At 54.0% G+C, this 273,294-nt stretch overlaps 7 protein-coding genes across 28 annotated transcripts; 2 read left to right on the top strand and 5 right to left on the bottom strand.

Annotated features, from left to right (window-relative positions):
- Positions 1-52,813: 52,813 nt before the first annotated feature.
- Positions 52,814-91,119, top strand: KIFC3 (kinesin family member C3). 4 transcript variants are annotated; one of them, XM_032326181.1, is made up of 22 exons: positions 52,932-53,033; positions 57,205-57,409; positions 59,907-60,049; positions 65,291-65,429; positions 68,385-68,587; positions 78,641-78,706; positions 79,217-79,360; positions 79,514-79,753; positions 80,263-80,436; positions 81,040-81,187; positions 81,272-81,402; positions 82,680-82,791; positions 84,096-84,277; positions 85,240-85,344; positions 87,061-87,191; positions 87,735-87,858; positions 88,048-88,177; positions 88,269-88,498; positions 88,718-88,852; positions 89,443-89,551; positions 90,178-90,206; positions 90,398-91,119. In XM_032326181.1, the coding sequence occupies exons 2-21, from the start codon at positions 57,244-57,246 to the stop codon at positions 90,180-90,182; spliced, it is 2,817 nt and encodes a 938-aa protein (XP_032182072.1). In that variant the 5' UTR covers positions 52,932-53,033; positions 57,205-57,243; the 3' UTR covers positions 90,183-90,206; positions 90,398-91,119. The 4 variants fall into 4 exon arrangements, with proteins under 4 accessions (XP_032182074.1, XP_032182076.1, XP_032182072.1 ...); XM_032326183.1 differs by lacking the exon at positions 90,178-90,206 and having other exon boundaries at positions 52,814-53,033; XM_032326184.1 differs by lacking the exons at positions 52,932-53,033; positions 57,205-57,409; positions 90,178-90,206 and adding an exon at positions 57,634-57,791.
- Positions 91,120-91,213: 94 nt separating this feature from the next.
- On the bottom strand, positions 91,214-112,511 carry KATNB1 (katanin regulatory subunit B1). 3 transcript variants are annotated; one of them, XM_032326196.1, is made up of 20 exons: positions 112,377-112,511; positions 110,936-111,242; positions 106,860-106,990; positions 103,827-103,944; positions 98,230-98,330; positions 97,827-97,868; positions 97,127-97,210; positions 96,800-96,915; positions 96,305-96,376; positions 95,999-96,149; positions 95,705-95,895; positions 95,459-95,589; positions 95,029-95,079; positions 94,022-94,089; positions 93,763-93,939; positions 93,530-93,679; positions 93,166-93,242; positions 93,012-93,086; positions 92,655-92,771; positions 91,214-91,585 (listed from the first exon to the last, which is right to left on the bottom strand). In XM_032326196.1, the coding sequence occupies exons 2-20, from the start codon at positions 110,973-110,975 to the stop codon at positions 91,570-91,572; spliced, it is 1,908 nt and encodes a 635-aa protein (XP_032182087.1). In that variant the 5' UTR covers positions 110,976-111,242; positions 112,377-112,511; the 3' UTR covers positions 91,214-91,569. The 3 variants fall into 3 exon arrangements, with proteins under 3 accessions (XP_032182087.1, XP_032182085.1, XP_032182086.1); XM_032326194.1 differs by lacking the exon at positions 91,214-91,585 and adding an exon at positions 91,592-92,398 and having other exon boundaries at positions 112,377-112,510; XM_032326195.1 differs by lacking the exon at positions 91,214-91,585 and adding an exon at positions 91,592-92,398 and having other exon boundaries at positions 93,763-93,882; positions 112,377-112,510.
- A 2,207-nt stretch (positions 112,512-114,718) lies between these two features.
- Positions 114,719-133,356, bottom strand: DRC7 (dynein regulatory complex subunit 7). 2 transcript variants are annotated; one of them, XM_032326188.1, is made up of 18 exons: positions 133,256-133,356; positions 131,864-132,067; positions 131,288-131,462; positions 130,085-130,210; positions 129,120-129,314; positions 127,077-127,235; positions 125,991-126,209; positions 124,601-124,729; positions 122,515-122,587; positions 121,447-121,575; positions 121,123-121,251; positions 119,676-119,896; positions 118,789-119,004; positions 118,078-118,188; positions 117,883-117,993; positions 116,801-116,995; positions 116,005-116,144; positions 114,722-115,909 (listed from the first exon to the last, which is right to left on the bottom strand). In XM_032326188.1, the coding sequence occupies exons 2-18, from the start codon at positions 132,049-132,051 to the stop codon at positions 115,816-115,818; spliced, it is 2,610 nt and encodes an 869-aa protein (XP_032182079.1). In that variant the 5' UTR covers positions 132,052-132,067; positions 133,256-133,356; the 3' UTR covers positions 114,722-115,815. The 2 variants fall into 2 exon arrangements, with proteins under 2 accessions (XP_032182077.1, XP_032182079.1); XM_032326186.1 differs by having other exon boundaries at positions 114,719-115,909; positions 117,883-118,188.
- A 5,175-nt stretch (positions 133,357-138,531) lies between these two features.
- On the bottom strand, positions 138,532-159,774 carry ADGRG3 (adhesion G protein-coupled receptor G3). 2 transcript variants are annotated; one of them, XM_032326198.1, is made up of 12 exons: positions 157,957-159,774; positions 154,071-154,254; positions 149,154-149,289; positions 147,568-147,714; positions 146,633-146,767; positions 146,030-146,069; positions 145,798-145,889; positions 145,551-145,663; positions 143,308-143,588; positions 143,018-143,111; positions 141,348-141,631; positions 138,532-139,681 (listed from the first exon to the last, which is right to left on the bottom strand). In XM_032326198.1, exons 1-12 carry the CDS (start codon positions 158,015-158,017, stop codon positions 139,569-139,571), a joined length of 1,680 nt encoding a protein of 559 aa, XP_032182089.1. In that variant the 5' UTR covers positions 158,018-159,774; the 3' UTR covers positions 138,532-139,568. The 2 variants fall into 2 exon arrangements, with proteins under 2 accessions (XP_032182089.1, XP_032182090.1); XM_032326199.1 differs by lacking the exon at positions 157,957-159,774 and adding an exon at positions 156,905-156,986.
- A 302-nt stretch (positions 159,775-160,076) lies between these two features.
- Positions 160,077-197,996, bottom strand: ADGRG1 (adhesion G protein-coupled receptor G1). 5 transcript variants are annotated; one of them, XM_032326192.1, is made up of 15 exons: positions 197,910-197,993; positions 180,610-180,875; positions 171,725-171,822; positions 170,760-171,182; positions 169,990-170,122; positions 169,253-169,400; positions 168,559-168,690; positions 168,113-168,229; positions 167,851-167,896; positions 167,494-167,597; positions 166,358-166,476; positions 164,342-164,610; positions 163,203-163,311; positions 162,574-162,842; positions 160,077-161,432 (listed from the first exon to the last, which is right to left on the bottom strand). In XM_032326192.1, exons 3-15 carry the CDS (start codon positions 171,786-171,788, stop codon positions 161,302-161,304), a joined length of 2,064 nt encoding a protein of 687 aa, XP_032182083.1. In that variant the 5' UTR covers positions 171,789-171,822; positions 180,610-180,875; positions 197,910-197,993; the 3' UTR covers positions 160,077-161,301. The 5 variants fall into 5 exon arrangements, with proteins under 5 accessions (XP_032182083.1, XP_032182082.1, XP_032182080.1 ...); XM_032326191.1 differs by lacking the exon at positions 197,910-197,993 and adding an exon at positions 190,454-190,851; XM_032326189.1 differs by lacking the exon at positions 180,610-180,875 and having other exon boundaries at positions 197,910-197,996.
- Positions 197,997-223,527: 25,531 nt separating this feature from the next.
- ADGRG5 (adhesion G protein-coupled receptor G5) lies at positions 223,528-245,078 on the bottom strand. Of its 10 annotated transcripts, none has more exons than XM_032325067.1 (15): positions 244,504-245,078; positions 243,716-243,951; positions 241,991-242,121; positions 240,446-240,489; positions 234,399-234,500; positions 234,128-234,206; positions 233,339-233,495; positions 232,658-232,774; positions 232,088-232,201; positions 230,192-230,344; positions 229,328-229,449; positions 228,801-229,069; positions 227,702-227,816; positions 224,992-225,269; positions 223,528-224,606 (listed from the first exon to the last, which is right to left on the bottom strand). In XM_032325067.1, exons 5-15 carry the CDS (start codon positions 234,493-234,495, stop codon positions 224,506-224,508), a joined length of 1,602 nt encoding a protein of 533 aa, XP_032180958.1. In that variant the 5' UTR covers positions 234,496-234,500; positions 240,446-240,489; positions 241,991-242,121; positions 243,716-243,951; positions 244,504-245,078; the 3' UTR covers positions 223,528-224,505. The 10 variants fall into 10 exon arrangements, with proteins under 10 accessions (XP_032180958.1, XP_032180956.1, XP_032180955.1 ...); XM_032325065.1 differs by lacking the exon at positions 241,991-242,121 and having other exon boundaries at positions 244,504-244,721; positions 245,012-245,063; XM_032325064.1 differs by lacking the exon at positions 241,991-242,121.
- A 37-nt stretch (positions 245,079-245,115) lies between these two features.
- CCDC102A (coiled-coil domain containing 102A) lies at positions 245,116-264,759 on the top strand. 2 transcript variants are annotated; one of them, XM_032325074.1, is made up of 10 exons: positions 245,116-245,230; positions 250,479-250,488; positions 252,130-252,870; positions 254,805-255,031; positions 257,656-257,764; positions 259,704-259,820; positions 260,206-260,415; positions 260,645-260,815; positions 262,167-262,270; positions 264,505-264,759. In XM_032325074.1, the coding sequence occupies exons 3-10, from the start codon at positions 252,280-252,282 to the stop codon at positions 264,632-264,634; spliced, it is 1,659 nt and encodes a 552-aa protein (XP_032180965.1). In that variant the 5' UTR covers positions 245,116-245,230; positions 250,479-250,488; positions 252,130-252,279; the 3' UTR covers positions 264,635-264,759. The 2 variants fall into 2 exon arrangements, with proteins under 2 accessions (XP_032180965.1, XP_032180964.1); XM_032325073.1 differs by lacking the exon at positions 250,479-250,488 and having other exon boundaries at positions 252,123-252,870.
- The last annotated feature ends 8,535 nt before the right edge of the window (positions 264,760-273,294 follow it).

The raw sequence follows: 273,294 nt of genomic DNA, 5'->3' as shown, positions 1-273,294 counted from the left end.
TTTCCAGATCCCAGGGTGACACATTCATCTAGCTGGTGACTTACCACGTGATCTGAGTCATCACATTGAATAGAATGATGGGCGGCATGATTTTAGCCATTTAAAAAGCTTTTATTAATTTGCTTTCATAGCCAATACCATATTTTCACGGATACGAAAGGCTACGCGGTTCAAATGATCTCTCCTACCCCTGGTGCCCAGGTTGGGAGCAAACCACTACATCAGTTCCTTTCACCCTTCCTTTTTCTCTTTTCTTTTTTTTTTTTTTTTCCCTGTACACAAATAGTAACATACTAGAGCTGCTGTTGTTTTTCCTTGGATTTATTTGGAAGGTCCTCCCTTCTTAGTACATGGAGGGCATGCTGATCTTTCATGCCTGCAATCTGGTCCATTGTATGCAAGGACCCTGACATTGAACGGCTCTCCCAAGGACAGGCGTTGGCAATGTTACCAATCTCATGCTGTTAAAAAAATAAATAAGTAAGGCCGCAACACGCAAAAGTCTTATGCATAATTTCATACAGTAAGCACTGTTTCCAAATAGGGGAAGTCTGGAGGTTTGGGCTAATTTTTGTCTTCATCATTCCCATTTATCATACTCATATTTGCACTGCATATTCTAAGATCCAAGCATAGAGAATGCTTCTATCTATAGCCAAGTATTTCAGATGTATCAATACAGTCCATGTATTACCCTCCAATAGATGGCAAAATGTTTCAAAGACACCTTCACTGTGAGATCTTATTTTATAAGGAATCTTTTTTTTTTTTTATATGAACACACTCATTCTTTTAGATATCAACCCTTGAATGTATACTGCTTATTATATAAAGCGAGAGATTCTTGAGGTTCCCAAGAATTGTCCCGGAAAGAAAATTGATTTTGAAATGAGATTAGCGGTGTCTTAATTTCACTGTGATATTTCATTAAACTTGAAGCTTTCACGAAAGTTGGATAGTAGATAAATCGAATTTGAGGCTAACATTATTCTCCAAATAGAATTGGACTGGTTGATCGCCAAGGTATGGCTGGTACAGCTCAGAATACTGTAATTCTGCAGATGAAACAGAATCTTTTACTTATGTGTGTTGAATATGTACCGATTTCAAATATCTCCACATTTCCTGTACTGAGGTAGAAAATGAATAGCAAACTATTTTTTTAAGTATATAAATATTTTAAATAAGATTAAAACAGAAGCTGTGTAAAATTTCATCATCAAAATGTGTTTGGCTACCTAGAATATTTTCATCTGTTTTCTTAGCAAACATGAACACTGCACTTAGATGCTGGCTTTCATCCTATTACAATGCATTTTAATTAAAGTGTTTAGACAAATGTTCCTGGCTTATGGATTCATTTCAGAAATTGACCATGTGTGACAGCCGCTTTGGTGAGAAAACTAAGTTTGTTTCCTGGTTCAGGCTCCTCTTATCTGCAAGTGACATCCTTGGGGCTGTCATCCATCCTGCGTTCCTGTTGCTGGAGGGACATTCTTGCGGCACACCCCTCCATGGGCCCTAGGACCCGAAGAGCCTCAGAAACAGCCCCCTTGCATCTGGTCAAACCCTACTGGTCTCACCACGCCGACTGCTTTCGACGACCCCCGCTCTGTTAGATTTGTCCAATGTTGAAGCGTGCTGATGAACATGGACTCTGGGTTCAGACTGCCCAGCCTCCAACCCTAACTTGACCATGGACCCCAGATGACCATGAACCTCTCTGAGCCCCAACAACCTCATCTAGAAGACACAGATGATACAGTGCCCCTGCACATGACCACAGTGATGGTTAAATAATAGACGGGGTTTACCACATCTGAATGGGCATGAGGGGTAAATATGAGTTGCTATCCCCCCTTACTCTGCTGCAGCTGGGGTACAGTGGAAGCTCCCAGAGAAAACTGTCTGCCCTGAATTCTGCCTCTTCCTGGGGGTGTACACACGGAAGAGGTATGATCACCCCTTTCTTTGCTCTTTAATGGAGAGTTTGCATGAACACCTGGACATATGTGAATTTTAACTATATGTCACAGGCTTCCCCACCATCCACGAATGTATTTCATCCAGCTACATACAAAAACAGAGCTCACCATGTGTGTTCTGAAGAGTCCCATATTTGTTTCATGCTCTGCTGCCACCATCTTGAAATTCTTAATAATTTCTGAATAAGGCATTCCCACATTTTTATTTGTACTGGGTCCCACAAATTATAGAGCCTGTCCTTGTTAGGCTGGAAATCTCCACCACCCACTTCCCCCACAAGCGATACCTGGAAAGGCCAACGGGAGAGGGAGGTAGAGATGTGTCCTTTTGGCACCCAGCTTTCATCTCCCTTCTTCCAGCCACAGGATCCTGCCCCTTTTTGACGCGGCACCTTTCAGTCATGCACTGGGACGCGGACAAGGTGACCTGAGCCACGCCCATGGGCTCTCCTTCCAGGGAATCTGAATCAGGAGAGCCCCTGCCCCTTCCTCCTCACTAACAGAGTCCTAATTTGGTTTCATGCAGCAATATGCCCAGCCCCAGGAGAGGATGCCCGCTGGCGTAAGCCAATCACCGCTCTTCTGATCCAGAAAGTGAGCCAAACGCTCACTTTCCCAGGCTTCCTTGGGGCTAGCGGTGGCCAGGGGACCAGTTCCAACCAAAGAATTGTAAAGGGTGATAGGAGGCCTCCTTAAAGAAAAAAGGAACCTCCCTATTTCTGCGACTCATTTTTCTTCCTGCTTGCAATGTTGGGGAGAGAATAGACATCTGGAGCTGCGGCAGCCATTTTGTGATAGAAAACAGCCAAAGAATCAGCGATACAGAGCCTGACATCAACCCCAAACCGCTGATCTCCAGAACACTGTTCCACGAGACAATGACATATCTCTTTTTAAAAAAGATTTTGTTTACTTGACAGAGAGAGGGAGAGAGCACAAGCAAGGGGAGCAGTAGAGGGAAAGGGAGAAGCAGGCTCCCTACTGAGCAGGTGCAGGGATCAATCCCAGGACTCTGGTGGGGACTGATCCCAGGACCCTGGGGGGATCCATCCCAGAACCCCGGGACCATGACCTGAGCCGAAAGCAGACACTTAACTGACTGAGCCACCCAGGTGTCCCTGATATACCTTTATTATTAAACCATTTTTAGCTTCTATCTCTTGCCTGCAGCTGAAAACACCCAGCTGGGAGGGCGATGAGATGGGGAGGGAAAGAAAGAACGTGGGAGCAGAGACTTCACAGCCCCAACACCCTGGCCACACAGGCCGTTTGTGCCTGTCGCTCAGGTCCTTGTGACTCTCCGTGTTCCTGGCCCACTCCTCAGCTCTTTTTTTATTACACAGGCTACCTCGTGTATTTTGATTACATTCACCTGAAGTCGGCCCGAGTTAACTTCCGTTGTTCACAGTGAAGGAAGCCTCACTGAGGTGGATGAAAGTACTTCTGGGAGTTTCCTGGTTGTTTAAAATTCAAGATCTAGGCCCCCCACTCTGGCCGTGTCTTTGATCTGGTCCAAGCACCTGTGGTTTCTACATTCAATCAGGAAGAGACCTTCAGAGGAGGGAACGGAGGACAGAGGAGGCCATTTTTGACCAAGATCAAATGCTTCTCTGGGGATGGGAAACTCAGTGGGAAGCGGCAATTTACCCCACAAGGAGCATGTGGGCACCGAGGCACCTTTCCAGCGTCTCCTCCTGTCTTGCCAAGGACACAAGAGCAAAGATCCCTGGGGCAGACCCCCTCTTGAATGATCTTCTAGAAGCATCTGCCTCTCACTGCTGGCGTTTCCAGGTAAGGCTCAGAACACAGGGGATTGTGTCCTATGGTTTTCAGAGAGCTTTCCCGTTCAACTAGTTGTGTCCACCGAGCTGCTGTGAGGGGATCAGGAAGGGAGGTAGTAAATCCAGATTAGAGACGAGGAAAACCTACAAACCTACACAGGCAAAGGGATTCATCCTTAGGGCCTCAGCCTCCCGGGGTTAGAGCCAGAAACAGCCAAGAGAAAGGAGCCCAGAGACCACTGTCCTGCCTCAGCCACAGACGTACGGTACCTCCTCAGTTGGGTAACTTTCAGTCATTAAATATTTCTAACAATGCGCCAAGCACTGGTTTACCATTCTCCAGGCCTCGGGAGTTGTATCTCTGAGCCGGGAGAAATAAAGCAGTCTCCCCCAGGACGGTTATAAAAAAAAATTCAGCGGACGCCTGGGAAGCTAACTGTGCCCATGTTGGCTCAGTCGGCTCAGGCCGCCATGACAGAACACCGACTGGGCGGCTTAGAGGACAGGCGTTTATCTTCCGGAGTTAAACGCATGCTTCTGGAGGCTGGAAAGCCCCAGATGACAGGGCTGGGTTGACTTCCTAATGTGCAGATAGCTGCTTTCCCGCCGTCCTTGCGAGGCCTTTCTTCTGGGCTTGTGGAGAGAGAGCTCGAGCTCTCTGCTGTCTCTTCTTGGAAGGGCACTACTCCTGTTGGCTCAGGGCCCCTCCTGTATGGTCTCATTTAGCCGTAATTTTGTCCTCAGAGGCCTCATCTCCAAACACAGCCCCACTGGGCAGGGGTTGGGCCTTCACAGGAACTGGGAGGGGACACATTCAGCCCGTAACATATAACTATGGATGTCAACATTGACCAGATTCAGTATCTGCGCACAGTGTTCTCTAACATCCCTTCAGAAATGAAGAGAAAGCACCCCCCACTTCCTGAAAAGGGCCCTTTTAAGTTTATTCTTTCAATGGACATGACTTGTTGGCATCTCTAAGAGGTCACTGTCATCATGGCAGAGTGCCAAATTTGGCAAATAAAAATACAGGATGTCCAGTTAAACTTCCATTTCAGATGAATGAATAAAGGATTTTTTTTAAAAGCATAAGTATGGCCCATGCAATATTTGGGATATACTTATGCTACTAATTATTTGTTATTTATCCAAAATTTGCATGACACTGGGGGTCCTGTGTCTTATCTGGCAATCCACTCAGTGCACCAAATGCACCACCGAGGGTTGCAGCTTGCTTGCTGACCTTGGCCAACCCCCCCCCCCCCCCCGGCCACGGCCTGCAAAGGCAAGACCAAGCTTTTGACTGAACACCTTACTCCATCCCTTCTCCATAGTTGGTCGTGATTAGTGGAGAAGGAGGGAAAGGACCCACCCCAGTGAGATCACCCAGTCTGTCAGTGTTTGTTTTTTAATGTTCATTGTTATTAATAGTATCCTGAATGTGCAGACAAGTTGTTCTGGATCCGAGACAGATTTCTTACTAACTGCCTTAAAGTAAGAAATGAGTATATCACCTCCACCCCTACGTCCCCCAGATCTTATCCCTGGCCAGGGGTCAAATGTCCTATGCAAGGAAAAAATAATGCTTCTCTGCTAATAAAGAGGAAGGAGGCAGATAGTTCCCTTCCCCCGTGAATGACTCTGCTTGGATACCAAATGGGTTTGAAACCTAACTCCAGCCTTTTGGTATGTTAATGGTCTCTCCAAGAGCTAGACGGCCCCCAGGGTCTCTGCTTTTACCCCTCGCAGAGACTGCAAGTTCGGGGACATCATTGCTTTTGCTATGAATACCTACCTGCCGAGATAGCCCTGCAGACTTCCGGCACCTTGAGGCTTGACTTAGAGTCCTGGATCCGGCTGGAGCCATTTGGCTCTCTCCCTCCCCGAGATAAGAGGAGCTTCATCATCCTTTCAGAGAAGAGCAATTAGCTAGATGAATGCCCACACTCTAATTACCAGGATGCGTGAGGGTCTCTGGAGGCGAGGGCTTTTCCCGGAGCACAGAGAAATCCAGGGAAATTCAATTTCCTTATAAGCAGTGTATACAGAAACGTGCACATAGACGGCTGTGGTCATCCCCACCTTTCACGCTTCCAAATTCCTGAAACCAAAGCCTTTCCCTCCTTAGAGAAGGGGTAAGAAAGAACTTGAAATGTTTCCAGATAGGTCCAAAAGAATAATCCAGATAAGACGAAAACTTCCACAGATAAGCCTAAAGTGTTTAAAAGGTTTTCAAATCAGATTGATCTCAGTTCTACAGAGGAAAATGTATTGATGACTTTGGGCAAATGTATAATGAACAGCACTTACCCGGGAAGACAGCTGCCAGGAAGGAGTAGGAGCCACAAAAGTTTGTACCAAAAAATAATACTTCGCATTCTCGTAGAAACTACATTTACTTGAAAGGATGGAACTGAAGATACAGCTAGATCCCCTTTTAAATTACCCCCTAGGAACATTACATGGTAACTATGGAGAAGAAATGTTTGAAGACTAAGAAGGATATTAGGAACTTTGTATGATTCAGATTTGAATTATCCATTGCAACCTGGGGTAACTCTTCCAGATGTGAGTAATGCCCCTGAAGACAGTAAACTGAAACCAGGAATAATGCCTGCTGAATCACAGAATTTCTCAGTCTGGCTTGCCAGGAAACCGAAGGGCACCCACCCACTGAAAACAGTAGGAGCCTAACAGTATCTGCTATGAGGTTGCTAATATGAGGGAAAATAAGGACACTCCTCTTCATCTGTCAGCAAACGGTAGGATTATGAATGGCACAACCAGCAAACAGTGCTCAGGGCTCTGTGTGCTTGCAGATTTGGAGCTATTCTCCTTGGTAATTTATTTTGGGTGTTTGTGGAATACCTAGCAGAAGAGACAAAATAACAAAGGGGTCAGCAGCAGAGACTTTATGGATTTCTCTAGGGTTTTCTTTCAGCGTAAACTTTGGTCTTTGCTGAAAGCGTGTGTCAATATCTTCACCCTCCGTGGAAGCTGTGTATCTGCAGTATCTTCAGTGAGCCTCTTCCGTTGTATTCAGTTGAGGGTCTTATTACTTAGTACAGAACCTGTTGTACTCAGTGCCATTTGAATGTCTGTGAATGACATCCACAACGCCCCTATGTTGTCGTCCTCAGTTCTATGTTGGGTTCTTGAGCATTAGTCTTGATGTTGCTCGAATCTAGTATGTATAGGACCTAGGTATCCCTGCTTCAGCCCAGTTGGTTAGTCCTTGAGCTTGGCTGGCTGATCCGGGCTCTGCCAGTCTCGCGTTTACTTTCCATGAGATGCTGTATCTGGTTGTCTAGGCTCGAAGCTTACATTCCCTTTCTGATTATTTGAGAGCATTTAGATTTTTTTTTTAAAAGATTTTATTTATTTATTTGACAGACAGAGATCACAAGCAGGCAGAGAGGCAGGCAGAGAGAGAGGAGGAAGCAGGCTCGGAGCAGAGAGCCCTGGGGGCGGGGCTGGATCCCAAGATCCTGGGATCATGACCTGAGCCAAAGGCAGAGGCTTTAACCCACTGAGCCACCCAGGAACCCCTAGATTCTTATAGTTATGGAAATTATGTACCCTACTCTAGTCCTTGTTTCTTTTGAGACCTCCATTTTATATTTCTATCCCCCCAGACATTGAAAGAAAGTGTTTTTTTGTTTTCCTTCTTTTATTGGGCCCCCAGCATGGCGTCTGGTAGGCTTCATTACTTATTGTGTAGAACACATTGAGGTAGTCAATGTTTTTAGGACTTTGGGACCACTGGTCTTCATAATCACCTTGAAATTTATTCTACCCAAACAGTTACATAATTTTTCAAGAACATTGTCTATCGAGGTACACCTGGCTAATTCAGTTGCTAGAGGATGTGACTCTTGATCTCGGGGTTGTGAGTTCAAGCTCCATGTTCAGTATAAAGATTACTTAAAAATAAAATCTTTTAGAAAAAAATAAAAAGAATATTGCCTATCTAGAAGCTCGGAGTCGCCCTACTTCTGCTCCTTTATAATCTGAGAGCTCTGATTCCCTCACTGGAGTGAAATCCAACAACATAAAAGCACATGGAAAAATTGACTTTCAAAGCATACAGCCTTAATTTTAGCTGGTCTCATGTCTTTGACTTACTAAAGCGGAATAATTTCATTTAAGAACTTGATCCCCCCCCCCCCACTTCCCAAGCAATTCTCCTCTTGCAAGTTAAAACTCCAGGCAAAATGGGGGGGGGGGGGGAAAGAATGTTGTTTATATTGATCTATACATTGATTTAAATGGTTAGGTAGCAGTTCAGCTGACAGAAGTGAAAAAATAGAACAAGAAAACCCTCCGTCCTATGAAGGGCATTCTTTGAACAAAAGAAATTCTTCCTATTGCATTCAATAATTCAATTACCTCCGTTAACGTAACTTCCCTTATGATTAACCAAACTCAAAATGAAATCCTAGAGGATGTCCGATTGGCTCACAGACTCTTGTAAGCCAGAAGTGCTTGGACAACCAGGATAAGAAGTGACATTTTTCAGGCTGAGCCTTTGTTGTAGGATCGCCGCTGATCCCACCGACAGGTCCATTAATCAAGGGACACTTAGAGCCAGCAAGCTGAAAAGATGGGCTTGAATCGCTGAGTATTCATTACAGGAAAGATAACTCTTATAAAAACCTCTAAGCAGAGCATACTTATCAACAACAAAAAAAGAGGTAATGACTGTGACATCTGCAGACATACACTGTTTCCAAATGGAATTTTCGGGAGGAAAACAATGGGGGAGTTTAGAGAATAAAGAACACATTTACATTTCAAAGGGTGCCAGTTAGGAAGGTAACGATTCACAATCACCTAATATATGTTAAATCCCCCATGAAATTAATTGCAAGGGTTTCCCTTATTTGGAATTTATGAGAAAGCTGATGCCTGCGCCGAGCTAATGGACCTCCCCGCAACCACCCCACCCCCACCCCACCCAGTGCTCTGGGCACCTATTTGAGCGCTATTAGAACTTAAATTTTTTATTTATTTGGAGTCTGTTTTTCAAGTCTCTATGTGTGAAACTCTTTTTGAATTTGCCAGTAAACTTGAGCTGATCCAAGTAGAACACATCGTCTTTAATGTAACCATATTAGAAATGAAAGCGGGACCTCTCGTCAGCTTACAGGGTAGGGCGTTTGTTCAATGGCAGGTAGAAGGCCAAAATCAGGCCCAGACCTGCCTCCTGAGTCCATCCCTCCTAACTGTTACATTCCTTTATGTTGCTAAAGCCTGAACCACTGGGCCTGCCAGTCACCCGCTTTCTTCCAAGCTTTTCAAAGCTGCCTCCAAATCCTGCCCTCGTCCTACCAATTCCCATCAGAAGTCCAGCTCCATTTTCTGTGTGCAATTTGTGCCTTTTCAGACACTTCTAGGTAATAGATTTCCCAAGGAGGGGTCCGAGGTGATAGGCACCAGCTGTCCCCACTTCCCCTCTGCATCTGTGTGTACACACATCGTTGTCCTTGCCAGTGGCCTCAGTCTAGGTTTGGAAAGTACAGTCACCACGGGGCAGTGGTCTGGGTTCCACGTCACACGATATGGATTCTGGGGAGTCGCGTAATTCTCTTTACTGAGTATCCGTGAGGTAAGCAGGCACGGGTCAATGAGTGGGCTTCTACCAAACCCCGCTGAGGGAGGGTGTAGAAGGACAGGTTTCTAGAATCAGATGTTTTGCAGACTTTGTTTTTTGTTTTTTTTTTTTAAGATTTTGATTATTTATTTGACAGAGAGAGATCACAAGCAGGCAGAGAGGTAGGCAGAGAGAGAGAGGAGGAAGCAAGCTCCCTGCTGAGCAGAGAGCCTGATGCCGCTGGATCCCATGGCCTTGAGATCATGACCTGAGCCGACGGCAGATGCCCAACCGACTGAGCCACCCAGGCGCCCCTCACATTTCTTATTACACTTTAATGAAGCTAAATGACATTTGAAAACCACATATAAACTCTTAATTGAATATTTTGTACTTTTGTTGGGGTTTTTGGAGTTCCACACCATAGGTTCTTCAAAAGTACATTTCCTCCCAAGGAAAAGACTTAATTGGGACAGCAAGCAGTAACTTAATAAAAGAACAAGAGGACCATGCCACACAGGACTTTTTGTTGCCTTTTTCATGTTTTCATGTTTTAAGGATCCCAATTGGCTCTTTCTCACGTGTTCCGAGGCTTATTCCATCACTAGGGGAAATGACTCAAAATCACCCGAGTTAGGCCTCTTGGCTTAACTTCACATTTGACCTAATTTCTTGCTGCCTCCTAAAATCTTTAAGCTGGGGGTTTCCTTCTCGCGCCGATGGTCCCTCTGCCCGTCTTCCTCCCCGCTGCTACTGGGCCTGTTTGTCACTAGGTGGCGCTGAGACTCGGGTTATAGCTGCGGGGACTCCGGGGAAACTGTCTTTCCGGGAGCCCCGCCAGCCGGAATTTGAGAACAGGATTCCTTCGGAGCTCACCAGGGCAGCACTTCTGTTTCACAAATGAGGACACAGAAACTCAGTGCAAATAAGTAATTTGTCAGAGTCCCCTCGACGTCTCCCCTTCCACTGCTACTTCGTCTTTGTTTGTTTCTGGTTTGTTAATAGCTCCCTTGTAAACTCATCACCAGAGGAGAAGCCCGGGGAGGAATGTCGCTGAGAGAGAGGTGTGGTCGCATTCACCGTGCAGAAAAAGCACCGTGGTGGCACCTGCGCGGGGGACCATCCATTCCTTCACTCATTCATCCAGAAAGAGGCTACTGAATATTTACCTTTGCACAATGCTGGGCACTGGGAATTTAAAAAAAGAAAAAAATGAGACAGGGTTTCTAGGAACTCAGAGGTTCTCTTAAGAAATCCAGTAGTGAAATAAATAAATAAAAATTTTTTAAATGAAAAAAAAATCCAGAAATGAAATTTAAAAATCACACCCTAAATCAAAGATGCTACTAACAGAGGGGACTGTAGTGTACTCGGGTCACTTGGAGGAGTTTGCAACCAGCGGCTTAAGGAGTTTAAAGGAAAGATTTGGGGGGTGCCTGGATGGCTGAGTCAGTTAAGCCTCTGCCTTCAGCTCAGGTCATAATTTCAGGGTCCTGGGATGGAGCCCCACAGGACCGGGGCTCCCTGCTCAGCGGGGAGTCGCTTCTCATTCTCCCTCTGCCCCTCCCCCTGCTCACTCTCTCTCTCTCTCTCTCTTTCTCTTAAGTAAATAAATAAAATCTTAAAAAAAATATAAAGGGAAGACTTTGGTGACATTACCTTTGAGGCTGAAGGACGCGGGGGCTTGTAGGCTGAGAAACCAGGAGGGAGAATCTTCCAGACAGGGAAGGGCATGGGGGAAGTTGGACAGGCTTGCTGGAGAGCTGCAGGCTGTGGCTGCACCTGTGGCTGAGGGCACGGGGCAAAGCAGTGGCTGGCAATCCTGGAAGCAGGGCCACACTCTGAAGGCCTCATCCCAAGTGTTATCCTTAGAATGTGCCCTTGATCCTGGGGGCAGAGAGACAGCTCAGGGATAGCTCAGGGAATGGCCTGGACAGGTCTGCTTTTCACAAAGAGCACCCTGGCAGCTGCATGGGGGGCCGGAGGCCAGGAAACCCAGAGTCCCAGGGCAGTGCCAGGTGATAGCCTGACTGGGGGCTACACAGCAGGGATGGGAGGCGAAGGTGTGTCAGAGAGAGATCTGAGGCGTGGAACCCACAGTGTTCTCTTTGGAAAACAGTGATTCAGGTTATAACCAATATCCTTCAAGGGTTGTTACAAGTTTGGTGCTTGAATTACTTACAAAGCATTGACAAAATCAAGTTTTAATTAAATGCACGTACTACTTAGATGACATCATTGAAGTTATTTTTAAAATGCAATTTATTGGGGTGCCTGGGTGACTCAGTTGGTTAAGCATCTGCCTTCAACCTAGGTCATGATCTCAGGCCACCTTTGTCATCTCCTTTGTCTTCTGTAACATGCCACTGATGTTTTCCTTTTAGTTGTCGAAATTCTGCCTCCACCAAAGCTTTTTTCTTCTGGCTACCACCATGAATAGCTGAGGACATGATTTCTCTCTCTTGGACCCAGCACCACCAAGACCAGCCTGAAGTGGCCTGGTTGGTGAGTTGTGGGGGGCCTTTCCCTGTAGCTGGAGGGGCAGAAATTTGGGAGCCATTGATGGAGGCTGCTCTGGGGAAGCACTGAGCTGCCACTTTCCCTCGGATGTTTTTTTTTTTAAGAATCTTTTTTAAGGGGCGCCTGAGTGTCTCAGTGGGTTAAAGCCTCTGCCTTTGGCTCAGGTCATCGTCTCAGGGTCCTGGGATCGAGCCCTGCGCAGGGCTCTCTGCTCAGTGGGGAGCCTGTTTCCCCCTCTCTCGCTGCCTGCCTCTCTGCCTACTTGTGATCTCTGTCTGTCAAATAAATAAAATCTTTTTTTTTTTAAAAATCTTTTTAAAAAGAGCATCTCCAAGGCCAGAACCATCCTGTTTTCCTTTTGTCTTGTCCAAGCACTAATTACATTTATTCTTACTATTAATGCCACTTGGCACCCCAAATTAGAAGTTCTGTGAGTGGAATCATATTTCCCATGTGTCCGAGGGGATGGGGATGGGGATGGGAGGGGCTGTGCGTGGAAAGAGAAGAAGCAGAGTCCTGGGGAAAATGAGGATCCTTGAGACGTTCTCAGCACAAGATAATTTCTTTGTTTCGTTTGCATAGATTTCCCAGCTCGGGGTTTCCTTTAAGAGAATATAAAGGTTCCTATTTATCTTATCGAGGGTTTATTCCATGTCAGGTATTTTTACTATTTTTGTCTCTAATCCTCTGGGACCCTCTCCTTCCAGGAAAGTCCATCTCGGCTCTCCACTTTGGCTCCCCACGGCTCTGCCAGAGCCCCTCTCGGCCAGGATTCGCACCCAGAAACTCATCCTCACTCTTTGATGGTCTGTACATGGACCAGTACTCTGATGCCCTGGGCTTGAGACGATTTTTACCTATAGAAATAGGTTACTTACTCACCTGGCCCCCTTCTGCCCTCCTACCCCCTCCCCTCCATACGTGAACGCTGTGTCACCGGTGTCCACTGGGGAAGTGGCCGCCAACTGACTGGTCTACAGCTCTTCCTGCTGCCGGCAATGTCTCCTCGAGAGCATCCAGTCCAGGTCAAGCCCATGTGATGCAGGACACCAACAAACAAGTTGTGAAAAGTTTTGTGGCGATAGACTCAGGGAGAAGGACGTTGAGATAGAAGGCTGATCGTGGTGAGGAGTGCCAGGGCAGAGTTAATTTCACTGGTATGTCCAATTCGATTTTCTACACTTCCCTCTGTCTTTGTGTAATTCCCTCGGAAAGCATGAGGAGCCCTCATCTGCCACACTCGTGGCTGGTTGGTTTGTTGTTTTGTGGGTCATGAGTTTTGAAATGAAACCAGTAGTTTGGGGTTTTTAGTTACCTACACAGCCTCCCTCCCACCATCACTATTACTCAGGGGGTGTGGGAGGGGAACCGTGTAGACAACATAATCTTGGGGTCTATGGCAGCTCGGCAGGGAGGGATGAGCCCCCTGTTGGAGTTTCTGAAAGCTTGGTGAGAAGATAATTAGTACCTCTTTCACTAGTACCCTTTTTACTCCCAACTAAAGTCATTCATGCCATTTTAACTGCAAAACCCAACTTTTGGGGGAAGGGAGGGCGAGCCCTTTCTCAAACTTGGAAGTGGAAGCAAGGAAAACAAGCAAAGAGAAGTTATTAGTGAACTAATTCGGGTGTATGGAAAGGGTCTTGAGTGAAGACCTTCCTGGAAAGCCTTTGTCTCTCCTCTCAGGATACTGCCCACCGCAGTATAAAATTGTCACGTAGCCACGGCTTGAAGGGAATCTAACCGGGAGGTGGCCACAGTTCTATATATTATTTTAAAACTGTAAGAACGCAAAGTAAAAGTGCCTTTTTGTTTACCTTCTTTTCCATCAAACCAAGGAGTACTTAGTAAACTTTTGTATGCGTTGGTCTGTCTTGATACAAATGGAAATTAAGTTGGTTTTGAGAATTCAATTATATATTTCTTTCCTTAAAATTTTCAAGGGAGTGAGGGGTAAAAAAAGGCGTGCTTATGAACTCGTGAACGATAGAAGGTAAATGGCGTTTCACAATACACTTGCAGCAGAACTCCAGAGAAAAACAAGGCTGGCTCACATGTTGTGGGCTCTGTGTTTTGACGAGTAGTGCACAACACTTAGGCTGCATGTCTTTCTACTATTGAAGTGGGATAGGAAGTGAAAAATAAAAACAAATGAGACAAAAACAGAAGCAAAGCAAAAATCTAAAACCTGTTTAGCTGCTTCTGAATTCTGGGAAAAGAAAGCTCACCGAGGGACAGAGTGCTCTGCATCTTGGGGACCTATTATCCATGAGTTTTCAGGTTGTGGAACCATGAGCCTTTGAGATTCAAATAAACTAAATTTCTCTGTTATGCATTCGGAAATTTGAAAAGGGAAAGAAAGGAAGTTTGTTTGTAGGGGGGATCCTCGGAGATTTGGGGAAGTGAAAAATGAGAAAAGAGTCTCAAGAAGCCAGCCTGAAGTCAGGAACCAGGAGCAAGTTTCAGAAACAAGCTTTTCTGGGGTGCCTGGGTGGCTCACTCAGTTGGTGTCAGACTCTTGGTTTCCGCTGAGGTCATGATCTCAGGGTTGTGAGATCGAGCCCTGGAGTCTCTGGCTCCACACTCACCAGGGAGTCTGCTAAAGATTCTCTCCCTCTCCTTCTCTTCCTCCCCCTGCTCATGCTCTCTCTAAAATAAATAAATAAATAAATCTAAGAAAGAAAAGGAAAGAAAGAGAAAGAGGGAGAGAGAGAAAGAGAAAGAGAGAGAAAAAAAGGAAGAAAGAAAGGAAAGAAAATGAAAAGAGAAGAGAAGAAAAGAAAAAAGCTTCCCTAAGGAGGACGGGCTGACATCTTAGGGATGGTGATGCCTGACCTTCAAGTTCACTTTGTTTCCTGGGGAAACTGGCAACAACCAAGGATCATATGTGCTTCCCTCTACAGTTCCTTAGAAAGACACACAGTACACAGGGAGGGTGGGCCTGTGCCACTCTACCTTGGAGATAAAGCCTTGACATATCTTTAGAAAATGGATTTTATCATATATGAAAAGTTACTGGCATTGCTAATACCAAATCTTGGGCTCATTGGTATGGGTCATGCTGGTCTCATAACAGAAGGAGAGAGGTATTTCTGGCCTATTTTCTGGAAAAGATTGTGAAGAGCTGGTGTTATAGCTTCTCTACATGTTTGGTAAAATTCACCAGTGAAACCATCTGGACCTAGAGTTTTGTTTTGTTTTTCCAGAAGGATTTGACACTAAGTTCAATTTCTTTATTATTATTATTTTAAAGATTTTATTTATTTATGAGAGAGAGAGAAAGCAGGGGGAGGAAAAGGAGGAGGACCAGAGGGAGAGGGACAAGCAAACTCGGTGATGCGTGCAGAGCCCATGAGGGACTAGTTCTACAACCCTGAGATAATGAGCAGAAACCAACAGCTAGGCATCTACTCAACTGAGCCACTCAGGTGTCCTTATAAATTCAATTTCTTATAACAGATATAGAACTATTTAGTCTGTCTGTTTCTTCTTGCGTCAGTTTTAGGAGTTTGTGGCTTTAAGGAATCGGTCTGTTTTGTCTAAGTTGTCAAACTTACGTGTATGTAGAGTTTGTAATATTTTCTTAATTTTATCCCTTAAATGTCAGTGAAAGTCTTTCATTATATTTATTTTTTATTCCTGATATTGGTGATTTCTGTGTTCTTTCTCTCTTTCTTTGTGCATCTGGCTAGAGGTTTATCAGTTTTATTGATCTTTTCAAAGAACTAGCTTTTGGTTTTATTGGTTATTTTCCCCTATCATTTTTCCATTTCAAATTATATTGATTTCTGCTCTTTGTTATTTTCTTGCTTTGTATCTATTTTACTCTTATCCTAGTTTGTTATGGTGGAAGCTTAGCTTTTTGGGTTGAGACCTTTTCTAATACAGGCATTTAATGCTGTACATTTTCCTCTAATCACTTATTATTTGCATCTCACAAATTTTCACATGTAGTATTCCTATTTTCTTTTTTTTTAAGATTTTATTTATTTATTTGAGAAAGAGACAGAGCATGAGTGGGGGAAGAGGCAGAGGGAGAAGTAGACTCCCCAGTGAGCAGGGAGCCTAACAGCAAGCCTCCATTCCAGGAACCTGAGGTCATGACCTGAGCCCAAAGCAGACACTTAACTGGCTGAGCCACCCAGGTGGCCATGTTGTATTTCCATTTTCATTTAGTTTAAAATATTTTCCAATTTTTGTCGAGACTTTGATTTTGATTCATGGATTATTTAGAATTATGGTATTTAATTTCCAAATACTTAATTAAATACTTTAATTTCCAAATACTTTCCAATTTTTCTATTGATTTCTAGTTTAATTCCTAGATAGTAAGAGAACACACTTATGGGATTTAAATTCTTTTACAATTATTAGGGTTTGCTTTATGACCCAGTATATGGTCTATGATGGTGAATGTTCTATGTGCACTTGAACAGAATATGTGTTCTGCTGTTACTGTGTGGAATGTTCCGTAAATGTTCCTTGGATTCATTTGCATGATGGTGATATTCACTTCTATGTCTTTGGTGATTTTCTGCCTACTTGTTCTATTAATTCCTGAGAGAGGCATGTTGAAGTCTGTGAATATAATAGTGGATTTATCTATATTTTTTCTTTTATTTCTACCAGTGTTAGCTGCATGCATTTTGCAGCTCTAGCAGGGGCCTATACATTTAGGATTATTATGTCTTTTTGGTGAGTTGACTCTCTTATCATTAGGCAATGTCCATCTTTATCCTTGGTAATTTCCTTGCTCTGAAATTTACTTTGTCTGATATTGCTGTAGCCATGCCAGCTTTTTGTTAGCATGGTATATATTTTTCCATCTTGATGCTTTAAATATACCTACACCACTATATGTAAAGTAGGTTTCTTTTTTTTTTTTAAGTTTCTTGAAAAAAAATTTTTTTTAAAGATTTTATTTATTTATTTGGTAGACGGAGATCACAAGCACGCAGAGAAGCAGGCAGAGAGAGGGGAGGAAGCAGGCTCCCCGCTGAGCAGAAAGCCCAATGAGGGGCTCTATCCCAGGACCCTGGGATCATGACCTGAGCCGAAGGTAGAGGCTTAACCCACTGAGCCACCCAGGAGCCCCATAAAGTAGGTTTCTTATAGGCAGCATATAGTTGGATCTTTTTAAAAACTCCAATTTAATAATTTCTGTCTTTCAGTTGGTATGTTGAGACTATTTACATTTAATGTAATTATTGATATCTTTGAATTTAGGTCTACCATTTTATTACTTGCTTTCTGTTTGTCCTCTCCACTTTTTGTTTCTTTATTTGCGCTTCCTTGCTCTCTTTTAGGTTATTTGGACATTTTTCATATACTATTTTAATTTATCTATGCAAACAGTTTTTTTATTTATATACTAGGACATAGTAGTTTTAGTTCTACACAAAAAAGTTCTAGCTTTTCTTTTCAAAGAAATAGTCTACGATTTTTTTTAAAAAAATTGCTCTGGAAACTATAATATATGTATCTAACTTTTCTCAGTCTGCTTGGAGTTAATATTCTACCCCTCCAACTGGAATATAGACATTTTTTTGGCATATATTTTTTCTTTACTCATTCCTACTTGGGCTCACTGGACCTGCTGGAAAATTACTGTTCCTAATATATGTGCTTTTCGCTAATCCTCTCAAAGTCAAATAGGAATGTGTCAGATTCTACTTAAGCATGAAGACTTGAGCGTACACATTTATTTTCATCCCTTCCTGAACCGGAAAGAAATGACTATAAAGGGGGCTCCTGGGTGACCCTGTCAGTCAACCGTTTTGCATCTGCCTTTGACTCAGATCCTGGGATGGAGCTGCCCATCGGGCTCCCCACTCCACTGGGAGCTTGCTTCTCCTTCTCCCTCTGCCACTCTTCCTGCCTGTGCTCACTCTCTCTGTGAAATAAATAAATAAAATATTTTTGGGGAAAAAAAACAAAACATAAAAAGAAAGGACTGTAAAGGGTTTAACAAGGAAAAACCTATAAGGATAAAGATAATAGAAGAGGGAAAACATCAGACAAAAGGCATCAAAAAATCTGGACATAGAAAGACCCGATGCAGAGGTGTGGGCTGATGAGGCCCGAACCCCAAACAGGGAACAACCCCAACTCTGACTCTGAACAATGAGACCTCTGGCCCCTTTCTCTCCTGTAGGTCTCAGAATACTGGTGGCCAGGATCACACCCAACCTTAACAGGAGAGAGGACTGTTCACTTGTGGGGAAATTGACCAGTTCAAGGGAAAGGATCTAATAAAGCCTGCCATGGAGGCTTTCCAGTGAAATGCCCCGTTCCCACTCCAAACCCCAGTGGGAAGTCCTTCAACCACAAGCCCCACCCACACAAACAATTTCTAGTTGCCTTTGTAGTGCCTCATCTTTAAATATGAACAGAAAGTCAAGAATAATCTAATAGGAAGTCTCTAGCTGAAAAATAGATACCAACACAAAGCAAACAGGAGAAAAGAAAGCGAAAACAGGCAATCTTCTGCAGACAGCAGAAGAAAAAGGAAGGAGAAAACCCAAACCCTATAATTAGTAGTCCCAGAGAGATGAGATGCAATTGCATGTTTGGAATGCTGTTTAATAAATAAATACTCAAAAACAAGAAAAATATCTGGGGAATTAAAAATATAATGTGAAGGGGGGGAATGGATAGGTTGGAAGGTACAGCTGAAGAAATTTCTCAGGAGCTAGCACAAAAAGATAGCGATGATATCTAGAAGAGAAAAGAAAGGTAGAATCAAATTAGGAATTCCAAAAAAATAGATCCAAGGGAATTCCGGAGCGAACCAAGACAATGGAGGGAAGGACAATATCAGAGAAATAACAGGAAATTTCCCAAAACTAAAGCACATGAATTTCTAGATCAAAAAAAATGACTTGCTGAGTGCCCAGCATGACGGATGACTCATTCTTAAAAGAAGTCACGAATCTCAGGTGTGCCCTAGTATTTTTCCAGGGTGTTTTACTCAGAGACTTTCATCACTAAGTGAAGGAGGAGAATAAATTTCTCTCCCTCTTAATGAAGTTTCCCCCTTTAAAAATTTCCCATTACAAACCAGAGTGAACCATTGGAAATCCTTTGAATTTTACCATTGTGCTATGAAGGAGCATGAACACCTCATCCTACCCAACTCTATCCAACATCTTCTATTCCAGAAGAACAATTTTGTGTCCTTCCCCTCACAAAACAAAGGGTAGTATCTGTAGGTTTTTTTTTTTTTTTTTAAGATTTTATTTATTTATTTGACAGAGAGAGATCACAAGCAGACAGAGAGAGAGGAGGAAGCAGGCTCCCCGCTGAGCAGAGAGCCCGATGCGGGGCTCGATCTCAGGACCCTGGGATCATGACCTGAGCTGAAGGCAGTGGCTTAACCCACTGAGCCACCCAGGCACCCCTAGTATCTGTAGTTTAAAAGACTATACTGACTTTCAGATTCTAGAAGAACCACCTCCTACCCTCGAGCATGTTTGCAAGTACTTTAAAGTAATTCCATCAGTAACCGAGAGGACAATGCCTTCACAGATACACACACACACACACACACAGAAGTGTATCTCAGCTGAATGGGTGTAAGTTTGCATTGTCCTTATTTACAGGTAATTTATTTCCATGAAACTAATCTGTAGGGATTCAATTTATGAGTGAAAACTGGGTTTCATTTCTGTGCTTATTTACAATTACTCTCTCTGCTGGGACCACCAGCAAGAATTGTCACGGTAGTTGCTTTGAATTGGTTAACAGGGTTCCTGGCTCCACCAATAAGGGACCCAGTTTCAGACTAACGGAGCTACAGGTATAAATCTCTAAAGCTTATGGCTAACCTCTCTGCTAATCCCTTCTACCATCTGATCACTTAGAATTATTGTTTTCTGCTTGTTAACAAATCACATAAAAAGTGGGTTACTTATGACATCTGAGGGGATAACAATTTTGGGATTTGGGGATTAATGTTTCATTGAGGGGAAAAAAAGAGAGGCAAAATGAAATCATCAGAGAACCTCTCTCACAAAGCCTCATTTTCTGGGACTATTTTCCTCACACAAAACAAAGTTTAAGATCACTGCCTCCAGGGAATCTAAATTCTTTAGATTTTTTTAAAAAAGACTTTATTTATTTGAGAGAGTAATATCGAGAGAGAGAGAGAGAGAGAGAGAGAGCACAAGCAGTGGGGAGGGACAAGGGGAGAGGGAGAAGCAGGCTCCCCGCTGAGCGGTAGGGGGGTGTGCCTATGAAGGGCTTAATCCCAGGACCCTGAGATCATGACCTAAGATGCTTAACAGACTGAGCCAATCAGGTGCCCCTAGATTTTTTTCTTTTCTAAAAGAATTGTCACAAACTTGAAAAATTATGTCTGAATCTCCATAGTTTTTTGTTTTTTGGGTTTTTTAAATTGTTTTTGTTTTTGTTTTTAAGGCTGCCTGAAGATATCACAAGCATGAAGTCCTAAGGCATGGTACATCTTTTTGTTAAAAATGCTATGTAGGGATTCTTAGGGCTTTTGTGTAGTAAGAGAGATGGTTTGGTGGTCCTGCACACAGGATAGAAAATGAAATTCACAAGGCGTCTTTATACAGGTCCTGGATTTCAACTCTCTGTGTGGTCCTGCTTCGATCAGATAAATCACACCTAGTTCACTTCCAGCTTTATGCTAAAGAAAATAATGACTAAGTAACAATGACTCCGGGACACCTCTTACTTCCCAAGGGCGTCATGGTAATACATGGACACCCAAGTGGACAAGATGAGCGTATAGCTTTAATCGACTCCCCCAAATGTACGTTTGTTTCAAAGCATTAGATACAAAATAATGACTTAATATTAAAACTTTGATTTCTGGTTTATTTTTAATCAAAGACAAAGATGCTCCAACAATCATTTTTGAGAGTATTTCAAAATTGCTTTGCAATTTTGCTCTTGGAGCATCTGGGCTTCATCTGAAAGTATATACTCTTGATTGACAAGATGAAGGAAAAGAAGCCTTTAATCTCTCATACATTCAGATCTTGGCAGACCCCCTTATAGGATGCACTTCCCCAGCCTACAATGGAAAATCGGGTAAGTCCTATGTGAGTTCGACACACATAGACTCTATCTGAAGTCCCAGAGGAGAACAAACTTCTTGTTGTTGATCATTTCTTTGTTTTGCATGTAAAAGAGTTACCCTAGGTCATAATTGGGCTCCTGACATTCACGTAAGTAGAAGATTTCTCAAAACCCCACACCTGAGTGTTTGCTGGGGAAGGAAATTGGACCTGTCGGCACGGAACGAGTGTGGACTGATGGCGTAGCTTAGAGCCAGCCAGGGGAGTGACATTTCTAATCTGCTTTTCCCCTTAACACCCAGATGGAGAGGGAGAGAGAGGAGGGAGCCCAGCTGTCTGTGACCAGATTCATTAAAGAGTGGGGACCAGGCTGTGTTTGACAAGAGAAGGGGCTACCATTCCCAGCAGGACACTGTCTTCCCGCATCTGCGGAGAGCTTGCTCTGAGAAGTTTGGTGTCCAGGCTGGGGGCGGCCAGGAGGCCACAGGTAGGGAAAGACGTACCCTACAGCTCTGTCTGCTTCTCCCAGCCTGATTTGGGTTTTGGGGCCTGGAGCCCTGCCAGCAGAGGACCCAGTGAGTGGGTGGAGGTCCTCCACTGCCCCGCCCTATCCAGGATCGGAGTGGAGCTCTCCCTGCACCTAGCTTGGGGTCTCTAGAGGTCAAGGGCCTCCCTTCTTTGTTGGGGTGGGGGTGGGCAAAGGCATGCCAAGTTGCTGTGTGTGGGGGAGGGTCCCTACCTGGTCTCCAGCCCCTCCCCCTCTCCCGCTTCCCCCTAAGCTCCACCAGGGGCTGGAAAAGCCAAAGCATTTCTTCTGTGCTTTCTCATCCTGGTTTGACAGAAATTCTGTGCCTTGAAGGGCCTCCCTTTCGTCTCCTCCATGTGCCAGGCCCTGTCCAGCTATCTGAGATGCCTGTGCAAACAAAACAGACAAAGATCCCCACCCCACAGGGTTTACTCCCCCTCACAGAGGAGAAGAGATACTGAGTAATAGGCCCAACCGATCAGCACATCCTTTAGCATGCTGGGGGTGTGGAGTGCTAAGAAGGGGAAAAGAAAAACTGGGGTGCAGTGGGGAGGGGAGAGGTGGAAGAAAGGGGGTGAGGAATGAGCTGTCATCTTCAATACGGCAGTCAGGGTCCCCCTCCTTGAGAAAAGACATCGAGCAGGTGTGAAGGTGGGGAGAGTGGGAGCCACATGGGAATTTGGGGAAAGAGCATCCAGGTCGAGGAAACAGCCAGTGCAAAGGCCCAAAGGGTGCCTGGTTGGGGTCAGGGGCAGCGTGGAGTCTGGCCAGTGGTGGCAGGTTTGGAGCAGAGCGGCCTCGAGTGCCCCGGTAGGACTAGGACTTTTACTCTGAGGGCTATGGAAGCCACCAAAGGCTCTGCGCAGGAGCGAGTTGATGCTGTTTAAACAGGCAGCTCTGGCTGCTGAGTTGGGGAGTGACAGTAGTGAGTCAGGGGCTGGAACCGGGAGACCAGTGGGAGCCGTCCGAGGTCGTGCAGAGTGGTCAGATTCTGGAGAATACTGGAAGCAGGCGCCCAGAGGAGGTGTGACGGATGGGATGTGGGGTGCGCAACAGAGGAAGAGTCCACAGGACATGGAAGGGATGTGGCTATGGGAGGGCTGGGGGTGAAGCAGGGCTTGGGGGGAGAGCAAAATCAAGTTCAGTTGTGGACATCTTGAGGTCCCACCTGAAAGTCGGGAGAGCCTAATTCACTTTATTCTTGTCCCCCATTCTGTCACAATTCCAACTCTCCTCAAAACTGAATGGACCACAGAGGAGACACACGAGCTAGAAAACCCAGAAGACAGTATTTCAGGACCCTAGCCGGAGAGGAAGCCGAAGGGTGCCTGCCCTCAAAGCTTTTTAATTGCCGGACTACAGACTGAATGGCCGCCTTGTTCAGCACCAAAGCCACGTCTGGTCCAGCTAGGAATTGGTGAACCAAGCAGAAAATTCCAGGGCGCCGGCCATCACAGGCTCTGGTTTGGAAGCTTCTGCTCTCTCAGCCTGACTGAGGAAGCAGGGCCCAAGGCTGCCATGTTTGTGGTTCCGGTCCTGGTGTGGCTGAGCTCGAACAGCTGGGTCCTGCGGAGGGGACAGCGGGGAGACGAGGAGAGAGACCCCGGCACAGGCCAGGAGGAGGCCCCTGGCTGTCACGGCGGGCATTGGCCTTGCCCCTGCATCTCCAACAGAGCTCTTCTTGCTGAACTCCAAGCCCCCGCCCCAGGAAGCATCCTGATCTCAGAGACAACTGGCCATGGGGTACAGGTAAGGAGCAAAGGGATGACTACTGGATGTCGCCGAGGGGCTTATATTGTCTTTGGATAAAGGTAAGAACCTTGTGTAGGAAGGAGAATGGATGTTTTCCTTCAAATCCTGCAAACGTGTCTCAAGTATAGTATCTTCTTCTTCTGGTATCTTCTAGAATCTTCTTCTAGTGTCTTCTTCTCGTATCTTCTAGTATCTTCTGTGCTCAGAAACTCCTGCCAACTGACCAGACTTAACACAGAGTACTAGGTTTTTCCTGTGGTGACTATCTCCACAGTCAACGCCGCCGCCGTCAGCATCCAGCCCACGTCACTTCCTGGCTGTAGGACCTTGGGCAAGTTACTCACTCTGTGCCTCAGTTTGCTCATCTGTCAAGTGGGGATAATAACACACAGTGCTGAGGTCATGCATGTGAGGTCATAGGCCAGGCCTGTTTGAGAAGAAGCACTCAGTGAGTGATTTAGGTCACTTTCTGACGAAGCTACGATTGGCTCTCTGCCAAGCAGTTCAGAATTCATTGAAAAACCTTTTTATCTGAAACATCTCAATTTGCTTCTGAGACCATCAATCTTTGAAACTTTTTCTTACCGGGTTTCTTGTACATAGTAAGTGGTCCATGACCTTTATTTGAGAGGAATTTGATTACAGTTGTGTGGCCTGGTGTGAAGGTGTGGGCTCTGCCCTTTACTGGCTGTGTGACCTTGGGCAAGTCACAAAGCATCTCTGACACGTCCGTGATTGGACCTACTCAAATGGGAAGGCGGGACCATCTCTCCCTGGGTTGTCATGAGATGAAGAGAAGTGGTAAGTGCTGAGGGCTTTGAATAAATGCCCAAGTGTAAGTGTTATTGAACTGTTTTTAGGGAATCGAATTATGAGATGGAATTATTGAATTGTTTTTATTACTACTGTGGTTGTCTTACTGTTGATAAAATGACAGAGCTTGAGACGGGGTTGATTAGTTTCTGAGTGAGGCCCGGTTTGTGACCCCGATCGCATTAATTATTTACAAGTTCGTTAACTAGTTCTGCTTGATTGATTGATTGCTTCATTCAGCAAATATGTATTGAACGTTTGCTCCAAACCAGGCCCCATTCCAGTCCATGGACGGGTCACCGTGGTTGGGTCACCGTGGTTCTCTTGGAGTTTGCATTCCCCATAGCTGAGACAGACAGGAAACAGTTTCGGATGGTGATGAGAGCCTTGCTGAGAATAAAACACGGGAAGAAGGTGGGTAATGGGAAGCTGGGGTGGTCAGGGAAGGCCTCAGGGAAGGAATGACATCGCTAAGACCTGGGGTTGGGCAGGAGCCGGCCTTGAGACAAGGAGAAGGGAGGGTGGTCATGCATGCAGGGAGGGGGCGGGCAGGGGTGGCCCAGATAGGGAGCACCCAGAGCACATTTCTACATTTCACTCTTTAATTTGGGTGCTTGTTCCCAGCCCGACAAGCATGCAAGGTCTAGCAAGGTCAAGAAATTGCTAGGACAGAGCCGGCCCAGAGTAAGTGTGCAAATATTTGTCGAATGCGAGTCTGAATAAAGTGACATGTGGGTTATGCTCGTACCAGGTCCCTCTGACTGCCTCAGGGAGGGAGGACTGGGGACGCAGGGGCCTGGTGAGGGGACTTCTGAAGCCCTCTAGGATGAGGAGGCTGGGAGGTGGTCCGGTTTGACATTATCTGACATGCAGGGCCCCTTGGACTTGCTAACAACTGGGATGTGGGTTTGAGTAATGACGACTTGCTCCAGGATTTTGATTTGAGCAACTGTGACCATTTACTGAGACCGGGAAGGCTGAGGGGACATAGATTGCGGAGGGGGCATCCAGTGGGGAGAGTCAATGTGTGATGTCTGGAAGACAGCTAAGAGGGCATTGTCGATGGAATAAGATGGTGAGGAGCAAGAAAGTGCTTAAAACAGCAGAGAAACTGTCTGATGGACAAATGAATGTCGCTTGAGTATCATGTAATTTTATTTTATTTTATTTTTTTAAAAGATTTATTTATTTGACAGACAGAGATCACAAGTAGTCAGAGAGGCAGGCAGAGAGAGAGCAAGGGAAGCAGGCTCCCTGCTGAGCAGAGAGCCCGATGATGAAGGGCTTGATCCCAGGACCCTGGGATCATGACCTGAGCTGAAGGCAGAGGCTTTAACCCACTGAAACACCCAGGCGCCCCGTATCATGCAATTTTAGATTAAAAATAAATACAAATCCAAAATCTAGATCTAAATAAGTTTGCGTACATAAACCTAACACTTTGATTATCTTCAAGTACAAAGCATCAAATAATAACATTAGCCAAAATGCCTACATTTTCAAATCACAGGCAGTGCTTTAAAATAAATGTCGATGGAATTTAAGATAAAATAAGGGACTCACAAAGGGGAAGGTCTCCAACCTACAGTTTTTGTTTTTTGCCTTTTGGTTACAGAGACAATTACAAATAACCTGTAATATTTTAGGAGAGGGGTACCCCCCCCCAATAAAGATAATTTCCCAGAAGCCTCCTGTCCATTTTTAAGAAAGCTCTCGGTCCAGTGTGATGAACTCACGACCCTGAGATCAAGACTCACATGCTCTACCGACTGGGCAAGCCAGGTGCCCCTGCTCTCAGTTCTTTGGAGGATGCCCCCACCTGAGTTTTCAGGCCACGCCCACATTGCCCAGAGGCCACGTTAACCCCAGTCACCCACCCCACCAAGCGCTTCACATAACCACCTGCCACCTTTTTCAAACCACACTAGCGATGCTACCGATCTCTTTATGATGAGATTTTGCAGTAACTAAAAAGGGCTGGAGTGGTTCCAGCCACTGGGAAAATGACGCCAAACCCGTGAAGAAATGGATTAAGCCAAGCTGTGATAGGGTCCAACCTGGAGGGGCTTCTCGAAAGCATTTTGCTTTTTTGGAAAAGGGCCACCACAGCACCCTTGGCCATTTCAGCCGGTTCTTTCCTTTCGGGGAAGTCATCAGAGTAGTAGAAAGAGTGCCTGTCCCCAGGTGGATGATCTGCTGGCCGCCCATATTCCACCCTCCCCCGCCCCATGGAGCTGTGCGGAGCTGTGCTCTGCAAACGCTGCCTGCAGGTGCTCGGAGCAGATCCGCGCGAAGCCTCGCCCGGGAGAGCAATTGCCGCAGACAAGCGCAGGCAGGGCCGGAACCAGGTGGCGGCGTCGGGAACTCCCGGGGTGTGTTTGGTATTCCGCGCGCGTGGAGGCTGCGAGGACGCAGCCGCAGCCCCCTGGAGGATTGCTGCTTGCAGAGCACGTGCCTTCCGCATCTCCCAGACTGCTGGGAGGTGGTGCGTAGTCAAAACATCAGCTCCCTTGCAGGTACACGGGCCTTTCACTGTCTCCGAGGGCTGATCTCGAGGATGCTCCTGTGTCCCCGTTCTTTGTTCCCTTGCAGCCATTTGCTGGTAATGCCTCCCCTGGTTCGGAAAATACACAAAAGATGATCCTGCTCTGTCCACGGGATCAGGCTGTGCCTCACGTTTCCCCCCAACCCCTCCTAACGGACCCTAGTTCAGCCAGCCAAGGTGGAACAGCCACTAGGGGTCGGTGGTCTTGAGTCCCAGCCGGGCTCTGCCTCAGTTTCCCTGTATGATACTCTAGCCCAATCTCAGTGTCGCCTCCACGCCGTGGAGAACTTCGAGTATCATTGCCCCCACCTCTGAGACGATGTTCTGCCTGGCATGGGTGCTCCAAAGCCTGAAACCCAGACTTTTCCGTGTACTGACTGCTCAAGACCCCCATTCCAAGGACCTTATCTGGGGGGCAGTACGAGCCCCCCCAATTAGGAACACTGACCTGGGCAAATGGGCACACCCTCATCCTCGCATATCACGGAGGACACCTGTCTGCCCACACCTGCCCAGAACAAATGCTGGGAAAATGAAAATGTCAATTACATGGTTGCTATGGCAACACTGGCTCCTGTTGGCTGCTACCCTTGTGATGGTTTCTTTCCTGCAGAGCTGACTGAATTCCTTAGTTTTTGCCTGCTTCCCCAACTCTGTCCCCCTCTTCAAACACACACACACATTCACAAGTATTCACACACTACACATCCAGATGACGTGTCTTTAAAAGGCTGAGAGGAAAGCTGGGAGAATACTTTTGGAGCGAGAGTCGACATTTTTGTGTCCTTTCTGTGCCTTTTTGGGGGTAGTTCAATGAGATGGACTTTTCAGCCCAAGAACAGAAGACTCTACCACGAATTCCTTTTCTGACTTTGCACGAATTCAGCTGTTTGAGCAGGAAGTTTAGCTCTGTATCGAGAAAAAGGAATGCTCTTAGCTCTACCAGGGGGGCTCTATCTGCAACCTTCATGTTCCCTGGAGAGGAGTGGCCTGCCCACGGGTGGGGCCTGGGTGGGGGCACCCTGGTGTCCAGAGTGGCGTGGGTGCCTGGGTTGAAATCACATTTTATGAGCCACAGAAGTTGGAGCTGGACACTTACTCCTTCTGTTGGCGTAAAACATGCTGAGTAGTACCACCTTATTGGGTTAGTCTCAGAATTTAAAGGAAGGCCATGGAAAATGCTGGCAGGTAGTCCGTGCCCAGTAGATGGTAGTTCTTATTATATTTGTGCTGGGGATTCTAGAAGATCCACCAAGGAAAACTGTAATGTCAACTTGTCATTATTGGAAGATACGTGCACTGATTTTCCATACGTGTGTTCTCCCCTGTTCTATGGAACAGCTTCCATAGGTTCCAGCTTCCTCTTTCAAAACAAGCTGGGATGCAATAAACAAACTCCCCCCTCCCTTCTTGATAAAGTAGCTGATGTGATTTCATTATTTTTAAATTTTGTTTTTAAAAGATTTTTTTTTTCTGTTGCCAAAACCTTCTGATGATGAAATCGCTTATCCTCTACTCAGAGATCCATGCGAGAGTGCCTGGAGGGAAGAGGCAGCATTTCTCCCATGACTGTGTGGCTAGAACAAAAGAGGGAATCTTCTTCTGTCTTACTCACAGGGCGGAGGGGCCCTGCAGGGATCCAGTCAGTCAGTCCTGGCAAAGAGGAGAGGAATGAAGACGCTTTTCTGTTGCCCTTTTGTTTGTTTGTTTGTTTTAAATCCTTCTGAGCTCTACTATCCGCAGCCTGGTATCTCCTACTGTTTCCTAGATGAACTTCCTTGGGGAAGAAAAAGGAGGGGGCGAAACCCGAGCATTGCGGATTAGCCGCTGGTTCTGCAGAGCGAGCGCCGTGCAGAGTCACCAGAAGGGAACGGCTTGTCTTGATGGCACCTTAGGGATATTCCGATGTCCCAGGGATTTCAGAATTTTAACACTCAAAGAAAAAAGACAAAAGAATCAAGGTGATGGTTTTACTGAATAATGGATGAACTGTACCGTGCGTATAACCTTTGCTTTATTCATTCCCTCATTCTCTCCCTCATTCATTCACCCATTCGTTCCTATGTTTAAATAATGTCAGGGAGTGCAGTTTGCTCAGGGAGCAACTAAACTGATGGTGTAGGTAGTTGAAACAAGGAGAGGGCCATCGAGAGACAGCACTGAGTGACTAGTTGAACAGATGGCAACCTTTAGCGATTTTTTTTTTTTAATCCAACGGTGTAGTCAATAATGTTTCTAAGCCACGGTTCACGTCTCACTTTAAAAGTAAAATGGTACCTGCTTTCCTAAATATTGAGCATCATTAAACTAAGACTGTGCTGGGGTGTGAAATCACTTTCAGAACTGATATTGAAAGGGGCTGGTTCTGTTGGAAGAGCATGCGACTCTTGATCTCAGGGGTCCTGAGTTTGAGCCCCACGCTGGGTGGAAATATAACTTAAAAAATAAATACACTTAAAAAAAAGAATTAAACATTGCCATTGATGGTGTCTAATTCTGTCTCCCAGATCCATTGAAGAGGGGTGGTCATAAATTCCTTTTCAATAATTTTGGACCCCCTCTGCCTTCCCGATGTCTCCAGAGCCGGAACTCACCTGAGCATCATTTCTGATGCTGGCATCATAACGGTCCCAGTCTTTGAGTCCTCTGGGCTGGGGTGGGGAGTGGTCCAAGGGGGCTGCTTCCAAGTACAGCAAGCTTGCAGCCAGAGAGCCTGGAATGTAGCTGGAAGCTTCTCTGAGGCTCAGCTCTACCTGGTTGCCTCAGCCTGTGCACAGCTTTGCTCCACAGTGCAGAGAATCCCCTAGGGTGATTGGCCTCAGGACCCCAGAGTGCTGTGGCTGAGCTGTCTATGCTCAGGAATTACAGGCAAGTCCTGGTGGCATTGATAGGGAGGCTGAAGACCCCGAACTCCCTGTGGGATCATCACTACGTACCACCACCACATCTTGCACAGATGGGAAGGGGGAAGGCCACTGTCCCCTCCCCTATTCTGAGTAGGGAACTTGCCTCGGGGTTCCATCCCAGGACCCTGAGACCGTGACCTGAGCCCAAGGTAGATGCTTAACTGACTGAGCCACCTAGGGGCCCCTATCTGTATTTTAAGATTTTATTTTTAAGTAATCTCTACACCCAACATGGGTTTCAAACTCACAACCCCAAGAGTTGCATGCTCCAATGACGGAAACAGCCAGGTGCCCTGGGCTTATTTTTTTATAGAAGAAAAGAAAAGCCACTCCAAGATGATTCTGCAAAAATCCCTCTTTAAAAATACGTTTCCAGGGCGCCTGGGTGGCTCAGTGGATTAAAGCCTCTGTCTTCAGCTCAGGTCATGATCCCAGAGTCCTGGGATCAAGTCCCGCATCAGGCTCTCTGCTCATCAGGGAGCCTACTCCCTCCTCTCTCTGCCTGCCTCTCTGCCTACTTGTGATCTCTGTCTGTCAAATAAATAAATAAATAAATCTTAAAAAAATACAAATTAAAAAAAAAAAGTTTCCATAAGCATGATCAGGGGAGTCCTAAGACTGGGGGGAGGTTAGGAGAAGTGGTGGTAGCAGAAGATGTGGCTTTATCCACAGCCTTTTCTTTTTAAAAGAAAAGCATCTGACTACTCCAAATAGTTATTATTTTAAAATCTCTGTAGCAAGAGAGCACCAAAGGGTCTTGCTTCCTGAAATGGGTGTGTATGTTGGGATGTGGGTTTGCTGGAAGGGTGAAAATGAACGTTCAATTAATTATCCTGCCACAGATGTTTCCATTTAATTTATCTCATTCCCCACCCCCCACCAAAAAAGGAAATCACAAGGATCTAGTTTATAGTCCGGCAGCCTTGAATGCCAAGTTCTGGAGCACAGAGCGCTTGGGCTCCCTGGTCTAGCGCATGGAGGGCAGCCTCGGAGGAAGGTCTTGCTTTCGTGCATCAGCATCACTGGGGACCGGGCAGAGAGGCAGCATCTCAAGCCCCACTGAATCTTAAGCTGAATTTTGACAACATTCCAGGTGATGTGAGTGCAATTTGAGAAGCACCGCTCTAGGGGAGGGGGTTGGGGGTGCTGTCTTCAGAGGAGAAGGCTGCTGGCCTCCTGCCAAGTGCTTTGGGCTTTGGGGACACCCGGAGAAGCTAGCTGCCTTGTTGGGTTAGCAGGGTTCAGCCTCCCTGATGTGCACAAATGCAATTCTAACTACAGCACCAAGCCTGGTGCAAGGCAGGCTCAGCTGCTGGGCAACAATGCTGCTCATAGGAAGGAAACCTCAGGTCTGCTCATTATTCAAACCTCTGCCCTGTTTCACGGTTTCTGCCTGACCTTGTGTAATCCTGGACTTGCAAGGTTCAAGTGCGGCTAAGTCACTGGGGCTGATGAATTTCCAACTCTGGTGACGCTTTAATTGGAGGCGACACTCCTCTTTTGTTAGCAAGGTGACTCTTTCCCATCTCAACCGTCCCCTCAAAGCCTTGGAGGGAAAATGAGGCTGACCTCATAGTAATGGCAGCTTTGCTGGCTTCTCCAAGTAGATCAATGTCTCAAGCAAGCTCACAGCATACCAATTACCCGAGGCCCTAGGGATGCTGGGATCAGTTTTTTTCTTTCCCCCCAAACTAAATATTCCTCTGGCTTTTAGTTGCAACTGCTTTTCTATATGGCAAGCATTTTCTGTACAGGAAGCATTCTCACTGCAACCCTGTGGGCATGGGGGGTTGTTCCTATTACCATTTTCCAGGAAGGAATTCAGAGTCAGAGAGGTAAAGCAACTTTTTCAAGGTCACACAGCCAACTTAAGTGACAGAGTGGGAACCAGAACCCAGGCCTGCGTGACTCCAAAGCTAAGGCTCTCTGTCCACCTTGGCCATATCTGGACTTTCAGAGACAGAATTTCTACCACTGGTCCAGGCTTTTTTTGGTTTTCTGTCAGGTGAAGAAGAAAAGCTAGAATGTTCTTCTGGATGATCTTTGTCATTCTTCTCCTGCTCCCCCCAAGCGAGAACCTCCGGGGATCACCTTGTTCCTCATCTTCTCCTCATGAATGTCTTGCCCCTGAGATGTGATTCCTCTGTTCCCATGGTTTCTTGCCAGGAGTTGAGCCCAGGGAAGCTCATCTACCAGGGAGAGTGGCCAGCCACGTGAATGTCCATAGCCAGGTGGTTGTTCTGACTGAGGCCCTCCCAAGGACATGTGCGCACTGTGGCTCGCAAGATTGCCCCCGCTGCTGCTCCTTTGACACCAGGAGAGTGGCTGGGGCATTTCTTTGACAGCTCTGGCTTTGGGAGAGGAACAGATCTGGGCTCTTCAAGGGCTGCCTACCCAGAGTGCCATGATGACTTTCATGAGTCCTAGGCACTTTTGCCTTTCTGGGTCCTTTTCTCCATTAAAAAGAAAAATCTAAAAATACATCTAATACTATGTTGATAATAAAGATAACTATTAATGTTATATATTAAAACATTTCCTTTATCCTGAAAGCTTATTTTTCCCTTCTGATTTTTAACTGAAATTAACACAGCTCCATGGGCCCTGCAAAAAGTACCGTGGTCCCTGAGCATGGTGGCCACTGCTGTTAGTGGATAAGTCGGCCTCGGGCTTACTTGAGCAAGTTGTTTGACATTCCTGAGTCTCGGTTTCTTCATCTGCAAAATGGGTGTAGCAGCGGTCCCTGCTTTAATCATAGAGTAGCTTGCATAGAGGTGCCCTGTGGTACCTGGTATCTGGTCGGTGCTCAGAGGTGCTTGCTGTCCCTGCCCTCTGCTGTGGGACCTGCTGTGGAGAGGCGCAGAGTCACATCCCTGAGGAGTGTGCTGCTTCTCAGGCAGTCCCTGAAGGGGAAGTGGAAGGGTTTATGTGGTCCATGCTGCTTCCTGATCCCGCATCACAAAGTATTAGTACCAAGAGGGTCTTCAGAGTCTGCCCTCTGCCCAGCCCCGGGAAGAGGCTGGATCTGTCCGGGCAGAGCTGGGACAAGAACCCAGGCTTGGACCCCAGCCCAGAGGCATTGCGCCCCACCCGAGGCTGTCTGTTCAGGGTGCCACCCTCAGAGAGACAATTACCAGCACATCTTCTTGGCAGAGACATAGACAAGACTTTGCTGCAAACCTCCCTCCTGCCGCCCACGATGCCTCCTTGGCCATCCCCCCACCCCCACTCTGTTTCCTCATGGCCACGTCTGCACGTGGGCTGCCTCGTGCAGTGCCCAGCGCGGGCCTGGCCTTGAAGGAAGCTTCAGCTCTGGGCGGAATCCCGGTTCTACCACTGAGTTGCTGGGCACCTTGCTTCATGTCGGCTTCCTCCCCTGGGACAGGGACATAACCATACTTCCTACCTCACAGGGCAGTTGCAAAAGTCATATGAGATGACGCAGGTAAAGCCCTTGCTCAGTGGCAGGCACAGGTGGGGGCTCTGTCATGAGGACAAAGGTAACTGGGAGGAGGAGGGAGGGACACAGAACTGTTTTCTCTTCCATTCTCCTTAAACGGCTGCTCACAGGGAAAGCCCCTGAGGGGGGTCCATGGGCAAAGTGGCAGGCCCCACTACTTGCCAGTAGTGTGACATCGAGCAAGTACTTCACCTTTCTGTGCCTCAGTTTCCTTACTCAAAAATGAAATAGTCCTAGAACTTACCTTGAGGGGTTATCAGGAGGGGATGCATGAGTTAATGCATCGAAAATGCTACCTTGCTACCTGGTATGTAGTGAGCGCTCACTAGATACTGGTATTTTGTTGCTGTTGTTGATATATGAGCCACAGATGACAGAATGCCTTCGCCTTCAGGATGGAACTTTCTAGAACTTACATGGGGTTCCAGAAATGAGAGTTTGAGTTCCCGGTTCCTTTCTCTCCACAGTATGAGAGAAACACTCTCTGCCCTTGGGATGGTTTGTAGCTCAGGGAATGGAGGGGAGTTTCTGGCCACCCAAGGCCTCATCGTTGCTAAGATCCAAGCCGATGACACCTCAGCCTCCAAAAACAGCCATGTCACCAGAGGGCTGCCGACGCGAACATCCCTGTGAGGTGTTGTACGGGCAGCAGGAGGCTCTGGAGAGGTGAGCTCCCGGCACCTTGAGGGGAAGGGGGAAGGAAGGGAAGGGACAACAGGTGTCGATTGTCTCCTCTCTCTCAGGCATGGGGTGGCTCTTTAGCTTGGCTCTGGATTTTTGGCTATGGTGCCGTGGAAGGTGAGTGGCCCGGGGGGGGCTGTCAGTCAGGGTCCTTGGCTCTCTGGCTTTAGCTCTCACCGCATTGTCACTGTGGGGAGTGCCCTCTGGCTTACAGCCAGCCAGACACCAAGCTGTGGCCTGTGGTCACTGCCCATGGGAAGCTCCCGGCCCAAGGGCACCCAAGTTAGCCCCCAAGTATGTTGACACCAGACTCGAACCTGCCACAGGATGTTCTCAGTTCTGGTTCCTTTTAGCTTTTCTCTCATGGAGTCCCTTCCATGTGCTGTGGGTCCTGAATGAGAGAAATGCGGTGTGTGCTCTCCGCACGGTGCTCCCCTGAAGACACTGCGGTTACCCCGCGTCCTTAGTGGCTGCTGGCATCAAATATTCATACCTAACTGAGCGTGTGAGCTCCAGAGCCTTCCAGACACGGGGTCCGGTTTCACAGACCGGAGGCGGCAGCTGCAGGAGGGGTCTGCCGCCAGCCCCAGGGACCCAGGGCCCGAGCAGCCTAGCACTCCTGCTCCACAGCCGCGTTCTGGAAATCGGAGGTCAAGGAGCGTGACGACGACCGTGAGAGGTATGTACCCTGGTGGATGAAGCGAGATAAAGAGTCTCACTTCTGGAATCTGATCTCAAATGTGCTAGCTGTCTCCGCCGCTGTCAGCGGAACAAACGGGTTGCTTCCTGTATGATGGCCGGATCGAAGCGTGCGTGTGCATACACACTCTCTCTCACACACTCACACACACACACACACAGAGGTGGTGGTCAGAGGCAACTTTCTTAAGCATCTTCTTTTCCCCTGTACCAAGACTTCCTACTGTGGGGTCTGTGAACTTCCCTTCAGAAATCTGATGCAAAATAATTGCACAGGGTTTTTGTGGTTTTGGTTTTGGTGCTTTTTTGTTTGTTCATTTGTTTGTTTTTGTCTGGAGAGAGAAGTCTTCTTTTTCATCAGATTCTCAAAGGGGCTGCTGGTTCCTATCCGAAATTTTAGAACGCTAGTGGTTCCACCTCTAGGAACACCTACGACTCCGTGTTGAGAGGCGAGATCCAGCTACAAGGGCGTTTCCTTTGGAAGCTGTTTCGTGGTTGTAAAAGACTAGAAGTGACTCCATGACCCATCGATAGAGACGGGCTAAATCAGATGGGTCCATCCGCCCTTCAGAAGATGCACAGCCCTAGGGAGGCAACGTGTCTATGGGGTGTGGAGGACTCTCTAGAAGGGTTAAGTTAGAAAAGCAAAGTTTGTGTGCTTGTTTTTCCTTTCTCTGCCTGCACACTGAGCACTGTGTGTACTGTGCTGACATTTGTGGGACAGTGGGACATTTCTTTGCCAGAGCTTGTATGGGAAGTCTCCCGGGCAGGGTCCCCTAGCCATGCTTGCAATGATTGTCTCAGAGGAGGCAGATGGGGGAGGAGGGGTTCAGAGGTCAGGGGTGAGGGGGACTCTTACTTTTCACCAGACTTTGTGCTGTTTGAACGTGTGTGGCATGTATTCGAGCGGTCCGACAAGAATACAGCCCCACCGGGCGACGTGCCAACTTGGCTTTCAAAAGAACCTGAGCAGAGAGAGGCAAGTGAACGGCAGGCTCCGGGCCGGACAGGGGGTGGCTAATTTGGGTGGGCAGCTGCTGCTTCTCTAAATTAAGAAGGTGGCCGCGGTCAAAGCCTGACTCACAGCTGGCTCCGCGGCAGCCGAGGGAGCTAAGCAGAGTGGCGTCTTCCTTGCGCCGCCCTGAGCAGCCCGTTGCAGGCAAGCTCGTATCCGGGTCTTAATCACGGCATCCAGGCTTTCATGGATGGGCTCAAAGCTGTGTGCAAACCCACTGACCCTCCTTGGAGCCCTTTGAGGCCAGGGGGCCACAGCACGGGCGCCTGGTGCCTGCCAGGGAGGGAAGGACAGGAAGGAGGGGACAGTGCTGTGATGTTTGAGGACTGACAGTGGTGTCTCTGCCCCACCTCCCGCAGGTGGAACGTCCCGGGGAGGTCATCCGTGAGGGAGCAGTCTGGGTTGCCCACGGGGCCAGCTCCAGGCGGCCACCAACCAGCCGGGCAGGCCCGGCTGCGTCTGACGGTGCTGTAGGCCGCATTCCTCAGCCCTGAGGCACCCATTTGACAGGGCCGGAGCTCCGGTTACTGACAGCCACCCATCCTTCATGTGCTGGGTTCCGGCTGGTCCCGGGGACAGCGGAGCAGGTCTCAGATGCAGGTTAACTATGTGCCTGAGGCCGAGTGCAGGCCTGGTCAGGAGGCGTGGTGGGGGCAGGCCTGGCCTCCCCGTAGGCTTCCGTTTATGCTTGAGGCCTTGGTTGTGCTCCAGGCAAAGGGCAACTTGGCCGCTTTGATATCCTGTTGTGAGGCGAAATCCCAGAATCTGCCAGTAAGTCTCTGGCCCAGCTCTTTTCACTCATGGAGTAAGATAAGACGAGGCATCCGGGCTGCATTCCGTCCAACCACTATGCTGCTGGTTCCAGAGGCAGCCTCGGGGCCCTCGCTGCTGCAGGGAGGCTCACAGGACCCACAAAGAGGCTCATCGTGGGGCGCCTGGGTGGCTCAGTGGGTTAAGCCTCTGCCTTCAGTTCAGGTCATGATCTCAGGGTCCTGGAATCGAGCCCCGCATCGGGCTCTCTGCTCATCAGGGAGCCTGCTTCCCCACTCTCTCTCTGCCTGCCTCTCTGCCTACTTGTGATCTCTCTCTCTCTCTCTCTCTGTCAAATAAAAAAAAAAAAAAAAAAAAGAGGCTCGTCATGTGCCCAGCGGCATTCAGCCACAAGGTTGGTCCAGAAGCAGGGTGACCCCCGCCCCCGCACCCCCCATCTCTGTTCACACGGGACTGAAGGATTTTCCAGGATACCAGATTTTCAGTTGCCAAAGCCAGGACAGTCCCCAGCGATCCCGGATGGCTGGCCACCCTCCCTGGAAGCCTGCCACCAGAGGGACATGCTCTTCTTTGGCAGGGGAATATGCCAGAAGCAAGCATCCTTTCAAGGGCAAGGCCATGCTTTCTTCTTCTTTTGCTTTCATAGTTACAGGCTTTACAGAACAGTTGCAGGAATAACCCAAAGAATTCAGAGGTACCCTCCTGCTAGATCCCATGGGTGTTAACACTTTACATCTGCTTTATCTTTCTCTCTCTCTCTCTCTCTCGGAAATTTAAGAGGAAGCTGCAGATATGACACTTCTTTACCTCTAAATACTTCAGTCTATGGTTCCTAAAAAAAAGAAATTCTCTTTTGTAACTCATGTGTGATGATCACAACCGGCCAGTTAACACTGAGACCATGCTACAGGTCTAATCGACAGCCTGTATTGGGGTTTGTCAATTGCCCCAGTAATGCCCTTTATGGCCAAGGACAATCAAGCTCAGGTGTGACCTTCGGTGTTTGGGTCCCTTGAGTCTCTTTTCCATCCCAAACAATTCCAGAGTTTTTCTTTGTATTTCATGACATTGACATTTTTGAAGAGGATAAGCCAGTTATTGTGTAGAATGAAGGATCTTTCCGCAATGCCCGGCACATGATTGGCCCTGTGTACGTGTTATCATGTATTGAGCACCTACTGTGTACCAGGCTCTTCACATACATGATCTCGTTCATCTCTTCAACAGGGCTTTGAAAGATGCGGGATAGGATTATTCCCATTTTGCACAAAAGGAAACAGGCTCAGTGAGGTTTAGGGGTTTGCCTGAGGTCATTCGGCTGGTGAGAGGTGGACTCACATTTTAACCCCAGAGCCCACACTAGGACATTGTACCCTGGTGGAATTTTCTCTGTCTTTTATTGGCCAATGTTGTTTCTGTTCAACTTCTGGAGCAATGAGGTCAGCAAGTTATTGTTAAGATCCCAGCTATCTCTTACCTAGAACCCTCCCCCATGCACCTACAGAGAGAAAGGCTGACCCTTGTACTTCCTGAGGGCTCCCCAGGCCAAGACACAAAGGGGCAATTAGCTTGCAGAGCCTCGGAGAAATTGCAGGCGTATGAGTGCAGAGAATCGCAGGGTGAAAATTCACCTTTGAGTTTAAACAAGCCCTGATCCAAGTCCTCCTTCCCGGCTGGAGGAGGGCCTGGACTAAGGAACCCTTCCTGGTCAGGTCTCCGTGTCTGTGGCTAGAGCTGGAGCAGCAGAGGGACAGCCGGCTCCCCTTCCTCCCTCTGTCTCTGCTTCCTTTCAGGGGATCTGGTCACTCTCCTCTGGTAAATGACTCAAGGCCCAGCAGCCCCAGGATCCCCTACCTCCGCCTTGACCCTCCTTGACCCTGTCCTGGTCCCTGCTTCCTCCCCCTGCCCACCTTCCCCCAGAGCAGCTCTCCTCACTGGCAGCCACGGAGAGCTGTTTGATCCTCATGGATGAATGAATAGGTAAAAGGAGGCAGCATGTTTGGGGGCTTAGCTTTTGCTTATTGTCCTGCCAAGTAACCCTTAACTCTTATCAGACTCTCTCTGGTCTCTTCTCGCAACTGGCTGGCCATGAGTTCTGGTGGGCACTGCCCTTGAGAAACAGCCTCCTTTTGCCCATTTCTGCCCTTGTCTGCATTCCCTCGTGGCTCACACACTCCTCGCCTCCCCAGGATTTCTCCAGCAGCTTCTGCTCAGGCCTCAGCCTCCAGGGCTGCTCCCGGGCTGTCCCCACTGCTGGTCTGGTCTTTTCCCAGGCTTTCTTTTCTTTCTTTCTTTCTTTTTTTTTTTTTAAAGATTTTATTTATTTATTTGACAGACAGAGATCACAAGTAGGCAGAGAGGCAGGCAGAGAGAGAGGAGGAAGCAGGCTCCCTGCTGAGCAGAGAGCCCAATGCTGGGCTCGATCCCAAGACCCTGGGATCATGACCTGAGTAGAAGGCAGAGGCTTAACCCTCTGAGCCACCCAGGTGCCCCATTTTCCCAGGCTTTCTTTGGGTGGTCTGTCTGTGGCTTTATATCTCTGTTGAATTCATTTATTTATTCATTCGCCAAATACCCAATGAACACCTGCGCAGGAGGGACTGTGCCAGGTGCTGGGGTCAGCAGGGAACAGGACAAAGTCCTTACCTTGATGGGAAAGAGACAATTAAGGAGCATACAATAAATAAAGAGGACAACTGCAGGTTGCATCAAGTGCTATGAAGGAAAGATAACGGGGGGATTACATAGACAACAATGGGACCATTGATGCTGGACTGGTGGCCAGGGAAGACCACTCTGAGATGGGCACAGTAGAGCTGAGATTCTAAGGATGAGGAGCCAGAATGCACAGACTTGGCAGAATGGCATTCTAGGCAGGGAGAACAGTAAGTGCAAAGGCCCGGTGGCATGCGTGGGGAACAAGAAGGAAGCCTATGCAGCTAGAGCTGAGCTAAGCTGAAGGAGATCAACAGAGCCAGCCCCGCAGGCCCTTGTTGACCGCAGGAAGGAGTTTGGATCTGTCGTAGCTCCATCAGAAGCTACTGGGGGTTTTAAAGTCAGAAGGTGATGTGCTCTGATTTTCATGTTAGGACCTCTCTCACTGTCATGGTGGGTCAGAAGAGAGGCCCCCAGGCTCCCACCTCCCTGCCTGTGCCAAGCTGTGTCCTCCCCCTGCCCCACATTGCCAAGAACAAACTGGCTCGCTCGGCCCATTGGTCCTGGGTCTGTCTTCCTCTCAAATCCTCCTCTAGTCCTCCACACCCCTTGTATGCTTAAAGGCGCTCCCCTCACAGTGGCCACATGTGCAAACTTGAAAGTCCCTGAGAGCACTTTCTGCAGAGACCAACACAGGGCTCTGGATTCAGGCAGGCCTGGGACCGAGTCCTGACTTGGCCACTTGCCAGCAGAGTGACCTTCCTCTGAGCCTCAGTCTCCTCCAGGGAAGTGGAGGAACCAGTAGTGCCTACTTCGTGGGACATTTGTGAAGATTATCAGAAAGTGCTAGACTGTGCCTGGACCAGTGCCCGGCACGTGGCCAACAGCAGGCTGCATTGGTATCGTGAGCCCCTTTGTCTGGGAGCAACTGGGGGTACGGTGCCCACTGCGTTGTTCTCTGTTGCTGCTGCCAGGCTCCACGGCTCACCTGCAGGCTGGGAGGCCCTTCTGCGGTCTTGACCTGGTTTTCCTCCGCTTGGTAACCACTCCAACAGCTGGCCTCGTAGCTGGCAGACCACAGTGTGGGACGAGGGGCTGAAACCTGAGGAGGTGAATTTAAGCCGCAGATTTACAATGCCTTTTATGGGCTTGGCAAGTGTGGCCGAAGTAAACACAGCATGGGCACTGATCACGTTAGGTAAATAGCCTTCACTGGCTTAGCCAAGTCTCAGAATGTTCCCGTTAGACCCCCATTTGGAGCCTCTCTAGGGGAATGTGCTAGGCCTGTTAGGTTTGAGAGGTCTGCCATCCTTTAGCTGTGCGACCTTGGTCAAGTTAGCTAAGGGAGCCTTCTTTTCCTTTGTAAACTATAAGCCAGGCCGCTCAAGGCTGTGGCAGGAAGAAAGTGTGAGGACCACCAGGAGAAGCTTTGTGCCCACAGAACTGCTGGGCCAGGGAGGATGATGTCTGGCATAGAGTAGTGTGAGTTGTAGAATCGGAGAGACTGGGTTCCTGTCTTGGCTGTGTGACCTGGGGCAGATGCTTAACCTCTCTGAGCCTGTTTTATTACATGTGAGATGATGGTAAGAGCAGTGCTGGGGTTGTTGGGAGAATTATGTGTGATATACAGGGTTGAATAATGTCTCCTACAAATTCATTTTCCTTTTGGAGCCGTGATTGTGACCTTCCTCAGAAATAGGGTCTTTGCAGAGGTAATTGAGAAGAGATCACAGGAGGTTAGAATGGGCCCTAATCCAATATGATCGATGCCTTTAAAAGAAAAGACAAATTTGGACAAAAAGACACAGACGCACAAAGAGGAGAACAGCATGTAGACAGAGATAGATCAGAGTGATCACTATACAAGGCACGGTACCCCAGCGGCTGCAAGGGGCAAGGGCAAGGTTCTTCCCTAAAGCCTGCAGAAAAGGTATGGCTCTGCCAATGCCTTGAATTTGGACCTCTGGTCTCTAGAACTATGAGGGACTACATTGCTGCTGTTCAAGCCATCCAGATTGGGATAATTCATTTCAGCAGACCCCGGAAAATCCATACATGTGATAATCCAGAAAAAAGTGTCCACGGCGGTGCCTGGCATCTGGGCAGTGTGTTATTATTATCCTGCTCATCACTTCTGCTCGACTGGGGGAGAGCCTGCCACCCTTCTGCCCTCCAGGCTTGCGTGGAGTGGGGTGGCTGTCCTGGCCATGGATGTGTTGGCTGCCCGTCGGGGGCGGGGGTGGCTGGCTCCCGTGCATCTTGGCAGTTATGCCGAGGTTTTGGGGAGGGGTGGTGGCTTGCCCTGTAGCCGAGGCCTCCTGGGAGCCACCCGGTGTGGCAAGAGCCCAGGTCTGGTTTCTGGAGTCCAGCTTGGCAGATGCCTCATGAACCTGTCTGGCAACAACATTCTTCTGACAGACAGAGCAGCCGGCTGTCACTCCACAGCCCCTTGTGGTTTTATAACTCGTAGATGAAGAATGTCAGCTGTGATTCACTGAGACCAGAGGTTCCCCCGTGGCAGGCAGAACCCTTGCCGTCTGCCCAGCTTCTGTTCAGTGACTGAACGTGGGTCCTCTGAGGCCTCCTTTGGAAGGAATCGAGGGTGAGATAGGCCTCTGGGATGAGGCCTTGCTTTCCCTGGGATCCCGGCGTGGCTTCTGAGTTTGGGGCCAAGAGAGTTAGGCTTTGGGTTTCAGGTGAGCAGGAGACGGAAGTGGCCTCAGGATGCCTGGTTCTGGCACTTTCCTTGGACTGGCCACTTTATCCTTTAGGGCCTCAGTTTTCTCACCTGTAAATGGGGATGTTTTGAGGGCGCAAGGAGCTATGGGAAGCAGCGGGCGCCCTCCTCCCCTCCGCCCCGCCGGTGCTAAGCACATCTGTAAATGACTATTAGTAGCAGCTCCTTCCTGTTTGTGTCCAGTCATTTATATTGAGGGACTTGGAGGTCCCAGGGGAAGAAAGGACAGGACTCCTGACCACCCCAGTTGAAGTTCAAGGATGGAAAAACCAGCCTGCTGGGCAGGGGAAGCCCTGCCGAGTCTGTCACACAAGTGGATGCCTGGGGCCCAGGGCACAGATTTAACCCAGATGCCAAGCACTGCCTGTGTGCCTGGTGGGGGAAGGGGCCAGGAAAGGGGTGGTGGTGGTATGGGGGTGTTTTTGGTAAGCCAGAGCACTGCGATGTCATGAACCCAGGCAGCCCGGCTGTGGGACAAGCCAGGCTGGGCACCGTTGAGACAGCGACGATGCCCCTTCTTCCCAGTGGCAAATGCAGTGTTTCTCCCCACTTTCATTTTTGGAGCTGGTGTTTCCAACATCAGGGGCAGCACCCATTCTGGAGGTATCCCCAGCTTCCCTGGTGAAGGGGTTCAAGCATCCATGTTGGACAGCCAGGCCGGGAGCTCTGATGGGGTCGCAGCTCCGCCAGTGGGGTTGAAGGGCGAAGACCCTTGCAAAGTAGCCCCTAGGGCTTCTGAGGAAAGTTGAGAGGTTAGGTCCTAGAGTTCCCTAGGGTTTTGAGCTTGGACCACAAAAACCACCCCAGGCCCCCAGCCTCCACAGTCTGCACTGTCTGCTGGCATCAGCCTCCAGAGATATTCTACCCCAGCCAGGACAGGGCTAGGCCTGAGCAGTCCAGAGCACATGCAGGGCACGGTTTCTGCGGCAACTCTCTTCTCTCCAAGTTCCCTCCCAGTGTCACCACACTGGAACTTAAGAAACTGGATTTGAGCATCTGCTGCAGTGCTAGGCTTCGGGTCAAAGCCTGGCAATCATGTTAATCGTAACGATCCTGACAACAGTGATGGTTTCTGCATCTGTAAAATGGGTGAGTAGTAGCCACCTCCCAGGTGCTATAAGGATTACATGAGCTCATGTATATAATGTACTTAGCACCTAGTGCCTGGAACACAATAAATGCTTCACTAATATTAGCCATAGTGGCTGCCATTTATGAGGACATCGAGGCTCAGAGAGGTCAAATGCCTTATGCAAGGTCACACAGCATAAGAGCCTGAGTCTGGGAGTTCCAGTCTAATGGAGGAGACTGATAAGTCCCCCATAAACTCCAACCCAGGGTACTAAGTGAGTTAAGGGAAGGGTCGGTGGTCCTGGTGGGGTTCTGGCTCGGTAGAGTCAGGAAGACCTGATGGAGGATCCTTTCTGTCAGGCTCCCAAGGAGAATGAGCTGTCATCTTGGAGGTACAAAGGTGGGAAGGCATAGACACCTGGTAAACTGAAGGAACAGAGACAGGTGCCTTGGAGGGCAAGAATGAGAGCAAGGGCTGGGCAGGTCAGCTGCCAGTGGTCGCTGAACAGTGTTGAATGCATGCTGAGAATGACCAGGACCCCACTGGCAGTCCCCTCGACAGGCAGCATGGTGCAGTGGTTCGAGACCTGGACTCTAGAGCCAGCCTGCCTGGGTCAACCCTACAGAGCAAGGCCAACAGCACCCGCACCCTTTGGTAGAAAGAAGAAGGCCAGGACCCTCAGCCCGGGGCTGGGGTACACTCCCTCAGCCTCTGCCATCCTGTATGCCAGGCATAGCATGGCTTTTATGCCAAGGAAGCATCTGGGTCTCCTCCCTACGAAGAAGTCCGCTGCAGGGGACCGAACGCACCCAGGCGGAAGGTTGCCAGCTGCCGGCAGCTATCGGTCGTGAGCAGACCGCAGCCTGGGGGTCAGCTTCCCAACAGAGCAAAATCCCAATTCTTGACAAGCAGGTGCTCAGCAGGCATATGGGTGTGACCCGACAGCTAGGACGCTCGGAAAGTTGTTATCGTCTACGGGATGGGGCTTCCTCCGTTCCCTTATGGTTGGGGCATCCAGTGCCATGTGCCCCAGGCGGCTGGTGCAGAGAGGATATTTGCCGGGTGAGGTTTGTCTAGGAGAGGTGCTTGTAAGGAGAGATTCAGAAGGGAGGCCGTGCCTCCCAGGCCCTCTGGGAGTCCCCTCTTTCAACAGTAAGTTGCCCTAACAGCAGGAGCAAACTGAGCTCCAGCCTCTTACTGGCCAATCTGGCCCTCATTTTGGGTCCCCTGCACCTGTGCACCTGGCCTGGAGTCAAGTCTGGGCTGACACGGCCTCTGGGACAGCTGCATCTGTCTGTGTCCCCCACTGCTGCCAAGAAGACAGCTACACCAGTTTGCAGGGGCAGGTGGGGGCTGCCCAGGAGACGCAGGGATTTCTCGTGCAGGCGTTCTGGCGTGCCACAATGTCTCCAAGCAACCGAGAGAGCCCCTGGCTGGCCTCATGTTTGCTAGCCAGGGGCTGCTTCCAGGCCTTCCCAGTCGGAGCAGCACTGGGCCCCAACTCAGGGCCTCTTCCTTCTCCTGGACGCTGCCCCTGCTTTGGCCTTCATCCCTTTTCTGGACCTCCCCACCCCCGCCTCCCCATTCCTGCAGGCCCACACCTGCTCTTTGATTTGGGTCCTTCACCGTTGAGGACACCAAGAGCTCCTGACACTTCTGGTCAGAATCTGGAGCCATCGCCTCTCACTTGGGTGTCTTTCCAGACCCCCACCCTAGGCTCTGGAGTGTGGGTGCTTGGAGGAGAGAGACTCAGGCTGGGCGCTGGGGGTCCCACTCCCAGGAGACAATTCCAAAGGCAGTTCTGACCTAAGCTTCATGCCGGTCTCCTGCCCACCCTCTCTCCCTCTTTCCTTCCTTCCTCCTTTCTTTTCTTCCTTTCTCTCTTAAGCAGCTTTACTGAGATATAGTTAACATACCATAACATTCACCCATTGAAATTGTACAATGTGGGGCACCTGGGGGTCCAACTTCCGGTTTGGGCTCTGGTTGTGATCTTGGGCTCGTGGGATTGAGCCCCACAGTGGGCTCCACGCTCAGTCTGGAGACTGTTTCTCTCTCCCTCTTCCTCTGGCCCTCTTGCCCCTGCTCTCTCTCTTTCTCTCTAAAACGGATAGATACATCTTTTTTTTTTTTTAAGGTTTTTAATTTATTTATTTGACACAGAAAGAGAGGTCACAAGTAGGCAGAGAGGCAGGCAAAGAGAGAAGGGAAGGCAGGCTCCCTCCTGAGCAGAGAGCCCAATGTGGGGCTCGATCCCAGGACCCTGAGATCATGACCCAAGCTGAAGGCACAGGCCCAACCCACTGAGCCACCCAGGTGCCCCACTAAATCCTTTTTTAAAAAAGTGTAAAACTCAATGGTTTTTAGTTTATTTGCAGAATTGTGCAACCGTAAACATAATCTAATTATAGAATATTTCATCACCCCAAAAAAGCCCCATTAGCAGTCACTCCCCATCCCCACCCTTGCCCCCCAGCCAGTAATCGTCTTTCTTTTGCCGCCCTCATTTGTGACATGACCTGTGATCAGCGAAGCCGGAGCCCCAGGCTGGAGTTACCCGTTTGGGGCCCAGGCCTTCAGCAGGCAGAATCTCAAGAGTCATCCCTTTTATCTATTCCACTCACTCCCTCGTGGCTTTGGTGCTGGAACGTTTGCCAGCCCACCCTCCTCGTTTACCCAGGGAGGAGCCCCAGAGAAGGGAAGACGTCTGCCCAAGGTCACTCAGGGATTGGGAACACGGCTCCTGGCCTGGAGCACCTGCCTTTTCCAGCACCCCAAAGCCATCTTCCCACAGCTGCCCCCTACTCATTTAGGGGCCTCCCCCAGCCGTTCTTAAAACATAGTCCCTCGGTTTCTCCATCTGTGAAATGGGATGATAACATTGGCTATGTGGTTGAGAGGATTCCATAAAACCAGAGGCAACCAACTGTACAGCCCAGTGCTCAGCACTGTTAAAAAACAAAATTCATCAGAGTAAATAAAAAGCTCAAACTGGCCTTTATTTAGTCATCCGTGAATCGGGCAGCATCCCGTCTAGCAAACAGAAACGAACTCTGTCCAGCTACAGATAAAGGTTTTTAAAGGCAGAGAGGGAATGCAAGGGAAGGAAATGATTAGCAAAGAATGCCCTTTTAGGCAAGGTCACCCTTCTGAGGTATACAGAAGGGGTCTGTCAGAAAGTCTAGTGTTGACCAGGAAATTCCCACATCCACTGGTTAAAGATTACATTCTTGGGTGGGAGGGTTGAACTATAGTTAGATCAGGTGTAAGCCTTGGTGAATTGACATGAGTGACTACATTTCGGTCCTGTTGTTTTCATTTTCATCACACATAGCTGTCTCTCAACAAAGGTAAACTAAGTCAAATTAATTTAAATTCCTGCCGTGGTATTCAGACCCCATGGGGATTTCCAGTCCTTTGGAATGGGTGGAAGTTCTCTCCCGGTCTTCTCCCCCCCCACCCCCCCCCCCAAAGATGACGGATGGAAGCCACTGAAACTAGCCAGCAACTAGTCACTACTTCCCCGTCACCTGGAAGCTGGTGATGTCGGCTGGGCGGGCAGAAGGTTGAGACTTGCCACGATGACTAAGAACTCAGAGCTGTGGGAGTCTGGTTAATCAGCAGCGTCAAAACTTCCCGTGGCTGTTTGCAAACAAGGGCCACCCCCAGAGGAGGAGAACCAGAGTCTAGGGGGCAGTGGGAGAGGCCTCTGGGCTACGCAGAACAGGGTGAGTGATGGAGGCAATGCCAAGAGCATGGCAGGGTGGTCCAGAGCCACGTTCCTGACCTGGAGGCTGCTCTGTACCCGCCCCCCTGCCCCCCCACCCTCCCCAAGGACAGAAAGCCCACTACAGTGTCTCTTGAGGGACTCTCTTTCCAAGAGCGACAGATTGACTTATTGCAAGAGGCCAGAATGGAGTGCCTGGCTGGTGTCAAAGCAGGGATAACCTTAGTAACCCTATGGTCACGGGAAGAAACTCTTCCAGGATTGTGGAATGTTCCAGAACCCACCTGGGAAGATGTCTGGGGGCCAAAGGACAGGCAGGGAGAGGGTGCACTGACTCAGTACTCCCAGCCCCACCCGGCCCAGCCCAGTCGACAGAAACACCGACAAACAAAACCAGACACTCCTCTCTCTTGACAGCCATCATTCAGACTATCTTTTTATATGCCTCCTGCCGCGCAGGGGAACCAGCCGGGGCCTGGATTCCGGATCCAAGAAAAAAACTGTAAATCAGCGCAAGAAGTCGTTCTCGTCAAAATTGCTACCAACGACAGTGTAAAGTGTAAATTTGGTACAGCCCTTCTGAATGCAATCTGGCAACATGTTTAGAGAGTGTAAAAAAATGCTCAGATTCTTTATTCAGGAAGAATTTATGAAATTAACAACACCCCCTTCCCCTGGGAGTGAACAGGCTGTGTGTGGGGAGATGTCAACAGCTGTGCTGTTTATAAAAATGAAGAAATAGGACCTATGCACATGTCTGACCTCATCAAATGGTCAGCTCAGGGCAGAGCCGTTTGAAGTGATTATTATCTTTCGGGGCTCCTGGCTGGCTCAGTCGGTAGAGCGTGGTTTCTGAGTTTACTCTTTGCAGAGATTACTTTAAAAAAAAAAAAAAATGGGGATGCCTGGGTGGCTCAGTGGGTTAAGCATCTGCCTTCAGCTCAGGTCATGATCTCAGGGTCCTGGGATTGAGTCCCGCATCGGGCTCTCTGCTCAGTGGGGAGACTGCTTCTCCCTTTCCTCCCTGCTTATGCTCTCTCTATCTCTGTCTCTGTCTCTGAAATAAATAAAATCTTAAAAAAAAAAAAAAAGAAAGGGAGGAAGGAAGGAAGGGAGGGAGGGAGAAAAGAAGAAAGAAGAGAAAAGAAAAGAAAGAAAAGAGAAAGAAAAGGAAAGAAAGAGATAAAAGGAGAATGATTATTCTTTCCAATAATTTTCACCCAGATACTGGGAGCCCAAAGCTAAATGGGACCTGGCTTTATCCTCAGTCTGGGGCCTGCAGTTCAGAAAAGAACAGGACAGAGCAGAAAAAAAGTAACTTGGAAAAATGCTCATTATACAGTTTAAAGTGAGAAAAGGCAGAGCTGAAAATTGCATTCACTCTCTGCCTCCCACTATAAGCTAGTATTTGTGGAGGACTGACCCTGTGTGGGATGCTGGGCTCGTATTTACCTCTTACAACAACCCGAGGGGTTAGGTACTAGGGCTACGCCCTTTGTCATAGGAAGAAACTGAGGCACGGAGGAAGTGTTTTGAGCCAGGGTTCAAACCCTGGACCACTTGACCCCTAAACCCAGTTTCAACTGTTGTCCTAGACCGTCTCTCCTTAATATAGAAATACATCTGTTCAAGGTTGAATACTGAAAAGAAAATCTGGGTCAGGGACAAAAAGGTAAGGGTGGTGGGATCTGGGCTTTGTCCCTGCCCCCCTTTTGGTTTCTGTTACATTTGTGCAGGAAAAAAAAAATTGAAGTTAACAAAAAAAAAAATAAACAAAAAACAAAAAAAGCCCAGCCACCTAGAATTTGCAGCAGATGGGTAGAAATGAATGGGGAAGTCGAAAAAAAGTGGGAACGATGTTAATAATGCATGCCTTGGCTTAGAACAAGGAGATAGAATGATTTAGGAGCAAGAAGTGAAGCCGGGGAGGGAGTGTTTGGGGGAAGGAGCTCAGGCGGCTTCAGTATGGCAGACGCGGGGGTAGGGGGTGGGGGGCTTGGGGGGTGCTCTGACTCAGAGGGGAGACAAAGGGGTAGAGCTTATCTTCCAGGGGCATTCTTACTAAATCTTTTTATTACCTGGTGCCTGAGTACAGATCTTCTCAGTGTTTGCATTCCTCTCATTTTTTAGACTGCAGGAAATGATAACGGGGGGAAAAAAAAACACCTCTCTGTTTGCTTTCTTCCCAGGAGTGCTAGGAGGGTTAGCTGCCAAATTCTTTCTCAGGTCATAAAGAGGTTTCAGGTTTCCCCCACCTGAGAACCTGGGGAAGCACTGCTAAGGCCAGTCTCCCTGGCAAATGCAGAAAGGTAGTCACTGTCTACAGATTTCGGGGCAAGGTGGTTTATTGAAGGGAAGTTTGCTTGGTTCCCCGCAGAGACCTTTGTAAATAGGAGAACTGTCTCCCCCTGTTAATACAACTTTTAGAAAGGAGGCAAGCACCCTTGGGCAGGGATGGGGAAGGCACAGAGGGAGCTGGAAGGGATTGGAGAGAGAGTGGTATCATTTGTTCATTTATGTGTTGAGCATCTAGCTCTTGGAAGAGCGTAGTGTGTAGCAGGTGAGAATGACAGGACCTTACCAGACGAGCCAAGGGCCGTCCAACACCCACCCCTTCGTGTCAACGGAGGAGTGTGGTTTCCTAAACGTTGGCAGGTGTGAGCCAAGATCCAGGGCCCCCTTCCCTCCCACCCCCAATACGCTCAGAGGTTTAGCTGCCAAATTCTGCAGCTGGGAGGGAGTCAAACGCATGTCTGCAGGGCTGAGCTCTGAATCCTGCCTGTTCTTTCTGTGGAATCCTCCCCAGCTCTTTCTGCGCTGTCCATAATGAACTATTTCAGGAGTACTGGAGTATGTGAATTCAAAACAGTGGCTAATTGAGTCAGGATTACTTAATATTCGACTCCTACCCTCAGAATGTTGTTCTCCAACTTCAAGAAACTGTTATCCAGAATCGTGCAAAGATATATAGTTTTCAAGACTGCAGGGTGCTCCTTACTGACCCCATTGAAATTAATTGCTTAAGGATCCATTTCTCACCTCCTTTTGATAAGAATTATCATTAATTTACACAAGAAGAAAGTCTGTTTGGGGGCGCCTGGGTGGCTCAGTGGGTTAGCATCTGCTGTCAGCTCAGGTCATGATCAGAGTCCTGTGATGGAGCCCCGCGGTGGGCTCCCTGCTCAGCACGGAGTCTGCTTGTCTCCTTCTCTTTATGCCCCTCCCGACTGCTCATGCTCTCTCTCTGCTCTCAAATAAATAAGTGAAATCTTAAAAAATAAAAGAAGAAGAAGAAGGAAGTCTGTTTGGATATGCTTTAAGGTACATGTTCTTCCCCCTCTGAATTATACATGACCTATTTTTTAGTCTCTGGAAACTTACATGATATCAGGCACTTGCAGAGGATTTCCTTGTGATCAAGTCAGGAAAGTCCCCTGCCCTCCAAGAGGTATTGGTGTAGATAGGAGAGGCCATTGCAGTCCAGTGTGGGGGTGTGTGGCAGGGGCAGGGCAGGGAGAGATGGTGCCTGGGAGGGTCAAGGAGCATGACCTCTAAGCTTGAAGGACTTGAAGAACAAGCAGGAGTCAGCCAGGTAAAGGTGGGTGGAGGCAGGTGGGAGAAGGGGAAGGAGAGAGACTTTCCAGGCAAGGAGAACATCATTGCAAAGGCCTGAAGGTGACCAGATCTCAAGTTAAATCATTAAAACTGGAAAATCATGTAAATCTTATGTGGTGCTTTATTCTAGGTTACTGTGAGAATCAGACCAAACACAATCCGTGTTATTCCCCTCTTTACTTCCCTCTGGGCCGTAGACTTCTTGGGTCCCTGACTTTCTCTCTGATGGATGCCTTAAAGTGAAGGGGTTTCAGGCTCTTTGAACCCCCACCTGGGGGACAGGGTGTATATGGATATGGGGCTGCAGGGTTCTGGCCACTGCCTCTTGTGTGGCCCTCCCTCCATTTCTATATTTCTGCCAGAAGGTGGGCAAAAGGGCAAGGCCAAAGGCTGAACCCAAGAGTCCTCACTTATGGATTCAGGACCTCTGCACTGGGATGGCCAAGTTTCTGGTCAATCTCTACCTTCCCTGTGGCCAGGAGATAGTTGGCAGCCTCCACATCCAAAACATCAGTGACGTTTCTGGGATAGAAATGACCTTGGAGTCATTAGTGTATAGTTGCTGGTGACGTCGTACATTCTTAAGCTAAATTCCAACAATCATAAAGCAATTTGCTTTTGCAATTTCAAGTCAAAGTTTTGCAAGAACCTCAAAAATGTTTCCATCTAGTACCTCAATTTTCTTTGTTTTTCCACTAGTGCTTTGATCTTAGTAATGCTTGCATCTGGTATCTGAAACTCGTTACGTACTATAGTACGATCTGTTTGCTTGTACGTGTACATATACCCCACCCCAGCCGCATTGGTCTCACATCTCAGCTCTATCACACTCTGGGTTTATGAATGAACTGTGGGAGGCTGTTTCCTCTCCTGATAACTGAGCATATACTGGTGTCGACCTCGTCGGGTGTTCAGGGTTAAATGGGATCTTGTTTATAAAGAGTTCAGCGCAGTGCTTGGCACAGTGATTGCTTTCAATAAATGGTAGCTATTATGTGATACCAAAAAAAAAAAAAAAAAAAGACTGTACTAAAATGTTGGCAGCATTTATCTCCAGTGGGTGGGATTATGGTTACAATGAACATCTATTACTTTTGTAATCAGAGAAAACGAACAATAAATGTTATCATGAATTCAGAAGTCTGGCTTTGGCTTTGTCAGAACGACCTGCAGTTAATGCCACCGTACTGGCCAGCGAGGAAGACAAGGCCTCCAGTTCTCTACCAGGACTTTACAGACAAACAACCTGCCTCACTCGGATAATAGGGAGATACTTGGTTAGGATTCTAGAGATACTCTGCCCTCATCCAGCCCTGTAGTCCCCTTGGCCACTCCTGTCTGGAGAGAAGGCAGGGGGGTTCCGAGAAGGAAACTCTCAAATTATGGCCTTCCCTCCTGTTGGGAGGGTTATCTGGGGGGGTGGGGGGGTGGTTGTAGTTGGAAATCTCTAACTCTCCAAGAAACCATTCCAGGAGAGGGATATTTATCATCTACTGGGCCTTCAGTTGGGCGTCTCAGAAAATAAAACACACATTAGCCCACTTCCAGTAGGGGGATTGTGAGTGTCCTGTTCTGGCATCCAGAACAATCTGAGGCCCAGGACCTTGGCTCTGTTTCCGGCTGAGATTCTTGACTGCCAGCCCAGTGCCTGGGCAGCGACAGGAGACAGAACCTTCATTGATCTGCATGTCCCCCTCCAGTCCCCTCCTTGCACCTCTTGGGCCATCCCCTGAGACACCAGGAAAAGTGAAGCGCTCACCCTTCTCGGATTATCTATGGAACCATCAGCCTGCACTGGGCTGGCTTCTGAGCTTCTTTCTCCTCCTCCTGCACCCTGGAGGGAACAACAGCGCAGGCTTGGGAGTAAAAGGCTGCCTCTGTTTGGGAGACAAAGAACAGAGTGGCTCCTCTGGGTCAGCTGTCCCTGCTTGGCTGGCTGGCTCCCTGGCGTTCCCTGTGCCTCTTCCGAGACGTCCCCCAAGGAGGGACTTCTGGCTGGCACTGGGAGGGCTGCGTGCTCTGCAGTGGTTGCACTCTGGACAGGTTTTCACTGGAGCCTAAAGGAGGATTTTACCTTAAAAAACTCTACGGCCTGGAAGATGTTAATTCGGGAGTGGTGCTGTGGCTGGGGAGGCAGCCGGGCCTGTGTATTCCTACTAGAGCTAGTGAGAACATGTGTGTGTGTAAACACGAGTGATAACGTGTGATGTTTGTGTATGCATGCTACCAGAGCGTGAGAGAGTGGGAGTGAAAGCGAGGACTTGGGTTTTAAAGGATGTGTCTACTAGAGTGTCAGAGGACAAGGCATAGAGTGTGTGCAAGAATGTGTGTGAGAGTGAGCAAGTGTATGTGTGCACGCGGACAATGTGTGGGGACGCACGTGTGCGTCTGAGCACCTGACGATAACGTGAGCGCGTGTGTAAAGTGTGTGAGAATGTGCAAGTGTATACATGCGCCATCTAGAGTGTGTGAGTGCGTGTGTGAAGGCGTGTGTGTTAGAAGGTCCAGAAAACGAGCTGGTGTATGAGGGCGTGTGAAGGACAGCATGGGAGAAGTGTATGTGTGAGGAGTAACGAGCGTGGGCGGAAAGTTCTGTACCACCAGGGTGAGGGGATGTGCGCGTCAGAGTGTAAGTTTAAGCGCAAAGGCACGTATATAGGACTAGCGTGGGCACGTGTGTGAATACTGGATGGGTTCTCGCTTGCGGACCAGAGCATGTGTGAAGGCATGTGTGAGGGACGTGTGTACCGGCGTGCGAGAGCCCACAGGCGAAAGCTCGAGCACGTATGACGCTGTGTGTACACCAGTGGGTGTGCGCGCACGTGTGCGCTAGCGTGTGCGCTAGCGTGTGCAGAGCGGGAACATCTGGGTGGAGCCAGGAGGCCGCCGAGTGGGCGGCCCCGCGTGTGAGTGTGGGCGCGCGCGCGCCGCCGACCCCCGCCTGGGCAGGAGCCAGTTGCCATGGGAACGCGCCGCGGCCCGAGTTAATCATTTCCTGTGGAAAGTGTGCGGGAGGGGCGGGAGCGGGGCGGGCCGAGAAGGCGGTGGCGTGGAGCTGCCTCCCACCGGCGGGCCGGGTCCGGCCGAGCCCCGGGCTCTGCGGCGACGCCGGGATCCTGCCTCTGCCAGGCCGGTGAGTCGGGGACCCTGGCGAGCCGGTGGCGGGGGAGGAGGGCCGGGCTGGGCTTTCGGGATCCGCCCGGCCCGCCGTTCCGGGTGCCGCGTCCGGGCCCGCCCTACCCGCAGGACCCCCTCCCCTGCCCGGACCCGCTGCGGGGCGCGGGGAAGGTCGGGCCCGGGAGAAGCAGCCCTGCGCGGTCGCCCGCCGAACCCCGCGCCGTCCAGACAGAACCAAGGACCTTGCTCGCAGCACGGCTTGGGGCGGCACGTCCCCTGGGGTCGCAGCAGCCTCGGGAACCCCCTTCCCATCTCTTTGGCCCGAGAGAGACGGAACCGACCGGGGGAACCGCGTGTCAGTCAAGGCCTCCCCCTCCTCTTGCGGAGATTTTTCCCCGCACCCCCCAGGGATCCCTTGAAGGCTGCAGTTTCCAGCCCTCCCACCACGTACGTTCCCTGGGCAGTTCGCTTTTGCCCTCGCAGGGCAGGGGAGGGTGTAGGCCGGCCCTGTGGTTGGAAGGAAGGCCTGGGCGGGTGCCCTCCTGGGCAGTAGGAAATTGAGACAGTGACAGCAGCAGCCCCGGGGATCCGAGGAGGGAGGGCAAGCCAAAAGCCACCTCCTTCAACCCCCTGTTGTGAGTTAGAGCAGAACTCTGGCGCAGTGTGAAGGGCCTGGTCCTGGGAGATTCTTCAAAAGGAAGCTGTATTTCAATTCTCAAGTATTCCCACCCAACCCGCAGCATACCTGTCTCAAGATTGTGGGTCCCCGCTGTCCCTGACCTTTCACCTTCCATGGGCCATGAGACTGGGGGCACTTCTCCCTGCCCAGGCACACTCCCCATGCCCTTGGTAAAGTAGCTGTCTCCTTGGCCAGGGAGAGTCATTGGCAAAGAATGCAGCCTCAGAATGGGGCCCTGTATTTGCAGTTACTGGACTTTAGGGACTCAGGATGATGAGTTCTGCTGTTCTTATGGGAGTGGAGGTTTTTGAGGTCTAGGTTGTTCTGGATGACCCAGGGCCTGTGATTGTGTGCAGGGGAGGGCCTAGCTAGCCCCTGTTTAACCTCGCTGACCTTCTCTTCCAGGGAGACTTAAGCCCTCCCCAGCAGCAGTATCTGGGCACTTGTCAGGTCTGTCCCTCAAATTATGGCAATATCCCTGGTCTGGCAGAGAGCAGGGGTGGGGGGGGGGGGTGTTACAGCTCTACTCCCTTGGTCTAGACAAAGAAGGGTAAATCTTTCCCTCTTCTCAAGCCAGACCTTCTGCACTCACCCACCTCTGGAGGGAGGGAGATGACTGAAAAATAAAAATTTTGAGTTCATTGTATATGCCAGCATTGTTGTGAACACTTTATATATGCATTGTCTAATTCTTATACCAACCCTATAAGCTGGAGTTCTCTCCATTTTCAGATGGAGATAATGAGGCACAGAGAAAGTAATTCACCCAAGGTCACACATCCAGTAAGTGGCAGAGTTGGGTCTGAAGCAGCTTTTGGTCATAGCCACTCCACACCATGTCCCTGTTGTCCCACCCTGTGGGTCCCAAGTTGGCAGAAGCGCCCAGCCTTGGACTTATTTGAGGTCCTGGATACTTTTGACCTTTCCACCCTACTGGCTCTAAATTCAGCTGCTTTTTCCTCTTCGGGATCTTGCACACACCCTTCCTCTTTCTTCCTGCTATCTTCCTGGCTCCCTCTCCAACTTCCCTTCCAGAAAGTCACAGAAGCATTGTCTCCTTCTGTCCCCATCCCTCAGACAAAGCTGATCTCTTTAACAGTCCTCTCTCTCAAACAGGGAATCGACCTTCAATGCCCCTCTCACCTTTCCAGGCATGTGGAGCCTTTCTTCCATTAGGCTGCTGGTCCTTGGGGTCGGTTGTGTGCCCAGCTCCGTGCCAAGCAACCTAGAGAAAAGGACATCTGGCGCTTCCTCCTGGTTCCTTCTGCTCCTTAAGGGTCCATCTTTGTTCCCTCAATGGAGCTGGCCCACATATTTGGATTAGCCTCCGCCCCATCCTCTAGCCCACAGTCCAGTAATACTGTACCCAGGAGCCTCCTCCAAGTTGTCTTCCTCAGTCAGGGAAGGCAGAGAGCACAGCCTCTTAGCCAGTAAGCCTGGCATTCTTCTAGGGCCCAGCTGTGTGAACTGCTGTCATCAGATCTTCCGCTGCCCATCGCTATGCCCTAACTTCTTGCCTCTCCCTGCTTCATTCATCCTGGCCCTGTCCACCCAGCAGGCTCGAATCCCTCCTATTCTACATACCACATCCTCTCAATTCAGCCTCCCCTCCTTACCCTAGCCAAACTTCCCCTCAGAAGAAAGCAGCCCCTTCCTTTAGCCCTACCCACCTCTTGGACCTACCCAGGTTTGCCCTCTGTGCGGCTCTACGGCTGGGCTCCCTTCCAGAGCCCCCAGGGCTTTCTCCAGTTTGACCTCCCCACGGCATTGTTTGCTGGGAACTGACCATCCCCTGCTTCCCCACCCCTCCCCACCATCCGGTCACGTGTGAGGACTCCGCACCTGCCTGGTGGTGTCGCCACCTCTGACCGTCCTTCTCCAGCGTTCCTTACCACCCAGAGTGAGCTCCGTGCTTGGTTACCTTTGGTGACTGTGTCTTCCACTGCGGCGCTGGGACCCTCGTTAGCCTCCCAGCTCTGAGTCCCCAGCCCTGCTCTTTGCCCGGCTTTAGCCCGGGCTGGTATGTATACACACATTTCAGGGTACCCACCTGTCAAGCTAGTGCCAGGGGTCTGTCAAAAAAATTTATTTATTTATTTATTTATTTATTTTAAAATTTTTAATTTATTTATTTGGCAGACAGAGATCACAAGTAGGCAGAGAGGCAGGCAGAGAGAGAGGAAGAAGCAGGCTCTTTGCAGAGCAGAGAGCCCCATGTGGGGCTCGATCCCAGGACTCTGGGAATCATGACCTGAGCCAAAGGCAGAGGCTTTAACCCAGTGAGCCACCCAGGCGCTCCCACCCCCACCGACAAAAAAAATTTTTTAAACCGAAAGCAAATCCCACTTTGCCTTTCTGAGCTGACTTGGCTTCTTCTGTTAACGGCATTGCTGTCTGAGTCTGGGACTGTAGCTGGGTACTTTAAATGTCCTCACAGCTGCTTTACCTACGATAGGTGTTCAACAAAGACTTGTGTGGGGAAGACTTAAAATCTGTCCTGTTCATCTGCTCAGTTCATCTGCTCAGAGGGATCCATGCATCTTTCTTTCTTTCTTTCTTTCTTTTTTTAAAAGATTTATTTATTTATTTTAGAGAGCATGCACAAGGGGGAAGGGCAGGGGGACAGAGAATCTCAAGCAGACTCCATGCTGAGTGTGAAGCCCTGTTTGGGGCTCGATCTCAAGACCCTGAGATCATGACATGAGCCAAAACCAGGAGTCAGACCTTACCCACTGCACTACACAGGCATCCCCCCATGGGGCTTTCTATCCAGGCCAGTGCCCCCCCCCCTTTCTCCCATACCACCTGGTGCCTCCCTGCATCCTGTTCAGATCTTGAAGGTTTGTTGAAGTGCTTACCTCCCTCCTGACAGGGAGCTCCCCATCTCTCCTGATCAAAGAGGACCCCTGGCAGGTGCCTGGCTCACAGCAGACACCAGATAAATAATTATTAGATGAAAAAGCAATGAATCTTTGTATCTTGCTGTCTGCCAAGTTGTAGGCACAGAGTGAAGGGGACTTGAATAGCATGAGTGGACTTGAAGAGAATTTGGTCCATATAAGCCTATCTTGTCGCTAGCCACAGTCCGCCCTTCCTGATTAGTACCAAGATGCTAATTAAATCTGATTAGATTTAAGGAGATGCTGTTGACTCGTGCTGCCTCCGTGTGGGGCTGTAACCTGGTGCGCCTCCAGGCTGCCAGGCCTCCAGCAAAGGGGCTGAGATGTGAGGTCTCCTTAGTGTGCTGCTGACACACCTGATGCGTCCTCACCCACTTCTGAGCCTCCTTACTTGGGAAGAAGCACCCGGAAATGGTGATAGGCTCTGTTTCATCCCGCAAGCCCAGGGATCTTTGCAGGGGCGGGGGGTATGGAGGTGGCATTGGAGTTGGGGCTGCTGCTCCGGGTAACAGGTGGCCCCGTTGCAGGCGGGCTCTGATCTGTCCCCCAGCCCCCGCTCCGAGTGCCTGGCAGCCGGCTCAGCCTCGCCTTCCCTGTTCTGTCCGCAGGCCGCCCGGCGCCCAGAGGAGGCCGCTGAGCCCCGGGCCATGGTCCCGTCCCGCCGGCCGTGGAACCTGGGAGCCACGCCCTCGCTGCGCGGCCTGTGGAGAGTGGGCCGGGCCGGGGAGCCTGAGCCCGGGATGGCTCGCCCCGCCCCCGCCAGCCCGGCCGCCCGCCCTTTCCCATACACCGGCCCGGGGAGGTTGAGAACTGGTGAGTCCGCATTTTTAAAATGCCTCTTTATTTCCCTTCCTTCCTCCAGATAGCAGAGATGAGGCCGGGCTTTCTCGCAAGTTCCTAGGCTCAGTCAGAGCTGTCAGGTAATTACAGGGTGCCGGGCAGCCCGCGGGCCGGCGCGGAGTCGCAGTCGGGGCGTCAATCTCGCCGGCGCTCTTGCCCCGCGCCCGCCCGTAAAGAGAGGTCCCGGACGCCGAGTTAAACTTCAACGCGGTCGCTGGAGCCGGGGGACAACGCCGCCCAAACCACGAGTTCTCCACCCGGCCGGGCGGGGGGCGCTCCGCGGGAGGCGCGTCCTTGGTCCCTGGCCGAGCGCTGGCGGTCTCACTCCGGTTTCTGCCCGCAGCTGGTAAACAAGGTAGGTGAAGTGGCTGCCCGGTGCCCTGCGCGGGCGCTGACACCTGATCGCGACCGGCGGGCCCGCGGGGGGCGCAAGGAGCCGACCGAGGCCACCCAGCCGAGTTGAGGTGCCCTGCGCTCAGTTTCAGGTGCCATCCGGGTCGGCTCCTGTAGGGGCCCCGACGCAGGTGGGCAGTGAAGGAGTCCCTGAGTGCAGGCTCCCGCTGTCCCCCTGGGAGAGCTGTCAACACCAGCTCTCCTTTCTGGGTCATGTCCCCTGGCACCTCACACGCCAAGAAGTGAGTGGCACATCTGATTTCTGGTGCCGGCTGGATCATCGGGTCTGGGGGGCTGCCCCATGACTGTCTCCTGAGCTGAACTTGGGCAAGTCTTCCTGAAGTGTGGAGGAAGAGAGGGGTATTCAGTCAAGGTGTGTTGAGGGGCTTGCTGTCTGTTATTCCTGACCTACAGAGAAAGGGGTTTAGGTTACCAGCCTGTCTGAGCTAGCAGAGTCCCTCTGGGCCATCAGACTTAAGTCCCCCTGCCCACCCCCGTAAAGAAGGGGAAACTGAGGCCCAGAGAGGGCACATAGAAAATTCCTCTTCAGTCCCCTCTCTCCCACCACACTTGTGCCAGTGGTGGCTGCCAGAGTGATACCCCCCAAAGTCTCTGCAGGGGACAAGTGAGGCTGGGGATGGCCCTGGGGTCTCTGGGAAAAGCTTGGGCTTTTGGGTCAGGTAGCCTCAATTATCTGGAAGGGATGAAGATGACCTCTGCTCCACAAGGTTTTCCTAAGGATTACAGAAGTGATATATATGAATGAGTATTGCTGTTCTGGTTTAAAAAAAAAAGAGAGAGAGAGAGAGAGAAAGACAGAAAGGAAGGAAGGAAGGAAAAAGGAAAAACAAGCAAAAGACAAAAACATGTTCATTTGGAAAACTAAAAAAAAAAAAATCACTCAAACCTAAAAAACTAAAAAAATTGAAAAAAAAAACTATAAAAAGCACAGAAAAGTATAAAAAAGACAATAAAAATCACCTATAAGGTTGCTAGTGGACATTTTATATAGTTCCTTCCAATCTTGTGTATGTGGGCACGCATGCATATTGATCTATTAAATGAGTATTAGGAAGATCATATGACCATGCAGGCTTATCCACTTTTACGATTTATGACAAAGGTCAAATGAAATCCCGTGGGTGAAGTGCTAAGCAGAGTGCCTAACATTGAGTAGGGTGTCACCCAACTTGGTCACCCCTGGCCTCTCCGCCCCCACCCCAGCTCTCACCTCTGCCTTCAGAATGCCGGCTAGCCCATGGGATGGCAGGACTGGCTCAGTGTGACCCTGGGTGCGTTAGTCACCCCCTCGGCTGTGGTCCTAAGGGCCTGCATCGGTGGCCGCTTTCTGTGTGTCTGGCACAGAGTGAGCACATTATGTGTGTCATTCATTGTAACCCTCAGCCCAGAACTCTGAGCTTGGTTCCTTACCCCATAGTGCTGGCAAGGAAACTGAGGATCAAACAGGGGAGGAAGGCCCTGGCGGGGGGTTGAGGTGGGGTGCACGGGATATCCATACCAGGGTCAGCTCTCTCTCCTGTCCAGTGAGGGCGGCAATGTGTCAGAGGCTGGAGGGGATGTGCTTTAGCTGGTCCCAAATAAGCTTTTGGAGCCTGCCCCCTTGCTGTTTAGGAAGGCCGGGGAGAAAGCGCCCCCTAGAGGCGGCCTTGGTAATAAAGCCACCGCCCTGGAGTGCACCTCCTGGGAAGACAGGCACAGCTGGGTTGGCATTGGCTTCCCTTTGCTGCTCTCTGGAGAGGATGTGAGCAAGTGCCAGCCCCAGAGACCACTGTGGAGGGCTGGGAACACCCCCTCCCCCAGAGGTCTCAGGTGACTTCCTCAAGAGAAGCTCTGGGTGGCTTTCCGGAAGAAAGAGCACACACAGCCCCTGCCTGGTGCCAGGCCTTCCCTCCGAGTAGGTCAGGCGTGTGAGGGCGTGTGAGTCCCTCTTGGCCGCGCCTGGGCCGGCCCAGACGGTGGGGAAGCAGAGCTCAGCGGCGGCCCTAGCCAGGGGTCCTGGCCAGCAGCCTTCAGCCAGGGGCCTAGCATCTTACCTGTATTCTCTGTCCTGGGACAGGGCGTGGAAGAGACACCCTGGTCAGCAGTGACGAGGACTCCAGTGCCCGAAGTGCAGCCCGCCCGGCCCTAGCGCAGTGCCGAGCCCTCAGTGTGGACTGGGCTGGCCCTGGGAGCCCTCACAGGCTCTACCTGACCGTGCAGGTAAGCACTGGGGCCTTCTGAGAGGTGATGGGCCGAGCCAGGCTGTGGGCCTTAGCTCTGTGAGCTTCTGCAGCTGGGTCTCCAGCAGGCTGTCTGGGGAAGGAAGCCCTTACAGGGGGCCTTGAGTCTCTTTGCCGAGCTCCTCGCACCACGTCCGCCCCGAGCCCGCGTGGATGGAGCAATTTGCTTTATTAGGTTATCTCTGGGAAAATCTCACAGGAGATGACAGAAACTTTTCAGCCACACCCTGGCTGAGGTGTTAAAGTGAGAAATGTGGGACCTTCGCTGAGAAGCTACTAGGAAAACAGGCAGGTTTGGGGGTAGCTGTTAATTCCCATTCGAGCATGGTTGTCCGTGGGGCTATACGTGTATTTCCTATTTGACATGGGAATCCAAAGCTAGACAGAGGAATTTTGCCAAAGTTTGGGTTCTTTTCTCTTGCAGTTATCATCAAGTGATTTTTCAAAAGACAAATTTTATGTATATTTGTGTATTTGTCGTAGAGATAATACATAACGATAGTACTAATAACTATTATTTATTGGACACGGACTTTGTACCAGGCACTGGGGCCATGTGTTGTATATCTCACGTCAGTACTCCGCAATCTCAAGACCCAGTTACTGTTTTATCTGAGTTGTAGGAATGAAGTAATGGAGGCTCAGAGAGGTTAAGTAACTTGCTACTGGTCACACAGCAACCTGGGATCTGAATAGCTAAACACAATGAGCTTTCTAACATACAGTGTAAAGAATTCACTGGGCGGGAGGGTAGGAGGTTGGGGGAACCTGGTGGTGGGTATTAGGGAGAGCATGTATTGCACGGAGCACTGGGTGTGGTGCAAAAACAATGAATACTGTTACGCTGAAAAGAAAAAAAAAAAAGAATTCACACAGGGATGTGATATTTAGAAACCAAATGCCTCCCTTAGCCTTGTATCTTGGAGAAATCCACTATTTAGAGTTGGGTGTTTATGTATTTTTCCTATGTAACCACTTACTTATATTTATACAATTTTATTATTTATTTGTACACACTGTCCTGTGACTAGCTCTTTCTCTCAACAGTAAATCTTGGCGATTTCTTCATGCTTGTCCTTATACAAAGAACTCCCTCATTCTTTTAAACTGCTGCAAAGTATTCTGCTTCAGGGTTTACCATAAATTATCTGTCAGTCAGTCCTCTGTATCCTTTCTGATTGCTGTGAACTCCTTAACTATCTCTGCATGCACACAGCTACAGCTTGGAGCAATGTCAGAACAGTGCAGGTGCTGCACTTTTTAAATGAATACATTTGCTAATATATTTACAGTTCACCCCCATGCCAGGTGCTGGCCCATTCCAAAGCAGAGAAATAGACCTGACTGCACGAAGGACCAGAGTTATTTCAGGGTGTTGTGTTGCGAAGACCCCCTGCCCAGGACGGATGGTATAGGAGAGGTTCACGTTGAAGGGACATGGGCAAATAGGGGGACAGGATGGAGTGTGGGAAACTTAGTTGCCCTGGGAGGGCATAGCCTCCCTCATGCAGATGGAACTTGTAAACCAGGCTGGCCTACAGCCCCCAGTCCTGATCTGAGCATGGCCTAGGGTCTCATGTTGCTTCAGAGCTTCCCGGCCCTTCTTGTGTGGTTCATGTGCAAACTGAACCAAACGGTCCTTCTTTTATCTTTCGGTCTGCAAGAAAAGCAAGTCTGGTGTGGTGTGGGAACAGTTAAAGAAACCAGAGAACCCATTTTTTTTCCTCTGACTTGAGCCATTGGTAGTTAAATCGGGAGGTGGTCAGAAACCGGCCGCCTGGAATTGGGCGGTGGCTGTCTTCCTGAATTTTGATTATGGGGTGTTGAGTTGTGGTGGCTGCCGAGTCCTGGGGTCAGCAGATCTGCTGCGATTCTCTGAGAAGCTTTTGTCAGCAACCAGTTTGCATGTTGGTGTCCTTCTGGGCCCCATTATGTTTATCGGTGCTCTGAGGTCAGGGCTGTGAGGCTGAAGGAGGGACCCAGGCACTGGGGGGTGACCTGGTAGGCTTAGGGAACTGCCCCCTGTCCAGCCTCTCCAGTAGTTAGACCCTGGGATGCTCCCTCTGGAGACACCGCAGGAACCACCCCCCTCCCCTTCCCCCGGGGGTAAGGAGTACGGGACCGGCTGCCCTTCCTGTGGCTTGGCCAACAGGCCAAAAATAGTGTAACCTTTGCTCTGGTCGGCAGTTGGAAACCCCCAGCTGCTGCCATCGCCGCCACCGCTGACAAGCCAGCTCAGGATGGTGTGGCAGTTGGTCACAGGGTGGGGACCAAATAAAGTCAGGGGGAGTTTTCCTATGTACAAGAGATTTTGCTCAGCACCCTCCCTTTTCAAGCAGAACATGAGGTCGAGAGAGAGGGAGTCAGACATGGTGAACACCGAGGCTGCTCATGTGGCCTTTCTCTTTCTTTTCTCTGTTTGTTGGATTTGGGGTTACAAAAATATCATGATCTCAGGGTCCTGGGATCGAGTCCCACATCGGGCTCTCTGCTCAGCGGGGAGCCTGCTTCCCTCTCTCTCTCTCTGCCTGCCTCTCTGTCTACTTGTGATCTCTCTCTGTCAAATAAATAAATAAAATCTTAAAAAAAAAATAAAATCTTTAAAAAAAAAAAAATAACAACAAGGAGACATACAGAAAGAATATAATGCTAACAGCTACCTGGTCTCGGGTTCTGACTGTGCGCCGGCTGCTCTGAGAACTTGGCACAAGTTCCTGCCGCTTAACCTTCACACCAGCTGTGTTGGGAGGCTGATAACGTTTCTGTTTTGAGAATGGGGAAAATGAAGCTTCAGGGAAGGAAAGTAACTCGCCCAGAGCCACACAGCTCCCCCGAGGCACAGCCAGGCTTCACACCTGGTGCTTTCTGACTCCAGACTCAGAGCATTCTTTTATTTTAAAAAAAAATTTTTTTTAAAGATTTTATTTATATATTTGATGGAGAGAAAGAGATCACAGGTAGGCAGAGAGACAGGCAGAGAGAGAGAGGAGGAAGCAGGCTACCCACGGAGCAGAGAGGCCCATGTGGGGCTTGATCCCAGGACCCCGGGATCATGACCTGAGCCGAAGGCAGAGACTTTAACCCACTGAGCCACCCAGGTGCCCCTAAAAAATTTTTTTTTAAATTTTATTTACATTCAATTAATTAACATATTACTAGTTTCAGAGATAGAGTTCAGTGATTCATCGGTTGTATGAAACCCCGAGTACGCATTCCATTCCATGCCTTCCTTTGTGCCCACCACCCAGTGCCCCTGTTTCCCCTGCCCCCTCTCCCCTCCAGCAACCCTAGTTTGTTTCCTGTAGTTCAGAGTCTCTTATGGTTTGCCTCCCTCTCTGATTTTGTCTTATTTGATTTTTTTCCCTCCCTTCCTCTATGATCCTATGTTTTGTTTCTTAAATTCCACGTATCAGTGAGATCATATGATAATTGTCTTTCTCTGACTTACTCTGCTTAGCATTTATCCTCGAGTTTCATCCATGTCACTGCAGATGGTAAGATCTCATTTTTCTGGGTGGCTGAGTAATGGTCCATTATATGTATATGCACCACATCTTTCTCCACTCATCTGTGACGGACATCAGGGCTCTTTCCACAGTCTGGCTATTGTGGACATCGCTGCTATAAACATTGGAGTGCACGAGCCCCTTTGGATCACTATATTTGTAACTTAGGGGTGAATACCCAGTAGCGTGATTGCTGGGTCGTAGAGTAACTCTATTTTCAACTTTTTGAAGAAACTCTATTCTCTTTTCCAGAGTGGCTGCACCAGCTTGCATTCCCACCAGCAGTGTAAGAGGGCTCCCCTTTCTTGGGGCATTCTTTCAAACACAGCACTTGTTTTTTGTTTCAAATACAGCAGGCACAAAGACATGCAAAAATGTGTCTGTAGAGGTGCCTGGCAGGCTTAGTCAGAAGAGCACGCAACTCTTGATCTTGGGGTCGTGAGATCAAGCCCCATGTTGGATGTAGAGATTACTTAAATAAAACTTAAAAAAATGAAATAAGATATATCTGTAATCCCCTTCCCAGATAATTTCTGTTGACATTCAAAAATAAAACAGAGCACTGTAGATGCTTATAAGGCTGAAAATACAAATGACAAGAAGAGGTTCAAAATGAAATGTAAAGGTTCCTTTCCCTTCTTCCCATATTCTCATGGTTTACTTTCTTTCTTTCTTTCTTTTTTAAAGATTTTATTTATTTATTTGGCAGAGATTACAAGCAGGCAGAGAGGCAGGCAGAGAGAAAGGTGGAAGCAGGCTCCCCGCTGAGCAGAGAGCCCGATGTGGGGCTCAATCCCAGGACCCTGGGATCATGACCTGAGCTGAAGGCAGAGGCTTTAACCCACTGAACCACCTAGGCACCCCGGTTAAGTTTCTATTTACTCACCCAAAAGTTTAAATGAGGCACATTTCTCCTCCTAGCTGCCATATCACCTGACCTCCCAGAGACAACCATTGTCTATCTAGTTCCCCAGACTTTTTTTTTTTTTTTTTTGAGGCCTGTGTAATTGTCTTATCAAATGGGATTGCACACTGCATGTGGTTCTGTGGCTTGCTTTGGATGTCTTTGTGAGCTGCAGGTGATTTTTCTCTGGATGATTCTTTCTGTCTTTCCCCCTTCTCTCCCAGCCTGTCCACTGGCCTGTTCTACCTCAGCCTTCTTTGCCTTGGTTTCTCCTTGACCAGGAGATGGGAGGGAGCACGGCCTTCCCCTGTTCAAGTGGATCTGTGTGCTTCCCTCTTGGCAATCCCAAACTGGTGCTGTCTGTAGGTGGGGGCAGCTGACATCATTGGGGGGGAGTTTCCCTGAGATTGTGGGGTGCCTGGTGGGGCCGGACAGCCCTGTAAATAGTGGGGCCATGGGCCTGAAGCAAGCAGGCCGCTGCCCCGGTGTCTCACACCCCACAGAGCCTGCAGGGACAGCCCAGCGAGCTTCCCGTGAGAACATCCAAGTGCCCAAGAACCTTGTTTGCTGATGCAGATGGCCGGCTGCCCATAGGAGCCAAGAAAAATGTGCTGCCACTGTCTCGTCGTGGCATCAGGACACATTTCTTCTGGACCCCAGGCCTGGTTGTCCTCACCCACTCACACAGCAAGGGATGGATCCCTGGGCCCGGGGTGCTCACCAGTTCCAGGAGCACACTGTCTTCGGGCTCGGGGGGCCCCCTCCGCACTGCAGACCCCTTCACGTGAGGATTCTGGTTGTGTCTTGGCAGCAAGCCCTGCTGGACAAGGGGTGCGAGAACAAGAGTCAGGGGACGAAAGAAGAGAAGCTCCCGAGGAGGCAGGCGCCGGCCCCCAGGCGGGACCGGGAGGCCCAGGAAGCTGGTGGCACCATGAATGTAGAGAAAACAGGTAAAGCAGGCCTGCCCGCCAACCTGGAACAGTCCCCGCTGAAGCTGGCCCTGGAGGGGAGGCTGCTGTGGCATTTGAGCAGTCCCCACATAGCTGTCCTCGTCACTTGGAGGAGACCCGGCCAAGTCCTGGCCACCTGGACATGGAGCTCAGAGACCCCAGCCTGCCCACCCCTATTCCAGGGATGCCCCCCTCCCGGTGCCACCAGGACCCCATCCAGGATGAGAGGCCTGTGTGGGCTGGGGTTGAATTTCCCTACATTTTGTCTTTCCCCCAGTGCCCGTCAAAAGCAGACCAACGGTGGCAGCCTCAAAGATGCCACAGCCTGTAGACAGAGGCTGGAACCCATCTCCTTTCTCTGTGGAGCCATGAGGGACCCATGGGCTCTAGGACAGGGCTTTACCTACTGCCACGAGGCCGGGGTAGAGGAGCTGGTGGCTACCTTCTTCTCTGTCCAGGATGACTGGTTCTGGAAGATTCTATGGGCCCCCTTCGTGGGGTTCCCTAGCAGGAAACCTGAGCCTAGCAGTAATTGGGAAAAAAGCATCCTCAAAGAGCCAAAGGGGACGGCCAAGAATGTGTGGAGAAAAAAGCTTTCTCTCTCTTTCTTCCCCCAGTCACCAGGGGTTGATTGGTGTTTCTGTCAGTTCTGTTTTCTGCCACTCCCTTGTCTGGGGTTGTTCCAGAGCTGTGGTCGCCTGTCTGGCATTCAGGGGCTGGTGCCGGGGTCTCTCCGCTGTGTAGGCAGACCAGCCTTGGGAAGGGGTGCACTGTCCAGCCAGTCAGGTCGGCTCTCCTAATTTGTGGAGAAGAGAGAGACCAGGTCCTGGGAAGAATGGGGACTAAGTCTTGTCAGTGGGGCCAGGGCCGGCCCTCTGTGTCCCTGTGCCTGGGTGGCCGTGAGAGGCAGTACGCAGGCAGGGTCTCCAACACACGCTCCCTTGTGACAACTTGCACTGACAACTGACTCACTAAGAGAGGCAGGCAGCCTTCTCAGCGGGAAGGCCCCTCCGTTCCTTGTCCCCAAGGGCCCCTTTGACCTCCCCTCTCCCTCCACTTCTGATCTCCCTTAACTTCTTCAAGGTCTTTTCTTCCCTAGCAAGTGCTCTCCAGGCCCCGTTTCAGCTCCCCTGGCTGTGCCCCTGTGCTGAGGTCAGGATGAACCCATGCTGTGGGTGTCTCAGAACCTTCTCAAGTGCCCTGGACGAGAAAAATGATTCCATGTCTCATCCCAGCCCTGTGGCCTGTTGGGTGACACTCACTTCTATCCATCCCTCATGGAATCCAGGCTCCTTTTCCAAGGTTGCCTCTTCGGGCAAGGATCGGTGTCCCCATTTTGCAGAGGAGGATCCCAGGGCCTCATAGGTGGCAGAACTAGCTCCCAGGATCTGGAGTCCAGAGTGTTCCCTACCTCACCACAGCAGTCTGCACAGGGCCGAGGGCCGTGCTGGTCACATGCTGCTCATGGCATCCCCGTGTGCAGGCCTGGAAGCATCCATCTGACCTCACTCTCTCCAGAACAGAGAGCAGAAGCTTGGCCAAGTGTGTGTGATACCCCTGCTGCGTCACATGCAGGCCCCACGGCCAGGGCCACGAGCCAGCCAGGACGAGCCTGCTCCAGCTCTCCGGGAGTCTGGAGTTGTAGCTATTCCAAGGGACGGGGAGAAAGGGAACAGCCGGCCCGTGTGTGCTTCGCCTGCTCTCTTGAGAGTGGGACCTGAGCGTCCTCAGGGTCCAGCCTCCTGGGGACAGGTCTGAGACATCCTGCCCAGCCCGGAGCTTTTTTGTGGCTTCTCTGAAGTCTCGGTGAGCGTGAGTGCGCTTGCTGCCTCCGGGCGGGTGGAAGCTGCCAGCAGGGGTGTGCACAGAGCCCCTGGGCCTCCTGCCTCTCAGCTGTGGCTCTGAGGGTGTATCGTGGGGAGTGGAGACCTGGAATCAGCAGATGCCACTTGTCACACTAAACTCTGGGTCACTTCTTTCTGCCTCCTGGGGCTTTGGCCGGGTCCTCAACTGAGCTACCGAAGGGGAGAGGCAAATCTCCGGCCCTTACAGCCTCTCCTCTGCCCCACCCTGCACACCCCCAGCTCCTTGCAGAGACGGTGGCCTTTCTTGGTGTCCTCCAAGCAAGCTATGACATGCATCCCAGGACCTATTGGCAGGTCATGGCCCTTGATTCTTTGTCTTTGTCCTTCTGTCCGTCTATCTGTCTCTCTCCTGCTCCTGTTGACAGGACAGTGGAAGGCCGTGGGAGGAGGAGGACTCAGGCTGAGGCACCCCCCCCCCCCCCGGTATTTATCACTTCCTCCTGCCTGTGTGGTCCCTGTCCTCAGCGCAGGCATCGGCCCTGCAGCAGGCCCAGCAGTGTTCCTGCTCACGTGCTGTGTCTGTGTCCGTGTGTCCTGGTCTGGCTGTCCCTTGCACCTGCACACCCTCCCCTTGCCTTCTCTGTGTGAAGTGACCACTCCCTGCGGAGGTCAGGTGACAAGCTGGGGGAGCCTCTGCCTCTCTCCTGTACTCTAGGTAGGGGCTTTGAGTTTAAAGAAATCATATTCTCCCAAGAACAGGGTTTTCTGGGGAGAGAACCCCAGACTCTTCATCAACTGTGGCCAGAACTGTGTCTTTCTCAGCTGCGATTCCTTGCGGCCTGGCCACAGAGAGGGGATGGCCCGTCAGACCCAGGGCACATGCTTTGAGGGGTGTAAGGTGAAAGTTGCTTTCCTAAGTCCTGATCCAGGTAATTCTGTCTCACAGAAGATGTCACGGACGTGGCTTCCTCTCGGGCAGGCCCCGGAGCCCCTGGCTCGCCCCCACCTTGCTGCTGCTGTCCCTGTCCCCTGTCCCATTGACTTGCATCCCTGCCCCGTCCCCGATGGTCTGCCCCGCCCCGACGGGCCCAGCACTTCAGCCAGGGTGGGTCCTCTCCATCCTGCTGATTGGCCACTACTTTGCTCATAGGTGGGCGGCTCTTTGGCAGCGGGAGGTGCTCGAGCCTGGGGGGGCCACCAGGTGCGGCCCCCATGGTGCATAGGATGGTGGAGGCCATGTCCCAGCTGCAGGAGGAGAAAGCCCGACTGCAGGAGGAGCTGGCAGCCATGCAGGAGAGGCTGGCCCTCCAAGACAGTGACCAGCAAGCCACCTCCACCCAGCCGCAGAACCAGGTACCTGGGGAGGACGGGGTGGGCAGACGCCACTGCCCACCGTGGAGCAGCTCAGAGGACACTGCTCGGGGCCCCTGGAACCAAGCCACTGGGCCGCTGGCATGACGGACAGATAGGGTCCCCTCCCTTGGCTCAGGAATGTGAGAGAGGGCAAGGTGGCAAGAAACAGAGGCCTGGGTCTCCCTCCTGTTCCTCCTTGTACCCCATTCCTCCTGCTTCCCGGAAATGCAGGCCATGAGTGCAGGTGTGCGGGGAGCTGGGACAGACAGGGATGCTTCCACTCTGCAGCCGGGGCAGAGTCCACCCTGTCTGGCTACTGGGCAGTCCCAGGTGGACAGAACTCACTGCAGAGGTCACCCCAGGGAAGGCTGGGAGGAAAGGAGAGGCTGGTGTGAGTGCACATGGGAGGAAGAGCTCTCGGGTCTACAGAGGCCAGGGAGAACCTCGGGTGTGTGCTGGCAAACACCATCTCCTTCCTTGGCTGGCCAGAGAAATGCGTGCAGACTCTGAGCCACGTGCCCTCTGGGGCTCATCCTGGGCTCTCCTCCCCCACCTGCACATGGGCCCTGAGGCCCCTCTCCAGGGGCTCAGCTCCCCACTGCCCTGGTCAGCATCTGTCTTTTGTATCTGTCTGACCTTCCCCACTTCCCCAAAGCCCCCCACCCTGTCTCTATGTCATCTCTGCCTCGGATCTGTGCCCTGAGCTCAGGGCCCAGGGCTCTCTGTTGAGAGGCCGGACCTCAGGTAGAGCCAAGTTCTTCCTCTCTGGTGACCCAGCCTGTGGACGTTCTGCTTGGGGGCACATCACTGAGTACTATGACTTGTTCTTGATTCTAGGGAGTAGCAGATTACCTTTAGGCACTTTATCAACGCAGCATTTTCCCCCAGGGCACCAGTGTCTCCTCTTCTCAAAAGCTGTCTGTTCTGACCACCTGCCCCTTGGGGAGTTAGGCGGGTCTCCTTGGGGCATCCCTAGTGCTTGTGTCTCCCTCTGCGACACTGACACCATTGTTTGCTGCCTCTGGGCCTGTCTGCCTCATTCGGGGGCTCCTCTAGGCAGGGTCACACACTAGCTTTGTGTCTCTTTGCCTCCCATATCACCCTTCTGCCTCCTGCCCTCAGATGTTTGTGGAGTGCCTGGTATGTGCTGGGCACCAGGCTAACCACTGGGGACATCCAGATGGGCAGGTGCTCCCTGGCCTACAGAGGCTGCGGTCTAGCATCTTGGGGAAGACAGATATTTGTTACATGCTCGCATGTTAAGTTAGAAGAGTAATAAGGGCTCTGCAGGTGGATATACACAGGGCATAAGGGCTTGTACCAGAGGCCTTTGTCTGGGACATCAGGACCTGTCAGGGAGGTCAGGTACAGCTTCCTTGAGAAAGTAGGGCTGGAACTAAGGTCTGGCACAAAGCAGAGGAAGTGGGTTCCGAGCTGAGAGATCAGTCTGTGCGAAGGGACTGTGGCAGGAGGAGCAAGATGAGTACAGGGGCAGAACCACGGTTTGGTTAGCCCTGTGGGCCTGGGGGCTGGTCTAGGGCTCACACCCTGCAGGATATGCCTGGCCTGTGGCAGGAACTTAGCAGCAGCTCTTCTTTCCCTGTCCTGGCACTTTATTTTTGAAAAAGTTTTTCTTTAAAGGGCTTTACTGAAATATAATTCACATACCATAAAATTCACCCCTCTATAGTGTACAATTTAAAGATCTTAAGTATATTAAGACAGTGATTTGACCATCACCACCATCTAATTTCAGAACATCTTCATCTCCCTAAAAAGACCTATTTCATCACTCTCCTTTTCCCTGCCACCACAACCCCTGGCAGCCAGGGATCTGCTTTCTGTTTGTATGGATTTGCCTTTCCTGAACATTTCATAGAAATGATATCATAACAGTACATGGCCTTTTGTAACTTTATTTTAATTTATTTTGTTTTAAAGATTTTATTTATTTATTTGACAGAGATCACAAGTAGGCAGAGAAGAGAGAGAAGGGGGAAAAGCAGACTCCCTGCTGAGCAGAGAGCCGGATGCGGGACTCGATCCCAGGATCCTAAGATCATAACCTGAGTTGAGGGCAGAGGCTTAACCCACTGAGCCACCCAGGCTCCCCCTTTCATAACTTTCAACAAATTAAAATTGTTTTTTTCTTCTTTTACTTCTTTATTTTTTGTAAAGATTTTAATTTATTTATTTGAGAGGGAGAGCGAGCACAAGTCAGGGCTTGGGAGGAAGATGATGACTCCCCTCTGGGAGGGGAGCCCAATGGAGGACAGGGCTCGATCTCCAGACCCTGAGATCATGACTTGAGCTGTAGGCAGATGCTTAACAGACTGAGCCACCCAGGCACCCCATTTAGCAAAATCTCCTTTTTACAGGGGAAGTTGAAGGTGAAGCATCTCAGCCTTCCAGTGTCTTCGTGCCCTCGCTTTCCAGACCTTCCCAGCCCCTGTCCTCTCCCACCCCTGGCTTCCCTGGATGATTGGGAGAATTCCAAATGGTTCCTCCTCTTTTCTCGAGTCTGATCCTTAAACTTCCTCACTGAGAGTTCCTCACTGAAAACTTCAGGGGATGTCCCTGAAGCTCTAGGTCTCTGGGTTCCTCTTCAGAGGGTCCAACTCTGTGGCACTCCGTCCTACCACTTGGGCCAGGAGCTGGGTTCGAATCCTGGCTCTGGGCACTGATATTCAATTAGCTGTGTGAGCTTGGGCTAGTTAATTACCACTCTGCACCTCAGTTCCTCCATCTGTAAAATGGACTCACAGCATCTGATGAGATGAGCCAATAGAGCTGGTGCTGCTGTGACCACTACCGTCTTTACTGGGAAGAGATTGGATTTGAAATCATACAAACAAAGTTCTAGTCCTGGCGGGGCTGAGCGCTAGCTGGGCAGCTGTAGAAGTCACCGCCTCCCTGAGCCTTCGTTTACCGTTCTCTGAACTGGGGCTCATCCATGTCGCCTCATGGTTCCCGGACAAATCAGTCATGAGACGGACGGAAAAGTGGACGGAAAAGCGCTGTGCCTTGTGAGGTATCACTTCTGCTGCTCTGCTGTCCTGTCGGCCTCACTGGGGTTTCACCCAGATCGACCTTCCTGCCCTTCTCAGTGTTGCTCATCCAAGAAAAGAAATGGGGGACACTCTGCCTCACGCTCACGGTGCCTTGTTCCCAGTCTTACCTTACTTGCCTTCTGAATGTGGCTGCCTTCCCACAGTGCTCTTCCTGAAAGGCAGTGTAGCCCTGGCAGTTGAGTTTGAGGGCCCCCTGGGGGTCCCCACAGACCCGAGTTTCAATCTGACGTCCACTGCTTAGTGGTCAGGTGACCTTGAACGAGTTGCTTAACTAAGGCTTAGCTTCATCTCTTGGAATCTCCGTTTTCTTCCTGGACAGTGGGGATAACAATGGTATCTACCTCACAGAATTGGGGGTTCAAAGGGATGATCTTAGGGAGCCCCTGTGCCCTACAGACCAAAATGACTTAGTAAAGGGGGCTGCCATTATCCTGCTGGGACCTGGGCTTGTGTGGCTGCGGGAGTCTTTGGTGGCATCACTATGATCAATGTCATGGTGACATTTGAATTTCCCGGGAGCCCACTGTCTCCATGTGGGGAGCAGTCAGACCAAAGGTCCTTGGTCTTTGGACCTCTGGCTGACCTAGGCCATAGAGGCCACCGGTCTTGGCAACCAACCTGTGGCTGCGGCCGGTCTGGATAACTGTCCCCAGGTCTGGATGACTGTCCCCAGATCTGGATGACTGTCCCCAGCATTGGCAACAACAGCCCCAGGCCACATCCTGGCAACCTCAAGCTCCCTCTCCTTTGTGGATGTCCCTGGAGCAGTGGCCTCTGCACTCCCAAGGCTGCTGCCAGCGGTCCATGTGCCCACACTGCATTCCCCTCTCTTTGCCCCTGAACCTCAAGGTAGAATCTTAAAAAACTGTGCTCAGAGGCTGCAGACTGGTGGCCTAGATCAGCCACCAAGTACATCTTGTTTCCCTGTTTATTTTTTTAACCATTAAAAACATTGTGATAAATACACCTAACATAACATTTACCGTGTCAGCCGTTTTGAGGTGTATAATTCAGGGTATGAATACATTCACACTGCTCTGCAGCCCGCACCACCATCCGTGCCCAGAACTCTTATCCCCTTGCAGACCTGAAACTGTTCCCTTTAAATACTACCTACTCCCACACCCCTCTCCCCCAGCCCCTGTTCCCCACCATTCTACTCTCTGCCTCGACGAATGTAGCTATTCCTGGTGCTTCATGTAAGTGGAATCACAGTATTTGTCTCTTGCAACTGGCTTATTTCACTTACCATGATGCTTTCCAAGTTCATCCATGCTGCTGCAAGCGGCAGGATTTCCTTTTTTTTTTTTTTTTAAAGATTTTATTTATTTGTTTGAGAGAGGGTGTGTGTGAGTGCAAGGCGGAGGGGAGGTGCAGAGGGAGAGGAGGAAGCAGACTCCCCGCTGAGCAGAGAGCCCAACACAGGGCTCCATCCCAGGACCCTGGGATCATGGCCTGAGCCAAAGGCAGAGGCTTTACTGACTGAGCCACCCAGGCACCCCAGGATTTCCTTCTTTTTCGAGGCAGAATAATATTCCCTTGTATGGATGCACCATGCTTTGCTTATCCATTCATTCATCATTGGACGCTAGGGTTGCTTGCCCAATTTTCATTATTATGAATAGGGCTGCTACAACCATAAGGGTGTCCGAGATACTTTAATTCCTTTTGGGTAAATGCCCCGAAGTGGAATTGCTGGCTCACATGGTCGATCTAGTTAAAACTGAGTAATCTACCGTCCTGCTTTCCACAGCGGGGTCACCATTTCACATTCCCGCCAGCAACACACAAAAGGTCCTGGTTTCTCCATATTCTCAGCAATGTTTGTTACTTTCTGAGAGCTTGTTTGTTTGTTTTTTTAAATACTAGCCATCATTATGGGTGTGAAGTAGAATCTTATCCTGGCTTTGATTAGCATCCCCCTCATGACTCGTGTGTGAGCTTCTTGTCGCGTGCTCGTTGAGCATGTATCTGTCTTCCTTAGAGACGTGGCCATTCGAGTCCTTTGCCCATCCTGAATTGTTTTGGTGGGATTTTTTGTTTTGTTTTGTTTCTTTGTTTTTGCGGTTGTGTCGTAGTTCTGTCGTATTCTGAATATTAACCCTTCATTAGTATATGATTTGCAGACAATTTCTTCCATTCCATGGGTTGCCTTTCTGCTCTGTTGATGGTGTCTTTTGAGGGCACAAAAGGTTTTCATTTCGATGAAGTCCTGCTTATCTGTTTTCTTGTGGGTTGCCTTGCTGTTGGTGTCCCATCCAAGAGAGCACTGCCACATCCAGCACTGTGAAGGTCTTCCTCTATGTTTTCTTCTAAGGGTTGTATAATTTTAGCTTTTACGTTGAGGTCTTTGATCTGTTTCGAATTAATTTTGTCTGTGGTGTAAAGCAAGGGTCCAGCTTTATTCTTTTGCACATGAATGTCCAGTTTCCCGGCACCATTTGTTGAAAAGACTGTCCTTTCCCCATTGAATGGCCCCGATGCCCTTGTCAAAAAGCAATTGACCGCATACGTGAAGGCTTATTTCTGGGTTGTCTGTTCTATTCCGTTGGTCTCTATGTCTGTCTTTGTGCCAATACGTCATTATTTTCATTGCTGTAGCTTCGTGAGTAACTTCTGAAATCAGGAAGTGTGAGACCTCCAACTTTCTCTTCTTTTGCAAAGTATGTTTTGGCTCTGGGGGGGGGGGGTCCTTTGAGATTTCATGTGAATTTTAGGATGTATTTTTCTATTTCTGCAAAAAATGTCATTGAAATTTTGATGGGGACTGCGTTGTGTCACTTTGGGTAATACTGACATGCTAACAATATGACCGTCTGTGAACATGGATTTTTTTTTTTTTTTAAGGTTTTTATTTGTTTGAGAGAGCAAATGAGTACAAGCACGGGGAGGGACAGAGGGAGAGGAAGAAGCAGACTCCCCGCTGAGCAGAGCCCAACATGGGGCTGGATCCCAGGAGCCTGAGATCCTGACCTGAGCCCAAGGCAGACACTTGACTGAGCCACCCAGGCATCTCAAGCTGTCTTTCCATTTATCAGTGTCGTCTTTAATCGATTCCAACAACATTTTACAGTTTTAAATGTACAGATCTCTTGCCTCCTTGATTAAGTTTATTCCTATTTTATTCTCCTTGATGCTATTGTAAATGGAATTGTTTCCTTAATTTCCTTTTTAGATTATTCATTGTTTGTGTGTAGCAGCACAACTGATTTTTTTTTTAAAGATTTTATTTATTTGAGAGAGGAGGAGAGCATGGGGAGAGAAGCAGAGGACAGAGAGGAACAAGCAGGGCTCGATCTCCCCACCCTGAGATCAGGACTGAACTGAAACCAAGAGTTGGCCCCTTAACTGACTGAGCCACCCAGGCACCCTGAGGAACCACTGATTTTTACATGTTGATTTTGTATCCCGTGACTCTGCTGAGTTTGCTTATTCGTTCTAATTGGCCTGCTTTTTTATAATCAGATTAGTTGTCAATCTTTAAGCCTTGGCTAAATTCCCACAAAAATCTGGACTTCCTATTTTGTCAGAAAATACCGGAAGATGTGGCTTCTCTGGGCTGCCATTCCCGTGTGGCACCCACTGCCTGGGGCCTCGTAGCAGATCCTGCCTTTGGCAGAAGCCAGCGTCCTTCCTCTGGTGCCCAGCGCTGGCTGCCCTCATCTCCAGCACCCCTCCTGCCCCACGCCCTGCCTGACAGCCTCACTCGGAGACTCTGCTCTGCCTCTTGTGCACTCAGCATTCTTTCTCCTGCTGTGTACCAGAGGCTGTCCTAGGCACAGGCAGTGTGGCACCCACAGGACACCAATATCTCTGCCTTCAGGGGCCTTCATTCTAACAATAGAACTCATTAAGTGCTTTACATGTATTATCTCATTTAATGTCACTTAATCCTCCAGACGTCCTCCCAGGGGTGGCCTCATTAGCCCCATGAGGCAGAGTTGAGACTTTTCCAAGGTTACTCAGGGGGTAGGGTGATGTCTGTTTTAGAAAGCTGGGCCGTCTGCCCTGAGAACCCAGGAGCTCAGCTGCCCCTCACTGGCAGAAGGACTCGGATGTGAACACTTGGCGGTGGGCAGGGCAGGCTGGATGGGGCCAGACAAGCACAGTGAGCAGGCATGTGGCCAGGAGTCAGGTGTCCTGCGAGGGGATGTATGTGGGGACAGGATGCGGTGCTTCCCGGGGATGCCCCTCTGGCCTCTGTTTCACTGAGGTGTTCTGGATCCCAGGACCTCTTGCCCTTTCAGCTCAGCCATGCCTTGATCTTGCCGCTGAGAGAGCCCTCTTTTCCGTAGAAGACAGCTGTGGTGACTGTGAGGCGGCCTTGGTGGGAGGTGGGGAGGTAATCAGCAGGTTGTCTCCGCCGGTGGGAGCAGACAGTCTCGAACACAGCCCTTGGCGAGGGCAGCCCCACCCTCCTCCGAGCCTGCTTCTGCTGAGACGCAGAAATGTGGGTTTGTGGCAGACAGGCCCCAGCACCCTGCTCCCACTGAGGCCCTCCGCACCAGGCCCGTGATCCAGTTTCTCTGGCTGCCGGGGAGCCTGAGCCCGGGCAGGGGTATTTCACAGACCTGGTCCTGGTCCCTTCCTCCGCCCTGTGGTTGTCATGGGCAGCCTGCCAGGAGCCTGCTTCTCCTTTGGCCTGGCTCTCTGCACTCAGGAGTGTGCGTGCTGCGCTTCTGTTGTTATTCAAGGGTTTACTGAGTATCTAGTGTGTGCCAGTCACCTGCTGGGGGCGGGACCTCTGAGGGCTAACAGAGAGGGTCCCTCCCCTCTTTTCCTCCAGATGCAGGCACCACTGTCGAACTCAGTTGGGGCAGGTGTGTGAAGGGATGCCCACAGGAGCTCTCTTCCCTGGAAGGCCTTGCTCGCTGGTCTGGTTCACCCCCAGCACCCTACTCTGCCCTCACCACTCCTGAAGCAGAGCCTTCTGGGTAGAGGGCAGCCGTCCCGCTCATGAGCCACGCACCACAGAGTGGCTTGGGCCTGACGGACCACCCACAGTGTTGGTGGCCTGTGCCCCCAACCCCACCCCACCCCACCCCGTTGTTGGAGATGAGCCAGGATCCAGGAGATGACTGACACCTCTGACGAAAAGAGTGTTTGACAGCCTCTCCTCAACCCCCCACCCACAACCCCAGCCTTCTGTAGACAGTTCCTTTTGGGGCACACCTTAGGGATTCCAGGCAGAGCCCTGGAGCACCCAGAGTTCTGATTATGATGCAAGAAGAGAGCAGGAGCCTGGGCTGCAGGCAGGCGCAGCAGGCAGGCCTCCTGGCCCCCCAAGCAAACCCTGGAGAACCCCACTTTTGCCTCATCCGCGTCTGAGTGCCAGTAGCGTTAGGGACGAGCGAGGTCAGAGCATGCCTGCTCGGTGCTGAGGAAGCGGCCTGTCTGGGGCACCTGCTCAGTGCAAGTGGGTCTTCCTGGGGTGATTTCCCAGGGAAGGATGGGGGACAGGTGCACCCCAATCTTTCAAAGGGAAATAGATCCATCTATTTCAGGATGGGGGAGTGAGAGAGGAATTCCTCTTACTTGAGACTTAAAAATTGCCTGAAAGCACAAAGAATTTATTGGGTGTAATTCTACAGTCCAGAGACTGTCACTTTTAGCTGTTGCATTCACAGTTTTGTTTCTGGACTTTTGACCTAGTCTGTTGAGGGGTCTTCCTCCGGGTCAAAACTTCCGACAAACAACCGTAACCACAACGGCCCGTGTGAGCACCCGCCGTGACCTACCTGACCATCCCCCTGATGCTGGGTATTGAGGTTACCCCGGCTTCGTGGCTAAGGAGTAACAGGGGGCCTTCTGCCAGTGGTCCCTCACTCATGCAAGCTCTGCCAGTGGTGTCTCGCTCATGCAAGCTCTCAGAGGAAGGGGGCAGAGAAGCGGCGCAGGCTTGGGCTGTCGTCCATATTTCCTCCCTCACCAGCTTTGCTTGGGGGAGCAGAGGCCGTCCTCTCCCACTCCGGGAGACTGAGCAGCTACCTGTGTGCCCCCTGTGCTGCCACAGACCACGGATGACATCTCAGCCGTGTAAAATGGGGAGCTGTGATAAACCCTCACCTGCCGTACCTGGCTGGCCCGGCGCCTGCAGGCAGTGGACTTCCTCAGCTCTTGCTTAGTAATAAGAACCCAGAGCTTCGTGGCCCGCTGGGGTAAAACCCACCTCCTAGCCCCCCACAGAATGAGTCTGACTCCCTGGGCCTTTTCAAGGTGAGGTGCGGTCAGATACAGTCATCACAGAATGTTCTGGAAGAAGATGTCCAGACATGCCCTGAGGAACACTGGTGCCAAAGTCTTCAGCTGTGTTTTTGGGTTACTTACTGAGAGGTTCCTGGAGGGGGGCTGATGCGGAGTCAGGGTCTGGGGCCTGCAGGGAGGGCAGTCAGCAGAGGGTGACAGGGTGTGCACACCCTTCTCTGCTGGCCCCAGCTCTCCAGCAAGGCAGACTGGGAGCTGGCGGGGACAGAGGTCTGAGATGTGCCCTGGTCCCTGGTAGACCTGTCTCCACAGGCTGACTTGCTAGGAACCCCCTGAATGGAAGAATCTAGGTTCTGGGCAAAGACCAATCTAAGTTTTATAGTGTCTGGAGTTTATACAATTTGGGAGCCCTTTTAAGAAAAAAAGAATATAAAGTTACAAATACCTAAGTAGACAGAGGCCACAGCAAGGGCCAGTGCGAGGGAGGGGTCCTGAGGGTCAGCTTGAGTCTGGCGTGGGCTCCGAGTGGCGCAGGGGTCACCTCTGCTCTGCTTGCTCCCCAGACTTTCCTGAGAGCCTGGGCTCCCTGGGTCTTGCGTTGGGTGAGGGTACTGAAGGCTGTCAGGACAGGGCAGGTGTCTCTCTCCTGGAGTCCCAGGCGTACCCTGATGCTTGAACACAGGGAGGGCTGATGGGGGGTGGGGGCTGAGAGATCAGGCCTGGGTGTGGCTGGAGGTGAGGAACGAGGCTCACCATGACCGTGGCTTTGTGCCCGTAGGTGGAAAACCTGAAGGAGAAGCTCATCAGCCAGGCCCAGGAAGTGAGCCGCCTCCGATCAGAGCTGGTGAGGCTCGACACCACCATCCCGAGGTGGGGGCTATGGGGGGCTGACCCGGCCTTGTGCAGTCTGACCCTTCCGGATGGGGTGCGGGACCCCATCTCTGCAGAGCCCTCCTGTCCAGCCTGGGTGGGGGCCAGCAGACTGCCAGTCGGCCCCGAATAGTTGTCACCACTCACTAGGCCCTCGAGGCCGTGTGACTGCCAAAGGGAGGGAGGTTACTTCTCGTCTGCTGATGTAAAAGAGGAGTGTGAAGTCTGTGTATAAATACGACTCTCTTGTTACTTTCACACTCAGGAAAATAGAATGAGAGGGGCGGGTGAAGGCCGTCCCTCGGGCTCCCCTTCTCTCCTCTGTCTTCGCCTTATGTCCCTCTTGAGCTCCTGCTCTCTTCCCTCCCTTGCCCGCCTCTCTTTTTCTTCCTCCCCTGCCCTTGCCCCCCGCCCCATCTCCCCGCTCTCTGCTGCCCGGGTCCTCCCAGGCCCCATGCGCCCCCTGTGCTCTGGCTCTCTGCAGGGGGGCACGGACTTGGAGAAGCACCGCGACCTGCTGGTGGCGGAGAATGAGCGGCTGAGGCAGGAGATGCGGCGCTTCGAGGCCGAGCTGCAGGAGCTGCGGGCCAAGCCGGCGGCCCCCTGCACGGGCTGCGAGCACAGCCAGGTGAGCAGGCTGGCCTGGCCCCAGCTGCTCCTGCAGGGCTGGGTCCCCAGCGGCGAACCTGGTTCCTCACCGTGACCCCTGCCTGCTTGTCTGCCCTTTCCTCTGTCTGCTGCACACTTGTCCCGGCCCCCGCTCCCGACCGCCTGCCTGCAGGAGAGTGCCCAGCTCCGGGACAAGCTGTCGCAACTCCAGCTGGAGGTGGCCGAGAACAAGGGCATGCTGTCCGAGCTGAACCTGGAGGTGCAGCAGAAGACCGACCGGCTGGCCGAGGTGGAGCTGCGGCTCAAGGACTGCCTGGCCGAGAAGGCGCAGGAGGAGGAGCGGCTGAGCCGGCGCCTGCGAGACAGCCACGAAACCATCGCTAGCCTGCGGGCCCAGTCGCCGCCCATCAAGGTGAGTCTCTGGCTGGGGCCACATGTGGGGCCCTTGCTCTCTTGGCCCCTGGTGCCCAGGGCAGGGCTGCACCTTGTCTTGGTGAATGAGTAGGGGTGAGTGATCGGAGGAATCAGTCCAGATCTGTGCTCTGTCTTGCTCCCTCTCCTCTCCCTTCTTGCTGTCCAGGGCATGTAGTAGGCATCTGGCCCCTGAGGCTTGACGTGCCTGCACCTGCCAGGCATGGGTATGGGCATCGTAAGATTCTGCCCTTGTCTGCTCCGTACCCAGTCTGGGGCCACAGCAAGGCTCTTGGTGGGCTTCCCGAAGTGAGAGGATTCCCGGAGGCCCTGCAGCATCCTGGAAAGCCAGGACCTTGAAGCTCCTCTAGTTTTTTTCCTGGGTGCTCTGGGTAGGATGTCCCTGAGGGTCCCCTCTCAAAGTCAGCTGCATCTCAGCCCACCCTCCCCACCAAGGGAGGCCAAGGGACCCTCACACTTCCACGTGCCTGTCCCTTCCTTCCCTCTCAGTACGTCATCAGGACCGTAGAGGTGGAGTCATCCAAGACCAAGCAGGCCCTCAGCGAGTCCCAGGCCCGGAACCAGCACCTTCAGGAGCAGGTGGCCATGCAGAGGCAGGTGCTGAAGGAGATGGAGCAGCAGCTGCAGAGCTCACACCAGCTGACCGCACAGCTCCGGGCGCAGGTGCACAGGCTGCTGGAGGGTGCTTGGGGCTGGAGGAGAGCGGGGGCCCACGCAGCTGGAAAGCCAGGGGTGGGCCGTCAGTATAGTGCAGTGGGTCAGCCCTCGGGAGGCCCACAGACCTGGGTTCTGGTTCCTCCTCTGCTGGCTGCCTGTGTGACCAAGGCCAAGTTTTGTCTGTGTCTCAGTTTCCTGATGTAGAATGATGCCCTCATGGAACCCACCTCCAGGGGTCGCTCAGGGACATAATCCCAAGAGTGTCCTCACAAAGCCGCCCCCCACCCCATCTCGCCACACACACATTCTGGGAAAGGGAGGCCTGGTCACCATTATCACATATGCTCCCCCCGCTCTCCTGGGGCCTGTGGCTTGTGCACCTGTTAGGTGCCAGGACCCAGGCAGGTGTTAGGGTTAATGAAGGAAAGAGCTGCATGGAATCTTTTGGAGAGCCAGATGGCCATCTGCCCCTCTCCTGTGTGTGTTTGTGCGGACGTGTGGGGGGCACTGTACGCCCACGTGCATGTGGGGTAAGGCGTGGGGCTTCTTTTGGGCACCCATCCCTCTCCCTCCCGAGCCCCACACTGAGCTTCTGGCCTGGGCTGTCAGATCGCCATGTATGAGTCCGAGCTGGAGCGGGCACACGGGCAGATGCTGGAGGAGATGCAGTCCTTGGAGGAAGACAAGAACCGGGCCATCGAGGAGGCCTTCGCCAGAGCCCAGGTGGAGATGAAGGCTGTGCACGAGAACCTGGCAGGTGAGCCGGCCGGCCGGGCCCTGCCCTGCCCCCCTTCCCGCAGCCCCTCAGCCTGTCCACCCTGCACCTCTCATGTCCCCCAAGGTGTCCGGACCAACCTGCTGACGCTGCAGCCAGCACTGAGGACCCTCACCAGCGACTACAATGGGCTCAAGCGGCAGGTGCGGGGCTTCCCCCTACTCCTGCAGGAGGCCCTCAAGAGCGTCAAGGCTGAGGTGAGTGCAGTGTGTGCCTGAGGGGTGGGGAGGAGGCTCAGAGAGGCCCCAAGCCCAGTCCTCCATTCCAAAATGCAGCAAAGCGCCCCCAGGCAACAGCTCCCCTCCCCCACTCACGGGGACTGACAAACAGACTGGTCAGGAGCGCACATTTTGGCATTTGTCTTATGATTCTTTATTTATTTTTTATATTTTAGAGTGGGGGAGAAGAGGGGGAGAGGGAGAATCTTAAGCAGGCTCCATGCCCAGAGCAAAGCCCAACATGGGGCTCGATCTCACAACCGTGAGATCATGACCTGAGCCGAAATCAAGAATCAGACTCTTAGCCAACTGAGCCACCCAGGTGCCCGTGCTTCTTAGGACTCTTTAGACCAAGCATGTAGCATATATCCTTGTATCTCAAACATGCTACGTATATTCTTATGTCGGTTTGTTTTAATTTTCTTAAGCTGTTCTCATACAGCATGAGACTAGCCAACGTCTTTGAGTGCCTCCTACGTGCCAAGCCTTTCATAGCTGTCAGCTCCTTGAATCTGTACCATGGCCCTGCAGGGTAGAGAGACTGATGTATTTTGGGAATAGAAAATAGTTCTTTTTCTGTAGGAAAATTATGTCAATAACATATGGACATGGTAGAAAGTTCAAACTGTGCAGAAGGTCATCAGCTGAAGAGGAAGGGCCCCTCTCTGCTGCCCTGGCCTGCACTCCCCAGAGGCAGATGCCCGTCAGGATCTGAGCCCCGAAACCCTGAGGACACACTCCCCTTCTACCCAACAGAGGGGAACATTGCATGCGTGGTCTGCATTTTGCTTCTTTCCCCTATGAAGTGTGACTTGGAGATTGTTACTGCCCAGGTGCTACAGATCCACAGATTAGGTGGTGTTATTTCCATTTTACAGATGAGAAAAATGAGACGTGATGACCCAGCTGGTTGTCTTGGGTCCCCCAGCTGCTCAGGGGTAGAGCTGGAATCTGGCTCCAGTTGGGTCGTATTATTACAGCCAGGTGCTGGTGGTGGGGAGTGAGGGCGGAGTCCTGGCTGTTTGCTTTGTTAGCAGGGCGACCTTGAGCCCTCGGCTTAGTCTCTTGGAGGCTCACTTTGTTCCTCTCTAAAACAGTGGGGGCAGCTACACCTCCGAGCAGAGGCTGTTGGAAGGAGTTGACAGGTGACAGCGCACCTCAAGCACTCAGCTTGGGGCAGGAGGGGGGACAGGCCAGGGGACAGGCCCGGTTGGTGGGTCCAGCCCCCTAGAGCGCTGTGTGTGCCCCCTCTCCAGATCGGCCAGGCCATCGAGGAGGTCAACAGCAACAACCAGGAGCTCCTGCGCAAGTACCGGCGGGAGCTGCAGCTGCGGAAGAAATGCCACAACGAGCTGGTGCGGTTGAAAGGTAACTGCTGGGGTGGGAGTGGGGCGGGGGGGCAGGGGAGGAGGCTGGGGGTGCCCTGCACAGGGGTCCTGCCTGGCTTGGAGCTGATGCTGGCCTGCCCCCGCCCCCCCGCCCAGCCCCACCCCCTGGAGCCTGTTCCCCGTCACTGGGGGCTCCTGTACCTCCCACTTTCTGTAGATGAGGGAACCCGGGCCCAGAGAGGTCAGGGAACTGGCTCAGACCCGCATGGCTACTGAGTGGCCCACCCTGGATCTAGACTTGGATCCGTCCAGCGTCCAGCTCTGAAGCCCTCCCCGCAGTGCCTGTGGCAGGTGCCCCCAGGCCCGGAGGCAGGGAGGAGAGAACAGCGGGGGGGAGGGGTGCAGAAGCCCTGGGTGGTGGGTGGCTGGAAGGCGGCTTGTTCTGATCCTGGGCCCGGAGGAGCCTGAGAATGCTTGTTCACAGCACAAAGGGCCAGGGGTGGGGGGGTGCTGTTCCAGACACTGAGACGTGGCTGTGGGCCCACAGATGCTGTTGCTGCCCTCACAGGGCTCACTGCGGCTGGGGGAGCAGACGGTGATCTGTAAGCACCCAGAGGACCCCAACACTGCCCTCTGTTACTGGGGCGGGGGAGGGGCTCTAAGAGCCCCTCTGTGTCTGACAGTCGGGGGTGTTGCTGGGCTTCCTGGAGGAGGCAAAGCCGTGGCTGAGGCCTGGATAATGGGTTGGAGTGTACAGGTGAAGGGGAAGGTGGGGGGACGTGCTGGCTGTCATGGGGAGTTTGTTGTTCTTTCCGGGAGCACTGAGATCTGGTGGAAGGGCTTGAAGCAAGAGGATGGCACAGTCTGTGCCCCCAGGACCCCCCAGAGCTGCCTTGTTGCCTGTCCTCATTCCGTGTGCTGCTTGTCCACCTGCTGTCTGGTTCTTTTTGCCCATCTGGTTCCCAAGCCCTGTTCGGGCATCCACAAAGTCCTTTTAGAATGACAGAACAAGTCCCTTGGCTTCCTGGCACCCATACCCCTCATGGAATAGAGAAAACTGAAGTCCAGAGATAGTGTCCATTTGGTATCCCTCCTGGACTGGGTACAGTGCCTGAGCCCCACAATTGACCTTTCCTCCCTGTCCCCAGCGTGAGGCTCCCACTCTCAGCCTCTTTGTCCAGGAAGAAAAGTGTACTGATGCATGAATTCATGGTGGTGTGAGTGACTGACAATAGAGCATTGCGGGTGGCCTTGCTCAGAAGGCTAGGACACCAAAGGATCCCAGTGAGGAGGCAGTCTGGTCTTGACTCTATGTACCTTTCTCTCCTCCCCCACACAATTCAGGGAACATCCGGGTGATTGCTCGTGTCCGGCCAGTCACCAAAGAGGATGGGGAAGGACCTGATGCGACCAATGCTGTGACCTTCGATGCTGACGACGACTCCATCATCCACCTGCTGCACAAAGGAAAGCCTGTATCCTTCGAGCTGGACAAGGTCTTCTCCCCGCGGGCATCACAGCAGGACGTGAGTGTGGCCCTGTGGGGAAGCGGACAGAGAGCAGTGCGGGGTTGCGGGGTGGGGGGCGCACACAGGGAGAGATGAAGGGGGCATGGACAGAAAGAAATCTAAGAGTGGGAGAGACAGGATGGAGAAGCCTGGGGTGCTGGGATGCCTCGCTTCTTCCACTGGAGGTGAGAAGACAGTGGGAAGATAAGGCTGAGAAGCCTCTGCTGAAAGGAGATTCAAGGACAGCCTATGGCACCTCCGGGGTTCATCCCACCCTTACAGCCCCGCCCACTCGGGGGGCCCCTCCCACCCATGTGCCCATGCCCACCCATAGGGCCCCGCCCACCCCGATCCCCTGCCATCCCCGTGCTCATGCCCACCTACTTAGCCCCTCCTACACTCACAGCCCCGGCCACCCACCTGACCCTGGCAGTTGTTGCTTTTACAGCCCGGAGCACCGGGATCCGTCCCATAGGTATTTCTAGGACTCCGCAGCAGCCCCGTGGAGTCCTCAGCCCCTAAGAGCCACGTGGTCTCAGCAGCGTTCTTCCTCCTCTCTGCCAGGGCTGACCGGCCAGACCTGTCCTGCTTGTACCCTCCTGTCCCTGTGCTTGGCATCACCTTTGCCCCGTCCTCTGTGGGCAGACAGACAGGCTGCATCAGGCTCCAGGCGCATGCCGGCCTCCGCCTTCATTTTGCTGAGCTCTCCTTTAGTGTGGGAGAAGCTGGAGGCCCGGCAGCCCTTCCTCAGGCGCAGGCTGGCAGGAGGCACTGCCCTGTCTTCCCTTCAGTCTTGACAACCCGATTTCCCACTGACGTCTGTTGTAAGGGGCCTGTTTAGTCATAAATTCTTCCACAGTGAGCCGCTTGCAGGTCACAAGATGTGCTGTATTACTGCTGAGGGAGAGGGCCATCTGGGGAGCTGCTGGGGGGCTCTTGGAGGGTGGGGCTCGCCATCTCATCCCACATCCCCTCCCCAGGTGTTCCAGGAGGTGCAAGCCCTGATCACCTCCTGCATCGATGGCTTCAATGTCTGCATCTTCGCCTATGGCCAGACGGGTGCCGGCAAGACGTACACGATGGAGGTGGGTACCCGCTGCAGGGGGCAGGGGTTTGGCCAGTGAGGACCAACGCTTGCTGCCCTCGTGCCTTCAGGTTTCCGGTGGCCCAAGAGCAGAGCTGCTAGTTGTCTGTATTAGGCCCCAAGGCCTGGAGAGAGGGCATCTTGCCCAGGAGGACCCAAGACGGTCCTGGTGGGTATGGGGTGGGACTGGCGCTCTGTCAGCAATCTGGCATCAGGGAGCTCTCCATCTGACGTTAGACTCGAGGCCAGACCACCTGTGTGTCTCTGGAGTTGGGCTTTCATTTCGGCGCCATGCACTGAGAGGGCAGCCATGCAGTGCTGGGCCTGGGACTGTTAGGATGAATGAGGGCAGTCTCTGCTCGCTCGGCCGGGGCGGGACCTCAGCTCCCCACGGCCAACCCCCCCAGGCTGAGTGGCAGGAGAGGGAAGCATTGAGAGCAGGAAAGATCTCAACTCTAGGTAAAAGTGGAAGGTGGTTCCTGGGGATGTCTTTGGTTTGTTAGCATTTCCCCGGCTCTCGAGGGGGCGCTGTGGGGTTCTCTGGGAAGGAGTGAGGACAGGTGTCCCAGTGTCTGGACAGGCTCATTTCAGGGAGGCTGCCATGTGGGCTTTCTTCCCAGTCTGGTCCCTGCTTTTGCCCTAGTTCTGGGACTGATGAGACTGGGTAGTGGGGTGCAGGCCAAGCAAGGTGGTGGGCGGGGGAAGGGGGTCTGCATGGACTCCTAACTCTGTCTTGGGTGCTCAGAGTTGGGGTGACCCCCCAGGAGCATCTGTCCTCCAGCAACACATCCCAAGGCCCATGTACATTGGGCGCTGCTCTGGGGGCCGGGCATAGCTGTGACCACAGAGTATCTGCTCCCCGGAGCCAGCCCGCCAGTTGGGGAGACAGCAGTGCCCACGGCAAATCAGGCTGTGTCCTGTCACGGCCTGGAGAGGAAACCTAAAGCCCAGGATGAGGAATCAGCAAGTGAGGGAGGGCTCAGGCCTTTGGAGGGAAGATGAAGCCATCTGCCTGCAGAGGTGACATTGGAGCCCCCCACGGGGGTCTGTGGGGAAGAGCATTCCAGGCACGGGGATCAGCAGGGCTGAGGCCACAAGGCCGGAACATGCTGGGGGGATGAGGCCTGACAAGGAGGCCAAGCCACAGAAGTGGAAGGGGGTGGGAGGTGCGACATAAGGGGAGGCAAGAGCTCAGGTGAGGACTCCAGATTTCCTTCTAGAAGGGCTGGCCAGCCCATCCAGTCCCAAGGCACTTGTGGCTCTGCCTGTGCCTCTCTTCCACCACCCACAGAGCCCATGGCCTCCCTGACATGAGCCCCCTTCTGGGCGGTGGCAGGGACATCACAGGTTCCCAGTGTGCCCTCCCAGCCCCCCCCCCCCCACCCAGGAGCAGGTATGCACCTGGCACTCAGCAGCCCTCGTGTACCAGCCAGTGCTTCACCCAGTCCTCTGCTCTAAGTCTCAGGCTAGTCCTGGCAGGGCAGTACCATGGGAAGGTGGGGGGAAACTGAGGCCCAAGAGGGTGACGTTGCTTACAGCTAGGGGAGGGTGTTTGGGGGGCAGACCAATGGGTAGGTGGAAGCTTCGGGCTGGGCGGCTGGCCTGTGAGTGGTCGCCCAAGGGGGAGGGGGCCACAGACCCCACACAAGCATCTGCATGGCCCACCCCTTGTGGCCAGGAGAGGCCTGGCTCACGGGGGCCTTGCTTCTGCCTCCAGGGGACCCCTGACAACCCAGGCATCAACCAGCGGGCCCTGCAGCTGCTCTTCTCAGAGGTGCAGGAGAAGGCTTCCGACTGGGAGTACACCATTACGGTCAGCGCGGCCGAGATCTACAACGAGGTCCTCAGGTGGGAGGCCCTGCGCGGGGCGTGGGCCTTCAGATTGGCTCCCTGGTCCTCGGGGCCATGTGGGGTCATGCAGGATGAAGATTGGAGTCGGGGCTCCATGTCCTACTTCAGCCCAGGGGTGCAGTGGTCCCAGCAGGGCAGGCGGCAGGGAGGAGGGCTCACTCCGAGTCTACCCGGGGCACCCAGACCAGACCTGGATGCTCCTTTCCCTCCCAAGTCCACCTGTTCTCTCTGTATGCTGCACCAGGTGGAGAGAAATGAGAGTAGGGATTTGGGGGGCCCTACCCACAAGAGCCCAGCTCACTGTCAGGGCGGGAGTAGCACCACAAGACTTTTGGGGAACATTCAGTCTCTGCCCCTCAGCGGACTGCGTGCAGGGAAGGAGCTAGAGGAGAGCGGGGCTTGGCCCAATAGTTAAGGAAGGCTTCCTGATGGTGCGATGCGGTGGGAGAACATTCCAGGTATGGGGGGTGGATAGCAGGGTGCGGTTCAAGCTGAGGCAGATGTGGGAGGAGGGAGTGACCGTCTAGACTGTCCCTGCAGGGACCTGCTGGGGCAGGAGCCTCAGGAGAAACTGGAGATCCGGCTGTGCCCAGACGGCAGTGGGCAGCTGTACGTGCCGGGGCTGACGGAGTTCCAGGTGCAGAGCGTGGACGACATCAACAAGGTGCATGTTTGGGGAGGCCTGCGAGGCGGGGAAGTGCTGGGGAGCCCCCTGCCCACAGGCCGAGCCGAGCTGGAGCAGGACATGTGGGTTTCGATGCAGTCTCTGCCGGTCCCCAGGGCTGGGGACACCCCTCCCAGGGGTCCTCGGGGATGATGAGGTGATTCCAGAGCCCGCCCTGCTCCCTGCCAGGTGTTTGAGTTTGGCCACACAAACCGCACGACGGAGTTCACCAACCTGAACGAGCACAGCTCCCGCTCACACGCTCTGCTCATCGTGACGGTGCGCGGGGTGGACTGCAGCACTGGCCTCCGCACCACAGGTGAGTGAGGGCCGCGGGGGGCTGCGTCACAGGACCCCTGACACCTGCTCCGCGCGGGGCGGCCTTGACCTGCCCGGGGCCCTCTCTGCAGGGAAGCTGAACCTGGTGGACCTGGCCGGCTCAGAGCGCGTGGGCAAGTCCGGGGCCGAGGGCAGCCGGCTGCGGGAGGCGCAGCACATCAACAAGTCCCTGTCAGCCCTGGGGGATGTCATTGCCGCCCTGCGCTCTCGCCAGGGCCACGTGCCCTTCCGCAACTCCAAGCTTACCTACCTGCTGCAGGACTCGCTCAGTGGGGACAGCAAGACGCTCATGGTGGTGCAGGTAAGGTTCTCAGGTGGGCTGGGAGGGCGGGCCATCAGGGTGTGGGGCTTGGCCAGCAAAACTGGGGACTCCGTTCCCCTGGGGCCCAGGTGCCCCAGGCAGGGCAGGGAAGGGACCTTTGTCCTCAGTAGCTCTGAAGTCCATGCACACACTGCCCCTTCCAGTTCTGAGGGGAAGGCCCACTGGCCTGGGTGGGGAACGAGCTCTGGTGTCCCCTAGGTGTCCCCCGTGGAGAAGAACACCAGCGAGACACTGTACTCCCTCAAGTTTGCTGAGAGGGTGCGCTCTGTGGAGTTGGGCCCTGGGTCCCGCAGGGCAGAGCTCGGGTCCTGGTCCAGCCAGGAGCATCTGGAGGTATGGTGACCGCCACAGACGCTTCTTGGGCTGTCAAGTCCAGGTCAGGGGCAGGAAGGAGGGTCTGGGGTCGGGGACGGCCGAGATAAGATGCCAGAAGTGGGGGGGTTTGGAGCCAGCACCTGAACCCAGGAGCCTCTATTTATTTTAAAGATTTTATTTGAGAGAGCAAAAGCAAGAGCGAGCTTGGAAAAGGGGGGAAAAGGAGAGGGAGAAGCAACTCTTTGCTGAGCAGGGAGCCTGTCTCTGGGTTTGATCCCAGGACCCTGAGACTGTGACCTGAGCTGAAGGCAGACACTTAACCAACTGAGCCACCCACGTGCCAGGAGGCTCTTTAGTCTAACTCTTCGGGGCCACAGAACGAGCTGTGGACGCCCTCCACTGGCTGCGGGGTGGGTGGGAGTAACTCACCCTCTTCCGTACAAACATGGGCTCAGGTCATTCTGGGGCTCTCCTTATCGTGCCCATTTTTGCAGAGGAGCATAGTTTCAGGAGGCTGGCGGGAACTGGGGGTGGGGGGGCACCACGGTGGAGGTGTGGAGCCAGGGCAGCATGGCTCCCACCCACCTGCTCACCCCTGCCACCCACAGTGGGAACCGGCTTGCCAGACCCCACAGCCCTCAGCACGAGCGCACTCCGCCCCCGGTTCTGGGACCACCAGCCGCCCGGGCTCGATCCGGAGGAAGCTGCAGCCCTTGGGTGAGCCTCTGGGGAGTGAGCAAGTGTGTGTGGTGGGGTGGGGAGAGGTGAGCCTCCGGGGAGTGGGCAAGTGTGTGTGGTGGGGTGGGGAGAGGTGAGCCTCCCTCCAGGTAGCACTGGACTGCCCTTGCCTGAATGGACTTTTTGTTTGCAAGTTTATAAAACTCCTGCAGAACCTGTTTTACAACCTTTTCTGGCCCTGGGAAGGAGTCAGGGCAGGAAGCATTAGGCCCATTTTACAGATGGGACATGAAAGGCCCCTTGGGTGGGGGCATGTAAGGAGAAACCCAGCCCTTGGGGCTCCAAGCCGGGCTGCTGGCTCAAAGCCCAGAACAGAGTTCTGAGGCTGTGCTCAAGCCTACTTCTTTCAGGGCAGGCCGGGCACCCCTGCCTTGGGCCTGGCTCCTGGAGGGGGGGTGGGGCGGGTGGTGGCAGGGCCCACCCAGGTCTCAGGTAAGGAGTGAGCCCACCCCAGGCCTGGAATCCAGAGCCCCAGCCTCCTGCATGGCCCCTCTCACAGAGGGACCTGGCAAGGCCTGGGTCTAAGGAGGCACGAGCCTCAGGGTCCTGGGGAGTACCGGCCCCAGGCAAGCCCACCAGTGAGACACCTGTTGCTTTGATTTCAGCCTGACGGCTGGGGCTGCAGAGTCTCCAGGTGAGTGTGGGGCCAGCGGCCCGGGCCTGCCCACCCGCCTGCCTGGCCACCTTGGGGTGCAGGGCTGTGCCGGGGAGAGGGCTGCTCAGGGCTGGGCCTGTCCCGCTGCTGGCTGCTGTCTGTGTGCTTCTGCCTGGCTCCCTTGTGTCCGCATACGCCCAGGCTAATGACCCTCTCCCCCCATTCTGCAGGGAAGTCCAGGCCGGTGCCTGTGTGATGGACGTGTTCCCCCTGCCAGCCCCGGGGACTGGGACCTGCGGCCTGGCCGGCCTGCTCCTGCTGTAGCACCGGGAGCCCGGGGTGGAGGCCGGAGTGGAGGTAGCCCTTCTGTCTCGCATCCACTCAGAGAGGAGAAAACATGTTCAGAAGGAAATGGTGTCTCTTAGCACATGGCTGTGGGTGCAAAAGGCATGGGCTGGAAGGGCAGGGATGGCCCACTCCGCCTGGCAGGCCCGGGCCCTCGGGGAGCTCTTGTCAGGAGGGCAGGAGTAGGTGGGAGGGTGGGCCTCTTGCCTGGCCTGGTCGGACTGTCCTGCGCCTGCCAGGCCCTGCTGTAAGGGGTAGGTGGAGGAGCCCCTGGAAAGCAAAGGACCCGTGGGATCTGGGCAGTTGGTGGGCACCCAGGGGCAGCCCTGGCCCCACTACCCTCCGAGGCGGGCCCCTGTGCTGGATTGTATATAGTGTTCCTAGGTGTACATAGGAGCGTGGCCCTCCCTGCTGAGGGCTGGGCTGTATTTATGGCTGGCGGGAGGCCAGGGGCAAGGGATCCTGCTGCTCCCCTCATCTGCCTGTTATCAGGCTCTCTCCTTGCTCACTGGCCTCTTGACATTTTCTTCCCCCTCTGAAATTCTATTTAAGAACTTTTGGAAGCTTAGCCATTTTTACTTATTAAAATAAAAACCTTTTTGCACAAGTTTAGTCTGCCGGAGTTGGTCTCATGAGCCCCTGGTCAGACCCCAGGGATGAGCCCTTGCCTTTGGCTCCCCCTCTGCTGGCTGATCCCCCACATCCCTGGCCACCCTTATCAGACTCACCCATCCTGCAACACTCTCTCCTAGAATCTGGGAAACTCTGGCCTGAGAGCCAAAGCCAGCAGGGCTGGGCTGGCCCAGCTTCCCTACCTGCTCTAGGCCCTGGCCTTGCCCTTTAGGTGAACTGGCTGTAGGTGAGTACCACCCTCTCTCTGGTGCTACAAGACCCCCAACTGCAACCTCAGTGCCCCCACCCCCACCCGGACCGCCATGAGGATTGTGCTGGCTTGCACCTGGTCGAGGCCTTGGCGGGGAATGTGCACAGGGGCTCAGTGGGGCCCTCTCTCCAACTGCGGCAAATCTAGCAGCTGCTGCCACAGGAACGGAAGGGATCAGCACTGGGCAATCCTGTGGGGGAGGGAAAGGTGGTCAGAGCCCTTGCTGGAGGAGAGGGCCACAGTCCTTCCAGCCCAGTCCCTCAAGGCCTCCTGGTGGTGGGCTGTGGGTCCTGGCACCCCCAGGACAGCTGGGAGTGTGGCTGAGACAGAGGGGATGGGCTGGCAGGGCCCATCCCTCACCTGTCTCCCTTAGCTATGAAAGGAGTCGCCTCCTCCCCCACTCCTCCCCTGCCCCCCACCCTCCCCAGGTACACTGAACTTGCCCCTTCCAGCAGGCCTGGCACTCTGCTGCCCCCTGCTGGCCACACTGCCTCAGGCCTGGAGGGGAGTCCTCTGTCTCGGAAGGGCCCAAGTGGGCAGTCTTGGGCTAGGCAGAGCCGCAGGGCCGGAGAATGCACCTCCAGGCAAAGAAACTGGGGAATAGTTACAAATTTAATAAAATTCGCCTTATAAATTACAGCAGCAGCCCCAGGGTGCTCTTTGCTGCCCCAGAAGCAGGAGTTGGCCAAGCAGGGCAGCCACTGCCAGGGAGAAGTTGTCTGAGAGCTCAGGGCTGTGCAGGTGGCCAGTGGGCTGGAGCCACCACCTCCAGGATGGCCACAGGGCTGCAGAGGGGGCCGGGCAGAGGCTCACGGGCCCAGGAGTGCACAGGGAGTGGGAACAGGGGCTGAGGCCAGGCCCAAAAGCTCCTCAGTCCAAACTGGCCATAAGTAAGTGCAGCTCCCGGAAGGCACTGCCATGGCGGCCACTCAAACCCGACTTGCTCTTGACGAGGCCACTGATGCTCTTCAACTGCTTGTAGCACAGCCGGCACTTGTGGAGCCTGTGGGCAGAGAGGTCGAGCACCAAGTGCTAGGGCCTTGCCTGCCATACCACTCCCACCCTCCTCTGGGAGGCAGGCCAAAGGCCTGGATGCAGGAGCCACCTGGCCACAGAAGAGCCCCAGCTCTGGACCCCCCATCCCATGTTCCAAGCTACTGGCGCAGGCATGACTTCCACTCAAGGCTGGGGCCATCAACAAGCAGGCTGGGCCCCCAGGCCTCTGTACCCCGACAGTGGCATGCTGCTTGGCCCCTCACCTCTCCTCCCGGCTGATGTCCACACCCACAGAGGGGGGCGCCGCCAGGATGTCCGTGATCAGGGGCAGAAACCGCTGCAGGATCAGTTTCAGGGACGTGCAGCCAGTCTGCACATAGCTTCACAGATGGAGGGATGGAGCCACAGAAGGAAAAAAGAGAGAAGGTACAAATACAGAGAAGTAGGCAGAGGGCCAGGGGCAACACAGGCTCGTTTTCACCATGGCCTCCCCGACTTGGTGGGGACTGCGGTGCCGCGCACACATGTGGGCGTGGACCCTGGGGGTCCTTCCCATTGTCCCTGAGGAGCCTTCTGCCCCTCCCCATCGTGAGAGGCTGGTATGGTTTCCCCACACGTACCTCTCATACTTGCTTTGCAGAAGCTTCTCGATCTGCGGCAAGACCGTGGTGCACAGGTCCAGCTTCCACAGGGAGCTGGGAAGAGGGCCAGGGACGGACCGTTAGCAGCTGGCTCCAGCTCCTGGGCCAGCCCCGCCCCACGACAACTACTCACGCTTTCTGGTTGACAATGTTCAGGAGGTCCACTACCACTGACAGGTCATTGATGGCCACAGCCGAGTCCACCGACGTCTGTGCAAACAGACAGTGCCTGTCAGAGGGGACGGGGAGGGCGCGGGCCCTGCCCGGGCACAGCCTGAGGGGCTTTGTTGGGGGCTGCTTACAAGCCTGCAGCTCAGGTGAGGAGTGTGAGACCAGGTGCGTCAAGAGACGCTCAATAACTGGCAGCTCATGACGAGGACGATGATAGAAACAGACACGAAAGCTGCCGTGTAGGGACAGGGGCCACCCAGCCCCACGGCCTGCCCTGGCCAGCTTTCTCCTGGGGTCAGCCCAAACCCTGGGGGAGAAGAGCTTGCCTTGATATCGCCTGTGGTCCACACGGCCCGCACAGTGTCCAGGTTCTTGTGGCGGCTGGTGAGCACCACGCACATAGTGTCATGACCTTTGCGGATCTGCGACATGGCGTCCTCGTCGACCAGCTCGGCCTGCTGGGGGATCTTCACGGCCTGTTCAGGACAGGTGCTGGTGGTCAAGTTCCATCCTTGCCCCCCGGGCCTCCACCCTGCCCTCAGGCTGGACCCCCACTCACAGGCAGGAAGTCAGAGGCCTTCAGCCCGATGGGCTCATTCCGGGTGGCAGGGATGATGGCAGGCTCAGCCTTGGGCGCAGGCGTGGGAGTGACAGCCGGGGGCCGGGGCGGGACCTCGAGCTGATGGGGTCCGGAGCTCAGTGGGGAGCCAGCCCGAGGCTGCCCCCTCTGCCCACCCTGGCATGGAGGGCCCCAACCTGAGTTCAGGACTGTGGCCCTGCTCCCAGCCCCGCACCATGCCCTCTCCACCCAGACGTACATTTGGCACCGGGAACTGCGAGTCCATGGTTGGGCTGGGCTTGGCCACCTCCTTGGCTGAGACCATGTCTGGAGGCAAAAGGGAAAGATCTCTGGCTTAGGCCAGGCCCAAAGGGACTAGTGGGAAGAAGGCAGGGCTTGTGGTGGGCTTCTGGGGAGCACCCACATCACTGGGAGGGATGGAGCAGAGTCGGTGGGGCAACCGAGGAAGGAGATCGCAGCAGTTGTGTATGTGGGGGGTGGGGGGACTCCTAGGGAAGCGTGAGCGTGGAGGCTGGATCTGGCCATTTTCCACCCAATCACCAGGCAGAAAGGCGTCAAGCACAGTGTGTGGATGGGACCTGGGGAGCTCCAGGGAGGGGCCACCCTGTCACCTCACTGGAAATCGAGTGTGTGCTGGCTGCGGGGGGGTGGGGCGGGGCAGTGCTGCAGTGAGTGGACGGTGAGAGGGATGCACAGAAAACCCCACCAGGAGGGAGAATGGTAAGATGGCCCCTTGAAGAGAAAGCTGGGTGGAAGGGAGGGACAGTCTACAGGACAAGGGTGCCCCCTACCCTGACTTCTTCGGTCCAAAAGCAGACCGTTTTTTCCCAGTAGCAAAACCCAAACCCCAGCCAGGGCCTGGCCTCCTGCTCCCAGACCCCAGGGCCATCCTCCCACCCCTTCCCACCGGCACCCCCTCCCTGCTCCCCCGTCTCCTGCAGGCCCTCCGTGGCCCTCTCTCACCCTGCCCGCCCCTGCCTCCGCCGCACTGTCCCTTTCACAGACAAAGCTGTGTGGCTGTCTGCCATCTCCCTGCTCACTAGGGGGAGAGCTCCTGAGGGAGGCACCTGCCCGCCTTGCTCAGGCTCCATCACCAGGGCCTAGTGTGGGTCCCAGAGCACAGTAGGTGCTTTTGGGTGAGCACAGGGAAAAGATCTAGGGGGAGAGAGGCTGGAGATGGCACCATGGCAGGAAGGCCTGGGGAGCTGGTGACCCTGGGACGCCAGGCTCTGTCCCCTTACTCACCATCCTCTGGGGGTGCCGGAAAGGGCTCACTTCTTCGGGGCGGTGTCCGGCCTACAGAGGCAAAGGGGGCTGGGGACTCACGTTGGCCGAGGCTGACATGGCACACCAGGGGTGGGCGTGTGAGTATGGGTGTAAGGTGGTCCCAGATGCATACACAGCTGCAGACCCATGACCCTGTTCCCGCTCCCGGAAACCCTCAGGCCTGTCCCCTCCCATCTACTTGTCCGCGTGGGGCCTTCTCTCACTCAGGGTGCGCCACAGCACTGAGCATCTGCCAGGCCTCGAGGACCTGGGACCAGAGCCTGGGGGCCAAGAGGTGAGCCGGAACTCCAGCCAAGGAAGCAGAGCGCCATTGTCCCCACTAAGCACCGTCTGCCTCCATGCCCAGATGGGAATGCCGGGCTGGTCTGGGGGCGGGGGCAAGCCTCACTGATGCTGTTCTTGGGCTGGAAGATCTCGTTGTACTCCTCGGCGTTCTGGATTTCGGCCCGAGACTCACGCTCGTCCCGGTCATCCTCGCTGCTGGGGCTGCGCCGCTCACTCTCCGAATTCTGCTTCACCCTGTGGGGTGGGGACAGGGCCACAGGAGGCCGGCGCGGTGAGCTGGGCTGGGCCCCCCACAGCCTTCCCAGTGCCGGCCCGCCTCCGGAGCCCTCTGGGGCCCTGAGCACCCCACCTCTGAGGCTTGCTGCAGGCTGTGCCAGGCCGCTCATAGATGCGCCGAAGAGGGGCACTGGGGTGGGCTGGCTGTTGCGCCAGGGGCCGGCTGTCCTGCACGGGGTCCTGGGCCACCGTGCCTGTCCTGGTGACCCGCGTCAAGTCCACCACATAAGAGGAGACGTTGCTCTGGGAGAAGGCCACACCTATCTGCAGGAAGCGGCAGAGCTGGGGCACACACAGGCAGGACCCCAGCAGGGCTTGGGGGGGACACGGGGGCTGGAGGGGGAGGGACAGGCAGCAGCACTCTCACCAGCTGGTCGTTGCAGACAGCCAGGTCGGCCACCTTCCCCCAGCTGACCAGGACCACATCAAAGCAGCGCTCAGGCTCCCAGCCGTAGACGCGCAGAGAGTCCTGGCAGCCGCTGTACAGGCAGCAGCCGTCGGGGTTGAACAGGACACTCCTGGGGGAGGTGAGAGTGGAACATGGGTCCCGAGCAATCCAGGGAAGCTGCGGGGAGCCCCAAACAGGGGGAGCAGGAGCAGGGATGGGAAAGGCCCACCCAAACCGCACACCCACTGCCCGGGAGGAAGACCCACCACTCAGCTGCTGGCGCACCTGACAGGCCCTGGCTCTCCTTCGATGCAGCTCACCACCTGGAACTTCTCCAGATCCCAGAACCGGATGGTCCTGCAAAGGCAGTCAGACTGTGCTGGGAAGCCGGCATCCCCGTGCTGGCCTCCATGCAAGCGCATGGCCCAGGAGGCCTATTTCTCTGCAAACGCCTGTCCCCTGGGTGGTGGCCACTAAGAACACCACCCAGGGCCAGGGGCTGACCCCGCATGGCAGGAGGAGAGACTTGGCCGATGTGAGGGGAGCATGGGCTTTGGACCTGAACATGCCATGACAGCCCAGGACACTGGAGCTAGGGACCAGAGCTTGGCAAGAGATGGGACCAGGACCCCAGCCCGGCTTGGCCGGAAGTCAGGTCAGTCTACATAGCATCATTGGGCAGAGAACACCTCAGGACAGAGGGACACTGGGCAGACATTCGCACACAGAGGACAGACATGTGAGAAATGGCAGTCATGGGCGACAGGCCTTGTTCCTCACCTGTCCGAGCTGCCAGAAGCCAGCAGGTACTCGTTGGGGTGAAACTCCACCACGTTGACAGGCCCTGTGTGGCCAGGGAACTCGGACATCATCTTGCCAGCAGTCAGATCCCAGAGCTAGAGCAGGGCAGGCTGGAGGTCGACCAGGCCCGGGATCTCGGCTGCCTGCTGTCCCCTGGCTGCGGCTCCCCTTCCCCAACCCCCACCCCGATCTACAAGCTGCCTTTCCCTGTGAGATGTGCGAGCCTGATCAGGAGGGAGGTGTAGACCCGGCCAGAGAACATTCAGCAGACCCCAGTCCCCAGTCCCAGGCCAGGCCAGGTGCTACCTTCACTGTGTGGTCATCCGCGGCCGATGCCAGCCACTTCCCGTCAGGGCTGAACCGGAGGCACCTCACGGCCTGGGTGTGTCCCTGAGAGGACAGAGCACTGAGCTCACCCGAGGAGCTGGGCCCAATGGGCTGCCCTTCTTTCCACCCCATTCCTCCCTGCCCTTGACCAGTAGGCAAATTGGAGCCAGATGGCCGTGTGCCAGAGATGTCCTGGAGGAACACCTCCCCACGCAGTCAGGATTCCCAGTGCAGTCAGAATTCCCAGGATTTCCCGGAGCATCCTGGTCAGTTTGGAAAACCACGTATCTTACACCTGTTTTGGGGGAGTCAGGTGTTTTCTCTTATTTTCAAGGGCGTAAATACCTCCAAAATTATGTATTCAACTCAGTGCTTCCAAAACACATAGGACTAGGAATCCTTTTCACCTCATGACACCTGCCTATGGAACCAGAGTATGGAGCGCAGTTTGGTAAACATGGCGCTGGGAGGATTTGTGGAAAGCGGGGGATCCAGGTGGAACCCCCACAGCGCTCCTGCTCTGCTCGAGATTCTGGCTTCTCCCTTGGACTTTTGTTTCTCACGTTCTCCCCAGGTTGGACGGTGATCCCTTCCAGCCCCTGCCAGGGTCTGGGCACTACCCCAGCCTCCACGCCTGCATGGGGCTCACTGACTGTCCGACAAAGGGCGCCTTCCTTACCCTGTACCGGAAAACACAGCCTTTCCTCCGGATGTCCCAGAGCTGCGGGCAGAAGGGCGGCAGAGTCAGGACAGGTCACGACCCAGGTGGGCTCGGGTGGCAGCGGCCTTGCCCAGGTCAGAGGGTAGGAGCCCGGGTCAGAGGGTGGTGTGCGGCCATGAGCAGAGAGGGGCTCCAGGCACTCCGGTCATCACACCCCAAAATGACAGCAATCTGGAAACTGCTGGGGAAAGCTGGGCATTCTGAGCAGGAATGTCTGGCGAACGTTTCCAAGTCCCCCTCCCTCGGAGGCTGTGGGCACCACCAGAGAGGGAAGAGGCCCTCCCATAGCACCAAAAGGCCCGCTCCTCACGTCGGATGCATGTGTCTCAGCGGGGGACACAGGGCACAGACAGGGTCTCACCTTGATGTTCGTGTCCTGGGAGCCCGAGGCTACGAACTCGCCGTACGGGTGGAAGTCCAGGCTGCAGATGTTGGCTTTGTGGCCCATAAGCGTGCGAAGAACTGCCGAGGAAGAGAGCAGAGACAGGGGCGTGAGGGGCAAGCCAGGCACCCGGCAGAGGACGACTGTGGTGGTCGCAAGTGCATGCTTCCACGATAACTGCACAGAGAACCAGAACAGCAGTGATTTTCAAAACAGGGAGATACATCTACCGAAGTCCTATCATCACAGCACCCGACCTTCCTGTTTTTGTCCCGAGAGATGACAGCCATTTCTGTCCTGACCCAAGCCCCCGTAGCCTGTGCCCCTGGGCTCGTCCCAGTGTGCTCCTATAAGGCCACTGCCCTGGAGGCAGCAGAGCTGGAAAACCACTGCACTCGGTTGATGGATAGACAGACAGCTTATGTTCCACTGGGCATTTCACCACAGTCGAGACAGAAGAGGCAGGCAGGTGAGCCCATGCTGGCGGAGAAGCTGCTTGGTTGAAAAGAGAAATCCAGGAAGGCTTTTTGGAGGAGGCAGTATTCAAAGAGGATATCAATGAGTGGAGGGTGAGGAAGGATATTAGGCAGAGGGAAATGGTGGGTAAAGGCCCCAAGAAAGGCAATGTGGAGGGCATCCCCAGAGTGGCTGTGGTGCTCACACCAGCCCCCTGTACAAGGGATCTTGAGGGTAGCTGTGAGGACAAGAGGAGGTGCTGTGCGAACCAAGAGAACACACAGAGGATGTGACTGGGGCCAGTTACCTCCTGCTACCCTGGGAAACCTCAGCTTCCATTGCAGCTCCGTGGCCGAGCCCGGCCCGGCCCGCGAGCAAACCTTGTGTCTCTGTCCCCGAGTATTCCCCGGTGACACTCACATTTGCCTCTTCTCTCCGGCCTCAAGTGTCTGGCTTTTTGAAAGATTCATAATTCTGATGTCTGAAGGAAACAGATCACCCCATAAGTGGAGGGGCCAAGGGCTGTGGGAATCCGGCCATCCTTAGGTTTGAGCCAAGGTGGAACAGCTGTGTCGTGAGGCGACACGCTCCCGCTGGAGGAGGGTCCAAGCAGACTCCGAATGCAGTGCTTTAGAGTCAAGAGAGGCGCGCTCCAGGCACGGAGGGATTCAAACTCTACTGCCCGAGATTGTCTCCATCCCTTGAGGTCCAAGTTCAGGGCTCTGGAGCCAGCCAGAAATGGCAGCAGTTCTGCGTGGCTCCTCGCTTGCCAGGTGACCCTGGGCCATCCCTTCCCCTCCCTGAGGCTCATAATGGGTCACAATCAGAGTTAGGAGAACGGGAAGTAAGGGGCTTAGCATGGGCGTGCACACAGTAAGTGCTCAATGAATACCAGCTAGAGTTATTCTCCCTGGCCCTCCTTTCTGAAGGAGAGCCCTGTCCCCCAAAGCAGACCTTCTCTTCTCCTCTGGCCTCAGAGCACCTGTCTTGGTCCTCAGTCTTCAGGCACCAGCGAGGACCACTACTCAGTACCACAGTCATTTGGGCACCTCCCTCGTCCCCAGGATAGCTGCTGAGCACACCTGGGGTGCTGAGGACAGCCCAAGTGACTTCGGCACTCCCCCCAACCCCTGCAAACAGCACCAGGAGATAGGCGAGGGCCTGAGGCTCCGAGGGGGGAGCTGCCTCCCTCAGGCCGGTCAGCAGGGCACAGAGCCAGAAATTAAAGCAGGCGTCGGAGTCCTGAGAAGCAGGCTTTACCACATGACCCTTTGCCGGAGTCAAGGGAGCCCATCTGTCTAGGGCTCCTAAGACAGAGGCAGGCACACCCAAGGGCAGGAAAAAAGTGAGCTGCTCTGGGGGTTCCCTGCCTCAAGAACACTTGCATCCCTCTGCCCGTAGCCCCCCACATCCACCCATCCTACCTGGGGCCACCCCGCAGCAGGCCCAGCCCGCTGCCCGCCGGGACTGAGCCACCTTTATTTACATCTCTCACAGAGGGTGACACGGTGTCGGCCACGTCTGTCAAGTAGCTAATTCAGCCACACCAAAACCTCAGCCGCTCCTCCCCACACTCTGGGGCAGTCATACACCACCGGGGGCTCGCGCACTGCTCTGGTGGCCAAGCCCAGGGCCCGGAGGAGGCGGACGCATGCTGGCTCCTGCTCCAGTCCGTGCCCACCTCCCAGCCCACTGGCTTCGCATCCCACAAGGAGGCTTCCCAAATCCTGCCCTGCCCCAAGAGGATGCGGCGGGTTCCACCCCGTGTAGGCCAGATTCACGAAACACACGCTACCTTCCTGTGGGATGACCGGGCTGGCCCACCCCGCCCTCTGGCTGCACCGTGGAAAGCAGGCAGGACCGCATTCTTCCGGCGTGACTTCTGCCCTTGCTCTTGTCCCAGGAAGGCCCTTGGAAGGCCTCCTACCGCAGGACTGTTGCAGGACCAGGAGCCACAGGCTGAAGGGGCGCCCTGGATCCGTCCGCCCTCTGTGGGAACTCTAGGCCCTTCCAGCTAGTCGCTGTTCGACCTCCGCCCAAACGCTCCAGCGATGGGCGGCTTTTCAGCGCAACCCACGTGATGATCGCCGGCCTCCTTAGGAGCCTCTCTGCACCTGGGTGCCAAGCTGCCCCTTGTTTTCACTCAGGCTGTGGTGGGTGGGAGTGGAGGTTGGCCTGTGGTCTGAGCTCTTCCTGCCATGGCTGCTGAGGGCAAGTTTCCATTCCATTACTGAACCCCTCGAACAGCAGCATGAAGAGCACTGGGATGGGAGTCTTGACGCCAGAATTTCAGTCCCAGCTTCCACCACCCTGGCCACGGGGTCTTTATCAGGTTCAGGGGTCCTCCTTGGGCCCCAGTTTGCCCATGTGTCAAATAAGAGGGACCTGCCAACACGGCTCTGCATCAGAACCATCTGGAAGCTTAGTGCAAGCCAGATTTGGGGCTTCCGCCACTACTGAATCAGGTTCCCTGGGCGTGGGGTCTGGGCCAAGTGTTGGAAACGAGCTCCTTGGAGAGTAACCAACCCTGAGACTCTAGGGCCCAGGAATTCCACAGGTGTTCGGTTTTCATTCTTTGCCCGCCTCAAGGAACTCCTCACGTTTGTTTCCCTTCTGTGCGAAGTAGTCACAGCTGAGGGACAGGGGTGCCCTTGGCTTCAGCCTTTTGTCCCTTGCTCCTCGGTGAACGGTGAACGGCTGGTGCTATCCGCTGAGACTGAGATCCAGGCAGAGACGTCCCAGGAAGCAAACCGCCTTGTGCCTGAGCCTCTCTGCCCCCTCAGCCTGGGCCTGGTCAGCTGGGGCTTGCTCCCCCCCCATCCCCTTCAAGTCCAGCAGCGCTCCGGCTCCACGTGGGGCCAGGCAGCGGGAGTGCATGCTGAGATGCTAAGCATGTGGCCCGGGTTGGCGATCTCACGGGCTCTGTCTTGCACACACACCCATCCCCGGGCAGGCAAACCTCACCCAGCAGGCCTGGGGCAACATCTCCCTTGAGGACCATCTTTGCAACAAGAGCACCGTCCTGGAGTGGAGGCCCCGGCCACTGGGCACGCGCACTGGCGGCGGCCATCATGGTGAGCACATACCCCAGGAGAGGCCAGAGAGAACCCAAGTCTCAACCAGGCAAGGGGGCTGTCTTCTGGAAAAAGCAGCCCCCACAAAACCCACACCACGGCTCCCTCTCCCGTCCTTCAGGCAGCAGCGGGCCTCTGGCCTGGCACGCTGGGAGGTCCAGGCTGGACGCTGGCAAAAAGCAGCGAGCAAGCAGGTTTTACTTGGACCTCCCAGGCTGCTCTGCATAGTGTTCTGAAAAAAATGTTGAATTAGCGGTCAACATTTAGAAAAGGGGATGGGGGGATTTCCACTTAAATGTCCAAATCCCCAGCTTCTCTTGAAAAATCTGTACAGCTGGCAACACTGGGCCCACTGGCATGTGGCCGCAGCCACGGGCACTGAGATTCCCCCCGCGTTTGGCAAGGCGTGACTCCCCACGTGGTCCGGAACCAAAGGCACGAGCTGACACACTGAAAGAACCGAGCTAGGATCTAGCATGGGACCAAGGGTCATCACTACAAAACCCCAGGACTCTGGGACAAACAGCCTATGAGCTTGCAGAGAGACAGGAGAAGTAGGTCGCACGCGAGGGACCCAAGAGGAGACAGCGCAGACCTCCCAATGGCCACCAAACAGGAACCTAACATGCGACGCAGCTGCACCTTCAAACTTCTGAGGGAAAACAATCTCCAATCTAGACTTCTATGGACTCTAAAATAAATAAAATAAATAAAAAAGGATGAGGATAGAATAAAATCATTTTCAGCCACAGACGGTCTCGAAAACTGTGCCTGTCACGCACCCCTTGTCAGTAAGCTATGAAAGAACGTGTTCCAGCAGAGAGAGGCAGAAAACCGAGAAAGATGGTAACGCGGACTCTGGCGCAACAGCGAGATGGGAGACCTCCCCGAAGACAAGGTGGCCCCAAGATGGTGGCCGGGCTGCAGGCCCGGTGCTCCCCCGACACTGGGACCCGGGGAACAGAGGCTCTGAGAAGAGACACCTCAATTATGAGATGGCTTCAAGGGTACCTCAAGGAGGAGGCTTACTCTTCAGGCAGAGAATCTGGGGACAAATTAGTAACAGATGTAGGACACATACAGATGGAAAACACAGCCATTAACTCCAGAAGAAACACAATCCGCTGTCACAGCTCTGCGGGCCTGGTCCGATAAATGCAGACTATCTACACGGTGAAATCAGGAGAACAACGCTGGGAGTGACAAGGGAGGGCCAGCAGCTCTAAGAGAACTAACTTCTTTTTTGTTTAAGATTTTATTTTTTAAGTAATGTCTACATCCAACGTGGGGCTCAAACTCACAACCCTGAGATCAAGAGTCCCAGGCTCCCCGACTGAGCCAGCCAGGCGCCCCTAGGAGAGTTAACTTCCTGTCTTGCCCAGGAGGAAGGCAGCCAGAGACAGGAGTTCCATAATACCATGTTGCTTCGGGAAGGGGAGGTAGCAAGACACCAGATCAAAGGACAGAAGGTTGAGGCGTCTGGAGAGTGGGAAGGAGTGGGGTGAAGCTTCTCATTTCCAGCGTGCTTATTTGTAAAATGCCTGGCACTTGACTTTTTAAACTATGTATAACTTCTCTAAAGATGAAAAGCAAGTATAAACAAAGCTCAAGGAGACAAGAGGATCGGGCTACCCTGGGCCCCATCCCTGCAGGCAGGCTCAGAGGCAGCCACCGCCAAGTCAGGACACCCCAGTTCTCCCCACAGGCACCCCTCGGGGTCTCCCCACAGGCCCCCTTGTTTACATCTCCTGTGTGGCCCCTGGTGGCACCTGACATTTTTCCAGGTTCTGAATCTACACACCCACCCGCCCACACACCCACAGTGATCCGTCTGGACCTTTCTGGCTGCCTCCTGAGTGTCAGCGCTCACGGACAGCAACAGCATGTTGCTGCTGCTAAGCTCAAGGGGGTGGAGTGGTCAGGGTCTCCCAGAGGGAAGCACCCAGTGTAATCAGGACAGGCTTCCTGGAGGAAGCAGCTCAATAGCAGAGCCTGAGATAACACGGCCACCGGAGTGCATGTGGGAAGGTGAGTACAGATGCCTACTTTTGGCAGCTTCTAGGTCCCAAACGCGGATGGAGCCTGACTGAGAGCCGGCCACGATGAGCTCCTCCGGGGTGTTGAGGCGGACGCTCTCCACTGGGGACGTGTGACCCGTCAGGCTCTGTGGAGAGAAGGTAGCAGCTTCAGTGCCCTGCATGGAGAAAGCCCAAGCTGCTGGCCTACATTCTGGCTCCCTGCGAAGGGCAGCAGCAAGAAGGGGCTCAAGCAGGGAGGCTGTGTTCCATGGAATCGCATCTAGGCTTTCCTGCACACGGGGTGGCCAGCTGCTTCTCCTGGTTTTAGCTTCCAGGGCTAAAACTGGGCCAGACCTCCGTCATGCTCCAACCCCATCCCATGGCCCACTGTGCCCCTGATGTGGGCATCATTTGCCAAAATGGCCCTGGGCCCCTTGTAAGTGGGGAGCAGCTGACCCTCCAGCCCTGAGTCCAAACCACTGCCCACCCAGGCTCTGCTTCTGTCTCCCCTCTGCTTGGACGAGCCCCTCAGTGGGGGAAACCCTGACAGAACCGAGGCCTGGCTTGTCAATGGCACACATCTCTCCCCTCTGGAATGCCTAGATCTCCAGAGGCTGCCCCTGGTGGAGGACCTTGCCATATTCCTAGGCAAGGGATTGTGGAACCCAGAGAGAGCCTTTGGGGACTTTACTGGAAAAAACTGTCCCCCAACTCAGGGCAGGCCAGAGCTGGAGCAGGGCTGAGCCAGGCCCTGGTCCAGCCCGAGAGGAATAGGAGATGCTGGCATTTCCAACTTTCTGGAAAAAAGGCCTAAATCTGAAGTCCATGGCATCTGTCATTCCCTGCCCAGCACTGGTTACCGCAAAGCACAGCAGTAACTCCACTGTTTGCTAAAACAACGTTCGGGAGATGGGGGTGAGGGTAATGGGGAAATTGCTCCCCAGCAGAACTGCCCAAAGGCCAGATGGTCACAAGCAGCTTGTGTGACTCCTGGCCATCTCCAGCAGGAGTATAAATGGGTATAAACTCCATGGGGGGGGGGGGGGAGCAACTGGGCAAAATGTGTCCGCATTTAGAAATGCACAACCTCTCCACTGCCCCTGGGAGCCTACCCCCGCACACACTCAACCACACAGCAAACAAAACAGACCCAAGGTCACTGGCCACAGTGAATCTTTTTCACAAAACACCAGAAGCCATATAAATGCCCACCAGCAGACACTGTCGGCTAAGCAGTGGTCCCCCTGGAGACAGAATACTATCTGGCTATAGAGAAGAACGAGGCGACCATCTGAATACGATAAAGACTAATCTCCGTGACACTTTTAGGAGGAAAAAGGTGGAGAACGGTATATATAAGATACAGTCTGTGTAAGCAAAACAAAACAAAAGTGGAGGGGGAAGGGAAGAGACATCCATATTTGCTCGCAGACATAGAAAATAATTCTGGAAGGACACAGGGTGATCCCGGACCGTGGTTGTCCTGGGAGGGTTATGGGGGTCAGGGGAGGAAAGAAGACTTCTCACTTCGTACCCCACGTCCCTTGGACACTGAGCGGTAAGAACGTACGCGTGCTCAGAACACACAGGGACCGGCAGAGGGACCCCAAGCACGGGGCCCAGGATGTCTGAATCTGAGGGTGAGCAGGAAGTTGCCAGGTCTGCAGCCCTTCAGCGGGGCGGGCAAGGGGTGAGCCCTGCAGGCTGACCCCCGAGGAAGAAGCGGGACAAGGGCATGGGGTCACTTCAGGCCTGTTTTGGCCAGTGTTTGTTCGCTTATTTTCCATCTGTGTTACTTTGGCATTTTGGGGGGTGGGACTCATTGGAACCCTGAAAACAAAGTGAAACAAAACAAAGTGATTTCAGTTCGGTTCTTCACCAGAGCCCTGGTTCGGCGGGGCTCTCAGCCCTGGCCTGCATCTCACAGAAATACTGAGGCGATTAAGTTCCTACTAAAAAAATAAATAATAACTTCCCATCCCTTTTTATCATTAGGTGGCCAAGATCAAAAGAATGTTAATAACCTGTGCTTGCAAGGTCACGGAGGGGGACAGGGCAGGTCCCGGTGCTGGCTGGAGAGAATGTAAATTGATTTCTGGAGGGCGATTTGGCAATCTGTTTTGAAAGCTTTTTATAAAAAGTGCACACCCTCAGATAATGTGGCCTTCACAGATCTGCTCAAAGGCTGAGTGAGAGGAGGACTGTTCGCCTCCTCGGCTGAGCAGAGCCAAACCGCTGCAGAGGACTTTTGTGCTGGGAATAGGGCGAGGCTAAGCTAATTCCGGCTCCTGCCGAGGATGGTACACCCCGAAGCCACCACAAACGCTGCTGTGGAAGGGTATTTGTTGACACCGGAAAATGCTCGCAAACAATAAAGATTGTTTCCTTCAAAACCCAGGCTACAGGAGTAAATAAGACAGTGTTCCAAAAATATGCCATTCTACAGACATGTGGTGCACACGGGTATGTGTTTGCATGTGTGTATGTACGTGTACATGCGTGTGCATATACACATATGGACCTCCGCCAACACCTAGAAGGACACCGTAGCAGTCTCTGGATGATGGAAATGGAATTCATTTATGTATCTTTTCCTCCTTTATGTTTTCCTTTATGTTTTGGAAGACAGGTCTTGGCAAGGAATTGGTTGTGCAACCAGGGCTAGAGCTAGTAAAGAGCCCTCACTAAGCAGCTTCAGCCAGGTGCCCTCACATCCTCCTTGTGGAAGCAGACAGGGGATGGTTCAAAGTAATGTCCAAGTGCAGCTGACAGGTAGGCGGGTAGGTTGGTGGGCAAGCATCTATCTCGGGCCCATGGGCTTATTTTAGCTTTACTCACACAGGCGCAGCAGAACTCTGTCCACCACCAAGTGACTTCCCCATTCCTCAGGGCTGGCCATGGTCCCAGACATCTTGGGGGCACTGATGCAGTGCTGTGTCCCCCGAGCCTCCCGCTGGGGTGCCCTGGGCCCGACAGAGCCTGCAGAGCTGCCTGCCCCCGACCCCACCCCACGCCCCTCCCTGGGCCTTGGCCCTGTCCCCCACCAGCCAGTGAGTCTCACCATGATGCAGTTGGGTTTGCTGATGGACCACAGGTTGACACGGCAGTCATCCCCACCAGTAGCCAGCAGCCGCCCGGAGGCCTTGCCCAGCACCAGCGAGGACACATTACTGGCGTGGGCGACAATCTCCTCTACACAAGGAAAGACAGGAGGAGAACGCAGTCAGAACGTAGTCACGGCCACAGGGAGCAGGGCTGGGCCCTGCCCGGTGAGGCCCTTGGTCCTGGCACTCGAAGCCCAGGTGGAAGGGTCTGCCCGCCTCGGCTCCCCTCTGGTGTCTGGCCCAGAGGCCTGGCGGTGAGGGCAGGCCTGCACCCCAGGCAGGAATGGCTACTTCCCCGCTTTGGGTATTCCCTGTCCCACCCCCATGCCGCAAGGTGTGCTCTTTTCTCTGCACGCCGACTGGTCATATTCTCACGCTTACTCTGCTCAACTTAAAACATGGACTTGCCTTCCATATTTAGCTCTGTCTATATAAAGACAATTAAGCAATAAAATCCATAAAGTTACAGGATTGATACGTTCATTATACTTCTTCTAGAATACAAAATGAAAAACAAAAAACAATTATTAAAATGAAAAATACTGACCCACGTAACCCCCTAAGCATCTCTCTCCTGCGGCTTACTATACGTGTAAACCCACTTTGGGGAACACGCTTTGGGAACCATTTGGGTCAACTCTAGACAAGCTGCCTCCAAGTGAGCCCACCTAGGGCTTCAGCCTGCAGCTTCAGAACAGTGGACCAGGTTCTGGTCTGAGCGTGGCTACTGCAGGCTGTGTGGCCTTAGACCAGTCATTCACCCTCTCTGAGGCTGGGTTCCTCATCGGGTAAATGGGGATCATAGCAGTGCCTGCTTCACCAAGTTGCTGAGGAGCCACCGAGAACACGCTGTAAGCCGTGCTCGGCAGTTGTTAGTAAGGCTAAGGCACAGACGGTGGGCGACGGGGACCCCAGCAGGCACAGGGGGTGGGCTGCATGGGAGGCAGGAGGCAGCTGACTGAGAGGCCTGGGTGGGAGGGGTGGGAGTGAGGACTGACCAGACAGAGTGGGCGGGATGGCCATGGCGGGCAGCCTGAGGGCCCCTGGCCCAGGCCGCTGGGGAAGCAGCAGGGGCGGCAGACATGGGCCACGGAGGGTCTCATTAGGGCTCCAAAGAGAACCAACATGAGCAAGGAACCAAGAGGCAGCCCAGACCACCAAGCCAGGCCCTCAGCGAGCTCCTCCTGGAATGAGGAGAAAAGACAGGTCTCCCCGCTCCAGCAAAGGGAAAATCCCGCTGACACCCTGAGGCAACTGGGAGGCTGGCTCGGGTGACGCTGAGGGAAAGGGCTTGCTTCGTTCCACAGGCAGCCTCCAGCTCCAGCCTCAGCCCTGCCTGGGGGGTCTCTGTGGCACAGGCCTCAGACCACAGGGCGACTGGGAAACGGGGCCCAGAGAGGCTGTTTGTCAGGCAGCATGGCTCAGAGGGCCTGTCAAGCCTGCCCGGGGCGCCAGACCCCAGGCTCGATCTCAGGGATCCCACCTCAGGGCCTGGCCTGGCCAGAGCCAGGGACGGGCAGTGCCCAGCCCTAGCAGAGGCGAGAGTCTCCGGCAGGCCCCAACGTCAGCGGGGGGCTCAGGGACCCCATCACTGGACCCAAGGGAGCTGAGCCCCTTCCTAGTTCTTATCCCAACTATGGAGCCTTCTGTCCTCTGGACACTTATGGACAGATGCCTGAGGTGCTCTGGGGCTTGGGCCATAGCCTCTTATCTGTTCAACAGCTTCTGCTGGGCCCCACTGACTAGCCAACTCAGAAAGAGGACAAACCACCTTCTCCCTCAGCACTCTGTTCCCAAGCCTTGGGCCCTCTCCCCTTATCTGAAAACACTCCTTGTGTGCACTGTCCCCGACTTGTGAGCTACCTATAAGGTCTGGATGTCTACCCTGGCTCTCACCCTTCCCAGAGAAAGTTCCAGCTGGGCCGCACCTTCCCAGGCCTTCCTGGGCACACTGCTACTGCTCTGTGGGCCTCAGGACTACTGCCCCTGGAGACAGCCCTTAACTCATAATACACATGTGTCCTGGGTGTCTGCTCTAGGCCCAGCACTGGGGAGCCAGTGGGGAAGGACAGTAAGAAGGCCCCTATGCTCATGTTACAGCCTGATCGGATGGGTCCTGGCACAGGGCATCCAGCTGAAGACCTACAGACATAGGGGTGAGAAGGATTTGAAGGTGGGGCCCTTCTAGAAGGCTCAGATCACTCCCCTTTAAGCAGCCTGCCTAAGGTCTCCAGCCTGACTGAAGCCCCTGGAAGGGCCAGGGACCTCGAAGAGAGGTAGGTATGTGATGGACACCAGGCCTAGAAGCTTCTGATCCTTGCTGGACTCTATAGGCATAGGGAGCCAGGGGTCACTTGGCTTTGGGCTCTTCAGCGAGCTTATAATCATGGAGATGGCTATGCACATGAACTTGTCATCAGAGCCCAACATGCCTGATCCTATTACCTCTTGTTTGAACACTTCGATGGCTTGACTTTGCCTTTAAGATAAAGCCAAGGCTTCAGAAGGGCTGGGGTCCTGTGGACATATACCCCTGAAGACTCCAACAGCTTCATTTGGCACATTCTCTCCACTGTGGTGTGGCAGCCCATGGGTGCCTTCGAGCCCTTCCAACATGCTAAGCTTCCTGCCCCAGGGCCTTTGTATGTCTCTTTAGGCAGCCTACAGCACTCCTCTACCCCTCTAGTTAATTGATTGAAAGCACATGCTCCAGTTTGGAATCAGACAAGGAGAAGTGGAGGGGTGTGGTTACCTGATTTCTGCCTCTTGCTTTCCCCAGGCTCTAGGCCCCATTACACGGAGACCTCATCTGCTTTGCAACCCCCACCCCCAGCCAACTATCTCCCCAGTGCCTGGTTCTATGCTTAGGAAAGACCAGCTACTGAAGGAATACGTAACCCCAATAAACACAAAGCCACTCTGCAAAGTACACCCTCCTTGGGAGCCTATGACAGGGTTCTCTCAGAGCCCTACCGCTAAGAAACAACTCGAAACTACCCAAAGCTCTCATTTTACCTGTGAGCACACTGAGGTCCAGCACTGGGCTTTGCCCAGGTTCTAACTGTTAAAGAGTGGGGGAGCCTTGCCCAGCTTCTGAAAAAAGCTGGGGACAGCTCATAGCAGAAGGTGACCAGTATGGCCACAGGTTATCACAGGTGGAGTAAGGCAGTTCCCAAAATATGATCTGGGGGACCTTAGGATCTTCAAGATCTTCAAGGATTAAGATCCTTTCTGGGGGTCCAAGAGAACAAATCTATTTTCATAATAACACCAAGATGGCATCTGACTATTTACACACTTCTTTGCTCACAAGCATATGGGGGTGGGGTGGTTTCAGGAAGATACAAGACATATGATGGCCCCATCACAAGTGGCACATTTGACTGTATACTCTTGTGTCTTAAGAGGCCTGAGTATTGATTTCTAACATGTAAATAGTGATGATTCCCATGAACAAAAACTCCTTGGGGTCCTCAACAATTTTTCAAAGTATAAAGAGGTCCTACGATCAGAAAGTTCAGAGCTGCTCGTGGAGAATAATGTGAGGGTGGGCGGTGCTGGAGCTTAGTGACATTCCAGAGCACTGCCAGCATCTCTGGGCCTACTCTCTCACTACTGCCCCCCCAGCAGCTCCAAGATGCCCAAGATCTCACGGAGGAAGCCTGGCCCACGAGAGGTCTGCAAATGCTAGGAACACCTCTCAGCATCTCTCCCCCAGTCCCGCCCGTCAGCCTAAATGCACCAAGTGCTTCTCTTATGTTCACCATCCCGCCTGGGTCTCACAGCAGCTCTATGATGCAGGTGTGATTAGCTCACTGTACAGATAGGAAATGAAGCCTCAGAAAGGTTAAGTCACCTGCCCAGTGTCACCCTGCTAAGAAGTGCCAAAGTCATGATCCTGGTCTGTCTCCAAGGCTAGGAGTCTCCCTCTGTGCCAAGAACAGGAGATAAATCCGGGGGTTCAGGCCACATGGAAACAAGCAGCTAATGGAATAAATGGGGTGAGAAAGTAAAAAAAAAGAAAGTCACTCACGTAACTTCCAGGCTGTCTTGGTGACCACAGGGGTGGCCATCCTTCAGTTGGCTGGCACCTGAAGCTCCACCCACAAGATGAACTGTACTTTGCTCACGGGGTGGGGGTGGATCCCCCCCCCAGATCCACCAATCAAGTTGGCAGGGAGTTCCCACACATCCAGGCAGAGGGAATGCCTCGTCTCTCAGTCCCGGACTGCCTCGTGGTTTTAGATCATTCACAGCAGCCACAGCAACAGCCTGTGTGTGCCCGTCAGGATTGCAGCTAATGGAAGGTCAGGCTCGAGCCATGTCAGTTCAACACTGGGCTGGAACACAAACAGAAGGCGATGGCTTATCAGAAAACATCTGGTGAGAGTTCGGGGCACACTGGGCTTGCAGAACCACAGCGCAGCTCCCCGGGTCACCAAGGCTACTGCATGGACAGACACCCACCAGAGCCACCAGAGCCAGGAGCTGAACTGTGTTTGAGAATCTGGAGGGGCACCTCAGGCAGGGTGACTTGGAACACAGGGAAAGAAAGGTCCTCCCAGAGGCCAGGATGATGGGATGGCAGGAGCCTCTGTTCCAGGAGGCTGGCTGCCCAGAGAGCAGCAGCAGCCGCAGTGGGGCGGGGAAGACCACATGTCTGCAGTTCACATAGATCTCTGGGAGTCACTGTTTCCTCTGACGCTAAGGGAAGGGGGGTGGAGCCAGAGGCAAAGCTTTGGGACCCAGGAGAAGCACTCCAGAGGCAGCAGGCATTTAAGTCATCTCTGGGGAGAATGTCAAAGAGGGCCCTGAGGGTCCAATCCCTGCCTTGGCATCAAGGGAACTACTCCTGGTCCCCTCAGTTCCCAAGGACAGTACTGGGAACTAGGTCTCCAGTCTGGGCATGAGTCGGTATGCCTCCCCAACTCTAAAAGGCCACCTCATGAAGCTTCTACCCCCTTTCTCCAAGCCTCTTTCCCATGAATGCTCTCCTCTCCGCCCCCTCTCTCCTAGATTCCCCAGCTCTGCCTCTCTAGTCCTTCGTTCATTCCCCTTCTCCTGGTCGCTTGTGTCCCCCAATCCTGCACATCCTGTCTCCTGAGCTCCTTAACCTGACCCCTGCCTCGCCAGACCCCCTCTATTTCCTTCCCCTTCTGCGATCAGTATCCCCCATTCATTCACTCTCCTGCTTCCAATGTCCCTATTCATCACTCAGCCTCCTGCAGACCCCCGGCTCCGCTTCCGGCCTCCCTGGTTTTCTCCTCCGGCCCCCACGCCCGTCCCGCCCGTCTCGCCTGTCCTGAGGCTGGGGCTAGTCCCTCGGCCTCGCCTGATCCTCCCACTCCTCTCAGCTCGAGGGGCATGGGCTCCAACTTCCCCCCGCCCGCAGCCCTCTCGCCACAGCCCGGCTCGGCCCCGCCTGGCTTGGCCCAAGAGTCCCCCTCGCCTCCTCGCCCCCTCGCCCACTCCACCTGCAGCTGAGGCTCCCGAGGCCAAGGCTCCGCTCCAGGCGCGACCCCCACTTGCCTCCATCCCCCGCCCTGATTGGCCGCTGCTTGACAACCGACCCTCACAACAAAACCTCCGGCTCAGAGCTCCGCCCTCCTCACCTACCGCACCAATCAACCGCCGCGAGCGCTCCCCCTCCCGCCAGGTTTGACCAATCGAAGCAGGCGCTTCTGCCGCTCTTCCTAAGTACCCGCCCCCTCTTCCTGAATTGGGCTAATCACGAGGAAAGAGAATTCAAGATCCTCCCCTTAGCTTCTAATGAGCCAATAAGGGCTGCCATTTCCTTGGTCCCGCCTACGCCTCGATCTTTCCCTTTACTCTCCTTTTCCTTCCTCTCCCTCTTAGTTCGCCAGACGACCCTCCAATGCCGTCTGCGCCAATCGCTTTAGCAACGGTCCCAACTTAACCAATAAGCGCTCGTCTTATTGGAAAACCAATTCTCAGCTAACCAATGGGAAGGGAGGGTTAGGAGGCGCGTGAAGCCGCGGACCTTCCATCTTGGAGAGGGGCAAGGGGAGACCGGGTGTTTCCTTTCTGCCACAGTTCTTACTTCTTCCCTTTAGCCGGGAGCGGTTCTTCAGTGGTCTCAGGACTTTGCCCCTCTTCTTTGGCTCGGACCGGAGACGGAGCCTGATCCCGGGTCCGAGCCGGGAGCGGCTCGGCTGCGGCGTCCGTGACAGGATGAGTGGGCGGCTGCCTTAAAGGGACCACCAACTAGAAATCCGAGGAAGTCTGGCTTTATTGGGCTCGTGGGTAGGGTGGGCTTAGGGGAAGGGCCATAACCGGCTCAGAGCCTAGGCCCCATGTATGGTCGGGCCGCCCTGGAGCCGCTTGGGAGAAACTGGACCCCACAGGAGGTGCCCAGGGCCTGGTGCCTAAAGACCCCCGAAACTCCCCGTTGTCCGCCAGCCGCTCCCTGCAGCTCCCACAGAGGCCTCCGACAAACCCAAGACAGGAATTCCGATTCCCATTTACGGATAAGGAAACTGAGACCTAGATTAAGGTGTTGGCAATGGGCCACACCACCAAAAAGAATGGTGTCCAACTTGAACCCTTGTTGTTAAAGCAAGTCTGTGGGTTTCTCCACGGAATGGCACCCACTGCCTGACAGAGGCGGGGGGTCCACCTCTCACGATGTACTTTTGGGGAGTGGGTCAAGAGACGAATGTGGGCACTATCAGCAGAGGGCTAGATTAGCAGACTAAAATCCCATCAAAACTGTCCACTCCCTATTTCCCCCAACTTTTTATTCTGAAAAGCTCCGTAGAGAAAACTTGAAAGAAGTCTACGATGATGTATAATAGTTTGAGTGGAATCGACCTGGTGGATAATCCAACACTTGCTAAGGTTTTCCATATTTGCTTTGAACATGGAGGTGTTTCCTCGGAGCGATTTCAAAGTTGTCAGCCTCAAGACATTTTACCCCTGAATGACATGAAATACTGAGCACATACCTCGTAAAAATAAGGCCCTTATCCTACCTAACCATTGTATCAGCACACTGAAGAAAACAGAATCTTCTAATGGGCGGTCCAGACTTCCCCAATCAGACCCAAAAGCTAAAGTTTTTTTTCTCCTAACTGGGAAATAAACAAGATTCACACGTGGTTCTTTTAAATTCATTCTGTTTCAGTCCCCTATTTTTTTTTTTTTTAATGACATTGATCTTTTGAAGAGATTGGGCCTTTTCCCTTGCAGACTGCCCTATATTATATTTTTTGTCTCACTGTTTCCTGCTAGGGTCATTTACCCTGTTTCTCTCCCTCTGAATGTTTGGCTAAAGGGAAGTTAATGCTTATTAGGTTCATGATCAGCATTTGAAAACCTCTCATACTGAAGTGTAATACACCTATCCCAAGGGCATGTACTTTGTAAAAGCGAGTTTTCACAAAATGAACATACTCAGGTTTGGAAGAACATTCCTAGCATCCCAGAAGCCTCCGCGGTGCTCCCTTACACCCTAAGAGCCACAACTATTCTGATGCCAATGACTAATTTATTAATTTGCCTGGGTATTTTTCTATACAAATGGAATCACGCAGCATGTTCTTTTTGGTATCTGGATTCTTTTGATACTGTGTATGAGGAATCCAGTGTGTTATTCCATGTGGCTATAGTTCACATTTCGTACCTACTACTGATATTTTAGGCTAGGTCATTACTTCAGGGAGCTTTCCTGTGCACTGTAGACACCTGTAGGGTGTTAAGCAGCTTTCCCGGCCTCTCTACACGCAAATGCCAGGGCCACTCTCAAGACTAGTTGTGACGACCAAAAATGTCTACTCTTAATGGGCATCTGGGGCGTTTCCAGCTTGGTACTAATACTACCGCTGCCATGAACATTCTAGTCCTAACTCTTAGAGGATGTATATGTGCATCTTGGTTGAGTTCTTTGTTCTTACTCATTGGGTGGAGGGTTGGGTAGATGGATGGGGGAGAGTGGAGGGAGGGGTGGATGGAGCAGAACCCAGGAGCCAAACTACTGAGCCAAAGGTGAGTGTTAACTAGATACAGCCAGTTTTCCAAAGCGGTTGGACAGGTTGAGCCACCGGGAAAACTGCTTGAGAGTTCCAGTTGCTTCTCATCCTTCCCAGTCTTACTCATTTTATACATACTGGTGGGTGTGTGGTGGCATTTCATATCCCTGATGACTAATGAATTTGACATTGTCATGTGTTTATTGGCCATTTTTTAAGCTAACATTGGGTGCTTTCTATGTGCCACTTCCGCTCCTCTCTGCTTTACAAGTCTTCTTTGAGACAACAATAGTGTCATCCCATTTCACAGATGGCTAAATAGTGGCTGGTAAGAACCGGAGCTGGGATGCTGTTCTTTGCAGTCTGGTGCGGAGTCCCCACGTTCTGGGGCGGAGCCCCTTGGCCTTGCCACTTACACTGTGTCAGCTGGGCCACCGCAGCTGCAAACAACTAACCAGCTGTTTGCAGGTGGCTGTGGGACCATCTGCAGAGGTGCCTCGAAGACTCAATGTTCCAATGGAGAGAAGGAGAGAGAGCAATTGAGGAAGGGGCCAAGGTGGTTGGGAGGGGGGAGTCTTAGGCTATAGACAGAGAAGGAAAGCAGAGGAAGCCTCCTTCAGAACTTGTGGAACATGAGGTACAAGCGGCCCATGAAAAGTGTGTTTATACGCAACTAATGAATCATTGAATGCTCCATCCAAAACTAACGATGTACTATATGCTGGCTAACTGAACATAGTTAAAAAAAAAAAAAAAAAAGATAGTGTGTTTATTTATAGGAACGTCATGAGAAGCAGGAGCAGACATGGCAGCTGGGAGGTGGTGTGGCAGTGAGGTCTGGTGCCCGAGGGGACGGCCTCTTGCTGGCTATAGGGAGCTCAGGTCAGGCTCTGGAGGCAGTTTCAGCCAAGGTCCCATGAGGGCCTCAGACGAAGACTTTCAGGAAGTCCACCAGGCGTGGGTCCTTGTGGAGCTTTTCCTCGAGGGCCAGGTACTTGAGTGGGGCCAGCTCCTTGTGACTGAGATCAGACGGAGGAACAGGAGGTGGCCAGGGCTCATGAAGCCCCACCCCAGCCTCCCGGGGGTCCTCTTGAGGCTCCCCATGCCCGCTCACCGGTTGAGCCGCTGCTCCAGGATGCGGATACGGAACATGGCCTGAGAGCAGTAACTCAGGTACCAGTCCTCGTCCTCGGGCGTCAGGGTCACCTGGTTCTCCTGGTACCACTGCTGTTTCTTCTGCAGCTCCTGGGTCTCCTGCAGGCATGGGGAGGAGAGAGCAGGGGTGGGGTGAAGAGGGCTGGCCCTCACCCAGACTGCTGCTGAAATCCCCACTGGTCCCTGGACGGCCTCACCAGGGCCGGCCCTGCCACCACCACTCACAGAGGCCAGAGCAGCAGAAGCAGGGGCCACAAAATGCCTCGCGTGGGAGCCAGTACATGTTTAGAGGGATATTGTGTCCAGGAGGAGCAAGGCTCAAGGCAGAGACAGGCTTGTGAACAAGTGTCCAAGGTTTTCAGAGCTTGTGTGCAAATGAAGGGCATTGTCCGCCCCAGGCGCCTGGCATAGAGCATGTCGCCGAGACTCAGTGGGATAATGCATGCCAACCACATAGTATGTGGCGGAGAGAGATGGGACAAGGGCTAGGAGTTGTTGCACCCCCACTTGCATCCACCCATCCACTCCATCCACCACCTACCCTCCAGCCACCCTTCCACCCAACAGGCAAGAACCAGGAAGGACAACTCCACGTTCTGGAAACTCCAAACACTGATAACACTCATGCCCTCATGGGTCCCTCCCAAGTGCTGGAGATGGTGAGCAGACAGCCCTGAGTCCATCTTCTGGAGGCGGACCACGAGGTGCCCTCCCCTGCCCTGGCGGGGTGGTTTGGGGAGGGGGACTGGCCACACCTTCTCGAATCGGGCCTGGATGAGGTTGGCCTTGTCGATGAGCCGCTGCTTGAAGTCACTGAGGCACTCGTCCTTGACCCGCGCGGCCTGCCAGCGTGTCAGCTTCTCTCCCGGAGGGAGCTGGGCCAGGAACGGGGCCAGGTAGTCCAGCTGGGCCTCCACCTGCCGCAGGTGCTCCTCGTGCATCACACGCTCCTGCGGCCAAGGTGAGTGGGAGTGGGCTGGGCCATCCAGGGCCACAGAGACCTCCCCAGCGGCTCCCGCAGCAACACGGGACCACCCAAAATGAGGCCTTATATCCAGATCCTGGTCCCTGGCGCCTCTGGGACCGAGGCATCAGAGGGGACCTCTGTGCTGTCCCTCAGAGCCAACTCTGTCTTACATGGATTCACGTCTCTGCCTGAGCCTGGTGCATCACTCACGCTCAGCTTGCACAATAAATGGTGGTTATAGCAATGTTGAATCGAAAGCTGCCAGGAACTCCCTCCCTCTTCCACCCGGGGCCTTCTGGCCTGTGTCGGTGGATGGGGCCAGTGAGGCTGGAGATGTGGGGGGCAGCACCCATCCCCGGAGTCTAAGAGCCAGTTATTTAATGCCCTGTCCTGCCTCGCCAACCCCAAGCTATTTTTAGAACTCTCTACTTGGTTGCTGTAGGGGATTTAGAAGCTGGCCTTAAAAACCCCAAATGGGCCTTGCAGTCTGAGGGTGTGACCCGGATGTCCTGAGCTGCAGCTGCCCGAGAACTCAGGCTGCGGCCAGAGTCCTGACCTTGAGGGGAGCCCCAAGTGGAGGTGGGTGCCGGATTTTCCTTCTGTCCCCATGCAGTAGAGACCTCAGCTTGGCCCTACCCTTGGAGCTGGGTTGGGGGAGACCTGGTCTGGACCCTGCATACTCTTCAGATCATTGTAGCAATGTTTGCCCAGCAAGGATGACCACAAGGTTGGCCTTGTGGATGGATGGCCACAATGTCATCCCCTATAAAGGGCTTCCTGGCAGAGTTCCTAATCATCCTTACCACCCTGGAGGCCTGTGGGGGAGGGGTCCAGGAAAAGCCAGGGCCCAGGCAGGGGAGAAACGCTCACCATGGCCTCCCGGTACTCTTTGCTCTTCTCGTTGCGCTTGGTGTCGTAGATGGAGATGGTCAGGGTGTGCGCCTCCTCCTCCTCCTCTCGAAGCTTCAGGATCTCCAGCACCTGAATCAGGAAGTAGGGGAGGGCACAGTTAAGACACCCTCCACCCATGCCCCCTCTTACCTGTCCACGCTCCCATGGGTCCACCTCCAGCTCCGACTCCCAGGCCTGATGCTTGGACAACTTCTCCTCATTCTTCAGCTTCATCATGGCCTCGTACTGGTAGAGAAGCTTCTTGGTGTGCTCCATGGGCTCCACCTGGGACAACAAGCACAGGGACTTGGTGACAAGGACAGGCAGCAATGGCTAAGGCAGTGAGCAGACTCTGGAGCCAGACTGCTTGGGTTCAAATCTTCCTCTGCCATTTTCTAGCTGTGTGACCATGAGCAGCTAGCTTAACCTCTCTGGGCCTCAGTTTCTTCATCTACAAAAACACAGATAATAAAAGAAGATGAACTGGGGGCTCAGAGGGACTAAGGAATGTGGCAGGAGAGAGAGGGTTTAAACGAGGAAAGTCAGTCCTGCAGAGGTGGTAGGACTCTCTCCTACTCCAGTGTTGGTCCTGGGATCTGGGATCGGCTCTGTCCAGGATTGGGGGAAAGGGACAAAGGAAAAGTCTTGGCTTGCTGGGTAGTCTTTCTTGGTGGGAAAGGGGAAGATTTTCAGAGGAGCCGCAAAGACGAGGGTCCTCAGATGGGAGCTCCTGATTTTCCCAAGGGGCAGAGATGAACTTCTGGGCTGGGAACCATGAGTCTCCATCCCAGTGTTCCCAAGTCATGCGGCTGGCACTGGGGGCCCCCAGACCTTCTCCTGCCCACCCCGCCCAGCCCTGCCAGCCAAGGGCACCCCCAGACCGACCTCAAAGCTGATGCACATGTCGGGCGTCATGATGATCTTGTTGCCCTTGCTGTCCACCTCTGTGCGTCGCAGGAACTCGCGCTTGGAGGCTGTGATGTGGTCATCTCGGCAGTGGTAACGCAGCTGGATACGCTCCTCTGGGATCAGAAACACGCGCTCCGCCACGTCCTCGTCTGCGGGCTTCGCGGGGTTGCGGGAGAACCGCTCCGTGATTTTCTGGGAGTCCAGAACATCACAGAATGGGAGGTGGGAAAAGGGACATCTGTGCATGCCCTTGTGGGCAGAAGTAAAGGACACTCAGGGACGCTGGACTCTAGAGTCTTTGGGGGAGTTTGCGTGGAGCAGCCCTTCCTAGCCAGACAACGGCTCCTGTGGCCCTGTGGGTTCCCAGCACCAGGCCACCTCAGCCCTGTGTGGTGCTGCATTTCTTCTCTGGCTCTCTTTGCAAGAGTCTACTTGTTCACCTCCAGAGATGGGGAGCTCACCACCTCTCCAGGCACCCTGCTTTATCATTAAACACCCTTACTGCTAGGAAGAGCTCCTCTGGTACACAGCCATTAAACATAGTTGCCAAACCATTTGTAATGATGTGGAGAAAAAAGTGCACAATTCAAGGTTAAGTGAGTGCTACAGGGATCTACCCAAACCAAACCTATTAACACATGTTAATATCGGAGAGAGACCCTTCTGAGGGTGCACTTATTATAACAGTAAGGAAAAAACACATTCTTGGCCCAGTGGTGGAGGGCACAGTCTGACAGCAGGCAGCACTGGGACTGTAAAACAGGACAGGGCCCTCAGGAAAGGTGCTGTTTTCCCCATCCCAGGGTGACCTTAGCCTGCTGGACAGAGTGGGCACCCTGTCCCCAGGCCCCGCGAGAGCTCACCACCATCGGCCGGGGGTTTGACTCTGCACTGTTCAGAGCCAACTTCTTGACCCTGTCCCCGAAATCCACGTGGCGGTAGGAGAGGAAGTCGGACCGTCCCTGGTAGTACTCCGTCATTGTCTTGGGCGTCTCCTCCCGCTTTATCAGGCCATCCACGCGGGCCGTTTCATAGAACTCCATGACGCGGTCCATCTCAGGCTGCATGGACTTGTACGAGTGCACTGCGGTGGGAGGTGGGGTCCCGGAAGTCCATGGGTTGAGACCAGGTACACTGGCTCCTGGCTGGAGAACCCGACCCGGGGCCCCAGGGAGTCCCTGAGTGCTCATGGGTGAGCGTGAGTTATTAGCCAATGCCCCACTGCTGGGTTCAGGTTGTTTCTAAACTTGTTATAAACAACACCGAGGGGAACATCCGCAGTGTGCATTCTGTAATTCTTGCCTATTATTTGCTCAGGGCAAATTCACCAGCAGTAGCACTGTTGGTCAAATATTTTTAAATATTTAAATATTTTTATATTTAAATATTAAATATATTTAATATATATAAATATAATATAAAATATAAATATATTTAATATTTGAATATATTAAATATAAATATAATAAATGTAAATATATAAAAATATATATTTAAATATTTTTAAAAATATTTATTTATTTATTTATTTGAGAGAGGGAGACTACGTGTAGGATGAGGGGCAGAGGGAGAAGCAGACTCTCCGCTGAGCGGGGAGCCCGATGTGGGGCTCGATCCTGGGACTCTGGGATCATGACCTGAGCCACCCAGGCAACCCAAGCATACATATTTTAAAGCTACGATTATGTTGCCCAACTGCTTTCCCGGAAAGTTGCACCAATTTGCTGTCCTACCAGTAGTGACAGGGAGCAACTCTCTGCTGCTTGGCTCATGCCTCACGGGACCACTTTTGTCATCTTTGCAACACAAGGCTTGTGAGACGGTTCCTTATTTCCTTCGTTCATTTATTCATGCCTTTCTTCCTTTTATTTCAACCACCAAGTGAGACGGATCCCTTTTTCAGATCTATATCGACACTATGTTTTTCTTTTTGTGCGTCCTTAGTTAAGCTATTGATTCTCTCTCAAGATGTGTCCTTCCCTCGCTCCCCAGCCTCGAGGGCTCATGGCCACACCCCTGCTCTCTGCATCGTCCTTGTGGGCACATGTATCGGCTTTGCTGCTCAGCATTCCGACCCCTTGGAAATGTGCACCCCCCCCCCATGGGCCCAGCCTTAACCGCAGAATGGGCATGTGGCCCCGGATTTTTACTTTACTGGAGGCACATTTGTCACATTTCCCTGGATTTTCTGCACTTCCTCTGACCTCCCACACATCTGATTTGCTCAGGGAAGCAGGGGTGCTGTCTGTTGCCTGCCTCCCCCCCACCACCCTCCGGACTCTTGCTGGACTGGCAGTGGGGTCCACTCACCACGCAGGGCCTGGGGATGGCCTGGCTTGAAGTAATCGATATTCAGGCCTGTGTTCTTGTTGATGTGTTTCAGCTCTAGCATGTCCTCCCGGTGCTGGTACCACTCCTTTATCTCCAAAGTCTCTGTACCTGTGGGGACCAATCGGTGCCTGCTGCAGAAGGCCAGCTCCCCCCAGCCTCCGTCCCCACAACCCTCTTCCCAGCACACAGAGGCCAGAGGGGCCCACACTCACACCAAGAGACTGGCAGTGACGTGCCCAAGGTCACACAGCCTGCTGGGGAACCTGGCTCTCCTGCCCCAGCAGCCGGGGCTGCCTGCCTTACACTCCAAGTCCTCGTAGGTGGTGAGGCGGCACACGAGGCCATCGCTGTTGAGATACGGGGCCCACTTCTCCAGCTTCGCCCTCTTGTACTGGATCACCTTCTTCCCATTTGGGCAGCGGGTCTCGAACGCTGTGGATGCAGAATGGGCTGGGGTTCCTCCTCCCCAGATCGGGGGACAGGAGGGCCGATCCCACCCAGCCACTCACTGGGTCACGGCACTAAACTCCTCCAGGCCCCAGGCCTCCAGGCCCCATGCCTCCAGGCCCCGGGGAGGCAGAGGGAAGTAGGCAGAGGGATCTGCCCTGGAACAGTTCTCAGGTTCGAGCCTGGCCAGGGGAGCCAGCCAGACCATGCCGCTCGCTCACTGCCAGACCTCTGTCAGCATGGCTCGCTCTCTGCTGGAGCCACCATCCCTTCCTGCCCTTACTGGGCTGACTTCCCACCCCTCAAAACTTAGCTCAGACTCCTCCTCCTCCTGGAGGCCCTTCTTGCCTACCTATTCCCAGCATCCCAAACCAGAGGCCTGAGCTGGGTGTTCCTCCGCTGGTTCCCGTGGTACCCTCTCTAGCCCTTCCCACTCCGTTGGAAGAGCCTATGCCCTCGCTGTGGGCCTCGTCACTCCTAGACAGGAACCTCAACAGCCACTAGATGCTGGCACAGAACTCCAGTGTCCATGCCCAACTGCATTCTCGAGCCACTTCTCCCTGGTCCGGACACCTCCACTCCCCTGTGTCGTCTGGGTGCTATGCAGCTTGGCCTTCTCCCGGCCAGGGACCAGGGGGCGGGTGAGGGAGAGGAATGACTGGGCCCTGGTCCTCCGTCATTTATTACCCACACTCCATCAGCCAGGACAGGTCAACCGAGCCCCCTCCTACACGCCAGAGCAGTGCCAGGCCCTTGTCCACAGAGCTGAGAGCGCAAGGCAGGAAGGAGGCGGCCCAGAGTCCCTGCTCAGACCAGGGTGCGACGGAAGGCAGGAGGGGTGGAAATGAGGGGCCCAGGCAGCTTCTGCGGACTCCCCTGAACCAGTCCTGGGGAGGCCAGGGAACAGAGATCCACGTAGGTTACCTTCAGGGGAGATCTCAATCTGTTCCACCCAGGAAGGCGGCATGTCGAAACTCTTGTCCTCATCCTCCTTGCCCTGTGGGGAGAGGCGGGGAGGGGGCAGGCTCTGGTCAGGCCTGGTCCTGGGAGCGGAAGCTAGAAGCAGAGCCTCCATCTTGCCCCCCAGGGCCCAGCCACAGGGTCTCTCAGCTCCCCCAGGGGAGCCAGAGTCACGGGCATCTCTGACGTGGTACAGAGGAAGAGGCGGCAGCGCAGGAACCCTCCCTTGACCCACTTGACTAGGACAGTGATCCCAGCCCCTGTGTGCCCAACCTTCAGTCAGTCAGCGTGGGCACCCTGTGCAGCCACTGGTCCTCCCTTAAGAGAGAGGCTTCTGGAGTCTGGTGGACCCAAGCCCCACCTGCAGGGCGCAGCCCACACACCTGGGCAGGTAAGTCCCTTCACTGCTCTGAGCCTGTTTCCTATTAACAGAACCACGAGGGAGGATTAACAGATAGAATGTATATAAATCACTTGAGACACCACCTCCCTCGTTTGTTTTTGTTTTCCTTTCCGAGCCTTAGTTTCTCCATCTGTAAAATAAGACCTGCTTTACACAAATGGTCCTCAGGCAAGGTAACTGTGAAAACCTGGAAGAGTTTCTGTTCCACAAACGTTGCTTACATCTAGAGGCCACCAGGGGGCGGCAGTGCCCCGAGATTTACTGCCAGGGAGGCTCTCTGGTCTCCAGAGGTGAGGATGCTGTACCAAGCTCCCCGTGGCCACGGTCTCATTTTATCCCGGAGCTGTCCGGAGGATATAGAACAGAGTCCCTGTTCAGAACGCAGACTTGGGAGCCAGACTGTCAGATCCCAGGTTCAAGCCCAAGCTCTACCACTCACTGGCCATTGACCTTTGGGTATATTACTCCCCCCCTTCTGTGTGTAAGTCTTCCCATCTGTAAAACAGGATGACAATAATGATAAACGATAATATGAACGCCCACCTCACCAGGTGGCTGTAAAGATTTGGACAAGTTAATTCAGGTTAAGCACCTGCTAATTCAGGTTAAGTGCCTCCTGGCCCTGGGGACCATGGGAGTGTTCCGGACTGTGATGGGCTCAATTGTGTCCCCCTAATCAGGTCCTGACCCCCAGGACCTCAGAAGGTGACTATATTTGGAGATAGGCTCTTTCAAGAGGTAGTTAAGGTAAAATGAGGCCATTGGGGTGGGCCATAATCCCACATGACTGGTGTCCTTGCTTGAAGAGATTAAGACATGCGTGCAGAATGACCACGTGAAGACAGAGAGAAGACAGCTATCTACAGGCCAAGGAGAGGGGCTCAGAAGAAGCCAAAATGCTGACACATTGGTCTTGGACCTCCAGAACTAGGAGAGAATTAATTTCTGTTGTTTAAGCCTTTCAGTGTGTGGTACTTTGCTATGGCAGCTCTGACCCCCTGATATCCCTAGTCCTATTACTGTGGATATAATTGATCTCAACCCCTCGTCCCTTCCACTTTACATACAGACAATGAAACTGAAGCTCTCCATGATTGGGAAGTTTTCCCAAGGTGTCACAGCCAAGAGCTAAGGCCTCTGGGCCCTGACCCCCAGGTACAGGTCCTCACGGAGACCTGCCTAGAAGGGCTCCCGACTAGGAGATGGGAGAAGGACGCTGACACTATGGGGAAGGCCCCAGGCCAATGAAGGGCTGCTAAGACTGACAAGAAAGGCCTGGAAGCATGTGAGGGGGATCATAGTGGCTATGCAGGAAGGCCTGGAAGTAAGCCCAGGGCTGCGGTTAAGGTTTTATCATGCCTATTGCTGGGATATGCTCTTTACAGAAACAGGGCAACCATTGACCAGGGTGGGCTGCATGGGAGCCAGGAGACCCAGATGCAAGTCCCAGCCCTTCCCTACCCGCCCCCCACAACCCCTCAATCTATAAATTGAGAGCATGGTCCAGGCCCCTCTGCTTTGGGGAATCTACAATCGGTTCCTCTGGCCCATTCCCCTCCAATACACACACACGTGATAGAGATGTTGGTCGGGTTGGCCTGATGGAAGCCCCATCCCACCGCCGGCCCCCACGCCGCGAAGACCCACCAGGTTCTCCATATCTTCATCATCATTCATCCCGTCGTCCTCTTCCTCAGCCACAGCCAGTTGAGGCTTGTCAGTCCCCAAGAGCAGGTACTCCCACCTCACAGGGTCTCCCAGGTCAAAGACCAAGTCCTGATGGAGGAAGGATCTGCTGAGCACACCCCAGGGCCAGCATGCCCCATCCTGTTCACAGGGCGGTGGGGGGGGGGGTGCGGGCAGCTGCACCCAGAGTAGAAGTGGGACCTGGGCCTGGGTCTCAGAGGGGCAGAATGTCGGCTCCCGGCAGCCTCTGCGAGTCCATGCCCATCCTCCTCATTTCAACAGGGAAACTGAGACCCGCCCCCTCCGCCAGACTCCCACGAAGAAATCCTGCTGTTGGTCTCCATGAGACTTGGCAGCATTCTGGCCTGGAACGGGCCGGGATATGGAGGTTATCCCGCCCTGTCAGGGGAGCGTCCCAAGCAGAGTTTAGAGCAGACGCAAGCCAGCAGCATTTTATGGGACAGGGAAATGGTAGGTTTGAAAAAGGGCCACCTCACAGGTTTTCCCTATGCCGGGGAGAGGGGGACTAGGCAGGCACACAAGGAATTGCACAGAGGAGACAGGTGGGAATTTCTCTTCCGTGGGGTGGGACCCCCACCTGCTTTTCATCCAGCCTACCTGAACTCAGGTGGGCGGCTCAATGAATTTCCATAAATTGGACACACCTGGTTTCCTGCACCCAGATCAAGAAATAACACATTGCCCACACTCCAGAAAGCCCTCCTGTGTCCAGTTTGGACCCTTCCCCAAACGTGTGCATGTATTTCTAAATTATGTTATGTGGCACTGGGTTTTATTTATGTGTATACACAAAGACACACAGACACCTCTGTGTATATGCACATAGAAATATGGGAATTCACTGTATACTTAGGATATGCTTACTGTTCTGCATGTATGTTGGACTTCAATACATCATTTAAAAAAAAAATCATTCAGGACCACCTAGGTGGCTCAGTGGTTTAAAGCCTCTGCCTTCGGCTCAGGTCATGATCCCAGGGTCCTGGGGTCGAGCCCCACATCGGACTCTGCTTAGCACAGGTAGCCTGCTTCCTCCTCTCTCTCTGCCTGCCTCTCTGCCTACTTGTGATCTCTGTCTGTCAAATAAATAAATAAAATATTTTAAAAAAATCATTCATACGAAAACAATCCACATTTTGTAAGGATACATATTTCAAAGAGATATTAATCATATTAGATAATAATATTAGAATGGTTATGTCTGGTTATGTCTGGACAGAGACAGCCCTGGGGAAAGTCTGGAGCTCTGTGGCAGCCAGCTTGCCCCACAGGGAACCCTCACCCCACCCCAGGACTGCCTGTCACACTGGCCCCGCGCTGGGCCCAGTACCTTGCAGCCGTTCCAACAGTCCTGCATGTTGACCCAGTAGTTCTTATGGTTCCAGAGACTCTCGATGCCCAGGAAGTGGTCGTCCTGGGTGCTGTAGCTGCGTGCCGTGAGTGGGTCAATGAAAAAGCTCTCAGGCACCTCGCGCTTCCCCGACAGCACCAGGACCCACGCGTGCACCCGGAGGCCATGCAGGGGGTCGATCTTTGCTTTCTCCAGCTCCTGCACAGGGAAGGTGGGTAAGTAGGTAAGCATGGACCGATGGGTGGGAAAGGGGGGTGTTGGGGCCCAAACATCTCCCCACGGCTGGACAACCAGCAGGAGAGCTGACTTCCAGTCCAGAGTGCAGTTTGCCTCGCTGCATGACCTTGAGGACATCACCTCACTTCTGAGCCTGTTTTCTTATCGATACAGTGGGAGAGTCCGAGTTTATCTGTAGTTTACGAACTGGGTCCTTTGGCTGCCCTAGAGCATCTGGGCTTTACTGGCTTTCTGCATTGCCATTCTGGGTGGGATTTTATCCAAAGGAAGGTAGGGGCCACTGTGGGGCTTCCTCCTCTGCTTCCCCCGGGAAGGAGAGTGACTGTCACGTTCATTATTGCATCCACAGAGCCTGGACGAGAGGAGATGCTCAGCAAATACTGCATGGAAGGAAAGGAAAGGGAGGAAGGCAGGGAAAGAGGGAGCAGGGGAGAGACGAGGGTATGGGTGGACGAAAGGAGAGCTGGAGGGTGGGTGGGACGATGGAGACCTAGGAGGACCGAGAGCAGCCAGGACAGATGGGCAGTGTATGCAGGTAGGTCTTTAGGAAAGAGCCTGCAACCAGGAGAACATCACAGCCCAGCATGGAATGAATGCGTGGCCTCACGCAGTCGAGCTCTCTGATATGAGGAATCTATCGCAGAAGCCGGCTGACCACCAGGGACAGATTCCCACATTGCTGAGCAGAGGTGGGGGGTGGCGGGGCACGGAGGGGGGGATGTGGATCTGGGGTCCACGGACACATCCCCTCCCTGCCCTGCGTCAGCTCTTCGCTGCTAGCGGCCTCTCCTGGGGAGCTGAGCACAGGGACCAGAGGAAGGGACCCACCAGGAGGCGCTGTTCCTCCTCCTTCCACCGCTTTTCCTTCTCCCCTTTGATCTCCTGCTGCTTCTTCATCTTTTGCTCCTGCTCGAACCTGCTGCTCAGGTCTCTGGGCGGTTTAATGGCGTACTTCTTAGGTGGTACCTTCTCTTCTTCCTGCACCACCTGTCACCCAACGAGAGAAGAAGGATCAGCCGCCCTGCATCGCCCAGCCCTCGGACCAGGAGGTCACAGCTGCTCCGGAACCCCCGGCCCCCAGGCTTTTTGGTGCTAAATGCAGGAGCCTCGGCTCCCACTTCCCTGACTTCAGGCCCTTCTGGAGAAGGGGACGGAAACAGTAAGAACCTTCTCCCCAGGCTTGTTCTGAGAAGCAAAGACAAGGAAATGCCCACGTGAGGTGCCAGGCACCACAGGGATCGGGGGATGTGATCTTCTCCCCTTCGTTGCCCATGGCCCTTTCTGCCTACGATCCGGATCTGATCTAGAAAGTGGGCGAATTGTGGGGAGTTGGAGTTCCCAGATTCTGTCATTGGAGGGTTTCAAGCGCTGACTTAGAGTTTGCTGGGTTAGGAAGGAGACGGAAGCCTGTGTGCGTGCGTGTGTGTGTGTGTGTGTGCGTGCGTGCGCATGTGTGTGCCTAAGAGTGTGTGCTAGCTGGCAAGAAAAGTGTCCTGGGCACAACACCACAGAGACTGCAGATGTCCCCAGGGCCTGGGACAGCGAGGAGGGGAAATGTCGGTCTCCGCACCCTGGAGTCCGCCAGGTGGGGCCTGGGCCCCGCCGGGTCTCCTGCCCCAGACACCGCTGGGGCCTGACTCTGATCACGGAGCCCTGGAATCAGTCCAACAACATTTTCTGTCTGTACTGTGGCTAGTTCTCAAATGCAAAAAGATGCTTTTTGATTCCTAAAATTAAATGCATTTAAGAGTGTTTCTTGGGGCGCCTGGGTGGCTCAGATGGTTAAGTGTTTGCCTTCAGCTCAGGTCATGATCTCCAGGTCCTGGGACTGAACTCCAGCTCAGCGGGGCGTCTGCTTCTCCCTCTCCCTCTGCCTCTCCCCCTCCTTATGCATATTCTCTCTCTCTCTCTCTCTCTCTCAAATGAATAAATAAAATCTTTTTTTTTTTTTTTAAGAGTGTTTCTTGTGTCCACAGCAGCCTCTAGCCATGGGGGGCTGTCAGTCAGCAGAGAGAAAAACATGACCACAACCTGCTGGAGGGTTAGCAGTAATTTTTTGCTATTAAAAATTTTTGCGGGGGTTCCTGGGAGGGTTAAGCAACCAACTCTTGTTTTTGGCTCAGGCCATGATCTCAGGGTTGTGAGATCGAGCCCTGAATCAGGCTCCGTGCTCAGTGGGGAGGCTGCTTGGCATTTTCTCTTTGCCTCTGCCTCTCCCCGCCCCTCCGCTTTCTCTCAATAACTAAATAAAATTTTTTTTAATTTTTATTATTTTTTAAAGATTTTATTTATTTTTATTTGACAGAGAGAGATCACAAGTAGGCAGAGAGGCAGGCAGAGAGAGAGGAAGGGAAGCAGGCTCCCTGCTGAGCAGAGAGCCCGATGCAGGGCTCCATCCCAGGACCCTGGGATCATGACCTGAGCCGAAGTCAGAGGCTTTAACCCACTGAGCCACCCAGGCGCCCCTAATAAAATCTATTTTAAAAGGGGGAGTCTTTTGAATTGGGGCATGGAGAGAAAAAAGAGCAAACAAAATGCCTACCCATTTGTCTGTTTTTTCCTTACATGAAAGGGGCTGGGTGGATTTTTATCACATGTCAAGTAAATCTGGGGGAGAGTGACCTAAGACAGAAGCCATGCAGCGGTCACAGAAGTCACCCCGCGAGGAGTGGTAGCTGAAAGTGAGTTAGGACAAGGGAAGGGGGGACAGCGGTTTGGAAAACTGAGCTGTGCGTGCCTAAGGGACAGACCCACCCGGGCTGGAATGGACCGCAAGCAGCCGGCAGAGGCTCGGTGAGCGGCTGGGCAGGGCTGGGAGACACAGGGACGCACCGTGTTAGGGAGGGCGCGTCTTGCAGGAGCCCCGCATACCTCCTTGTGCTTCATGGTGAGCGGACACACATCCCGCGTCAGGTCCATCTGGCAGAGGTCCTGCGAGCCGTAGCCGTTGACGCAGTAGGCGTCGTAGCCGGCGCCGATGAGCATGGAGCAGAGCAGCGTGCTGAAGTCGAAGCAGTTCCCCTTCTGGTGCTTGAGCACCGTGGTGGAGGAGTACAGGTGCGAGGGCTGGCCGGAGACGGCTGGTCAGCACCGCCGGCCCCGAAGCACCCCCACGTCCCCATCCATCCCCCATTGGCCAGCAGCTAGGCACTGGGCCAGTGCACAGGCTGGATGCCCACCCCTCCCTAGGCTCCCCTGCTTTGTCAAGTTGGGGAGCCTCCTAAGAATGGGATGGGAGCCACAGCCTGTGTGTAGAAAGCACAACCCACATTTGCCTGTACTTTTAAGTGCCCGAGGACTTCCTGATGGGAACGACCCTGTGGATGATGGAAGCTTCTGGTCTAATGCTCTCTGATTGATCTTTTTATGGTTTTTATTCCGAAGTGCTCCTCACCTTCTCTTCTGACCCTTTCCTTCTCTTCCCTTTCTCAGTTCTCCACTGTGTACCCACCCCTTTCTCCCTCGCTCCCTCCATTCTCAGTTGGGAAACAGACTGAGCTGGACAGAAACCCAAAGATGGGGCCGCAGGTCACGGGCAACGGGGTCCTCGCCCTCTCTCCTTTCCCCATCTCCTGAAGTCTTAAAAGGAAGACTCTGAAGGCAGAAGGAGGCAAAGAGGTAGGAGCCAGGAGACCAGGCTTGCTGTGTGACCTCAGGCAAGTGGCCATCCCTCTCTGGGCCCATTTCCCCACCCCCACCCCCTGGTGTGGGGGTGAGCTCTGAGGGACTCAGACCAGACAGACCATGGGCTGTGGCCTGAGCCTCCCTCTCCCTACCTCCCTGGCTTCTCATCTAAGCCTCAAGGGCCTAAGGATGCTCCTTGGGGTGGCACTCACTGGCTGAAGGGGGTCAGGCAGGGGCACCATGGAGAGGAAGTCTGAGACGAATTGGGCACAGCTGTCCCAGTTGTAGAGCTCAGGGTAGGGCATCAGCGTGGGCCGGATGGTTGTGCTCACGAACTTCTGCAAGGGGAGAGACCACAGGCCCCAGAGAGGGCACCCTTCCTGGGGGAGGCCGATGCACCCTGGAAGCCAGAGCCTAGAGTGGGGGGAGTGCGGAAGGCTCTCCAGGCCTCTCTGGGCCTCAGGCTCCCCGCAGTGCCTCAGGAGCTGGAGAAAGGGGTCCCTCAACGCCCCTCCAGACCGAACTGAATGTAGAATAAGCTTGCACCCCACTGAGCACCACCAGCCCAGGCACCACCTCCTGCTCCCCCAACGGCCCTGTATGTCAGGCCCACTAGCAGATGGGGAAACTGAGGCTCCAGGAAGAGAGCTGATTCGCTCAGGGTCACCGGCAGCAGCAGCGCTGGTCTGTCTGGCTCTCAACCACCCTCCCAGTGTGAGGGGACTAGTGCTGGCAGAGCCCTCAAGGGGCTGCTGTCCGGGGTCCCAAACAGCACCTCTAGGGTCTCCCTGTAGATGTGAGGAAGGCCTGCCAGCACAGGGTCCCCCCAGCCCCACCCCTGCAGGCCCGCTGACTGCAGCTGGGCAAGTAAGTGCTGCAGCATTACCAGCTCAAAAGAAGTGGGGGGGACCTGCAGGGGAGTCACTGAGTCTCACATGCTGGCAGCTCCTACAAATGCTAAAAATCACCACGTGGACCAAGTCAAACAGCCTGTGAGTCCCTGTCAGCCCATGGGCTGCTGTTTGCAAAGCATTGCAAGCATTCCTATTCTGCCATTCCATACACTGATGGAGAAACTGAGGCCCAGAGAGACTCAAGGCTGGCAGGAAGGAGGCCAGTGCTCAGGTCCAGGTCCATTTCATCTCATTTCTCTGTCCTTCCAGGACAGAGCTGGTGTCTGGGGTTGGAGACAGCGGTGGTCCAACCAGCCCTTTAGTTGGGCCTGGGGTCTCCAGGCCACCACAACCTCTCCCCTCGCCATCTCCCCCAGGGTAATTCACATCGAGCCTGCTGGGGCCCACTGGCATTTGAGTTTCTGCTGTCCCCAGATACAAGCTCTGATCCACGAGCTTTGGCCCACCCCCTCCACCCTCTGCTTTCCAGGCTCTGTCCTGCCCTCCACAACCCGGCCTTACAGGCACTTGGCACTCGTTCAGCGGGTGCAGGAAAAGGGGCACGCGATCCGGGCACAGGTGGCTGTACTGGCGGGCGAAGTTGTCCGCCACCTGCAGCAAGTGTTCCTCCTTGAGCGTGTTGCTTCGGTAGGAGAGCGGGAGCTTGGAGATGTCGATAGTGTCCTTGGTAACGATCCTGTGCCCACGAGAGGATAGGCCTGAGCCCATGTGAGGCTGTGCCTGGCCCACAGGGAGCCATCCGCCCACCGTAGCTGACTCTATCCCTTTCTCCTGGAATCCTCACAATTGCCCAGAAAAGGGATATCGTTATTATCATGTGCACTTTTAAACAGAGAAGAGAACAGAGGTCCAGAGAGGCTGAGTGACTTGCCCAGGGTCAAACAGCTCATGAGGGGCAGAGAGGGGACTCGGCCCAGCAGATGGAAAGCAGAGCGCTCACACATATCTGCTTCCCTCTAGGTCCGGTCCTGCCTCCCAACCCTGGGGCCGCTACCCTGTCTAGGCTCTTCTTTTGCCCGGCCCCTGTCTGACCCTCGCCAGGGCTGCCTGGCCCAGAGCCCCCACCCTGACACGCACAAGGGCTGCTCCGGGATGACGATCTCAATCTCTGACAGCTTCTTCTCCAGGTCTCTGAGCATCTCCTGCGTCATGGGCGGTTCCTCCCTCCGTGTCTCCAGGGGCCTCGTCATCTTCTCCCCTCTCTCGGCCGCCTCTTCCCGCTCAGCCTCCTCCTCCTCCTCCACTTTCTCCTTCAGGACCTCCATCCCGGCACGTCCCTGGCTGTCTCGAGACAGAGAACCCGTGGGAGGGATAAATGCACTCAGAATGGCCCACTTCTGCCCCCAAGACCACCTGTGTCTCTGGGAGGTGGTTTAGAGGGGGGGAAGTGAGCCCCTCTTCAGCTTCCCTTCCATCAAGAAGAAAGCCTAGCTTGGGGTCAGCATGTCTGGAACACGTTTCTAACATTTGCAGATCTCCCTCTGAGACAAAGACAGAGCAGGCTGCGGGTTGAAAGCTACCGTTCGGGCTATAGCAGGTGCCCAAACTTACCAACGTTGCTTTATTTATTTTAATTATTCACCACTATCTTTTCTTTGTGGCAAGTGATGTTAGAGAGGTAGGGATTAGAGGGGAAAGGAAAGAAAGAAAGGTAACATGAGCAAACTTGGAGCCGAGGCCCCAAAAAGGCAAGGGCAGGCTGTCACTGGGCACCTGGGCAAGGGGCAGGTGTGTGGGGGGTGACATAGCCTGTGCTCTCCGGGTCGAGCCCTGTGTCGGCCCGCAGGACGGAGGTCGCAGAGAAATGGCTTGGGGTGGGGATAAAACCCCACACATTTGGTGACCAGAAGTGTCGGGGCTGAAGTGTCCTGAGTGAGAAGTAAAAGAGATAGGACACTGAACTGAGTTTTTCTGTTACAGACTCAAAGAGGCAGTCCCTCATTTGGTACCCACTTTGCAGATGAGAAAATGGAGACCTAGAGAGGTTAAGGGAAATCCCTAAAATCACACAGAGCTGGTAAGTAGCAGATCTAGGGTTTGAGCCCATAGATTTCTGGCTCTGGAAACGCTTCAGGCCCTACTGACATAGGGAAGCCCTACAAGGGATGGGGCAGGGGCAGAGGTAAGTGAAGAAGGAAGTGGAGAGAAGGACAAAGTGTATGCGGGCAGCAGGGGGTCACAGCTGTGACTGGCACTGGGACAGGACTTGAGCCCCAGGTCCCAGAACACCTTTATCAGAGGTGGACTGGGCTAGAACCTGCCACACGTATCCCCCACACCAGGCTTCCCTGTCCACTACAGCCCAGTTTGGAGAGGGCAGACCCTGCCCAGAGGCCCTCCTCACCCCGCAGACCCTTTTCTGCACCCCTCGTTGGCAGCAGTGCCCCAACACCCCTTCCCCCAGAAAGATGAGGGCAGAAAGCCCCCAAGCAGAAAAAGCCCCCTTCCCACGTCCACTCTACTTCTTACCCTGCCACCAGCTACCTCAGGTCCTCTGCTCCCTCCTCAACCCTCTGAGGACAGCCTGGGCTGTCTGTTTGCCCATCTCCATGGTAACAGCTTTCCAAGCCCAGGGCGGTTCTGGGAGAGGAGGCTTCTGGGAAATGTAGTCTTCTATCACTGTCCAGGTCTGGGCCCAGAAGACCACCTGTGGTAGGTCACTCAGTAAGTGACAGGCTGGAGTCAGTTTGTGCCTGCTCGCAAGAGTTGACTTAAAATTTCAGAAATGTTTGCAAGCCAGTTGACAGACTGCCACGATCACACATTAAGTGATGAAAACATAAATAGATGATGTTAAAAACAAAGGTATTTATAACTCATCACTTTTTCATTATTTGACTGCATTTTGCTAGCATTTATGTTCTTGAAATTACTTATGACAATTGTATCTGTATAATGGAAATGTTATATAAGGGCGAGCTACTCTGAATTTCTTCCCAGCTTCTCTTCAGTGACGTCATCTCGACAGCTTAATGGCAAATGTTGGGGTGCCTGGGTGGCTCGGTTGGGGGTCCGACCCTTGATCTCAGCTTAGGTTTTGATCTCAGGGTTGTGAGTTTAAGTCCTGCATGGGGCTCCATGCTAGGCATAGAGCCTATGTTAAAAAAATATATAATAAATAAGCAAAAAATAAAATAAAATAATACAACAGGCAAATGTTATAGACCAGGGCTTTTTCCTCCTGTGAGCTCCTATTAACCACCTACCAGGACACCAGTGCCCTTGTTCCATGCATGGTCTGTGTGCTTTCAAGACAGATGGAAACCAGTGTGGGTCCTGGTGTATCTGCTTATCATGGTGAACAGTACCAGGCTGCCTAACTGAGTCTTGGGTTCTAGTCCAGGCTGGGCCTCTGATTTCATCTATACTCACGAGACAGGGAAAACTTACCCAAAATGTTAGTGCCCATGAAAATTAAATTTAGGGATGTCTGGGTGGCTCAGTGGGTTAAGCCTCTGCCTTCGGCTCAGGTCATGATCTCAGGGTCCTGGGATCAAGCCCCGCATCAGGCTCTCTGCTCAGCAGGGACCCTGCTTCCCTTCCTCTCTCTGCCTGCCTCTCTGCCTACTTGTGATCTTTCTCTTTCTGTCAAATAAATAAATAAAATCTTTAAAAAAAAAGAAAATTAATTTTAATCTTTCAAATTCAGAAGAAAAAATGAATAGACTAATGACAAGTACATAATTATGAGTCCACCCTGGATTATGTTTGTCTTTGTACCAAAGCAGTCAAAAAAATATATTTTTACTTCTTCGTTATTAGAGGAAGGGGCCCATGAATGTCACAGAGCAGACCCTGCGGGGTGTGGCGGGGGAGAAGCTGTCTGGAGAAATCCCATCCTGACAAAGTTCGTCAGTTGCAGCCACTTGGGGGAGACAGCAATCACTTCAATTCTCTACAATAAATAATGATTTTAAATTCTGGCTGGAATATTACTCAGTCATGAAAAATACAGTGTGAAGAATAAATGAAGCTGAGAGCAAGGTCATGGGGCAGCATGTCCTGTGATTACTTCTGGGGAATTCCCTTGGGGCAAGGGTGAATGAGGAGGGAAAGGTAAGCAGGTGGTGTGTCTGGCTGATCTCGTTTCTTTTGTGTATTTATTTATTCCCTTTTATCCCTAGACCTAATCCCATTCTCTGACCTTCCTAGGCACCTATTCTGATCCATTTTTCCCCCCAAATGGGCACTGTTTTGCATGCTGCTGTTTTTAACTATGTACATGATACTGTGTTAATACCTCCTCCATTTCTTCTATTTTCACGAAGAACTGTGTTTTTAGTTCCATCCATGTTGCTGTGTGTCACGGTAAGGATCCACTCTGTTCTCCCAGTGACGGACCCCACCTTCAACTCCCTTTGCCACCAACCCCTACAGATAATGCCACACACGTCATCGGCTGTGCCCCTTCTAGACCTGTAAGAGAATTCCTCTTGGGGAAAGGACTAGGAGCAGGACTGCTGAATGAGAGGAAGCTCCCTGTTTTTCTCCAGGCTGTGAAAGCTACACTCTACCCAAGGTCCACAAGGCCTGAGAGATCCTTGCACCCTCACCCCCCACCCAGTAGTTGACATTATCCAGCTTCCTGTCCTGCCCTTGGCCAGTTTCATACAATGAGGATACAGTGATGTCCCCCCGTCATCTTCAAGTGCAACTCCATGATCACTGATGATTTCCAATGTGTCTTTGTGGGCTAACTTATTATGTTTAGATAGTTCCTTCTCTGAAATTGCCATTTAAAATCTCAGCCCAGGGGCGCCTGGGTGGCTCAGTGGATTAAGCCACTGCCTTCGGCTCAGGTCATGATCTCAGTGTCCTGGGATCGAGCCCCGCATCGGGCTCTTTGCTCAGCGGGAGCCTGCTTCTCTCTCTCTCTCTCTGCCTGACTCTCCGCCTACTTGTGACTTCTCTCTCTGTCAAATAAAAAAATAAAATAAAATAAAATAAAATCTCAGCCCATTTTTCTCTATTAGGGAAGTACCCTTGTTTTGATGTGCAGGCTTTCCAGATGTTGATTCTTGGTTTCAGATGTTGCAAATACCTTCCCCCACTCGGTCCCATGCCTGCTAACGTGGCCTATGGTGTCTTCCACTGAACAGAAAAACGCTTCATTTTGATGTAATGAAACGTACCCGCTCTTGGTCTGATGTTTTGTGCTTATGATTTTTTGTTTGAGAAGTCCTTCCTTGTCCTTCGGTCACAAAAATATTTTACTACATTAACTTTATCGTTTTGCCATTCCATCAAGAAACTTTACTCTGCCTGGAGCCCATCTGTGGATAAGAAGTTAGGGAGGGATCCTGTTTTATTTTTCCTCATATAACGAGCCACTTTTCCAACATCATCATGAGACTATCTGTCCCTTATTGGCGATGCTGCTATTGTTGTGCCATAAGACCCCCAGGTGTATATAAATCTGCTGCTGAGCCCTTTTTTCTGCTCCACTGGCCTTCATGCCTATCCCCGCTCAGATCCCATGTTGGATTCACTAGTATGGCCTTGTAATATCTTTACATCTGCAGGTCAAGTCTTCTTTTTACATTCTCTTTCATTAAGGTTAACTTAGGTATTTGAGGGCCATCTGCCTCTGTATGAATGTTACAGAACATTTGGGGAGAGTCTAAGAAAATACCATTTAAAATCTTTATTGGAACTGTGTTGTATTCTTAGGTTAATTTGTGAAGAGATGCTGTCTTTTGATATTAAGTTATCCATCTGGGAGCATAGGGCCAGTACATCTTCTTATTTCCTGCACATTTGTTGTAACATAGTGAAAATTACAAGGAATGAAGAAGTTGGTACAGAGCAAAAAGAATCAGGCAGGGAGGCGTGGCGGGAGGCCCTCCTTGCAGATGACCATGGTGGCCCGGAGCAAAGCTGTGGCTCAGTCACTTTCACGCTGGGCGGGGGGTCCAGACACCAGGCAGCCTTCCCAGCCAGAATGTCCCTGAAGCCTTCATCCATTCTGTGGGGCCCTACTGCTCTGCCTGCTTTATGGGCTCAGTAGGGGAGGAACTGGCCCAATGAGAGTTGCAGAGGGAGAATGTGGTCCAGATGGGCTGACCTTGGAGTTTGTGCCTTGTGCCTTTAAGCCTGGTGCCGCCCATCTCCCAGACTGCTGCTGTGGTTCTGTGGTGATGGTGGAGCCCCATCCATCTGCACTGGGACTTGGGGTGCATTTTTACCACCTGCTCTTAGCACGTGCTCAGCTTGGTACTTGGAGCCGCTTTTAGGGTGACCCCAGGTAATGAGGGACCCCAGCCCCTCTGCCCCTGCCTGGCCCTGGGCTAGACAGTCAGTGGAAAGGGACACATCCCCACCATTAAGCACATCTCCCCGTCTTCTCTCTCCATTGGCACCAGGAAATCCAGCCCATTTGGTGGCTATGGTTTTGTTGCTCCCACATCCAACTGGGAAACCCAGAGCCTCAGGAGACTCAGGGATCACAGCGGAGGCAATAGTTCTGGAACCCAGGAAATGCTCTGGGAGGAAGAATGGGCAGCTCAGAAAAGCCCAGCTCTGCATCAGCCCTGTGTGCTGAGTAGCCTTGGGCAGGTTGCTGGACCTCTCTGAGCCTCGATTTCCTCCTCCCACACAGGGGGCCAGTCCACTTGGTGTCCACTTGGCAGGGGCTGTAGAAGGAATCTGGAAGGTAGATTTAGCCCTTCATACCCCTCCCATGTTACCCACAGGTCTCAAAGGCTCACGCTTCACACAAAGGTGCCCCCTGCCCTTTCTTTTTTTTTTTAAAGATTTTATTTATTTACTTGAGAGAGAGACAGTGAGAGAGAACATGAACGAGGAGAAGGTCAGAGAGAGAAGCAGACTCCCCATGGAGCTGGGAGCCTGATGCGGGACTCGATCCCAGGACTCCAGGATCATGACCTGAGCCGAAGGCAGTCGTCCAACCAACTGAGCCACCCAGGCGTCCCAACCCCGCTGCCCTTTCTTTAAGCCGCAGGAGTCTCCAATACCAGGGTCTTGAATTTTGCCACCTCACTTAATGCTCTCAAGTCGAGGGAAGAACTTGATGACCTCTATTTTTATGGGCGGAGACACTGAGGCTCAGAGAGGTGAGGTGACATGCCCCGCATCACACAGGGCCTAAGTAGCAGCACCGGGCTTTGAACCCAGGCCCATCAGACATGGAAGCAGCTGTAGAGCACGCAGGGTTGTGTTCAGAAACTCTGAGATTTGGGGGTCAGGGAGCCCAGCCCTCCAGCGTGAGAATCAGATGTCTGTAAACGTAAGTCCCCAAACCCACCAAGCTTGTTCACAAAACCTGATATAATGTGGCTCTGACTGTTGCAATTGTCCACACCCTAGAATTTCTCTTCTAGGAACACAGCCGCTTGCATAAAGCAAGGGCCTCTGCCTTCCTGTCTTTCATCCGTTTGCTCGGTGGGAGGAGGGAGAAGAGAGGACATCCACGGGGCACGGGCATCAGGGAGCAGGAGGCGAGCTGGCAGCCAAGGGACTGTGGGGGACAGTCTCCTAATAGTGGCTTCTCACCTCTAGCAGGTGCCTGACCTTGGCAAAGCACACTGGCAAGGGGCGGGTGCGGTAAGCAGGGAAGGCGAGATGGCCCCAGGCGTTAGGAACTTAAGGTTGGAGCTGGGGCATGATTGCCTGGGGTGACTGGCCAGGATGCTGCCGTCTTTCTCTCCCCTCCACTCTTTTTTTCTTTCTTTGAGTTGGTTTATCTGTTGATTATCTCTCTCTCTCTCTCATCCCTGCCTCTTCTGTTTCCTACTGAGGAAACCAGCGCAATGTTGTGAAACAGAGGCCAGCCACTGGAGGTGACACAGACCCGTGCTGCATCTGGCCCAAGACCCTCCCCAGCTCAGAACCCTGCCCAGCAGATACCAAACTCGCACATCCAGCTCTTCAGCCAACAGATACTTATTTGGGGCCTGAACCGTGCCAGGCTCGGGCCGGGCTGAGCTGGGGAGTGAGGCCGACGTGCCTGCTGCATGGGATTCTGGGGGAAAAGCCTGCTCTCTCTCCGCTTAGCTCCACCCGCGGCTCCCCTGCCCTGGCCCTCGGCCCTCCCATGTGCAGAGCTCTGGACCATTCGCCCTCCAGCTCACAGGGACGGGCGGATTGGAGGTCGGACCACACAAGCAGCCGTCAGAACCCGGGGGCAGCCACTAGTGGTATGACATCCACTACCGAAGAAATGGCATTCTCTGAAATTCTGTGTCCCGGGAGAGCTGGAGGGTTGGCAGCCCGTTGAATGGCGGGAGCTCATTCCTTGAAGATAGACCTAAAGCTCTAGTCCACAACTGCCCCAGTGCCTGAGGGGGTGGGGACAGGCAGCCATAGGGTGGGGGTGTGGGGGGGCAATGGAAGGGGGAGGAAGGGGAGAGGCTGGGTTCCTTCAAGGGGAGACCAGAAGGTGGCCAAAGGCAGAGGTGAGCTGCTTGGCTATGAAGGCAGAGGAGGTGGGGGTGGGGAGAGGGGGCGGTACTGGCAGGGGTCTTCAGGTGGGGGTAGGGATGAGGGGGCACCTCTCTGTGCTGGCAGGGGTCTTCGGGGAATCAGAAACTTAGATTCCTACTATCCTCGATTCGTGGACTTCAGGACCCATCAGAGTATCTGGACGGAACCTTTGAGGCCAGGTGGTCCCCCCTGGTCCCCATCTCCTCCCTCCCCAGCCGCATTGTAAAAACATGGAAACTGAAGCCCAGAGCGAGACAGGGGGCAGCCTGAGGCCACCTGGGGAGTCAGAGCTGAGTCCAGAACGTGAGGCCGGTTCCCAGCCTGACCCCACGGAGGCCTCCTATTCATGAGACATGGTGTGGACCTGGTCGGCTCGGGGCACGCTAGAGGAGAAGGCCACGGCGCTCCGGCTGGGGAAGTAGAGCATGGTGAACCAGCAGAAGATGAAGACACCTGTTGGGAAGGAGGGGGCCTCCGTGAGCCTGTGTGCGGACTCCCCCACACACACCGGGTGCTGGGCAGCCTGGCCAGCCGCTGCACAGAGACAGATCGCTCCATTACAAAAGTTCAAGAACTGATGGAAAGAAACAATGGGCAAAAACGAAACCGATGCCCCACCAAGAACCAAAGAGAAATCTTGGAAGAGAGAAATGGAGGCCCTGACAATCACATAGATGTACAGCTATCACAGAAAGGGAAGAGTGAAATAAAGGCATTTCCATGCAGACCAGCTTCTGCCATGCTCCGCTAAGAGTTATTCCGGGAATCCCGCCAGCAGGAAGAAGCAGGAAAGTGGGAGGTATGAAAATTAGAGTAAGCACAGAAATTGATAGAAAAGTCAAAATGCTGTATGGGTTTAAAAGGAGTTTACAACTAAAACTCGAAACAACCACCAAATGATGGAGACGCGTTCCAGCACACTAAGGACCATTGTGTTTGGAAGAGCAACGTACTGAGGCACTTGCACTCAGCTCCATAGAGTCAAGTGTTCAGGCTTAAACACAGATCAGATCAGGCCATCTTGGGTTAGGTGTAGATTCAAGTGTTCAGGCTTAAACACAAAAGGTGGCCCCTGGAAGAATACTGACACAGTCTAGTTTCAAGGTGCCTCCCTCCCCAACCCCGGGATGTCCCCGATGCGGACTCATGATTCTTCCCTGGGGGACCATCTGTGTCTTCCACAAGCATTAGCTCAGTTACTCATCGCAAAATCTGATGAGAAAAATACCAGATTTGTCCCAGCTTTAAAGATGATTGGAGGGGCTAGGGGACTTGCTGAGGTGGTGTGTGGAACCAGGGTTCCCTTCCAGGTCTGCTTATCCCCACGGCCCCCCAACCGCAATGCCACAGGGCCTCAGGAGGCCCTGGGAGTCAGCCCTGTTTGGGTGGGCCTCCGGCCACTGATGTGAGACTTGGACTCAAAGTCAAAGCACACCTCATCAGTCCCTTCACAGCAGTTTCTCTTAGGCTGTGATGCCTGTGTATGACATTGTGTGGGAGCGAAGAGGAAGGGGGAGCCATCAGTCACACCCCGGACGCCTGGACCTCTCCTACCAGAGAGTAGGACTCAGGGCTCGATCCCGACCCCTGGATATCGAAGGAAAGACCCTGCAGGGGCAGGGAGCACACCTATCAGTCATTTCCTCTGCTAATCACGCTCTTCTGCCACCACAATTCCTTACAGACGATCCGCATCATGTGCCCGTCATGTCACGTGCCCCTGACCTCCTGGTCACAGCTGCCTGGACCAGAGGTGGACACCTAGCCCAAGATGGCCTGATCTGATCCTTGACTCTCCTAAGAACACAGACCAAGCTGAATCAAACCACATGCCAGGGAAGGTCATATGGGATGGAAAAAACCATTTGGGACCCCGGGTGGGAAAGGGCCAGTGGAGAGAGGGAAGGAGTTTGCACAGACAGAGGGTAAGACACTACACACAGCTCTGGAAGGAAAAATAGGGGAAGTATCGGCTTCAGTTGGGTGGCTGGTGCCAGCTCCCAGGAGGTCAGCCAGCCCGAGCAGAATCCTGTGTCTTGCCATCCACCCCTCTACATACACCCAAAACACCATCTCACAGATTAGGCGAAGCATCACATGCCTGGCCCCGGAGCCTCACCTTGCAAGGAGTTGAAGAGGGCGAAGATATAGATGGTGGACCAGCCCAGCGGCGTGAGGATGGCCAGCCACCACGTGGCGCCCACCAGGCTGGAGAGCCCCAGCACGGTGAGGACCCCCTTCCAGTTCGGTCCCTGCTCCTTGCCTGCTGTGGCCCTGGGCAGAGTGAAAATCTTCCAGGCCACCAGACCCAGGACCACAGCACTGAAGAGGGAGGTGACGATGAAGTAGCCGTGGACGGTGACATAGAGGACAGAGACATCCGTCTTCTCCTGGAACCAGCACCTGGAGGAGGCAGACGGCCACTAGGGCTGGAGACGTGCCCCCACCCAGCAAGTCCCCGGCACTCTCCCCTGACCGACTTTCTGTGACCCAAAAGACCCCTTCCCCCACCCCCACCCCCCACCAACCCCCCATATTCTCCTGGGGAGGGGCTGTCATGAGGCTCCAATCTGCCATGTCTTCAGACCAGCAAGTGCAAAGGAGCCAATATGGCCCCAAAACATGTTTGGTTTACCCCACATTGTATTGTAAAAAAAATTAAACTAATGACCACCCTTTAAAAAGCGTGAGGTTTGGCATAAGCATCCAGATTTCTGCTTTCCTTTTTTTTTTTTTTTTTAGATTTTATTTATTCATTTGAGGAAGAGTGAGGGAGGAAGCATGAGCAGTGGGAGGTAGGGGAGAGGTAGGGAGAGGCCAAGAGAGAAGCAGACTCCCTACTGACCAGAGAGTAGGACTCAGGGCTCGATCCTAGGACTCCAGGGTCAATTCCAGGACCCTGGGATCATGACCCGAGCCAAAGGCAGATGCTCAACCACCGAGCCACCCAGGCACCCCTCTGCTTTTCTTACAAAAGCATACAGTTGGCAGCTCTTTGCATGCCCAACTGAGGGACATTAGGTAGGTATGCGACTGCCAATCTACTACAGTCCCCACCTGGGCCCCTGTGTGCACATATGTCACCTCCCCAGCCCCTGTGGCCCCTGCCTTTGAGGCTCTAGGGACAGGACCAACACCCCACCAGCCTCTCTTAGCACAGAGCCATGGGCTCTGGGGAGGGCACCTTGGAGAAGGCTTACTCAGCCCCATGCTTCCTGCACTGCAGAGCAAAAGACCCAAGAGAATGTCCATCACCACCCCCCACCCCAGTACAAATGAGGAGACTGAGGCCCCAGGGGAGGCCAGGCTAGCCCACATAGAAATTCAGAGGCAGCACCTAGCTAGAACCAGGCCTGCCACCAACGTTGGGCAGCTTGGGTCCTGCACAAGGGCACCTGGCTGGGGTGGGGGGCGGGCAGGTCAGGCTGAAATCTAGCTCACCTCCCATTCCCCAGGCTGAGCCCCCGGCACGGCAGGTTCGCAGAGTGGGGAGGGAGGGGATACCTTTTTAAATCTGCCCAAAGGTGCTATACGGGTTGGTGGTGGCCAGGCTAGAGCAAGGCATCCTGCCACAGCTCACTCTCTCCCGTCTCAGACCCCCCGTCTCGTTGCACTTTCTCCTTCCAGTCCTCAGTTTACCCCTGCAGACTGTGAGCTAGCTGGAGAGTCCTTTGCCTCCACTTGGTCTCTCTTCCCAGGATCCCCTCCTCTCCCGAGACATCCCACTGGCCCAGTTGTGTGCAGCCAGGGGCCTGATGTCACTGCTGCCCGCCCCCAACCCCCTCTTACAGCTCCAGGGTGGTGACGTTGCTCTTGTCACGGATGGTGTAGCGGCCATAGCTGTCCGCAGTCCCGGTGCCAAAGACGATGAGGGCAGGCAGGCCTGGGTACAACGGGGGAGGAGGTACGGCATTGCTGGGGCTCCCTTGGCACGTCCTCCTCCAGAATCCCCTCCAGCTGCCCGGGCCTCAAGCCCTGAGCCTGTCTGAGAGAGGGAGACACCTCTCTGCCCTAAACAGTTCTTCCTCCTGCCCCTCCCAATCCCGGCCACGTTCCCCGCCCACCCGAGCTGCACCTACCCCAGCCCACGGAGCTCAGCTTCAGGAAGTAGTGCCCAAAGTAGGTGTTGAAGACCTTGATGACGAGCAGGTAGAGGTGGAAGGCTTCCAGGCCCATCCAGGTGAAGGTGCAGAGCAGAAAGTAGTGGAAGACGGCCGCCCGGGCCCGGCAGGTGGCACCCGACAGCTGGGGACCGTGCCCCATATTGAAGAAGAAGGTGAGATTCAGGAGAAACAAGCTCAAACTCAGGGCCACATGGATCTTGGGGGCGTCTTCTGACTTGAACCTCTGCCAGTAGCACCTGGGGCGAGAAGGCCCATGAGAGGCGGCAGGAGGCGGGGCCACAGTTCCTGTCGGGGAGGACCTGCACCCAAGGCTCCCCACCCCACCGCCCCTGGTCCGCCCCTGCCAGCACCTGCCCACCCAGGGTGAGTGCCATTGGGCTGGGGCACAGGAGCTCTCTCTCTCTCCTGGCTTACAGGGCCCTGGGAGGGTCCACGTCCCACAGGCCTCATCCTCCACGCCGTGCTAGAGCCAAACCGCACACTTGGCAATTCCCTGACTGCACCCTGCTTTTCCACTCCTCCCAGACTTCGCCTCTGCTCTGCTCTCTGCTCTCAATGCCTTTTCCTACTCTTCCTTCAGAAACTTCCCTGGGCATTTCCTCCTCAGGAAGCTGTCTCTGAATGCCACTTAGCCCATGCTGATCTGGAAGTTTCCTGCAGCACAGGGTAGCCCCCTCCCCTCCCCTCTGACGTTAACGGTAAAATAGATTTCATTGTGATTTGTTCAGCGCCAGCACAACAGGCAGCAGGGGGCCCTGCCCGCATTATTTGAGTGAATGGACTGACCAACAGGGCACAGAGGTAGGAGGCCAGGATGTAGTAGGGTGAGGCCCAGAGAGGATGGGGACTCACTCCCTCTCTGTGGAGCTCCCACTCGGAATTCCTAGCAAATCAGATTCCGAGGGCTCTCATTGGAGGGATAGAAGCCCAGGGGCCTAGATGGGAGTATGAGGCATCGTGTCCACCTCACCTGAGATGTCAAGGCCCACCCATGACAGATGGTGACGAGTCCTCCCAGCGTGCCAGGCCTGGCTCACGAGGTCCACCACTGGCAAGTCCCACTCACCTTATTGGGAATGGGGACTGTGCTCCATGACCGGACTTGGTGGGGAGCAGGGCTAGCACTGCTCACACTCATGCTTTAGTCTGAGATGGGGTGGGGGGATGCTAGACAGGGCTGCAGCCCAGGGCCAGTTGAGGACAGAGGCAAAGAGGTACATGGAGAGCCCTGGTCTGGACCCAGAGAGCCTAAGCACAGGCCACAGTGATCTCTGCCTGTCCTCCACCTGCTCCTCCTTCTGGAAACAGACCTACGTGTCTCTGAGAAAAACCCTTCCCTGCTGGCAGCCCTGATGTTTGGGGTGAGGTTGGCCTTTTGTTGGCTCATATCCAAGAGCAATCATATGACCTGGCCTGGCCAATCAGTGTCATCAATCTCTTGACCACATGGGCACATGACCCAAGTGAGAACAGCAAAACTCTGCTCTGGTTATATGTGGGATAAAATTGCATAGAACCCCCCACCCCCACCCCGCACCACACACACACACAAATGCATGTAAAAATTTACAGAAGATGTCCTCTGGCACTGTACCAATGTCGATTTCCTGGTTTGGTATGATACTACAGTTCTAGAAAATGTTACCACCAGGAAAAGCTGGATAAAGAAACCAAGGGACTCTATACAGTATTATTGTAATTTCCTGTTAGTCGACGATTATATCAAAATAAAATGTTGAGAAAAAAAGGCTTCAGTGTTGGAATTTGGTATAGAAAATTTGCTGCCTAGCAAGCTAAGAAGCTGTGAGACAATCCCTGGGCTTCCCAAGGCCCCTGAGAGTGAAGAAGCTGCTTGACATGGCTGACAAAGGAGAAAGCAAATTTGGGAGAGGCAGAGGGAGTGCAAGTCCGGGGGACATCTTTTGAGCCCCTGGATCCAACCATGCCTGAAGGGAGCATCATTCCACCAACCACATATTCCCCATTGTGTTTAAGTGAATTTGAGTTGAGTTCCTGCCACTACCAACTGAAATAGCTCTGACACATTTCAACCCCCAACCCCATTTTATAGATGAGGAAAGTAAAGTTTGGAGAGGCTATCAGTATAAAGCTGCACAAACAGGGAGCTTTCTAACCTGTTCTGCTCCCACCCTTGAGGACAAGCGGGAGACTTGGGATGGGGGTGGGGGATCACCCACCTTAGGGCAGCGTAGAGGACAATGGTAAAGGCCAGGAAGATCATAGAGGCTCCGCAGCCAGCCTGGGAAATGCGAATGAGGGACTGGACGGTGGCCTGGTCCAAGATCGGCTTCTGTGGGCGACCCCCCCCCAAACCAGGACCCCATCAGTTGGAGGCCAGGCCTCACACATCCCAGAGGCTCTGGACCCTGCCAGGAAACCTCGGTGCCTCCAGAACTGCTGGGATCAGGGTGGGTGGACCCTTACCAGCAGCAGAGCGAAGAAGGTCAGATGGTCACAGCGACAGATGGTCTTCCTGGCTCTGAGCTCCGTGGAGCAGCCCATGGAAGACCAGTCTCCTGTTGACCGTGGACAGGAAGGGCAGGGAACATAGGGGAGTGGATGAGCATTTGGGGGAGTGGAGGGGGCCAGAGAGGAAGGAAGGGAGGGGAGGGGCCCCCACCTGTGGATCTCTGGCCCCCACACCCTCCCTTCCTACCTTTAGTCGCATCCCAGAACACACAGCTGAGGGCCATGTTCTGAAACCAGAGAGTGGGAGTCAGGGGGAGGCAGGATGAGGCAGGGGGAGGTTGGGAGAGAGGAGAGCAGAGCTCGGGGAAGGGAAGGGAGAGGACAGGTTGCCCTACCCCCACCCCCGGGGTGTGCGTTGGGTAGGAAGCAAGGTTCACCCCACGGGTCATGTAGGACCATGAAGTGCACCATTTGGTGTGTGTGGATCAGCATGTTGAGAGGTGTGGACACTGTGGGGCTGCGGCGCGGGGAGGGTAGCATGTCTGTGTACATGTGCCTTTAGGGGAGTGTATATGTGGGCGGGCGTGTAATCCCGTGTGCGTGCTCATGGGTTTGCCACGTCCTTGGTGCTCCTCTGTAAGCACGAGTGGGAGGGTGTCTGCGGGTTAAGTGGACATTCGTGTGCAGGTGGCATGGGTCCCTGGGCGTCCCCGTGTGTGTGGTTTTAGTGGCGGGGGGGACGTGGAAGGCTGGGAGGGGCAGAGTCCTGCGCCTGGCTGTCTATATGCTTGTGCGTGACCCCCCGCCTGTCTGTCCCTCAGAAGCTGCCAGGTTTGGGTCGGGAGCTCACTGGGGGTAGGTGCTGGTGGGAGAAGGTGATCTCCAAAGGCTCAGCCAGCCTTCTGACAGGTATACTGCCTAAGCTCAGGCCCACCAGGCGATTATTCAACACGCGGCTGCCGTCCTCCAGGCTGAGCTGGGGGCCCTGTGGAGAAAGATGGGGGACCGGGCTTCAGAAGGCGCTTTCCCAGCCCAGCATTGATGGGGGTTCCTGGGAACCTCCAGGACCCATGGCCCTTGCCTGGAGAGCAAAGTCTGTGGCTAGGGGACCAGGGGACCCAGGGACCATGGGCAACCTTCTTCTCGCGGCCCCCTGCAGTCTCCTGCCCGGGCTGGATCACAGGGAGCCCCGCACTGAGGCGGACTGGTCGCAAAGCCATCCACCCAACAGTTCTCCACTGCTGGCCCCAGAGCTCCTCTGCCCTTTGAGCTGGAGGAGCACAGGGCTGGAAGAGAGATCACCTCCAAACAGAGGGCACTCATGGTGCACTCTATCCACACGTGAGTGCATTACACGCCTCTGAAGATGCTCGCCCAGAACCCATTTGCAAGAACACGGGTGCACTTGCTTGTGCAGACACAGTCACACGGGAACACGCGTGATGGCATGTGCACCAGGAGTATGAAAGAACATGCACGTTTGGCCATGCACAAGGACACACAGGGGGATACTTGGGCTACACATACAAGTCCAAGGACACGGACGTGTGGATCCAAACATCTGAGTGTGACCAGTGTGAGTGTGCAGTGCACAGACTCCAGAGACAGAAGTCTGGGGTGACCTCAGGCCGCTTTAGAAACGCTCTCCACAGGCTCATCCCCTTCTTCATCCCCATGAGGACCCACAGCCAAGACTCCAGAGAAGGCAAGCTGGGGCACAGGGCCCTGGTGAACCGAGCATTGACCCACTGAGCTGCCCTGAGCCCCCACTAGGTGTCTCCTCACCTTGAACAGATTCCCCGGACCGACGTCCAGGATAGTGATGGCCAGCAAGACCTCCGACCTGTTCTCCTGCAGGGATTCAAAGAGACTCCTGGGCAGCCGGACTCTGTCGGGGTGTTCATGCTCGTCCTCTGTCACCAGCCCTGGAACCTGGAACCACAGACCCCAGAGCTCCCATCTCTGCCCCAGGCTTCCAGCATTCAACATGGGGCTCTTGCCATTTCCCCACTTCAGAGGGGAAACTAAGGCACCGGGGGGAGGGACAGAACCTGAGGGCATCACTCTGAGAGGCAGGACCCCTGGGGCCACACAGCTAGCTTGGCTCGGTCCAGGCTGTGAGCCTACAGAGAAGCCGTGGCCCTCATGGACCCTCAGTTTGTCCCACTATGGAGAATGGAGCTAACCAGGTAGCTGTGTGACCTCCCGTCACAGTCAGGCTGAGTGGGCGGTGAAGTTCAACCAGCAAGTGTGTGAGGGGGGGTCTGCTATGGTGCACTTCTGGCCTGTGTCCTGCCAGCAGCTGTGCTTTCACAAGACTTTAGGATCATGGTGTCTGGGTACTGACCTGGTAATAACTGGAAAGAATAAAGCCCCTAGGAAGAGAGACCGTGTGAGCAGAGGTGGAAAATATAAAACTTCACACAGAATGTGAGTTCCACCTCCTGCCCAACAGCAAGTTTTGTAAAAGTGAACAATGGTTAAAATAGTAAAATAAATTTCATTGGTGATTTGTCCATTCTTGACCTCACTGGTCCACTGGGCCTATAGCCTGGTCTCACCGGGTCCTGCCTCAAAGGCATCCCATAGGCGCTGGAAATTTACATTGTAAGGTTGGAGGCAAAGGACCCAACTTTCTCCTTCTCAGTCTGGACCCTTGTCAAAGGACATGATGTGATCTCCAGGGCCAGTGGGTGCCTCCACGCAGAGGATGGGTCACATTAATAAGGGCCCTTTCTTTCATGTCCTCTTTTCCAGACAGATCTAGAAGGACCTCGATGATGGCCAGCTTGCCTGCTGCCTGAACTTCCTCACTCAGCTTCACCCTTTTAGGGAGACTGCACCCTGCCCCCTGCACCCAGCACTCCCAGTGCCTTATCTCCCACAACCTTGCAAGTGGGCCATGCCAGCACCATTTTGCAGATGGGGCAACCAAGGCTCAAAAAATTCCGGTCATGCACCCAATATCACATTAGCTGGTAAAGGGCAGAGTTGGGACTTAAATCCAGACCTGTGTAAATCTAGAGCTCATCTTACAGATGAGAGCTCTGGGGCCCAGAGAGGGGAAGGGGTTTCCTGGAAAATGCCTAGTAAAGGAGTGGGGAGTCCAGAACTGGAACCCAGATCCCCTGACTCTCGATTGGGTGGTCTTCCGAATTATACCAGCCTCATGCCCTGGGTCATCGTCACCTGGATCCACCCACCCAAGCAACTCACTCATTAGCAAAGTGACAGAGTGCTATCAAATGGGACATACAAGGGATAAGCTTTGGTGGGCACCCAACACAGACCGGGAGTCTCTCAGAATTCTGAAAAATATGGCGGAGGGAAATGGAGTCAGAACCAGCCAACAGGGATAGGAAACTCTTTACCTGGGAAGGTGTCAGGGAGAAGAACAGGTCTTCTGAGATGTGGGTGCTGATATTCTGGACAGCAGCCTTCAAAAAAGACATATTCACTATGCTCGTCGGACTCTCCAGCAGATGGTACTCGAATTTTAGCCAGTACCTGCCATTAGAACACCAGCCAGCCCGAAGCAGCAGAATGAGATTGTTGAAACCCATTGACTGAGATACACAAAGTGTCTAGCTTTTATATACCTTTTAAAAGTCTAAATAAAGAAGTATTGTAACTTTCACTGTTACCAAATATAATAGTGAATTATAATTATGTATATAAGCACTTAATTGTATTTCTCTCTCTATATAAATACACACATATATATTTGCATAGATACATGCACTTAAAAATTCTTTGGCCTCACAAAACAATGCAATTCCCTTTCTTGAGGGAAGATTTCCTGATTTGGTTCTCAGAACACCTGAAAATTATTTTAGTTGTGAAATGTAACACAGAGTCAGAAAGTCTAAAGCATAGATGTAAAGTCGAATTTTTAGTGGCAAAGTCGACACCTGTTTAAACACCATCTTCTTTGATATTAGCATAGCCAGGCAGATATCTTTGGTTCATGGTTGCATGAGATGTGTTTTTCCACACTGTCCTTTTTTTTTTTTTTTTTTTTAACATTGTAAATGGTGTGAGGCTCAACAACTTGCCTTCACCCTCAGAATGGATATCGTGATGTTCTCCAGACCTCTGAATGCCCAGAAAATTCCCTGAGGTGAAGGGCTCCTGAATTCTTGTGGGGTTTACTTCCCATCCTCTAGTCCACATCTGTTTCCCTAAGGCATCTTAACTACTTGCTAATTTTACTCATCAGATCCAATCCCCATGATGTTGCCAACATAGTGGGCCAGAGTAACAGTGCTCTGAAGAGTGTCAAGATTACTAAGGTCTCTGTGAACTGAATGAGGATAGAGATCAGGAGGATTGACAGAGCATAGAGGAAACCATGGTAGTCTACTGTTGGCTCTGCCAGGTCAAAGTAAACCATTTCCAGTAGCCCTTGAAAACTGGGATAGAGAACAAGGCATTAGCCATGCAACGTGTCAGTTGCCAGGGGTTGTGTTGATTTCCTCTGGGACCGCAGCTGCGATTGGATTCACTGCCCAATTTTTTTTTTTAATTTATTTGACACAGAGAGAGAGAGAGAGAGAGAGAGAGATCACAAGTAGGCAGAGAGGCAGGCAGAGAGAGAGGGGGAAGCAGGCTCTCCACCAAGCAGAGAGCCCGATGCGGGGCTCCATCCCAGGACCCTGAGATCATGACCTCAGCTGAAGGCACTGAGCCACCCAGGCGCCCCTCACTGCCCTATTAAGTGTAGGATAGTCCACAGACATTCCCCAACGTCCAGCTGGCTTCTGGTGAGCTAAGATCGGCAGTTACTGAGCTATGATAGGCATCACTGCCCCTCCCCTGCATCTCTCAAGTCCTTTATGGTGGTGTTAATCTCTGCAGTTCTCCCCAGGGATGTACTTTGGTTTCTGGTTTACTATCTTGGTAGGGAGAAGACATTCCAGGAGCTCCCATTTAGCCCATCAATGGAATGCCCTCCCAGAGGCAGTTAAGTGGAGAAAGCATTCTTTTCAATAAATGGTGTTGAAATAATCATATACCCAAATGCAAATAATCATAATGATAATAATAAAGACATCTACTTCATACATGTATAAAAAATTAACTCCAAATGTATAACCTAATTTTAAGAGCCAAAACCACATACACTTATAGAAGAAAATTTAGAAAATCTGTAGCTGGATGAAAGTTTCTCTGATATGATATCAAACACAAACACACATTTAAATCTGACTTCCTCAAAATTAAGTGCTTTTGATCTTCAAAGGATATCACTGAGGAAACAAAGAGACAAGACATACACTGAGAGAAAATATTTGCAAATCGACATCTGATAAAGGACTGGCATGCAGAATACATAAAGAATTCTCTGGGTGCCTGGGTGGTTCAGTCAGTTAAGCCTCTGCCTTCAGCTCAGGTCATGATTTCAGGGTCCTGGGATCGAGCCCCACATCAGGCTCTCTGCTTAGCAGGGAGTCTGCTTCTCCCTTTCCCTCTGCCCCTCCCCCTGCTTATGTTCTCTCTCTCTCCCTCTCTCAAATAAACAAAATCTTTTAAAAAAGTAATTCTTAAAACTCTGTAATGAGAAGACAAAACCCTATTTAAAAAAAGAAAGATTTGAATAGTCATTTCTACCAAAGAAAAGATACAAATGGCTAATCACCACATGAAAAGACGCTCAACATCACTGGTCATTTCTGAAACACAAGTTAAAACCACAGTGAGCTACCACTGACACCAGACGGCCACAATAGCCGAGAAGACTGACAATGTTGCAAAAATGGACTAGAATGCCAGCCCTCTTTCATGCTGATGGGAAAGCAAAAGATATCCTTTGAGGAACAGATGGGTGTTTTTTATAAAGCGAAGCATATCAGATATCCCAGCAATTCTGTTCCTAGGCATTTACCCAAAAGAAACAAAAACGTACGTCTACAAAGATCTGAATTCAAACGTTCATGGCAGCCTTATTCATAATCATTATATTCATAATGAATAATATTCATTTGGAAACGATCCAATTGTCCATCAACTGATGAATGAATAAACACATCATAGCATGTCCACACAATGAAATATTACTCAGTGATTAAAAAAAAAAAAGAGCAAACTGTTGATACAGGCTAATGTATGAATATAACTCAAAAACAGTGTACGTGAAGGAAACAAGACTCAAAAGACAGTATGTTGTATGATGCCCTTTTAGAAAACAACCAGAAAAAGCAAATCTCTGGAAGTAGAAAGCAGATCAGTGGTGGACAGTGGCTGGGGATGCGAGCCCAGATGGCTTGCAAACAGGCACAAGGGTCCTTTGGGGGCTGGTGGAAGTGTCCGTAAAATGATTGTCTTATTGGTTCCTTATATTGCATTATATACCTTAAATTATTCAACCGTGCTCTAACAATGTATAGACTGGAGAGTATGTAAGTTGTACCTTTACAAAGCTATCAAAATTAATAAAAGGAAATGAGGTACCACCATATCCTTTCCAGAATGGCGAAAACCAAAACGACTGGTAATACCAAGCATCGCAGGAACTTTCACACGTTGCCAGCGAGAGTATAAACAAATGTACCCGCACAAAAGACTTCAGCAGTGCTGACCAAAATTCATCAAACGTCTACCTTTTTTTTTTTAAGATTTTATTTATTTATTTGACAAACAGAGATCACAAGTAGGCAGAGAGGCAGGCAGAGAGAGAGGAAGGGAAGCAGGCTCCCTGCTGAGAGCAGAGAGCCCTACTCGGGGCTTGATCCTAGGACCCTGAGATCATGATCTGAGCTAAAGGCAGAGGCTTAACCCACTGAACCACCCAGGCGCCCCAGACATCTACCTTTGACATCACTGCCACTCCTAGGTACCCACCCCAGAGAAATGAATGTAGATGGTCATGAAAAGACACGTACAAAAATGTTCCTGGCAGCTTTATTCGTAACAGCCCTGGTTAGAGACGGAATGTTTGTGAGCCTCCCCGCAAATTCATACGTTGAAATGGGTTGATGCCCAGACTGACTTTATGGGGGTGTGAAGATAAAGAAGGTTAACTGCTAGATTTGGGAACAGAATCCACATCTTCTGACCCCAGAGTCCCTGCTTTTTCCAAAATGCGTATTGTCACCATAAGGCAGCACAGAGAAGAATTCCCAGAACAGCCTTCCAGAGCAAAGAAGCTAATGGAAGAGGTTCGGTATGGGGGATAGGAGTGTTTTCAGATCACAGAAATGACATAGTTCAATCAGATTGTTGTCCTAACACTGAACCTGAGAACACAGGGTTTTCGTTCGTTTTTCTCAACAAACGTGCATTGAGCACCAGCTATGAGCTTGTCCAAGTATCTTAGAATGATGGCCAGTTTTGATTCAGAGAGGAGGAGAGAGAGGCAAAAATATTTTTGAACCTGATTCTTCGAGATTTTAGGTTCTAAACCCCTTCTTCTCCCTCATCCCCATATCTCTGAACCTGTTGGTCTTATCAGTGTCTTGGTCTTACTGATTCTGTATCGTACGATATTTCTAATCAATCCCTCCTTTCCAGATGTACTGTGCCAGTTGGTGGTGAAGGTGGTGGTTCAGCCTTCACACCTACCCAGACCATGCTTGGATCCTACCTGGTCACGTCTCCTGCATCACGACCCTTGTACCTTTCCCTGAAACCTGAGCAATCTTTCTCAAATGCAAAACTGACCATGCTCTTGCTCTGTTTAAAATGTGTCCTTGCTCTACCTCCTCCCATGCTGGTATAGCGTACCTGACCCTTCATACTCTGCTCCCTGCTTTTATTTCTGGCCTATTCCCTACCCAATCCACCTCCTCATTGTTGCCGCCATCCCCAGCACCTTACTCTTTCACATTTCAAAGCACTGCTGTTCTCCCCCAATACTCCCTGAAGTTCTGAAGCCTGTAGCTCTAACATTGCTCAGATCCAACTAGAAAACTCCTATGCAGTCTTCAAAGCCTTTTTGTGAATCACCTCCTCTGTGAAGCCTTGGCAGTCTTCCTTTCTCTGAGTTAACCTGGCGCCTCGCCCACCTTTTTCTATGATTGCTCTCTAGAATCATCATCATTTGGGCCTGTGTCTGACCTTCCACAGTGGTAGGGATGGGGGCTGGTTCATCTCTGCAATCCTTGGATCAGAGAAGTCTCAGTGAGTGGATTGGAGGGAATGTGGGTATCAAACAAGAGAGTGGAAAGATGAGATGGGAGCAGCGTTTTCAGAAGCTATATGAGCTGAGAGCTTGGTCCCTTCCTAACAGCCTCCCGGCCTCGGTCAAAGGAGGCCCCACATTCCTGCTCTAAGTCAGAACGCCCTCTTACCTCTGCAAGTTTTCCAGGTCACAGGATTCATTCCTTGACTCCGAGCACTTTGTGAAGCAGTCAGCAGTGTTCTCCAGGTAGAAATCTTCATATTGGTTCGCATTGACGAGCCCCAGGCAGACGTTTCTCCGTTGCTCAGTTTTCCTCCTCCATTGCTCACTTATGTTGTTAGAATTTTTCATGCCTGAAGGAGGGATGCAGAAGGTGTGAATGGGCTGGGTGGGGAGGCAGCAAGGGAGGAGGTTGGAGGTAAGATGCTCAGACTCCAGGGTCTGGTGATGTGGGCTAGAATTTCAGTCCCATCCATTCATGCTATGTGTACTTGAGCCAGACTCACTCTCCCTGGGCCTCAGTTTCCAGGGCAAAAGGAGATATGACCCCCCCACCTCATAGGGCCAGTGAGATGTTTTGCAGAAGATATGTACAAAGAGCTTGGCACATGGCTCTGTCGATTAAAGGATTCATATGTTAGTACTATTACCCTTTACCACCTCCTCCAGGAAGTCTGCTGGGCTTTCCACAGCTGTTCCACATCAGACATTCCGAAGCCCTCGCAACTGTGGCTTCCTGGTGTAACTCTTGGGCATGTTCTATCTCGGTTCGCCTCTTTCTCCCACATTCTCATTATGACCCTCACAAGCTACCTCCTGGGGTGAGGAAAGAACACTGAGGGCCCCTGGAGCACAGTGACTTGAGCAAGGGCACCAGCAGGAGGCAGCTCCAAGACCAACTTTCGTGACTTCCTGTTCAGTTCCCCTTTCACCTGATATGGGGGGTGGGGCGGAGCTTGGCATAGCTTACCAGCTGTGTGACCTCAGGCAAGTTACTTAAACTCTCTGAGGCACCCTCTTCTCATCAGCCAAATGGGACTAATAATACCTTCCTTGTGAGTTTGGGGGAAGGTTAGAGACCATCTGTATACATAAAAGATACAGCTCATCATAAAGGTTTAAAGAGTCAGTATCACTCCAGGAGGTGAGGATTTCATTGTAAAACTGTTTATATAGTTGTGTATTTACATTGGGCTTACCTATAGGTCTACATAGTTACCGATCTATCAACAAAATTAATACATGCACAGTTTTTTTCAAAACCATACACAAGAACACAAAACGAGCAGTAAACATCCCCATAGCTCCCAGCTCACACTCCAGAGTTCCCCACCAGCGACAGATCCCTGCACAACCTCATGGAAGTTTTTGTTAAGTAGGCAAGTATCTAAATGTAAATCATTTAAAAATGTACATGAACGCGATCACTGAACGAGGTATCTTGAGGAGCTCTCCACGTCAGAGCCTACTGATGCCTCTTTTTACTGGGTGGGTGTGGTAACACTTTCTCAACAGGTCCTTTGTTAGTGGGCTTTCAGGATCCTCACTCTTTTTTTCCTTTTTCCTATTTTGAACAACACTCTTACATCTTTGTTAGCTTGTGTTAAGAATTCATTAAAAAAAAAAAATTAGGTTGGGGCACCTGGGTGGCTCAGTGGGTTAGGACTCTGCCTTCCGCTGGGGTCATGATCTCAGGGTCCCGGGATCGAGTCCCGCATCAGGCTCTCTGCTCAGTGGAGAGCCTGCTTCCCCCGCCCCCCTGCCTACTTGTGATCTCTCTCTCTCTCTCTGTCAAATAAATAAATAAAATCTTAAAAAAAAATTAAGATCCTAGGAATTTCTGGGTCCAGATGTATGAGCTTTTTAAAAAGGGGTAGGTTAAAGGACGTCGGGGTGGCTCAGTAGGCTCAGCGTCTGACTCTTGGTTTCAGCTCAGTTCATGATCTCAGGGTCCTGGGACTGAGCCCTAAGTCAGGCTCTGTGCTTGGCGGGGAGTCCCCTTCAGCATCTCTCTCCCTCTCTCTGCCCCTCCCCCCATGTGCACATGCTCTCTCTCTTTCTCACAAATAAGTAAATAAATCTTTAAAGGAAAGATCTTCAGGACACTGTTTAATAGGAAGAAGCAAATGTCAGATGAATATGTATGTAATGGGGTCCTCGTTTGCTTTTGAAATAAAGGAGGAAGGGGGAGAGAGAGGAGGGAAACAGAGGGAGAGGAAAAGAGAGAGGAGGGGAGGGGAGGGGGGGCGCCACTCTCCGTGTAATCCCTGCCCTCTGTGTGCCCGAGGGGTCACAAATGGACGTTGGGCTGCACCCTGACGGGTGTTCACAGAGCCTCCCTCCTGGCCTGCTGCCAAATTTCGGCACAGTCATACATGAGAAGCTTCGGGCAAGTGCAGAAAAGATGACTATCCTTTTTGTGATTACTTTTTGAAGACATTGGAAGCATTTAGCCCAGACAGAGAGAGCCTGGCCCAGGCATTGGGCAGGACGATGCTGGTCCCCATTTAAGACCTGTGCTACCCCTGCCATCCCGCTCTGCCCCAGAATCTGGCCTCCAGGGACCACCTTAATCCAGGTTCAAGTGGGGGAGCAGGGCCAGGAGTGAGGGGAACGCTACCTGCCCCTCCCTTCAGCTCACCACCGAAGGGACCTGCTTTTTTTTTTTTTTTTTTAAGATTTTATTTATTTGTCAGAGAGAGGAAGAGAGAGCGAGCACAGGCAGACAGAATGGCAGGCAGAGGCAGAAGGAGAAGCAGGCTCCCTGCTGAGCAAGGAGCCCAATGTGGGACTCGATCCCAGGACACTGGGATCATGACCTGAGCCGAAGGCAGCTGCTTAACCAACTGAGCCACCCAGGCATCCCGGGACCTGCTTTTTTCTGCCATGGCCACAGCGTCTCCAGCCCAGAGCCTGGCACAGCCCGGAATTCCCCATTAGTGTTTACAGAATGAATGAACCCATGCGCAGACCCAGAAATGTCCACAAAAGAAAGAGACTTACCTCTCCTTATAAGCCTCTCAAGGCTCCTCATGCTGTTCAAACGGCTGACACTTTGCCCAGACTGGAACTCCCCCATCACCATAGGTCACCTCAGTCCCTCGGGGGACCCTTGAAGTCCCAACCAGTGTGGTTATGTGAAGGGCCTTCCGTGAAGGGCCCAGTGTCCCCATGTGCCCCAGGAGACTGGATGATAGCCACGACTGGTTATTGAGTGACTGAATCTGTGGGTTCTGCTGGCTTGCTCTGCCAGGAGGACAACTCCGCCATTTTGCCTCCTTTTTGAGCCAAGGACTGAACTTTGCCCTTCACCGAAGAGAAGAAGATTCTTTGAAGCCCAAAGAGGTTGATCCATGCATCCAAAGCCACATGGCCCCCCTGCTGGGCAGGCATGCAGGACACTCAAAAAATCAGGAACAAAACAGGAGGAGCACTGGGGGCACTGCGATGGGAGCACTCCCTCTGCCCGAGGGGGTCACTGCCGACATCACAGGGCCCCAAGGAGGGTAGGTAAGATCTGGCCAGCTGGGCTGGGGTGGCCTCGGCTTTCCCAGGAGAGAGAACTGCCAAAGGCAAGGCCTGGTGTCCTCAAAGTGCCTTGGAGAACCCCGCATGTGTGTGCACAAGGCTGACAGAGAGGGTGGGGGAGGGGAGGCTTGTTCCCAGCTCCGGTGGGGGTGTCAGGGTGGAAGGAGCCAGACAAGGGGGTAGGGGAGGACCGTATAAGCCCCAACTGGCCTCAGCCTCCAGAGACTCCTGACCCCCTTCCCCAGAAGCCCGGAGGCCAGCTGGGTAAGAGTGTGTCTGGGGCCTGCCTGTGAGGGAAACACAGCCCAGACTGGGGGGGTATGGGGAGCTCTGTGGGGAGCACAAGATACCTGAGACCCAGAGCTGACCCAAGTTTATCAGGATGACAACTCACTCGGAGGATGGGGTGAGAGAAGGTACTGAGGTCAATGGGGTGGGCTCCTTGGACAGACACGCTCTAGACAGCCCCACCCATCCCCGCTTCCCTGTCCCTGGGTCTCCTGGGGGACAAGGAACCAGCTGCTCACCTGAGGCCCAGAGCAAGAGGAGCGAGAAAAGCAGGACCCCCAGGGCCCTGGGCGTCATCATCCTTGGGCAGGCTTGCCCACGCTGGCCAGAGCCCTGTGTCTGAGCGTCCCTCAGGCCCCAGGCTCTGTGGTGTGGCCTGTCCCCACCTCCCTCACCCCCCCACCCCCCACACACACTGCTCAGTGTTATGCTTCCTGTGGCCTCTTTCTCGGCCTTCCTGCTCCACGCCACCCTCCGCTGGGTTGTGAAAGGCTAGTGTGGGGAACTGGGCTGCGCTCCTGTCTCACTCCACCCTGTGACCGCCTACAGAGGGGGCTGCTCAGCCCACCCAGGGACGCTGCTAGGGGCTGTGAAATTGGGGTACAGCAGCCACAGAGGCTTCCACACCCCAGCAGACCCCTGGGGAAAGGCGACGAGCACAGGCTTTGGATTCAGACACTCCTAACTCAGACCCTCTTCTCAGTACCTGGGGACCCCTCTGACCCTCAGTTTCTTCTTCTGTAAAGCAGAAACAGCAATAGGACTGCCATGGAGGGCTATGTTGGGGTTCGAGGAGACCGGTAACATGCCAGGCACAAGCCTCGCTATAGGGATGCGAGTGGTGCTAACGCACCTTCCCTCACGCCTATGGGTTGAACAAGACTTGGATCTATCCCATGCTTGTTGGGGCCCCAGGGGGAGAGGACAAGCTCTGCAGGCCCCAGCCTTCCCTGCCCAGACCAGATAATAGGAGAGGTGGGACGGGGTGTGCAGGATGGTTGTTGAGGCCTGGGATGGAGTCTGTCTTGGGCTGACGTCTGTCCTGGCCACATGGTGGCTGGGTGAGCTTGGGCGAGCTATCTGCTGCTCTGAACCTCATACAAGACATGCAAAGAGCTCATGAGAGCATGCGAGTGGAACTGTCCGCTGGGCGTGGTCGTGGTCGTTATCTCTTTACAACTGTCCCCACTGCGCAATTACTGTCCTATCGCCCAGCTGATCACTGGTGGCTCAGACGGGAAGTGGGAGCAGCAAACACACATGGCGGGGCAGCATAAGGGAAGGGGAGGGGATGATCACTCGGGCTCCAGAGCTGATGGCTCTGAGGAAGTCGTGTGGATGAGGCCAGGTCCCTTGGCATGGTCCCATGGTCACTGCAAGATCAAAGGTAGAGAGCACCCCGTCAAGAAGGCATATCCCCTTAGCATCGCCCTGCGGGGCCTGAGCTAGACATGCTCTACCCTGGGGAGTCTGAGGACCCACCCAGCCCCTTCCCCTTCCTCCCACACAGCGTGCAGGCAGGATTCTGTTTCCCACAGGCCCTCTGGACCTGGGGAGGGATGGGGAGAGGATGTCACAGACAATCATGGGCCATGGGGGGCAGGTGGGGCCCTGGCATGGTGCCCCAAGCACTTCCTCTACGGGGAAGACTTGGAGGCAGACGGGAACCACGGGGCCTGTCCCATCTCCCTCCTGGCGGCAGCCAGGTGAGGTGAGATGGTGGACAAGTGCTCTGTGAACTGCGACCTGCTGGGCCCACTGCTGGGGACCCATACTGACACAATGACCCTCAGGGGCTCATGGGGACCTGTTTGTGAAGAAGGGCCTGGAAGGAGGGACCCAGAGCATCCAGCACACCTGGAAAGACAGGACCAGGGATTGGGGAGCAGCTGGGAAAGTGGCAGAGTTGCTGGGCAGGGCCAGGGTGAGCGTCACCCCTCTTGGGCCTCACTGGGCTGGGGGCGGGCCTGGAGCCACGTGCAAAGCCCTAGGCCCCCCCAAATCCTAGGGCAGGTGAAACTGTAGCTTTGCTCTCTGCCAACTCCCACCAGTGCCAGCTTGTCCCAGTGGCTCCAGGAAGGCTCCAGTCTCCAGGAACAAGGTCTCCAGGCTTCTGGCTGGAGAACACGCCATAGTGATGTCTGCGCACGCAAACCTGGTTGGGTCCTTCTGAGAACAGTGGTCCAGCTCTCCAAGGCCTTACAGCCCAGTGAAGTGCACAGTGAGAACAATCAATGGTCTGTCCAGCACCTGATGTCCTGAGAAGGGGGACCCCAGCCTGAGGTCCTCCCTGCTACTTCCTGATTGGCCTGTTTTTGTCAGTGACTCTTGATAGAAGCACAGAAGAAAGTGCTCCAAATGTTTATTACACTTGTTTATTAGGTGATAACAACAAGCTGATTTTTATTTCTTTTTCTGTGTGCTCTTCTACAGTTTCCAAATTCTCTACAATGAACATCTACTTCTTTCAATTCAAAAGACAAATGAGATAGTGCTTAAAAAGAAAGTCCTCCCCCATCCTTAAGGCTGAGATCCAGATCAAATGTTGCCTCCTACAGGAAGTCTTCCTGGATCCCCAGCAAGGAATGGTGGCTCCCCTCGTAGTTCCAACCTTTTAAGAGCTCGTTGGGCTCTCCGCCAGGGCCACCAGGGGATGCCCGCCTCCTTCTTCCCAGTACTGGGGCAGAGACAAATTTGCACTGCTACGCTCCACAGTTCTTGCCACAAGAGGGCTTTGAAAGAAGCTGGGGGTCCGTTTGAGGGGTGGGCTTGGCAGTGGTGACCAAGGGCAATGCAGCTTACAGAAAGGCCCAGAGGGACAAATAGACCTAGCCTAGCCCAGAATGTCTACACTAAGCCTGAGTCAAGGGCGGGCAAAGTCCCGTCCAGTAAAGAAAGGTTACTGGCAGGCACCCAGCCGCTCTTGGGAGCCACAACCCAAAATCCAGCCCTGGAATTGGGACCCTGCCCAGGACTGAGTAGGGGGCTGGAGAGCAAGGGCTGGGGAGGCTGACGGAAGGCCCTGGGCTCCGAGGTAGAGGAGCTTCTGCTATGCTCCAGGAGGGGCTCCCCTCCTCTAGGGATCTGGCTCAAAGCTCTGCCCCAACCCCATGCGCCCTGAGTACCACTCTCAGGCTAAAATGACAGGAGCACAGGGTGTCCTTGTGGAGATCGCCAGAGACAGAGCGGCTAGGGCCCGGGGCCCAGGATGCTGCCAGGCCTCACAGGACCAGGACTCGGCCTTGGGGCCTGTGGGCTCCCACCGGCAGCCATGAGGGCTGGGCCCAGTGGTGGTGAGTTCAGCTGGGCCTGCGGCCCCCAGTGAGGACAGTAAGGTTACAGTCCCTCTCCTGAGCCCCTGTGAGCTGGACTGGGGCACCGAGCAGTCCGCAGGCCAATCCGGAAGGCCCGCCTGGGAGTCTGGCTGCCGAGGGCAAAAGCCCCCTCCCCCCGGAGGAGCTTGGGCCTTCTCCCGGAGTCTCTGGCTGCCCCAGGTGTCAGGCCTGGCTGTGGGGGTGGCAGGCAGGGGTGAGGCGAGGCCGCATCTCTGTTTCCTCACACAGCTCCCGGCAGGTGGCGGCGGCCTAGATACGGCTGGACGAGGTGCTGCCCGAGCTGATGGGGAGCCTGGCGCTGTCTGAGCTGTTCTTCAGCGGGGAGGGCCCGCCCCGGGCCTGCAGCCGCATAGCCCAGTACCAGAGGAAGATGAAGAAACCTGCAGGCAGTGATGGGATACAGGGTTCAGTGGGCGGGGGGTGGTCCTGCCCCTTCCCCTCTTCCCTACCCAGGCTACCAGCATCCCTGTGACTGGGAGGGGACCCCACCATGCACCAGACACTGTGCAATGGCCTGAGCCCCAACTCATTTTATTCTCTCAAGTTCTCATGAGGTCAGGCCTAGTCATTACTATTCTGTTTCACAAACAAGGAAACTGAGGCCCAGGGAGGTAACAGGCCTTGGTGGAACCAAGAGTTAAACCTTGGTATTCAGACTCCAGACTATCTGTTTAAGTACCTCTAGGACGGAACAGAGGGGAATGTGTGTCTGTGTGTATCTGTCTGTCTGTCCTTGGGTGGTGGGGGTGTGGAGAGGGGTGCAGGTAGAAGAACCCTGCTGGCATTAAACCCCGGCCCTCATGATCCAGCCCTCTACTCCACTCCCCTCTGCCCCTCCAAATATCCTTCAGCCTCACTGCCCCTCACCGTTCTTCCATCCAACAGCCTAGCGCTAACCTCAGGACCTTTGCACTTGCTCCTCCCTCTGCCTGGCACACTCCTTCCTTAGACCAGACCCCCTCAGCCTGTGCCACACACATGCATCCCCAAGTATCTGTTACAATGCAGATCTGATTCAGCAAGTCTGGGGCGATCAGAGCCTATACTTCTAGCAAGCTCCCCATGATGCTAAGGCCCACGGGCTAGGATCACACATGGAGTCACATGGCCCTTGGTCTTTCCCTGGCTGGGCCCTTCTGTTATTTTCAAATGTCTCCCACAGAGGCCTCAGCCCAGCCCAGATTTTTCTTCACATCTTCACTCGAACTACCCTCCTCTCAGAGGGGCTGCGTGCTTGCTTGTCACCCCGGTCTTTCCCACAGGAGATGAGCTCCATGGAAGGAAGGCCCTCACCCAACCAGTTCACAATGTTAGCCCCAAGGCTTAACACAGGGCCGACACAGAGCAGGTACTCAATAAATACTTGTCATCTATGGCCGGGGCAGGGGGCACTTAACAGCTGGGAAGACCAAGGCCTAGAGAAGGGAAGCCTTCGATTTGAGTCCATATCCTCCCTGCCCTGTGCCCCACGTGTGGGGCCCGGGCCTGGGGGCCAAGGGGTGGGGTCTTCTCCATGCCTACCTTGGAAGGAGGTGACGATGCTGAAGAAGTAGAGGACAACAAGCTGGAAGGTGCCCGAAGCGAAAGAGAAGAAGACCAAGGCCCAGGGCAGACCGAGGACCAGGCTGAGACCCAGCAGCGTCAGCACGTGGGGCCACTTCTGGGCGTGCGGGCGCAGCCGCAGGATCTGCACCACCATGGTGCCCAGCATGGCCGTGTTGAACAGGAACACCAGGCTGAAGAGGCCCAGGTTGGTGACATGGTTGACCAGTGAGTCCCGGATCCAGCACCTGGGGGCAAGGGTTCAGCGCACAGTGGTGGGGCTGGTGCCTCAGTGAGCCCGAGTGCCCGGAGACACCGCGGACTCCTGGGGGGACATTACTTTCCAGCTCTCCCCTGTTTCTTCGTCCTCTCCAGCCTATTCCCACTCATGCCAAGAAACCCAGGTGCGACTCAAGGTCACCAGCGAGAGATGGGCAAATCTGGGCCTGTGCTCACCCTCCCTGACCCCCCAGCCACTGCCAGGCTGGCACCTCCAGCAGCCCCAGGGCCCAGGAAACCCCCCGATCCACGTGGCCTCAGCCCAGGCTGCTCTCTGGCCCCTGAACCACAAGGCCCATGTTCCAGCCCTGCCACACTCAGCCACTCACATGGAAGGGTAGATGACACTCTCTGGGGTCCTCTGGACAGCCAAGATGATGGGGCCGTAGTTGTTCACATCCACAAGAGCCACCAACATCACCAGGAAGACGGGGAAGCCTGCAGGCCGCAAAGCATGGAGCTCAGGCTCCCACCCTCTGTGGCATGCCCCCTCCCCTGCCCTCCGGCAAGACTCCGGGCTTATGCTCCGCTCCATCTGGGGTGGGTCCTCTGTGATCAGACCCTTCCCTTCCCCCACTCCAGTTTGGGCTTCCCATAGGGAGCCCTATCTCCCCTGAACTTCCCCCTTCCACCATCCCAGGGGGCCGTGGGAGAAAGGGCCTGCCTTTCCCTGCCGAGGGGCAGGATGTCAGAAGGGGAGATGGGAGGCACAGACTGGGAAGGTGGGGGACAGCTGAAGGGGGGACTTCCAGAGTCTGCACTGGGCCTTGACCTTGTCCATGGGCTGGAGCTGGAGAGCTCTCCAGAAAGCGTCACCCACCACCAAACACTGGGGTCTTGACACAGAGCTAACTCTGAAGGAATTTTATGTAAAACAATGGAGGGAGCCAAGAAAGGGCCAGATGAGAAACACAGAGGAGCAGCAAGTTGGGTGAGGGACATGGGGAGTTTGGAGGGCCGGTGCAACATCCAGAAGGACTTGTGGTGTGCCCCCTGGGCCTCCAAATCTGACTGAGAGGTCTTGGCCATGGGTAAATTGGGTGGTCTTGGCCAAGAACAAATGCCAAAGCTATGCGGAATCTGCTATATAAGCTTAAGAGGATCCACAGACAGAGCCACCACCAGCCTCGGTGAATTTGGTGAATGGAGGACTGGATGACAGCCCACTCCTCCCCCAACTGGGTGCCTCTGAGCAGTGCACAACCTGCACATCCATACGCAATATCTCTGTCTACAAACCCCCTTTAAGAAGAGTGAGCCATGTGGAGAATATGTGTTTCTTGGGGCAGTGCTCCCCACTTTATCTTCCTTAAGGGAACCTTAACCTAGCCAAAGTCAAGAACAACTGAGAATGGGTGGGTAAAGGGAACAATCAGAGAGGTAAGCAGAGAAGTGGAACCAGGTGCCTGCGTTTTACCAAGTAGGAGAGTCAGGTCTGAGGGCCCAACAGCGCCCTCTACCAACTTACCCCAGCCCATGATGCTCAGCTTGAGCAGGTAGCCAGGGACATAGGTACCAAAAACCTCGACCACCAGTCGGTAGAGGTTATAGCCCTCAAGGCCCATCCAGCAGAGGCAGGCGAGGAGAGAGAAGTGCAGGAAGATGGCACTGGCACGGCAGCCAGCCTCGGAGCCCGTCAGGGCCACTGGTTCGCTCAGCAGGAAGCTCACGTCCAGCAGGAAGACAGCCAACAGCAGGTTCATGTGCACTTTGATGGTGTAATCTCGAGGCTTCCTCCTACACACGAGAGGGGGTGGGGTCACCCTGGTGTCCAGTTTGGAAAGGTGGTGGCTGGACTCCTCCTCCAGGCAGTCTTCCCAGGGTACACACATACACACACACACACTCTCTATCCCATCCCTATGGCTGCAGCCAGGTCATCCCTGTGCACCTACTGTGTGCCCAGCACTCACAGGCTAGGGCCCCATGAGAACATTGAACAACAGATTTAGCCACAGAGAGAGCAAGCAGGACAAATCCAGCCACTATAGTCAACCAGATGCTCCCAGAGTTGGAGGGAAAAGACTGGATTTGTTGCTGTTTTTGGAGAATCCATGCCACCTGTCCTCCTGTCTGTCTGCATAGTCACGTGTCTGTGAGCCGACTGTGTCTGTCAGCCGACTGTGGGGGGAAGGGAGGACAGTATGTCTGTCTGTCTGCAGGTTTGCAAGTCTGTGAGCACATCCCAGCACCCCTCCCACCTCAGGACTCTACCCGATCCAGGGAGGCAAGGCTGGCATTTCCTCCCTGGGACCCCACCTGTGCACTGCCCAGCACCACCCACCATCTGTGCCAGAAGGCATGACAGGATAGCCACGCCCATCCACCCCTGCCACCAGCTACTGCCTTGGGCTGCTCCCTCCCCCCACAGTTCACTCATCTATTAAGTTTATGAAGTGGGAGGACAGCCCCCCTCATTGGGTAAAGCCTCAGTCCCTAAGGTTCCCTGGCCCTGAACTTGGGCACTTTTGTGATCCATGGTTAGGGCTGGAGGGCTCGGCCACTGCCCTCTGGCCTCCCCTGAGCCTGCCAGGTGTCCCCTGTCACCACTCCAGCCCCACCATGTGCACAGCTGCAGGCTCACATAACACAGTCACTTAGGTGCCCGCAAGCACAGGACTCCATCCCCCCTTCCTCGCACGTGCAAGCATGTGAGCACGCTCTAGGTGCTCGCACCCACAGAATTTAGAGCGCCCCCCCCCGCATGCAAACGGACCCAGGCCCACGCTGCAGGTGGACCTCCACTTCAGCCAAGCTCAGCGCTGACCATCCAGACCCGTCCATGCAACCGGTGTGAGGAGAGGTGAAGGCACTCCTTCCTCCACCAAAGCCTTCCCGCGGGCACCTTCTTCCTCAAGACACCCAAATGACAGAAATGGAGTGACAGAATCTTCCATGGGGGGGACAGGGTAGGCTTTGTCAAACTTGAATGCTCGCAGGGGCCAGGCCTTAAATCAGACACCGCATGTACGCCTGCCTCTGCCCCTTCCTTGCTGTGTGGCCTCAGGCAAGTCCCTTCCCCTCTCTGAGCGCTCTTTCACAGGGCCCTTGTGAGGACTGAACCGATTTCATGCATGTAAAGCACTTAGAACAGTGGGCAGCATGTGGGAAGCTCCAAGAAGGTGTTAACCATGACTATAATTGTCAACATCCTATTATTATGGGCCCCCAGGGGTGATACATCTGATTCTTCCAAGGCAGAAATCTAGATTTTTATGTCACCTCTTCCTGTGTTCAGTGTTGGCAGATAATAAAGTTTTTAAGTATCATGTCATCCGAACACCACGGATCTGAGGAGGCACAGCCCCCAGGGGTCGGCTGACTTTAGTTCCCAGGGCTCCTTCCTGCAACCACACACACATTTTGGGGTGAGTCAAGCCGATCTCCAGGGTGGGTCTCCATGGTTGTGGGGTCCCGACCCAGGGGCCCAGAATGAAGGTTCTCCCTACCCCCGCCTTTCCCCCACCCCTCCTCCAGGCCCTACCTGGAGCAGAGGTAGGCAGCAATGGTGAGGACGCAGGCCAGAGCGGAGATGACGCAGCCCACGTAGGAGACGAGGGTCAGGTAGTGTTTGTGTACGGCATCTACCTCCACAGAGGCGACCTGGGTCCACAAGACAGGCAGGGGCTGGCTTCAGTGTCCCCAGCTTGACACTGAGGGATTGCCCTAGGTGAAGGCCAACCTGAGCCTTCCGGGGGTGCCTGGAGCATCTGTGAACCACCACCACCCAGAGCTGAGCAGAGGCTGGTCCGTGAGTGCATTCTTTGGAAGGGGAGGGGGTCTACAGTTCTCACTGACTCCTCAAAAGGGTCCCCCCACCCAGCACAGTCAAGAACCCTCCACTAGAGGGCGCCCGGGTGGCTCAGTCGGGTAAGAGTCTGCCTTCAGCTCAGGTCATGATGTCAGGGTCCTGGGAGTAAGTCCCATATGCGGCTCTGGCTCCCAGCTCCCAGCGAGGAGCTGGCTTCTCCCTCTCCCTCTCCTCTTCTCTCCACCCATACTCTCTCACTCTCTCCCTCTCAAATAAATAAATAAAATCTTTAAAAAAAAAAAAAAAAAAAAAGGACTCTCCACTAGAGAATCCCTTTTCCAGCCTGACACTCATTTTTTTTCTAGAACTCAACACCGGCGTGAGCATCCCACACCCAGGAGGTTTGGAAGACCACGTTGATCCTCAGAAGCTGGGTCCCAAGATTCTGGGAGACTGAATCTAGGACACAAAGCTTCTGTGATCTTGGGGACACTGAAGTCCGTTGGGAGGCTTTCCACAATGGGCCTCAGTATCCCCTCGAGGGCTCTTCGGAAACATACTTGTGCCCTTCCCTCAGCCTGTGGAATCACAATTCTAGGTTAGGGCCAGGAATCTGCATTATTATCATGCACCCAGATTTAGGAATAAAAAGCAACAAAGTCTTTAGTGACCAGCTCTCTTGCTTGCTAGCTGTGTGACCTTAGGTAAATTGCTTAAGCTCTCTGAGCCCTGGTTTCCCCATCTATAAAATAGGACAGCAACAGGAGACGCCTTGGAGGTTGGTGTGGAGAACAAATGGCATATCTGTGGAAGGTGGCTGGCAAAGCCAACCCAAGGTATGGCTGCGAGGCAGGAAGGGGACCACTCACCATCAGCACCGCAAAGTACGTCAGGTGGTTGCAGTGGCAGGATGTCTGCGTCTCTCTCCGGTTGGTCTCACACCCAGCATCACTCCAGCTCCCCAGGCCGCTCACTGAGGAAGGGTTCCGTGATGCTCTGATCAAGGCCAGTCCCTCAGGACCCCACTGGACCCCCCCCAAAATGCGTAATTGTGCCACTCTTCTGAGCCGTTGCTTCCCTTGGCAAATATCTAGTCTGCCATCATTCCTTCTTCAAAGCCCACATTCTCCAGGAAGCCCTCCCTGATTAACCCCATCTCCCTCACTCTCCAGGACCCCCTTTCTCCTCCAGATATCCACCCAGCTCAGAGAACCCTCCACACTCACACGTTGGGTCTTCCACCCAGAATACGCACTGGAGAGTCACGTTTTTCTGTAGGGACAAGAAAGGAGAGTGGACCCCATTACAGCCTGCTCCTTTCTGGGTCAAATAGAGGAAGTCAGTGTCAGGCCACCACCCTGTGTGTGGACCTGACCGGCTGAGGTCCTCAGCCAGCTGATCATTTTGTTAAAGACGAGAGGCTCAGAAAGCAGGGCAGAAAAGACAAGCAGGGGCCCTCGTCTCCTTGGTGGGTTTGCCTGCACTCACCGGCTGTGGCTGGTGCTGGAAGGTGAGCACCACAGGCTCCGAGAGGTTGGCTACTTTGGTGTTCTGCACGACAATACCCAAGACCTTCTCACCCAACACTTGACTGGAATTCTTGTCCTGGATACAAGAGATGGGGGAGGAGAAGGGTGTGAGGGCTCAAGGCTGAGAAGGCCCAGACGTCCCCTTGTTTCTCTAGACTCCTGTCTCTCCCCCACACATTGCTCAGAGATGCTGAGTCTCCCTCTGGCAACAATTCTTGCACATGTAGTCATTTACACTGTAGCGAAAACAACATAATTTAGCATTCTCCTGGGGAGATTCGCACGTCACAGTTCCATTTCTGACCTTACAAGGAAAGGCTCTGACTTCTGGATGAGGGGGCTTGGCTCTATGCCTGCCTTCTACCTCCCCATCAGACAGAAACTGCTTTCCCTGGGGATCCCCACCTGGAACAGAGCTTGACTGCTGAAGTCTACCAGGAGGAGTCTCTTTTCGGCCTCCCCTCTCCGGCCTTTGGTCTTCTGGAAGAGCGTGCCGGGCAGTAGCACAGAGTACTCTTGGATCTCGCTCTGTCCCTCCTGCAGACCAGAATCCCCATGGCGCTCAGCTAGAGGTGGGCTCCGAGGCCTCCACCCACCCCCGCCCCCAGCACCTTCCCCGGGCACTGCCATCTCGAAGCCTGCCTCCTCCTGGAAGCCCTCCTTTTCTTGGCTCCAGTGCTGGCTGGGAAGCCTGGTGGGTAGAGCCCAGGATTCCGGGGGCAAACAGGCCCGGGAGACTGCTGTGCCATCTGGGCTACCCGGGGTGGGGAGGATGGGGGCAGCGTGGTGGCTCCTGACTAACAGGCCCACTCGAGGGGCAGTCTCAAAACTGACATGCACACACAGGTGTTTGGGGGTCTTCTGTTCACATGGGGGGGTACCGTGAGAGCCTCTGATGCTGTTCACCCCACCCCACCCCATCCCCACCACTCTGCTAGGAAGGGTCCTGTGCTGCGGGACAGCCGCTCCCAGGGTATTCCCTGGGCCCGAGACCTTCCTTGTCAGCACAGATCTGGCTCCCAGAGGCCCCTGGGGAGGGGTGTGTTCATGCTTCCGTGTCTGCTTCCAGCCCCGGCCAGCCTGGCCCCTGACCCCTGACCTCGCGCCTGGAGTGGATGTGCAGGCCCTCGAGGCTGGCGGTGGGGTGCAGCTTCCACACTGTGGCGTTGACCAGATCCTCCTCGAAGGACAGCGTGTCCCCGGGGAACTTCACAGAGGTCAGCTTCGACTCCAGGCTCTGCAGCCTCCTGGCAGGGGAAGAAGGGGCGGGGAGGCTGATCCTGGCGGGCAGGGAGATGGAGAGAGACGGGGAATCTCGGCGGAGACACAGGAAAAGAGACAGACTGAGACAGGGGAAGGAGGGTCAGGGGACAGCAGGGAGCGAACAGGAGAGAAAACAGCCCTAGGACAGTGCTGGCTTGGGACAGAGAAGGCCTGGGGGTGAGTGGGAGGCAGGGTGAGAGGAAGTTGAAATGACAGAGCAAACAGGAAAGGGGGGTGATCTCGAGCACCAGGTTCCAGGCCCAACTGTGCCTAGAATGACCCGCTCTGTGGCCATGACCCGCTCTGTGGCCATGGAGCAGCCCTACCCATCTTCGGGCCTCAGTCTGTCAAGCTCTCAAATGGGCCCATCCGTTCTCCTTTTTTGGTGGGGAAGAGGGCTTGGGTGGCTGTCTGGGGATGGTGATATTTGTTTTTACAAAGGTAGGGGTTTGTCCTGCGGGGCTGCATTTTGATTCCTCCCCAGGAGGTGGAAAGACGAGGGAACATTCCGGCCCCAGGAGGTCTCCATTGCGCCTCCCTGTCCACGTTCGGGTCTGGGGGGGCCCCACTTACTGGCTGGCAGGGGTGGACGAGGGCCTCCTCGAGATCTTTCCAGGGTGCCTCAGAAGCTGGCTGAGCTGCTCGAGGTCCTTTTTCAGCTCACACATGTCCACCGAGGCATTGTGGGAAGCTTTCTGGGGAGGATCTGGAACAGGGGACAGACAGAGGCTGTTAACCAGGAGCCAGATGCGGGCCACACCCGTCCTACTCCCATTTAACCCTCTGGTGACTGTGAAGGCCTCTCTCCCCAGTTTTACAGAGGCTGAAACTGAGCCTCCAAGACAAGGGTGAACCCCCCAAGGTCACCCAGAAGCCGGCCAGATAAAGGCTCTGTGCCACACGGGACCCTCCAGCAACTCTAGCCCCGGCAAGGCCGGCCGGGACACACCTGCCAAGGTGCCTTTCTGTCTACACATCTGGAGCTGGGAGGGCCTACCCCGGGAGGGCTGTGAGGGTCAGGGGCTTCAGGGGGCCTCTGGCTTCTGACGCCCAGTCCCATCTTTCCACACTTTCTGCTCCCATCCTGGGCAGGCCTCATCTGCCTTCACCTGGACCTCCCCTGCAGCTTCTGGATGGGACTTGGCCCCTCTGCCTTCACCTCTACCTTTCCACACACCTTCCTGATGCACACCTTGGATCACAAGCCTCCCATCTCAGATACCTTCAGTGGCTCCCCACCGCCTGGGAACAAAGCCCAAGGTCGTGACCTGTCACGCAGACCCAGGTCACTGCCCGGCCTCCCGGCCTTTGTCCAAGTTGCTCCTGCCCGGAAGTTGCCTTACTGTGGAAGGAGAAGGTGAAGCCGGCAGCACTGGGCAGACTGGTGTTCCGGGGGCTCCACCAGGAGGTGACAGAGGTGGCAAGCAGTGGGGGGCCTGGACCCAGGCTCTCCTTGTTGTGCCGGAAGCACAGGAGTCCAGAGGCTTGGTTACTCAGCAAGAAGTTGCTCTTGCCATAGTGGAGTTGCAGAGTCCCCGCGTGGTGGTTCCAGTACAGGCAGAAGTGGTAGAGGCCCCTGGGCTCAGGGAAGAGCTGGGAGGCCGGGAGCACCGCCGGGAAGGGAGCGTGGATTGTGAGGGCTCCCTCTGAGTTCTTGATGGAGATGTGCAGCTCTGACGTCTGCTTATAATGGAGGCTGCTCTTCTGTGTCTGGTTCCTCTGGCCACAGAAACGGAAGTCTTCACGGGGGCCCCCACCACGGGTACCTGAGGAGATAAAGACTACAGATGGGACTCTGGGGCAGTGAGCAGCCAGGAGGCAGGAGAGGGGTTTGGGCCTTCGGCCCAGAATACTGGATCCCGGCACTTGAGATCTAGCACATTCCAAGGGTCTATACCTCAAAGATCTGCAAAAATGTGAATGTGCCCTACTCACAGATTACCGGCTTTGAATTATGACAAGAACTAAAAATTAATAATAATTTCAAAGGCAAAAAACATTTCAATAGCAATAAAGTACTTCATGAGGCCATGTCTGCCATAGACTGTCATGCAGGCTGTGCACTGCACAAGGATGCTCTGGCTGTAGAGCTGAGTGAGGCCAAAACCCAGTCCATGCTCCCAACCCCAAACTGTGCACTGTGGGGCTGCATCCCCATAAAGAAGGGATGCTTTTTTCTGCAAGATACCATACTCTAAAGTCCTGTGCCTGCCCAAAGGGATTAGTGGATATGCTGGCAGCTGTCCTACAGATGGGGGTGCTGTAATGTAAGTCACAACAGTCCCAGGGCATCCCTGAGATCGCCTACCTTGAACCAGGAAGAGCAGACCTAGCGAGAACAGCACCGTCTGCTGCAGCACTTGGGAGGCCATCTTCCTCCCCAAGGTCACCCTGAGAAGTCAGCACCTGAAAGAGGCCAGAAGTGTTAGCCAGGGCCAGATCTGCAAGGTGGTTGGGCCAGCCCTGCAGAGGGGGAGGCCAGTGTATCTCTGGTGTGGGATGTAAGGTAAGGATGCAAGTGTGGAAAAAGCCCAGGGGTCTCCCCAGAGCTGCCAGAAGCTGATCATCAAGGGGCAGCGGCCATCTGGAGCCCAGCCGAGTTCAAGTCCTGGCTCCTTCTCACACATGCTGCATGACCCAGTGCAAATCACAGAAAATAGGACAAATAATAGTACTTGCCTCTAGACCCAGCAGTGCTGGGGTCATCTTGGCTAGAATCTGGTGGGCAAGGCTCCACAGCAACAGCTGGAACCTCCCTCACCATCTTGCCCCTCCAGGAAAAGGGTGGCTCTTCGGGTTCCCCTCCAGGAGCCTCACCGTCATCATCCCCAAGACCCAGCTCCGAGAACACCTCCTTCGGGAAGCCTTCCCCAACTCCCTCTATAGTCAGTCCTGGCCTCCTGCGTCCCACCACTGACCAGGGCCGCCTCTGTCCCCCAGGCAGTGCAGGATGGTTCATTCCTCCTCAGCTAATGAGAAAGCTCCTGGTGCATCTCTCGGACAGGGCTTAGTGCATGGGGGTTGCTGGACAAAGGCTAAGCAGTTGGACCCGGGAATGAAATGAACGATCAGCGCTCCCACAGCGCCCCCTGCAGGGAACAGTGGAGAAGGGTGCTTCCTGTCCTGACCACCAGGGAGAGCCAGTTCCCAGCTGCCCCCAACTCCTCCCCCCAACCACAGCTGGAAAAAGGCAGAGGTGTGTTCCAATCTGATAGGGAGACACTGTCTGTGTGGCGGAAGTGGGGGGAGGTTTGGTTTCCCCTTCCCAGTTCCACTCGGCATAGAGTGGGCACTTCTGGCCCACTCCCCATGGCTTCCATTAGCTGAACACCAGTCGGCTAGCCTGTGCTCTCCCACCACACCCCTGTACCTTATTCGTTGTCACTTCAACCCTGTGAAGTTGGCCCTCCCGTTAGAGCCTTTCCCAAACAGGGAATCGGAAGCCCAAGGGGTTAAATGACCTGCCCAAGATTATTCCAGAGGCCAGGCTTTCCCAGCCTGGTCAGGACTGTGGTGCCTGGTAGTCAACTGCATGCCTGCCCCTTGGAGAGAATGGGCCACGGCCAGCTGGCCCCATGGCTGAATGAGGCGCCGACACCCATGCAGCCTTCTTCAGTTCACAGGGAACTGTGTGTGGCTGTGGCAATATGTGCCATCATTTGCCACAAGCCTGGTAAAGGGAAGTTGGAGACCTGGGTACTGCACAAGCAGTCTCTGCTTAGAGGAAGCCAAAGGGGGCTTCCAGGAAGAGGTGGCTTTTGGACAGAATATTGGAGGGTTGCATTAAAGGGATGGGGTACCCAGGCAGGAGCTCATTGTCTCCTTCCTTGAACTAACTTGACCCCCTGAAGCTGAGCCAGTCTCCTATGTCCCACCATGCATAACGGAAGCCCAATTTCCAGGTCCATGTCCTTGGCACCTTCCCAGCCCATTTCACACCTCAGTCATTGGTCAGCTTGACTCATCAGCTTGCCTCTGTGGCGTCACATGACCCCTTAGAAGAAGGCTTTGAAAGTGTTTTAGGGAACGGCCCCTGTCACCCAGGTTGCGATTTCAAGGTTTCACTCTGTCCTCTCTGAGCATTTTGGTCCCTTTTGTAACCACGTCCTGTCACCTCAGACCAACAGGAGGAAACCCAGCCTCTGGAGACAGAGACATAGCCCTCCTGGACCCTCTTCTTTTCAACCCCTCCTGCCAGTCCCTGCTAGCTACCTCTGATCCCTCATCCAAATGTCACCTCCTCCAGGCAGCCCCCCTCTCTGCAACCATTGCTCTACACTTATGAACTTGTAGCTGATAGATCACTTAGGGACTTGGTCCAAATTCTCCATTTTATGGTATCTGGATTCAAGGCCCAGAGAGGACCAATGGCTTCCTGACATCACACCGCAAGCACGGATGCAGCTGGTCAAAACTCCATGTGCCTCTGTGGCCCACTGGCCTTCAAAGTAAGCTACCCCTGTTGGTAAACAAGGGCCCTGGACAGGGCAGAGTCAACCATTTTTGCAACAACCCTCCTGGATTGAGCTTTGAGAGCAAAAAGGCCGAGACAAAGAAGTGAACTTCCAGTCACCGGAGGGGCACAAGCGAGGTTGCATGAAGTCCCGCGAAGGGGATTCCAACACAGACGACCAACTGCATGACTCTGACCCTTGCAGGCTCATCTCCACTCTACCCTGGCTGTTTCAACAGCCACTCCAAGGTGGATCACTCTGTCCCCAAGGGCATTCTTGGGATTTGAGGGGGAGGGTCTGCCTGGCTTCCTTTAACCGGCTCTTAAGCCATGGATTGGACTCTGGAGTCAGACTGCCTGCGTTCAACTCCAGCTTCTCCTGCTTGTTAGCTGTGTGTCCTTGGGCTAGTTCCTCACCCTCTCTGGGCCTCACTTGCCACGTCTGTACCTGAAGTGATACTTGTAAAGGACTTAGAACACGGCCACGCATGTAGTCGGCGCCCTAGGTGTCAGGAAATATCTCTGCGTACTTTCTGACCGGCTTATGCCTGCCCCTACATCAACCCCCCAAGGACTGTCACAGGGTCCTACTCCCTCCCCTCCCCACTCTCCAGGCCCCCTGCCTTGTGGTCCTAGCCAGCTCAGCCTCCAGAGCACCTTGACGGGAAATTCTTAGAGCATGAACTTCCCTTCCGGGAGCGCAATGGGAAGCTTGGAACCCCACCCAGAAAACCTCCATCCTTGCAGCCCTGATGTGACGCTGCTCAGAACCCTCTGAGGGGCAGGAGAGCAGGGCCGGGGACAAAGAGAAGATCCCAGCTCTTACCGGGAAGGGGGAGGGCACTGCCCGGCTAGTCTGCTTGGCACCTTCCCAGCCCATTTCACACCTCAGAGAACCCTGCCCACTCTGGTGGCACCCTCTTCCTTTCCTCCATCCCCTGCCTGTGATTGGGGGTGGGGGGAGGGAAGGTAGGCCACCCCCAAACCCCATACACACAATCCCCCCACACAGCCAACTCAGATGCAGTCAGCATCCCTGATGGGGACCACACCCTCCCAGGACCTCCAAAAGGGCTGCAGAATGCCCTGGGCACCACCCCGGGAACCCCCCACGTGGCTCAGCCAAGGAGGGAGGGGTCCTGTGCTCTGGAGGCTGAACCCCAGAACGAGGAGCCAGGGGCCCATACGTGGACCTCGACAGAGACTACAAGGGCAGAATCGTGTCCCTTGTCTCTGAGCCGCAGACTATCAGAGCAGGACAGGCCTCGGCTGTCTAAGACCCTTAAAACCAATCATCGGCACGCAGGCAAGATCAGACCTCACACAGCACTGGGCCAGGGCCAGGGAGCCGTTGAGAGGGGGACTCTAACGGCAGCACCCCAATGATCCCAGCAGAAGCATCACGCGAAATCCCCAGAGCCACTCTGTGAGGCTGGTCTCACTGCTTTGCCATTTTATGGTCGAGGAAACTGAGGCTAGGGAAGGGTTAGCCGATCCAAGATCACCCCAGAAGGAGCCAAGACACAGACCTGCATCTCGCCCTAGAGAACCCCTGGCAGAGGTCCTAGACATGCATGCCCCCCCCACTTTGGGAGGTCCCTCAAAGAAAAGGAGCTAAGAATGAGGGGGCAGCCAAGACCACTGGCAGGTGCCGACAACTCCAGTCTGGGAGAGAGGGTCTGAGGACCAAGTCCCCCAAGGGAGATTCCCCTCCCCCCTCCCCTGCTGGAACAGCTGCCCTTGACTTCAGGCCTTCCGTAAACACACACAGGGAACAGAACGGTCCAGCCCAGCTTAACACAATGAGGGCCACCATCCCAAGGTCCCCAGGACACAGGCAGAGCAGAGGGTGGCCAGGGCTTGCCTAAGCCCACCCTCCCCACCCACCCCCAGTACTGGCTGGGCCCAGGAGAAGGAGCTCTGGTTCCCGTCAGACCCAGCCCTGCCCATCCTCATGGTCGGGGAGGGGGCACTGGGCAGGGGACCTGTGGCTCACTTTCTCCCCACAGAGGCCTGAGTCACTTCCTCTGCCATCCGTGTCGAGCCACGAGTCACCACTGGCCTAGTCCAGGCTCCTGGAAAACCCATTTCCTCTGAGGACGGAGGTGGAAGTTGAGTGGACAGGACCTGGTCTGGTCGGCTTGGAGTTAACCCTTTGCAACCAGGCACCTCTCCAACATACTTAGTAGGCTGATGCCCAGACCTGCCCCACCACCACAACTGCTCTTCTAGAAGTTCATATCAGAGGTGCCCAAACTCGCCCGTGGGTCAGAACCAAGCCAGGGAGCTCACGAAAGTGCAGATTCCCCAGCCCCGCACCCTGAGGATCAGAGGCAGCAGGTTTGGGGCGGGGCTTAGAGTCTGGCTTTAACAAGCATCCCATTGATGGACCCTCCTAGGGCTTGGAACCACGGGGTTCCAAGCCTGGGATAACAGTAGCCCTGTTTTCCAGAGAACATCAGAGATGAGGGGGCCCAGGTCCAGATTCCTCAGCTGCTGAATCGCATGGCCTGGGCTGGGGGTGCCTCTCCACCCTGGCAAGGACACGGCAAGCCCCTCAATGGGTCGCTTGGTGCTTAGCCAGGTGCCGGCAACCTGGAAGGGGCTTCCCGAAAGACAGAAGAGGTGGAAAGGGAGCCCTGGAGTGGGTTCTCAGGTGTGAGCCTCATCTTGTCTTCCTCGAGGGTGGGACAGAAGGGAGAGGACCCAGCTCAGGTGTCCTGCTCCAGCCTCCATCTCTGGCTGCTCTCCAGTAGCAGAGGCAGGGGCAACACGGAGCTGCAGGCTACCTCCTTGAGCCCAGGGGCAGAGGGCTCAGGAAAGAAGGACATGACCCAGGACAGAGACAAGGAAAGGAGTGGGTGAGCGGAAAGCTATGAGAATGTAAGCCCGCATGTGAGTGTGGGTGTGTGTGCGCACATGCATGTACGGGTCTGCAGGGGAGCAAGGGGAAAGCAGAAGAAGGCTGGGAATGGGGGCAGGTTAGCTCTGCGGGGGAGGAACAGAGGGCTGCTCAGACCTCAAAGGGCAGCCCGGGAAGGCAGTTAGAACAGAACAGAGCACTGCGATGGCAGGTGCTTCCTCCGTGGGGGGTGGGGCAGGGGGTTGAGAAGACCCTCCGCTGGCACTTTCTGAATTACTTGAGAAAACTAAACCTTACTTAGAAACACCAGCTCTCCAACAAATCAATGGAGGGACCCACATCAGACCTGGGTGGGACCCAGGGCCATGCCCCATCCTAGACCAGCACACCCCCCCACCCTCGGCAGTGCCCACTCCCTCTCCTCCCTCTGCTCCCATTCTCCAGTGGGGTGGCCAAGCTCAGGCTAGGTGTCCACCTCGACTAGAGTTTCCCCGCCGGCAGGGTGTTCTGGGCTGGCTGGGGGAAGTGGAGTGACTTCAGTTTTCAGGAATTCTTCTACAATAAAGGAGAATAAAAATCAAGCTGCCTGTCTGCCCCCAGAGGCTGGCGGATGCCAAGTCCGTGCCCACTCACTGCCCGGGGTGAGTCTCACATTCTTGCACCCGACCTGCTGGAGGGCCCTCCCTGCCCGCGTGGCCCCACCTCCCCGCGGTTCTGGTCTGGCCAAGTCCATGGGCAACGACTCCCTCCGTGTACCCAGTGGGAAGACTGAGGAAGGGGGGAAGCAGAGAGCTGTCTCCTAGGATGGGAGGAAAGGGTCTGTTGGATAAGACTCCCCAAGAGTCTTATCCAGAGCCGCCCACCCTGAAGCCTGCTTTATCTAGCACCAGAACATTCACTTAAGGGATCTCAGAGAGGCCAACGTATAGTTACGTGAGCCCGGGCTTGGGTGTTCCTGCCTCTAAGCCTTTTCCACACACTGGTCCTCCTCCCTGGGATGTCAGCCTTGGATGTTTCCGATGCCCTGAGCCTCACACCCCACCCCGGCGGCCTCTGCACTCCAGCCCACAGTGCCTGGCCAGACCCCACACGGTGGGGAGGTGGGGGAAGGGGCAGGGTCTGTCCAGCACAGTGGGAAGGACCCTGGAATCCAAGGAAGGGGATTTAGCAAGTGCTAAATCCATTTAGCAAGTGCTCAGTTTGTGCTGGTGTGGAACAAAGCACTTTGCACAAACTACCACTCAGTCCTTACCGTGAGTCCAGGGAACAAAGGCTATTATGACCCAATTGAAAATTTAAAGTTTAAAGAAAATGAAATTAAAGTCCAGAGAGGTTAGGTGAGGCCCAAGATCACACAGCAAGTAGCCAAGCCAGAACTCAAACCCAAGGCCACCCAACATCAAAGTCATGCTTTTTGTCATGGTGGTCTCCAGAGTCCTATCCCTTCTCTGGGACTGTCTCCTCATCCTTACCATGTGGTTAACTTGCCAAAGCACTTTCCAAGAAGCAATAGTTCCCAAGTTAGAGAAATAATGCAGGCCCTGCTGGGTCTTATGTATTAGCATGTCAAAGGCTCTGATAAGTCCTGCAAAAAGAAAATCCACAGAGCTTGGTTGGGCTTAGTTTCCCAGCCCACTGTGATGGCACATCCTTTTTAGCATGGGCACCTGTTATCAACAGGAGGAGCGAGCTCTTTGCTGGCCACACAAGATAAGAAACCCGTCAGCACCCTCCCTCCCAGGCTCCAGCCACTCCCTTTCCCTCAGAGGCCATTAGCTATCAGGAGATGGGCTTCGGGAGCCATTTAGACTGTGATGTTCCCCCAGGCAACTCATCATCATCCTTGACACTTCCAGGCGAGAGGTCCCTGGGGAGCCTGGGGTATGTGCAGCCCCATCCCACCTCCCTCCTGAGGGCTGCAGCAGTTCTTGGGGAAAGGGGCACTGCCAGCCCTGTCCCCTGCCTGGCCCTTCCATTAAAGTCAGCTACAGCCAGCTGGGCCCTCAGCCTCTCCTCAAGCAGCTGGGACACTTAGAAGATTGGAATTGAGAGAGAGAGAGGGATGGAAGGGCAGAGAAAGAGAAAGAGGCAATATGAGCATGCCAGAGCTTTTAGAAGCCGAGAATCAAAGCCTCTTAGAATTCAAGAATGGATTACAGGGACTTGGAACCTAAAAAGAGAGATCAGAAAGGGTCCCAGATCTGGCTGAGGCTGGGTTCGGACTCAGGCACCAGGGTTTTTCAGGAGCAAGTTCCGGAAACCGGGTGCCAGCCCCATGCCCCTGGCACAGTGTGGGGCCTGCCCCCCCCAAGCCTCCCCACAGCCATCTCCCCAGGAGGCCGCTGAGGCTGGGCTCCAGAGCACCAGGACACACACCAGTCAGCACCTGCCCAGAGAATGCAGATGCCCAGAGCGGGGGTGGTAGGCGCTAGGTGTGCTGGGTCCAGAACTAACAGCAGCCAAGTGGCCCCGGGAACTTTTGGCCAGCCCATCCCCTCTCTGATCCCTGTCCTCATCTGTTTTCTCCATGGGCTGGGCCTCTGGATGCTTCCAGGGAAGACCAGGGCTTATGGCCCAGGTGGCAGCCAGGAGCAAAGAAGGTGCTTGGCCATCTCCTCCTCCTGGCCAGACTCTCTTCCCTCTCAAACCACAGGCAGACCTCAGCTGGCTGGCTGCAGTGTTCCTTCCCCATCTGCCTTCCCACACTGCCCAAGGCCAGGCCTACAAGGTCCGCCCAGTTAGCATCCTGCTGGGGCTGCAGATCAGCTACTCTGGGCCTGGCAGGGCGCCTGTCTTTGGAGTATAGCACCCTAATATTCCCAAGGCCAGCCACAAGCCCTCCCTTTCTTTCTTCCTCCTCCGGGTCCCAGACCCCTGGCTGAGAGGTGCACAGGACACACGGCCAGGTGTCCTCCCCCAAGAAAGCTAGAGGCCTGGGAAGGGCAGTGGAGGCCCAGACCAGGATCCCACCAGCTCACTGAGCACCACAGTGTCCTCCATCACTATTCCCACCCACCCCACCCCCGCCCCAGCAGTATGCTCACCCGCTCCAGCAACACAGCTAACATTGATTAAAGCTCTTGGAAAATGCAAGACTCGAGTCTAAGCTCTTGACACAAAGGAACACAGTGATCCTCCCCCAAACCTTAAGAGACATGTGCCGTTATACTCATTTAACAAATAAGGAAACTGAATCCCCGGAAGGTGGTACTACCTGCCAGGGACTGCCCAGCCAGCGAGGGGAGGGCACGAGATGCTGCCCCAGGACCTGGCTCCAGAACAGATGCTCTTGGCTTTGTGGCCCTTGGTTCTGTGGCCCGTTTACCCTTAACCTTACCTGACTGTTAGAAAGCCTTCTCTTTCAAACTTGCAGGAAAGGTGTTTGCACGTGTATCTCCTTGGGGTTCCAAACACCCTTCCCCTGAGGGCCCAGGGGACCCCCCATGCTGGGGATGCAGCCTCCCAACACCCCTCAGAGGCTTATCTGTGTTCATTGAAGGGGCAGCCCAGAGCTAGAGTGTGGCTGAGGAGAGTGGCGTGGAGCCTTTACCCCCAACCACTTCCTCCCTGTGGCTGCTGTCTGACTCCCCCATGCATAGCCTCTGGGCCTCCAGAGGGTCCCTGCTCCCACCTAGCTCCACCCCCACCCCATCCATCAGCTACCCTAGCAGTGCTGGGGAGAAAGGGGAGATGGGGGAGAGGGATGGAGGGAGAAAAGAAAGAGGGGGAAGGGGAGGGAGGTGGGAAGGAGCAGGGGAAGGGGAGGCACAGGAGGGGAGGACCAGGAAGGGGAAAGGGAAGGGGGGGGTGGGGGAACAGGGAGGCAGCACCAGGAGTGAGAGGGATGGAGGGGAGAAGGGAGGAGGGGAAATTGTACCTGGGCTCCTCCTTTGTGGCATCGAGTGGACCCGTGAACCGAGTGAGCAGAGGGCTGCAGTCTGCTGGGCGGGTGGATCGTTTTCTGGGGAGAACTTTGAAGCTGAGCCACCCCAGCACCCCCAGCCCCTGCCCCCTTGCTGGAGCTTCAGACAAAGCGGGCAGCCACGGAAGAGGCGCGGGCTGCGAGCCCCAGCCACCAGCCCGGGAGAAGGGGCGCAGGTGACAGCAACCCCTGGCAACCGTTGCCCTGGCAACCGTTGGCAGCTGCAGGAAGGGGACTACGTCACTGCCCGGCTCCGACCCAGCAGAGCACAGGCGCCCTAACTTGTCCCGGACCCAAGTCTCCTGACTCCAACCCTGGCCGGACCAGGAGGGAGCCGGCAGGAGGAAGCGCAGGGTGGAGGGCGGTGGGTGACGGGTCACGGAGAGCAGCACCGGACACCTGCTTGAGTTTGTCAATGTTGACTTTAAACCAAATCCTTTTGGGACGCGGCGGGGGCCACCCTTGTGACCAGAGATGACTATTAGCAGCTGCTTTTGCCCCTGGAGGCTGCCAGGCTGTGGCCTTGACCTCTTCCCAGGCTGGACACCCCTCCAACCCTCATCACTGGCTGTCACAAGTGCTGAGCGTGCACCATACTTCTCTAGAAGCCTTCTAGGTTGCCACAGCCCACAAGGAATCTTCCTTCTGAGTTATCCTTGGGACTGGGGGGGTTCCTCCTGGCTTCCTTCCAGAGAGTTCCCTGAGGGCCAGGAGTGGGTCAAACCCGCCTTTCTGTGCTGCACACTGAGTACCAGGGCAGAAAAGGGAAGACAACAGAGTCAAAGCTTCTGAAACCCCTTCTATGTGCTCGGTACTACCCTAGGCATTTTGGAGATCTCTTTCTACGGCTCTCCAAGGTTAGCTCCATGGAAGCTATCTTCCAGATAAGCAAACAGAGGCTCAGGGAAGTGATGTGACTTGCTCAAGGCCACCCAGCTGGTAGGGAGGGATGGGAACCTCTAACCAAGATCTCTTCTGAGACATGAAGACATCAAGACCAAATGTGGATCTGACGCTTGACAAATCCCAGCCCCCACCAAGTGCACATCCAAACTTTATTTGATCGCCTCCAGTGACAGGGAGCTCACTTCCTCCCAAGACAGCACATCACTTTGACCTCTAAAAAGTCCTTCACAGCCACCTAGTGCAAGAGGAAAGAGCATCGAAGACAGGGGGTGGCGTCCATGTGCCAGACAGGGCAGGGAAGAGAACCAGGGGCAGACGTGTCTGTCTGGGCCTACGGCTCCAGACCAGCATCAGACCAGGAGACAGGGCGGCGCGGCTCAGGAGGCTAACGGGCTAGGGTCTCGGCCAAGCAGCTATGAACACTTTCCCAGAACAAGCGGGGAACCCCCTTGGCAATCACACTCAAGGGGCCGGAGGGGGCTTTGCGATGGTTTCTGGCAGAGGCCATGGGAAAGGCAGCAAGGGCTTGGGGCCTGGGGGGCTGATGCTGTGCCCATGCACCCGCACACCTCCCCTCCTATCCCCAACCCCCACCGGTGGACCAGAGCCAGCGGGGCAGCTTCAGTCAGGAGGCAACTATTGTCTTGCTGCTAGCCCAGAGCTGAGTCCCATTCAGGCACTATTTTTGGCCCCCCGGAGGAAGAGGAAAAGAAAGCAAAGAAAGGAGTTGCTGTTCTCAGTGGAACCTTCTCCCGGAAAGGATTCCAGGGCCTGCTGGGCCAGAGAAGGCAGGCACTGTTGAATCAGAAGCTTCTATGCTTAAAAAGAGCTGGCAGGGATCTGCAGTTCAGGGGAGCTAGGCACAGATGGGGCACCCCTGGCCTTTACACACATGTGGTACTCACTAACTGCAGGGACTCTCAGAGAAACAGAGGCACAACATCGCAGGTCCCACCCAACGTCGCAGAGCACTGGGAATGACAAAAATACTTACGATAGCTCATAGGTCATGGCTGCCCAGAGCCAAGTCTCTGCCAAAGACATTGATGAGGCTCACGACACTGCAGACCAGAGCGGAGTGTGGACAAAAATGATGAGGCTCATTTTACCAATCAGACAGCTGAGGCTCAGGAAGCAGCATGACTGCCCAAATCACAAGCTAGCAGCCTCACACCCCACCACCACCACCTGCCCCTGTCCTCCCCCACCCACCAGGCATTCACCAACTCCAGCACACTAGCCTTCTTTCTGTCCTGAGACACACCTCAGGGCCTTTGCCCTTCAACATAGCACATCCTTTCCTGGACCCATTCCCTGAATCATTTCTTCTTAGTCCTTATTTTGAGTATCACCTCCCCCAAGAAGCCATCCATGATTACCCAGCCAAAATTATCCTCCCCAATATCACACTCTTCCATGCCACCTTATCTTCTTAATTTTACAGCACTTAACGCTGTCTGAGATGCCCCTTCAGTTTGCTTACTTGTTTTTCATTTCTCAACACTTACTGTCTGGTTCACCACTTGAATCTCCTGTACTAGTGTTATCCTTGGTCCACAGTAGATGCTGCATGACTGCTGGTTAAGTACAAGAATGAATGAGACAGAGCTGGGATTCTAAGCCAGGTCAGGCCGGCTCTGAGCCAATTCCTGATGCTATACTTCTGTTTCAAAAATGCCACTGGGGCAGGGGTTCCAGGATCAAGCCATCCTGACTCCCCAACCTCTCACTGGCTCGGGGGCATAAACATCTCTGCCAAGTGCTTGATCAGAGAGGGAGTCCCAAGACTGTGCACAGCTTGAGAATAGGGATAGGACCTAAAATGCCAGCCTTGCATTTCCTCCAATACACAGCTGCCTGGTAAAGGCTCTGAAAAGTCCTGCAGTGAAGAAGCCTGGGAGCCCAAGCCTTTCCTAAATCACTAAGACCACAAACAGACTTTCAAAGTTGCTAGATTAGGTGATGTCTGAGATCCCATCTGAATTTGTGATCACTGAACCTTGGGTTTTCGCTGGACTCAAAAGCAGTTATTACCCCAGGTCCCTTGACAGCCTATTCCTATGGCCCAGGGCTAAGAAGGGACCCAGGAAGGAATTTTCCATGAAGGTGGGTCCCATTCCCACCAGTGCCAATGCTAAACTTCCATCTGGACTCCTGTGGCCTCCCCCAAGGTGGGGCAGGAAGGGGAAACTGTACATTTCTGTGGCCAGGGAAGATCCTGGGGTCTAGGACCCTGGCGGTGGGCAAATCCCAACGGCCAGCATGCAGAGACTTACAAGGCATCAGGGAAGCAGGGAAGGAAACCACGTGGGAGCACAGATCATATGAAGTCCACCTAATGTCCCATAATGTGTGTGCCTGCCCACTCTATGAGGGGGGCACTATTGTGCCCATTTCACAGCTGAGAAAACTGAGGCTCAGCCATGGGAGAAGCTGTTTGCCCACAGCTACACTGCTGGTAACTGGACCCCGATCCAGTTCCATACACTCCTTTGCCTGCACTGTACCCTCTGCTCTGCATGGACCCCCTGCCTGGGACTCTCCAGGACACAGAACAGAAACGTCACTAACTCTAGGGGATTGGATACGCAGCTCCACGAGGCTGTGCTGTACCCAAAACCTCACAGCCCAGGAACAGGGGCTGGGTCCCTTCATCCCTACACCCATGGGGTCTGCGAACACTTCTACCCTTCCTGGACAGAAGTTACTGAGGCTCCCAGCTCTGTGGGAGACAGAATCCGAGAGCAGGAGCTGAGGTGGGGACCCCCGGATGCACTAGCACTTGCTGCAGTGTCTCTGCGCGGGAGCATCGGCTGTCCTCCTAACAACAGCTAGTGATGGGCACTGCTCCCCGGCCTGCCCCACCCCCATGCCTGGCCAGGCACCAGGACCTGGGAATCCCTGGCTCCCAGCCTGGAGAGAGGACCCCACCCATCTCGTCTGGGCTGTGTGCCTAGGTAGCAGAGCCCGAGAGAGGGTGGCAGGCCACAGACGCAGGATAAATACAGCTTTAAGGAAACTGGGTGAGGACTCCTTCCGGGCCTGCCTGCTGTCCACGGCTCTCGTGAGGCCCTGTCACATGCAGGTGTGTGGGAGGGGGAAGAGCCACAGGGTCAGGAACACCCCTACCCAGGTAACGTGCCCATTGGATAGGGAGAGCAAGGGGCAGCATCAGCTCCCTGATGACTTGGGGTGGGCATGTCCCCTTCTGGATCCTCCCTTCCACCCTCCAGACTCACTCCTGCCCCATCCCTGTTTGTCTTCCACCCAGTCCACCAGATGATTGGGAGGCCAGCGGGAGCCTCCCAAGGATGCCACTGGATGGCGCTACGGGTGGGAGTCTGGGCACAGTGACAGGCAAGGCTCTGGAGTCCCACCTGCCCCCAGACATGGCCTGATGCCATCTGGATGGCCAGTGGGCTGGCTACTTAGGGACTTCATGCCTGGGGACGATGTGGGACTTGGGCACCTCTCCCACTCAGGGCCAGAAAAGTGCGGGGCTGGAAGGAGCCGTAAAGAACCCCACCTGCTGCTCCAGTTCCCTCTACAATTCCCTGCCGAACTTAAACACTTGCAGGGATGGGAAGCTCACTACCTCAAGTGGAAGCAGCCATCTGTGGTGCCAGGGGCAAGTGTCCAGACCTGCGTTCAGGCCCCCACTACCACCGACTGTCCAGGGAACGTGAGACCTACTTCCCTATCTGTGAAATGTAGATAAGGATTCAAATCTCCAGGGGCCAGCAGTACTCAAGACTGGATAAGGGTCTTCACAGGCAGTGAAGCTCTATGTACCAGAAGGGGTGGGAGTTTATGAGTCTCTCCAAGGGTTTGGCACTTGGCCAGATGGTGGCCAAGAGGAGCAGGAGGCAGAGGGCACCAGGCCAAACATGACTCAGTTGCTCCCACTAGCCCCTGGGGTTCAGCCCTCACATTTGTCACCATGAAGACAGGTGGGTCTAGGCAGTTGTCCCCCATGCCACAGGGTCAGAGACCTAAGGAGCTAACCACATAGCACCCCACTACCACCACCGAGAGCTATACTTGTCCAGGGACCCAGAGGGGGCCTGCCACCTGTGCAGGTGAGGGGCCGAAAAGCCAAGGAAACAGCCCAGCAAAAGAATAACTGTAGAGTGCTGCCCAAGGAAACAGGCCCAACTTGGACTCAGGCCCCAGGACAATGGCCAAGTGGTCAGGCCTGGGGTCAGAGAGCAGAGCAGGAGGGAGTCCCATTCTTGAAGAACACCATGCCAGCAGACCAAGATCCCATTGGATGGGAGTGTCCAAGGGCCGCCACAGGCTCTGGGGGCCTGGTGACTTTCCAATGACATCATGGGAGCACAAGGCTGGATAAGCTCACTGTTGCTTCCTGAGATCTTGGTGGTGGCCCAGATCAGTGGCAATGACAATATCACTTACAGTGTGCCAGGCATGACACTCAGCACTTAAAATACAGTGGCTCACTTCACCTTCTCAAGAGACCATTATCAGCCTCATTTTAAAGACGAGGGAAACAAGGCACAGAGAGGCCAATACACCTGTCCAAGTTCACACAGTTGATGGAACCGAAACAGAACCAGACAGCCCCAGAGCCACCATGTTGGGTTGCCTCTCCCAGGGGCACAGCTGAGCTGGGCGATGGAGGAGCAAAGCTCTGGGGCAGCTCCGCGTGGGGTTCTACTGCCCATGGGGGCTCCAGGGGGGCCGCCGTCTCAGCCCATCCCCCACAGGCCTCAGAGAGAGATTAGAAACTGAGATGTCTTCGTCCCCATTTTACAGCATAAGTAATGAGGCTTTGAGAGACTGAGCTGCTTATTCAAGGTTGCTTTTCCAGGATTTGAACCTAGTTCTAACTCGGCCACCACATGACCTTGAAGACAACTCTTCAGCCCGGGTTTAGGGAAGACCTCTCAAAGCGGCTCAGTGAGCTGAGTACACACTTCCCACCCCAGGGCGGCTCCAGATCCATCCCAGCAACCACCCTGCCCAGGGATGGGACTCTTGGCTCTGTGTATCGTAGGGACACTGAGGTCCAGGTAGGTCACAACCTTGGGCCCCTGTGGCCCCCTGCTTACCCCTGTGGGCCTTGAAAGACAAGGCTGGGGCTTCTGGGAGGTGTAAGGCAGAGGCCTGAGGACAGGGCAGAGACACCTGAGAAGCGGCTTGAGAGTCTCTCCTTGTTGCTTATCTGAAGTTCATCGAAGCGGCCCCCTTTAGGGGGAAGCCAGGCTGGAGCCATTAGCTGTAGATTGGCCAGCCTTGCAAGGACCGGGCACAGGGCTGGCTCCCACAGAAAGGTCCCTGCCCTCCACCCCAGGCCACCTCCCTATAGCCTAGAGCCCATTCCACTGATGCCTAGAAGCTCTGCCCGCTTCTCAGGGGCTCAGCCTTTATCTCTGCCTGCCTGGGAACAGCCACGCACACCACAAACTGTCTGAGCCTGAGCCTGCGGCCGCTCAGGAACCCAACACCCAGCCCACCAAACTTCCTGAGCCCAGGTGGCCCCAGCTCTCCCCAAGGGGCAGGCAGGATGAAGCCCCACCCCCAAGCCTGGGTTGTTGCTAGTTGTCCCTGGGCCTCAGTGCCCCCTCCTGTCCGATGGAGGAGATCTTAGGATAAAAGCCCAGTAATCCCTCCTTCACGCGTCAGTGGGGACACTATTGTTACCCACTTTTTCCAGATGAGGACCCTGAGGGAGACGCCCCAGGTCACATCACCAGAGAGGAATAAAGCCAGGACTCTCCCCAGGCAGACCGGTCTCCATCTCTCCGTGGGTCCCACAGCAGAGCACTGGCTTGGCAGGGGCGGGGCTGGGCTCCCAGACAGGGACAGGGCACGGGCTCTCTGGCACCCAGCGCAGAGCCCAGCCTGGCCCAGGAGCCCTGTCCCAACTGAGGAGGCCAGGGCAGCACAGTGGGCAAGATCGCAGACTCTGGAGCCCCAAAGACAAGTAGTTCCTCGTGGGTAAGACTCCCGTGCCTCAGTGTCCTCGTCTCTCAAGGGGACAGTCGGAGCACCAGCCTGGCAGGAACAAAGGTGTGTGCAAAGCACAGAGCCCAGCGCCCAGCGGGGACTCCAGGAAGGAGCTCCATGATGTTCTAGCTCAGGCCAAGCCCCCCGGAACCAGGGAGAGTTTGGGACCTCAGGGGCCCCAGGTGGGTGCCTTGGCCCACCTGTTCTGACCCCGGTGGGGGTCAGAAATTGTGTGTCCCAAGCTCTTCCCACGCCCTTAGCCCCTCTCCCCAGCAGCCCAGGTCTGACCCCAGAATCTGCGCGACTCCCCGAGTGCCTCAAGGATCTCCCGGTGAGGCATGAGGACCTGACCGGTAGAGGGTAAGCCCAGGGACCTTGAGGCCCAGCCAGCCCCTCCCCGGGGTCTGAGAGGCCCCTTTGTGGCAGCCTGGCCCCACTCCCCACTTGCCATCTGCCTGGTCCCTGGGCTCCTGCTTCCCCGACTGCTGGGTTTGCTCACGTGACGCCCCCATCTGCTGGGAATCAGAAGGCAGGGTCTGGGGGTGCCATGTCCTCCCCCTACAGCCATGCCCCTGACTCTTCACCCCTGCCCTGCAGGAGCCCACCTGTGCCTGCATCCCTGGAAGGGGCCCCGCCCCTGCCCCCCACCCCCTACCCCCACCCATGCTCGAAGCTCTGCTGAGGACCAAGGGACCTGTGGCCTGGCTCAGCCAGAACACGGAGCATGGTCCACGTGACCCCCTTCAAGGCTTGCCTGCCTCCCCCTCCCATCTTTGTCATACCCGCCCTGCTAGGAAGGCGATGGCCACAGCACACAGACTCTGCCTCTCTCAGCTGCCCTCCCTTCAGCTGGGGGCCCCCTCCCTCTCTGTCCCCACAGCCAGGAAGCTGCCTTCCAAGCACAAGCAAGCAGTGGACCCAACAGCCTGGACTTCGGGCAGCCAGGCCATCCCACCTCACAGCCTTACCCTCCCCATCCTGTTGGGGTCATAGCCAGGGCACCCAGCACCGCCCCCGCCAGCACCCATCTGACCAGGCTGCTGGTCACAGTGCCATCCCCCGCCTGCAGTGCACAGGGAGACCAGCTGGCTTGGCACTCCAGACCCCAGAAAGTGACCCGTGGCAGGTCTCCTGTGCCATCACCTGCTCCATCTCCCAGCAACCATCGTCCCCAGCCTTTTCCATGCAATGGTCTCTGCCCAAAACGCCTCCCACCCCAAACTCATATATGCACTTCAGTCAACCCTTTTACCCCTCCCCCCAGGTCTCCAAGCCCAGCAGGGTCCTCCTCCCAGCTCAGAAAGCTCTCTACCCCTCCGCGAGCAATATTCTGCCACTCCTCAATCCCAGACCCTCACCATCTCGTTTATCTGTGTCCCTGACGAGCCAGGCTGACCAGCCCCTGTCCAGGGGCCCAGGACACCGAAGCCAGCACCCGCAGTGCACGCAGGCTGCCTAGCACAGCCTCTCCCCCACAGACCGTGCCCGGACTGGTGTCCTTCACACGTGGACACCCTTGAAGCTGAGCCCCAGGACCACAGGCAGAGCAAGCTATCATCACCTCTACATACCCATTCAGCAGCTGGGACAACTGAGACCCAGAGAGAAAGAGACAAGGCAAGGTGCTGTGACTGAGGAGGATCTGTATCCCAGATCCCCCAGGTCCCTGCCACAAAGGGGATTAGGTCTGGCCCCCAAAGCAGCCCAACCTCTAGACACTGGCAAGGAAGTCTCCATGGGACCCTGGCCTGGGCTCTGGGGAACCAACTCAGCAGCTGGTGGCTCTCACTGACAGGGAAGGCTTTTTCCCCCTCAGTCTCCAGCCCCAAGAAAGCCCCTCTGCCATCAAGGTGCCCACAGGAAGGGCGCGGGGGCTTGGCCCTGAGTTCGGGTCACCCATGAGTTCTCAGACGCCTTAACTGTCTCATTCATTGCCCCCACCCCCAGGATACCAGGTACACAGTAGGCACTCAATAAAAGCTTGCATGAGTAACTTCTTTGGTGCTCTGGAGCCACAAAGACTCTTCCGATCCACCCTATCAGGCAGGATGGGAGTTGGGGTGAAGGGGTGAGAGGTTCCTATCTGAATATAAGCACCCCCAACCCTCCTCAGTAAAATGAGCTCCAGTCCCTCCCGTGGGGCCACGAAAGACCCCAGTTCAGCCCGGCAGGAAGGAGGTTGGTTGGGGAAGAGGAGGGAATGGGAACCAGTAGATCCCCACCCCGCCCACCCCACCGCGCCCCCTGCCCCCAGCCGCTGTTACAGGTCAGGTGCTGCGGGTGCCTGGGGAGGAATTCCTATCAGTGCCACACACATGGGAGCGCCGGGGTCTGGTGGTTTGCGGGTCGGAGGCTCCAGCCACAAAGTCTGCTTCCCCATCTACCTTCCCCTACTTCCCGAGACCCTCTCTCAGACCCCATGGCCGGGGCCACTGTGGCCTGTGTGGTGAGGAGTCAGACTGCCCCTGGTTCACTTGGACACCCCCGGACCCCGCCCTGGGCACCTGTGGACAAAGCCCTTTCTCCCCGAGGCTGCACCCTGGACCTTTATCCCTAGACTTGAGACATGACCTGGGAGCCTCAGTTCCCCTATCTGCAGTGGGAGCAGGAGTGGGGACTTATCTCACAGACCAGAGAGCAGACCATAGCTTGCTGGACCTAGTGACTGTACCACTCTGAGCCTCAGTTTCCCTAGCTAACAAATAACAAGAGGCCCCCAGAGATTTCATCCTGTGGGGCCCCGTCCCCTTCTGAGACGCCTCCCTGCCCATCCCGGCCAACCCTGCAGACCGCTCACAGCAGAGTTCATCTGGGCTGGCTGCCACCAAGAGACCTCCCAATTCCCTGTTACACCACCACCCTGCCCTCCGCCCCACACACCGCATCCCTCCTCCTTCCCGCTGTCACACCCTTGATCTGGTACCCGGTGCTGATGGCAGGTCCTGTGTGGAGACAGGCAGCAGGAACGTCTTTCACGATTCACCTCAGAGGCTTAACCCACCCGCCAGGGTCCGGCTGCCCCCAGTGGGCGAGCTGGTGAGCGTGGGAGGTTCCTGGCTCCTCTCTTGCGGCAGAGCAAGGCGAGCAGGGAGCCGCGGAGGTGGTGTTTGCGGGGGGGGACGCCCCCCTCCTGCCCCAGTCGGGCTCCTCCCTCTTCCCTAGCTTGCTTGGCTTGGATGACGGGACCTTACAGTGAGTCAGATTTCTCGAGGGAGGCGGGAGGGGGCAGGGCCGAGAGAGCTCTGGCCGTGACCCTGGGGGATGCCCGTGACTCAGCGCTGGGCAAGGGGGCACCTCATCCTCACCACCCATCCAGGCAGACAGGTGCCCAGCGTGGACAGACAGCCCCGCTGCGGATAACTCTGCCTCCCCGCCCTCCATCTGTCGCTTCCCCCACCCCCTGGGGCTCTTCCCCCCAAAGTTCCCGCAGAGAAGCCAGGGTTGCCATGGCAACCGGCCCCTCAGATACTGTGCTCCCCCCCTCCAAGGCGCAGGCGACAACTGCCCCTTCCTGAAGGAGAGTCCAGAGACTCCAGCCTCCTTGGCAGCCGACAGAAGCCGGCACTGACCAGCAGAGCGGAAAGCACTTGGGGGAGGGCAGGGGTGTCAGGTGGCTTGGCAAGTGGTCAGTCAGGCCACCTGACCTCGAGCCCTCCTTGATCCCCAGTTGTCATAGCAAAGGGACATATCCCAATGCTCCCCAAGTTTCAATATTCCAATACTCCCATTCCAGATTCTGAGACCCCAGGGGTACATCTGCTGGGCCAACGGGGAAACTGAGGCCCAGGTAAAGAAATATTCCTGGTGGTTTCCAAAAGCCCAAAAAGAAAAATTTGGGAACGGGCTCATCCCTTCTGGCCACCAGCCTCTCAGCGGCTTGCTCCCACTTCTTAGGTTCATAACCACCCCGAGAGTCAGGAAGCTCCGGACGGCTCATGGCCTGCCCTGCCGGCCTAGAGCTCCTCATCTTCCCTCATCCCCACCCAACTCCCAAGTCAAAGGTGCCATAGGAATTTCACAGTATAATGAGGGTAAGGGATGACAGCAATAATAATGATGATGATGATTACATATACTGACCATTTACAGCATTCCAGAACCTTCCCTCCCATCAACACCGTAGCACCACCGGTGTTGCACCTCACCAGACAGCAGTGAGGTAAGAATGTTGCTCGGGCCAGTGCCCGGCACTTGATGAACCCTCAATAAATATTCGCTGTGAATGTGGTGATGAAGAGGGGAGAGTACAAGGTGGAGAAATACAGCTCAGAGAAGGGAATTCACTTGCCCAAGGCCACCCAGCAGGGAAGCGGCAGGGCTGGGATGGAGGCCCAGGAGGTCTGGCTCCACACAGCGCTCCTGACCACTCTTGAATCCAGCATCCCCAGACCCCTGGCATGGGGCCGGGTGCTGTAGACCCCTTCTCTTCCTGAAAGGATCTGCATTCTGGAAAAGGAACCTGCAAAGTCCCCCGAGGCCACATGAATGGAAGGAAGCCTTTTAGGTGGTCTAGGAGGCCAGGGGTCTGCTGCGAGAGAGAGGTACCCCTCACCTGCCTGCATGGATACAAGCCACAGGGAGAAAGGCAATAAAGCTAACGGTGAGGGTCAGGGAGGCCCCCCGAGTTGCCAGGAAGCCAGTGTTGTGCCCTCCAAGCAATCAGCGGCAGGCGGGCACTGTGGGCACTCAGCCCGTGTCTGGCCCACGGTTCCCTCCCACGGCCACAGTGGGCACTCGCTCCCTGCCAGGGCTGGAGGGGCCAGGAAACAATGGTGCGGAAGTGAGTTATCCAGAAAGGACGTGGAGCCCCTGACGTGCAATGTCCCTGAGCAAGTTGTCGCCTCTTAGCCTTGGTTTCTCCAAAATTCATCCTCCGGGGCCAGGCCGGCTGGTAGCCACTGCAGCCTCAGCTGTCCCCCGGGGTCCAAGCCACAGGAAGCAGTCCCTCCCAACACACATGCCTCCCAACACAGAGGGTGCTGACCAGGCCCTCACAGGTGGAGTGGTAAAGGCACCACTCTCCTGGCAGAACATCTGAGCAAGAGACACAGAGCCTGGGCCCAGCTGCCCCTTGGACCATGTGGGAAAGGCCCATGTGGTGAATTGGCCCGGGCAGGAGGTCGCTTGCCAAGCTCTGCCTGCCCTGTCACCTTCGGGCTTCTCAGAGACCTGCCATGTGCTGGGCACAGTGCCAGGCTCTGGGGCAGGGGTGGACAGTGGGCCCACCCTGTCCTGAGTCTGGCTTATATTAGGGTGACACTGGGAGTCAGTTCCTGGCATTGAAGAGCTCCCAGAGTGCTCTGGGGGTCACAAATGAGAAACCCAATAAATGACTATTCATCATAATAGTACCTATTATTAGTACTAAGCCGAACTGATAACAGCTGCTATGTCTACAGGGTTCCCTGTCAAGATGCCTATTTTAGGGGGACTGCTGTCATTTCATCCCCCCCAAACCTGTGGGCTGGGTCCCACTGGTTTTTAGAGACACAAAGTAATTCAGCAAGAGAAATCCTGGTTTGGACTCCAGGGGCTTGTGCCAGCAACGTGGGTGGGCTGGGTAGAGGGGAGGTCCAGAGGGCACTGGAGAACATAGAGGGAGAAGCTGGCGGGGGGAGGCTTCGGTCCAATACCCCGAAGCAGGGTTAGGACCCCCTAACCCACATGTGAAGGCGAGGGGAAGGGAGAGATGTATGTCAGAAACTGCCCTGAAGCATGGTGGGTGTGAAGGCAGGGGTGCAGATCTGGGAGGCAGGGAAGAGGCTGCCCTTGGATACAGTGGAATGGGGGGGCCTGCGACATGTCGGGGAGCCTTCCAACAGGCCACTTGAAATGCACTGCTGGGGCTCAGGGCTGAAGGGCTGGGGTCACCCGGGGCCTAGAGAAAGTCAAGTGCATTACTGGCTGGTGACAGAGGCCAGAGGCAGGGTACAGAGCGCCGAAAGGTGAAAGTGCAAAAGGGTCTTTGTTTTAAGGGATGAAGGGGAGGCTGGGAGCCTGGGCTCGGGGCTCAGGCCGACCGGCTTCTCCTCCCAGCTCTGCCAGCTGGGTCACTCAGGCTCCCCCTCTCCAGTCACCCACCTTCTCCCCTATCCTGGGGAGACAACACCAGCGCCATAGGTAATAATTAACAAGGCCACACCATAAAGCTCGCAGCCCGGGCACGAATGAACAGCCCTGATGTCCTGGCGAGGGCCCTGTTGTTCAGAACAGCCTGAAGATGAAACAGAAACGGGACTGCCGGGCAGGTGGGAGCCGATCTGCAACTGCGCATGGCCCCCAGGACAGGGTAAGAGGACGGAGCTGCGAGGCCCCGCTGTGACAGAGCTGGGGGAGGGGCCTTCTCCTCCTCCTCCTCCATCCTCACCTCCCCGCCCCCCCAGGGCCTTGCAGGCAGTGAAGAGCCGTGCCCCCTCTGTGGGAAGGGTCACGGGCCACCACTGGCTGCTAGGAGGTGGGTCTTTATTGGACAAGAGCATTTCAAGTCCGCCCTTGTCCCTTTGCAAGCTGAGTAGCCCTGAAAAGCACCGAGAGCCACGCCTGGCACACAGTAGGTGCGCGACAAGTACTGGTCAGTGTCATTGCGATTATCATAAAGTCAACTCAGATCCCAAAGACCTGGCACTCCACAGTTTGCAAAATTCTTTCTTATTTTCTTTCCTTTTTTTTTTTAACTTTTATTTTTATTTATTTGACAGAGAGAGAGAAATAGATCACAAGTAGGCAGAAAGGCAGGCAGAGAGAGGGGGGAAGCAGGTTCCTCGCTGAGCAGAGAGCCCGATGCGGGGCTCGATCCCAGGACCCTGAGATCATGACACGAGCTGAAGGCAGAGGCTTAACCCACTGAGCCACCCAGGCATTCCAGCAAAGTCCTTTCATGGCCAACATATCCAAAAACAGTGATGACTGTTCCCATTGAACAGACTTGAAAACTGAGGCTTGAGAAGAGAAACTTCCCAAAACATCATGGCAGGTCTGCTCCAGATCCGGGGCGTAAACCTGGGTCCCGGGATCCAGACCCCGTGCTTTGTGGCCAGCACTCCCAGACACCTCCCAGTTTGTTCCCGTGGGAAAGCCTCCTGGCCACAGTCGCGGGGGCGGTAACACCACCTCTCGTCACAGCCGCCCGAGGGCCCAGCATGGATGGCGTTGCCCATGTGACTCAGCCACCCTCACAAAGGGAGCTGTGTGCCTGGGCCCTGGGCCCGCCTCCCCCACTCACTGCTTATCCCCCCACCAGAGAAGGAACAGGGAGCCCAACGGATCCAAGACTTGGGAGAGCACGGGCCCCCCCGCCCCATGGGTCATTAAAAATGGGAAAAGACTAATGGAGATTCAAGCCCAGGCTTGAGGTGCAAGACATTGGTGCCAGTTCCAAGGGTGGACTGCCAGGCAAACAGGAGGGCGGAGACCTGGCAGGTCCACACCTGGTTTTCTGAGCACTTATTTGGAGGTCTAAGGACAGGCTGGACCCAGTTGGCTCCCTTGGGGGTGGAGCTGAGGCTGGTGCCTGGCTCACATTTACCTGCAAGGGATTTCAGAAGCTCTGGAGCTGGTGGTCAGGGCACCTGTCCCAGCATTGGCCCTCTCGCCACCCACCCCCGAAGGTCTGAGACCAGAGTCCATGCACCCCTGTTGCGCACTGCATGCCAGGCAGGTGACTTTCATTCCCCCCCACAATTCTGCCAAGGACGCCTTGTCCTATCTGCTGGGGGAGGAGACGGAGTGGGGGGAGAGGAAAGGGAGCCAGTCCAAGGTCACACAGGATTTGAACGAGAATCTAACTCCATGGCCTTGAAACTGCCCCCAGTACCTCCTTCCTTGTTCCAGTGGCATCTTGACCTCATGTAAACAAAAAGTGGCCTTGGGCCCAGCACAGACAGGCAGGCAGGCAGGCAGACATCCCCCCTGTTCCTGTCCCTCTGGGAGGAGACCACTATAGACCACAGGTCCTCACAGGGTTCAGGCTGCCTGGGCATCCGAGAACCAACCCTGCTGACCTCCCAAGGAGGCAGGCACACCTGGGTGCCCAGCTGCCTGAGATAGAAGGTAGACAGAGCTACCACCCCCTCTTTCCAGGCATGACGGAATGTCTGACCTCAGCCCAGCCCCCAGCTGCACTCGGCAGGAGGTTCAGATCCAGCCAGAACAGGCCTGGAAGGTCATACCAGGAACCCTCCCGCCTCTCAGCCATCAGAAGCCCCTGAGCCCTAGGGCAAGGATGGGCCTGCCAAAGAGGGACCACAAGCTCTCTCCCCACCCCTACTTCCACACCAGCGAGGCTAGGCCACTCTTGCCATGGGAAACAGGTGCAGGGACAGGCATCTGGAGGCCTGGGTTCCTAAGAGGAGGTCCTAGCCATCTGTGAACATAGGGCCCTGCTTTATAGCTCAGGGGATCAGAGTTAGGGGATCTGGGGGTCACCTTCCCACTTGGCCTCTGGAGCCAGCAGTAGAGCTGGGAGGACTGCTCCTCCCAAGGGGCCTCTGGGTGCCCCGCTCAGGCCTGGGGGAGACTCAGTGACCAGGAGGCTCCGAACTGCCCCTCATCCCTCCTAGACTATCCCCCCCACCACGGCATGGCCCCGGAGTCCTTCAAATAGTGCCACATGGGACCTGACACCACAGGGTCCAGCTCCGAGCATTCAGTGCTGTGTCCCCAGGTCTGAGATGGGGACATCAGGCCATCTCACTGGGAGAGCAGTAACAGGTGCTGTTACTACCCTGGGCTCTCTTTTAAAGGCGAAGTCCTTCAAGGTTGGGGACAGTGCGCAGAGGAGACTTCCAACTCCTCCCCGCCCCGCAACTGTTCAGACAGCCCCTTCTGTCAGCGACTCCCTGGGCCCTGGACTCTGAGGTCTGGGTGGCAGCTGCTCGGGGAACCAAGACTTAGGCCTCTGGTCCGGCAGTGAGTCACTGTAGCTCCCACACAGAGGGAGGCAAATGAGGCCCAGAGAGGTGGGGCGACACCCCGTCTGACGGCCCAGCAGTGTACAAAGGCGCTAGGACTGGCTTTGTCTCACAGGTGACAAAGTGCCACCTCCCTTGACTGCCAGAGTGTCCCCAGAGCCCTGGATCTCAACTTTGACCAACCCGGTGTGCCCCACCCCTTCTCCAGTACACCAGCCTCCCCATGCCCGCAGAGTGAAGGTGCTGGCCGCCGGGGAGAGGACGAGGCCGGTCTTCTCACCCGGGACTCCAGCGGCCCCCGCTTCTCTCTCTGGAAAAGAAAGAGCCAGAACCGGACCTTTCTGGTGGCAAGCCCACAGAGCGCCCGGTCTCCGGCCCCAGGAGTCCCCCCGCAACGGCTCCCAGAAGCCCTGCCTTCTGCATACACCTCCTCCCGGCAGCCAGGCCGTCGCCGGGGTCTCCCCCCAAAGTGCGGGGGCGCAGATGGCTCACGAGGCATAATGGGGCAACGCTGACAGCTACTCATTAGTAGGGCCTGTCTAATTAACGGAGGGAACGTGGGGCGCCCATTTTGCTGCCCACACACCCCACGGGAGCCAAGTGGGTAAAGACAGAGCTGGCCGGGCGCCAGGCTCCTCCCACCCACAGCCACCCACATCTGTCTGGCTGGCCGTCTGGCACGTGGGGCTGGAGAATCAGAAGGGCTGTGAACTGTGGGGTGAGGGCTGCTTCAGTCAGTGTTTTCACACCATCACCCTTGCCCAGTCCCCTGGGGATACAGACAGGGAAACCACCCAGGGAAGAAAGCTCCCAGGCCCTTTCCTCCATTATGGCTCTCCCGTCCTCGGCCACCCCGCAGAAGTCTCATCACAGGGACCTGAGGGACTTGGGGAAAGGCTCAGAACCCTGTGCTGGCCAGACAGGGCAGGCATGTCCCCAGGCCTGGGCCCTGTCCCGTCCACTCAGCTGACCAGGGCGGGCTGTCTTTCTCTTCCTTGTCAGAAGTCAAACAGCCTGGGCCAACCTGCTCCCAAACCGGTTTCCCTTGGGATCCTAGGAGGAAACGGGCTCTGGGTGCTGGGGGACGGAACAGGCAAAGACCCGGGTGCCTGTCCCCTGCCTCCCTGTCCGAGCCCTGGGACTTGCAACCTCACCTGGGTCCTCGACAATGCACAGCACCCCCCGTTCCCCAACAGCCGCCCTGTGCCAAAATGACCCCCACATCGGCTCCACCCAGCCCACAGAGCAGCAAGGGGGGAACCCCAGCACAACCAGGGCCTCCAAACCTGCCCAGAACCCTGAGCAGACCCAGGGCCAGGCCTCCCGCATGCCCTCAGGGCCCGGAACTGGACCTGAGAGCCTGCCCACAGGCTGATTACAGAAGGTGGGCCAGCCTGAGAGCCCGACTTCCCGAATTTTCCTGCCCCGTCCTCCACCACAAACAGCAACCAGTGACCAGCGGCTTCTTACCTCCGAGTCTCCAGTCTTGGCAGCCCCCTGGCCGGACTCCGCCTCCTCCGCAGACACCTCTACCTCCTCCCAGGCCTCACGCACCCAGCCCGAGCTTGTCTGAGCAGGCTGTCCCAGGTAAGGCTCCGCCTGCCCGTCTTGAATTTCCGGCTGGCTGCCGCCTCCCTCTCTCATTCCCAGATTTCTCTATAGGGTCTGCCCGGATCCGGGTCTGAGAGCCCCTCACCCCTGGCCTCAGCCCTCCATGAGTTTTCAAGACCTCTTCCCAATGCATGGACTGCTGGCCTGCCCAGGGGCCCTGGAGGAGCCCCCGTAAGGGGGTGCTGGCCCACCTTCCGTAATCATCACCTCCCTGATTGCCCTCCTGCTGCCTCCCCGAGCTCAGGCCCCACGTGAAACCCAGGCCCAGGCTTACCTGCCTATAGGAAAAACAAGTCAACAGCCCCCGCTGGCTGGAGGCGGCGGTAAGGCAGCGCTACAGTGGGATGGGGAACAGGGTGCCCAGTCTCTACCCTCAGAACCTCCAGCCTCTTGCAGAACACAAAGCAAGAACTGAGACAGACAAAAGGAGGGCACAGGTATGGGCGCTTCATCCTAAGGAGGGGTTCAGGGAAGCTGCTCCAGCCACCCCAGGGGTTGCAGGAACAAGTAGTCCAGACAGGCTCTGCCCCACCCCAGAGGTTCCCATGGGGGCCCTGGGCACATGCCTGCCAGCCTCCTCGACCACTGGCCCCCAGCCCAGCCTGGCCAGCCCATGCCTCACCCTTTGTCCTCACCTCAGACCAGCATTTCTCCAGGGAGGGAGACCCAGGGAGGGGTCTATTCCAAGTTCTCACAGCCAGGAACCCTCTCCCCCAGGTGGCTTCTGCTTCCAACCCCCACCCCCAGTATCCCCAGTACTGAGACCCGAGATACCACTCCTTCCAAGAAGTCCTCCAGACATGGATTTATTCAACAGAGTCTGTATCCTGTGCCGCTGTGGGCCACCCTGTGCTCTGAAAACCTTCCCTAACCTCCCCTACCCCATGTGTCACCCAGAGCCCCCCTTGGACTCCCCCTTACTTGGGACCCATTCCCAGTGTCAGAATTCTTCCTTTCTTATCTGTGTTCCCTGCCCTGTCACCAAACCCAAGCCTCAGCCCAGGGCCTGGTGCAGAGAAATTCTGGGTGACTGATGGGTGGCAGGAAATGTGGGAAGACAAAACGGATGATGGGCTGATGGGAAAACGTACAGGGGAAGGACTCAGCCATGCTTTTAACATGTGCTTACCGACGACCTATGGCACACCAGGCACTGTTCTAGATGCTAGGGATACAGCAGAGAACAGAACGCAAAAATCTCTGACCTCTTAGAGCTGGAGGGGGAGATAGATAATTAATTAATAAGCCAATACGTGTGAAATATACCCGGTAAGAGCTATGGAGCAAAGAAGAGGCCTTGGTTTCAGTTCTCTGTGAGCAGACTGGATGTGGCAAGGGAGGCAAACTACACGGCGTTTGCAGTGAGGGCATGCCAGGAGGCTGGGACAGCACATCCAGACGCCCGGTGGTAGGTGGGCACTTGGTGTGTCTGAGGAACAAGGAGGAGGTGGGCAGAGCTGAACAAAAGAGTCAAGGTAGACATGAGAGAAGGGAGGCGCAGGAAGGATGGATGGACAGATGGACAGCAAGGGAAGGGGGTGGAGAACTCCAATCTCAAGGGTGGGCCCTATCTATTGGCCACAGCTGAGACCCACTGGGGTTGCTGGTCCTGAGATCGCCTCCAACCGCTGCTCCCCTCCCCTCCCCCCCCCGGGGGGGGCAAATTGCCAAGTGCAAGACCGCCCCTGCTCCGCCCACGGGCATGCATGCCCGCTCCGCTCAGCCGAAAGCCCTGGGCCCCCTCTGCCCCCATGGGCTGAGCACAGGTGACCCCAGAGAGACAAGCAGGCCTGCAGGAAGACAGTCTGACTCTTAAAGCCCCAGGGTTTCCCCAGGCCTTGAGAGCTGCGCCTGCCTGCCCGTGACCAGAGATGCTGCGCACCCTGATAAGAACACCAGGGGAGTCCCAGTTTGTGACTGCTGGGCTCCCCACGCCCAGGCTCATCCTCCTCACCCCACTCTGCCCTCAGGGGCCTTGACAGTGAAAGAATCCGGGAGCTCTACCCAGACATGGAGGGGAGGCCTTGGCTCCACCCTCATTCCCCGGTGCTCTGGGCTTAAATTCACTGTGCCTTAGGTCGGCTCTTAAATGAGGACATCTGCCTTTGCCCTGCTTGCCTTCTAGAGGGAAAGGAATGGGGTCAGCAACTGGCCCTGCCAGAGAAGCTAACTGTGGAGCATTTGCGGGGCTGGGGGCTTGGTGTCCAGGAGCCCCCCTCCCCCACCATCCAGGACCCCTCGCTTTACCCTATGAGAAGGAGACCCTTATTAATGCAGGTTTTACAGGTAAAGGTGGGAGATGGGGGATTAGGAGTGTTACGTAACACATCTGAGTCATACCCAGGAGGTCTGATCCAGGACTGGGACCTTTTCTCTGTCCTGGCCTCAGCCCAGCCTCCCTTTGCTCTCCCCCAGACCCGCTCAGTGGGAATTCTCAGGAAATGCAGACTCCTTTATCTGGACAGGAGGGAAGTGTGGGGGGGTGGGCACAAAAGGCTCCCAGCTCTGACCTCTGACACTCTTGTGGGACCATAGGCTCAGGCTCCACACTCCCTCTCAGAATGAATGCCGCCCACAAAGGCAAGAAATGAGCTCCCCATCTCTGGGGGGAACTAAGGAGAAGCTCAGCAGGGGTGTCATAGAGAAAATACCTGCCACATCCATGGGGAAGACTAATTGGTCTTTTTTTTTTTAAGATTTTATTTATTTATTTGACAGACAGAGATCACAAGTAGGCAGAGAGGCAGGCAGAGAGAGAGGAGGAAGCAGGCTCCCCGCTGAGCAGAGAGCCCAATGTGGGGCTCGATCCCAAGACCCTGAGATCATGACCTGAGCCGAAGGCAGAGGCTTAATCCTCTGAGCCACCCAGGCGCCCCTTAATTGGTCTTTAAAATCATTTTCCACTCACAGGTTAATTCACAAGAGCCATTTTGTACTACTTCGTGTTTTTGTTCATTAACCTGATATCTACAGAGTAACTACCAGGGGCCAGGGTCTTATGTTTGGAAAACACTCCTCACCGTGCTAAGATGGGCTCCCCCTCTTCAGAAAAGAAGTGGAAAGACAGCCAACGGTGTTCCCGTTTCCCCTGATGAGTTCATCCTCTCTTGGCTACATCTGGTGGATGCTCTCCCTGCTTCAGCCTATATTATCTGTTCACTTGCACCCTATCTGGAGGTCAGTCTTGGGTCGCTCCCTGGCTGCGTGGTGCAGAGCAGGCCAGAGCCCTTCTCTGAACCTCGACATTCCCCGTCTGTGAAATGGGGATAATAAAAGGACCCCTCCTACAGTGTTTTCAAATGAATGACATGAGGAACCAGGGCAGAAACCACTCTGAAATGCTCTCTGCCCACCATTTCACCATCCCAGCAACTCTGAGGAGTGTGTCTGCCCCCATTTGACAGGTGAGGAGACTGAGGGCAACCCAGAGAGTCAGAGCAATTCATGCAAGCCCATGGGAGTCGATGGCATCAGGCTACATCCTGAGCTTCTGGGACATGTAGGACCTGTCCTGGCGCAGCCCTGTGGGGCTTCTCCGGATCTGCCCCGTGTCAAATCGACTCGGGTCTACTTGGGGTTGGTATTGGGGCAACTGAGTCATCTCCTCCTGGGGCATTTTCCGCCAGGCCTCCGCATGTCTCCTCAGAGTCAGCACTCACAGTATACAAACCAAACACAGGAAATGGGTATAAATGAAATGTCAAGGCCATGTGGGCAGGGAGGTTGCGGGCTGAGAAGAGCACAGCTCATGCTGGGCCTGACTCTGTGAGAAGCTTCAGGAGCTTCTAACCCCAGGGCAGGGCGGGCTTGCCCATGGGTCTCTTCCCGGTACCAGGGGTCCTTCATCTCTCCTGACCTCCCCACCCCCATCTCCGCCTAGAGAAATTTCACCCCCCAACCCCGCCATGGTCCATTTCAAATGTCTTCTCCTCCAGGAAGCCCTCTTGGAGTTATCCCATTGTTACTATAGGAAGTCAGCCTCTGAACCTCTGAACCTTAAAAGCCCTGCATTTTACCTACAAGAACACTAACATCCAACTTTCTTGGTGTGTGTGCCAGGCCCTTTCCTAAAAACTGAATGGGTTGACTTATTTAATCCCTGTAACAATCCTATTTATTACAGAAGAGAGACTGAGGCCCAATGAGATTTAGTGACGCATCCTAGAGCACATTGCCAATTAGTGTCAGAGTCAGGATTTGAACCCACACCTCTGCTGGACTGTGATCTAGCCCTGTGTTGTGCAGCTCCTCAATACATGTATTGGATCCATTCATTCAACAGACATTTTCTAAGGGCTCACTAAGTGTCAGGTCTCACACTGGTTTTTGTGAACAGGAGATAGACACCACCCCTGCCTTCATGGAGCTTATAGTTTGATGGAATGAGGGGTAAAAAAAAAAAAAATCAATGAAGTAATTAAGTAATTCAGTAGGTATGAAGACAAATAATGACATATAATGTAAGGACAATGAAGAAAGCAAACCAAAAAAAAAAAAAACAAAAAACAAAGGGAAAAGATGGTATGCAACAGGGAATCTGCTTTATCCAGGTAATCCAAGAAGGCTTCTTGGAGGGGGTGACATCCGTAACAGGGTCCTGACAGATAAAGAGGAGCCAGCCTTGGAAAGAGTGGGCCTGGGACACAAGGAACAGCATAGGCAAAAGTATGGAGAGGGCAATGAGCTCAGAGTGTTGGGGAGACAGGCAGCCAGTGAGTGTGGCTGAAGCAGGGAGACAAGGGTGATGAGGACATAGACCAGTGCAGGGATGGTGGTCCAATCCCCAGCCCCGGGCAGTGGGATGCCATGTGTGGATTTAAACAGGGGGATGGGGGGCGCCTAGGTGGCTCAGTCATTGAGCATCTGCCTTCAGCTCAGGTCATGATCCCAGGATCCTGGGATCAAGCCCGGCATCGGGCTCCCTGCTCAGTGGGAGGCCTCCTTCTCCCTCTCCCACTCCCCCTGCTTGTGTTCCTCTCTCGCTGTGTCTATCTCTCTCTGTCAAATAAATAAATCTTTAAAAAAATAAAATGAAAATCAACACGGGGATGAAGGGATCAATATACATTTCGAGGAGAACAGCTGAAGGACTAGACTCTGCCCTGATTAGGTCAAGGGTATCGGTCAAGGCTGGGTCAAGCTCCCTCTCCTGCACCCCAGGCCAGGCCTGGTCAGGAATTCTGCTGCTAACACAGAGAGAAAGGTACAGGGCACCAACCCTGCAGAAGTACCCTGGGGCAGAGCGTAGGGAGGCCCCCATCCCATTCAGGACTCTGGTCCACCCACAGAGCTGGAAGGCAAGCAACCGTCCATCCGCCAGGCAGTCTGTCTGTCCATCTACCCATCAGCCCTCGGCAGCCTTGGATCCAGAGCAGGTCTTCCACCGTCCTGGTGTCAAGTATTGTTCAGGCACGAACACCAATCTTTCCCTTGACGCTGCCGAGTCCGACAAAAGTGAAATGACAAAGACATGTGATAACCTCCCTTACTCATCAAGGACATGAGTGATTTTCTACAGAACTGGACAATAGCCTTCAAGCCCTGGAATCCTGGATGACTCAAATCCCGACTTTTGATTGCACTGCTGGAGGGGATAACCACGTTTGGTCTTTGGTGCTGTTTACAATACAGTGACCACAGGCACAACATGCTGCCACGAGGGTACCTCGTGACCCTTCTCTCCGCCCCTGCCTGACATCTCTCTGGACAACCAAAAAACAGTAGCTCTAGGCCTCATGGGAAGCATCTGCCAGTCTCCATGGTGTAACACACTACGCGGTCAGCTTCGGGACGCAAGCATCGACCACAGACTTGGGGCAGGTAGTGCGATGGCTCACCGTGCTGCGGTGTTTCTGCCATGTGAATACCAGAGGCGTTGGAAACTGTGGGAGCACAGATGATCCGTGCACCGGGGCCACCAGAACACGGGACTACAGACCGGGTGGCGTCAACAACGGAACTGTATTGTCCCAGGGTTCTGGAGGCTGGAAATCCAAGAGTGAGGTCTCTGTAGGATTGCTTCCCTCTGGGGGCCGTGAGGGGAAATCTGTTGCACACTCTCCCCTCGTTCTAGTGTTGGCAGTCTGGCATTTTTTGGCTTCTAGAAGCATCTCCTTGATTTCCAAAGTCTTCATCTTCAGGTGGCATTCGCCCTATGTGTCAATAACATACGATGTTACATGGGTTTCAGGGATACAACATGTTGATTCAATAGATCTGCATCTTACTCAGGTGTCTGCACCAATCGTAGACCCCACCCGCCACTGCCCAAAGCGATTACAATAGTATCGTGTGATCTCATTCTTAGTAGAGGCTGTGTTTAACGATCAACTCCTGTGAGCCAACATAAGCAGGCTCCAGCACATCAGAGGTCCTGGCCACAGCCCTCCACCCTGCCCTGAATTCCTGGCTGACGTCCCTGCAAGCTCAGAGGAGGGACAGGTCAGGAGAGTTGGGTTAGCTCCTATAGTCTCCATCCCCAAAGCCTGGTCTCCTTCCACAGGAGAGGGGCTCCTGAGGAAAGAAAGCAGATGACAAGCTGGGGTCACAGGGCTGTCCCACCCGACCAGCCCAGAGAGGAAACCGTGCAAGTGCCTAGTACCAGGAAATGGCTCGGAATGCACAGCCAGCCAGCGCTGTCCCCGTAGGGTGACCAACTGTCTCCATCTGCCTGGGGCACCAAATAGATCACTGTTGCTTTAGCACTAAGAGCTCTGCCTTCCAGGAAACCCAGGACAGTTGGTCGCTCTCACCTCGTGGTCCCATGGCCACCATCAAAATAGAAGTGTTTTTAATGCTAAACTCGGTGAAAATAATCAGAAAGCGAAGGTGATGTCATGCCCTGTCTTGGGAGTTTGCCCTGAGACAGGGCCAGTCTCGGGTCACCTCAAAAATGCTCTGTATAGAGAGGACGAGGCTGTTGCTGATGTGTTTCTAGGTCAAGCCTGAAGGCAGCAAGGATGTGGGGAAAGGAGAAGCCACTTGGAGGGGTTGGGTAAGTGCAGGACCCCGGAGCTGGCTCAGATCTTCCCTCTGTCCCACACTAGCAGTATGACCGTGGGGAGATGACCTAACAGCTCCGTGCCTCAGTTTCCCCATCTGTAGCCTGTTCCCACCTACAGGGGTGGTCATGCAGCTTCGGTTAGAGCACCGCGGACAGCAAAGCATCTGACACGTAGCAGGCACGTAAGCAATGGTGCTAGGGAAGCAAAGCCCACTGCTGGGATTGGGGGTGATTCTTTCCATTTCAGAGTTTTGATTCCATTACTGCTGCTCTAACGTAGTTTGCACAATAAAAGCGAAACAAAACTAAAAGCCTTGGTATCTGTGTATACGAATGTATATAAATAGAGCCCAAAACCAAATGTGGCGGAAGGCACGATGGAGAACTGCTCCCCAGACGCTGTGGCGGGCCCCAGAGCATTGCCTCTCCTGGAGGTGTGTTGAGAACAGCTGACGGAAGGCACTGGCGCCTCATTGAAGTTATCCAACCCACGTGAGCCCTGAAGCCTGAAAAGGCAGCTCACTGGAGGGAACAGGAGGCACGCGAGCACAGCTCCCGAGTCAGAGAGGGTGTCCGTGCCGGCGGGGCAGCCCAGCACGGGCACGACACAGGTCGTCTTCCCCAGCCAGCGCAGATTCTCTTCCAATTTGGGGCGGTCATGGCCCTGGGGTGGGGGATCAGTGGAGGGAGTCTGTCCTATGACACAGAAGGGGCAGCCACGCCCTCCCAAATGGGCTTTTCCACTTATCTGAGCTCCTACCCCCATGGTAGGAGCCTCAGTGTCCTCGTCTCTCAAGGGGACAGTCAGAGCACAGGCCTGGCAGGAACAAAGGCGTGTGCAAAGCACAGAGCCCAGCACCCAGCAGGGTCTCCAGCAAGGAGCTCCATGATGTTCTAGCTCAGGCCAAGCCCCCTGGAACCAGGGAGAGTTTGGGACCTCAGGGGCCCAGGTGGATGCCTTGGCCCACCTGTTCCAGGGTAGACTGGCCCTGGGTGGGAGTCAAAATTGTGTGTCCGGAGCTCCTCCCACACCCTTGGTCCCTCTCCCCAGCAGCCCAGGCCTGATGCCAGAATCTGCACAACTCCCCGAGGACCTCAAGGATCTCCCGGTGAGGCATGAGGACCTGACCGGTAGAGGGTAAGCCCAGGGAGCTTGAAGACCAGCCAGCCCCTCCCCGGGGTCTGAGAGGCTCCTTTGTGGCAGCGCAGCCCCACTCCCCACTTGCCATCTGCCTGGTCCCTGGGCTCCTGCTTCCATGACTGCTGGGTTTGCTCACGTGACGCCCCCATCTGCTGGGAATCAGAAGGCAGGGTCTGGGGGTGCCATGTGCTCCCCCTACAGCCATGCCCCTGACTCTTCACCCCTGCCCTGCAGGAGCCCACCTGTGCCTGCATCCCTGGAAGGGGCCCCGCCCCTGCCCCCCACCCTCTACCCCCACCCATGCTCGAAGCTCTGCTGAGGACCAAGGGACCTGTGGCCTGGCTCAGCCAGAACACGGAGCATGGTCCACGTGACCCCCTTCAAGGCTTGCCTGCCTCCCCCTCCCGTCTTTGTCATACCCTCCCTGCTAGGAAGGCGATGGCCACAGCACACAGACTCTGCCTCTCTCAGCTCTCAGCTGCCCTCCCTTCAGCTGGGGGCCCCCTCCCTCTCTGTCCCCATAGCCAGGAAGCTGCCCCAGCCCTAAATTTCCTCACCGGCCCCACTCAGCCTGCTCCTCTCCAGGCTAAAGAGGTCTTTACCTGGACTCCTATGTACTCAGCCTGTGGTTACTGTACTACCTCCAGCAAATCACTGCCCTCTCTGGGCTCCTCTCCATTCCAAACCTAAGGCCACCTGCCATAGCTTCCAATTTCATTGGCTTGGGATGGCGCCCAGTATTGGTCATTTTTTTCAAGCCTCTCCAGCCAGGTGCCTTCAGTGTCAAGAACAGGAGGGTGGTGTCGCTTTCTGAGGGTCTCGGGTATGAAGAGCCCCACCCTCCAAGTGCCTCAGTCACTGGTTTGGTGGTGGGGGGGGGGCAGTGATCTAGAAAGCAGAGGCCCCAGTGGGTCAAAGTCTAGGCCTCTCAAGTGTTAGAGAATGAAACCCTCGGCTCACCCAACACCAACAGGCCGCACCTGTTGCTCCGTAAACACACCTGCTCCCACTTCTGAGTGGCGGGACCCCTCGGGGAGGCCTCCTACGGGCACTCGGCCAGGGCCACCCCATTCTGGCCATGCTGAGCCTCCGCCAGGTGAAAAGACCAGGCCTGTGCCACAGTCACCCGTGGGGCGGGCCACAGGGCGTCACAGAGAGAGCCAGGCCCTGGAGATGCGCACAGACGGGGAGTCCGATAGCCCTCCCTCGCCAACTTGAAGTGGCCTTGGGCGAGTAAGTCCTTTTTCGATCCTGAGCCTCAACAGGCCTGGATTTAGCCACAGTGGGATGAGGTGCCCACCTCGGGGTCCAGCCCAGACTCAGAGCAGCACACAGCCTCATAACAGGAAGAGAAAGAAAAAAAAAGTAAGTTAATTTTACTTTTTTCCAATGCTTGCAGAAGTCAGTAGATAATATCCACGGTTAATAAATCAAGCAAGGGCTGTATAAGCATGTTATTTATTGCCCTGAGGCCACCACCACATGAACTAAAACTGTTAGAGTGGTTGCCTCTGAGGAGGGCGTTGACAGGAAACTGGGCCTTTTGATAAGGCTTTTTTTTTTTTTAACCAGTTCATGTTTTTTAATGTTTATTCATTATAAGTATTTATTAGAAGTGACTCAGCCTGTCCAGTGTTGCTCGGAGAGGTCAGCATTGTTAACAGAAGTATTTTGGGTTTTTAAGGCCAAAATAAAATCAAGTGTCCCAGTTGCAGAGTCAGGCTGCTGGGGTTCAAATCCCCACTCTGCCACGGACTAGCTGTGCCGCCTTGGACGAGTGACTTAACCCCTCTGTGCCTCTTCTACAGGATAGTAATAACAATAATCTCATGCTACTGGCATGTACAGTCAGCACTCCATTTTCTGAGCCATTATCACTTCATATACCTGCAACTCCTATATGCCACTGTTTCACAAAAACACGATTATTGGGGTGCCTGGGTGGCTCAGTGGGTTAAAGCCTCTGCCTTTGACTCAGGTCATGATCCCAGGATTCTGGGATCGAGCCCCGCATCGGGCTCTCTGCTCAGCGGGGAGCCTGCTTCCTCCAATCTCTCTCTCTGCTTGCCTCTCTGCCTACTTGTGATCTCCGGCTGTCAAATAAATAAAAATCTTAAAAAAAAAAAAAAAAAAAAAAACCACGATTATTATGCTCTACACCGTGTGGGCCACTTGCTTTCTTTTCTCTTGCCAAGATATAATGGATATGGTTCTTCCAGATCAGGACGTAGAGTTCTATTTCATTCTTTCGAATTGCTGCAAGAATCCTGTCGCACCGAATAGAACATTCCCTTTCCGTAACCCCCTTCTGAAGGAAATGTAGGCAGTTGCCAGTTTTTAGTAAAATACACTTTGCATGAATTAACACATATTTTGGGCCACGCAGGTGGCTATTGTTGACAGATAGATTTCCAAGAGAGAGATTTCTAGGTTGCATTGCATAGTTCACGCAGCTTAAACTTTTACAGATCCTGCTGAACTGTAGTGCTTACGCTTTCAAGTAGAACCTTAAGGGGCACCTGGATGGCTCAGTTGGTTAAGCGTCTGCCTTCGGCTCAGGTCATGATCCCAGGGTCCCTCTCCCTCCAGCCCTATCTCTCATGCTCACTTCTTCACTCTCATTCTCTCTCTCTCTCTCTCTAATAAATAAAACTCTTTTTTTAAAAAACCTTAAAAAAAAAAAAAAGTAGCACCAATTTAGGTTCCCAACAACACTGGAAGAAAGTGTCTGTTTTCCCCTACCTGTATCAATGTTCTTTTTTAACTTTTGCTAATCTAGAGAGGGGTGATATTACTGTTTTAACATTCCTATCTGTAATTATAAAGGAAACATTTTCATAACTCCATTACCCATTCGTATCTCTTCTTGTGTGAAACAAATGTTCATATCCTTTATATGAACATTTTTTTAAAGATTTTATTTATTTATTTGACAGAGATCATAAGTAGGCAGAGAGGCAGGCAGAGAGAGAGAGGGAAGCAGGCTCCCCACTGAGCAGAGAGCCTGATGCGGGGCTCATTCCCAGGACCCTGGGATCATGACCCGAGCCGAAGGCAGAGGCTTTAACCTACTGAGGCACCCAGGCACCACTATATGAACATTTTTAATTGGGTTTTTTGTCACTTTCTTACTGACTTATAGAACCACTTTGCATATTAAAATCCTAATTCTTTAATACATAGGAGACAATATTTTCTGGAGGTCTACTGCTTGTCTTTTAGCTAAATTCTTGGTGTCTTTGGTCATAGAAAGCATACCATTATTATATAGTCAAATGTAACACTCTTTTATGATCTCTGGCTTTCATGTCTTGGGCTTTTCTGGTTAGAATTTATAAAAAATAAAATCTCCTCTATTCCATTCACCCTCTTACAGTTTTTGTTTAGCACTTAATCCGTCCATCTTTAATCCATGAGGACTATGCATGTATGTGTATATGATATGAGGTAGGGATCTAATTTTATTTCCTTCTAAATGGAAGGCCAGTAGTCCCAACACCATTTACTAATTAATCTATCAGTTCCTGGCTGACTTGTGAGATCCCTTTGCCAAATGTAACTCTCTGACATTTTAAGCACCCTTGCTGTGACTGGCACAAGGCAGAACTCGAAAAATGTCGGCTTTAGGAACAGCTGAAAATGATAGCTAAGCGGAAACTAGCATATACAATAGTGCAGCAAAGTACAGGTCTCAGAACTCAGACATGGCAACAAATATGAGTGGTTCCTGACATATATGAATATTTGTGGCTTTGGTTTTGATTTTGCTTTCAAAACAGCTTTATTATAATTCGCACATTTCAAAGTGTACAGATGGATAACAAATGTGGACACTCATGTAACACCCCCAGTCAAGATACAAGGCAACTTCATCTTTCCAGAAAGTTCCTCCGTGCCCCCTTTCCAGTCAACCTGCCCTCCCTTCTCACCCCAGGGAACCATGATTCTTTTTAAACTGCGTGTATGTAGCACATTGATAACATTTGCAGAGAAATCAACAGCCCACTGCAGCATGAGCCCGTCAGCTCAGGAGGAAGACCAACTTCCCCTCTTGGGAAAGGACTTCTCTCTTGGGGCTGACAAACCCCTCCCTGGACCTGTCTAGTTAAGAAGAGAGCGGGTAACCCAGATCCGGTCTCCCAACTTCAGGCAAGCAAGTTCGTTCTCACTGTTTCACTGTTTTGTTTTGTTTTGTTTTGTTTTCCAAATCTAGAACTCAAATCTGACAAATATTTACCTAATACTTTCTTTCAGATCTATAGATTTTTTAAAAAGATTTTATTTATTTATTCAACAGACAAAGATCACAAGTAGGCAGAGAGGCAGGCAGAGAGAAGAGGGGGAAGCAGGCTCCCCGCTGAGCAGAGAGCCCGATGCGGGGCTCGATCCGAGGACCCTGAGATCATAACCTGAGCTGAAAGCAGAGGCTTTAACCCACTGAGCCACCCAGGCACCCCTAGATCTATAGATTTTTTAATGTAATTCAGAATGGTAGATTTTAAAAAGAAGACACAATATGCCTGTGTTAAATGACCAGAGTCACATGCCATAATTGGTCTATGCACGAAGCTAGGGATGCCTGGCTAGCTCAGTCAGTAAAACAGGCAACTCTTAATCTCGGAGTCGTAAGTTAGAGCCCCATGTTGGGCACAGAGGTTTGAAAATAAAACCTTGGGGCACCTGGATGGCTCAGTGGGTTAAGCCTCTGCCTTCAGCTCAGGTCATGATTTCAGGGTCCTGGGATCGAGCCCCACCCGCATCGGGCTCTCTGCTCAGCGGGGAGTCTGCTTCCCCCTCTTCTCTCTGCCTTCCTCTCTGCCTACTTGTGATCTCTCTGTCAAATAAATAAAATCTTTAAAAAGAAAAGAAAAGAAAACCTTTAAAAAATAAAATAAAGGCCAGGCATGAAACTACATTAAAAATTAAAAATTAATCTCCTTTTGTCTTCTAAAACTACATTAACGTTGCCTCATGGGGAGAACCACAGACAAGAAAGAGGTAGTGAGCAGCAGAAGAAAAATCTGGAACTTGAAGACTAGGTTGGCGGCTTGAAGGCAGGAGTGAGGCTGGAGGGGAAATGCCAGCTCCAGTGTGCCTGAGGGTCTGAGAGCTCCCTTCATCTCTAAAGCAATGGAATTGCTTCAAGAACAGACCTGAATCCAAATGAGTCTTTTCTGCCAGGCTGTGAGGGAGTCAGACAACAACCCTTTAGCTCACAGGTTCTGGAGCCTTCCTTGCATGAAAGGAAATTGGTATTTGAGGAAAATGCCTCAAGGGGAAAGTACCTTGGGAGTCAGACCCACCGAGATCCATTGGTACTGAGTGGAAGAGAAGAGCCCTTGCTGAGCCTCAATTTCCTCATGGGCAAGATGAGTATAGTAATAGTCCCTCACTGGGAGGGCAGGATGACCTGGGGTCCGCAGCCCACACCCCTCCGCACAGCACTGACTCTATAAATGATAGCCAGTTACCTTCGATTTCCTCCCAGGATCTTGGAGGATGCAAATCCACAGATATCAGCCTTTGTCCAAGTGACTAAGTGGTTAATAAAATCAGTCCCTGTTGAAAGAAGTGGCTCTGGAAGTCATCAGTTTTATTAATTAATTGCTCATTAAGGTCTTCCTGTTTTGCTAATGGGACCAATTAGCTGCCTGCAGACTGGTGGCCTAACTAAATGATAACTAATTTGAGGGCTGGCCTGGAGCCCCAGCAGGATATGGGTGTGCCCCCCTCCCCTCCCCCCATCCCCCAGTCCCTCCCACCCCCTAACCTCCCCCCACCGCCACCCAGCTCCAGGAGGGAAACTCCAGCATCTGTTCTGGAACCTCAGACAGGTTCTGAGTTCTGGCTCCCTCTGCAGTGGAGGCCCAGGGGCCTGCAAAGGCCTGAGAGCTGACTCTAGCCCCTGCAGCCTGGCAGGAGAGGTGGGGGGTGTGAGTGGGCTGGGAATTACGGTCTGCATTACGGAAGACGGTTGCAGTGCCAGCCCTGGTGATCCTTCCAGCCCTGCCCCGTGGGAGCTGCTCTCTGCGCACTGGTGAGGCACTCCGGCGCTAGGAGAGGTCAGATAGTAGGGTGATTGGGTGGTGGTCCCGGTGCTCAGGGTCTGCACTGCCTTCCCCTGCAGTGGGGGCAGGTAGAAATCGGGGCCACGTGCTAGGAGGGACAGCCCCGTGTGCCTGATGGGCAGCCTTTATCCACAAGGTCCCCCCTCCCATTTCTTTCATGGTGGCCTGAGGCCCGGAGGTGGGCAGGGACCGATGGGAGGCACGGAGCGCAAGGCTGGAACCCAGGTGTCCTGCCTCGTCTCAGGGGGCGTCTAGACGGAGCAGGTGTGGGAGACCCAGAGAGGGAGGCCTGCCTATCCAGCCAGCGGGCTGCAGCACCTTCTCACCCGGGGTGTCAGCCAGTGCCCCTCCCTCGTGGGAAGCTGTTTACAAGCCAGACCTTGGGTAACACCTTCTCAAAGACTGCGGGTGTGACAGCAGTTGGGTTTGAGGCTGTGAGTTCTCAACCCTGTGGATTCCAAGAAGGCAGCTTCAACCATCATCCCACTGCACATGCCCAGCCCTTGTGGGTCCTCGAGTCACTTGTCTACTCTCCTGTGACCTCCATGAGCTAGTTACCATCACGGTCATCCCCATACTGCAGATCTGGAAACAAAGGCATAGAAAGGTTGGGTGACTTGCCTGAGGTTGCATAGCTCCTACATGGGGCCCGGAATCTCCACTGACCACCCGGGCTTCAGAGTCTGAGTTCCTAACCCTCCTACCCTATTGCCCCCATTTCATGAACTCTGCATGGAAAAGGAGGCAGGAGGTCCTCCGGGCAGCTGTCTGCGGGACAGGTGGACATGGGAGGGGTGACTGATTGATGCCCCAGGAGCTGGGGAGTCAGGCTTCACTTCCCCACCTCCCTGAGGACAGGCAGAGGAAGAGGGATTTCATAGCATCTATCTGCTAAACACCCAGGGCCCATCCATCGGTCATATGGGAATGAGCAGGCCCATTTTTCAATTTGATAGGGAAAGGAGATGAAGATTCTGCAGATTTAAATAACTCTGTTAATACAGCAGATTTAATGAGCAGAAATAGAACACTGCACACAGCAATTACAAAAATACCCATTTCAGGGGTGCCTGGGTGGCTCAGTGGCTTAAACCTCTGCCTTCGGCTCGGGTCATGATCTCAGGGTCCTGGGATCGAGCCCCACGTGGGGCTCTCTGCTCAGCAGGGAGCCTGCTTCCTCCTCTCTCTCTGCCTGCCTCTCTGCCTACTTGTGATCTCTGTCTGTCAAATAAATAAATAAAATCTTTAAAAAAAAAATACCCATTTCAAGCACATCGAGAATGTGTACAATCATGGCTCATATTCTAGGCCATAAAGCAAATCTCAGTGAATTTCCAAGATTTTACATCATTCAGGTAATGTATCCCTGAACCCAATGTAATTAAGGAGGACATCAATACATAAAAGTCCTAGAAAAACGTTGCTTACCTAAACAGACTGAAATATATACAGAAATCTTGAACGATCCTATACATTGTATAACTTGTATCTATGGTTAAAAAAATAATTCTCCCACAGGGTAAACTCATGACCAGAAAGCTTCACTGACAACATTCCAGAAAGAAAAAATTATTTCACGTTGGCTCAAACTCTTTTTATGAGGCTAGCATCATCTTTTTTTTTTTTTCCTAAAGATTCTACCCATTTATTTGACAGAGACACAGTGAGAGAGGGAACATAAGCAGGGAGAGTTGGAGAGGGAGAAGCAGGCTCCCCACTGAGCAGAGACACCCCAATGAGGGGCTCAATCCCTGGACCCTGTGGTCATGGCCTGAGCGGAAGGCAGATGCTTAATGACTGAGTCACCCAAGCACCCTGAGGCTAGCATCGTCTTAACACCAAAACCTCACCAGGCAGCCTGAGAAAGAATATTATAGGCTATTCTCTCTCAAGAATGTAGATGCAAAAATCCTAAATAAAATATTAACAAACTAGATATAGGAGCACCTGGGTAGCCCAGCCAGTTAAGCATCGGACTCTTGATTTCCGCTCAGGTCATAATCTCAGGGTCGTGAGATCAAACCTCCAGCCCAGGGTTAAGCGTGGAGCCTGCTGAAGATTCTCTCTCTCTGCCTCACCCTCTGCCCCTCCCCAACATCCCGCTTGCACGCAAGTACTCTCTCTCTCAAAAAAAAAAAAAAAAAACCTAAATCCAGTAACATATAAAAGGGTAATATAATGGGACGCCTGGGTGGCTCAGTTGGTTAAGCAGCTGCCTTCGGCTCAGGTCATGATCCCAGCGTCCTGGGATCGAGTCCCACATCGGGATCCTTGCTCGGCAGGGAGCCTGCTTCTCCCTCTGCCTCTGCCTGCCATTCTGTCTGCCTGTGCTCGCTCTCTCCCCCTCTCTCTCTCTGATAAATAAATTTAAAAAAAAATCTTAAAAAAAAAAAAAAGGGTAATATAATGATCAAGTTGGATTTAACCAATGCAAGGTAGATTCACCATTAGAAAAAAAAAAAAAAAACATTTCACATTAATAGACCAAAGGCAAAAATACTAATGATCATAGCAATATATGCAAAAGAGATGCTTGACAACATTCAATACTCATTAATGATTTAATAAAAAACACTTTAGCAAATGAAAAATAGAAATGAACTCACTAAATCTGATAAAGCTTTAACAGCAAATGTTACACTTTAAGGTGAAACTGTAAAAATATCCCTTTGGTAGCTAAATAAGGAAGACCACTGTCACTATAGCTCTCTGATATTGTTCTTTAAGAACTAACGTGTACAGGGGCACCTGGGTGGCTCAGTGGGTTAAGCCGCTGCCTTCAGCTCAGGTCATGATCTCAGGGTCCTGGGATCGAGTCCCGTATCGGGCTCCTGCTTGGCAGGCAGCCTGCTTCTCTCTCTCTCTCTCTCTCTCTCTCTCTCTCTCTGCCTGCCTCTCTGCCTACTTGTAATCTCTCTGTGTCAAATAAATAAATAAATAAATAAATCTTAAAAAAAAAAAAAAAAGAACTAACGTGTACAATAAAAAAAAATTAAACATACGAAGATTAGAAAGAAAAAAATAGACTTCATTTATAAAATGATTTATTTAAAAATCTACAGATAAGCTATTAGAATTGATAAGAATGTTTAGTAAGATTTCTGGATACAGAAAATAGTATGAAAACATCATTAGGCAACACCATATAGCAGCCACAATTAGAAAATCAAAATGTGGGGGCACCCGGGTGGCTTAGTCATTAAGCGTCTGCCTTGGGCTCAGGTCATGATCCCAGGGTCCTGGGATGAAGCCCCGCATCAGGTTCCCTGCTCAGCAGAAATCTACTTAGCCCTCTTCACACCTCCTGCTTGTGTTCCCTCTCTCAATGTATCTCTCTCTCTGTCAAATAAATAAATAAAATCTTTTGAAAGAAAGAAAGATCAAAATTTGGGGGCCTCCTGGGTGGCTCTTATGCGTCCAAGTCTTGATTTTGGCTTAGGTCATGATCTCAGGGTCATGAGATCGAGCCCTGCTTAGGGCTCTAGGCTGAGTGTCGAGCCTACTTAAGATTCTCTCTCTCCCTCTGCCCCTCCTTCTGCTTGCTCTCCCTCTTTCTCTCTCTCTAAAAATAAATACATAAAATCTAAAAAAAAAAAAAGAAAGAAAGAAAGAAAATTTTTTATTTTATTTTATTTTTAAGATTTAATTTTTAAGTTAATCTTTGCACCCAACTTGGGGCTCAAACTTATGATGACCCTGAGATCATGCACACTCCATCAACTGGGCCAGCCAGGTACCCAGAAAATCAAAATTGTTGAAGATCACTGTAATAAGAGTTACTCACTGTCGGATGGCCCTAAATGAGCCTGACTTCCTGGAAGTCAAGCCCTTATGCTGTCCCTTCCATTTCTATGGGCTGTATTTGGTAACTCACTTCTAATGAATAGAATATGGCAGAAGTCACGAGATGTCACTTCTGATATCTAGTTATTAAAAGACTATAGATTCTATTTTGGGTGTTCTCAGATCACCCATCCTGGGGAGAGGCAACCCTGTGGGTCTACTGCACAAGTCAAGCCTTCAGACCGGACCAACCTAACCGTCAACTTAACCACAATGTCATAAAACACCTTAAGCCAGAGCCATCCAACTAGGTGCCTGACCCACAGAAACTGGAGTGAATAAATGTTTCTTGTTTTAGCCACTGCATTTTGGGGTGATTTGTTACATGTCAATAGGTAGCTAATACAACCTCCATTTACAGTAGTTCAAAATACATCAAGTATCTAGAAATAAATCCAACCAGAAATGTGCAAATTTTAGATAAAATTCTAAAACATAATGGGACAAGAAGAAACAGACTAGAGCACACCCTCACAGTCCCGCACATATGTGGCTGCCTGGCTTATGACAGACGTTACATTTCAGAGTATCGTGGAAAGAGTTGACTTTTCAGTAAACAGAGCTAGGACAGTTGGTTACCCATACAGGGGAAAACACGAAATTTGATCCTAACATGTAACGGGTCATGAAAATCAACTGCAGGTGAATTACAGACCTGGTAGTGCCAAGTCATAAACCTGCTGGACAATAATATAGAAGGATGTCTTCCTGACTTTGAAGCTGGGAAGCAGGTCTTAAACACAAAGAGCACGAACTATAGAGTAAAAGTTTAATCCACTATAATCCATAAATCTCTGATGAATTTCAGTTAGTCAAAAGACTACAGGGGAAAAAAAGTGAAAAGACACATCAGAGACTGGGAGAATATATTTGCAATAATGTAACTGACAACAGAGTAGTATCCAGAATATATAAATATCTCCTACACATCAATAAGAAAAAGAGAAGACAGAGACAAGGGTTGGGTGTAACAGAGTATCCAGAAGATGATTCCAGAGGCAGGAGGGAGGGTTGGGGTGAGTGAGACAGGGTGGGCAGACACTCCAATATGAGGACATCATCAGGTCGTTGCTGAAGGCAATGGGAGCTCCATGACCTCTGGGGAGCGCCAGAGCTGTGTCTGTGAAGGTCAGGAAACTGGATGGGGTACAACAATCATCCCACCATTCCAATCTTTTCCACAATCCCGGAGAAGGTAGAACCTGGGAAGGCTGGCCCTCGGACAGTGGCAGCCACGTTCACCACAGAGCGATCAAAATCAGAGCAACACTGGCACCATAGGCGTCTGCTACAAATACAAACAACCCAGTAGAAAACAGGCAACAGATCTTAAGAAACACTTTTAAAAAAGAAGAAGAAGAAAGAAAGAAATCCAACCAATACATATACGAAGAGGAAAATGTGTATATCTGTGCACACCAGCTGCAGGGAAGAATGTCCGCGCATTGCTTGCAAAAGCCGACCAGCAAACATCCCAGACATCCCCCAGCAGGAGGCTCCCGGCTTGTAATGTTCACCCTACTGGAATAGCATTGCTCCCCCTACTGGAATAGCATGCAGCCATGCCACGAATGTGCACAACCTCGACCTACACACAGAGCCTGCAAATACAATGTCTGAATGGAAGGAATGTAGGATTTCATTTCCATAGACTTGCCAAACAGGTGAAACCCAGGCCCTGTTGTTTAGAGATGCAGATCCTGAAAGTAACAATCAATGTGAGGAAGTGATTCTTCTGAATGTCAGGATGTTTCTCTCTCGGGTGCAGGGAGGGGCGTCACAGAGAGAGGGGACCGTGCCAGGAGGTTCTGGGGGGGGGGGGTGGTTACATGGGGAGATGCTTTATCGGGCTTTGGGGGGGTTTTCTTAAAGATTTTATTTATTTATTTGACAGAGAGAGATCACAAGTAGGCAGAGAGGTAGGCGGGGTTGGGGGGGAGAAGCAGGCTCCTCGCCGAGCAGAGAGCCCAATGTGGGGCTCGATCCCAGGACCCTGAGATCATGACCTGAGCTGAAGGCAGAGGCTTAACCCACTGAGCTACCCAGGCACCCCTGCTTTATAATTTTTGTTAAATTGTGTGTATATCCTGTGTATTCTCTATGTTCACAATATTGTTTCAATGTTTGAATACAAATAACTAGATCAGTAAGACGGCCCCCACACGCCACCAGTTCTCCCTTTCCGGGCTCCCCGCCCCGGTTACGGACTGGCTGCTCCAAGGATCCAGGACCCTGAGAGAGCAGCTTTGATGACTCCCAAACCCAATCCATCAGGCTTTCCACCCTGGGGGTCCACCCCCCTACCCCTCTCAGAGACTCGCCCCTCACTCCATTCCTACATTAGCACGACTAGGGGTGGGGAGGCTCAGCATCACCTCGGGTCCACCCAAGGACGAACCAGAGACAGCCACTCCTCCCCGAATGTCCTTCCAACCTGTCTCCACCCTTTTGAAGTGACCCTTTTGAAACACCATCTGGATCAAGAACTCTCCTGGTCAAAGACCTTCAATATCTCCCTACTGCCCAAGCTGCATGACCAACCTCTCTCCTCCCTCTGGTTTCCCTCCTGCCCCTCCCACCACCACCTTACCTGCCAAACCTACCTGCCTCTCTCTCTCTCTCTTTCCTTTTCACCCCTCAGCCTTAAGCCTTTGCTCGAAACACTTCTCCCCCTTCCCCTGTCTCCCACTGAGGTCCCAGCTAGAAATCCCCTTTCACAAAAAGCCTCCCTGTCTGGCTGGGTTAAACCCCTCACCCTGCCCCCAGCAACCCTGGCCTAAGGAAGCAGCCAAGCCCACCGGTTCCAGGCTCTGGACTCTGGGCTCTGGGGAGGCCGGTGTTCCTGCAGCTCAGACCCCTGGTATGAGGGAACGAAGCTAAGACTTACCTGTACCCAGAGGCTCCCACCGCTGGCAACAGCTGCATGGAAGGTCTGGGGTGCTTCTGAGAGGCAGCTTCTCAGGCTCAGGTCAGCAAAGCTTCCCCAGAGCCAGGAAGCTGGGCGAGAGGCAGGGAGAGAGCGCCATGAGGGGCTGAAGGTGAACCAGATGTCTTCCCCTATTTTCCTTCGGGAACAATATAAGCTTCCAAGATTTTTGTTTAATTCAAGGACTTCCTGCACAAATGACAAAGGAGTGTCCTTCCCATGCAGGGGATGGAGCCTTAGAGTCTGACTTGATGAAAAAATTAATAATGAAATGTGAGGTTTTTGCTCGCTCCCCCCAAGTCTCTTCACATACATCTCGCTATTTTATCACTGCCTGGTGTAACTTCTGACCCACCAAACAGTGAGCTTGGGGTGGGAGCAGGAACCGCACCTCCTCTCTTTATGGGGTACCCCAGGACTGAGCAAGGCCTGGCTCAACAGGGGCTCTCAGTGCACATGGGATAGACAGAGGGTAGATGGACAGATAGATGCTGGTTGGATGGATGGATGGATGGATGGGCAAATGGATGAATAAAAGCAGGACAGACAGATGGGCAGACACTAGGATGGACAGGTGGACAGACAGATAAACGGACGAAGGATGGGTGGGTGGCTGGATGAAGGGGCAGATAAACGGGTAGATGAACAAATGGAAGATAAAGGAAAATGGATGAATGAACAGATGAGTGGACAAAGGGACAAAGGATGGGTGGGTGAAAGAACAGTAGACAGACCCACAGATGGATAGACAGACTTACCAATTCTCTTCTTTAACAGAGATAGAAAGCCAAGGAAGTCAGGGCTTCAAATGCATTCTTTTTGGCAACACCCCCACCTTGCTGCCGGCAGGAAGGCCGGGTGGGGGGGGGGTCCCTGTGCCCTCTGCAGGCCACCCTGGGGTGCTGCAACTAGGCAGAAAGTCAGACCGGGCCAACCCTGACCCCTGGTGGTCACCATGAGAATGACCACCCCAGGAGCAGGTCTTGGCCACACTGGCAGGGACCAGTCCCTGGGGAGCCCACTTTTACTCTCACCCTGGACCCTGACCTCCTGGCTCCTAGGCTGAGGCTCCCATCAAAATGTTCTTAGACACGGTCCTCAGAGCCTGCGGTGCGCTTGGTGCCAGACCAGGCGTTCACTCACACTCTGGAGGGCCTTCCGCTGCCCAAGTCCTGTTAGAGATGGCCTGGAGAGAGCTGCCGAGGATGTCCGTGGACACGTGACAAAATAACAGCCCACGAGCATTGCTAATCATGCAGGCAGTAGGCCGGGACAGCCTTCTCTCCCCGATCCCTCCTGTCAGGCCCAGAAGTAACACCTAGAACCATCCCAAGAAGGTGAGAAAGTGAAGTCTCACCTATAAAATGGGGATGGTTCTAGGTGTTACTTTGGGGGCTGATGGGAGGGATCAGGTCGCACGGGTCTCTAGGTGCACCTGCGCGAAGGCTTCCTCTTAGAATCCTGGGGGCAGGATGACTAGAACACAAGTGTGCCAGACTCTATCTTCACCGAGAAATAAAGGACAGACTGTCTCTCCACGCCGCTGGAGCCAATTCGCACTCCTGCCAGCAGTTCAGAGAACTCATGTTGGCTTATCTCCTCGACAACATTTAATAGCATCCGACGTCAGACATTTGCCAATCATATGGGGGAGAAAGGAACATCTCACTGTGGTCCTCGTTTCCAGGTCCCTGCTCCCCAGAGAGTGTAAGTATCTTGCCATGTTTTGTGACCATAGTGGTTTTATCATTTATGAAATTCTGGTTCATGAATGGTTTTTGCCCATTTTTCTCCTGAGCTGTTTATCCTTTGCTGTTAGCACTGCTATTTGTTTGTTTAAAATTTTATTTATTTATTTATTTATTTGAGAGAGAGAGAACAAGTGCAGGGAGGGGCAGAGGGAGAAAATCTTCAAGAAGTCTCCCTGCTGAGCTTGGAGTCCAACGTGGGGCTCGATCTCCCAACCCCTGAGATCATGACCTGAGCCGAAACTGAGAGTCAGACCCTTAAGCGACTGTGCAATCAAGGAACCCCTCTTTGTTTGTTTTTTAAGTAGGCTCCACCCCCAATGCCGGGCTTGAACTCACAACCCTGAAATCAAGAGTCACATACTCTATCAAGCCAGCCAAGCGCCCCTAGTCCTGTTCTATTTCTTTTTTCTCCTTCCTTAACCTTTTTTTTAAAAAAGATTTTATTTATTTATTTGACAGAGAGAGAGAGAGAGATCAATCACAAGTAGGCAGAGAGGCAGGCAGAGAGAGAGGAGGAAGCAGGCTCCCCGCTGAGCAGAGAGCCTGATGCGGGGCTCCATCCCAGGACCCTGAGATCATGACCTGAGCTGGAGGCAGAGGCTTAATCCACTGAGCCACCCAGGCGCCCCTCCTTCCTTAACCTTTTAAAAAGCTTTTTATGTGTTTTCCTGTCCTACCTTTTCCTCTCTACTGAAATGAAATGTATATATTCCAGGGGTTTTTTTTTTACTTGTTGTCTTTTAACTTTGACCACTCACATTTAATTAACAATGTCTGATGTTCAACAATATATGTACCCACTCCCCAAGTGCAAGGGAGGAATGTTTAGAACACGTAAGTCTTGCTCTCCCACACGTATATACTATTGCTGTCCGACATTTCAGACCTGTTTTTCCTCAGCATCAGAAATAAGTCATTATTCTTTTATACAGATGATTTTCAAATGTAGGTGTTACCTACATTTACCATTCTCTAGGTTCCCCATCCCTTCTGGCCTCTCGGGCTGACCTTCTGGAATTCTTTTCCTTCTCGAAACACATCCTTGGGAAGTGTCTTTGGTGGCTCCCTCACTTCTGGTTATCGGTGATTGTAAAAATAAGTGTGGTTTTCTTTTTCTTTTCTTTCTGTTTTGGTTCTTGAAAGGCACTTTTGCTGGGCCCCATTCTGAGTTGACATTCACTTGCCCTTACTACTTTCCAGAGATCTTTCCAGCCTTTCAGCCTCTGTTGTGGTTGCTGGGAAGTCGGCTCACGTTCCGCCAGTCGTTCGGAGATGGCTGGAAAAGGGAGCCCAGGGGGAGGAGCCCGGCGCTGAGTCATCCTGAATATGGGGGCTTGTTTGGTGGACAGAGGGGGGTCCCCAGTCAGCACTCATGGGGTTCATCTGAAGGGTAAAAGGTACACACCCCAGACTCCCATGCCAATGGTCCTTGACAATAGCGTTGTCGAGGCATCTTGCTGGCTCGTTTGGTTGTTTAAAAAATAAAGAGTTGCCAGACAACAAAAGAAAGGGTTAGAAAAGGGGTGCCCAGGTGGCTCAGTAAGCTAAGCGTCTGCCTTGAGCTCAGGTCATGATCCTGGGGTCCTGGGATTGAGGCCTCCCCTCTCCACTGCCCCCCTCAAGCTCCCTTCTCAGCAGGGAGTCTGCTTCTACCCCCTCTCCCCCCTGCCCCTGCTCATACATGTGCAAGCTCTCACTGTCTCTCTAAAATAAATAAGTAAAATCTTTTTTTTTAAAGGGGGAGGAGATAGACAAGTATAGGATGCCCAGCTAAATTTGAATTTCAGATACACAACGAATAACTTTTTACTGCTTTAGTATCTTTCTCCCAAAGTTAGCATTCTGTATTTTAACTGGCAGCCCGGCTTTCAGACCCCACCTCATCACATACACACACTATGCCGTCTGCTACAGCAGCAACTGAACAACACAGAAACTTCTAGTACGTGACCCCTCTGCTGTCCATTTGTCCTCCTACCCATTCCATCTTCCCACTGGTCTGGAAGCCCCCTGAGAGCTAGACCTAATGCCCAGTGGCCAGTCTGGAGCAGGCCAGGACCCTACTGGGAGTCAGGAGAGGGCAGGGAGGCCCAGCAGGTCTCCCCCACCCCTGCCCGCCTATACCCAGTGGGGCATTTCTGAGAAGTGACCCCTGCCCAGAGCCTAGCCCCTCATGGTGCTCAGAGCTGCAAGCCTGGCCCTATCTCCTGGAACCACCAGAACCATCCCCTTGTTACTGTGGCCATAGCCTCCCTCAGGTGACCCTGGGCTTGGAAGTGTGTAAGAGGCTGGGCCTGAACCAGTGGGGTGGGCCAAGTCACAGGCAAGGCCGAGCTGTGTCACCACTTCCTGGAGCTGGTCCAGAGAGGGCCTGGGACTTCCCATGATCCCTCTGCCCCCTCCTTAGCGTGGGAGCCCACCCCAAGGACCAAGGGGCCCGGTACCACTCAGGACGGGGCTCCATCATGGCAGGGGGGCTTGGATGGGGACCCTCATCATCCTGATAAAGGTGGGGGGACACTGTCTGGAGTCAGAGCAAAGGCCACTCTAGGGAAATTGGAAGAGGAAGTCACAGAGCTGAGGGAAAGCAGGTTGTGCCCAGTGAGAAGCTGGGTTTGTCAGGCCTAGAGTTTAGATAGCTTGCCCTCTCAGTCAATTCTGTTAATAATAATAGCAAAAATACTAATGGTAACAATAATAATGATTTATTGAGCATTTCCTACTTGCTAAGCCTCTTTATATGGATTCTTTTTTTCATCTTCAAAATCAGCACCACAACTGCCCCTACTCTACAGATTTAAATCTAAGGCACAGAGAGCTTAAGTGGTCTGTCACACAGCTAGCAAATGGTAAGGCCATTTGAACCCAGGCAGTTGGGTTCCAGAGCCTACAGCACTCACCAGCTGGCCAAGGGCTATGGGCATCCAGAACTAAACAGAGAGCAGAGGATCCCCACCCCTCCCCCAGGAGAAAAGGCTATCTGGCTCCAGGACCCTCACCATGCCATCCACAGTCGTTATTACCTGTCCGATGGCCTGCAGCGGGGCTCTGAGTGTCTCCCCCAGCCCACCTGCTCTAGCGCCATGGATGCCCAAGACCCCAAGACCCAGAGAGAACAGCTGCGTTGGGAAAAGAGAAATGGGTGTGCAAACAGTGCAAGAATCCTTTCTTCGGTCACTCAGCAGGAGCAGTCCCAGAAGCCGGACCCCTCCATCTGGTGTGTCATGTCCCCAGACAGGCGGCAGTATTTCCAGATAGGATTCGGTGAGCCAATGGCTACTGTGCACAGGCCAACAGCTCCCCCCGGTGTGCAGCCCAGGAATGGAGCTGGCTTTAGGAGCCCTCTCCCTCTTGCTCGGACAGAGGTCAAGGGCAATGCTGATTCTCCACAATTGCAGCCTAAGCTTGGTTTTAGACTCCATACGGTCACGTCTACCAGGGGCAATTCAAACCTACCCAATTATCAGAGGGCCACCTGGCCACGGGCCACCTTCCTCAGGAGTCAAGGAAAGAGGCTCTGCCTTCCCATCCCCAGGAAGCCAGGGGAGGCAAAGCAGCACACTGCACTCTGGGCCTGGGGAAGCCACGGAGGTAGAAAAGCCTCCCTGGAGGCCACAGGGGCCCCTGGTGTCCAGCAGCTGGCCTTCCACCTTCCCCAGGGGAGCCCAGAGCCTCGGGCTGCAGGCGGCCAGAGAGACGAGGGCTTCTGGGCAAGGAGGCCGACTACAGCATCGTCTGGGAGGAGCTGAACCTCTCCATCTCTGTCTCCATCTCTGCCTCGGAGTGGCGCCTCTGGGAGCAGAACCACAGGAAGAGGAAGAAACCTGCCAGGGAAAAGCGGGTCAGCGGGAGACTAGAAGGAGAGACGCGGGGCCTCACCTAGAATCCAGGGACCTCCTCAGTGGGGGTGAGCTGGGCTTCCCTAAAGCCCAGGAGAAAATCTCAGAGTCCCTCCCTGTTGGAAACCAGAAGGGGCAGAGCACAGAAGCTGGCCGACCAATTGTCAGCAAGCCAGAGGGTGCCTCTGTGCAAATTAGGAGGAAATGCCCCTTTCTATGGACTGAAGGAGCCCCAAACCAGCTTGGCAGGGAAGGGGGAGCTCAATTTCAGCCCCTGGCTTGCCCCCTTGACCTGAAGCTTTGAGCAGTCAACATCTGACCGGCCGAGCACCACCCCCGGGGCTTCCTGCACGCCTCCCGCGGGCCCTACCGTACAGCGAGTTGAACGTGGTAAAGAGGAAGAGCTGGGGCAGCAGGAAGACGTCAAAGGAGAAGAAAGCCAAGGCCCAGGTAGTGCCCAGCAGCACGGTGAGGCCCAGCACGGTGACGCTGTCCCGGCAGGCCCGCGGGTTCAGCACCCCGTTCCGGGCCCGCAGCCGCTGCAGCACCCGCAGTGCCCAGACCAGCACCACCAGGTTGAAGAGAGACGTGAGGCCACCGTAGCCCATGACCAGGATACTGTGCACCCAGCGGTTCTGCACCCAGCACCTGCAAGGGAGCAAGGGAGGGGGAAGTGCCAGGGTCGGTGTGGCGCCCCAGGCTGGGGGCGGGAGGGGCGTGGGTACAGAGATCCTGGTCTCTGGGCCTCTGGATGGGCTCTTGAACTTGGTCCTGTCCCCCAGGCCAGACCTGTTGCTTCTTGTGTGACCACACGGGTGAAGTTCGGGGCCCGGCTTTCCAGCCAAGCCATCACGTTAGGGCCCCCCTGTCACCTCGGCCCCCGGCCTGAAGCCCTCCATGCTCTCCTTTCCAGCCACACGGGGCCCTCTTGTGCCTTTATTCACCTGAAAACTCTTCCTCTCCTCACTTCTGCATCTAACCTCTCTCCCTTTCCATGGCCAGCCCAGCTGCCCTCTTGTCCAAAACTCTACCGGATCCCTGGCCCGGGGCCCTCTTCCTGGAGGCTTCTCCACCCACCCACAAGGTCAACATCATCTCAGCACCATCTCTGTGCAAAGGGCGCCCTGACCCAGGAACCGCCCCCTCTCAGCTAGATGGGGCTCCCGAGCAGTGAACAGCTGCGGCACATGGAGTGAGAAGCAGGATGAGGCCACCAAGGGCCGAGGGAGAGCAGGGGCCTGGCCGTGGCCCCAGCCCCGCTCCCAGACCCTCCCTGAGGCCTTCATGCCCTTTGTGTCCCCAAGACATTGGCGAGACAGGCGGTGCCTTTCACCCAGTCACACACCATGTCATACGCTTTCCGTGAGTGAGCCCATCCGCTCCACGTGAGGACCGTATGAGGCAGGTCCATAGTCGTCCCTGCCCCGCAGAGGGGGAAACTGAGGCTCGGGCTTGCTCAGAGGCAAAGGTGGGACTTGAAGCCCCACGCTCCACGCCCAGGGCCTGTGCCCCTGTCCCAGCCCCCTGCTCAGGCCCCCGCCGTGGGCACCTGCTGCCACAGCCACAAGGGGCCTTGGTCGTTATTTGGGAGATTTATGCAAGGGGCTCATGGATCATTCCTTTTCACTGCCACCTAACTCTCCCACAGGGCTGGCTATGTAGCAACTTATTAACCTTATTCACATGTCGGAGGGCACTGGAGTTCCTTCCAAAGGTTTGGTTATTGCTGTTCTGTGTTCAGGAACACAAATAGACTTGGTAAGGGTTTTATAAATGCAGGAGAATAAAAGTCACGGAACCCCAGGGGAGAGGGAGAGGGAGAAGGGAGGGAGCCTCGGAGAGGGGGTTCTTGAAGTGGGATACTCTGTGACAGCCCAGCAACACTGTGCTTCCTGCCCCCGCCCAGTCCTCCGGTCCCCAGCACATGTTAAAAAACTACATTGTGTGGACTGCCTGGGTGGCTCAGTGGGTTAAGCCTCTGCCTTCAGCTCAGGTCATGATCTGGGGTTTGGGGATCAAGCCCCACATCGGTTTCTCTGAGCATCAGGGAGACTGCTTCCCCCCCTCTCTGCCTACCTCTCTGCCTACTTGTGATCTCTCTTTCTCTGTCAAATAAATAAAATCTTTAAAAAAAAAACAAAAACCTACATGGTGAAGGATCCCTAAGTCACACCTCTAAGAAAGGAGCCCCACCCCCACAGTGAGAAGAATGAACCCCAGCCCACCTCGCTTCCAGGAGACTGAGAGGGGTAATGGGAGGGGAGGCCTCTGGAACCAGCCTGCCTGTGGCCAAGTCCCAGCTCTGCCAGGAACCACCTGGGTTTCCTTGGGTGGGGTTCTTCAGCAGCCCATGCCTCAGTTTCCCTAACTGTAAACAGACTGACAGTAGGACCTACTCCTTGCTGCACGGTTTAAACAGGAGATAGGTCTATAGGGATTCGTTCAGCTACTCTCCCTATGTTGGCTGTGAGAACCTTCATTCTTAGGGCACAGGAAGAGGCAGCAGAATCTGTCCCGCAGACTGCCCAGGTCACCTGATACACATACACACATGCACACGCACATACATGCTGAACCCTGTCCCTGGGGGGGGGGGGGTCCCAGCCCCCGCGGTGCTCTCCCTGCTGAGGACAGTCTCAGGGCTGGCAGCACTATGCAGGAGCAGATCAGGGCCACAGGAGCCCGAAGGAGCACAGCAAGGCGGTGGGAAGAGCGAGCAGAGTCAGGAGTGGGCTGACCTCCTGGAGCAGGGTCGGAGAGCAGGAAGGGGAGCTCGGCCGATCGCCGCACTCGGCCAGGAGCCAGGGGTCCTGCTGCCCTGGGCGTGGAAGCCCATGAGCAGGCACCAGAGCTCATGCCGGTCTCCCTAGAGGTTGCCAGCCTAGAGCAAGAGACTGCCTCTGCAGGAGACCTTGGGATCCAGCAGAAGGGCTATGGCAAAGCCTGGAAACTATCCCTCTCTGAGACATGGCCCCCTCCTCGCCGCCCCCAGCCAGTGCCCTGCCTATAGGACACCCTGTTCAGAGCCTCCGGGCCCTTCTGCCAGAGCTAGGGATCCTGCCACCCCTCAGGGCACTCACATGGACATGTTCTGGAAGCCCGTGCCATTTTCCTGGCTGCTGGAGACTGGAATTGTGCAGGGTCCGTATGCTGAGCTCTCAACAACAAGGAGCAGGACCAGCAGGGCTGGGACCCCTGAGAGGTAAGACAGAGGCTCAGCACCTGTCAGGTGACCCTGAGAGGGGCTGGTCATGAGTCCCTGGGGCTGCTAAAACAGAATTCCACTGAGCAAGCAGGGAGGGGAAGGTCTCTTCTGAGCCCCCAGGCCCTGCCATATAGTCCAGCTTCAGGACACTTAGCCTGTAGGTCTTAGAGGAGGCTGCGCTCCAAGATAGTGTCAGTGAGGGCTCCAGGGTGGGATGAGAGTGGCAGTGGTGGTGGGGAGATGGAGCTAACAGGACAGAGGGCTGGCGGAACTCAAGAGGAAACCGAGAGAGTAAAGAGGAGCTAGGATGGGGTTAGCGGTGCCAGTGATGGTGGTGTCAGAGATAGCGTTGAAGACGAGGATGAGCATGGTGGTGATGACGGAGGTGGAGGTGAAGGTCGTGGTAGAGTCAGGGGTAGACATATTCATGGCATTGGTGGCAGTGTTGGAGGTAGACATGGTGGAGATGATGGCGGAGGTGATGGAAGTATCGGAGGTGGTAGTGATGTTGGTAGATGTTGTTGGTAGATGATGGTGTTGGAGCGATGCTGATGGAGGTGTTGGAGGTGATGGTGATGGAGGAGTCAGAGGTGATGATGGAGGTGTTGGTGGTGATGATGGAGGTGGTGGAGGTAGAGGGGACAGAGGTGTTGGAGGTGATGGTGATGGAGGTGTTGGACTTGATGATGATGGAGGTGTTGGAGGTGATATTGGAGGTGGAGGGGATGAAGGTGTTGGAGGTGGAGGTGATGAAGATGTTGGAGGTGACCATCATGGAGATGTTGGAAGTAGAATGGATGATAAGAACAGTAGAGCAGAAAGTAGTGGCGAATGTTGACAGGGATGAGCCGTGCTCAGGATGCAGTAACTATAATGAGGAAGAGGAGAAGAGAAGGGCAGGAGTGGGGTAGACACCCTGTCCACTGTCCAGCCAGAAGCCTCAGGGAGCAAGATCGGAGGGAGGTTCTGCTTACCCCAGCCCACTGCACAGAGCTTGAGCAAGTATCGGCGGATATAGATGTTGTAGACGCGCCCAAGGAGCAGGTAGAGATTGAAGCCTTCGATGGCCGTCCAGGTGAGGCAGCTGAGCAGTGCGAAGTGCAGGATGGCAGCCACTGCTGTGCACGCTGACCCAGGCACAGGGGGCGTGGCTGGCAGAGGGCTCAGCAGGAAGGCGACATTCAGGAGCAGCACGGAGGCGTGCAGGTTCATGTGTATGCGTGTCATGGAGTCGCCCTGCTTCCTGCACGTGGAAGCATGACCTTCCATGGTCTGGGGACATCACCCAGGCAGTGCCACCCCCCGGGGCTCAGGGACACATGACTGAGGTTGGGGGTGGGCGACAGGGACTGAACAGCAGCCACACAGCAAGGCTGGTCTCCTGCCTCCCAAACTCCATGCCCTGGAGGAGCGCACCCTGCTCTGGGCAATCAGTTAGACAAGAAGGAGGGGTGCTGAGCAGCAGCAGGTGGGCAGGCCCGGCCCGGGGGCAGGGGAGTACCTGGCTTGGAAGTGCAGCAGGATAGTGAGAAGTGAGGACACGATGGAGATGCTGCAGCCCACCAGGGAGATGTACATGAGAGGCACCAGCAGCTCTCTGGGGATCGGGGCTTGGGACAGCTGCTGCAGGAAGGAAGGGGAGATGGGGGACAGAAGCATGGAAATGCCCTCCCAACAGTGACAGGGACCTGCTAAGACCTTAGCTCCAAACTCCCCTGTCGCACCACAAACCTCACTGTGGTCCTGGCTTTAAAAAAAAAAAAAAAAGCCCTGGCAGACACAGTGGCTTTTGCCCTCCCTCAACTCCCATCTCCCCTTTTTCTATGAGAACCTCCCCTCCCCCACAATCTGTGCACATGGCCGTTCCTACTATGTGTGGACAGGTGTACTAGGCCTGATTTATCAGAGCCCTCCCTCCTCCTGCCCAGTGACTGGTTGAGGGATGGGAGTGGAACACACTCCAACGCAGTGGGACCCAATCCCAAGACTAGTTGGCAGAATTGGATAAGAGAAAGCTCTCATTCTACTGGCCTAACAGCTAGTAGGACATGAGCCCGGGTGTGCTAGCAGCCATATTATTATCCTGTGGGGAAACCCTGTCCGAAGGCTAGGCCAGCACAAAGCAAGCACAGCTGGGAGGAAGATAGAGCCCTGTCTTGGTGATATTGAGCATCTGGATCAAGCTGTGCCTGAAGCCTAACATAGCTTCTTCAGCAACATGAGTTCATAAGTTTCTCTTTTACCTCCTTAAGCCCATTTGAGTTGGATTTTGTCCCCTACACCAACCTCTGCCTTGTTCCTTTTGCTTAGACATGGGGCCCTTTATTGTTTTGACTCCCCTCAGCTGGACTGGAGGCACACATACCATGAGAACAGCAAAATAGCTGAGGTGATTGCAGCGGCAGAGTACCCTGGAAGGTGAGAGCTGCTCTGTGCGACAGCCCTCAGGGCTCCAGACCCCCCAGTAATGTTTACTGGCTCCTTCCTTCCAGAAGACACAGGTCACCATGTAGCCTTCCTAAGAGAAGAGGCTGGAGTTGGGTGCATCCAAGGGATGTGGGGGATGGCTGTGGGCCAGAGTCTGGAAATTGTAGGGGCCAAAGTTGATTCAACTGCACCCTAGTCAACATTTTACCAGGCACTGGCTGGGCTTTGGCATCAGACAGAACCAGACTGCAGCCTCACCTCTACTCTGACTCTCAGAGTAACTTGGGCAAGTTGTTGAGCTTCTCTAAACCTCAGTTTATTCATCAGCAAAATGGGATCATCTATACCCAAGTCCCAAGGATGGTATTAAATTACAGGCAGTGAGGAATCTTGAGAGTCCAGCTCTGGCTGGACAGTAGGTGTTCTGTAATCAGCTGTCCCCTTTCCCATCCTCCCCAGGGAGAACAATGATGGTGCAGCCCCAAGCCCAGTGTTGGGGAGAGACTCACTCACAGGCAACCTGGAGGCCAAGTCATATGGGTGGAGAGGGGAGAAAATGACACAGGCAGTGCCATGGAAAACCACTGAGGAATGAACCTTTGCAGGGGCAAATCCTCAGAGCAAAGAAAAGGAAGTATGGGGGCACCTGGGTGGCTCAGCGGGTTAAGGCCTCTGCCTTCGGCTCAGGTCATGATCTCAGGGTCCTGGGATCGAGCCCCGCATCGGGCTCTCTGCTCGGCGGGGAGCCTGCTTCCTCCTCTCTCTCTCTCTGCCTGCCTCTCTGCCTGCTTGTGATCTCTGTCTGTCAAATAAATAAAATCTTTAAACATTAAAAAAAAAAAAAAACTTTAAAAAAAGGAGGGGGGGGAGTATGATGGAGAAATTGGGAGTGCAGCACAGTCCCAAAGAGGCTGATAGGAAGTCAGGGCAGAACACTGGGCAGGGCAGGGCCTGGGCTTTTAAGGGATGCCAGGGCCAGAAGAATCAGAGAGAAGAGTAGAGGCCTCAGAGCTTATGCCCGCCCGGCAGCCCTTCTCCCTTCCTCCAGGATCAGCTTCTGCATTTCTCTGGAGAACCCACGCCTCCTCCTATGGCAGGTTACATGAATCCAGCCCAGTCCCTGAGCCATGTGACCTGGGCCTGGCCAATCCCACATTCCATTGACCTGGTTCAGAGATGGACACATGGCCCAGCTGGACCTTTAGAACTCCGTTCTGGGACCCTGGTTTGCACTGATGAGGAAGAGCCTACTGGGAAGAGGGGACAGAGGTCTAGCACTTAAGCTGCCATCTTGCCAGAGTAGAGAGCCAAGGCAGGAAACCATTGCTGAGAAATGGAAAGAGGCTAAGTCAGGATGGCATTATATAAGCCCCTGGATCCAACCATGCCTGAAGCTTGAGAGTTCTGGATATTTTATTCATGTGAGTCAATCAATTCCCTTTTGTGCTTAAGCTGGCTTCACTTGGTTTTCTATCACTTGCAACTCAGAGTCCTGCCTAGGGGGCATCTGTATGTCTCATTTTGTTAAGTTTCCAACTCTTGATCTCATTTCCTGGTCTTGATCTCAGGGTCCTGAGCCCAAGCCCTGGCACTGGGCTCCATGCTGGGTATGGTGCCTACTTAGAAAGAAAAAAAAAAAAAATCCTGCCTACTGCAGTAACTAAAAACTTCTCTCTGATTCTTTTGACGGGAATTTTAAAACTGTGGTAGATTTGAAATCATTTGTTTCCAAAATGCTGCCACAGATTTGGGTTTGGTCAAGCCAAAATTCAACAGGAGAGCCACAAGGGGGAAGGGGAGAGGTGAAAATGGGGCCACCCCCCCCCAAAAGTACCAGACTCTGGTTGTGCTGGAAGCTGATGCTGATAGGCTCGTTGAGGTTGCTCACGTGTCCCTGACCCAGCTGGGCCCCCAAGACGTAGTTATTGAGCACAAGTGAGTTGGCATTCTGGAACGACAGCAAGAAGGGCTGACTGCAGGGGATGCAGGGAGACCCCCGCTGAGGGCTCAGAACCCCCCCTTCGCCAGCCCCTTCCCCCGGAGGAGCCCCGTCCCCTCCACCCAGAAAGCTGTCCTCTCCCCACCCACACCTCTCTCCCCTGTGTTGAGAGCATTCAGCCTCCATCCTAACTCACCACTATCCTCACTCACTTTCAAAGCCAAGGTTAAAAAGGCATCTTTGTCTATCTCCCCTAGGACAGGCTCACACATAGGCTTCCTATAAGTGGGCCTGCCCACCATTCTCCTCTTACTGAGGCCCAGAAAGGGCAATGCCTGGGGACCACGATGGGCTGGTCCCACCCAGGGCCAGTCCCTGCCACGAGGCCAGTCGATGGTGTGAACGTTCACAGTGCCCCCAGGAAGGGGCCCTCACCCACCCTGCTTGGCCCGCCAAGGCACAGACCTGGAAAAAGTAGGCTGTGGAGAAGTAGATGCAGATGAGACGCAGCTCCCTGGGGCGGGCCCTGCAGGCGTCTTTGGTCAGCTCCGCAGGGAAGTACATGGCGTGGGAGACCCCAGCCTATGGAGGGGGCGCAGACAGGCTCAGCCTGGGGTGCATGGCCTCTGGAGCTGGCCCAACACTCACTGCTCCCCACTCCTTGTGACGCCTTCCGGGCCTGACCCCAGGCATTTCATTTCTCTGAGCCTCCACCTGCAGAGCTCTCTTCTGGTACGCAGGCTGCCCCTCCTCCCAAACGTGCTGAGGTCCCAGGCCCTCCCTCCAGGCCGCCCCACCTTAAATGACCCCACCCGGCTGCGGCCCCTGGGGCTGGAGCTCCTCTGCCTTCAGTGCCCAGGCATTCAGTAGGAATCACAACAGGGTCTTCCGAGGACCCTGGATTCCCTGGCCTCTCCCACAGCTGCCTCCCTCCATAGACCTGCAAAAGCAGGAAGACAATGCCACCCTTGCAGGGCCATAGTGTACCCCCTTTTCCATCACTGGCATGAGGGACATCAGCCCCATTTTACAGGGGAGGCAACTCACAGCCAGGCGGGCAGACAGGATTACTTTGGGTGGAGGAGGGGAGTCAGGACCTTAAGCCCTGCCTGCCCCCCATCCCAGCCCCCCACCACGACCTCTGACCTGGGAGTACTCCTCCATGGTGGTGCTGTTCAGTGAGAGGCCTGCGAAGCCGCAGCCCAGCTTGAAGATCAGTGACTGGATAGAGCGTGTCTGCAAGGTCAGGTTGTTGCCCCTGAAGCTGGCGTTCAACAGGCTGTTCTCCAGGTCCCGGATGATGCTGAGGGCCAGAGAGCTGACCTGGGTCCACGGTGGACTTGGGGGCTGGAGGGGCCCCTGGCAGCCTAGAAGGGCGGGGCCTCTCCCATCCCCAGACCTCAGCACATGGCGTGTCCCTGGCACACGCTTACCTCTCCACCCCACTCATCCATGTCTCCTGATTACCTCTCCATCTGGTCCAGCTTTGCTGACACCTCCTTACGGAAGCCTTTTCTGACTCTTCTCTAGTGGCTGAGTGAAAGGCCCGATAGTCCCTGGGCTTCCCCGGCCACTCACCAGCCCTATTCCCTCACCCACAGCTGCGTGCCCATTAAGATCGCGGACCCCAGAGAAAGCCCAACCTGAGTCTTGTCCCTCCTTCCCGGACAAATGCAGAGACGGGATTCTGCACCAGGTTTCATGGCCTCCGTAGCTAAAGGCCCCAGCCGGAGAGCAGACTTGATGAGGGCAGGGCATGCTTATCCTGCCTCTCCAGAACCTAGTGCCAGGCACACAGTAGGTACTCAATAAATGCATGTTGAATAAATGGATTAACGGTCCACACTGGACAGACCTGAACCACTGACTCAAGGTGAGAGCTAAGGGTAGGAGGCACAGCTGACTCTAGGTGGACGAGGGGATCTCCTGACTCACTCAGGAAAAGGAGCCGGTCTGCGGTATCGGGATACGGTCTCCAGTTTCCTCATGCATCGCAGGGGTTCTTGGGATGTGTCTGCAGGGAGCAAGTCAGACCTCTTATTTCAGCCTTTGTCCCTGGGCCTTCCACACAGCCTCTGTCTTGCTGCTGTCCAAGGCGGCTGCGGTGTCCCCTTTCAAGCTCCCTTGGCTCAAGGGATTCCCCCTTTCATGTCACAGCCAGGGGCCCGGGCTAGGATGGCCCCCCAGTTCAGCATCACCCTCTTACCCATTGTCTCACTCTGAGAAGTCATGAAGCACAGGCAGAGGAAAAAGGCCCCCCGGCAATCCATGCCTCGTAGCTGGTCTCTTCTGAGAACCGTCATCCGCCCTAGAAAAGATGCACGTCACTGTCACCGTGGTAAGAGAGTGACCTCTCACTTCTAGGTGTCTGGCATGTCCCAAGTGCAGGACATCTAGCATCTTAATTGATCCTCGTTACTCTTACATTTCACAGATGGGAAAACTGAGGTTCAGGGAGGAAGTGGTCTTGCTCTGCATGAGGTTCCCTGAGTCAGGTCTTTATGACTCCAGAACCCCTGACCATTTATTCAGAAATGGCTGTCAGCAACAGCGTTGCCTGAGTCACTCCCTGTCCCCAAAAATGGCCTCTCTGGGGGCTCCTCTGGGGCCCTGATTTCATCCAGGAAAAGCCACTTGGAAGCAACATGTAATCCTGTCCACCTCTGTCATTGATCCACATGTGACTTTGGACAAAGGTCTGTCCCTCCAAGCTTTTGTTTTCTGTAGTTTTAAATTTCTTTTTTAAGATTTTATTTATCTAAGAGTGAGCGAGAGAGAGAGAGCACAAGCAGGAGAAGTGGCAGGTGGAGAAGCAGGCTCCCTGCTGAACAGGGAGCCAGTGCAGGGCTCTTTCCAGGACCCCCGGATCATGACCTGAGCCAAAGGCAGATGCCTAACCGACTGAGCCACCCAGGCACCCCTTTTGTGGTTTTAAAATAAACTAAGACATTTCGGCTTAAATATAGCAAATTTATGTCAAATGCCCTGAAACTCCACTAAACCGAGAGTGAGTGAATAAAATGGGCAGAGAGCTGCAAAGACAGAACAAAGAGAAAGAAGACGACAGCAGGTGGGAAAGGTTAGCAAAACTCTGGAGATGCCAAAGCAGATGTCACCCTGAGTGCCTGCTGTGGGGAGAGGTGTAGGGTGAGGGGGTGAGTGGGAAGGGGACAGGGAGAAGCCTCACAATCCTGGAGAACTAGAGGCATCAAGAACCTCTAGAAACAGGGATGAGGGGTAAAACAAAAAAAAAAAAAATGAGATATAAAAGCTTGTGAGGTTTTTTTTTGTTGTTTTTTTTTGTTTTTTTTGAGAGAGAGAGCACATGTGTGAGCCTGGGGTGGGAGGGGGCAGAGGGGCAGAGGGAGAGGGAGAGAGAGAATCCAAGCAATCTCCACACTCAGCAGAGTCCAACACGGGACTCGATCTCACAACCCTGAGATCATGACTTGAACTGAAATGAAGAGCCGATGTTTAACCAACCGAGCCAACCAGGTGGCCCAACTGTGAGTCTATAAAGTGACCAGCTGGGGTCCCAGATTTCCTCCTCTACCTGGGGTGTCCAGGACCACTGTCACAACCCTACCACCCTCAACGCCACCCCAACATAAAGTTCATTCCCTGGAGACAGTGCATGATAGACAATCTAAGGGGAAGGATGGGATGCCATTCATGTATAGAAAAATTAAGCCATGTTCCTTCCCACCTCCTCCTCCACTCAGCTTCCAGAAGCCTGCAACAGCCAGGTGGCGATGCTCTAAGGCAGAAGAAAATTCTTCTCTAAAGAACTGGCCATTCCAAGAAAAATATCCTATCGTTACAGATGTTTTGGTGCTCCTCAATGAAATGCCCAGGACTAGACTTAGAGTGAAATTTTCCCAGTCAACAGCTCCAACAAGCAGTTAAGTGTTAGTGCTGCACTCTCAAAGATGAATGGTCAACCAAGGATCACTAGGTATTTTAAAGCACACACCCTCTCTCAGAAAGCTGCTGGAGGATACGCTCCAAGAGAACAAGGGAGTAAATCATGAAAGACAACATAGGGTACAGGAAATCCCACCAGAGAAGAGGTGAGACTACTTCACAGAAAATGCAAGAAGCTACTGCCCCCAGGTGTTGGTGGGACAGCAGGACCAGGGTCTATCCTATCCAGAAGGTGGCAGGAGAAAAGAAGGTTCCAGGATGGAACAAATAAACAACAAATAAAAGGAGGAGGAGGAGACTGTAAAGAATTGGGTGAAGTGTATACAAAATCTTTCTGTACTTTTTTTTTTTTTGCAACCTCCTGTGAACTGATTGTTGTTTGCCAAAGTAAAAAATTCAAAGTTCAGTACAATGGAATGTCATTTCACTATCAAAAATCATGATGTCATTAAGGACATAAAAGAGGAGCACAGTATACCATTCACTGCCTAGAAAGGGCCAGTAGAACATAACACACACAATGGAATTACATGTATGGAAATTTATGGTAATATACATGTTTAGGCCTAGGAGCGTATCTAAAAGATTGGTCACCAAAATGTTAATAATGTTATGAGGAGGAGGATTCCCTTCTTTTTTAGGTTTTCCGGTACAGTTCAAATTTTCTACGACAAACATGTATTACCCTCACAACAAAAAACCAAGTCTTTAATGCTTAGAATTTTTTATGTTCCAAATGACTATCATTATGGAAAAATAATGGTGGCCTATTATTTATGAAAAAAAAAAAAAAACCTTGCAAAGCAATGTAATCCGATCCTTGTAAAAGTCACATTTTTTTATAGACCCAAGCTCTGAAAGCTGCAGGGTCACTTGTGTGTGGTGAGGTTCAGACTCTTGTTTTGGATGCCCCGATTTCCCAATGTTACCCCATACATTACAGTTACATTACATTACGTTTCTCAATTTTTATTTACTCTTAAGAGAGTTGTTGGGTTTTTAAGGAGGCTCCCCACCCAGCATGGAGCCCAACGTGAGGCTTGAACTCACGAACCTGAGATCGAGACCTGAGCTGGGGATCAAGAATCAGACGCTTGACTGACTGAGCCACGCAGACGCCCCTGCTCTTCAGAGAGTTTAGAAATTTACATCTTTCAAATCCAAACAATAAGTAAATCCACAAAGGTGTAAATGCAAATGATCTCTGTCTCCTGTGTCACCCAACCACTCCCTTCCCAGGTAGTCTCCCCCAGGTAACTACTGCTGCTAGTGTTTGCTAAATCTTCCCAAGTCTCAAATAAATATAAGGATATAAGATTCTCCTCGTCTTACACGAAAACTTTTTTGGCTTGGAAATACATCTTGGAGAGCTTTCCATAACAGTACCTAGAGTTTCCACTTTTTCTTTTCCAACTGCACAGTCTGACGTTGGAGGGAAAAGCGCTAACTTATTCAGCAGATGCCCTCAGAACAGCAGACTGTGTGGGTTCCAGTCTTTGGTTCCTTCCAACAGTGCAGCTGTTCTGACAACATTTCTCCCAAGTCCAAGTTCACCATCCACCCATTTTTGTTTTATGTTCAAAGCTTCCTTACCATCTTCTCGAAACTCTTTACATAGTAGGGAAATTAGCTCATGGTCTATTATGTGAATTGCAAATATGTTTCCTGGCTTATCATTTGTCTTTGTACATTACATATAGTTCTTCTGCCGTGTATAAGTCTTTTTTCATGTGTATAATTTTTGTGTAACCAGAATTACCAGTATTTTTCTCTTTTGGCTTCTGGATTTTGAGTCAAAGCTAGAAAGGCCAACCTGCCTTACTCCAGGTACAAAGGAATTCTCCTAAGTTTCTGGTAGGACTTGCGAGGTTTCATTGTTCACATGGGAACCCTTAGTTCATTTGCATCAATCCTGGAGTACAGTATGAAATAGGGATGCGATACTTTTTTCTGGGTGCTCCCATCCATTTATCTTAATATTATTTATTAATATATGTGTTTATTTGAAAAGAGACTCAAGGGCTCCTTGGTGGTCTGGTCAGTTAATCATCTGACTCTTGGTTTCTGCTCAGGTCATGATCTCAGGGCTGTGAGATTGAGCCCTGGTTGGGCTATGTGCTCAGTGGGGAGTCTGCTTGAGAATACCTCTCTTCCTTTCTCTCTGCCCCTACCTCACACATCCCCCGCCTCAAATAAATAAATCTTTGAAAAAGAGAGGGAGAAAGAATAGAGACTTTGGTTGGAGGCATAGAACACTGGGTTCTTAATCATTTGACCACTTGGTCAGCTACTCGGCTGTGTTATCTTGGGCAATTCTCAGAACCTCAGAGAAGAGAGGAAGGAAAGATCTGAGGAGACAAAGGAAGCACTGAAGGAAACAATTTGAGACGTTTCAGATGAGAAGACTGAGGGCCCATAGTGCAGACAGGATCTTGGGTCATCTAGTCCCCTCCGTCACTGTGTGAATGGGGAAACGGAGGCCCAGACCACAATGTGGATTTGACCTCCAGGGTCTGGACTGGAAGGCTTGGACCCCAGGCCCTTGGCCATCCTGCTCTGTGTCTACAGAGGGAATAGGGTGGCCTAAACCCAAGACTAGCTGGAGAAATCAAGGCCAAAGAAGAAATGAGACCTCCTCCAAGTACCCCAGATGGCTGTGGTTTCTACTCCTTTCCCAGGGGCGAACCACAGTCCTCACTTCCACTTGAGACTTCAGCACCGCTCTCCCCAGCCCTTCAAAGTGGCCACTGTGCCTGGTCACCCCACACCCTCACCCCTCTCACCATCTACCCTGCAGCTCCTTATCTGGGGCTTTCTGGGAAACAGAACTCCCTTACTTGACGTCCAAGATGGTTCCAGAAGATCGTGGGAAAACTGGAAACTGCTAAGAGTTAGCCTGGGGTTACAGCAGGCCAGTGGTCAGGCTGGAACTCAAATCCAGCGCTGTAGACTCCAAGTCAGCTGCCCTCCCCACGCTGTGCACTGCAGCCTCTCCAAGACGGCTGGGTGTCTGAGTTGCTCTACAAATGAGTAAGACTCTGTCAAGGCCAACAAAGAGATGGGGAAACATGCAGAGCGCAGGCCACAGGCTTTAGAAGATGCAAATTTGATAATCAGTTCCAGTAGTCGGTGCCTGGGCCATGACATTGGGCAATAAGTCCATTTCTCCATTTTTTCAGGGTGTCTTGTCCATAAAGTGAGGCCAAGGAGACCTATCTCCCGGGAAAAGAGACTCAGAGACATTTTCCCAATCCCCACTGCAAGTTTAGGGCTCTGATCCAAAGGCCCAGCCCAGGATATATCTGAGCAGAAGACTTGAAACCCCCCGCCTTCCTCCCTGGGGCTGACCATGCATCCCCCCCGACCCCCTGCAGCCTATCCTGTCTCCCACAGCCCCAGGCCTGCTGAGCCAGTCACACCCCTGCATGTGGCCCCACTGCCCGCCCCCCCACCCGGCCACTCCTGCCAGCCACAGGCTGGAACTCCCACCGCTGGCCTCACCATGGCCTGGGAGATGATTGAACCCGTGGTCTCTGCAGGAAATCCCTGACAAGTAGCATCTTATCCCCATTTCACAGGCAGGGAAAGGGAGGCCACGGCAAGGCCCAGACAGAGTCTGCGACCAAGCCAGCACCAGAGCCACTTCCCTGAGACATACTATCCCCAGGCTCTAGTCCAGGTCACTCTGAGAAGAAGGGCACCAGTAGAAACTTCTGGGCTAGAAATTTCTGGGTAGAAACATGTGGACCCTCCCCCCATGTCATCCGTGGTACAGGTTACTAGATTCACCCCACTTTACCAATGAGGAAACTGAAATCCAGAAAAGTCTAATAACTTGCCCTAGGCCACAGTGGGGAGTTAGGATTCGAACCCAGGGCCTAACCACTCCTTAATTTAAATTGCTCTTTAAAAAAATAAATAGAGGGCCACCTGGGTGGCTCAGTGGGTTAAGCCTCTGCCTTCAGCTCAGGTCATGATACCAGGGTCCTGGGATGGAGTCCCAAGGCGGGTTCCCTGCTCAGTGGCGAGCCTGCTTCCCCCTCTCCCTCTGCCCTCCCCACGCCCCTGCTCATGCTCTATCAAAGCAATAAATAAAATCTTTTAAAAAATAGATAGATGGAGAGATCGACAGATTTCTACATTCCCAGAGATTCTGGAGTTGCCACCAGAGGATGAAGAGGATAAGGGCAGGTCCCCAGCCGGGAGCCCCTAGGATGCCACCGATCCTGGGCCCACCAAGGCAGGGACAAGCCTGGTGCCTGCTGGGGACCTACAGATGAGGACAGAGAGCTGCAGGAGCAGGGAATGGAGCTGCCCGGTGAAGCTGACCTGTGGGGCCGCTGCTGTCCGGCTGCTGCGTCGCTGTCACCGTCCTGTCCTCAGAGAGAAAGGGAAGTTGGATGTGTGTGCCGGGGCTGCCTCTCTGCACCGCTCAGCCCAGGTCTTCAGCCCCCCCCTTCTCTCTTCAACCGGCGCCCCCACACCACACCACACTCACGCCTCACTTCTTCTTTCCCCGCCAGTAGCCTTTTGCTTCCTCTGAACTGGTAGCTGGGCAGGACATCTCTTGCTCTCACCCTTACCTGGTGCCTGCAGCACTTCCGGGGGGTAGCTGAACCTTGCATAGGCGCTCGGGCTGTGGGGAGGCGGGGGAGGGCTGGCCCGCATAGCACCCGGCAAGGTTTCAAGACCCACCTCCGCTCTACGCCTTTTTGCCCTCAGTTTCCCCACCTTCAGAAAAGGGAGAATGATCCCCGCCTGACCTGACAGACAATTAATGGGACTGAGAAGGCCACAGCCTCAGGCGAGGGTGGGGTCTGACCGCCTGGCCTCAAACCTCAGGCCTGCCATTTACTGGCTGGGGGACTTGGGGCGAGTGACTGAAACCCTCTGAGCCGCAGTTTCCCCTCTAACATGGAGATGAGACAGTACCACCTCACGGGGTAGTGTAGCGCTTCTGGGAGGTGATGCTGCCAAACCCCCAGCACTGTGTTTCACAGCTGTGGAAAGGCCTCGCTGGGAACAGAGAGCAGGGAAGACCAGGCCAGACTGTGGCTAGAGGGCTGGTCCGCTTGTCCTGCTCCAGCTACTTCCTCCACAGAACCCCCAAGGGGAAGGGGAGGTGTTTGTGTGAATTGGTGGGAGGCAGGGTGCTCTCTCTCGCTCAGCCAAACTCCCTGGGAAAATTCCGACTCAGGAAGGTACTTTCCTATCCCCAGGGTGAGATGGGGAGGCAGCGAAGTGGAGAAAGCAGGCAAGTCCCAACAGGGTCTCTTTCCCTCTTCCCCCACCCAAGCACAACCCACAGGGGGTAGCTCAGCCATCTATAGGAAGTGGGCAGAGAGCTGCGCCTCTGAAGGCAGCAAGACTTAGGGGGAGCGCAGACCCACGTCTCCAGGCCCACCACCACCACCGCAGCAGCAGGGACATCCATGCACCTGTGACCTGACCCCTCGGCTACACTCCTGCTGGATGACTTGAGCAAGCCTTTGCCTTTCTCTGCACTTGACCCAGATCATGACCTCCAAGCCCTTCTTTCTGAGGTCTCCTAGCCACCTCTAGAATTACAACACCAGCAGTCTTCCTCCTTATGCTTCTTGTGAACCCAGACGGCTGCTTTCGGGGCCCAGGAGGAGGCCCTGCTCACCCTGATGCCCCTCTGTTTTCCACCCGGGATCTGTGCCAGCCTCACTATGCCTGGCCTCTGGTGGAGTGCTGGTGTTACCTCACCCTGCTCTCCAGACCCTAGAAACCACGGCCAAGACCCTCCCCAGCTCAAAAGCCAGCAGTGGCTCCCTATTGCCTTCATGGTCTAGACCCATCTGACTTCTGTGTCCGCCCAGTTCTGGATGAGCTTGCCACAGTCACACTCACCTCTCTGCCCTGTCCCAGCTGCGACACACACATGTGCTGGGCAGGACCCCAGTTCTTCTCCATCCCTCAGGGGCCCATGGGGCAGCTCCTGTCCTGCTTCCCCTGAGAAGGCTGCTCTGTCTCCAACTCCCCTATTAAACATCCCAGATCCCTGAGCATTAGAAGCATGCCAGTCCCTGGGTCAGCACCCCAGGCAGGGAGAAGGGCAGCAGGCCACCTCCCACCACCACCCCCACACCATCCCCAGTGACATGTCTCTCCCCGTAGGGCTGCTTCGCTGATCAGCGAAGGACAGGAAGGGGGACCGCCAACAGGACATGTCATAAACTGAGTCGCACCATGAAAAACTCATTTAGTTTTCAGTGTTTTCCAATCCTGGTTGCATCTGAAAGAAGGCTCCGTTTAGAGCCAAATTTTCTCTAACTCCTCTCCTCCCCTGCCCTGTGTCCTTATTTTTTTTTTTTCATTTTTCAACCTTTTATTGGACACAGAAAATGGGATATCTGATTTTGAATGATTTTTGTATTGTGGCAAAATATACATATAATTTACCATTTTGACCCTTTTGTAAGTGTACAGATCAGTGGCCTTAATTACATGGCCGTTACCACCGTCTACCTTCTCCAGAACTTTTCCACCTCCCAAAGGGAAACTCTGTTCCTGTTAAGGAGCAAGTTCCCTCCCCCTTCACCCTCTCCCAGCAGCCCCTGGCAGCCACCATTCCCATTCTACTCGGCTCTATGAACTTGATCACCCTAGAAACCTTATGGAAGTGGGATCACCTAATAGTTCTCCTTCTGTGACTGGCTTATTTCACCTCACATGGATCAGCCTTTCCTTCCTTTTTGATCAGCTTTTCCTTCCTTTTTAAGGCTGAATAATATTCTTTTGAATGTACAAATAGACCAATATCATTTATCCATTTGTCCTCTGACAGACGCTTGGGTGGCCTCTACCTTTTGGTTCTTGTGAAAGGTGTACAATCATGTTCCTATTTAACAAAGAGCCAGTTTCTAGTTTCTCAGTGGTGTTGTGTGGTTACACGGTATTTATTTTTATGATTTTCTTCTATTTATGGCAACCAATGCTGATTTCCTACTTACTCTGAAATACCCATACGTCTTACAACATGGAAATGATGGGCAGGGAACGTGCTAGGTGTTGATGGCAAAAAGTGGCAGCAGAGATACAAGACAGAAGAACTTCTAGAATGTGGAAAATAGCAACACAGTCCTCTGTCGAAAAGCCCACTGGGCTGAGCTGGGGAAGGAACCCCTTTGGAGGGCTGCCAGGAGGCTGACACCAGTGGGCAGTCTGGGAGTGTGGGTTCAGGAACAGTGGGGATAATGTTAAGTAACATTGAGTCAGATTGGGGCTCTCAGACCTTCTGGTTTTGTGCCTCTTCCAGGTCTGTCCCTTGACCTCCGATTCTCACTTTTCTCACTGTAGGCTGGTGGGGCGGCTGAACAGTGAGATAATTCCTATGAACTGCCAAACTTCAGGTCTGTCCCCATCTTGGTTCCATGACGGGTGGGATCTCCCCACCTGCTGCAAGGCACATAACTAGGACTACTTCCTTTCTTAAAAGAAAGGACCCAGCTGTGATGTTCTAACTGGAACTGAAGTTTACTGCCAACTCAGCCTCCTCAACCTTCTCCAGCCCCTCTGCTGCCTCCAGAAACTCTGGGAAAGAACCGGGGGCTCTTGGCCCATTGCTGTCCTTACCAGCCATGGGACTTTGGGTAAGTCTGATCCATAAGCACCCGCTGAGCACTTCCTCAGCTTTGGAATCCTTTGGTAGTCAGTTCTCTCTGGAAGGACTCGGTCATTTCTCTCTAAGTGATGTTCTCTTCCTCTGTAGTCAGCTGCGGCTTCATTTGTACCTCGTCATGCCAATTTCACGAAACCCCACACTTTTTGCAAGATTTGCAGTTTCGCTTGTCTGTTCAGTTGCTTCATATCTGCAGGGTTAGAAACTCTTGACAGCATCTGATGGAGGCCAGTTTGGGTGGGGGTATGTGTTGTGGGAGAGGGAAATGCAAGGCTGGTCTTTGGTTTCTGTGTACCTTGGGCCCGGGAAAGGCAGATATTCAGTACTCTGAGCACACAATCTAAATTAGGGTTAATCAGGACTTAAGGCTAATTTTTCTACAGCACTTTTAGTTTCCTTTTCAAGGCAAAGTCCTGATGCAGTCTGGCTGCCTCGCTATCTCTGTGCAGTTTCGGTTGCCTTTTTAGAAAGATTCACCGCAGGGGCGCCTGGCGGTCTCAGGCGGTGGACCACGGGACTCTTAACCTCACGGTCCTGACTTCAAGCCCCACGATGGGTGTGGAGACTACGTTAAGAAAAGCGGGGGGGTGGGGGGGTAGTTCACCGCAGTTGCCTTCCAGGTACAGGATGCCCTGAGGAGAGGCGCCTGACCCCACTTCCCTTCCCGCTCAAACCGCAGACACCTTATTCCCAAGGGCAGAGGAAGCCCCACAGCCGCAGTGCACACGCCAGAGCGCCTTACCGTAATTGCTGGGGGACCGCCAGCCCGGCCCTGTCGCCAGCAGGAAGCACAGAGGCACTTCGGAGAAAATCTCCGCCGGGTGGGCCAAGTGCACCACCACGGTTTCTCCCCGCGCGTGAGGTTACTTTGGTGACCCTTTTGTGGTACAAAGGGGAAACTGAGGCCCGGCGACAGGCAGAGCCTCGTTGCTTCGCGGCCGCTCGGCTGCATTGCTGACCCTAGGAAAAATGCAGGTAACAAAAGTGAACACTAGGTTAGCGCGCCCCACGTGCGGAGCCCAGGACAGGCGCTGCCCACTTCTACTGCAGGGCGCCTAGTGCGTTGCTGGCGCTCGGGAAACCTGAGGCGGGAAAGTCGAACCCTGCGGGGCCCCCAGACCCTGCCTTCCGTCCCCCCACCCTCGGCCCCAAGCGGGGGTGGGGCCTCTGGCCGCGTCCTGCTCGCTCTCCAGCAGAGCCCTCCGTCCCGGCCCGCGCCCCTTGCCCCAGAGTCAGTCTGGTGCCCCCACCCAGCGATCCCGCGGACCCGGGTCACACAAGGGCCGCCGCTAGCCAGGACCCACCGCCCCCGCCCCGCCGTCTCCTCTCCCCACCCCACCCCCCCGGAGGGAGGAGGAGACTCGGCGGCCCTCCCTCGGCCCTCCAGGCGGCGGCCGCAGCAAGCCCCGTGCCCGCTCCGCCCAGCCGCAGCGGGTCGGACATCCGGAGCCCGCGGGTCCCCGGCCGAGGTGAGCGAGGGCGGCAGTGCAGGGGGCGGCAAGCCGCTGTGTCCCGGGAACTCCCTCCAGACAGCGAACCTTCCGCGGGAGAGAAGGGGTTAAGTTGGGGGCGTGCTGGAGGAGAGGGGCTCAGCGTCCGCAGCAACCCCCAAACTCCGAGCAGAACTTCCTAGCCCCCTGCCTGGGCTCCCCCCACCTCCCGGGACCCTGGACCTCGGGTGTGGAGGGGCTGCGGGGGCTGGCGGGGGTGGGGCAGGGCCTCCTACGGAAGGCTGCGGGCCGGGACGGGACGGGAGGGGGGCGGTGGGCGGGGGCGGAATTTGGAACTCTCCCGGGGGACCCAACGTGGTCACCATGGCGAGTGCGGGATGGACGGGCGCACTATCCAATGGGAGCACGGCGTTGCCGCCCCGGCCCGCGGGGGCCGCCAATGGGAGCCGCACGGCGAGGTGGGCGGGACCGCGCCTCGCGGGGTCGGCAGCCCCCTCTGCCCTCCGCCAGCCGCTAGAGGGAGCGGGGCGTCTTTGCCGGACTGGGGAGGCTGGTGAGGGGGCAAGGAAGTGAGGGCGGACGCGGTTTGTGGCGTGGGAGGGCAGAAAGCGAATTTCTGGAAGGAGTTGGGGCAGTTAGAGCGATGGCCCAGTGCGAGGAGACTGGAGTGGGCCTCAGTTGCCTCACCGTTCTGATGGTGCGGGTGGGTGATAGCTGGCAAGCCCGTTCTCCGCCCTGGCTCTGGTTTCTGTATCTTAAGGGTGGGTTGTACAGACCTAGATGGGGGTTGGGTTGGTTCAGGTTGGTTCAGGTTGGCGCAGGGTCTGCCCACTTGTTGGACAGAGCTTTTAGGAATCTTGTTAGTTCCTCTCTTCACGGTACAGGCAAGGAAACAGTCCCAGCTAGGGCAGAAAGTTGCCCATGATCACGCAGCCTATCAGTGGCAGAGCCGGGGTCTGGTGGGATGTCCCTTCTACCAGGGAGAATAGTTGAAGGAGTGGCTGAGAGGCCGGCTGGCCCCCATGAAAGACACACTCACTCTCTCCCATACCAGCTATGCCTGGCCACTTGGCCTGATGCCCCAGGACCCCCATCCTGTAAGTGTTCCCAGGGGAATTCATGCCCTCAGGTAGACATATCCCAGGAGTGGAAGCAGCCAATCCCAGCACTCCAGCCCTAACCCCCAGGTCACCCCCACGTTGCTGCTGGTCCCCTTTGTAGGCAAGTAGTCACTCCTCTGGGCCTAAGCTGGCTGGTTATAAAGAAAGGAGTTCTCAATGTGATCTAGGACATCTAGATCACATTGAGATCCGAGTGGCTCCTTGGTCTGAGATGGGGATTCCTGGGACAGGCCAGAGGTGCCTACCCTGGGGCTCAGGTCCAGCCTGCAGGCCCCGCTTACCTCCCTCACTCCTCTCAGTCCCTCCTGGTGATCCAGTGGCTGGAGCCCAGGCAGCAGGTCCGAGGAACAGGTGCCCACAGTCTGTGGGCTGACCAGCCTTGGACCCTGCATTTATCCAATCAGGCTGTCCTCTGCGGTTTCCTGCCGGGCTCTGCTCCCTGCCCACAGCCAGGCCTGTGGCCATGGGCAGCTCCAGAGCGCCACCTGAAAGGTTCTGGAAAGACGGAGGAGTGTTCTGAGTTTGAGGGAAGAGTTGGGCCACCTGGCAACCCCCAGGCCGCTCAGCTGGCCCAGATCCAGACTTCAGCTTTGCTCACTTCTCTCACTGGATATTCACCATCATCTAAACATGCTAAGGAAAAAACAAAGTTGTCCAGTTAGGCTACCTCGGGTAAGAGGACTGATCCCTGACCTGGCCACAAAATGACCTCTGCCTTTGACCTTGGCCATAGACAGTTTCAGACACTTGTCTGTTTCAGAGCATGGCCACAAAATGACTCCTTATCCTTAAGGATAGTTCAGTCTTCCGTCTTCACTAGAAGACCCCTAACCGTCCATCTTCTATCTATCAGCCTAGAATGCATTTATGCAGCATCTGCTGTATGCTGGACCCTGTGCTAACAGCCAGAGAGACCAAGATTTCTTGTGACTACTGCTGAAGAACAGGGAGGTGCCAGTGTTTTGGGAACACTAATACTCTGTGTGAATACTGAATACAGAATACTCTGTGTGAAATCAGAGAAGGCTCCCCAGAAGAGGGTCTTGAAGGATGTGTAGGAGTTTGCTGATGGAGAAAGAAGCGGGGAGAGACCTTCTAAACAGTTCCACAAGCAGCGGGATCCACTGGTCACTTTCTGTGACCAAGGGGGATGAGAGCCTACCCTGAGGCAAGTAAGGAAGGGATGGAAACATTCTAGTTTCTGTCCTGGAGTGGACCAACAGCTGCCTGGGGCAATGAAGATGCCTGTGAGAGTGGGTCCCACTGGGAGGACTGCCCAACTAAGGGGATGCAAGGTCACGGTTTAGCCTTCAGTTGCCCACCCCACCAGCCAGCTTTAAGCAAATCCTGTATCCAAGGCCTGTCCTAGAAGCTGTGGGTAGCGCAAGTGTCTCATCTGGATCAGAGAGGCGTGTGTTGCAAGAGGAGAGAGCAGCTAGCCAGATCTGGCCCTGACAGTTTGTAGGGCTGTGCTCCCTGGGGAGCAGTTGGAGCTGAGGAGATCAAGGCATTTCCTGGAGGTGGTAGAACCGAGCTTGAAGGACAGGTGAGGGTTTCATCAGAGTCCGGAGTGGGGAAGGGGGCCATTCTGAGTTGGGGGAGCAGGATGAGCAGAAACTGTGAGGATTAAAGCAGGAATAGATCCGTCTGGCTGGTGGGAGGCAGGAGAGGGGCAGGTGGGGCAGGGAAGGCTCTCTGAGGGCTGTGGTGGCTGGTCCCTCCCTGATATGCTCTTTGGGGGTTGGTGACACCCTAGAGGAATCCACCCCACACACACAAAAAACACATACCCTATGGGAAGAAGGTACTGAGCCTGGTGGGGAGGGGACAGGCAGGACAGGGCAGCCAGAGCCTGCTCTGTAACTGTAAGCTGAGCTTCTGGGTTGCAAGATTTTCAGTGCATCGGTTACTAGGGCTATGTGTGAGTGTCTCCCCAGGGCTGTGTTATGTGAGTGGGATTGGAGTGGGGTGGAGGGGGGGATGAGGGAAGGCGTTGCTAGGCAGGGTCTGTCTGCCCTGAATCTACACAGGGTGCAGGGATCCTGGTGTGCTGGTCAGTGGGCTTCTCAAGAAAACCAGCTTTAGGACCCCCCACCCCTTCCCCAACGTGTGCACACACAGCCTCCAGGGGACCCTGGGCTTGCAGGAGGAAAGGCAGAAGGGCTGTTCAGAGCTCCTTTTTCCCTCTTGCTCCCCTTCCTCCCCCAGCCCCCAGGAGGGAGTGGGACAGGCTGCTGGGAAGGACAACAGGAGCTGATCCTGGAGCCCACCCCTGCCTCTAGCGTGGGCGCCTGGAAGCCATTAGGGGCCTGGGCGGCGCCTGCCTGCCCCTTGCATGACAGGCTGGAGATTCCTGGACAGAGCCCGCCCCCACGCCACTGAGCCCCATGCCAGGCCTGGTGGCTCCCGGACACAGCGAGGATATGGCACTGGCCCCCATCCCTGCCACCCTCTCCATTTAGGGGTGGCCAGAAGGGCCCAACAGACAGAGCCTGGAGGACCTTCCCCCCACTCCCTATAACCAGTGCGGCTGTGGCGGGCGCCGGGCTGGCACTGGGATTTCCTGCCTCCTCCCCTCCCCCTCAGGCTCTCACATTGTTTTTCTTTTCCAAGAGCTTCTCCTCATGGAGCTGGGCCAGGAAAACGGGGAGAGGAGGAGTGTGAGTGCCCATATGTGTGTTCGTGTGTGTCCGCGTTTGTCTTGGGGATGAGTGTCTGCGTGTCTGTGTGTATCCTGCTGTGTGTTGGCTGCATGTGTCTCCAGGTGCATCTGTGACCCTCTGTTCCGAGGTGAGCGTCTCTGCAGCCATACAGCTGTGGGCACATGGGGCCATCCTGGAGGGCATGCGTGTCTGCCCAGGTCTTCATATCTGTATTCACATTGCATGGGACTGCCTGTGTGTCTGCACATGTGTACGGGTGAACAGCGATGTCTGTGAATGCAGATGGTATCTGGGCCAACCACCTCACCGCACAGGTGGGGAGACTGAGTCAGAGGGCGTGCAGCCTGCCAGGGAGTTAGCGGAATATGGGGAGGTGGAACCTCCCTCCACATGGCCGTGTCTGTGTGTGTGACTTTGTCCCCACGGATGTTGTTGGCATTGAGACATACATTTTTATATGTATGTTTATATAGATGTTTATATGTATGAAACTCTGGGTGGTAACGAGGCATCACCAAATACTCAGTATCTCCAGCTTGGACTACTAAAATGCAAATCCCCAACCCCCCACCTACCAAGCATGAGTCTAGGGGCAGGGGGTGCCTGGGAACTGCATTAGCATCCACGTGAATCTGAAGGACCCCTTGATCAAGCGCACTGGTCTCCCTCACCCTCACCGCAGCCCCATTCTGCAGGTGGAGAAACTGAGACCCAGAAAGGGGCAGGTGGCTTACATGAGGTCGATGACAAAGCTGAGCCTAGAACTGATGCCTGGCAGGGAGGCAGACAATGAACAAACAGCCAATAGACTAGAGAAATGCAGTAGAATCACTGAACACTCTGAGATGCTAACGGTCCTGACACCTGTCCACATGGTGGGAAAATCTACCGTTCCTGCTTGGATGGGGGAAGGCAAGATAGAGCTGGGGAGGTGCCCTGGGTTGGCGTTGCCGGGAGAGAAGAAGACAAGAGAGGGGCTGGGGCACCAAAGGCATTCGCCAGGGCCAGATCAGGGCCACGGAATGGGAGCTGGGCAAGGGAAGAGGGCTGCAGTGGGCAGGAGGGACAGAGAACAAGTGGTGGCATCAGGGGGCTGCTTTCGGGATTGAAATTTTGGAGGTGGACTCCTAGAGAACGTGAGCTTGGACTTGACACTAGAAAGTTGTCCCAGCTATTGCTGACAACAAAGCGTGTGGCCCCTGGCACAATCAGATTGGCGTTTGTAAAAACTCCCTCTGGCTGTTGCTGTTCAGAATGGATTTGAAGAAGGCACAGCTTGCGGGGGAACTTAGGGCAGGGAGGCAGTGGCTATGATTGCCTAGATGGGAGGTGATGGTCGTGGCTTGACAGGCTAGTGGCCACGTAGGAGGAAGGTGGCTAGCTCCTTGTGATGTGTGGCAGACAGACGGACAGGACTTGGAGGTGGCAGGGTGGGGGTTGCGGGGAGAAAGCAGATTCCAGATCATCCTCCACAGCATGAAGGAGTGAGGAGGTGCTCTTCTCCCAAAGGGGGCATCCAGAAGGAGGAGGTGGTTGTGGGAGGAATGGAGAGGAGTTCCAGTTTGACCAGGCTGAGTCTCAGTTATCTGAGGGATATCCTTCTAGAGGGATAGGGGGGTTCTGGAGCACAGCCTGGGCTGGAGGGAGGGAGAGCCTTTTCAGCCTCCTAGAGGCAGGGAGGAGGAAGCAGGACCTGGAGGGTGTCCCCATCTGATGGCTTCCATTTTTCTGCTGTCAACTCTGATATTAGATCACCTGCTGAGAATGAGTGGTTGGAGGTGGGAGATGGTTAGAGGGGACAGAGACAGTTGGCCGGGCTGTGTTGGGAGCAGCCAGTGCTGAGGCCCTTGGCTGTGGTGCTGATGAGAGCCTCACCAGCAGTGCCCCGCAGAGGAAGAGCTGGCCATTGGGGTGGAGGCCCGGGGGCTGCTGGTGGGGGTCAGTGCAAGACCACCATGGAGAGAGAGGGTGACGGGTTGGGGACAGAGAAGGACGTGCATCTCATGTCTTTTAAAGTGATGTGATCCAGAACAGCAGAGCCCAGCAGTGGGACCTCTCACCACGCTGCACCCTTGCCATCTAGACCCTGGTTTATTTCCATCCTAACCCCAGAGCATGCCTTGCACTCACCACACACCTCGCCGTCACCTCACCCTGTACCTGGAATCAAATCTGGGCTTGAACCTTTCTGAGCCTCCCTTTTCTTCTGTGATAAATGGGAGCCATTTCCCCTGAGTCTATTGAGAGGAGTAAGTCAGTTCACAGAAGACCATGGCCATGGCCCCTGGCCTGTAGTCAGACCTTCTCAAATGTTATTGCCATTGGCATCCTGTGCTGGGATGGCCAGGAGTCAGCCCCAGCCCTCAGCAAACTCACAGCCTTGGGTAAGGATGGGGAGCAGGAGGAGACACAGATAAATGGTAGGTGAGGTTGGTTACACTCGTGATGGAGATACAGACGGGGCAGGCCAGCTGGCCTTAGGTGGTCCTGGAGGACTTCTAGGAGGAGGTGATAACTCAGATACATTTTTTTAAATTTTTTTTAAAGATTTTATTTATTAGAGAGAGAGAGATCACAAGTAGGCAGAGAGGCAGGCAGAGAGAGGGGAAGCAGGCTCCCTGCTACCTGGCTCTATCCCAGGGCCCTGAGATCATGACCTGAGCTGAAGGCAGAGTCCTAACCCACTGAGCCACCCAGGTGCCCCAACTCAGATACATTTTAAAGCTGAAAAGAGAGCCCAGTGCAGGAAGAGGTAGGGAGGGGAGTCCAGGCAGCAATGCCATTGTGCAAGCATACTGCACTTGGGGTGGAGATGTGGGAGTAGCCCGAGCCATTCACTGGATCACGTGGGACTTGAAGGTCAGGGACAGCAGGTCAGGGTTTGAGATCAGCTGCCTTGGCTGCAGGGTGAAGGGTCTGCAGGAGGGTGTCTGGAGGCCCCTGAGGAAGCAGTTACAGGCCCACTCTCGCTCACCACTACAGCCTCACCGGGGCTTTCCTGGGGCAGACCGTTTCTCTGCTTTTGCCCATGCTCTTCCTGCTGCCTGTTTTGCCCTTCCCATGGCTGATCTTAGGGGTATGGACAGATGGGGGCCACAGCCTTCTAACAGTTGCGTTCTCCCACAGGTGCGAGGAGGAGGAGGCCTCCCCCACCCAGTGGCCAGGAGAGCAGTGGAGAGCCGTGGTCAGCATGCCCAGTGGTATCCCGTCCTGAAGGCATCCCCGGTCGGGCCCCTGAGTCCGCCCGGAGTTGGAACCCAGGGCCCGCCCGCTCGGCCGCACCATGAGCCACGGGCCCAGCCCCCGGCTGGCGGAGTCCCCGCAGCTGTCCAAGGGCAGCCTCCTGACCATCCTAGGCAGCCCGTCTCCGGAGCGCATGGGGCCGGCCGACTCGCTGCCGCCCACGCCGCCCAGCGGCACGCCGTCGCCGGGGCCACCGCCTGCCCTGCCGCTGCCGCCGGCGCCCGCGCTGTTGGCCGACGGGGACTGGGAGAGCCGCGAGGAGCTGCGGCTGCGGGAGCTGGAGGAGGCCCGCGCGCGGGCGGCGCAGATGGAGAAGACCATGCGCTGGTGGTCGGATTGCACGGCCAACTGGCGCGAGAAGTGGAGCAAGGTGCGCGCCGAGCGCAACCGCGCGCGGGAGGAGGTGCGCCAGCTGCGCCAGCGCCTCGACGCGCTCACCAAGGAGCTGGCTGGCGCGCGGCGCGAACGCCAGGAGGCGCAGGGCGAGTGCGAGGCGCGGGGCCGCGAGCTGGCGCGGCTGCGGGGCGCCCGGGGGGCCGCCGACAGGACACCAGACGGGCCGGAGCCCGAGCTCGAGAGGGAGCAGGAGCCCGTGCGCGACGTCGGGTCCGAAGTGCCCCAGGGCAGCCAGGTGCGCGGCGGCGCGAGTGGGGTTGTGGGTCTGGCGAGGGGGCGGGGTCCGGAAGGGGTGCGGCAGGACTGAGAAAGGGGGATAGGAAGGGCTCAGTCCCCTGGGAGGTTTCACTTAGCTGCACCTGCCTCTGTTCCTCGGGACCTCAGGACAGCATTCTTCCGGAGATCCCTAGAGTGGAGAGGCGGGGATCTGGTGGGCCTTCCACTCCCACACCTGAGCAGTCAACAGAACCTTAAAATCGTCCGTTTGCAGCAGGAGCGGGATGGAAGCTCGTGCCTGGTAGACATCTATTAACAGCAGAGAGGAATCTGTTCTTCCCTTCAACTTGAATGGGGGCTGCTTGGAGAGGTGGATGTAGGGGGTAAACATTTATAACCCGCATCAGTCAGAGCTGAGAGGTGGGAGGTTGTCAGGGCACTAGGAGCACAGAGAAGGTCCTTGAACCAGGCTTTGAGGAGGGGGCTTCACGGAAGCTTTCCTGGAAGAGGTCCCATCTCGGCCAAGGCTAGGAGGATGTGGAGGAATTGGTCGTGCAGTGTGCAAGCAGGTGTTCCAGATCTGCAGAGGCCCAGAAGCGGGGCATGGCCGCTCCCCTCATTCTGTGGGCTCCTGCAGATGGCAGTAAGCTCGACATGTGCAGTTCTCACAGTCCCGAGGTGTTTGCTTGGTGGATGGGAACACTGTGGCGCAGGGAGATTAAGTACCAGGGTACCCCCTCTGGTGACTGGAGTGCTGGGTAGTTAACCCGGGTGACCTCCAGAGTCCACGGCAATCATCAGCGTGGCCGGAGCTTGAATGGTGGCTGTGGAGGGCAGCATCTCCTGACCCAGCAGACCTTCTAGGAGCCGAGTCCAGGCTCGGGAGTCCTCCCGGGCTCCATCCCCAGACAGTCTAGCTCTTCCAGCTAAGATTCTTGGCTGCCCCTTCCCCTCCCTTGAGCAGCCCCTGGCACCCCTGTAGGCTAGAGTGGGCACTGTTGCCCACAGTGGCTGAAGCCCCCAATTCCCCAGGTCGGCCAGGTGGCGTTCCTTCATTGCTCTTCTTTGGGGCAGAGGACAGCCCCTGTCAACCAGCCTTACTGTGCTGCTCCTGCCCTGTGCTTGCTGCAATTGTCAGTCTCACTCCAGGAGGTGACGCGTACCGTGGGGAGCCTTGGCATTACAGTCTGAGTTCATTTCTCCAGCCCAGCCACTTCTGTGTTCTGTGGCCCAGAGCCAGTCCCTTCCCTCTCTGTGTCCCCATTTATAAAATAAGGCTTTGGACCAGGTGGCATTCGAAGCCCCCATCTAGATAGGGAAACTGAGGGCCAGACAGGGAAGGAGCTGGCCTAGACTCATCTAGAAAGGTCACGGGGGAAGCCAGGCTGGAACAGAGGCCATGGATGTGTCTCAGGTCTGTGCTCAGAGGTAGCCCTTGGGTGCAGCAGGGCAAGCTGGAGGGGCAAAGAAGAATGGGAAGCTCAGGAGCTTGACACTGAGTTAACAGTCCCTCACTGCTTCCATTCTGGGAGCTGGTTCTGCTGACAGGGGCTGTCTTTCTATGCATCTTTTATGTCACTTATCTCCTGGTGCCTTAGTATTTGCACCTGAAGAATGGAATCTTAGAGCTAGAATTCCTTCTGAGGGAATCTGGTTCATATCCATTGTAGGAGTCCCTGCTTCTACATCCATTCACATCAGTGTCCCACCATGTGCTTGCATACTTCCAATGACAGTGTCCACGTGTCCAGGGCCATTTTCTAGGAATCAGGGAACTGTGGTGGCTGACTCTGTGTACAGTTCCAAGAGGTGAAGGGGTGGGACCCAGAGGGCTCTGTGACTTGTCCAAGGTTACCCACCAAGCTGATCCCAGACCCAGGGTCTGGGAAAGGCCATGAGGTCAGCCAAGAGGGTGAGGGTTCAACAGCCACTCCTCCACCTTGGTCCCCACAGGAGCTGGAGCTAGTGGAGAGCCTGCTGAAGAGCAGACCAGAGGAGCCTGAGGGCTGCTGGGAGGCACGCAGCGCGGGGCCCGGGGGCCCTCGGGGCAGCTCAGGCCGCCAGGAGCGCAGCCGGCTGCCCTGGGAGGACACAGCCACCATTGAGGAGGATGCATCCAAGTTGACCGCCCTGCGGCTGCGGCTAGATGAGTCCCAGAAGGTGCTGCTCAAGGAGCGAGAGTAAGTCACGGTGGAGAAGCAGAGCCCCAGAGGCGGGCCCCCTCACAATCACAGAATGCAAGTCTGTGTTGTAGAACGTGACACTCACTGAAGGTGTCTGGCACTCTTGAGTCTTGAGGCCTAGAATTTCAGAGCAGTGTGTTCTAACTGGAACAAAGCAGTTTTGTTTTATTAACCTTATTTATTAACCAATGCAAGTTATTTATTCAAATAACATACATATCGTGCATTTGCTGAGTCAGACCTGTGCTCCCGACCCTCCCCACTCCCTGCCTCATGGAGCTCACGTCCCAGAGCGGGGAGCACGTCCTGGGCAAAGGGAAGAGCAGGGAAGAAGGGTCAGGGAGGTTGAGGGGTTGCAGATGGGAATTCGGGTTTGAACTAGTTGAATTTGAGACGACAAGGAGGCAGCAGCTGGGTATGTGGATGAGTCCGGAGTTCACGAGGCACATCTGGGCTGGAGGTAAAAATGCAAGACTCGGCAGGGAATAAATGATTTCAAAAGCCGTGAGCTGGGTGAGGAAGGTCAGAGGATGGAGCCCTGGAGCCCTCTGGCTTTAGAGGTCGGAAGACGAGCCCAGCGGCAGAAGAGACAGAAGGAAGTTTGAGAAGGGTCAGGGAAACCAGGAGCACCTGTTTCACAGAGGAGGGTGGGAGCAGCTGGTCAAGGAGGACGAGGACAAGGTGCTGACCAGTGGATTTAGAACGTGGAGGTCACCTTGGTCAGGCAAGGCCTGATTCTAAGGAACATTTTGTAATACTCCCTATCCGTCCAGAAATTAAATGCATAGATAGTGTGAAGGCAGAGACCGGGAGATGCTTCTGTAAGTCAGGGACACCAGAGATGGACCGCGAACTCCCAGAAGCAAGGGGACAGGTTACAGGTTCCTTCTCATGGGCCTCAGAGCCAACCCTCCTGACACCTTGATCTTGGACTTCTAGCCTCAAGAGCTATGAGACCATAAAATTGTCTAAGCAAGAGGGGCAAAAAACAACCTGTTCCGCTAACTGAAATGTAAAGCAGAAATGAGGGGAATTTGTAACAAAATGTACATATTATGACATGGACACACTCAGGCCTGGCTCCCCTAGAAGAAATAATGAAGTGTAGTCGATGCTTGGACAATGTGGGGCTCAGAGGCACTGACACACAGCCCCATGCAGTTGAAAATCTGATTCCTTAAATTTGATCCCCCAAAACTTAATTCGTTGACCAGAGCCTTACCGTTAACATAAACAGTCGACTGACATGTATTTTGTATGTCTTGTGTATCACGTGCTGTATTCTTATAATAAAGGAAGTTAGAGGAAAGAAAACATTAAGAAAAAGAAAGGAAAATACAGTACTGTACCATTTTTATCAAAATGATCAGCATGTCAGTGGACCCATGCGGTTGAAATCCATGGTGTCCGAGGGGCAGATGTGGTCAGAATCTGGAGCCCTTACAGAGAGGGGTAGTGTTGATAACCCTCCCAGTAAATATGTCCTTAGCTCATCCTCCAAGTCAGGTTTTGTGTGGACGGGCTCAGTTAAGTCACCTCCCGGGACAGCTACAAAAACAGCAGGTGCAGGCAGGCAGGGTCCGCCGCTCGATATGCCAGCACTGTCGTGGTGACAAGATTTCCTGAGAGAGGAACAGCCTTTGGGAAAGTTCTGAAGCAAGCAAAGCACACCGTTCCCTCAGTTTATACAGTGATTCTGTTCCTGGGGAAGGACTGTGAGTACAAAAGATACTTTCTGTTCACGTGTTAATCAGAGCGAGGGTCTGCGTTCAGATGGTTTGCACACCCGGGGGTGTCTGATTGGGCACCCTTGACAGAGGATGCAAAATCATCCCTGGAGGGGTGGGATGGCCCTGGGGACTTCAGTGCAGGACGTAGGCACCCCTGTCCCTGCCCACCAAGTGAGCCGGTCATGCAGGGTTTCCAGAAACGCCTCCTAGAGGGTGCCCTGTCTCCTCTGAGAAGCCTGTGTTAGAGGCGTGATAGGTCAGGGCTCCCGAGAGGGAGGCTGGTGGCGGGGGGCCATGAGGCACAGCGTGCTGAAGAGTGAGGGTAAGTACAGCTCTTCGTTGAGCACCTGCTGTGTGCTGGGGCCAGGCCCCATGCTGTTTACCGCCAGCATCTCATTCCTGCGCAGAGCAGAGTGTAGAGTGAGGATCGTAGGAGAACCCTCCACCCAGTGATGATGACAAGAGGGAACCCCTCCATCTGAGACCCACGGACAGCGTTTTCCAGCTTTTCTGACCCCAGAACCATGTGTTCAAACTAAGCCTTACAGGCAACCCTAGTACACAAAACAGAAACAGAGGTCCTTTTTGGCAGTTTAACATGAGATTCTTGGCCAGGCACAGCCAATGCCCTGGAGTCCTGGTCACCTTCCCGCATCCCTGGACACCCTGGACATACTTCTCTGGACACCTGCAGTTGTGCAGGGGGTGGGGAGTCCAGCTCCCAAAGGAATGCAAAATCGGGGTGCCTTCCACAATGTGGGGTTCCAGGGCCTTGAATGCCGAGCCAAGGACTTCAGACACCGGCTCCCCAGGCATAGGCCGCTCGGGAGGACTCTCAGCAGAGACCCTCAGTGGGCTCACCCCCATGTCTACCTCTCCTCCTCTCTCCAGGGATAAACTGGCGCTGAGCAGGAACATTGAGAAGCTGGAGGGGGAGCTGAGCCAGTGGAAGATCAAGTACGAGGAACTGAACAAGACCAAGCAGGAAATGCTCAAGCAGGTGAGAGCTGGAGACGGTGATCTTCCTAGAGGAAGCAGCATCGCACTGCTAACTTTCAGCAGTGGGAGTGGGAGAAAGGAGGGAGTTCAGTCATTCCTCGTCAAGCTCTGGCCACGCGCCATCCGCTGTTCTGAGTGCTGGGGCAGGCGGTGTCCCTGTCCTGTCTCCAGGAGCGCATCTTGTGGGAGCTGTGGGTGAGGCACGGGGCGTACCAGCAGTAACCAGGCAAATTCATAAGCTAGGAAGGTGTCAGACAGAATAAGAGACATGGGGTGGTGGGTCAAGAATGACATTTCTGAGAAAATAAAATAAGAAAGTAGTAAGTAAATAAGTTAAAATTTAAAAAAAGAAGGATGGCCTCTCAGAAGGTGATATTTGAGGCAAGACCTAAAGAAGCCATCCTTGAGAGGTTATGGGGTCAGAGTTCCTGGCAGAAGGCACAGCGCATGCAAAGGTCCTGAGTTCGGAGTAAGCCTAGTATGTGCAGGAAGCAGAGAGCAGTGTGGCTGGAGGGAAGTAGGTGAAAGATGAGGTTCCGAGGGAGCCAGACTTCAGTGGGCTTCATAGTCCACGCTGAAGGGTAGCATTCATGAGGTCTAGTGTTGCTCCATCTCAGTGATGCTTCAGGGAGTCAAGGAAGCTGGACCCTGAGGTCCCCATTTTATAAATGACAAAACTGAAGGTCCACCTGGCGGAGAGGAGATCCCACCACTGCAGTTTGGGGGCTCAGGGCAGACTGAGGTCCTGCCTCCTGTGTGGGCCCTCTGTGGCCACCAGGGGGCGCAGCCACCCAGAGAAAGTCTGCGGGACAGGCTGCATTTCTAGAGGGAGCAAAGATTCCCCCAGACCTCAGAGCCTGAAACTGCCCTGGAAGCAACCAAGACTATTTCACGGTAGACTCTCTCAGGAAAAATCCTAAAACCCTCACTCTCCAGAAGCAGCATCTTTTGGGGGATGGGTCCGGGAATCTCCCTTTTTAATCTTTTCAAGTTAGGAAGTGAAATGCTTTGTGGAGAAGTGAATAGAACATGAATGTTCCGTTTACCAGGTAGATGTCAAGATTCTCTTTCATAACTGGCTGCTCTCCCTCGGTGTTACGGATTTGAGCTTACTCGTGTCATCGCACACAGTGATAGTTTGTTGTTTTTCCTGCTATACGACAGGACATCCGTGCCATGCCACCGTCATCCCAGGCAATCCTCGTGTGGCCAGGCCCGCACCCACACGCAGACCTGCTCAGATAGAGTGCTTTCAGTCAGTTCCCAGGGCTACCCAGTGCCAAGGCCATATGGGGATACAAAGGTGGACAGCTCTGTCCTCCTGTGCGCACATGCTAGTTGCGGGAGTGAGACCAAGAGTAAAGGAAACACCCCTTGTAGTCAGGGAGGAGGAGAGAGGCCTCCCTTTAGGAAGGGGCATTTAGGCCAAAGCCTAAGAATGTAAAAAGTCAATCCTGTAAAACAACTTGGAAAGAGTGTACCAGGTAAAGAGAACTGTATGTGCAAAGGTCCAGTGGTGGATAGGAACTTGGTGTGTTTGAGGACTCGAGCCTAGAGCACAGTGAACTAAGAGGAGAGATGGGCAAGGGTCCATCCATACTGTGAGACCATAGAAAGGAGTCGGGCCTTATCCTAAGGCACCCAGGGATGGGGGTGTGGTTGGATTTATCTTTTTTAAAGCGCTCATTCTGAGCTACTGTTGTGGAAGGTGGGGTGACAGGGGCCCCAAGTGGATGCTGGGAGGCCAGATGGCCATGAGGAGGTAGGAGGTGTGAAATGCCAGAGGCAGCACCAGCAGTCAGATTCAGGCTCTGTTCTGGATACCGGGGGGCACATCGGGGCACCACATCAGGCTCCTTGCTGAGCACTCCTGCACCGGCACCGGTTCTGGGATGTACCCAGTTGGTTCTCACGGAACCTGGCTGCACTGTGTCCTGCAGCTCAGCATCCTGAAGGAGGCCCACCAGGACGAGCTGGGTCGCATGTCCGAAGACCTGGAGGATGAGTTAGGTGCACGGTCCAGCATGGACAGGAAGATGGCAGAGCTGAGGGGTGAGGTGAGGCCGCCTGCGGGACCTGGGAGGGCTTGGGGCTGGCCGGGGGGCATTGGGGGGAGGCAGGGGCCTGGCCTCCATCAGCCAACCACTCTTCTAAGAGGGAAAAGGAGGAGGTCTGTGCGCTGAGGCAGGAACCAGCCACACCCGGAAGGTAGTGCGGTCTGCGGGGGGCGGCAGGCCTTTCTCCTACACAGAGACCAGAAGCGTACCCTCACATCCTGCACGCCGTGAAATCAGCCCAGGTTAATTATAGCTGCCGCAGCTGGATCTGCTTCCTGGAGCCAAAAATGGCTCTGGAGGGGGAGGTGGGGACAGGGAGCACGCAGCTCAGGCCTTTCTGCCCCCTCTCCCCCTGGAGACCTGACCCTGTCCTGCCCTGTGGTAGATGGAGCGGCTGCAGGCAGAGAACGCGGCCGAGTGGGGTCGCCGGGAGCGGCTGGAGACTGAGAAGCTGGGCCTGGAGCGCGAGAACAAGAAGCTGCGGGCGCAGGTCGGGGACCTGGAGGAGGCGCTGGCCCGGCGGCGGAGGCAGACAGCCAACGCCCTGGACTGTGACCTGCGGGCCAGCCAGGCTGCGCTCTTCGAGAAGAACAAGGTGGGGTAGTGGGCGGTTCAGCCAAGGCCAGGGCAGAGCACCTACTGTGTGTTGAGCTCCTGCCCACAGGGGGCGGTGGTGGGGAGGACAGAGGCAGCCATGGCCCCAGAAGCCGCTCCCGCCGGGCGTCCCCCGGGGCCATGCCCCGCACCCGTGCTTTCACGCTACCCCTCCAGCCTCGAAGCCGGGAGCCGTTGGGCGCCCTGTGACCCCACATGCTCCCCCGCAGGAGCTGGCCGACCTGAAGCATGTGCACGGCAAGCTAAAGAAGCAGTTTCAAGAGAAGGTGGCCGAGTTGGCACACGCCAACCGGCGGGTGGAGCAGCACGAGGCGGAGGTGAAGAAGCTACGGCTGCGGGTGGAGGAGCTCAAGAAGGAGCTGGCCCAGGCCGAGGACGAGGTGAGCCCCTGTGGGGCCCGCAGGGCAGCCTCAGACCTCGGCGGCGGAGGAGGGGGCTGCACGGCCTTCTTGGGTCCCTCTGCGGTCGTCCGGTGGTCGGTGGATAGGTGCTTGGGAAGAATGGACGGGTAGGAGGGACGAGCAACTGAATAGGTTAATGGATAGACAAGTGGTGGACATGCAGGTGGTCTGTGTAGCACGTAGACGTGGAAATGGAACAACAAAGTAATTCCACGGATGGACGAATGGATATGTGAAAGAATAGAGGAGCCAGTGGATGGGGACCGGAGGATGAGATGTCAGAAGAGATGTCTGATAGGTGATTGGATGGATGGGAGGATGGGTAGGTGATTGGACAGGTGGGTGGGTGGATAGATGGAGGGGTGGGTGGGTAGATAGATTGATGGATGGATGGGTGGGTAGATGGATAGGTGGGTGACTGGATGGGTAGATGGGGGGATGACTGGATGGATGGATGGATGGGTAGGTGACTGGATAGGTGGGTTGGTGGGTGGAGGGTGGCCGGATGGACTGGTGCTTGGATGGATGGGTGCTTGGATGGATGGGTGACTAGGTGGGTAGAGGGGTAGGTGACTGGATAGGTGGTTGGGTGGGTGATTGGACAGGTGTGTAGATGAGTGGATGGATGGGTGGATAGGTGAGTGGATGAGTAGGTGATTGGATGGGTGGGTGAAAGGGTAGATGGATTGGTGGGTGACTGAATGGGTGGGTGGGTGGATTGATGGGTGGATAGGTAGGTGACTGAATAGGTGGGTGGGTGGGTGGAGGTGTGGTTGGGGGGTTAGAGGGTGGATGATTGGTTGGGTGGTAGGGTGGGTGACTGGATGGGAAGTTGGATGGGTGGATGGATAGGATGGGTGGGTGACTAGATGGGTGGTTGGGTGGGTGACTAGGTGGATGGGTGGGTAGATGGGTGGATGGTTGGGTGAGTGGATTGATGGGTGGATGGGTGGGTGACTGGACAGGTGGGTGGGTGGGTGGATAGATGGATAGATCAGGTGGCTGGTTGGGTGGGTGGATGGGTAGATAGCTGGTTGGATGGGCGGATAGATGTGTAGATGGATGGTTGGATAGGTGGGTGGATGGATGGGTGGGTAGATGATTGGGTGGATGGGAGAATGGGTAAATTTGGAAGGCAGGGCAGCAGGGAATGGGGAGGAGCAAAGGCATGCTACCTTGGAGGAGGTGGGCCTTGGTCTGGGCCTCAAAGGACAGATACGGACTTCTCTTGGGAAAGGCAGAGAATGGCAGGAGTGGCCGGTCCCGGGTAGATGGCCGGCCAGGCTGACTCAAGGTGACCTTCGCGCTCTTGGCCCTGCTCCCCTGCCAGCTGGACGAGGCCCACAACCAGGCCCGGAAGCTGCAGCGGTCGCTGGACGAGCAGACAGAGCAGAGCGAGAACCTACAAGTGCAGCTGGAGCATCTGCAGTCCAGGTGGGCGTGCCGCCCTCTCCAGGGGGTTGGAGGGTTAGTCCCAGCCAGGACACAGAAGCCGGCCAAGGAGAGACTTCCTCCCAGCCCAGGCTAGAGGGGAAGGCAGCAGAGGAAGAGATCTGAGGCCCCTGGGGCCAGAATCCTGTCCCCTCCAGGCAGGAAGGGCCAGGGACAGGAAAGCAGGGACAGGGAGTGCAGGAAGTGAGACCAGCTGGGGGCCCTGGAATCATGGGCGTGCAACTGGCTGGCCGGCAGGTGGGTGGGTGGTGAGAGGGGAGGAAGGAGGGCCAGAGGCCAGGTCCAAGGTGGGGCAGCAGGCAGGGCCCAAGGGTCTGGGGAGTCATGGATAGGAAGAACAAGCAGCCCCCAGGATCCCTGGGCTGCGGTGACCCCAGGCCAGCTGGGATCTGAGCGATGGGAAGGCAGGGAAGCATGGAGGAGCCCCAGCCCTAATGGTGTGCCCAAGCCATCAGCTGCAGCCTTCGGGACCCACCTGAAGCCATTAGCTGCACCCACGGGACCCACCCACCCATCACACTCTCCCTCCCTTCCTGACCACCCATCCCAATACTCCAAGGTGCCCCTCTCCCAACACTCTCCCTAGGCCCATACGGTGACAGAGAGCCAAGTCCAAGGCCCTCCTTACTCTACACACGCCCACCAGCCAAGAGTATCAGGACCACTGTGCTGACTTCCTGTGCCAGGCCTGTGCCAGGCTCTTACCTCGCAGTTTCTGGTGATGTCAGAGGATAGAGGGACGGGGCTCTGCAGCCAGGTGGGTGGGAATTTGTGCTTAGTAGCTGTGGAAGTGGCCCGTGGTGGTCTTGGATCACTCGCTTGGCCTCTCTGTGTCCGTTTCCTCCTCTGTAAGGTGGGGATGATAACACTTCTTAACCCTGGCTTGTTGTGAGAATTCAGGGAGCTCGTAAAAGCTCCCGGCCCGTCGTAAGTGCTGAAGAACTGTCAGCTGTTGCTGCTGCTACTCCCCCTAGGGGGTTGCTGGGGCTGGGGGGAGGAGGGGTCTTCTATTTGGGTCCCACGTTATGCCACCAAGAATCACCCTTCTACAAGAGAAGGGAAGTGGAAGATATTTTTTCTAGGAAGCTTGGCAGAGAAGGAAACTAAGGCTAAGAGGGAGGGTGTGTCCACGGCCACACTGCTGGGATGGGGGGTCCGGCCAGATCGCCCCCAACCCCCCGGCCATCAGTGCCATGCTTTACAGAGCCTATACTGCGTGCTGCCACATGCTGAGTTTCTGTGGCTCGGAATACAGGCCACGGAGTCAGGCCTCACAGATGTGTGACATAGCCAGCCTGGCCTCAGTTTCCCCATCTACCTGGGATACTGCCCATAACATGCTGCACAGGGCCCAGGCATGACAGGTCACAGTTCATGTCCGACCAGTGCTGCCTGCTCTGTCTCCCCACCCCCCACCCCCAGGGACCACCAAGCCCCGGGCTTTACCGCAGTGTTGTTTGGCCACGTCCTTCGGCCACGTCCTTCGGCCCCGTTCATTCCAAAATGGGCAGGCAGGCTGTGCCCAGCCTCTTGAGTGCTTCCAACGGGGAGGGTAGGGCTGCCCAGGACCGCTGCCTTGTTTTATTTTCCAACTTTTTGTGCTTTAATGTTCCGGGGACAGCTCACTAAATCACTGCGCAGTAATGGAGGCCCCCGCCTGGGCCCCTCCCTGCCGTGTTAATAATTCATGCCTTCCAGTAAGATGGAGCCAAGGCGGCCACTCGGCTGGGGGGATGGGCATTTCCTCCACCAGCCCTCGTAAACTGGGGCTTTAGGAATTTCAGAGTGGGGAAGAGCTAGGGCAGAGCCCTTTGTCATTGTCTTGGAGGGTAAAGGAGACCACCGACTCTTCCACCTCCAGATTTTCTCCCTGTGGTCTTTGGAGCCTGGTGTGGGTTCGAATCCTAGCACGGTGACCTTAAGGGGCTGCTTCACCTCTCCGGCTTCAGCCTGCTGCAGAGCCCAGCCTCACTCCCTGCTGTCTGGGGGATAGGCACATTACTTGACCTCTTGGTGTCTCAGTCTCTTTGTCTGTCAAGTGAGGGTAGTACCTCCGTCATCCCAGTGACTTCTGGAAAGATGCAGTGACATGAGGAACTGGAGGGAAAAGGCCCCAGCAGGTGCCTAGCGGCAGGGACATGCTAGGGAAGGGCCGAGCTGTTTGCAGCGCCCACGATCAACTGACTGTCCCGACCCTCCTGTCACCCGGCCCACAGGCTCCGCAGGCAGCAGCAGAGCGCCCCCCTCTTCGGGAAGATCCGAAGTGCTCGCTTTGGCACCGAGGAGGCCGGGGACGGAGCCAGCGACCTGGATGAGGACGAGGACTTGCAGATCCAGGTGGCCTAGAGCTCCCAGGGCCGGACAGGACCTGCCTGTGGCCACAGGCCCCTGGGTGCCCAGGCTGACCGTCGGCTCCAGCTGACACAGCTGCCCAGCCGTGCTCCCCGCTGTGGCAGACGTCGTCCTCCCATCCCAGCAACACCCTGTGGAGGGGAAGCCACAGCCTGTGTATACATTATCCGTGTGTATTTCACATATGTGTGTGGGGTCCTTGGATCCGTTTGGTCTGCAAACACGGGACCACTCCAGGACCCAGTCTCAGCACCCTGTCCACCCAGGACCTTCATGCAGGGGCAAGGGGGTGTCAAAGGGGGCTGTCGGGGCCTCGACCCAGGCTGCCTCTCTGAACCTTGGGGGTGAGGTAGAGCTTTTGACAAATGTGCTAAACTCAGTCTTTTGTAATAAATGGAGTTTGGGTTCTCGAGGCAGAGTCCTCAGAGTGTGGCAGGTGGGGACAGGAGGTGTAGGGGACAGCAGTCAGCCTGGGTCCACACCCAGCCTGAGCTCCCGAACGTCAGGCGACTTGCTGAATGAACGAATGTGAGAAAGAATGAATGGATGAGCATCTGAGCCGCGCAGTGGCCTGGAATCTGCCTCTTGCAGGGGGAAGGAAACGTCTGGTATGTGTCTTATCTGGAGGACAGGGGTCTGCGAGCCTGTACCAGATGGATTCAAACCTCTGTCCCTGCCCCTTCCTGGCTGTGCAGCCATGGGGAAGTGACCTGACCTCTCTGAGCCTCAGTTTCTCCCTCTGTAAACTGAGGCGTCTCCTACAGGTGTCAGGAGAATAAGAGGAGTTCGTCTGGAACTCAGTAAAGGTTAGTTATTATTAAAGTACTTAAAGGTGTGCCCTGAAGAGGAGGGATTTGCCAGATGGGCTCTGTCCCAAGGGATGAAGTTCAGGCGACCGACCGGAGGTGGGTATAAACACCATAAATAATAAATCCTTTTCTCTTTCCCCAGCCCTGCTCTAGGTAATGAAATTGCAGGTAATTTTAATTTTAATTTTATTTTTGAAACTTCATTTCTAAGCCCTCTATAGCCAGCAGATTTCTGTTAAATCTGGTGGAAACTGTTACTCAGAACACAGTAGCCTACATGTTTGCATGTACAGGTCGAGGTGACACTGAGACCCCTGCCCTTAATGAGATTCTCTAGATGAATCCTCGGCAGCAGGCCTGCTTTCTGCAGAGAGAGGATCTGCCCGCAGAGAGGATCTGTCTTAGCCAGCGTAAGAGGCGAGCTCCCTGTGCTCAGGCGGTGTGCAAGGAGCCGCTGGGGCACGTGCCTGCAGAGGGGAGCTGCCTCAATGGCTCTGAGGGGAAAGGAAGGAGTGGGCTAGTCCCAGCCATAGGGAGCCACCCGCCATAGGGCTTTCCCCACAAGCCAGGGCCCGAGGGCTGGGGGAAAGCTGTGAGAAGAGGGCTGTTTCCTCCCGGGGGTCTTTCTGTTTTCTCTCCCAAACAGGAAGTTGGCCCCAGAAGAGGCTGAAATGCTGCCCTTTGACCCCCAGGAGCCAGACCCTCGCTGACAGCAGCCCTGAGAGCTGCTGCCCCAGGCCGCAGGCGGACCTGCCATTCCCAGACACAGAGCAGATCCGCCGCCCTGTGGGCTCCCCCAGACTCCCTGGCACCTCCGGCCGAACGTTGAGCAGAGGCCCCCTTCCCGGCCCTGCCTGCTGGTGGGGCCGCTCCTGAGAATGTCAGCGAGGAGAGGGTCTGGCCTTCTATTGCACTGTCCAAGGAGAAACCAAAGTCTGGGGGCAGGAGACACGGCCACAGACCCCAGGGCTGGAAGTTCCCTTGGGCCTGAAACACACTTCGTCTCCACTCCCGGCTCTCGCGTCCTCTTGTTCACAGGGGAGGGGAGCAGCCTCTGCCGACAGAAGGGTCAGCTTTGGCTCCCATGAGGCTTTAAAAACGATACTATACACATTGCTAGTATTAGTAATGGAGGGTTTCTCAGAAAAATGTAGGTTTCCTTCTCATGAGGAATCAGCACTTCTGCTGGGTTCACACCCCTGCGTGGCCAGGGCGCCTGGGGTGGAGAGGCATGTGCGGCCCAAAAGGGGGTCACAGGCACCTCAGTGGGCCATAGTCCCCGCCGCTCCCTGCAGCCTCACTCTGCGCGCACCTCATTTATACATGTCCCCTCCCACCGGAGGCCATGGGAACCTGCTCATCCAAAGTCAGTGCGAGCTCTAATGGGTGAGCACACTTGTCCACTGCGGGCTCAGACCTGGGCACGCAGGGCGACTGCCAACAACTGTTAAGGCCTATGGAGCCACGCCATGTGCCTCCTGCCCTTTGAGGCAGGCGCTACCTCTTCCCTCCTTTGAGCAAGGATGCAGAGCCCCGGAGGGAGCAAGTAACTAGCCCAGGGCCACACAGCTCATTGGTGGGGATGCTGGCATTCCAGGTCGGATGGATCCCAGGCCAGAGCCCGGGCCCCGGATTACAGCTCCCACATCCCACCCTTCCAAGGCAAGGCCCCTGCCCTCCGCTGGGCCAAAGACCTACAGCTCTGGTCCTGTTGAAGTCCTCAGTGCCACCAGAATTGCCCCGCCCGTGTCAAAGTGCCACCAGCCCTTCCAGGCTCAGCCTACCCAGTTCTTTCTTAGGAGGCCAGAGAGCCCTGCCAACAGCCAGCAAGGTATCCTGGGCTCTACGGGCACCTTTGGAAGGGGTGGGGAGGGCGGGCAGATGGGTGGTATGGTCGGAGGCGGAAGCCAGAACCATCCCTCCTGCCCCTCAACTCCAGCCCCACTGCAGCACCTGCAGGACGGGCCTGGGTGGGTCTGTGTGCTGCTCAGATAAGAAGTCTCCCAGGGCAGACGGTGCAGTACCCAAAAGCAGCAGCAGCCCAGGGACTCTCCTGCCAGGCCTGGAGTGCCCAGACAGGCTAGAGAACCGGCTGGGCCAGACTGCCCCACCCAGGCCCTCCTCCCACTGCAGGGACAGGTTGGGGGCCCTGGGGTCAGGCCTCTGAGGCTTGGCCTCCCCTCACTCTCCAGCAGAGGTCATGATGTCAACCCGACTCTACCGGGAGCAGCTCCTAGGGTTGCCTGCGTGGGAATTCGTGCCCAGGAGTGTCCCTGCACCCCAGCCCTCCAGGTCACCCTAGCATCTAGCCCCAACTCTCTTGGATGGGGGTGGGGGCTGTGTCTCTTGGCCAGCCCTTGTCCCTCTCTGGGCTTTCATTCCCTGATCTGTAAAATGAGCACGATAGCAATTGGGTTGTCCAGACCCACAGCCAATAACATGACTTAACTGTTAGTATTATTTTTCTGGCTTTTCCTCTGCTCTGTATTCTCTCCCAAGAACCTAGTTCTCTGTCTGCCGGGGGCCTGCCAGCCACCCTGGGCACCCTTCTGGAGCAGTGAGGGGGACCCTGGAGGCAGAATTGGCGCCCATAAACCAGCCGCAGTGCTCAGCCCCACCCCTCCACCCCCAGCTCCTCTGCCTACTAATTGCAGGGTTGCGAGATGCCAGCTGCCTCCCAGGCCCCAGGCAGACTCCTCCCCATGGAGCAGGGCTCCCTGGAAAGCCTCCCAGTTCTCCTCCAACCCCATAGATCCAGCTACATGGGGGGTTGTCTCCATGGTACTCAGATGCACCCCCTTCTGCAGGAGGTAGCCTGAAAAGGTGTGAACATGAAACCTTCCTCCATGGTTTTCCCACTTCCCAGGCTTCCCCAAGTCAGAGAGGTACATCCTAACCTTCCCTTTCCCCACTCAAGAACTAGCCATGGCTCCCCAGGGCTGGATAAATAGAGTCTCCCTCCACATCCTGGCCCCGGAGTGCTCTCTACATGCCTTAAGCATGTGCCCCAAGTTGCCTTGGTCTCAGGTCCCCCTTATGCTACAATAAATCCAGACATGCCCTTGCTATGGCCTCTCTCCCAACCAGCACTGTCCCTGCCCCTGCACCTGTGGCCTGGTTGGACTGGGTGACGGCTGTGCCTTCCAGTTCTGCAGGTGGGGGTCCTGCGTCTGGGGATTTGACCTCCCCAGGGAGGAGGGAGTGTGTTCAGAGCTGCTGCTCCTCCCCCAGGGAATCACTTAATTTTTGTCTGTACAGCCTGGGAGGTGGGCAATGGCGTGTTGGGGAAAACCAGGCCCAGCGAAGGAGGGACCAGCAATGCATGACAGGACTGGGAACTGAACCCAGGCTGCTGCTGCTGCTCTCAGGTCCAGCCAGGAGCGTGGGTCTGGGGTCTGAGCCGGCTCAGAGCAGGCTGGAGGAAGGGAAGAGGGAGCCGATGACGCAGAGAACCACAGACATCAGGCTCTCTTCCTCACATACTCTGCAAAGCCTTCTCATCCCGCACCCCACTTTAGTCTCTAAGGCAGCTTGGAGTTGGGAATCTCTTTACCTGGTCCAGGAAAATGAGGTCCAGAGAGCAAAGCAAACTAAGCAAGGGCCCCCAGCAGGTGTGACCTGGGAGGCCTCGGGCCCTTTTAGCAGTGCTGTGACCCTCCACTCCTTTGACCTTCATTCTTATAACTTGAGACAGCGAGTGATACTCCTATACCCCTGATAGGCACCTGTACCCTCAGGTGGGTTTCAACCCACCTTCCCGAGCCTGCCTCAGTTTCTACTCATGTACCATGGGTGCTGTGGGGTTGGAAAGCACATTTGCCACGCTCCCAGCACAGACTGTAGCTCCCAGCAGTACTGTTCGCTTTTGTCCGAGGGCCCCATTGTGTCTGTGTGGGAGCACCATGCTCTTGTTTTTTTGTTGTTGTTGTTGTTTTAAGATTTTATTTATTTATTTGACAGACAGAGATCACAAGTAGGCAGAGAGGCAGGCAGAGAGAGAGAGGGATGCAGGCTCCCCACTGAGCAGAGAGCCCGATGAGATGCGGGGCTCCATCCCAAGACCCTGGGATCATGACCTGAGCCGAAGGCAGAGTTTTTAACCCACTGAGCCACCCAGGCGCCCTAGCGTCATGCTCTTATACCTACTTTGGGGATCCTTGTCTGGGACCTGCCTCTGCCTGCATGCTCCACCCACTCAGCCCCCCCCACCCCTGCCCCGTGGGCTCTCCCTGCTGCCACCCAATCTCAGAAACCCCTACCCACCGCTTGCCCAGTTGCCCAGGTCTCTTGATTCCAGGATGGAATGAGGTTCAGGGATGGGGGGGGGTTGCAGGGCGGGTAGCCCTGGGAAAGCGAAGGTGTCTTCATCCATTCCTGGACCACCACCTCCTTCCCCACCAACCCCACCCCACTGGCAGACAAACTGGAATTCTGTGTGTTAACAAAATTGTTTGGATGTGGCTGGTGGGAATCCCGTATTAGGTAAGTTTATCTGATCCCCCAACTCCCCCCGCCCGAGGGCAGATATGAGGAAGCTGCCAAGCGAAGGAGGGTGGGGTCAGAGAGAAAAGAGGTGCCCCAGCAGGCAGCCTGCCTCCGACTTCCTTGGGCGCTCATGACAGCCCTGCGAGGTGTCACAATTATTCTCCTACCTTAGCGGGTGAGAATACAGAGGCTGAGACCCCCCAGCGGCTTCCCCAGGTGTCCCAGCCGCTGACAAGCAGGATTTGAGCCAGGGTCACGGTTGTCCAGAGCTGGGGCTGGAACCCATGTACCAGCGGCTCCCGGTGCACTCTGCACGTGCCCCTCCCAGCCTCCGGGGCCCTAGGAGGTCTGGATGGCATCTCGTTTCCCACCTTGTTTCCCCACTTCCCGCTCCCTGACTGTGTCCCAGTCCACTGGTTTCCTTTTTATTCCTTCAGTACCTCAACTCCTTTCCCACCTCGGGGTTGGGGGGGGCGCCAGGCATCCTCTTGCTTCTGCCCTGAAACTTCTTTCCCTCCACATCCTTCCCTGGCTCCTCCAGCCGCAGGGAGATCCCCTCTCCCGTGCCCATGAACCTCCATCTCAGTCCCTTGACGTTGATTTTTTCCGGATGGCTTCTTTCACAATTGCCGATTTATTCACCTGGCTGGTGCTGCCTCCCCGCTCCCTTCCAGCCAGTGAATGCTCTGACGGCTAGAATTTGGGGTCCTTTTCAGTCACCCTCGTAGCCAGCACCTGCACCTACCACCTAGCAGGAGCTCAAACAGAGCGCTTGGTGAATGAGTGAATGGATGCGGAAATGAATGAGGGACCTTCCGTGCTCCCTCTCAGGCACCTGCTCTGGGTTCCCCGAGGCCCATCTCAGAGGCTCAGGTCGGTCAAAGGCAGCAAGCGATGAAGTTATAAACCAGGGCAGGCAAATGGAGTGTGCAAAGTTTTTTGAGAGGAAACTCTAAGACGCGGTGCTATTAAAAATTGATATTTCAATGAGATAATCCCTCTCAGGCTTTTAATTGATTGTCTAAAAAGCCTTCCTCTGTTGTTATGCTTCTTTATTTGCAGGGACCATTAATTTTTTTATGAACAATCAAACCCAGATAGAGTGGAAAAGCCTGCGTGTGGCTGATCCTAAAACGGTAACCAAGGCGCCAGGGGCAACATCTGGGGGTCGACCAGGACAGGTGAGATGGCCACGGGGCTGGCCCTGGCTCAGGACACTGGGAAGAGGGGGAGCCCCTGCCCGCCCTAAACACACACATGCACCTGCCGCTACCCTCAGCACCCCCAGGGCCTGTGTGAAGGGAGGAGGAGCATGTGGGGGGGGTCCACAAGGGTATAGGGCAGCCCCACTGTGGGAATGGGGACCCCTGGGATCCCCCTTTGCCACTGGTGGCCAGTCCCCCACCACTCCAGACCTCTGCTCCCCATCTGTCCCTTGCAGGGTGGGGCTAGAGGGGGACAAGGAGAACAGGGGGCTGGGGCTTAGGACCTGTAGGTTCTGTCATTTCTTCCCTGCTGGGTGACACTGGCCGGCTTCGAGAGCCAAGCACAGAGCCAGGAAGGGCCGCTGCTGTTGTTGCCCTCAGCATTCCTCTCCTGGCTCTGCAGGCAGCCCTCACATCTACGTCCCCGCCCCCCCTGAATGACCTTGGCCACCTTCTCTCTGCTTCCTTTGGCTCTGAATCAGCCTCTGTGCTTTGTTGCCAAAACCATGGCCACGGAGGTGTTCTGTGTGCACCTGTCTGCCAGGTCTCGGGCCACATCTGCTCCCCACTTCACCCCTTCCATCCACGCCATCAACCTGACGGGTGGCCCCCGAGGGTCCCCCGCTCCAGTGACAATGGGCCAGGGCTGGGCTGTGTTGGCTCCTGGTTTCTTTCTTAACTCATGCGCCCCTGAGCCAGCCTTTCTCACCTCCTCTCCACTGCTCCATGCTCCTGACATCTTTTTTCTAGAAGGGAGAGGCCAAGCAGGGCCTGTGGCCTGTGCAGTCATGCCAGGCCCTGTCCTCGGAAGACCCTCATGCTGCATTCAGTGCTCTATGGCTGCCGTCTTGAATGGAGCAATTCTACAGGGAGTCCCACGGTTTCATTTCGCACTAGGCCCCACCAATTATGCCTGTTTTGCTGCGAAGGGACAGACCTGCTTCAGGCAATGGCCAGAGGGCGGGTCCCCAGGGCAGAGCACCCTTGCCTTTGGCCATGACCCATTCCCCTGGAGAACTGGCCCTTCTCCCCTTCTCTTTTCCCCGCCTTCCCCACAGGCCCCTCAGCTCAGAAGCCCTTCCAGCTCGCATCGCCTCGCTGTGGGGCCCCACCAGAGGACGAGCACATTAGCCGGGAATGTCTTCTCCAGGCACCTCTCCGACTTGGACTTGGGGTGGGGGGCTCAGAGGAAGACAAGGCGGCGTCCTCAAATCCGTGTGTTTACCCCAGATAGGTATGACTCCTGGGTGCCTCGGAGGAGATGAGACTCAAGTCCATTTAAGCCATCCATGGAATTCATAGTAGAGTCTTCGGTCAGCATTGGTTTTCTTCAGGCACCAGCTACAATGGCTTTTGGCCTCATGGGCCCTGGAGAAGTGCGTGTCCTCAGTTGGCAAAGGGGTAGAGATCCCCCCAGAGTGACCTGGCACAATGTAGCCGAAACAGACAGGTCACTCTTTGAAGTCTGAGGCGTGGGGAGCCTTTGGTCCCTGGCTGTAATTGTTGAGCCACAGGTAGGCTCCTTGTGGCCTTGTTTACAAAACCAAACTTGGAGAGAGCTAAACAGCCAGCAGCAGTCGGGGGCCAGTCAAATAAATGGCAGTGCCTTCCTCCAGGGGGAGGCCAGTCCAGCCAAATCGACCCTGTCGAAGAGGGACTGGGTGCAAAATCTGATTTGGGTGGAGCGCACAATGCGGGCTTGGCTTTCTCTCTGTATGCACGGAAGAATCGATATTGGGGTGTTCCTCTCTGGGTTTTTCTTTCTTTCTTCTCCCTGATACTTGCTTTCCCGGTGGCTAGTCACCAAGGGGTCGGAGACACTTGACTTGCTAAGGATCTGTCAGATCTGTCCCCTGCTGCCACCCCTCTCACTACCCAAGCCACACCACTTCTCTCCTGTGAGACTTGCCTTCACTTCCCGTCTTGTGCCCCCGCATCACCAGTTCCATTCAGGCCCCTCCACCTAGTCTCTCAGGGCAGCCAGAAGGACTTTTTCAAAATTGCCTGATTAGATCCTGTCTCTTTCCCCATTTAAAAACCCTCGATTGGGCGCCTGAGTGGCTCAGTGGGTTAAGCCACTGCCTTCTGCTCAGGTCATGATCTCAGGGTCCTGGGGTTGAAGTTCCGCATCAGGCTCCTTGCGCAGCAGGGAGCC

Source organism: Mustela erminea, chromosome 19, assembly GCF_009829155.1.
Source record: "Mustela erminea isolate mMusErm1 chromosome 19, mMusErm1.Pri, whole genome shotgun sequence".
Lineage (NCBI taxonomy): Eukaryota > Metazoa > Chordata > Mammalia > Carnivora > Mustelidae > Mustela > Mustela erminea.
This window is presented reverse-complemented; position numbering and strand designations above follow the sequence as displayed.

What these genes read in the sequence shown, in the direction of transcription:
- KIFC3 (XM_032326183.1), top strand. Translation starts at nt 57,244, where the DNA reads ATGGTCCCGTCCCGCCGGCCGTGGAACCTGGGAGCCACGCCCTCGCTG. An exon ending in CCACCCAGCCGCAGAACCAG is followed by an intron (nt 68,588 to 78,640) that starts GTACCTGGGGAG and finishes TTGTGCCCGTAG; the next exon opens with GTGGAAAACCTGAAGGAGAA. An exon ending in CCCAGTCGCCGCCCATCAAG is followed by an intron (nt 79,754 to 80,262) that starts GTGAGTCTCTGG and finishes CTTCCCTCTCAG; the next exon opens with TACGTCATCAGGACCGTAGA.
- KATNB1 (XM_032326194.1), bottom strand. Translation starts at nt 110,975, where the DNA reads ATGGCCACCCCTGTGGTCACCAAGACAGCCTGGAAGTTAC. An exon ending in CGGATGACCACACAGTGAAG is followed by an intron (nt 96,916 to 97,126) that starts GTAGCACCTGGC and finishes GCCCTGCTCTAG; the next exon opens with CTCTGGGATCTGACTGCTGG. An exon ending in GACATCAGCCGGGAGGAGAG is followed by an intron (nt 92,399 to 92,654) that starts GTGAGGGGCCAA and finishes CTCTGCCCACAG; the next exon opens with GCTCCACAAGTGCCGGCTGT.
- DRC7 (XM_032326186.1), bottom strand. Translation starts at nt 132,051, where the DNA reads ATGGAGGTCCTGAAGGAGAAAGTGGAGGAGGAGGAGGAGGCTGAGCGG. An exon ending in GATTGAGATCTCCCCTGAAG is followed by an intron (nt 121,576 to 122,514) that starts GTAACCTACGTG and finishes CTGCATCCACAG; the next exon opens with CGTTCGAGACCCGCTGCCCA. An exon ending in CTGGAGCAGCGGCTCAACCG is followed by an intron (nt 115,910 to 116,004) that starts GTGAGCGGGCAT and finishes GTCTGATCTCAG; the next exon opens with TCACAAGGAGCTGGCCCCAC.
- ADGRG3 (XM_032326199.1), bottom strand. Translation starts at nt 156,986, where the DNA reads ATGGTGATGGGGGAGTTCCAGTCTGGGCAAAGTGTCAGCCGTTTGAAC. An exon ending in GTTCTGGGATGCGACTAAAG is followed by an intron (nt 145,890 to 146,029) that starts GTAGGAAGGGAG and finishes CACGGTCAACAG; the next exon opens with GAGACTGGTCTTCCATGGGC. An exon ending in CCTCTTCAACTCCTTGCAAG is followed by an intron (nt 139,682 to 141,347) that starts GTGAGGCTCCGG and finishes CCTTCCCAACAG; the next exon opens with GTGTCTTCATCTTCTGCTGG.
- ADGRG1 (XM_032326189.1), bottom strand. Translation starts at nt 171,788, where the DNA reads ATGGCCTCCCAAGTGCTGCAGCAGACGGTGCTGTTCTCGCTAGGTCTG. An exon ending in GCTGCCTACCTCTGCTCCAG is followed by an intron (nt 164,611 to 166,357) that starts GTAGGGCCTGGA and finishes TCTCGTGTGTAG; the next exon opens with GAGGAAGCCTCGAGATTACA. An exon ending in CATCGTCACCTCCTTCCAAG is followed by an intron (nt 161,433 to 162,573) that starts GTAGGCATGGAG and finishes CACTGCCTGCAG; the next exon opens with GTTTCTTCATCTTCCTCTGG.
- ADGRG5 (XM_032325062.1), bottom strand. Translation starts at nt 240,741, where the DNA reads ATGCAAGGTTCAGCTACCCCCCGGAAGTGCTGCAGGCACCAG. An exon ending in TTCTCAGAGTGAGACAATGG is followed by an intron (nt 234,207 to 234,398) that starts GTAAGAGGGTGA and finishes TGCTCCCTGCAG; the next exon opens with ACACATCCCAAGAACCCCTG. An exon ending in GCTATTTTGCTGTTCTCATG is followed by an intron (nt 229,450 to 230,191) that starts GTATGTGTGCCT and finishes TCCTTCCTGCAG; the next exon opens with CAGCTGTCCCAAGCCCCGAT.
- CCDC102A (XM_032325073.1), top strand. Translation starts at nt 252,280, where the DNA reads ATGAGCCACGGGCCCAGCCCCCGGCTGGCGGAGTCCCCGCAGCTGTCC. An exon ending in AGCAGGAAATGCTCAAGCAG is followed by an intron (nt 257,765 to 259,703) that starts GTGAGAGCTGGA and finishes TGTGTCCTGCAG; the next exon opens with CTCAGCATCCTGAAGGAGGC. An exon ending in TGGCAGAGCTGAGGGGTGAG is followed by an intron (nt 259,821 to 260,205) that starts GTGAGGCCGCCT and finishes GCCCTGTGGTAG; the next exon opens with ATGGAGCGGCTGCAGGCAGA.